At 47.1% G+C, this 273,545-nt stretch overlaps 19 protein-coding genes and 1 long non-coding RNA gene across 33 annotated transcripts; 13 read left to right on the forward strand and 7 right to left on the reverse strand.

Moving 5' to 3' along the window:
- Positions 1-12,771: 12,771 nt before the first annotated feature.
- On the reverse strand, positions 12,772-17,925 carry LOC135996229 (uncharacterized). The gene is made up of 5 exons (XR_010607243.1): positions 17,631-17,925; positions 16,539-16,784; positions 15,436-15,714; positions 13,287-13,386; positions 12,772-13,191 (listed from the first exon to the last, which is right to left on the reverse strand). It is a non-coding gene; the product is annotated as an uncharacterized LOC135996229 (long non-coding RNA).
- Positions 17,926-18,084: 159 nt separating this feature from the next.
- On the forward strand, positions 18,085-41,744 carry CSNK1D (casein kinase 1 delta). 3 transcript variants are annotated; one of them, XM_065647668.1, is made up of 10 exons: positions 18,085-18,395; positions 23,302-23,412; positions 25,205-25,353; positions 25,837-26,065; positions 26,497-26,667; positions 28,236-28,384; positions 28,978-29,149; positions 29,510-29,649; positions 37,300-37,366; positions 39,126-41,744. In XM_065647668.1, the coding sequence occupies exons 1-9, from the start codon at positions 18,320-18,322 to the stop codon at positions 37,330-37,332; spliced, it is 1,230 nt and encodes a 409-aa protein (XP_065503740.1). In that variant the 5' UTR covers positions 18,085-18,319; the 3' UTR covers positions 37,333-37,366; positions 39,126-41,744. The 3 variants fall into 3 exon arrangements, with proteins under 3 accessions (XP_065503740.1, XP_065503742.1, XP_065503741.1); XM_065647670.1 differs by lacking the exons at positions 37,300-37,366; positions 39,126-41,744 and adding an exon at positions 32,569-33,163; XM_065647669.1 differs by lacking the exons at positions 37,300-37,366; positions 39,126-41,744 and adding an exon at positions 29,756-30,902.
- Positions 41,745-45,742: 3,998 nt separating this feature from the next.
- On the reverse strand, positions 45,743-60,119 carry SLC16A3 (solute carrier family 16 member 3). Its single transcript, XM_065647737.1, has 5 exons — positions 59,999-60,119; positions 53,375-53,625; positions 52,731-52,874; positions 51,580-52,347; positions 45,743-50,277 (listed from the first exon to the last, which is right to left on the reverse strand). The coding sequence occupies exons 2-5, from the start codon at positions 53,595-53,597 to the stop codon at positions 49,991-49,993; spliced, it is 1,422 nt and encodes a 473-aa protein (XP_065503809.1). The 5' UTR covers positions 53,598-53,625; positions 59,999-60,119; the 3' UTR covers positions 45,743-49,990.
- A 3,438-nt stretch (positions 60,120-63,557) lies between these two features.
- On the forward strand, positions 63,558-88,270 carry CCDC57 (coiled-coil domain containing 57). The gene is made up of 11 exons (XM_065648086.1): positions 63,558-63,793; positions 68,277-68,477; positions 68,628-68,790; positions 69,690-69,824; positions 73,623-73,806; positions 74,239-74,309; positions 74,570-74,798; positions 75,371-75,507; positions 79,087-79,209; positions 79,575-79,797; positions 86,699-88,270. The coding sequence occupies exons 1-11, from the start codon at positions 63,558-63,560 to the stop codon at positions 86,920-86,922; spliced, it is 1,926 nt and encodes a 641-aa protein (XP_065504158.1). The 3' UTR covers positions 86,923-88,270.
- Positions 88,271-90,671: 2,401 nt separating this feature from the next.
- FASN (fatty acid synthase) lies at positions 90,672-127,670 on the forward strand. The gene is made up of 43 exons (XM_065647701.1): positions 90,672-90,797; positions 96,591-96,737; positions 97,614-97,766; positions 99,045-99,218; positions 100,077-100,277; positions 100,724-100,846; positions 101,535-101,650; positions 101,887-102,021; positions 103,502-103,961; positions 104,309-104,496; positions 105,237-105,426; positions 105,809-105,903; positions 106,310-106,444; positions 106,742-106,945; positions 107,574-107,689; positions 108,161-108,336; positions 108,721-108,912; positions 109,189-109,269; positions 109,361-109,546; positions 109,851-110,030; positions 110,279-110,482; positions 111,198-111,508; positions 111,659-112,048; positions 112,746-112,910; positions 113,109-113,227; positions 113,329-113,483; positions 113,831-114,034; positions 114,357-114,507; positions 115,023-115,201; positions 115,750-115,869; positions 116,019-116,141; positions 117,713-117,936; positions 118,240-118,438; positions 118,866-119,017; positions 119,511-119,602; positions 119,750-119,901; positions 120,184-120,426; positions 121,901-122,089; positions 122,605-122,832; positions 123,297-123,517; positions 124,094-124,192; positions 124,326-124,577; positions 125,664-127,670. Exons 2-43 carry the CDS (start codon positions 96,611-96,613, stop codon positions 125,799-125,801), a joined length of 7,542 nt encoding a protein of 2,513 aa, XP_065503773.1. The 5' UTR covers positions 90,672-90,797; positions 96,591-96,610; the 3' UTR covers positions 125,802-127,670.
- A 1,565-nt stretch (positions 127,671-129,235) lies between these two features.
- On the forward strand, positions 129,236-139,435 carry DUS1L (dihydrouridine synthase 1 like). Of its 2 annotated transcripts, XM_065648124.1 has the most exons (14): positions 129,236-129,623; positions 130,212-130,274; positions 130,627-130,735; positions 131,640-131,690; positions 133,314-133,426; positions 134,147-134,229; positions 134,400-134,503; positions 135,463-135,607; positions 136,225-136,321; positions 136,675-136,763; positions 137,542-137,708; positions 138,298-138,335; positions 138,895-138,970; positions 139,287-139,435. In XM_065648124.1, the coding sequence occupies exons 1-14, from the start codon at positions 129,387-129,389 to the stop codon at positions 139,433-139,435; spliced, it is 1,521 nt and encodes a 506-aa protein (XP_065504196.1). In that variant the 5' UTR covers positions 129,236-129,386. The 2 variants fall into 2 exon arrangements, with proteins under 2 accessions (XP_065504196.1, XP_065504197.1); XM_065648125.1 differs by lacking the exon at positions 130,212-130,274.
- Positions 137,282-155,043, reverse strand: GPS1 (G protein pathway suppressor 1). Of its 3 annotated transcripts, none has more exons than XM_065648129.1 (15): positions 154,926-155,043; positions 152,425-152,517; positions 151,328-151,509; positions 150,431-150,595; positions 150,129-150,264; positions 149,889-149,966; positions 149,422-149,482; positions 148,954-149,039; positions 148,373-148,467; positions 147,187-147,292; positions 146,756-146,836; positions 146,506-146,643; positions 146,181-146,315; positions 141,476-141,539; positions 137,282-137,641 (listed from the first exon to the last, which is right to left on the reverse strand). In XM_065648129.1, the coding sequence occupies exons 1-14, from the start codon at positions 154,956-154,958 to the stop codon at positions 141,537-141,539; spliced, it is 1,392 nt and encodes a 463-aa protein (XP_065504201.1). In that variant the 5' UTR covers positions 154,959-155,043; the 3' UTR covers positions 137,282-137,641; positions 141,476-141,536. The 3 variants fall into 3 exon arrangements, with proteins under 3 accessions (XP_065504201.1, XP_065504199.1, XP_065504200.1); XM_065648127.1 differs by having other exon boundaries at positions 141,476-145,414; XM_065648128.1 differs by having other exon boundaries at positions 137,282-141,539.
- An 11-nt stretch (positions 155,044-155,054) lies between these two features.
- RFNG (RFNG O-fucosylpeptide 3-beta-N-acetylglucosaminyltransferase) lies at positions 155,055-162,326 on the forward strand. 3 transcript variants are annotated; one of them, XM_065648131.1, is made up of 9 exons: positions 155,055-155,581; positions 156,418-156,466; positions 156,957-157,059; positions 157,435-157,588; positions 158,559-158,647; positions 158,738-158,903; positions 160,253-160,338; positions 160,569-160,676; positions 161,971-162,326. In XM_065648131.1, exons 1-8 carry the CDS (start codon positions 155,228-155,230, stop codon positions 160,633-160,635), a joined length of 1,068 nt encoding a protein of 355 aa, XP_065504203.1. In that variant the 5' UTR covers positions 155,055-155,227; the 3' UTR covers positions 160,636-160,676; positions 161,971-162,326. The 3 variants fall into 3 exon arrangements, with proteins under 3 accessions (XP_065504203.1, XP_065504204.1, XP_065504202.1); XM_065648132.1 differs by having other exon boundaries at positions 161,974-162,326; XM_065648130.1 differs by having other exon boundaries at positions 160,569-162,326.
- A 186-nt stretch (positions 162,327-162,512) lies between these two features.
- Positions 162,513-166,194, forward strand: DCXR (dicarbonyl and L-xylulose reductase). The gene is made up of 8 exons (XM_065648133.1): positions 162,513-162,614; positions 162,679-162,776; positions 162,858-163,012; positions 164,758-164,800; positions 165,103-165,202; positions 165,364-165,428; positions 165,517-165,634; positions 166,091-166,194. The coding sequence occupies exons 1-8, from the start codon at positions 162,557-162,559 to the stop codon at positions 166,192-166,194; spliced, it is 741 nt and encodes a 246-aa protein (XP_065504205.1). The 5' UTR covers positions 162,513-162,556.
- A 34-nt stretch (positions 166,195-166,228) lies between these two features.
- Positions 166,229-171,512, reverse strand: RAC3 (Rac family small GTPase 3). Of its 2 annotated transcripts, none has more exons than XM_065648136.1 (6): positions 171,377-171,512; positions 169,324-169,395; positions 168,940-169,057; positions 168,243-168,305; positions 167,603-167,762; positions 166,229-166,317 (listed from the first exon to the last, which is right to left on the reverse strand). In XM_065648136.1, the coding sequence occupies exons 1-6, from the start codon at positions 171,409-171,411 to the stop codon at positions 166,229-166,231; spliced, it is 537 nt and encodes a 178-aa protein (XP_065504208.1). In that variant the 5' UTR covers positions 171,412-171,512. The 2 variants fall into 2 exon arrangements, with proteins under 2 accessions (XP_065504208.1, XP_065504206.1); XM_065648134.1 differs by lacking the exon at positions 166,229-166,317 and adding an exon at positions 166,378-167,485.
- Positions 171,513-172,262: 750 nt separating this feature from the next.
- Positions 172,263-183,022, reverse strand: LRRC45 (leucine rich repeat containing 45). The gene is made up of 17 exons (XM_065648123.1): positions 182,793-183,022; positions 182,130-182,191; positions 181,833-181,903; positions 181,341-181,519; positions 180,474-180,602; positions 179,808-179,920; positions 179,193-179,251; positions 178,985-179,062; positions 177,880-178,015; positions 177,508-177,585; positions 177,228-177,339; positions 176,983-177,053; positions 176,032-176,124; positions 175,346-175,438; positions 174,236-174,409; positions 173,994-174,141; positions 172,263-173,588 (listed from the first exon to the last, which is right to left on the reverse strand). The coding sequence occupies exons 1-17, from the start codon at positions 183,004-183,006 to the stop codon at positions 173,392-173,394; spliced, it is 2,007 nt and encodes a 668-aa protein (XP_065504195.1). The 5' UTR covers positions 183,007-183,022; the 3' UTR covers positions 172,263-173,391.
- Positions 183,023-183,036: 14 nt separating this feature from the next.
- Positions 183,037-184,424, forward strand: CENPX (centromere protein X). Its single transcript, XM_065648137.1, has 5 exons — positions 183,037-183,122; positions 183,203-183,254; positions 183,336-183,389; positions 183,564-183,652; positions 183,729-184,424. The coding sequence occupies exons 1-5, from the start codon at positions 183,087-183,089 to the stop codon at positions 183,741-183,743; spliced, it is 246 nt and encodes an 81-aa protein (XP_065504209.1). The 5' UTR covers positions 183,037-183,086; the 3' UTR covers positions 183,744-184,424.
- A 2,271-nt stretch (positions 184,425-186,695) lies between these two features.
- ASPSCR1 (ASPSCR1 tether for SLC2A4, UBX domain containing) lies at positions 186,696-223,878 on the reverse strand. The gene is given in 18 exon segments (XM_065648087.1): positions 186,696-187,763; positions 187,765-187,806; positions 188,262-188,299; positions 188,830-189,017; positions 189,338-189,407; positions 190,121-190,172; positions 201,888-201,940; positions 202,248-202,310; positions 203,231-203,297; positions 204,174-204,255; positions 206,792-206,931; positions 210,063-210,501; positions 211,252-211,325; positions 212,131-212,188; positions 217,888-217,988; positions 222,523-222,634; positions 223,647-223,702; positions 223,772-223,878. Coding segments are annotated over 18 exon segments (1,773 nt in total). The 5' UTR covers positions 223,871-223,878; the 3' UTR covers positions 186,696-187,724.
- A 103-nt stretch (positions 223,879-223,981) lies between these two features.
- Positions 223,982-229,648, reverse strand: LOC135996268 (proline-rich protein 2-like). Its single transcript, XM_065648088.1, has 4 exons — positions 228,989-229,648; positions 228,659-228,876; positions 228,280-228,289; positions 223,982-224,224 (listed from the first exon to the last, which is right to left on the reverse strand). The coding sequence occupies exons 1-4, from the start codon at positions 229,646-229,648 to the stop codon at positions 223,982-223,984; spliced, it is 1,131 nt and encodes a 376-aa protein (XP_065504160.1).
- Positions 229,649-229,735: 87 nt separating this feature from the next.
- NOTUM (notum, palmitoleoyl-protein carboxylesterase) lies at positions 229,736-237,796 on the forward strand. The gene is made up of 11 exons (XM_065647869.1): positions 229,736-230,064; positions 230,363-230,415; positions 230,553-230,648; positions 231,925-231,985; positions 232,456-232,514; positions 233,873-233,975; positions 234,736-234,927; positions 235,274-235,374; positions 235,474-235,621; positions 236,241-236,288; positions 236,397-237,796. Exons 1-11 carry the CDS (start codon positions 229,751-229,753, stop codon positions 236,701-236,703), a joined length of 1,482 nt encoding a protein of 493 aa, XP_065503941.1. The 5' UTR covers positions 229,736-229,750; the 3' UTR covers positions 236,704-237,796.
- A 2,984-nt stretch (positions 237,797-240,780) lies between these two features.
- MYADML2 (myeloid associated differentiation marker like 2) lies at positions 240,781-244,138 on the forward strand. The gene has a single exon (XM_065647817.1). It carries the CDS (start codon positions 241,190-241,192, stop codon positions 242,096-242,098), a length of 909 nt encoding a protein of 302 aa, XP_065503889.1. The 5' UTR covers positions 240,781-241,189; the 3' UTR covers positions 242,099-244,138.
- Positions 244,139-245,789: 1,651 nt separating this feature from the next.
- PYCR1 (pyrroline-5-carboxylate reductase 1) lies at positions 245,790-249,409 on the forward strand. Its single transcript, XM_065647795.1, has 7 exons — positions 245,790-245,928; positions 246,004-246,074; positions 246,167-246,346; positions 246,946-247,167; positions 247,734-247,826; positions 248,215-248,378; positions 248,478-249,409. The coding sequence occupies exons 1-7, from the start codon at positions 245,862-245,864 to the stop codon at positions 248,635-248,637; spliced, it is 957 nt and encodes a 318-aa protein (XP_065503867.1). The 5' UTR covers positions 245,790-245,861; the 3' UTR covers positions 248,638-249,409.
- A 911-nt stretch (positions 249,410-250,320) lies between these two features.
- Positions 250,321-258,108, forward strand: MAFG (MAF bZIP transcription factor G). Of its 4 annotated transcripts, none has more exons than XM_065648077.1 (3): positions 250,321-250,407; positions 254,298-254,359; positions 254,449-258,108. In XM_065648077.1, exons 2-3 carry the CDS (start codon positions 254,324-254,326, stop codon positions 254,899-254,901), a joined length of 489 nt encoding a protein of 162 aa, XP_065504149.1. In that variant the 5' UTR covers positions 250,321-250,407; positions 254,298-254,323; the 3' UTR covers positions 254,902-258,108. The 4 variants fall into 4 exon arrangements, with proteins under 4 accessions (XP_065504149.1, XP_065504152.1, XP_065504151.1 ...); XM_065648080.1 differs by lacking the exon at positions 250,321-250,407 and adding an exon at positions 250,593-250,670; XM_065648079.1 differs by lacking the exon at positions 250,321-250,407 and adding an exon at positions 254,100-254,178.
- A 111-nt stretch (positions 258,109-258,219) lies between these two features.
- SIRT7 (sirtuin 7) lies at positions 258,220-262,781 on the forward strand. Its single transcript, XM_065647648.1, has 10 exons — positions 258,220-258,366; positions 258,432-258,569; positions 259,139-259,243; positions 260,205-260,275; positions 260,369-260,441; positions 260,837-260,935; positions 261,415-261,651; positions 261,895-261,975; positions 262,047-262,153; positions 262,564-262,781. Exons 1-10 carry the CDS (start codon positions 258,271-258,273, stop codon positions 262,748-262,750), a joined length of 1,194 nt encoding a protein of 397 aa, XP_065503720.1. The 5' UTR covers positions 258,220-258,270; the 3' UTR covers positions 262,751-262,781.
- Positions 262,782-262,825: 44 nt separating this feature from the next.
- Positions 262,826-273,004, forward strand: PCYT2 (phosphate cytidylyltransferase 2, ethanolamine). 3 transcript variants are annotated; one of them, XM_065647645.1, is made up of 13 exons: positions 262,826-262,916; positions 263,385-263,473; positions 264,249-264,410; positions 266,020-266,086; positions 266,519-266,603; positions 267,622-267,666; positions 268,829-268,967; positions 269,556-269,638; positions 269,798-269,875; positions 270,409-270,474; positions 270,723-270,788; positions 271,259-271,347; positions 271,944-273,004. In XM_065647645.1, exons 1-13 carry the CDS (start codon positions 262,831-262,833, stop codon positions 272,029-272,031), a joined length of 1,143 nt encoding a protein of 380 aa, XP_065503717.1. In that variant the 5' UTR covers positions 262,826-262,830; the 3' UTR covers positions 272,032-273,004. The 3 variants fall into 3 exon arrangements, with proteins under 3 accessions (XP_065503717.1, XP_065503719.1, XP_065503718.1); XM_065647647.1 differs by lacking the exon at positions 264,249-264,410 and having other exon boundaries at positions 262,846-262,916; XM_065647646.1 differs by lacking the exon at positions 267,622-267,666 and having other exon boundaries at positions 262,856-262,916.
- Positions 273,005-273,545: the final 541 nt, after the last annotated feature.

The following is a 273,545-nucleotide window of genomic DNA, read 5'->3' on the forward strand; positions in this document are numbered from 1 at the left end:
ACACGTACGAGGCTGGACACGGTCAAACAAACCCCGGCTGGTTCAGCAGCCGCTGCCAGTGCGTCCATTCACCGCCTGCCCAGCCCGACAGACCTGCTGGGCACACGTGTCCTGGTGAACTTGTACCAGCGCTGCATTCTGAGGAGAAATACATCCTGTAAGAATCCTGCTCTAAAACACTGCAGATCAACAATAGTTGTAAGTCACAGAGACTCCTCGTTTTCTCTCTGACTCTCACAACAGTAATAAATAAATCCCAAAGGACAGAAAACACCAGGATAGGCTGGAAACAACAACAAACCCCACATGGCAGAAACAGTACCAAGCACCGTAAGTAACACTTAAGCATCTCAAACGAAAATAAATGACAAAACACCTCGGGAGAGGTCTAAAGAAAGACAAACGAGTCCACAGAGAGCGATACTAAAGCCCTCCTCCCGAGAGGACCATGTGGGGGACAGAGGCACTTGGAAGGGACGTGGTTTGACGAGGCCACTTGCCACACACATTGATTCTGGTGCCTGGAAGGACAATGGAGGGGACATGAGGGGACAGGGGCACACGAAGGGTACGGAGGGATGTGGGGAGCTGATGGGGGTGCCTGCGATGGCTCCAGGGCACGCTGCCCAAGGGAGAGGTCCTGCAGCAACTGGAGGCCACGTGAAGGGCTCTGGCTCAGAAGAAAGGCAAACAGAGGCCTCTGGGCTGCAAAATACACAAACAGGTCCCCAGGCAACAAGAACACGGGGGACGGCTACAAGGAAGGTAAATGGGGGCTCTCAGGTGCCCCAAAAGACAAGCTCAGCTGTCCTGAGAGGAGCAGGTGGAAATCAGAGGAGTTCGAAAGGGAGCGGAGGGGCAAACAGAGCGGTCTTGAGAGGGTACAAGAGGGAAAAATGAGGCCTTTGGGATGTGCCAAAAGCAAATGGGGAAGTTTTGAGGGGAAGAGAGAAAAAGAGGGGAATTTAATGAAGCAAAAGGTCAAATGGGCACCTTGATGACACCTAAGAGCCTGCGGGCACGCAAAGGCAGGCGGGGCAATCACAGAGGAACTGGAAGGAAACGGGTTTCTGAGGGAACAAGGTGGCGAGTAAGCCTGTGAGAGGCCCAGAAGCAAATGGATGTGTCCTGAGGAGAGGAAATCGAAAGGTTCTTACCTCTGAGAAGTTCTCCTTGACTTTTGTTTCACCAGCAGCCATCCTGTGGTCTCGGCACAGCCTGGGGATCCCAGACCTGCACCACCACAACCTTTAACAGGGCATCCGGCAGTTCTAGAACCTGAATGACAAACAGCAAGTATTTCTCCAGGACAGCTTTGATGTAGGATTGTTTTATTTTGTTTTCCCTGCAGAGGACAGGGAGAAATTTCTCCTCCCCACAGTACCACTAAACACCCCACCCATGATCCTTCAGGCATTTTGGGGCTGTAACCCCCCCATCTCTCACTGGCCTGCTCCTCCAGTAACATCAGCACACCCCCCCGTAACGTCATCATCACCCCCTCAAATCCCCCCTTCTTTTCTCTCCAAAAAAAGGTAGAAAAGGGAAATAGCCCCCACAAGCAGCTCCTTGCTCTCATAATGCCATTTACATATGTACATACCACAACTCCTCAAAACAGGGGGCAGCGCCCCAAACAGTCGCAGCCCCCATCCCACAGGCCGGCAGCTGCCCCATGGCACGGTGGGGACGGAAGATGTTGCCACGTCTCCCGCTTGGCACAGAGACACAGAGAGCGGGACAGCGCCGGAGCGGAAAAAAACAAACCAAACCAACGGTGCTGGGCCGCTGGAGGGAGATACGCAGAAAGAAAAAAAACACCCAGGAAGAGAGAAAAGAAAGAGGGGATGGCTGGCTGGGGGAGGGAGGGGAAAGCAGTTAGAAAGGGCGTGAGAAGGACCGCGACAGAACAACAGAAAAGCCAGCGAGGCCAGGCAGGGCAGGGGGGCCGTGACACTGCTTGTCTAGCAGTATAATCTGCGATCTGCCAATTTATTTCCATTTTCCTGATCACTGCTCCCTTTCGATGCCCTTTGCAACGCACGATGGCAACTTTTCTAGCAACGGCACAGCTTCCAACAATTGGAGTATCATATTTAATCTGTCTTCCTTCTGCTGTTAATCAACTTTGTTCTTTTCAAATGGCACACACCATTCTAAAAACATACTTTGAAACAGTGCAAATATTAACCTTCTTCTCTTTGGATAATTCTAAAGCTCGTGTGAGCGCAGCTTTCTGGGCAGAAGTCTCTGCAGGTAAAGGTTTAGTTTCGATTACCTTGTGGGTAGTTGTCACCGCATACCCGGCTTGACGTACTCCTCGCTTTACGCAGAGCTGCTTCCGACGGTGAACCAGGAGCCTTCAGCATCCTCCAGCGGCCGGCTGCTCCTTTAGATCCGGTCCGCTGGAGTAGACAGCTTCTGTTGTTTCCGAGCAATCGTACAGCACAGGCTCCGAAACAGATCCACTGAGGAGAGAAGCTGGATTGACAACGTCAGTAGTAGCAATATTTCCATCATCTTGTTCCACCCACGCGGCCTGGTATTTCAGGGGACGCTAATACAGTCATTTGCTGTCCCACAGTGAGCTTACGAGCTTCTCGCACGTCGAGCGCGACAGCTGCCACGGCTCAAAGACAGCCAGGCCAGCCTTTGCTCGCTTCGTCTGGTTGCTTAGGGAAGCAGACCGCGGCTCGCTTAGGAGACCTTAACCGCTGTGCCGGAACACCCAAAGCAATACTTTGCCTTTCGTGTGAGTACAACCAAAATGGTTTGGTGACACCCGGGAGGCCCAGGGCCGGAGCCCTCGCCAGTTCCTTCTTCAGTTGCGAAAAAGCCCTCCCGGCTTCTCCCGTCCAATTCAACTTGGAGCTGTTTTCTTTTAACAGTTCGTACAAAGGCTTTACTGAGAGTCCATCATTAGAAATCCAAAGCCCGCACCAACCTGTCCTTTCGAGAAACGTCCGGAGCCCTTTTACCGTCGCCGGTTCCGGCGTCCGGCAAACAGGTTCTTTCCGCTCTGTCCCCAGCTCTCGCCGTCCTCCGGAGATCTCCAGTCCCAGATAAGTCACTCGGTGCCGCAGCAGCCGGGCCTTCTGTTGGGAAACCCGATGCTCACTTAATCGCAGAAAATCAGTCAGCTTACCGTCCATTGCACACAACCCTCTTCGGGTTCTGTGCCTATAAGGAGACAACAAAGTCCCGTTGCCCGGAAGAGCTTCGCAGGCGTCACGTTCTCATGCTAACTGGTTTCCAAAAATCACAGGGCTGCTCCTGAATCCCCGGGGTGACACGACCCAGGTTAATTGGGTCTTTCTCCCAGTAAAGGGATTTTCCCACTCAAAAGCAAAAAGCTTCTGACTCTCTTTGGCTAATGCAAGACAGAAAAAGGCATCTTTGAAATCCAACACAGTAGACCATTTGTGATTATCTCGCCATTTATCTAACAATGTGTAAGGGTTAGCTACTACCGGGTGTCAATCTGCGGTAATTTTGTTTATTGCTCTCCAATCTTGCACTAACCTATGGCTTTTACTGTCTGGTTTCTTTACAGGCCGGATTGAAGTGTTCGCTTCTGACCCACCTTCTATCAGCAGCCTAAACTGCAAAAAGTTACCGGTCATTTCTTTTACCCCTTCTCTATCCTCTAATTTCAGAGGATATTGTCTAGTTCTGACTGGTCCAGCTCCAGCTTTCAAATTAATTTTCGCTGGTTCTGCATTCTTTGATTTACCAGGAACTGCCGAAGCCCATACCCCTGCAAATACTTGATCCAATATTTCCCGAGCTATTTGGCTTTGCTTGTCAGTTTGAATCATTGCCAATTAAAATCCCGGCTCTTTTATCTTGAATCTCACTTTCCCCCGTTTGAATGTTACGATTGCTTTCAATTGTTTTCATAGGTCTCGTCTTAGTAACAGTTTTGGAGACCTAGGCATATATAAGAACTTATACATTCCGATTGGTTTTCCTAACTTATATTTGATTGGCCGTAAAAATAAAGCTTTCTTTTGTTGGCCAGTAGCTCCCGCTACAGTTACAAAATCTTTATCTAAGGGTATCGTTTCCTGGTTCAAAATAGAACAAGATACTCCAGTATCAATTAAAAACTCCATTCCTTTCCTGTGTTTCCCTGGCTTTACTAGGACCGGTGGATCTGCTCGGCTGGATTCCTCAGGTTCCCGTCAATCAACTTCTGCCACTGGCCATTACATGCCATCGAGGTTTCTCTATTCACGTTATCCCCAGGGGGCTCCCCAATCCTCCCGGTGAGCTAAAATACACCCTAGCGGGCTCTTTTTCGGCATTTTTTCTGATTGGCTGCTTTCCACGCCACCGCGCCGTCCCATTGGCTGCTCCTCCCCGTGTTCCGCCCCCACGAACCCTCCTCGGGGCGCAGCCGCGCGAGGACCGCGCCATTTGCGCCCGTTTTCCCCACAAGCACGGCTCCCAGAGCCGACTCTCCGGGGCGGCGGAGCCGCAGCGGAGCCGGCCGGGCCGGGCACTCACCGGGGCCGGGCACTCACCGGGGCCGCGCAGAAACGGCGACGAACGGCGGCGCGGCGGGACCGCTCCGGGCTCGAGCGGGGCGCGCACACGGCCGCCGAGAGCGCCGCCCGCGCTTGGCAGCGGCCATCTTTGCGCATGCGCACCGGGAAGCCCGCGGGACACGCCCCCTCCTGCCCGCCCCTTCGCTTCCCTTCCCGCAACCCGATTGGCTGCCTATGCACGTCAATTTCCATTCTCCCCGCCTATCACCACCCCTCCCCGTTTGCCCCGCGCAGCGCTCCGCTCCGCCCCTCCAGCTTTCTCGCGCGTCCTGATTGGCCCGCTCTGCACCGCCCTTCGCGTTCTCTCCACCCACTCGCTGGAACCTCCAGGCGATTTGCATAGCCGGCGCGGCTTTCCCTTCTATTTAATTTCTGCTTCCATTTCTAGTTCTTTCTCGGTCCGTTAGAGCCCTCGGATGCTCCATCTGCATACATATATATATACACACATATATAAAATATACATATAGGTATCTCTCTATATAGCATCTATAGAAACTTAAAAATAATTTCATATGTGTATATATACATATGCATAAATATATATGACTAGAAATAGAAATACAGCTTCCCAGGGAAAACAACTGCCATGGGGCTGGGCTGCAGAGCAGCGAGTGGGTGGGGAGGACAGAGCTACGGGGGGAGACAACGGGCGCTTTGGGGCAGCGCAGGTGCCCCGGGGGTCCGCGAGCAAAGGGGCGACGGGGGGGCAGTGTGGAACCGGGGGGCCGGAGAGGAGAGAGGAGGGAGCGGGGACACGTCTCACGGGGGAAAAAATGCCCGCGGGGCACGTTTGGAGAGAAATCGTTTGGGGAGGGGCAGAGACACGCGGGAGGCAGCGCAAGTAGAAAGGTGCGTGGGGCGGGGGGGGCACGGGACGTGTGTGGGGGTGACCTGCACCTGGGGGGTCCACCCGGGACCACCCACAGCAGACGACTCACCTGGGACAACCCGCAAAGGAGAATTCGCTCTGAAGAACCGACCCACGACAGAGACTCCACACCGGATCATCCCCAGCAATGCCCCTGCAACTGCTGGCGTTTCACTCCGTATTTGCCCCAAAAGGGGGGTAGTGTGCCTGTCCGTAAGACAAGTTGGTGGTTTTTTTTTTTTCTTAACCTCTTCAAAAATGCCTAATTTTGAGAGGTTTGGGCACTTTTTCACAACGTGCTTTTGGTTTAATGCACGAAAATATGGTTCATTTTGCTTTCCAGCTGCGCGCAGCCAGGGAGAGTTCGCTTTCCCCAGGGCCTAAAATTGTTCTTTTTCTTATTATTTTCCCCATTGCACATGCAGACTCAGGGTGTTCGGCGTGTTTCGCAGCTGCTGTGGCGGTTCATGCTCTCTGTGCGCAGCCCCAGAAGGGGGCATCAGGCGTTCACAGCTCCCCCTCTGAAAAACAAAAACTCCAAATTAGAGTTCAGCATCTGAAAAAAAATAGCGCAGAAGAAAGCAGAGGAATTCAGTCGGAATAAGGGAGAGGAGAGCAGCTGAGCTAACGGAGGATTTGAGGGAAATGGGCCACCTTGAAACACAAGGCATCTTTTAAAAGCCAGAGCGATTTGAGCAATTCAAGACAACATTAAGACAAACTGACACCATTTGGGACACACTCAGCGGACAAGGAAACGCTCTCGCTGACGCTAGAAAGCGTCTCGCCCCTTCCCTCCGGCACCGCCGCAGGAGACAACCCCAGCGAGGCCGCGGGACGGGCTCGCGCCGCCAGCGGGATCTGCGCTCACGGATCCGCCGCCACAGCTCCGGCCCTCGCGACGCTGCTGCTGCTGCTGCTGCTGCTGCTGCGCATCTGGCTCAGTCAGTAAAGCTGAAAGCGTGCAGCTCCAGAGAGTGACGCTAAAAAGTAAAGAACCAACCGCGGTCATTCACTTTATACTAAAAAGGCGTGCGGATGGTTACTTACACCAGAAAAAACCCTTCTCTTCCATTTTCCTTTGGCGTTTCCTTTGGCACGGGCGCCTGCGCCATCGCCCAGCGGCAGCGCTTGCTGGCCGTGCGCTGCAGTACCCGAGTTTCGCCACACGACGGCAGCACCGAGGCGCGCCGCGGCACCGCATTGGGGCGGCCGCCTGCAGTACCGCGCCTTGCCCACAGGGCGGCAGCACTGAGACCCGGCGCGGCAGCCCCGGGCGAGCAGGCGGGCCGCGTTCCGCGGCAATCCCGCAAAAAAACCCAAAACAAAACAAAACAAAAAAACCAGAGAGCCGCGGCAGGAAAGCGCCCCTGTCGCAGGGACGGCCGCAAGTCCCGAAAACGAACACCGCCGCCCGCCAGCCCGGTGCCGGAAGGCTAACGCGCCCGGCTTGCTCTGCTGGCCGACGGCACCCGGAGGCAGCGCCTCTGAGTCCCGACCCCAGCTGTCCCCGGCCCGCGGCAGCACGCAAGCACGCGATCGGCCCGCTCTGCACTTGAATTGCCATTCCCTCCACCCATCGCCTCCCCGCCCGAAGCGCAAAGCCACGTGCATATTGGGCGTGAGGTCTTGCGCTGTCTTTTTGTGTGTGCGTTTTCTTTTTCTTTCTCTTGTGCCACGTTGTCCAGAAAGGGGAAGCCGAGCGCGTGGGTGCCATGGCTCCATGGGGCTCCTCTCCACGGGGAGGGCGCTCGGGCCGGGAAGGACCCTGAGCCTGGCGTGGGTGGACACACCCAATCGCACGTACAGACGCAGAACCCGCCGGGCCTCGCCCTGAGCTTCCGCACTTCCGCCAAAGCGGCACCCCACTCGCCACGCCGCCGAGCCTGCAACTGCACCTTAGCTCTGTTTTTAAACATCCCCCTGACAAAAGGGGGCTGCGCCGCTTCCGGAGAGACTGCAATACCGGGAACGGGCGCTGCACCGGAGACACGGCTCCAGGCTGCAGACCTTTAGCCCACCTGCCCTAAGAGTCACACGCCTCTCACCAGCTTCGCGAGCTCGGCCATGAGGGCAGGAGGGGGAAACCTAACTAAACACCTCCCCACCGCACTGGCCCATCCCGTTCCTCCTGTTCCAACGTCACGGTCACCCTCGCCACGCCCGCACTCACCTGCCGCCTATTTCGCCACTCCGTTCCCCTCGCTCCCTCCCACCGTCCCGCTGCGCTCAGCGGGCACCGACACCCGGCGGGAGGTTCCCGCCTGTCACCTCATGCCCCTCTGCCGGCTCCGGGGACCTCACGAAGGACTGCCCTGCCCTGAACCGCCTGCCTCCAGATCCCCGGGAGCCGGCCGCAGCGAGAGCTCCGCAGCCTCCCGTCCCTCGCCCCGACGCCCGTCCCGTTCATTCCCGGTACCCCCCCGAAACACCACGGACACGCTTGCCAGGGAGCTAGCTATTCCAACTGGATTGAGTCGGCGCGCTCTCATTGGCTGCTTTCCACCCCACCGCGCTGTCCTCCTATTGGATGCTCCTTCCCGCGCTCCGCCCCCACAAGCCCGCGCCTGTGTCGGACCTGACTGAGGACTGCGCCCACTCGGGCATGCGCAGTGGGGACTCCACAAGCACCGCCCCTTCGCCAATCTCATTGGCTGCCTACGCACGTCAATCGCCATTCTCTCCGCCTATCAGCGCTCCGCCCCTCAACCTTGCTCGCGCCGTCTGATTGGCCCGCTCTGCATCCTCACTCGCCGAGCGCATTTGGCCGTGCAGCTTCAAAGGTGGAAACTAAAAAGTAAAGAACAAACCGCGGTCATTCGCTCATACTAAAAAGGTGTGCAGATGCCTACCCACACCACAAAAAACCCTTAGCTTTCATTTTCCTCCGGCACTACATTTGCACAGGTGTGAACTCGTAAAATTAAACCATCCATCTCCCAGACACACGCTTCGAACTTGACTACGGTGGGTTTCTGTTTGTCTTACACCAACAGACTTGCACATTTGTGAGCAAACACATTCATTTTGAAGCTCAGCCCCTCCTGGGGGAAAAACACGTCTTAGTCATTGAAAAAAATAAAATCCGACTTGGAGCTCCCAAACATTAGGGAGCGGTGGGGAAACAAACGAAAGCGAAGACCAACAGCAGCATCGTAAAGTAGTATTCAGCTTCAATTCCGATCACGTACTTAAAAGCCTCTCTCAGCCCTACGAACGATCAGTCCTTTTCTGGAAGGACACATTTTTTTACCTGAATGTCCTCAATTGAAGACTCCACTAAACGGAACGGGGATCGAGCCGCAGGACAACATGCCATCGACATATTAACAAGGAAAAAAACCCACAAGTAAACCCCAGGTTCGATTACTAGTTTCCATCCTGTTTCATTCCTTACATTTCAACTGGCACCCAGGTGCTCCAAAATTAACTATACCCATGCCACTTCTCACTAAAAATTCAGTTCTACGTTTAAACATTCAAGGCTATTTCCAGTGTGCCCATAAATTCACTGTGAACAAAGACAAGAGAAACGCTCGACCCTAAGGAGCGCCGGCCGGCAGGTTTCTCCCCCCTCTGCCCGGGACCGAGAAGACGCCGCCACCGCTGCCGCCTCCTGCCGCCTCCTCGCCCGTGCCCCCTCGCAGCGGGGCTGCCCCACAAGAGCCGGGGGCCTCTTTTTTTTTCCCGGCGGCCGGTCCGACCGCTGCCCCCCGCTTTCTGACGGCCACGGCCACGACCCCGCCCGCAGCGGCAGCGCCCCCCTCGGCCCCGCCCCGGCACGGGCACAGGGCGCCGCTTCCCAGCTGCAGTACCGGCCTGTGGCCACCAGACGGCAGCACCGAGCCCGGCCGCGCCGCGCCCCCCGCGCCGCCGCAGCGCGCCCGCTTCTTTTCAGACCCCCGGCCCTTCTTCTTGACCCGTGGGCAGCTTCAGCTGCCCTGGAACGCGCTTTCCCAGAGCCGCGCGGATGACAGACACGCATACCGACGTACACTTCCCCAAGCCTAAGCGTAGCCAGGATTCCCTTCCTCGCCCTCAACGTTTTTGTTCAAGAGTCCAGCAGCTCACCTGTCCTCGCGAGCTGCCTCGCTGCAAACAAACGAGCAGAAAAGAAAAAAAAAAGAAAACAAGAAAAGGAATGATCTCTTCCAGGCAGTTTCTCTAAACAGTCGAGAGATTATAAAATCGCACGTGTCTTTTCCAAGCAGAATGAGCCTGTGATTCCACGAAAAAGGAGAGCAAGGAGCAGGTCAGCTTGTCAGAGAAAGACAGGGACAGGGAGCAAGACAAGGCGACACAGAGAGAGAGGCAAAAGGGACAGGGAGGCAGGGCAAAGGGAAGGAGAGGCCAAGATCAGAGACAAGCAGCAGGACAGAGACGGTGGGGAAAACTCCTAGAATGGGCAGCGGGAGAGACAGACCAAGGAGAAACGGGCGCCGGGCCGCGGGACAGGGAGCGGGGCAGACCGTCACGGAAACAAAAACAAAGAGGCAACGGGACAGAGAAACGAGGGGAAAGACAAGGAGAAGGGCAGAGAAACAGGAACGGGGGCGGGCAGGGAGCAGGACCGAGAGACGGAGCGAGGAAGGGAAAAAAGGACGGGGGCAGAATGCAGGCAGAGAAACGACGACAGGGAGCAGGACAATAGCATGGGCTGCAGGACAGAGACGGAGGAATTGCAAAAACACAGACACAAGGAGCACCACAGGATGACAGCCAGGGGAAAGAGGCACAGAGAGCAGGACAGCGCCGGAGCGGAAAAAAACAAACCAAACCAACGGTGCTGGGCCGCTGGAGAGAGATACGCAGAAAGAAAAAAACACCCAGGAAGAGAGAAAAGAAAGAGGGGATGGCTGGCTGGGGGAGGGAGGGGAAAGCAGTTAGAAAGGGCGGGAGAAGGACCGCCACGGAACAACAGAAAAGCCAGCGAGGCCAGGCAGGGCAGGGGGGCCGTGACACTGCTTGTCTAGCAGTATAATCTGCGATCTGCCAATTTATTTCCAATTTCCTGATCACTGCTCCCTTTCGATGCCCTTTGCAACGCACGATGGCAACTTTTCTAGCAACGGCACAGCTTCCAACAATTGGAGTATCATATTTAATCTGTCTTCCTTCTGCTGTTAATAAACCTTGTTCTTTTCAAATGGCTCCATGGGCACGCACCATTCTAAAAACATACTTTGAAACAGTGCAAATATGGGGCAGAGTGGATGAGCTATGGGGTGCTGTGCGGCAGTGCTGTGGGCATGTGGGGCAGTGTGACCAAAATATGGGGTGCTGTGGGGCTGCGCTTTGGATCTACGGGGCGGAGTGGATGAGCTATGTGGTGCTGTGTGGCAGCACTGTGGGCCTGTGGGGCAGTGTGAATGAGATATGGGAGGCTGTGGGGTAACGCTGCGGGGTCTATAGGGCAGAGTGCAGGAGCCATGGGGTACTGTGGGGCAGTTCTGTGGTCTATGGGGCAGAGTGAAGGATCTCTGGGGTCCTGCGTGGAAGTGCTGTCCATCCGTGGGGCAGAGAGAGAGGAGCTACAGGGTGCTGTGGATCTATGGGGCAGGGTAGTGGGGCTATCAGATGCTGTGGGTCATTGTGGTTCATCACATGGGTCACTCACCTGCAGGGGGCCCAGCCTCTTCTGGGGTGTTTCACCCCACAACAGCCCCATTGACCCCACATCCCTCGTGACCCCCCCACACCCACCCCATAGACCCTTGTGACGCCCCCCCACAGTGGGCAGGGGAGGGGTTGTCAGGATGGAAGGGTGGTCATGTGGACAGAGGTGTGGGGTGCTGTGGGGCAGAAACATGGATCTGTGGGGGAAAATGTAGAAGCCATGGGGTGCTATGTATGTATAGGGCAGGGTGCAGCACCTAAAGGGTGCTGTGGGGCACCACTGTGGGCCTAAGGGGCAGAGTGCAGGAGCCATGGGGTGCTGTGGGGCAGCACTGTAGATCTATGGGGCAGAGTGGAGGAGCTATGGGGTGCTGTGAGGCAGTGCTTTGGATCTAGGGGGCAGACTGGAGGAAATATGGGGTGTTATGGGGCAGACTTGAGGAACTATGACATGCTGTGGGGCAGCACTGTGGGTCTATGGGGCAGAGTACAGGAGCCATGGGGTGCTATGGGGCAGTGCTGTGGATCTATGGGGCAGAGTAGAGGACCTATGGGGTGCTGTGGAGCTATGAGGCAGACTGGAGGAGCTATGGGGTGCTGTGAGGCAGTGCTTTGGATCTAGGGGGCAGAGTGGAAGAGCTATGGGATGCTGTGGGTCTATGAGGCAGAGTGAACAAAATATGGGGTGCTGTGGAGGAGCACTGTTGGTCTACGGGGCAGAGTGCAGGAGCCATGGGGTGCTGTGTGGCAGTGCTGTGGATCTATGGGGCAGAGTGGAGGAGCTAGGGGGTGCTGTGGGGCAGCGCTTTGGATCGATGGGGCAGAGTGGGGGAACTACAGGGTGCTGTGGGTCTATAGGGCAGAGTGCAGGAGCTCTAGGGTGCTGTGGGGCAGCACTGTGCTTCTATGGGGCAGAGTGGAGGATCTATGGGGTGCTGTGGGGCAGTGCTGTGGATCTATGGGGCAGAGTGGAGGATCTATGGGGTGCTGTGGGGCAGTGCTGTGGGTGTATGGGGCAGTGGAGCTATGGGGTGCTGTGGGACTATGGGGCAGAGTGCAGGAGCCATGGGGTGCTGTAGGGCAGTGCTGTGGATCTATGGGGCAGTGGAGGATCTATGGGGTGATGTGGGGCAGTGCTGTGGATCTATGGGGCAGAGTGGAGGATCTATGGCGTGCCATCAGGCAGTGCTGTGGATCCACGGGGCAGTGGAGCTATGGGGTTCTGTGGGGCAGCACTGTGGGACTATGGGGCAGAGTGCAGGAGCCATGGGGTGCTGTAGGGCAGTGCTGTGGATCTATGGTGTTCAAATGTAGCTACTAATGACTCCCAATTAGTTTTCTGCCTTTATCCTTTAAAAGGAATTCCAAACTATGTGTTTTTTAAACTATGATACAGATTGGGAATAATTACTGCCTAGTTCATTAAGTAATAGCTGACATTAAATTTAGTTATTGCTCACACCTAAATAATATTTCATTTATTTACACTTTAACATTTTTATCATTACATTACTACAAAGTAGACTAGCACACTTTTAAAATTTTTTTTTTTTTTTAAATACAGAGTTTTTTCTCTACTGTTATTACTTCCAATTAGTGCTCCAGTATTTATATTCCACTATTTTTATTTGTATTGTATAAATCGGGGGTAATTACTTTCTGCAGAGTTTGACGTAATAGCTGCAGTAGATTACAGGCATTATTGACTCCCAAAGACTCCTCTAGTTACTGGTATTTAAGTTTTTATTCTGAGTGTTTTACAGTAAATAAGTAGTTACAATTAAAATAATAGAACCCAAGGACCCAGAATGTCCAGGGCAAACCCCTGAGATTGTCAGTGCCGGATCCACAACAGCGACGACACAGAACGGATAAGCGTGGGGAGGAGACTCATCACAGTGGACACGAACTGGGACACGGCAGCTCAGGAACACACGTGTGGAACTGGAACACGGCAGCTCGGGAACACACGTGTGGAACTGGAACACGGGCAGCTCTGCTTTAGTTCAGAGCAGGAACACACACAGCAGGAAGAATTTTATTGTGCGCGAGACACACGCTGTCCTGAGCTGCCGCACAGCAACATCATCTCTCTGATTTCTGGTGGAAAATGAGGGAGCTCTGCACATTGCAGTGGAGCCTCAGCTTCCAAACCTGCACACAGAATAACCCTTCACCCCAAGGTGACACCAGAAACTGGGAAGCCGCTGAAAAGAATTTACAACCCCACACAAACCAGTTACACTCACCTGCTCCAGCGCCCGATCTGCTCTGCGCTGACCCTCGACTTCAGCTCCACACACCCTGCAACAGTCAGATCCTGATCATCTCCCCTGGGCGTTCACTGCACTGTATGCACCAGGGAAAGAGGGGAAAAAAAAAAAAAAAGCACTGAAGGAAATTAAAAAACATCCCTGGCTGGGTTTTTTGGGCGTTATTTTTGTTGGGGGCCAGGGGCTGCGTTGGGGTATTTCTAATTAAGGAAACTGCTATTTCAACTCTAAGTCCAACCTGCAAGTGAAAACAAACCACACATACAAGGCTGGACACAGTAAAAAATCCCAACTCGTTCAGCAATCGCTGACAGCGTGTCCATTCAGCTGTCAGCTGCTGCTGCGCGTCTGGCTCGGTCAGTAAAGCTGAAAGCGTGCAGCTTCAAAGCGTGAAATTAAAAAGTAAAGAACAAACCTCGGTAATTCACTTTATATTAGAAAAGTGTGCGTTTGTTTACCTATACAAAAAACCCCCTTATCTTTGATTTTCCTTGCTTGCCCGGCGCTGCAGTACCCGCGTTTCGCCACAGGACGGCAGCACTGAGGCGCGCTGCGGCCCCGCACTGGGGCGGCCGGTGCAGTACCGCGCCGTGCCCACAGGGCGGCAGCACTGAGACCCGGCGCGGCGGCCCGTTGCCGCCCAGCAGCACCGCAAAGGCCGCAGCCCTTGCTGGGGACTCAGAGCGCATAAACCTGGGTACCTGCATTCGACAACAAGGGCTGTTTGGATATGACGGTCTTACAAAAGGGGGCTAGAAATCACCGACCTCCCTGAACTTCTAGAAAGCCAAAGCCCAGCTCACCGCTCCCCAGCAGCTATAAAGTCGGACTCGGGGTCAGGTTTTGATTTCCACGTGGTTTAACGAGTTCACAGGCTGAGCCGTTACACAGCAACGGAATTGTTCTGCAACGCTGACAAAGGTGCAGGATCTTCATTCCTTTAGTCCAAATGAAGTCATTTGACTCTCAAGCCTTAAGCAGCTCCTCAGTTCCTACTTTTTTTCCTCTAAGCAATCAGGAGTTCAAATGATCCACCCAGAGAGAAGGCATCGAAGCACAAAAGAGCGCGCACGAAGAGGGGGGACCCTGGGATTGTTGGGCTACTGTGCCACTCCCCGTGAGCAGGGGGGAGTGGGAGACACGGCAAAAGACCCCAAAACACGCATAACCAGCCAGGCAACGTGCAAGCACGCGATCGGCCCGCTCTGCATCTGAATTAGCATTCTCTGGACCCATCGCCTCCCCACCCGAAGCCTGAGGCGATGTGCATATTGGGCGCGAGTTCTTGTGCTGTCTTTTTTGGGGTGTTTTCTTTTTCTTTCTCTTGTGCCGTGTTGTCCAGAAAAGGGAAGCTGAGCATGCGGGTGCAACAGCTCCACGTGGGCCAGGACAGAACCTGCACCTCACACGGGTGCGTGGGTGGACGCTCCCGATCGCAAAGGCACGCAGAGCACCGACGGGACTCGCCATATGGGAACTGCGGAAGATTGGGCGAGGAGGAGAAAGGTAAAGACGCTCAAGTGACCCACAGCTGGGGTATAAAGAAAGCACATACATCACACTAATCGTTTTACTGATCTTGTGTACTAGACAAGTAGAACCTCTGTGTTAGATAACATAGGCCTGAGAGAAACCCTACGGTACCTTATCATGTCTGAGATTCCTGCTTTGTTTTGAGAAAGAGCAGAGCACAGCAAGAGGCTGCGTCTTCTCTAAGCCTTGAAATATAGACGAGCGCAGCCGGCCTAGCGATCTTCCAGCAGGGCTGAACTTACCAGCGCCTGCCTCCCCGCTATCGTTAGCCTCTGCCTGGGAGCTTGCATGCGACTTCGGAAATCCCCCAGTAGAGAGGTAACTAAAATAAAATTTGCTCTTTGCAATTGCATTCGTGGCCTCTGGCTCTTCTTGCGACGTGCCTGTGCTTGTACACACACTCGCCCTGACCAGCCCCACCAACGGCCAAAGCAGCACCCCACTCGCCACACTACCGAGGCTACAACCGCACCTTAGCTCTATTTTTAAACATCCCCCTGACTAGAGGCGGCCGTGCCACTCCCGAAGACACTGCAATACCGGGAATGGGCGCTGCACCAGAGACATGGCACTTTTTCACACATTTGATTACCTGAGCAGCAAGTGGAATCAACCACGCAGGATTTTCTTCATGTGACACAGAATGCGACACCAGCAAAAGAGGAGGCAAATTCGGAGGTAATTTTGGCTCTGGCCGACGCACGCTCCAGGCAGCACACGTTCCATCTTGCTCCAGCTCCTGCTCACTGCAGTTGTGGCCAAATGAAGCTTCAGCTCTGCCTTGGAGCTCTAGCTGATTTCAGCTCCTTCTCCTGACAAGCTCCAGCTGTTTCCAACAACCTGGGCTTTTGACAAGGTTGTAAACCAATTGCTGTGAAAAACTGAGTATTAGGATTAAACATCATAGTTGTACATTCTATAAATGCTAATGAGTTTGTATGACGAATTCGTTAACAACTATTCTAAGCAGTGTACAAAGAAGGGCTGGACTCAGAGAGGACAATGTGGGATCTGAAAAGAGGCTTTTCCCTCACAGCCCGTCTCAGACGTTGAGCCTGGCCTGGTGCACGCCAGCGTCCTGAACCTTGGGGTCCGACACAACCAGACCCCCACCTGTGGGAGGCTCTCCCTAATACGTATCCCTAATATATACAGCAAGGCGACACTGATTTTCTCCTTTCTAGCACATGTACCACAGCATAGCTCTTCCTCTCAGCACAGGAGATTGCAGGGAACCACGATCATCTCAGCACTGCTGCAGGCTGAATTACAGAAATCACAAGCATGACCGGGAGAAAAACGGCCAAGGCCCCCCAATATTCAGTACCAACATCCTTTCCAGTTTAGAATCTGCAGTGCTCTACAAGCACTTCCCATGCAAAGCTGACACATACCCACACCCATTTTCCATAGGAAAACTCTGTGATACCACTTCCTGACACATAAAACCTTTTGCTGCTGTTTGATCCCTCGCTACGCAGCAGGAGTCAGATGATGATGCAGGGAGGACACTGCACACGCCACCCGTCTGAAGAGGGGTGAGACGATCCCATCGCTTCCTACCGCACACATTCTTTGACTCACACCTCCCTGTGCACTTATGCTGCAGGCCCTTAACAACCACCCTCCACAGAAAAACACAGGTACCCACATACCCGTGTAGCCCAGCCCTCCTGCTCAGATCCTCCTTCTTACCTCTGAGGAGCACGCTGCAGCTCCTGCTCGACAGGCCTTGGCACAGGAACCACTGCCCACACGGCTGTGTCTGCAACACCACCCAGGCAGAACGATCCAGAAAACCCTGCATCTCCGTAGTGTTACTCGCAGGAAATGTCTCCAAGATGCAGGCTTATACAGTCCATTCACTTTCAGAGAAATATTACCCCCGTCCTGGTTTCAGCTGAGACAGAGTTAATTTTCTTCCTGGTACCTGGTATAACGCTGTGTTTGGGATTTAAACTGAGAATAATGTTGATAATACACGATGTTTTAGCTGTTGCTAGGTAGTCAAGGACTTTTCAGCTTCTTGTGCCGTGTCAGGTGCACAAGAAACTGTGAGGGGGCACAGCCAGGACAGCTGACCCACACTGGCCAAAGGGATATTCCGTACCACATGACATGTATATATTTTGGAGGACGCTGGGCAGGGGAATCGCTGCTCAGGGATAGGTTGAACATCGATTAGTGGGTGGTGAGCAACTGCACTGTTTTCTATATTCAATTATTATTGTTGTTATTTTCTCTTCCTTTGCTGTCCTATTTAACTGTTTTTATCTCAAGCCAGGAGGTTTTTGGGGCTTTTGGGGTTGTTGGGTTTGGGGTTTTTTGGGGTTTTTTGTTTTGTTTTTTTTCTGATTCTCCTCTCCATCCCACCGTGGGGGTGGGAGAAGTGAGTGAGCAGCTGCGTGGTGCTTTGTTGCCAGCTGGGGTTGAACCATGACAGCCCCTTGCAGGATGGCACGTGAAAAAAATGGAAGGGTACTCAGAGACTCTTTGCCTAGAAACTTATAATGACTTAACTTTCCCTCCCTATGCCACACACACCTCTCAATACTCCCAGCCCTTCCACGTCACAGCCCATTGCCGCCTGCGGCCCAGTCCCCCGTGCCAGAGGCTGCCCTCATAATCCACCTCCTCACTTCCAAGTGCAGCCCCCTGCCTGCCATAAGAGAAGGAAGCTGCAAATTGTCCAATATAAGAAGCCCACTGGCCTGTCAAGGTGGCGCTTTCAAGGGGTGTTGCTGCGAGAAAAGGAGAAAACATGCAAAGCGAAACACATTTTCTCACCATTCCTCTTCCGCTGCAGCAGAGGCAGGTGGCTCCTCCACCCACCGCAGAGATCCCAGCGCTCCTCCCAGCAGGAATCGCACGGTTTTCCCCCTGAAATTTGCGGGGTAATGACTCGGACTTTGTCCCTGACGCCCTCCAGTCAAACGAGCCCGCCTCGGCGCCCAGCGCAGCCGGAGCAGCTCTGCGAGGGGAGCGACGCGGACACGCGCCCCGGAAGGCTGCGGGCCGCAGTCCCCGCCCGGCAGAGCCCTCGCGGCGCGGCGCGGGCGGCCGGGACGGCCCGGAGGGGCGTGCTCCGTGGGCCTCGTGCGGCGGCGCGGGGCGAGCGGACGCGGCCGGTGGCGCCGCCTGAACACGGCCCGGGGGGACACGCGCGCACGGGGGGGCGGCAGCGCCGCCGCGCGCCGCAGCGAGTCACGCGAGGCCCCGCCCCCGTTGCCAGGGAAGTGAGGTCACGCAGTATGGCGGCTCGGGGCTGGAGCGGCTGAGGGGCCGGGTGTGCGGGGAATCCGCGTCCATCCTCCCTGGGAGCCGCGGTGGCGGCACTGCCAGTCCCACTGGTATCGAGCGGCAGGGGCGAAGCCGCGATGGCATCAGGAGCCGCGGGGCTGTGAGGCAGCAGAGCGCGGGGCGGGCGGGGCGGGCGGAGCAACAGAACCGGGCCGCGGACGAACCGAGCTGCCGCCATGGAGCTACGGGTTGGGAACCGGTACCGGCTGGGCCGGAAGATCGGGAGCGGCTCCTTCGGGGACATCTACCTGGGTACGTGGGGTGGCTCGCTGGGGACGCACCTGGCGGGTCTGTGGAGAGCGCCGGGGGCCGGGCCGGGGGGCCGCTGCTCGCTGCCGGGCCCGCTCCCCGCGAGGCTGGGCCGGGGCAGCCCACGGGGCCTCGTGTCGCCCCGGCTGGAGCTCAGGCTGCGCTGCTGCCCACGAGATGCCCTTTGATATCAAGTACGTTGCCAGGGGCGCAGCAGTAGCAATTTAATATTTTGTTGACATCATGTCTTCATTTGGACAGTGTGGAAATTGGGAATTCTGTCTTATTTATCTGCCTCTTGCCATTGTTGTCTTGTGACCTTGGGCACCGTTTATTTTCTTATCTGTAAAATGGGGGATAAGGGTATAAATCCCCTCGTGTATCGGGGTTAAATATCACTGCGGTGGACTGGGAAAAACTGCTGTCAGAGGGTTGTGTGTTTCTCCCGTGAGGCCTAAAAAATATTAAGCAGCTATGGATGACTAGGTCGCAGATACAAAACCCCTCAAATCCTTCAAAAATCGTCATAGTTTAGCTACCCTCTTGCTGGACTGTTACCTTAATAATGCCTTATTGCATAAATCTTATTCTGTTACTGCGATTTCTATGCAATTGTAAAATTTGCAGGATTGGCATTGTCATTGCCTGTCCATTTATGTAGCTCTCTATCGTTCTGCCTTGTTGCTTTTGAGTAGGACAGGCAGTGGCAATTACAACAAGTTTTGAAATCAAGTGTTTTTAAAATAACATATTCTGCAAACTCTCAATCCATAAGAAGTGGGTTAAATAGAGATAAACATAAATTTTGTATCCTGCCACATAGAAACGAGTGCTCTGCATTTGAAAATTGTGGTAACTTACAAAAGCAAGTCAAAAATGGGGAAAGGTGAAACTTGCCAGTGATAAGGTAGATTAACCGTGTAGGTCTGGAAGGTAAAAACGACATCACTAGCTAACATGTGGTATGTTTGGTAGCGTATGCAGTATGGGAGGTGTTTTTTCTTTCTAGACAGCAGTGTTTCACGTTGCAGCACACAGCTGGCATTCCAAAATAACATTACCTAAAGCTGCTTGTTTACAGATAATGAAATACCAGTTATCCGTAATATCGATCACATGCCTGATGAAAAATCCATGTTTCTAGCTGAAGGCATGTGGTTGTCTAGAGGCAGAGAACATGATTCTTTCTCTCTCCAATGCTTGCATAAAAGATGGAAGACTATTGTGAGAAGATTGGTGATAACCCTTATGCAAAAATCCTCATTAGCTACCATTGGGATTTTGCGTGGAAATTAAGACGGCAGTTAAAATCTGAGAACTCTTAGGTGATTTGAGCAGCTCTTCTTTTAGCATTTGACTACTGCTCGGGTAAATCAGTTTATATTATGGTATAAATTTAAAGTGCAAGTAAAAGAAACTTTTTTTTTATTTGGCACTTTTCTTTTGATGCTTACAGCCCACAACAGTTAAGCTGCACAGGAAATAATAGTTCTCTGTATATTATTACTACTGTCGTGCTGCATTTTACACAGGAATTCCTCATCCTTAGTTTTTGACGTCTTCTTTTTTGTCTCTAAGTAGCCAGTGTGGATTTACTTTTAGGGCTTACTCATTCCTGAGCCTGTAACTAGCAGAGAATTATATGCGTGGAAGATCCAGCTGATGACCTGGGTTTCTTTTTCCAGAGAAAATTACAGTCTCTGAAGAATTGAAGCCTTTTGTAGAGGCCCATTTGGTTTGACTACAATTATCTGGTAAAACAGAGTTGTTCAAAATCTGTGCTTTTTGTGATAATGAAATGTGTGGTTTCTTAAAAAAAAAAAAAAAAAAAAGGAAGAAAAAAAATTCTGTGTGTTTGTTGAGACTGTACAGTAGGATATAGGTGCCTTAAAATAACTTTTACAATTCTTTCAGAAGTCATGAATTTTTTTAAGTACACGTGCCTTCTGAGAGCCCTTAGTGAATTTGTACATTACCTCAGTGTAGATTTCCAGTTCAGTTTTGTGCTCTGAAAAGGAAGATTTGATTATTTTTGCCCGTTTCCAGTCCCCCTGTATTTTTTTATTAATTCAGCAACGAGGGTGTTGAAGACTTTCCAGAGCAGAGGGGAGGGACTTTTCTTTTTCTCTCGTTCTCTCTCTCTCTTTCTTTCATCATTTTGTTGGAATATGGAGCCGATGACTCTGTTGTTGTTCTCAAAGTTCTTTCATATTCTTTCCTGTTCTCCTTCGTACCTCAGAATATGTTTTCTGGAATTTGGAATGGCCCCAGCTTTGCTCGCTTAGAATGGCAAGGTCTGTGGGACAGGATTTAGAAATGTAAGGCACTATTGTAAACAAATGAGTGTGAACAACTTAAAGAAAATAAAATTTAGGTAGTGTACCTACATTTTCTGAAGTTACCCTCCAGAGGAAGATATGAAAGAAATGGATTCCCAGGTATTCTAAATAGTATGCAAGATGGACAAGGGGCGTGGGAAGATCAGAATAGGCATTTGTTTCATTGTGCAGTCCACGAGGTCAGGTAGATACGAGTATGAAGGCATTGCAGTCACTGTGGTTTCATGATTTTTGCATTATGTGTCTATTTTTCTTAAGAATACATTTTGGGTTGTAAACTAATTAAAATAATTTCCGAGGCTTTTCTTATGGTAGAGGATTTTGCAATTCCAAGAGCAACTATCCTAAGAAATTACCTACTAGATCAAGGCTGTGGTCTGTCAAGTAATGGTTTAACACTGTGTTGGGCAGAACCCCATACTGATATTAGGTCTTACAGTTTTTGCCCTAATTAAGCATAGGAGTCTGCAGCTGTGTATAAAGAAATGTGTCTTTCAGTATACTTGGACAACAATTTGTGTCGTGGATTGGAAAAGTTTAATTTAAAAACAGAACAAACAAAAAAGTGTTTGTTGCTCATCACCCATCAGATAATATTGTCCACATTTTGCTTGATCTTGGCTACTGTGGTGCTGGGGAGAACATGTAGTCAATGTAGGGATAAGCAATAAAGGTCCAGATTTCTGCGGGTCAGAATCAAGATTTTTATTTGTTTGGGCTGGGGAAGTCAGTATTAGGTTAAAAGATAATGCTCTCCTCCTTGTACTGGTGATCTGTCCTTTCAGATTTCTGGATTGGTGTGCACCATAGCTCATTTAAAGTCTACCAGAATAATACATTCATAAAATGTGAAAACCTTAGATTACAGATGGAAAAGTTTCCAGTTGCTGCTACTGTGCTGTGACCAAAGTAGCAATTGGCGATCTGGTCATCTCTTATGCCACTTACAAAGGAGTCAGATGAGACAGATAGACATAAAGCCAGCCTTATTTTTCTTTGTGTCTTCCACTTGTTCACCTCGAGTTGTGCTTATTGTACCTACAGTGAGCTTCAGATGTTTTATTTTCTTAAGGTGCATTGTAAAATGCCTAATAAATAGAGACCCTGGTGTTCACTCAGAAAAATGCCCCGTACCAGTGCCACCGCTGTAATACCTATGTGTGTGCACACACAAAAAGTTGTTTTATTAACCTAAAAAAAAAAAAAGCATTGTGTTACGTGGACTCATAAATAATTCCGTACACCATCAGTTTCTTGTGAACTGAAGAGTCGTGCCCATTTTGGGGTGTGGGGTGTTAGGCTCTCTTTGCTAGCCTGAATCAGCCTCACTTTATAGATGCAGACTATAGAAGCACTGAAGCAGCTACTTAATCTCAGGAAAAAGATTTTGCAGTTATAGTAGTTAGGTGTATATGTTTGCTCAGTATTCTGTAATGGTCAAAGAAAAGTGTATGGAAAAAAAGAGGTAAGCAGAAAAAAGCTATAATTGTGCATCTCTGTCTAAATTGCTATATCTGACTCTCAAAAAGGGCATTATGGAGCTGGAAAAGGTACAGATACGTGAAATGGGGGATAATTAAAAATACTCGTATACAAATAATGACAAGAGTTTTTGAACTCTGAAAAGAGTTCTGAACATCCTGGAGAAAGTGAGTACAAAATGATCGTTTACTGTTTCTTTCCAAACAAAAGCCAGCAGACCTCAAGTTAAGCTTTTAAAAGTGGGGATCAGAACAAAAGCGAGTGATATACATTCACATGATCCTAAATCACGAGGTAACACAGAAAAGAGCCAAATTCTGAAAGTAGAGAGACTCAGTGATATGGCTAAAAAGTGTCACACATCTCCTTTTGCCAATTCCTGTTTCCCTGTACTTCCTAAGTTGCTTGGCTGTGAGAGTATACATGTTATTGACCTGGTGTTTCTTTTTAAGAATGTCAGTTTTTCCCTACGTACATTAAAACTTTGAAATTGAACAGGTAAGCCAATTTTTCAGTCACTTGATTCCTGCAACAAGAATTTAATGAGATTTTTAAAATTATTTTGAGAGAGCAGTTTCTTGGTTCTGAACATATACCTCCCAACCGGATAAAATCGTAAGGTGTCAGAATAAATCTGGAGTATGCTGAGATTTAGGGAAATTGTAGTCTCTGTTTCCAAGGCGTAAGAGGAGGTGATCTGAATTCCTAGCATTCCTTAGGTTGGCTAGGATACACGCCACACCCATAAACCTGCATTTTGAGCACTTCTACCACAAACTGGAAGTGGAAAGACACCCCTCAGAAGATGGACTGTATTTTATTTTGGTATGGTTTTCTTTAATGGAAGAGCAGCAGTTTTAGCTTCCTGTGTTACAGTGTCTAGTAGTTGTAACTTAAAATGCTAGTCTGTTGGAGAGAATCTTTAAGAATTCAGAACAATTTGTAGATAATCATGGCTGAAGGTACTTAATCTCTGAATGTTTGTCATTGAGAAGTAATTTGTCAATATTTGCTTTGTTTCAGTCTTGAAAAATGAAATACATCTTTAAAAGTATTTTGACCAATGTTTTAAATTCTTCTGGTTTTAGGAACTGATATTGCTGCTGGAGAGGAGGTTGCAATTAAGCTGGAATGTGTGAAAACCAAACATCCTCAACTCCACATTGAGAGTAAAATCTACAAAATGATGCAGGGTGGAGGCAAGCAAATTATTTTCCTTCTTCAGAGGTTTAACTGGTTTTTTGTCTTTGATGTATCTGCCACCTGGAAGTATTTAAGTGTTAAGATCTCTTTTGACGTATAAGGAGAAGGTGGGAAAGGTGGCAGGATAGGTGAAGAGCGATGTAGAGTGTCAGTTCCAAATTCATGGCTACCCAACTTCACGATAACCGCTAAGATGCTCCAATGTTGCCCACGGTCCCAAATTATTAAAATTTGAAAACCTCAAGAAATGTGGAACAGAGTTTGATCCAGTCTGTCAGTATACTGATTGACTTTTGTTTCTCATGGGTCAGTGAAAGATGGTAGCAATTGTTCTGGAACGTTAAACCTGACTTGCTTATTATAGTAGTACAATTCTCAACGTAGTAAATTCAGATTAATTTTTGTTAATATATGTTAGTATTCCTTCTTATGGGTTAAAAATATTTCCTTGCTGTGGGAATTGTAAGACAAAATGGCAGTAGTAACAGAGAATGGGAGTGAAGCAACTTCAGACCTACTGTGTGATACTCTGCTAGGATAACTCACGTAGTTTGGAACTCCGCAAATATAAGATTCCCTTGCAGTTCTGGGACATAAATTTCATTTAGTTAAGTTTTGCCTTTGTTTCATAGTTCCCTGAATTCTTCTGAAGTGAGGCTGTACGTCACATAAAGACTATATTCCATGCTGTATCTCAAATGCAAAATACAGTGATCGTACATCTAGAAATGGATGGTAATATGTATTTGTATTTAGTTACTTTTTAATTCCTGCCTCATTCAGTTGCCACCTGTAGGTAACCTGAATAGCCTTCACAGAGTAAAATGCTTCCTAAGGCCGTGATTGATGGTGGGTTCTTTCTGAGGATGGATGCTGTGGAGGTAGGAGGCAGAAGGTTAAGTTTCCATCCGAATGAGGGTTTCTCTGTGAAGGGAATTCAGGAAAAAATAATGCATATCAAGTAAAAGTAAGAGTTAAAAATGGGTGATTTATACCATTGCACTTCCAAAATGCATAAAATTAACTCAGAGTAAAGGCATTTGAAATTCTGAATAAGGCTACCTATATACAGGTTTAATTCAAAATATGCGAGCAAATCTATGTACCATTTGGTGTGAAACAAGTTTCCTGAGTTTCTTCATAAAGCAGGGCTAATTTTAGCTCTCTCAAGCTGAATGTATAATGGCTCTCATAAACAATGCTACTTTCTTTGAGATTCACCAACCAACAAATACAATGGAACTGGAGGAAATCCAAGAGCGTGAAGCAAGCGTGAAAATTAATTACAAATTTAAATGGAAGAGAGGTATTTTACAGTGACCTTGTAGGCTTTGAAACTAAACAGCTAGTTTCTAAGGCCTTCTTCAGTAATAATATTTTGTGGTTTGTCAGTGTTTGTATTTTCAGACTTCCAATTTGCTCCTTATTGCCATCTTGGAGATTATATGAGTATTAATACCTGTAAAATGCTTGCAGTTCAAATCCAGCAAAAACACTATAAATACATTCAAGTTACACGCTAAACGCCAAGGCTGTGAGGTTTCTGGGGAAGAGGAAGATGGCTATTTTTAGGCCTCTGTTGCTATAATTTTATACTGGTTGTGCTGTGAAATTATCGAACTTATCGTTTCAGAATGCCTGAGAGTAGCATAAAATATTAAGCTTTGCTGTAGATACAAACATTCACAGTAATGACCGTTAAATTCATCTTAAGAGCCTTGAAGATTTTTGTGTATTAACTGTATAAGCCAAGTTGTTATACTGAATAAACTGTTTCCCTTTTTCTAGTGGGTATTCCCACAATTAAGTGGTGTGGAGCTGAAGGGGACTACAATGTAATGGTGATGGAGCTGTTGGGACCGAGTCTTGAAGATCTCTTCAATTTTTGTTCACGGAAATTTAGCCTCAAGACAGTCCTATTGCTCGCTGACCAAATGGTAGGAGCCTGCTTTGTTGATCTGGAGAGGGCAGAATGATGGGATATTAAAATTTATGGAGAGATCGTAACAACTGCGTTTTATTTCTGTAATTTAGAGGTGAATAGGCTGTATCATTAGATAAAAGACTCAAAACTAGTTTTCCTTCTGTAAATATAAAGTGTCCCATCAAAAGTGTTTAGAAAGTCTTACTTTAATTTTCAAAAACTGGACCTGCTATGTTTGCAGACCACCTATTGCACTGCTCAAAGACGAAGAAATCCTCCCAAGGAAGTTTTTGGAAACAAATTTAAAACAGGTACAAGGAAAGAGCTGGAGAGAAGGTTTATCTGTTGTCTTTTAAATTATGTTCTCTTTGGTGCCCTTACATCTTACAATAAAAAGTTTATTCTTTTAGCATTAAGACAGTGTTGCCAGTGTTTTATAAGAAGAAAGGCGAATGTCCAGTCTCTCAATGATGATTTTTTTTTTCTTTGTATTTAGATTAGTCGTATTGAATATATTCACTCTAAAAACTTCATCCACCGAGACGTGAAGCCAGATAACTTCTTAATGGGCCTGGGCAAGAAAGGCAATCTTGTCTACATAATAGACTTTGGATTAGCAAAGAAGTATCGAGATGCTCGAACTCACCAACATATTCCGTATCGTGAAAATAAAAACTTAACAGGAACTGCCCGTTATGCATCCATTAACACTCATCTTGGAATTGGTGAGCTGGGGAAAGCAATAAATAGAAACTGTAAAAGTATTGATGCACATAATTCTAATGCAAGTAGATCGTAGAATCACAGAACGTCCTGAGTTGGAAGGGACCCACCAGGATCGAGTCCAACTCAGTGTTGCTTTATGGAGGCATAGAAGACAGCCGCTATTTCTGGCACTAACAGTGCAGCATGCTTGGCCTTGGATGTCTTGATTGGGTGGGATTTGGTCAGTTTGTAATTCTCAGGAATTAGCACATTTTTAATAACTGCAAGGGTAATAGGCTTTTTCTTGTATTGGATGGGTTTATCGTGGGCATAGTAACTCTCAGATCTCTCTTGTGTTTCTAGGGGTTTTTGTGACAGTCTTGTTGCACAGTCTTTTGTTTTTCCATTAGAAAATGAAACCTAATGAGTGCACTTTTTTATGCTGTTGTAGAGCAATCTCGCAGAGATGACTTGGAGTCCTTGGGCTATGTACTGATGTATTTTAACCTGGGCTCCCTCCCCTGGCAGGGACTGAAAGCAGCAACAAAGAGGCAGAAATATGAACGTATCAGTGAAAAGAAAATGTCTACACCCATTGAGGTTTTGTGTAAAGGATATCCTTGTAAGTTACTCTTTTGTGGCGCTAGGCCTACACGTTCGTATTTTAGTGGTATTTCTTTTTTCTTTACACTGAATTCTACCAGGCTTTTTTACTGCTCTCTCTCTCTTTTTTTTTTTTTTTCTCCCTCCCTCGTTCCCCTCCATGGCTGGGCACGTCCATGATAAAGATACTGTGCTTTCAAGAGTGGGATCTTTGTGTTCACAGACTGTTTCTAATTATCCCTTGTCTTAAGTATTAGTAAACAATCATCGCAGTGCCCTTGAGTTGAAGGGTAGCTTGGTGCATCTGATTTGAGGTTTATTGTGGTGCATGCATCTGTGCTGGCTGGATAACTCTAACAAAGAGTTTTTGAGAAACTACCCATTTCTTCGTATGTGTGGGTTCTGTTTCCTGGATGAATTGGATTGTATCGTCAGAGGCGCCTCTTGACGTTGTTTCAACTGAGCATTGTCGTTCCAGGTTCATCCAGTTTGGCCTGTTGATGGTCAGCATCTTTGAGAGGCATAAGAAACCCTCCTATATCCTAGCATTATGCCTCAAAGCTCTTCTGTTTCTCAGTTTGGTATTTACACCACAGTAATAACTAGGCATTTTTGAGCCCTGCAAAAAGATACTTAAATCTGTTTTAAAACTCGTTAACATTAGCTGTTACCAGAGAACACTGTTGGTATTCCACGAAGAGTTCTGTCTCTATTCCTTCCATGCTTTTGGGTTTGGCAGCTAGGTACAATAATGAGGACTATAGGTTTTGTTAGGGTTGTATGAAAACTTATTGTCTTCAATGTGTTTCAAATGTCATTTCATATATGTTCCTTTACATTCATTAACTATGTTTTTTCTCTGGGGTTAAGAGGAGGGAAGACTAATCAACTTTTCTTGTGCTGTTTCATGGAATTTCTTTCTTAATGTACTTTATTAATATATTATTTCAGCCAGAAGGGCTTGAATTCAAAAGCTGTTATTTTGATACTACAGTTATCTCTGGCGCATTGAATTCACAACAATATTAAGTTTTTTGCCGTGTAACTAATCTTTTGCGTGCCGTATAAGAACAGGCGTTCAGACAGTTGCAAATCTAAAATTGTAGCGTTACTTACGTGGGAAATTTATACGGGTCCCCTAGTTTCTGCGTGTCTTGAGGTAGCAGGCATAAGTCTTTATGTGACTTAACAACAAAGAGATGCTGTTCCATGTCCTGCAAGAAATTGCGTTTAAATATATTCAAAGCAAAGAAAGGCAAAAAATAATCCTTCCTTTGCTCAACTGTAGTTTGAAGCCTGTCCTCCCCACCCCCAACTGTTTGTTAAAGAACTCTAATATTGGGTCCTCTCTGCTGTTGACAAATGAGATCTGTGCCCACTGCGTGATAGACAAATAATTTACTTTTCAGGGTTGATTTGATAGATGTGCTATAGTGTTGCCTTCAGTATTAGGTCATTATTTTTTAATTATGTTTAGGAGATTCCCTATTTGTTGGGTTTGTGGCGGTTGTTTGGTTTTTTCGTGATTCAGAATTACAAAAAGCAAATGTGAAGCTGAAGGAAAAAACAGGCTTTCTTGTATTACAGCCGAGTTTGCTACATACTTGAATTTCTGCCGTTCTTTGCGTTTTGATGACAAACCGGACTATTCCTATCTAAGGCAATTGTTCAGAAACCTCTTCCACCGACAAGGGTTCTCCTACGACTATGTGTTTGACTGGAATATGCTGAAATTTGTGAGTAGCTGACATAGCTTCCTAAAACGATTTGGGTTTGCTTTGGGGTTTTTTGGGGGGTTTTTTGGGTTTTTTTGGTTTTTTACTATATTGTCAGTTTTGAGTACCTTAACCGATACTGTAAGATCGTCTTGCCTTTTTTCTCCTGGAAACTCTCTTGTCTAGAAAAAAAAGATCAGGAAATAAGGAAAGGCAGGAGGTACAGGAGCTATGAGATGGGGGTTGAATGACAACTTAGTTGGAGTTACAGGGTTTTAAATGTGTGAGGCTTCTGACATGCTTCAGGGCAGTCACCAGGCTAGGCTGCAGAATTATTTTCTCCCACCTTGTTCTTCAACACAGGTCATTTGCAACTGTTGGGGAGGTGTCCAGCTGCCATAACAGTATGTGTGTACATTAGCGTTTTGAAGACTATCCCAGCAGTTGTGTGAACAAAATTTACAGCAGTTCTCAAGAAAGTTTAACAAAATAATAAATGCCCTAGCTAACTTCATTTCACGGCTTATCCAGTTCTTCATTTTCAGTATCTTTATCGGAATATTTAGTCGTAGGCTCAATAATCCCCCAAGTTGTTCACTAGTCTTGGCCCACAGGGTGCAAGCAGAGCGGCTGAAGATGCTGAACGTGAAAGGCGAGAACGAGAGGAAAGATTGAGACATGCACGAAATCCAGCTGTACGTGGATTACCCTCCACTGCTTCTGGCAGGCTGAGAGGAACGCAAGACGCAGCTCCTCCTACTCCTCTTACCCCAACTTCACATGCTGGTAAGTAAGCAAATACCTGGATAGATGCACCTCGTAGACTACTCTAATTTGCAGTTTGTTCCTGGTCATTGGAAATTTGAAATTAGAATTAGGGTGCTTGAGTGGTATTTGTCTCTGGTCAGGGTTTGGGGTTTTTGTTTGGTTTTTATCCCCCTTGCTCTTCAGCAGGTTGAAGCTAATTGTATGTGCTCATTACCTGCCAATTGCTGCTTAGATTTCTGTGAATGTAAAACAAAGGCCTTGATTTCTCTTGTTTGACTCTGTGGAAGTTTTATATGCAAACAACAAGAGTAATTTTTCCAGTGACCGTGTTATAATCCCATTTCTCATTAAGAGAATCTAACGTGTTTTTTCTCACAGCCAACACCTCTCCTCGGCCAGTGTCTGGTATGGAACGAGAAAGGAAAGTGAGTATGAGATTGCATCGTGGTGCCCCAGTCAATATCTCATCATCTGACTTAACAGGCCGACAAGATACCTCTCGCATGTCAACTTCGCAGGTAAAAAAATCTTTCTGTGTAATGGAAAAAAGAGGGTGATTTGATGAAGTTAATTTGCCAAAAGAACATAACAGCTAATTGATGTGATTTCATACTGGTTCTGCAGATGATGCTGACTCGTATGAATACTTGATGTTTTCACTGAACGTTTGCGATGTGGCTGTAGACTACTGTGAAGAAAAATAATTTTTTTTTTTTTTTACCTCGGCAACAATAAGCACAGAATAAATATACTCAAAGTAATACAGTAATTGATGTATGAGATAATGCAAAATCCTAGAGATAGAGCATTTTTATCTGCAATTATGGTGTTTAGATCCTTTAATCATTATATTTCTTGTATCTGTTATCAATGAGGAAGCAGAGTAAGTTAGAGGCAGTTGTGACCCGTGTTTCCAGATCAACAGAGCAGAGAATATTAGTGCAGAATAGACAAGAAATAGTTGGTGAAGAACAGAAAGTGCAAAAGGTGCAAAGGCGAATAAAGGTGCAAAAGCGAAGAAAAGTCGCAGTTCAGTGCTGTAATTCAGAGCAGATGGGAAGCCACATATGTGAACGATGGCGAGGTCGCAGAAGGCTCATTTGAAGAGGGTGACAGGAGGATGAACGGTAATGATTCACAGCTGTAGTCGGCACTGAAATCATCCTCACTGGTCACGGTGACCTAGCAAAGAGATTTTAGTCATGCTTCTATTTAAGATTTGCAAACAATGTTTAAATATGTTTTTAACTCTTTATGCTATAGCTGAAACATTCATTTTTCAAGGTATTCATACATACTTGTCCTAAGTAGTGTGTGGCCTGGCTTCGTACAGCATATCTTCAGTCACCTACAGAATGGGGTATCGCCCATACTGTCGGCACGCTGCAGCGTTGCTGGGACAGCAGTCTGTTAGAGCACTGCCGCAGTCACCTGCGGGTTTTTCCATCGTGCCTCAATGCTGTCCTGGACTTCTTTCTGAGGAGCCCTGTATCCCGAGGCCCCAGAGGAAGTCAGGACAATGGAGGAGTCTGCCTTAGTTGATGAGGACTGGGTTAGGGAGCAAATAAGCAATCTGTACATCCATAAATCCATGGGTCCAGGTGGGATGCACCCACGGGTGCTGAGGAGGCTGGCTGAGGTCTTTGCTAGACCACTCCCCATCATCTTTGCCAAGTCTTGGGAAATGGGAGAGGTGCCTGAGGACTGGAGGAAAGCAAACGTCACTCCGGTCTTCAAAAAGGGCAAGAAAGAGGACCCGAGTAACTATAGACCGGTCAGCCCCACCTCCATCCCTGGGAAGGTGATGGAACAACTTATCCTTGGTGCCATCTCAAGGCATATCAAGGATAAGAGGGTCATTAGGGGCAGTCAACATGGCTTCACCAAGGAGGAGTCATGCTTGACCAACCTCATAGCCTTTTATGAGGACATAACGAGGTGGCTAGATGATGGCAGACCGGTGGATGTGGTCTACCTTGACTTCAGTAAAGCATTTGACACCGTCTCCCACAGCATCCTCACAGCTAAACTGAGGAAGTGTGGTCTGGACGGTCGGGTAGTGAGGTGGACTGCAAACTGGCTGAAGGAGAGAAGCCAGAGAGTCGTGGTCAATGGGGCAGAGTCTAGTTGGATGCCTGTGTCTAGTGGAGTACCTCAAGGGTCAGTACTGGGACCAGTATTATTCAATATATTCATCAATGACTTGGATGAGGGAATAGAGTGTACTATCAGCAAGTTTGCTGGTGACACCAAGCCGGGAGGAGTGGCTGACACGCCAGAAGGCTGTGCTGCCATCCAGCGAGACCTGGACAGGCTGGAGAATTGGGCAGGGAAAAATTTAATGAACTATAACAAGGGCAAGTGTAGAGTCGTGCATCTGGGTAGGAACAACCCCGGGTTCCAGTATAAGTTGGGGAATGACCTATTAGAGAGCAGTGCAGGGGAAAGGGACCTGGGGGTCCTGGTGGACAGCAGGGTGACCATGAGCCAGCACTGTGCCCTTGCGGCCAAGAAGGCCAATGGCATCCTGGGGTGTATTGGAAGGGGGGTGGTTAGTAGGTCGAGAGAGGTTCTCCTCCCCCTCTACTCTGCCCTGGTGAGACCACATCTGGAATATTGTGTCCAGTTCTGGGCCCCTCAGTTCCAGAAGGACAGGGAACTGCTGGGGAGGGTCCAGCGCAGAGCAACAAAGATGATTAAGGGAGTGGAACATCTCCCATGTGAGGAAAGGCTGAGGAGCTGGGGCTCTTTAGTTTGGAGAAGACTGAGGGGTGACCTCATTAATGTTTATAAATATATAAAGGGTGAGTGTCACAAGCATAGAGCCAGGCTCTTTTCTGTGACAACCAATGGTAAGACAAGGGGTAATGGGTTCAAACTGGAACGCAAGAGGTTCCACTTAAATTTGAGAAGAAACTGCTTCTCAGTGAGGGTAACAGAACACTGGAACAGGCTGCCCAGGGGCGTTGTGGAGTCTCCTTCTCTGGAGACATTCAAAACCTGCCTGGACACATTCCTGTGTAGCCTCATCTAGGTGTTCCTGCTCCGGCGGGGGGATTGGACTGGATGATCTTTTGAGGTCCCTTCCAATCCCTAACATTCTGTGATTCTAACTGCATAATTTTTGCCGTGGACTCATGTTATTCCTCATTGATGGAGCATATTAACAAAAATTACCGCAATTCCTTTTGGCTTCATAATTTAATTGGCAGAATTAATTATTTCAGGGAGTATGTGTTCTTATATATAAAATCTTGCAACCAGAGGGATTTCTCTTTTAGATGGAGGCCAAGTTGGTATCTCTAATGAAGACTGGGGGTGAACTGGATTGGAGAAACAATTCTACTGTAACAAAAGTGAAGTGGGATTTTTTTTTATTGGTTTTCAGCTGAGTGAATTGTTTCACCATATAGCTGCACAAATATTTGTGTTTGCAGAGGGGATGAACAGTTCAGGAGCGCAGAAGTGACTGGACAAGAATAGGAGACAGGTGAGGTCTTCTGTGTTGGCTTTGTGGCAGTTTTTGCCAGCTTAAATTTTTCACTGACCTACAATTTTTGCCACCAGAAATTCTCATGTTGAAATCTTGTATGGCTGAAGTTTGTAAACAGTACGAAAACAAAGAGGGTAGAACTGTGCGTAGTTATGGATCTTGTACATATGAATAAATACCTGATAGAAGGATGTAAAGAAGGTGCAGCCAGAGTCTTCTCAGTGATATCCAGTGAATGGACAACAGACAGTGGGCACAAATTGAAATATAAGAAATTCCATTTAGACACAAGAAAAAACTTATTTACTGTGAAGGTGGGCAAGGACTGGAATAGGTTGCCCTAAGAGACTGTGGAATCTCCCTCTTCCAAATTACTCAGAACCCAACTGGATGTTGTCCTGAGTGGCTCGCTCCAGCTGGCTGCGCTGTGGGTGGTGGTATTGGACTAGATGATCTCCAGGTGTCCCTTCTGGCCTCAGCTGTTCTGTGAGGCTGTGATGCCGAGTTCCCCCTGAATGTTTACTCAAATGTAAAGATGGTTTCCTGGTAAAGTGTGTATGCCCAGGGTTTGTCTCTGGTGTTCTGAGCAAATCTGTTACCAGCCAGATAAATACTTAATGGGAGTAACAGAAATAAGTGCAGTGATGTTGCTTGACTATGTTAGGAGAGAGTATATATTTCATTTTTTTGCTGTATTACTGATATGTAGCTCAGTGTGCACAGGACGCTTTTCTGAACGTTGTAAGGTACACGTAATCCGGGTGGGTTTGCGGGTACGTTTTGGTTCTGCCAAACTTGTAAAATGGGAATACTCTGAGATTGTGTAGGACCGTGGCTTTTTTTGGGTAGTCTTTGAATATCCAGATCTATAATTTGTGGTGTGGGCCCATAGTAAAGGCACATTTCCATACCTGCCTTTTTTAACACTCTGCTCTATGTATGGGATCACTCGGTTGACCTCTTTACAATCCCAGCAGCGGCCTAGTCAGGATCTTCTCTGAGTTTGTTAGAATTAATAACTCATCGTCTGTTGTCTGTGTTTAGTTCTTACCAAGGAAGTGAACCACCGGTAGTATCCACTCATGATGACTGAATAATAGCATGCAACTGTAGTGTAATTTAAACAGCTTCCTGTGGACCTCTTGGATTTGAAAGGCAAGAGAAATTTACTTAGACTTTATAACACTTCCCCTTGAGCTCATGAGAGAAAATTTCTCTTTTCATTTTCCCAGTTCTCACTCCATAGCAGGCAGTCAGGCTCAAGGTGCAAATTTTCATAGCTTGTACTCTTACTATCTTCATAATGTTAAAGTAGTTCTTCCATAATCACAATTTATCCTCAGATGTTAATCAGGTTACCAGTTAAAGCCATGGGATTCCCATTATCTTTATACCTTGTTCTTAGTGAGGAAAACCTGAAGTATTGAACTCACATGGCAGGGTTATTAAGGAGAATTTTGATTGGCTAAGTGTAAAGAATATAGGAAATCATCCATACCACTTCTTATCTGGAGAAAGTACAGAACAGCCACTGTTTGTCCATGCCCATTCCAAGTGTGTTAGTTTCCTTTGTCAGACTTAAGTAAATATACTACCACTGTTCTTTTTTCTGAAAGTGCTTAGACTGTATTCCTGGTAGAAAGCAGCTTTTAAAGTTTGCTATACAGATCTACCCATATCTTATGTTAAGAACCACATTCGTTAGAGTTGTTGTTTATAACTCGATAAATTAATTTTGTTATTTTATTTGGGTGCCTTGGTTTGGCAAGGCAGTGCTGCATCTGTAATCTCTACCTCTAATCATCTAAAGGAAGGGCTACTGCTTGTTAAATTCTGGGCAATGGAAATGTGCAGAGGTTACTCAAAGAAATAATGAAAGCTACTTACCTCTAAGTAGAGTTCTTAAAGATGACTCCACATTTTTATCTCTCTCTTTTCCCACATGAGTTCTGATCAGTTCAGACCAAAACTGAAAACTAAGGCTGGGAATGTAGATAATGTGAACCAAAATTCTCTTATGGAAAATGGGTCTTCTCAGAGAAATTTAACACTTCTAGAAAAATGGTAATCGGTAAGAATTGCAAAATAGGTGTCATGTATATTCCCCACCTCCAGGGTGTTGTCCACATAGTACCTAAGTCATTCTCATTAGAAAGACTAGCACTTTGTAACACTGAGTAATGAGTGTTTGTTGGAGTAACAACTCTACAAAACGATTCATGAAGATTAAGTGTTTCTAATGAAATTAAATATTAAATAACAAATATGTTTAATTATAATATAATTATTATTATTATAATAAATTCTATGGCACGTGTTATTCAATACTTTTCTCGACTATATGGAAGTGAATGCAACCACTAAAAACCTGCAAGTTGTGAGATGTTTGACAGCGATAAACATTAGTGAGAGTTGAACAGTCAGGTAAAGCCTATTAAAATAAAATACGTCGTACTGCAGTACTCCAAAATTTGATTAGGATGAAGGAGTGGAGCCAATCGTCTTTTTCGTGGTTTAACCCCGGCTAGCAATCGAAACCACGATAGCCACTTGCCCACTCCCCACCCCCCAATAAGGGAGAGAATCGAAAGGGAAGGTAGAAACTTGTGGATTGAGATAAACACAGTTTATTAAAATAACAAAATAATACTAGTATACTGCTATTACTACTGATATATATAAAATTGAAATATAATATAAAAGATACTCAATGCAATTCCTCACAAACTCCGTCCGCACCGAGCAGCCGGTCCCAGGAAGCAGCACCTGGTCCCAACAGCTGATCCCAGGGAGGGAGAGACAAAGGCAGAGAGGCCCAGAGGCCTCTGCAAAACAGCAGAACGGCAAAAGGCCGAACTAAAGGAACTCGCAAACAGAACTCGACCGCCGCGGAGCACAACCGGAACAGGTCTCCCTAGCCGGAAAACCCGACTCTAGTTAAATATGAAGCACGATGCTAGTGGCGTGGAATATTCTCATTGATCAGTCTGGATGTCAGTCAAGGTCTGTCCCGTCCATGCTCCCCTTCCTAGCTGCCTCCTCACACATGCAGACAGAGAGCCCAGACAGCAACTAAGATAACAATAAGTTCTTACGTTCTCTTTGTTCCGACTCAAAACCACTAAAAAGTTAATTGGAGAAAAACATTAATTCTATCCTGGGGTCTTAATCTTCTTCTCTCAAACTAAATCCAAACAACGACCATGCTAGCTACAAAAAACCAAAAGTTTCTAGCTGCATTAAGAAAATTAACTCACTTTCAGTCTAACCAGCACAGTCTTATCTGTGGTAAGTGACGACTGAGGAGGCTTTAAGTGTGATGTTGGAGAGGTTCGTGTGATGTCATAATGACAGGGCGTAATTTCATCCTTGATACAGTAGTGAACAGAAATTGAGAGATTATTTCATGTCATTAATGAGGCGGGTGTTAGAATATTGTGCTCAGTTCAGTTCTCAGTATCTTAAATTGTTGGAAAACTGTAAGTAACACAGAGGAGAGCTATAAAAATTAAGCTTGGGAAAACAGATTCTACAATGCAAGAGTTTCAAATCAACGTCTTTCAGTTCGTCTGAAAGGTAAGAGGTCACCTTGGGTTAGTTGGTGTAGTATTTTAGATTATAACATGAACTGACATTTAGGCAGAAAACATGTGAAGAACCTATTTCTTAAAATTATAACCACTCACATTTAAATAAAAGCAAAACAGAGGTCTAAGTGAGGGCGGTTAGCCACTGAAACAACTTCTAAAAGAAGCAGATTATCTGTCCCCTTTGCATCAAAACTGGATTAATTTCTAAGTAGTATATTCAGGTGTATGACAGATCTCTGCGTAATGAAGAGTTGTGATCCGTGCTGGACAGAAAATCATACAAGCTGTTAAAAGATCCTTCTGCTCTTAAGCTCTATGAGTGAATGGTTCACTAAGTCTCCTTTACGTGGTCAGTTTTTAAACGTTAAGAAGCGTAGTAAAGGTGGTCAAGAGTATTCCAGTAAACGCTACTTTGAAATCAGTTCTGTGGGTCCACATTGCACAAACTGCACCATGAAAGTAGTGATCGTCTCGGGGGTTTAGTTGTGGGTGAGTAGCCTTCATTTCCTTTCAGAGAAGGTTTGATCTGACTGCTCGTGGTATACAGTTAAGTTGTTTAATTTTTGTTCCTGAATGTAGCATGTTCAGCATCCAACAGTCAAAGCTGTGCATAATTCCTGCCGGTTGTAGAGATATTCTCTCCATAGTTGGAAGAAAAGACTAGAATGCTGCACAAAGAAATATTTTTTTAAGTCTCTTTGACAGGAGAAGTTTTTAGAAGACCGTAGCCAGCATTGGCATTGAACAACTTAAGTGTTGTGCCACGTCCCTGGGGATAAACCAACATACTTCAAATGCCTCTGCATTTTCCATCTCCTCATGAGCAAATCTTCCTCCATTTATCCATCTTAATAGGCATCGTACTCTACGTTGTTCTTCTGACCCGTTCAGCTTTCTTTCAGGAATAATGATTTGTTCCTTTTATGTATCTCTTAATATGATAGAAATGTCTTGTAGACGTCGGAAATCGGAGCTCCTCAAAAGATACATTTGCTGCTGCAAGTTTAGGCTGGATATTTGTTAGACATCTTTATATATCGGGGCAGTGGAACTGTTACAAATTGCTGTCTTTTCCCCTACCTCAGAATAGCATTCCTTTCGAACACCATGGCAAGTAGCTGCTCGTCTCCTTTCGTTGGAAGGCAGCACTGGGTGAGTGCTTCTCATTAGACACCAAAACTTTGGATGGGGTGGGGAAAAAAAAAATCTTTGGAAGCATCCGACTTTGCTTCTTCTCCTCATGTTATCTCATAGTTGTACCTGTGCCTTCTGCTCAGGCGCTTGATGGAGCATTGTTTTTTCTCTAACTTAAAAGTAAATGTCCTTCCAAAAGTTGAATTATTGCTGCTGTTCTGCTTGAACTCTTAGGCAGAATTGACAAAAAATAGTGACTCAAAGTCCCTAAAATTGTTCAAGCATCAACAATAAAATAAAATAACCAAGTCTAAATTTTAGCTGTTTAAGAATTACCTGTCTTTCCAAGGATGTTCACGCAGCAGTGTGTCACCCATTCAAAACCAGCAAAATACTTGTATGAAGACTCAATTAACTATATGACTCAAATGAGGCTGTGTCTTGTAGTGAATGGAATGTTCTACTACAGCCGTATCCATTTTTCACTGTTTTATATTCTTCTCTATTCTTTATGAGCTGCCACTTTAAAAATACTCAGAACTATTCAGATTATATTTTTTAAATGTTCACATACTAATGAGAATAGTTTGAACATGAGCATCTTGGAGGTAGACAGACTCGGATTTGGCTGTTTAGAACTCATTTCCACTGTTCAGTGCAGTAGAAGTTTCTCCCATTCTGTCCGCAGCTTTTGGCTTTTTAGTCTGTTCTGCTTTTGGCAATAACAGGTTTAGTCAGGGAAATAACAAGTTTCAGTTGGAATCTGAACGTTGATAGATGCTTTCTTAAGTATTTCAGGAGCTTCTTTGCTTCTTATTAAAAAAAGCTGTGAGAATTTTCTGTTCCTTAATGAATTCTGTTGTGTAACTCCATCTGCTGCCTCACTTTCTCTATGAAGCCCAAGCTTGCACTAATCCTGTCTCTCGTTGGTGAAGAATCCTGCTGTTCCTCTTCCGTCTATCCTCCTCCTGCTTGGTGTGCTTGGCTGACTGTGCACAAGCTGCTTTGGCAAACAGTTTGTAATGTTAAAAAGCTCCAGCTGTAAATGGCAGCTTAACATTTAAATCAGACTGTAGTCGAAAAGAAAAAAAAAAAAAGAAAACCTAAAGCTTTGCTTTGGAGAGCTTGTGTGCGGGAGACGTGCAGATTCGGGTCCGCTCAGGGTTGTGTCTGCATCGGTTGACCTTTATTGTATGCCTTACTATTTGTAGCTGTTTGCATCTGAAATTAATACTGTATACTGATTCAGCTACTTAGACGTTTCTCGCTTCTTAAATTGCAGTGATGTGTGGTTTTCACTTTCACAGTGAAAGTATTGAAATAATGTTACACTTGCCAAAATAGGTCAATCTGTGGAAATTAATGATGTCTCTTTTTATACAATGTCCCATGAAAATGACAAGCCATTGATTTCCGCCCCCCCAACCCTTATTATGATTTTTTTCTTCCCCCAAACTTAATTACTCATTGAGTGTATTTCTACACATTACTAGTGTTTATATCTGGTTCGTTCTTCTGTGCATGTTTATGCTCTGTTCCCTTTTCTTCAAAACATCCCCTCTGGCTGCAAAGGTGAATTTCCCATGTTAATTACTAATAAAGGAGGAAATACAGGGAACTTCTCGTAGCTGCAGGTGGGTGCAAAACTTTGTATAGCTCATAGGATTTTAGATTCACACACTTTTGGCAACAAATTATTTACAAGTATATTGAGAGCCACTTGTATGTTAACTGGAAGGATATGTGCTGATGTTGTCTTGTTTTTTGGCTTTGGTAGATTCCTGCTCGGGTAACTACCAGTGTTCTCCAGTCTGCAGTGCACCGGTGAAAATTATTTTGCCATGGAGGGCAGATAATGCATGGCTGATCTCCTACGTTACCAATGGCTTTACTAGCAAAAATACCCTAAACTAGAGCGGAAACATTACAATTGGAGTTCTCCATGTGACTTAAAAGGCACTTGGAGGAACATGGACAGACTCCAGCAGCTGCCATTGCAGGACGCTTTTGCAAGAAACCCAATGACCTTAAGAGAACCCTGTGGTAACAGGGCTGGAAAAGAAAGATGGTTTACAGAGTTGACCGCCTGTTATTGGATGGTCGTTTCAGTTTTCCCCCCACGGGCGGCCGACTGCACCCCTTTTTATTATTCTACTGTAACTATAAATCTTTTACTTGGTTTAAGAAAGTTTTTTGTATCATTTTGCTAAGATTATTGGCTTAATTCTCTGTAAAGAACTCTTGCTTTTGTCTGATTTAAAAATATAGACTATAAACAAACCTGAACTAAAGACAATGACTTGAAATTTATTGTTTAAAAAATTAGTCTGCAGGGAACATGTAAATGAATCAAAACCATCTGACTTTATTTAAACTGTTTACTTATTTGTGTAGTCTCATTCTGACTGAGACAGTTTTCTCATGAAATTTTTAAAACTGTTAGAATTTTACTTCGCTGTTTGCTGTCTTCGTTCACACTTAACAGTTAACTTTCTGTGTAACACAAAGGAATTTTTAATACTCGTTCTTTTTCATAAAAGAGAAGAATACCCTGCAGGAGAGTCTAAGCATAGTAGAGATTATGATAATGGATGTCTCTTTTTTGTGAAGAATATGAAGGACAAAAATGAAAGACACTGGTATCTGAGGGATGTAGAATTTGAAAGCTTGTCCTATCTCTCTGCTTCGTTTGGGTAAATGGATGGTTTCAAACATTGTTTTTATTGGTAAAAAATTTGTTTCCTGCAGTTTGAGGCTGGTTAGATTGGAGGATATTGCAAGTGGGAAATACACGTTGCTACTGAGTCTTCAGTGAATTTGCACATTGCGTTCAGTATCTACATATTTAAAGAAAAAAAAAAATCAGGCCTTCTGTTTCATGCCAGGTCTCAAAAATTAAATTCTTAAAAAAAAAAAAATTCTTGCTGTGAAGTCCTGAGAATTTTTACAATTCAGGTGCATACCATATTTAATTCTTAACCGTATTCAACCCGAGTATGCCCAGAATCATTAGCTGGGAATGAATGACTCAGCATGCTTGGGTTGTCCAAAAAACTGTTGCAGATGTTGTTAGCACCTGTTGCTTATGGAATATGGAGATTCTTTGTAAAGTTTGTTGCTGTAACCAGTCTCATAAAATAGATATTCTGTCTTCACAGTGCTTGGAACGGTATCAGAAGTACTGTTTATACTACTATGACTAAAGTAATGGGAAGTTCCACGTTGGAAATGAAAGTATATTCAGAGATTTTGTTTGAACAGGGATTATGAGAAATTCTTCCCTGCTTGGGAAAAAAAAAAAATTAAAGGCTTATTGGTCTTCAAAGTTTTATGAAGAGTATTTTTTATTGTTTCAATGTTTGCATATTCTTTTTTACCCCTCTCAAAAGTTCACGTATTAAGTATTAGTCACTCTTTGGATGTTTCCAGAACGTTGGCTACTTGCCTGTGTGTGCTCTGGGTCTGACTGGGGAAACCTGTGTTAGCAGAGAGTGTAGTGTAAAAGCATAAGAGTTTGATCCATGGATAGGTTTGCATAAGAGAATTATTTCCTCAGTTACTATAAACTTCAGTATTTTAGGAATGTGCACTACCATTTGAACAGTTTTACACTTCACTGTGCTTTCCTTGTAAATATCTGTGGTTAATAATGTGCTGTTAGAGGGAATTACAAAGGCAGCCTCTTTATTCTCTCTGTATCTGAAACATTAGATTGCTGTACTATACTTAAAAGTTGACTGCAGACTTCTAGAATTGTACTCACTTGTGGGTAATTTTTTTCCTTCATAATAGTTAAATTCCATCATACAGAAAGTAGTTAGACTGTCTATATAAACCTGTGTATTGGAAACCAGTCAGAGCACTTCATTTGTACTGCCACTGTATTTGTGTACTTTAACAACTGTGTAAATACATTCATAATAACTTCTGTTCTTCTTTGGTGTAACTTACTTACAATGAATCCTTACTCGGTGTAACTTCTTTTTTTTTTTTTAAGGAGTTTCTGTACCTACAAAGAGCATTGTCAGTTGCAAACATTTGAAGACCTTGTCGTGGTACTAAAATTTTCACTGAAGGATTTTGGTAGTCATGGTCAGAATGCAGCAGTTAGGGTATACAGGAAGAAAGAGAAGGCATTCGTTACTTTGCTCACAGAAAGCACGTCTTTCGTCTCTTTAAAGGTAAATGTTTTCATTTGGCTATCACTGGTTTTCCACAAGTCTTTTTTACACACACTTTCTCTTATTAAGTAATACGTTGTATTGACATGGGAAGAGAATTGCTACTGCGACTTGGTCTGTTATGAGAGCTAGGATAAAAGCAAGAAAAATACTGAGCTCTATGCACAATGCCCTGTATAATAAAAGTTCTGGCTTTTGCTATGTAATTCTCAAAAGTGTATTCATAATCTGAGGGCAGATGCACCTGCAAGAATCCTCTGTGTTTTTGATTAGCAGGCCTTTAGAAGTTGGAAGGATATTTAATTTATCCTCACAGTTTTCATTTAGAAGTGGCTATGTACTTTCATGTGGAAGATACCACCTGTGCGGCTGTTTTACACAATCTTGATGGTTACAGAGAGTTCTTTGTGGTACAAATACTTCAAAAACGATTGAAAATAAATCCTACGCTTTAAGAGAGATGCTAAGTAAAAGCATTTAAGGAGTCCATATATTCCATTTAAACTCCATGAAAGTACTCAGAATCTCCCTTGGAAGAAGGCACGTAAAACTCTGAGGTATCTCATCCTTCACTCTCCAGTGGGGAAAAATAAAAGCACAACTAGTTGTTGACTTAATTTCCCCGCATTCCAGAGCTCTGAGTGGCAGCTCCTCCATAAAATCTGTTAAAGGCAACACTTTCAGAAATGGATTTTCTAGACAAGAACCTTTACAGTGAATATACAGATTTGTAAGTAGATCATTGGCTATAGGGTACATATTCCTTTCAAGAATATTTATTTTCTCTTTGTAAAAGAATGAAATTTATTTGGTCCCTTAACATTTGGTTTAGAAAAGCAGCAATTCATGTGTAGAAAATACTTAGTGAAAACAAAGCTGCTGTTTTTTTAATAGTGCTAAACCATCTGGTCAGAAATCTAGATTTAATCCAGTTGTGAGGAAGCGTAATCCACTGTGAACTTAATCCTTCAGCAGAGTAGTTTCTAAAATGCACTGGATGAGAGAGGTTAATTATAAAAGGGTTTTGCTGTTAAAGAATGCGGTACTTCACTATTAAAAACAGTACGCTTCGCTCTGGTTCATTCAGGTGACAATTGACAGCATTGCATTTATATGTCTAGAACTGAGTGATTGTATGGACTACTTGCATCGTTCGGTAGTTTTGTACCAGGAGTGCTCAGAGGCCTGATCTTCAGCAAGTCTGTTTCGCAGCAACATCCTACTAACTTTATCAGCAAATATTTGCACGGGAGTAACACTTTATGACTTTTTCTCAGACATTGGTGTTTTTTCCTGCTTAATCTTATTAAGACTAATATGCTTTGGTTCTTTTGATGAAACCACTGCATGCTGCTGGCAGAGGGACAGCAGAAAGATGACGTCTGCATATACACGATCCATAGAAATATGGAGTCTCCAAAAAAAAATCTTTTTTTAAGATAGTGTTCTTCGTTAATCTCATTTTGGGAAAATTATTGACTCAAAATGCATAGATAAGATCTAGGTCTGAGAAACATAAACATAATGGACAAATAGGCATGTGGAAAAAGGGGAGATTGTGCGTCACCCTGAAGTCTTAAGCCCTAGTCTACTGTGTCTTTGCTGTGACCAATCCAGGATACTTGGGGTGGGATATGGAACAGAACAGGAATTCATTTGGTACGTTATGCACTAGGAAGAAAATGTCTAGTCCTGATCTCATAGCCAGACAAAATATTTAGTTTATTTGCAGTCCTCAGCTTGGTTCAGAGCTGCAAGCTTTACAGGCACAAAGGCAATGCAGAGCTTCTGGTATTTCCCATCATCTGCAAGGGAAGGATAAACCAGTGATTCACAGTATTTTGAGGTCATACACAGATTGTTTCCTTAAAAGACCCCGAACAGCAAATGTTTCTCTGCTCTCACCGATAAGAAATTGTATGTTAGGCTTGTCTGACATTGTTAACCACTGGGTCTTACACCTCATTTTTTAGCATGACTGGAAAGTGGTTTGCTATTTAAGAATTTCAAATACTAAAATCTAGATGCACTTCTTCATTGGATTCAGAGTTTTCCAGTGAAAGGCTTTAAACCACTGAAACAGTTGTAGCTGGAGAGACAGAAGAGCAAGAGCTATCCTCATTTTTTATGGCTGTGAAGCATTCATCTAGGGATAGCAAGGACAGTTGCCAGGTGGAACGTTGCTGAGATGATGAAGCAGCTATTGAGATCAGTCGAGGAACGAAGAGTGTACAGCTAGAGGTAAGTAGCTTTTTACTCTGCATGCCCCTAACTTTCCTCACTTCCTTAGACAAATGCAGGACCGTTTATCACACAGACTGTCCCTCTAGCAGGAGACTTTTAGGAGCCCCAACTTTTGCATTAGATGCACCTTTTTCCTGCTGATGCAAAGATGAGGTCTATTCCAGAAGTGTTGAGAAAGCTGCTAAAATAACATATTCAAAAGCCATTGCTTCTCAAATGCAGTGCCTCTGCTGTTGTCAGAGTTGTTTACTCTTCAGATACTGGTGGGTCACCTTCCTTCGACAGGTCAAGCAGCGAGAACAGTAGCTGTGCGACTCGGGCCATGCCTGTTCTCCTCCTCAGTGAAAGGCCTCGGAGAGCACCAGAGGCAAAGAGAAACGCTGGTCTTCTGTCACAAGGGTGTGCTGACTGCACACTAATAAATTCTGTCCTTTCAGTCTACCTGGTAACACTTGTTCCTGTACCAGCGTACAGCTTGATCTGGCCAGCAGGGCAGCGGAGCATTTGACTACACCTCAGGTCTTACCCATTTAACTAAACTAGCATAAAAAAGGTAATCATATGTTTTTTAAAACATGGGGTTTTATGTAAACTAGACCTGCTATCTTTTCAGTGTAAATATAGAGAAACTTTTGAAGCTGAGCTTAGAGAGGTTTCTCCAAAATTTCTCAGAAGAGATACTTGGAATTAGGCACAAATAGGTATGAGCCTTCTAGATAGCAAAATGTTACGTTGTTCCATTGAAGAGACTGTAATTTTGATTCACTTGGGTTTAGCCTTGATATTATACCTTGAGGATCCAGTCTTAGCCGGGGTACCAAAGGATTAAAAAAAAACCACCACACCATAAATGTATTCTTAAACTGTTTTCTTAGGAGCTTTCAAGTTCTAAAGAGCATCACTTGACGATAAAGACAGCTTGCTGGCAGGTGGGTCGGTACTCAAAGTATTTGGGGCTTTTTAAGTCATAGGAGTTAATAATACTTTACCTGCAAACAAAACCTGAAGCCCTCTTCAGAGGACAAGAACAATAATTTCTACATGGAGCACCATAAAATTAATAGCTATTATTTAAAATCAGTTGATGCTTTAAAATAGTCTTCAGGATCATTTACAGCAGGAGCCCATTTCCATTTTGGAGTTGGCCAAACTATGAGTCATGGCAAAAGCTGTCCCCATGCCCACATCAAATTCTGTCTGCCTGTCAGCTGGTGGTCACTTATTTTCTCCTCTGTAAGCATTCTGCTTCTGTATAGCTATTTGAGCATGTGCAAATGAAGCCAAATTTCTAAATCTGGGTGTTAAAGTTATATTTTCTAAGCTTATTTCCCCACACCCACAGTTTTTGACAACCAAAGAAATATTTATTCACTACATTTGCAACAGTTTACTAGAAAAGCATAAAAAATTCTAAGTATAAATGTACACATCACATTAAAGTGCATTAACAACAAACAAAAAGTAATTTGCACAAAACTGGTGTACTCCCATAATCCTAGAGACAAGCGTGGCAGAGAGACACAGGCACGCATGCACGGGTCAGTACTTACCGCTGTAACAGGCGAGTTTGCGTTCTTCCGAAAGCCCTCTGTTTATGATTGTCTGCTGACGCTTTTCTTTGGGGCATAATGAAGGTGCATATGTCGAGTGTATTTTGGATTTTCATTTTGAAGTTCGATGTCTTGGTTAGGGCAATGTTTTCATTTCTTTTTAGAGAAAAATGTTACATTGTCTAACACACGTTTGTTTGGGTGGGTTTTATTATTAACAAGCATGAGATCCGTCCAGTCCTTCACATCATACCTTCATACCATCCCAACTCTCAACTTTAGGGCCTTGCTGTTCTAGCGGCAGGCACTGCTGAAGGCTTGCTGTAATGTATTTAAAATCTATAGAGATTGTCATTTTAAACAGAAAGCTGCATCACTTTAAGATTTTTTTCTTCTGCTGAGATCTTCTAGGATCCAAATAATTACAAGATATTTTATTCAGAAAATTTTAAAAAGCAAACTTATCTTTGTATAGGAGGAGGAGGATGAAAATAGTTTTAACTCTGCATTGCTCATTGTCTAGTAGACAGGCAAATTGTCTCTACTGGGTATTTTGCGTGTTTGATAAACATAGACTGATACATACATGTATTTGTGCACACACATACACCTCTTTATATATTCTCTGTGTTACAGGCATTTATACACATACCCTCTCCTTGCATTAGGAAATTAAGGGCCTAAGATCCATGACATGATCAAACATACAATATTTGAACCATAAATCCTATAGTACACAATTTATAGAATGTACAAAGATCTAAAAAGCTTTAAAAATTACGCTAGCCTGGACACTAAAAGACCATTAGTTTCAGAGAAATAATCTGCAAAACCTATCTTTCTACTGTTTTATAGTATTATACCTGGATTTTTTGCACTTGTGTTTCTCAATTGTTTCCCTTACAGACTTCTTAAATAGATTTCTGAACTATGTGGCTAAAGAAGGTACATTTGTTCCAAGAGTGTATGATGCAAGAGCAAATTATAATATGGTCTTTGTGATACTTGCATAATTGTTGTAGAATTACCTACCTTCCCTTTCCCCTTTTCTTCCCTTTTCTTTTTTCAAAGTACAAAATTGTAACCAGGTGAAGGTTGAACAAAGGTTCATCCAGGTAGATGTCACATGGAACTGTTCTGCTTGTGTCTCTTTAGCAAGGCTTCATGACTCTGACCATGCACATCCTCAACATTTATGAAAGAGCACATCTCACAAAGTGCCCATCTCAGTGGTGTTGAGATTAAAGAAATACTGTGCCAAAATACCTGGAGGGTTTTTAAAGTAATTCCTTTTAAATTTACAATAAGCAGAGTTAAATTAATTAGTGAGAAGCCAGGCTAGTCTTGCCAAGAGAAGGAGCCCCACCACAGTCCTCTGCTGCTATTTGTGAGTTACCAGCCAGTGTTCTGAGACAGTGCTGGGCACCCAAGGATTCACCGCCTTTTTTTTTTTTTCTACATCTCGGGATAGGAAGGAGGGTAAAGGGTAAAGACTTTTGTGGCCATGTCCATAGGAACAGTTGGGCCCATGGCTCAGCACAGCCTGGCGTACTGGCCCGCAGTTATCCAGGCCGAGGATCAGGCATGCACGGAGGTTTCCTTCCCATCAGTGTCATCAACCTCTTGCCAAGGAGACAAAGGCAGCTGGACAGGAGGAGGACTGGAGGGCTGGCACACGCCTGGATGTCACCCCTGAATGGGGCAGAATGGAAGCAGGGAGCGTAACTGGCTCCAGAACTCAAAGTATTCTCAAGCTTGACAGTTTCGACGTTGCTAAGAGATCTGCGTTAGGAGTTTCTCATCTCCGCGTTGGTGCGTGTTGTAAATAATGAAAATGGTAAAAGATTCTATAGCCTGTGTGAAACTGCTTAGCAAAGTAAATTCTAACCTTTATTTCTCAGTCAGTAAGTGTCCCGTGATCTGACCTCTCTCATGCAGTAAGCATCTCCTGCTCTCATGAATACTGCAATCCATCGGTAGGTCTGTGCTGAAAATAGCACAAGAGCGCTGCCAGCCCTACACAGTGTAGTTCATCTTTCAGCTGAGGAAAAGAACCTTGTATAGGCCAACGAGGCACTTTTTTGAACACTAGATTTACTTTAGAAATTAGGTATGGTGTCCTGTTGAAATGTGTTTCCCTTGTCTTAAGAACTTCCACTTCTGCCCCAGTCACATAAAATTGTCACACTTCATGTTTCCAGCTTAACTATAAAGGTATTATGTGTGGAAAATGAAACATAATCTGGAAAGTCAGTACGATAAGGCCAAATTTTCAAGATGTTAGAGTCTAGACAATTTGCAGAGCATGCAGAAACTTAAAATTGTGCCAAAACCTGGGGTCAAAGGAATAACCATTTACTTCTTTGATAACAGTATTGCATTACCTGGCAAAGAAATCTAGCGATCAAAACCCACAGTAAGGCAAAAATGGCTATTTGACAATCTGAATTCTCCTTTGAGAAGGTTTCTAGTTTTTGCTTTTTGAAATAGAACAGGGAACTCTAATCTGAAAGTTGTATCAGGCCTTCATGTATCATCTGAAGCAGTCTCCAGGGATATCATAAACTGATCTGTGGATTCCATTTCCCTCTTGCCCTTTCATACATGGCCTTCTGGAACTAGCAGTGTTGCATTCCAAGTACCGATTTAGTCTTTAGCAAACTGGAGCTAAGTTCAGCAACTTAAGTTCTTATAACTAGGACATGCCAGTGCAACTCCTGCGACAAAATTAATAAAAGGTTTTAAAGTAACACGCTATATGCAATATAAAAATAAACAGTTTATTCAGTGCAGAATCTATTTCTTTTTAAAATCACTCAAAAAAAAGTCACGATCCTAACTTTTCCACTTTGTGCAAGGTCATCCTAACAATGCAAAACCATTTTGAAGAAACTACCAGAATGGAAGCTGGTATCCAAGATGCTTCCATTAGGGAATGGCTCATGGTTGTAGCACTGTGTTGGATTTACTGTATGTTTCTGTTAAAATGCTCAAGTGTGAAACAACTAATGATGTTATTTTTAAAAGGGATACAGGGTTTTAAGGGATTACGGTCCTCTAGTTTTCAGTTATTAAACAGAACGATTTTGGCACCTGAAAGACAATATTCCTTTGCTACCAACAAGAAGACTGAATCTGGTATAATTAGTCTGCTTTGAAGACTTTTACTGAAGTCACAAAGCCTGGAGAGCTTTTTATATACATATCTGAAAGGTGGGTTGTAGTAACGTGATTTTTTTTTTAATAAAAGGTTGCATTTCTTGAATGTGTTTGGGTGAAAAAAAAATATATATATATAGAATGCCTCCTTTTCTATTCCGTGTCCTCACAATGAATCTTTTCCCTTTCTATGCTGCTTCAAATGTGCTGTCTCTGCCTCATCTCATCTGCTTCTTCTCCTTTGCCCGTACCCATGTCAGAGAAGATTTGAAGACCAGCCAGAGACTCCCTGTGGTGTTTGTGCAATGATTAGCAGAGCCGACCCCGTTCTTGATTGGTCCTTATGCATTGCTGTCAGAAACATGGTCAACAATTCTGTCATGTTTCCTCAGCCAGCAAGAATGGCACCTTGAACTTCCATGGATTAAGCAAAAGGATAGGGAAGTGGGGTAAATGGGGAAAGAAAAGCAAAAAAAAATCAAGTTCAAAACAAACAAAGGCATGCATGCACACAAAAAGGAAAAAAAAAAAAAACACACAACCAAACATGTTAAGACCTTCCTATATTGCTAACATTGCATTTTAAAGATGGCTAACATTTCAACATAATCCAGTCCCTTCCCTAAGTCTACCCACACTGATCCATACGTCATCTGGCAACTTATACTGTTTCTTTTATACACAAAATGGATGCTCAGGAAACTCCATTAAAGTTAATATCTCCTCCGTGTTACAATATTTTTCAGTGCTGCAGGGAAACTGTACTGAAAACCATATACGTAAATGTAGGCTAACTTTGCTCACAGTTTGTCAGGATCGATTCTGCTCGTTTTCTTTTCTTTTACTAATCCCTCAGAATACCGCTTGTGTGATCCACTGAGGACAGTATCTGTAATGTGCCTTTCCACGTACAGCATTTCCAGATGATAATTACAAAGATTACATGTTTAGACAAAACTCAGAAATACATTTGCATGAATCAAAGTAACAGATATAAAAATTAAATTAGGGCTGAGCCAATTAATCTAAAAAAGTAAGAAATTTTTAAAAACTAATGGAGACCTTTAAGTTCCTGAGATTTTTCTCCATCTCAAACTCTTTCCCTTTCACAAAGAACACAGGGAAATTATGTTTAGCCACACGATACAGTGATTTCACCAATATTGTCTGAAAACGTACATAGAATTCCACTTTTCGTAAAATATACTCTTCCTATATCTCTTCCAAGTGAGCAGTTTCTGGTGATGCATAGCAAGACTCTATTTTGTGTTTATAAAAGCTTTTTTGTTTACATAAAAATTATAACCACAATGCTCAACCTTTTACTGATAAAGTTAATTTTCCGATAAAAGGTTATCTAGCTAATCAGCTTCCAGAGAGACCTGATGAGCTGACTGGCCTCCATTTAATAAAGCAGATAGCCCAGCCCTAAACTAGTTCTATTTCTAAAATAAATAGTGTTGAAAAAAACTTTCTTTTCTAAATGCTTTGTTGGTCTCCTGTCGTGCTCACACACACGTTTCTGGGTTAGTTACAACTTCACCATTTTTTTCAGGCTCATCTTTCAGGAACTGCTCCACTTCAATAGAGTCCACCTTAGCATCTTCAGGAGTTTTGTCTTCAGATTTGTTTAATTCCTCTCTTTCTGCTGCTGCTTCTTTAGTCTGTGGTTCATCTGATCTTTTCTTGATGCAGAAGAAATTTCCCAAAGCCAATACAAGTGCTGAGGTGGTAACTTCAATTCCAGCAATAATAAAAACAAACATGTACCTCCCTGTTGCATCCAAGAGTTTTCCTGGAAAATACAACATTCCAGGTAATTAACAAAAGTGATTATCTTGCATTGAATTTTTCCTGCTTTTTTTAAACATTTAAATGATTCCCGTCTAGAAGTACCATGACTATCTCAGCAAGTTTTTTTTAAATAGCTTTCTAGCAAGTTTATAACAAAATATTTCTCCATTATTTCATTTCAGTTTAACATTCACCAACATTACATCACATCCTGAAACACATACTCCTGTGTACACACAGAGTCAAGCAATTCAACCAGTCTAGCCTTCATATGCAAGAGATGAGACAAATGCCAAGTATTTCAGATCACGGTGCGCATCCATGGCCGGGATCGCTACCATCAGCTTCCTCTGGCTCCCAATCGCATTTCCTTTCCTACGTGGGCAGTGCGCTGTCTGCTTTGAATGCAAATCTTATTTAACTGTCAGTCTGGAGTAACTGACTGATTCTCATGCTTTAGTCAAGCTAAATTTTCACAGGACTTGGTGGAGGTGAAAGAACAGGAGGGAGAATGTGAAGGAAGTGGTGCAGAGCACTGTTTTTCCATTATGGGTTCTGTCATAATTAAGATACTTGATGCTTTTCAGTGTCTGGTATAAACAGTAAACATTTTATGGCAGTCAATTGGCAGGGTTTGGATGTTTGTTTGTTTTCAGTTCAGAGCCTGTAAAATTTCTGTTCTTTGACTAGTCATTTATTTGCAATTCTGAATTCAAATTAATGAATTCGAATATTTTTAACGTCCCCTTATCTTGGAGTTGTGAGATGTGCAGAAGCAGCCTACCTTCCTTAAAACAGTCCAGTTTTATAATCCTCCTTGTAAGATTTTTTTTTTTCCTCCTTCTTCTGACATTTTCTTTACTCCTCCAAATCTACCACGGGTATAGAGAATCTATCCTACTACTTTCCAAAGAAAATTGACAGGTTTCATAATCAGAATCCCAACTACAAAGAGTTCTGACCTTTATTAAAGTTATTCGCTCTGTGTGTGTAAAACTCATCTCATACAATATTAGCCATCTACTCATAAGAGGTGCAGTGTAGGTTTTCGGTGGAGAAGGAGCAGCATCTCCAGATGGCAATTCAACCCATCCTGAAATAGATCCAAGAAGGAAAAGATTCATCCCGCCCTGTCTTGGACTATTTCAGATTGTAACTGCAGAAAGTCATTGAAGCATGTGCGACACAAGCACAATATGCACTTCTTGAGTGTTGTCTTTTTTCTCTGACCCCTTATCATATAATTTGTGTAAATGGATGCAAAGCAAATGATTTTGAATTCTGAAATGAATGGAATACTTACCCGCCGATGGTGGACCGATTAGAACAGCCATAGCTTCGGCCAGGAGCACTAAACCGATGGCACTGGAAAACTTCTGAGTACCAACAATAGCCATGAGAACTTCAAACTGAAGAGCACCTACCATTCCATAAGAAATGCCAAAGAAAATGCAAAAGACCACCAGGCCACCATAGTCAACAGACATGGAACCCATGAGATCTGTAAAGCCATTGAAAATCATAGCAAAACTGAAGAGGTAGACACAGCGGGGTCTAACCCACTTAAGACCAGCTACCATTCCACAAACAGGCCGAGCAAAGATATCGATGAATCCCAGAATAGTCAGAAGAAAAGCTGCTTTGGTGTCTTGATTCCCTAAATCCTTGGCATAACTCACAACAAAAACTGGGGGAACGAAGAGGCCAAGCACCATTATAGATGCTGCTAGTGTGTAGATTATAAAACCACCATCTTTAAACACGCTGAAATCCAGAAGTTTTTTCTTCGCTTTCTTCTCAGCTGGTTCTTTCGTAGCTTCTGACTTTTTGGGTGACTCCAAAGGTCTCATTAATGCCCCACATACACAGCAGTTGAGCAGCATCCCACCCAGTATAAGGAATCCTCCTCTCCAGCCGTACTCGTGCTGCAGGATCTGCCCCAGCGGAGAGAGCGCGCAGAGGAACACGGGGCTGCCCGCGGCAGACAGCCCGTTGGCCAAGGGCCGGCGTTTGTCAAAGTAGCGGTTTAACATGATGAGTGAAGGCTGAAAGTTCAGTGCCAGACCCAAACCTGTAACAGAGGGTATGTAAAAATTAATACTGGCCTACAATATCTCTATCAAAAAAATTCTAATTACAGTTTTTCTGATTCAAGATAGATTTATTTTAAATGGGCAAAAGAATTCTAAGATAACATTTCAAAAAGCAGTCCACCTCCATAATATTCTTGTACACTATGGTTACACTTCACTGATAACAGCAGTGGCTATGAAACATACCAGAAAAATTAATATTCATAAAAAATAAATGAGAGTTCAATTCCACATTTATCTGCCATCTTTATAAAAGCCCATCTCGATGATCCTGATGAATTAGATATTTGTCACTTAGACAAAACTTCAACGTAAAGCTAAGACTTCAGCAAGCTCATTTGCAACCATGCACGCTGCTTACCAGTGATCACTCCTGCGGTGAGATAGATCTGAACGATGCTCGTGCAAAATGAGGCAATCACCATCCCCATAGAGGCGAACAGGCCGCCCACCAGCATGACAGGGCGACAGCCAAAGCGGTTGACACACACACTACAGAGTGGACCTGGACAAGAAGAGCAAGTTACAATTGCTAGGATAAAACAATTTTGGCAATTTATTTTATGTCCGTTTGCATTTCTTCTTTGAGGGCCTTGGCAGTGTTAGGTTTACAGTTGGAGTCAATGATCTTAAAGCTCTTTTCCAACCTAAACGATTCTATGATTCTTTCCATACTTATTCCATACTGTCAGGCCAATCCAGTGTTCTTTCCTCTGCAGTCTTAGTCCTCTGCACACTTACTCTTTTTTGTCTTCGCAGTGCCATGCAATTTTTCTTTGTCATCATCTTCAGTAGCTACTGAGTTACAGAAATTTAATTTTGTATGCAAGCTGGATGTGCTTAAATAACTTTTGGATTTATGTGATAAATAGTAATTCTTGTTTGGAATGCCTTACTTGCACACAAGTAATGATATGCAATCATGAGTCATGCTGTAAATAGCTGTACGATTTACAAACACCATTGCATGACGCAATGCTGTTTCAAAAACAGAGAACCACCTACCTGTTCCATAAAGCATGGCCAACAGAATGGAGGAAATCCATGCAGTGTCACTATATCCAATGCCAAATTCCCGGATAAGTTCTTTAAAGAAGACGCTAACTGCCTTCGGAAAGGCATAGGAAAATCCTGTGATGATAAAACAGCCAAAAAGGACAGCCCAGCCCCAGCCTCCGTCGGGGGCTTTGACACCAGATGGACCATCATCAGCTACCACAGCTCCCATGACGAAGCTCAAGCGACAAGAGTGTTCCCTAAGAAACAAAAAGCAATTACAGTGTATAGACATTGGGACAAATACCTCACCAACATCATCTAACCAAAACAGGCAGAAATTGCACTGCAGTTAAAGTTACCAATAAGATCTGGGACTGTTTTAAATACAAATCTCATGCAGTGCTATTTTAACTATTCCTCGTTTGGGTTTTGTCCTTAAAAAACTTGCAAAAAATACATTAAAATGAGATGCAGACAGTTGGTTTTAAATGAGCATGCCCTCACAGCTCTCCAAAAGTCAAACCAGGATTTCAGACAAATCACTGTGTCATAGAAAAACTGAATCCATTACAGCAGTTCAAGGGTGTATTTGACTTTCACAAATATGTAATAATTACTACATTGAAGTCCGCAGGATTTTTGTTACAAGACCTTGTTACACGAAGCTCCTGGACTATTCACTTGGGAGACCTGGAGGCAAAATCCTGGTGCATCACAAGTATTCTGTGCAACTGTGGACAAATCACCCAGGCTTTTTGTTCCCTACTGAGGACAGCAACACAGCCCTGACGCACCAATATCTTGAAAAGACAGATGGATCCCTTTGAGCTTCCGATGAGCTATCAGTTTTCATGCACTGAGTAAGTACCTAAGCTACACTGCAATGAAAATATACACGCGCGGTTATTGCGGATGATGTTAGTAACTGCAGCGATGCGCAGTATCGCTGCCTGCCTGAAGCAATACTTTCCATTGTTTTTATTACATTATCAGTAAAATTTTTAAATATTTGATGAATCATGTTTCACATCTTCCGTATGCAGCCACGAGCACCTCTGCATCTAAAAAATAAAATATTTTATTGTGAGAATGTTATGTACCAGACAGTAATGCTGCAAAGTTTTAAAAGAGATACTGAGGTAAAAAAAAAGTGTCCCTGTATGTGAAAAGTGCAGGGAAGTATTGCATGACAGCAATTAGTTTTTTGTAGGGTCTGCATATTATGTGCCTTGAAAATGTTAAAGTGAGCTTCAAACAAGTTATACATTGAATCTTAACATGTACAGAAACTGACCTTTTCTGTAAAATGCAATTGATTACTCCTATTGGGTCAATGTTTCTCTACGATAGTACCTAAAAGAAGAGTGCAAGCACACTAAAGAACGCTTCTGCTTTCAGAGGTATTGGTCTGCATAGTGATTGTTGTGCATTGTGAATTATGTCGTTCTTGCAGCTCCATTTCAGAACCAGGCTATGTATGGCACAACAATCTAGTCGATGCAGACGTGTCTAGACAACAGAGCACCGAATACATGATTGTTGATAAGCCTGTATGAACGTACTTACTATGGCATTTGGACCAGCAGTCCTAGTTCTTGGAAGAAGCAACTTTATATACATGATGCAGAAATAAACCTGGCCATGACTATGGCTGTTCTATTAGCCCAGGCTGTACAAGGACAGTGAGCCTCCTACTACTGGCTTCACTTCTTGTTTTCTGGAAATCAAATATGAACAGAAAACAATTTTTTCTTAAGTCCGTACAACTAGAAACTAAAATAGCTAAACAAGAAGTGAAACAGAATGCCTCAATAAATCTAGACATCTAGGTACCTGCTGCTATTGACAGCAGTTTTGCAATGCACAGCTGGTTAGACTGGGCAATTTCTGCACCAGGCTTTGGGGCACTAAATTAAAGTCCTGAGATGCATGTCTGCCAACCCGCCTGTCACTGGTTTCTGTCCACCCTTCAAAACTGTTTTTCCCAGTAACTTCTGTATGATACAAGGTATAAAGCATTTTTCAAAAAAGGATTATTTTTTAAAGCAATAGCCACATAGCACGGAGTAGGTACACAAAGTGTAATCCCTCGTGATACTGGTAGCTCTGTAATATTGATAACAGGCAAAATGCTGATTCGAGTATCTCAGCTCAAGCGTGTAAAGAACAGAAGATGTAAAACTGAAGGAGTCAAGGGGCAGGAGGAATTCTCACTCCCACTACTTCCAAGTTGTCAGAACATTTCATTTGGAGTGAATGTTTAAAATGCTGGGGGAAAGGTGGTGCAGTTTTTAATTCTTTTGTATTAACCACCTCTAGTTGCAACACCAAGTAGGTAATACTACGTGAGCACGTTTTGTTGAAAAATACCCCTCGGCAGTTTATCCGGAACGCTCACGCAGCGCTGGGCAGGAACGTTCGGCCCCAGGAAGAGCTGGCTCGTGCCGCGCCCCGGCGGCGGGGACGGTCTCCTCTGAGCCCAGGGGCAATCTCTGCTGACCGGCAGTGCTGGGCCCGGACGCTGACCCGCACCCAAGCCATCCCAGGCGGCTTTTCAGACGAAGCGCCGTTAAAAGCCACTCGGCAGCACGGGGGCTCCTGCCGGGACAGAACCGCTCGGGCTCCCCGCGCTCCTGCAGGGGGCAGGAAGCCCCCGCGGCGCACGCGGCCGGACGAGCTGCGCTGCGCTCGAGCCGTGGGCGGGGCCGCTCCGCCGCACGCGCCAGCACCGAGCCCCGGAGCCGCCGGCAGGGGCCCAGGGCGGGGCCCGCTCGCGGCGGCCCCGCGTGACCCCGCCACTGTGACGCGCGGCCGCGCCGGCCAACCCAGCGGGGCGCGCGCGCCGCCGGCCGCCGCACTGAGACGTGTGGGACGTGACTGGGCGGATGGGCGGAGCGCCTACCGTAATTGCCGCAGGGGCAGCGCACGCGCTTCCCGCAAGCCGCGCGCCCGTCCCGCGCAGCGGCCGCGGTGCGCGGCCAGAAGAGGCGGAAGCGCCCTCGTCCTGGCCCGGCCGAGCACGCCAGCCTTTCGGAGACGTGCTTCGTTCCACCGGGCCTACGAGACTCACCAGCTCTGCGCACCCAGAGAGGAACGGTCTCTGAAGTGGTGTCGTGTTCTGCTGTGACGAACGAGCTAGACAGCAGATGTGGGGGAATCTGGCCTTTTCGTCACATCTGTTACCACATTTGGCTGAAAATCACCATCAACCAACATACTAGCCCTTCAAACACCATCCTTTTTAAGATCAGTCTACATATGCACAACTATATCAATCTTGTTCATCTGGTTTAATCCATCAGTAGTTCACATTAACACACCAAAATTAAAAGACCATCAACCAGAACTAAATGAACCTTGTATCTGCAGAAGATGCACTTCATTCCGCTCCCGTCATGCCGCTGCAGCGCGCCTTACTAGGCTAGGCTGGATTCACCTCCCTAAGAATCAAGAGGTAGTAAGGAGGTTCCTGTATGGAACGTGCAAACCAGAGTTACTGTTAGGAGAGGTGGGCTCATGGCTGGTTTGCACACGCAAAATTTTTACTTATACTTTGACTTAAATACTGGTATACTGCCAAAGCCTGCAAAGACAGCAGGCGGCTGTTGCAACAGCTTGCTTTGCTTTCTGCTTTTACTAGCCCAGCCCTGTTTAGAGGCAAAGGATTACATTTAACTGGCTGCAGCTCAGTTTCAGTATCACCATAACAGACATGATAGTATTGTCACTATTTATTCCAGATTCCTCCTATGATAAATGGGTTCTTGCTTTGGCAATGTGTAAAGCAAAGAGAGCAAATGTAGTTAAATCTGTGGCGCGTCATGCTTCTGAGATTATCCTCTTGTTGCCATAGAAACTAATACAGGCTCAGTTAGGAGGAATTATTAGGCGTTGTAGGTAGCACTGCGGGTGGTGTGTTTGGTGCGATGGTGCAGTGTATATAAAAGGAGAGCATTTGTATTATAAAAAGGAGCAGCTAGAAATGGCAAGAATCTAATATCAGTGTTTAGCCAGTATCCTTATAGGCCACGTAGCCATACTTTATGATCAGCAGTACGGCTAGGAAGAACATTTGTGAGCTATATAGGCTGGCCTATACAGCTTGAGAACTTCCCCTGAATTAGTTTATTTTAACTATGGCAGAAACCTTTAATAAACTTCCACGCAGGGAACCCAGTTCAGACTGGAATTCAGTCTGGAACTCTATTAGGCTGAGAACTGTACAATTACAAAATGAGGAAGATGGTCTAAGATGAGCAATGTAGAGATCGTCCTTCAGTTTCTTAGCTGTGGAACAAAGAGAAAAATGATTCTCTCTTCATAAGGTGTTGGGAGTATGGATACACTGAAAAGCATAGACTGCTCACTACTGTGTTAATAGGAGTCATAAACCTCCCATATTTGCCCAAGGGTATTAAAATCTAAGCAGACTAGACAAAAGATGACTGGCAGCGCTTTTAATCTTGAAATAAACACTTGCATAAATATTTTCTTTAATTACAGATCAACAGTAACTAACAGTTCAATCTTCTCAGGTACCACCTTTGAAACAAATATAGTAGTTCTATAACAATAGCATTATCGGCCTCCCTAGTTATTGTCTCTACATCATATGCCCCGCTTCTGGAGAAGTGGCCTTTTTTTCCTAAAGCCTATGGGGTTTTTTACACCACACCCATCATCCTAAGTGCATTAACATCAGCATCACAGAGGCACCTTGACCGGACAGCATACGTCCTTTCGTCTGTACAGATAAAGTGACAAACATGCCTTCAGTTGCACTTGAATTATTTGGCTGCTTTCTGTATGTTTTCAAAAACAGAAGTTGCAGAATCCGACCTTCAGCTGAATACTTATAAATCATTCTTCATGCCTCATGAAAATTAATTTCAGCCCTGCAGCTATGGTGGCTTTGCCATGTGTCAGAGCTTTAAAAAAAACCTCAGAAATTCTTGCCAACTGTTTATAGTAGTGTCCTTATTTAGTCTAGTATAAAACCAAAAGGTGACAGAGCCAGATAAATACTAATTAAGGGTCCAGTCCCATCACCACCTGGACATTCATGCTTATTTTTGCAGACTACCACGGAACTACCCTGATACATAAAGTGCTTACATGTATGCGCACCGTATCTCAAGCTAGTTTAGCACATGTAGGTGAATATAGTGGGAAAAGATCATCTGGCTAAGAGGTGTCATTTTACAAAATCACTGTGGACAGTGCAGCAGCGTAACATGGTGTCATGCATTGAGATATATGAATTCTCACATCTGTCACCATTCAAAATGTCACCTTAATATTTTTATAATTTACCTTGAGTTATAATTCCAACTGAAGCACAACAGGTGTACTGTACTAATAGATTCTGGTTTACATTTTTAAACCGCCGATTGCCACTCCTTAACAAACTACTGCTCCCTCTGAAATAAACATTGCAAAACCATACAAGACTTCACTGTGACATCCTAAGCTAAACGGCTTTCCAACTCATTTACCCAAAAAGCACGCAAACCTGCTGACCAAGAGTGCGTTTCCACCAACGGCTGCTAAGCGCTAACGGTTTGCGCCGGTGAGGAAGTTGTGTTGCTACAGTTCACCCTCACTTTTGGGCGCTTTTTCCTGCACAGAAATCAGGCAGGCAAAGGAAGAGAAGACCTTTCCATGTGGATTACGAGCAGTAGCACTAAAGGCTCTTTCCCAACAGACTCGGAGGGGCTGCGGGGGGAGCGGGTGGGAGAGCAATGGTGGCGATCGCGGCCACGGCGCCCGGGTCGCGGCCGCAGATGCTCGCGCAGCCTGAAGAGGCGATTCCGCGCCCGAGCGCCCCACGGAGCCACGGCCGAGGCTGCGGGCCGCGCTCAAGAGGGGACGGTCCCTCAGACCGCGTGTCGCTCGCTTTGGCGAATCTGAGCCGCCGCCGCTGTCACAAAGGGAACTCCGGAATTTACCTCCCGGGACTGGACACTGAAATGAAAGGTGAGCAGCAGCGAAGGGATCGCGGGGGCGGGGCAGGACGCAGAGACCCTCGTCGCCCGGCACCGGTCTGAAGCCCGCGATGGCGGGCACCGTACGTGGGGCCGGCGGCACCGCGCGCCCAGGCGGGACCCGGTCGCCAAAGGGGGAAGCTGGGGGCAGCGTTCTCTTGCAGCAGCCCAAGCGCGGCTCGGTCGCCAGCAGCGCTCCCCGCCTAGACTGCGCTGTCAGGCCGGCGGCGGCGGGGACGCTGGGCGACCCGCACGGCAGCGCCGGTTTCCCGAGGAAGACGCGCGCCTGCCTGGCCCCACGCGCGGGGAGAAACGCGGCGGGCGGCGGCTGCCCCGCCGCCCCACGTGAGGTGGAGCCCGGGGGGAAGGACAGTCCGCGTCGTGCCCCCCACCCCACCAGCCTTGGGGCGCAGTCTCTGGGCGAGGGGTGAAGCCGCGACTCCCCCGCCGCGCCCGCCCAAAGCTTCGGCCGCGCTAGAGCGCGTCCGCCGACCGGGGCAGCTCCACGCAGAGATGCGCCCTCGGACTCCCCGGCGCTCCGGGGCCGGCTCACCCGCCTCCGGACCACCCCGCGCTCCCCACGGCGTTCGCCCCGTGCGCCAGGCAAGCACCCCCAGCATCACGCACGACGGCCCCGCCTCAGTACCTGAGTCACGTCCCGCGCCCCAGCGTGCGGATGCCGGTGCTCGCGCCGGACCGCTGCCCGGTTCCCCGTGCGCCTGGACAGACGTGCGGCCGGACAGACCCGCCCAGCGCGGCTGCCGCGCGCTCCGCCCACGCCCCAGCGGGGGCGCCCCGGTTCTGGCGCCGCCACGTGACTCCTTCCCGCCGCTACAGGTTCGCCCGCGCAGGGGCGCGCGGGCGCGTGCGGTTCCGCGCACAAGGCGCCAACGCGACCTTTTCGCCCCTTGCGGAGCGGCCGGCGGGGCGGGACCGGACCGGACCCGACCCGACCCGACCCGACCCGACCCGACCCTGCCCGCGGGGAATGCTGCCCAGCTGCCAAAAGTGCAGGACCCGAGCAATGCACTTGCACGTACAAACTGGGTTCTGTAGCTGAGGTGTGTTCTGTGCTGCTCTTTCTGTTTTCCAGGGAATGAGCGTAGTTTCTTCATTGTCTTCTCATGCAAGAAAAACTCTAGATTAATAGGATCAAGAAATTGTGTTCTTGTCTATCAATCTATTTGTTCCACTGCTTAGACAAATCATGGCATACGTCATTAAATAACTTCTACTTAAAAAGGTAGTATTTTGATAACAGTATGAAATAACGAATCATGATCTGAAAAGTGAACAGTACATCTTGCAGGCAGACAGACAAAAACATTCAGTAAAAACAGCTATTTACAATGAGAAAGTTAAAACAAGAGTGAAATGTTCCAGGTTTGGAGAGGCCTGTCAGCAGGAGAGTCAGTCAGTGGGCTGTAATACAGCATAGAGCAGGACAGCCCTGGAGATCTATTTGTGTAGGCTGCAGAGAAGGTGGAAAGAGAAGGAAACAGGAAATACATTTGCTACCTTCAGCTTCCTGGACTACCACTGCTATAGTGTACCTGCAGTTCAATATCTGTTAAAAGCCAATTTTTTCCACTAACAACTTGAAGAAAAACACTTCTCCTAAAACTTGGTTCTTCTTCTCATGTTGCAATCTGAAGCAACGGAAAGACAAAACAAACAAGAGACTTCTATCCCAGCAGAATCAGAAGACTGGACTTGAAAAGACCCTTTGCATCCTACCCAGTCTGTCCATTTACCCTGAATTAGGGTTGTTGTACAAGGCAGCGCAGGCTCGCCTCTGCTGTGCGCACTCACCCATGAGCTTCTCTTGCTATCGCCAGTTACCATGTTCATGCTATAAACAGGGATTACTTACGACCAAAAAACTCTGAGGTGTATGAAGTGACTTAAAAAAAAAAAACAAAAAACGAAAGAAAACTTTCCCTACCCTGCATTGCCTTTCACTCAAACACATACATTTGCTTTATCTGCTTTTTTTTTTCCAAATGTGACTGTGCCTGAAATGATTTTTCAGAATACAAATCCAAAATTTTCATCCAAAGCACAGCACGAAGTCTAGTTTTATAGAGTTGAGATGTAAAGAAACAGACACTCACTACATTAATCACAAGTCAGTTCTGGAAGCCTAAACTTTCAAACTTCTTAAAAGAAGTCTTCCCCAAAAGGGAGGAATTTCATTCCAAATCTTTCTGAACTACTTCCTGATTTTGGAGGGAGAAAGGTGGAAAATCAGCCTGAAGAGAGTTTTAGAGCGGGGGAGAAGGAAGGGAGAGGCTCAGGAGGATGCTCCAACACAGGAGGTGTCAGGAGCCTGTGTGCATGAGCGGTCTCACCTTCACCACCTGCATCCCCGGAGGGGTTCGGGAGTGGGACTCGGCTTGGCACGACTCGGCATGGCTCAGCAAGTCTCGACTCGGCAAGGCTCGGCTCCGCACGGCTCGGCGAGACTCGGCGAGGCAAGGCAAGGCTCGGCGAGGCTCGGATCGGCAAGGCTGGGATCGGCTAGGCTCGGCACGACTCGCCGAGATAGGATGAGAAGAAGCCTCAAGTTGCACCAGGGGAGGTTTAGATTGGATATGAGGAAAAACTTCTTCCCGGAAAGGGCTGTTGGGCGTTGGAACAGGCTGCCCAGGGCAGTGGTGGAGTCACCATCCCTGGAGGGGTTTGAAAGACGTGTAGATGTGGTGCTAATGGACATGGATTAGTGGTGGACTTGGCAGTGTTGGGTTAACAGTCGGACTCGATGATCTCAAAGGTCTTTTCCAACCTAAATGATGATATGATTCCTACTACCTGTGTGGAGATACCCAGGGGCAGGGCTGTAACTAGAAGAGGATAAGTAGGATACAGTAATGTCTTGGGAAAGCTATGGTGTTGCACAGATTAGTAGCTTCCAATATTTTAGAAGTTACTTGCTGAAATCAGGTAATACAGAGGGGGAATCTGAAACTCTTTTCATGCCATAAAAATTTTTATCTTTTCCCTGTACATTATGTTTGCTTTGGCTTTTGAATCAGTTTTGCTGAAGTACCCATTTGTACCTGCTTAGGGATTCATTGCAATAATGTGCAAAGATGAGCAAGGCTGGGTGATTTGTTTTGAGTGCTCAGATTTCAAAAGTCTTTTGAGGCCAGATTTCACTCTTGTATTTTAAACCAGAGGTGACTCATATAAACAAATGAACTAAATTGCTTTAGTAATTGTAGTATTCTGAAATTATATGTAGATACACTTCATGTAGCTAAATGAAACTTGATTTTTTTCAAAAGTCAAATTATTAGTTCTGATTCTAATTTTCAGTAGTAGTTACTGATGGAAATAAACCTCTCCTTTTTCTAGATGACATGGGGTTAGGAAATACAGGTCTCTTCTGATGACCTAAGGAAAGATATATAAAAACTGCTGGTTGTATTTTCTTTAGATTAGTGTACTTGAGATATAATTCATTCAACACTCAGGTTTCTGAAAGGTCTCTCATCTGACAAAGCTGTTCCCATAATCCAGAAACAAGAAAAAAGAACATTGCAGGAAGCTTGCTTCATGACTTCCAGACAAGTGAGTCATCTAGAGTGACTAAGGGAAAATCACGCTTTACGTCCAGTTCATGTGTTACGTCATCCTCAGTCCCATGTAGACAGCCTAGTCTGGTTTACTTGATAGATACCTTTTTTAAATCATTAAATGCCTTGGTAGAAGAACTTGTGTATCTGTGCTGCGTGACCTCGTGTTTCAGTTGGTCTGAGCTTGTTCTACAAGCTTTTAAAAGTTTTCACACAATGCAGTGTGAGTTAGGAGAGAATAAGAAGTTTGTTCCATTTGCTCCCAGTCCCAAGAGCTGCACTTGAAATGAGCCAAGACTCTCCGTCCTGATCTGCACTAGGGAGAAATTGTTTTATACTAAACAGTCCGATAAACAAAATGTATAGGAAGACAACTAAACAAGAAAATGAGATTTGAGAGTATGAAACCAGTGTTAGCTGTGTTTTGGGAGCAGAGAGTGTTATTAAAAGAGGCTGGGGCTATGAAGGAGCGTGCACACGCTCACACAATGTGGAGGAGGGGATGCTCTGGGTCAGTAGAGCGGATGAAATGGGAAAAATACGAGAAGAACTTGACACCTGGTGCACGGAAGCGAATGCAGTGAGAGGAACCGAGAAGCGCGGGTTCGCTGAGCAAGGGAGCCGGTGATGGGAACCGGCGATCCCCGGCAGCGCTGGGGCTGCGGCCGGAGGCGGCTGGGAGCCCGGAGGCGGCTGGGAGCCCGGAGGCGGCTGGGAGCCCGGAGCCGCGGGGCTGGCCGGGGCTGGTCGGCGGGGCCCGCCTGGCGCTGCGGGCGGGCCGGGCCGGGCCGCGGTTGCCACGGAGACGGGGCCGCCTCGGCCCGCGAGGCGCGGCCTGCGGCCCGGAGCGGAAGGACGCGCAGGTTGGTGCCGGGGGGCAGGGCCGCGGGGGGGCTGCTCCGCGGCCGCCATGGGAGGGCCTGGCGGCCGCGCGGCTCCCGCTGTGCCGCGGCTCGTCGTTCAGAGCTCCCGACGCGGCACTCGTGCGCCTTGTGCCCTTTTCTCTCTCTGGGGACGCGCTGTCTCTCTGCGCCCTTCTGCTGCTACGCGCTCTGTACGCTGCCCCCGAGGCCCAAGCCTTGTTTTGTGCTACCGTGTGCTCTCCTCCCCTGCCTTTCTGCGAGGGACCCGAACCTCGCCAGCCCGCCTGCCGTCCGCTCTTCTGCCTCTGGGCCCTCCCCGGGCCTTCCCCTCCTCCTGGAACCTGCCCCTCCCTGCAGCCTGTTCCCCTGGCAGTGTTTTCTTTTGCCCCCGTTCGATTATGTCTTTCTCTCCCTCTCCGCACTCAAGGTGTACAAACCTCTAGTCCTGTGGGGGACGCGATCCCTGGCTTGCCAGCGGCATTGCCCTCCTCCAGCCATATGGCTGTCCCTTCCTGCCTTTGCTCGAGGGATGCAGTGTCATTGCTCCTCATGGTGCGTTGCCCTCTATTTACGTTCCTGGACACTCCAGAATACGTACTCATTTCACAGTCTCTGGGGCAATTGTTTCCTTCCACCATACCTCGTCATTTACATATGCAGTCCCTTCTGCCCCCTGCTTGTCTGTCTGTCCTGCAGTGTGGCAGAGCTGGACATCAGGCTGTCCTGTACCCCCGGCACAGCCCACCCCAGACTTTGGTAGAGATGTGTCCCTGCTCAGCACCTGACATCCCAGGCTTTTCTTGTATGTTATTAGTCCTTAGCCTATCCCTCAGCTTCTGCTATATTTTATCTATTCTGACAAGATTGTATAATGCACAATGTATATTGGCTGGTTTATGTGTCTAACCTTACTTGTAAGGTAAATAGCAAACCAGCTACTGGCAGTAAAGAAGGAGAGAGTGCATAAGTGATGCTAACTCATATCACCAATTGTCATAACTTTTTTCTTGGAACTGTGTTAACATTATTTCCTTTTTTTAAATTTTTGTTGTTTGATTGGGGTTTTTTTGCAACAATGCTACAGCACAACTACTTAACGATGTAGCTGTAGCCTATGCCGATTGCTTGTCTCATTAGGACTTGCAGCATACAGTGAAACCGCTGTGCTAATACCCAGCTGGTCTCAGTTCTGTCTGTTACTGCTTCATCAAGGAAAACAGTTGTGGCTAGAGATATTTAACTAATCCTGGCTGCGTGGCATTTTCTTTCTCATTCTCTTTTCTGTAGTTTTGAAAGGAAGAGGAGCAATCCCGGTTTATTAACTCTGCTGGTGTGTTATGCACATCTTATTTTTGGTACAATAAGGATATGTTTTAAGGATGGCAAGGAAGGGAGAAGCAAGTATAGCTTCTTTATACTTTGAACAAATTTGTAAAGCTTTACACTTCTTTGATGAATAGGGGCTGTGTGGAAGTCTGGAGGTTCTCAAGTATTACTCTGAAATGTTCTTCAGCATCAACTTGTTCTTATTTGGTCGAAAAGTGACTAGGTCAAACCTGGCATCCAACCTCTTGTTGAAGTAGCATTTTAGTAGTAACAGTTGCAAAATCTCCACTGCATCAGATATGCCAACCACATTCAATTGTGTGTGATTTACGGCAAAGCCATCATTTCCCTTTCGCAAAGAGGTTGATATGAGTCCCATTAGGCCTGTATGTGGAGAAACAGGAGCACCGATCAATCGCCTCTTTCTGGATATGCTTGAAGTAAGTGGTTGGATTATAACGGGTGTCTTTGCTTTTTAGGTTGTACGGGTGAGCTGTGCTTGTTGTAAGATGTCTCTTACTTACACATACGCTGTTTCCTAAGTCACATTTTAATGTCATCCTATATACGTTTGTTATTCTTTTGACTGTAAGACATCCAGGTGATTGGTGCGATTTATGTTTAAAATTACAGTGTTATTTCCATTGTAGTCCTTATTGAAACTCACTTGCAATTATAAATACTGCTGCTATCAAAGGCAAAGTGCTCCCTTCTCCACTATTAAATTGCACTTCTAAGAAACGCAGCTGTCTGTGATGGAAAGCGAAATTTTAAAATTACAGAAAGGCTTATTCATTCATATTTTTATATGAAATGGATGATTCTTATGTTATGTGTAACCCAAACTCACCTCAGGATACCACTTCCAATTTACCAGTGCCATTAATTTAAGTGAGATATATGGAGATAGGGAAGGAGGTTGTTTTTCTAGGAAACTGTGAGGTGCATTTTAAGATAAATATAGAGAGAGATTGTAAAGGAAGTATCATTTTTCTTAACCACCTCTTTCCAAGAAAAATTCTGACTTCAGTTTGATGATTTTAAGGAGGTAATAGGCTTGGTTTGGATTCCTTACACAAAGATCTTGTCTAATATTGTATTGCTAATTTGAGCTAATGCAGCATACAGCAGGTTTTTAAAAGGCACTTACAAAAGTATTATGATACCTTATTGGGCATAGACTGAGCATAGTTTCTTTCAGTGCCTTGAGTGCAGAAAACTTCTCATAGGCATTTTTTATCTTTGATATATTTATGATTGGGATGGTGGGGGAAGGAAGTCAGATTTAGCTAATATTTTTAGCTGTGGTAGCTTTCAGACGTGTTTGGAGCAACAGTAGCTGAAAGAAAGATGTCAAAAGAACAATCTTTCTTAGCGTTGTATGTTCTAGGCAGAGAGGTAGTGCTGTTAATGAATATCCATGACAGTGACTTTTACAAAAAATATCTATTTCTGCTTACCTATATTAATAAGACCCTACACAGCAGCACGATTTGAACATTGCCAACAAGAAGTGGAATATGAAGAGGAAACATAAACTTATTTTAGCTGCCTTGGGGATAAATTTGAAACTGGAATGCAAACACCAGAATCACTGCAAACAGCAGAAATATTTGATTTGAGACTGGAGAAAGAAAACCAGATCAGTGATTTTGTTGCTGTGAAAGATGCTTGGTATTGTACAATTCTGATTATGATTGAAATAACCTGCTTTTCACAGACTCTACAACTCTACAACACTTTCAACTTACTCTTCTTCACATCCTCTTATTTTAGCAACAGCTTGGGATGGTGTAAGTGAATTAATTTATCTAGTAATATATGTTGTTACAACAGAAAGAGGTAACCCTTTGTATGAAATATTTGCTAAGTCGCATGGATTCAGGTTAATTCTGCTACATTTTTTTCCTGGAAGTAACCTGTCTCGCTTTAAAAATAAAATTTTACCTTAGAAGTCTTAATGGTTCAATGGTACCTTCAACCTTTACTGCAAAAAGGAGTACATCTTCCAAGTGGTACATATAATGAAAAAATTTAGTTCATCCCACTTCTAGAGTGTGTAGCTAGTTTTGGTGTCTCATATTTCACACTCTTGATTTGAATCCAGTAAGTCCAGTTGTGTTCAGTCACAACTTTATACTTTCTCAAGCAGGTACAGATGACTTGTGAATATAGTGACAGAAAAGAACTCATTTAGACCAGAATATTATTGGGTTTTTTATCTTTTATGTTTTACTCATCGCTAGTTCAAACTTAAGACATAAGACTTACTCAGAGTTCAATTTCTGTTCCTTCTGTTTTGCTTTAATCATTATATCCAAAATTTTGGATATATTTTGAAAATTTATAGGCAGGTCAATTTCCGAGGGTAAGGACACTATACAACTATTACTCGCATTTCTCCTTTTTATTTACTGTTAGATTTAAGTTTTCTGTAGTCACTATTCAGTCGTCTTTTCTTCTAACGGTTCAATTCTGTCTTATTTTAAACCTGTTTTCATTTTTGTGTGAGTGCCTGCTCTGGAAATTAATCTGTGAATGAAAACTGAATATTCAAGGCAGCATTTTTGCTCCGCAGATTCCTGCAGCCTCTTATCTGGGCCACCTGATCATAGATATCTTCCAGTTGTCCAGTTACTGTGAAGAATATTTTCAGTATGGTAAAAGAGTATGTTGAGTGGAGTAGTTCACCTGTTAAGATAGTTTCTCTGAGTCATCTTAAAAAAAAAAAAAAAAACCACAAACAAACAAACAAAACAAAACGACAACAAACAAACAAACAAAACCCCACATCACTTCAATCTGTAGGATCACCCTGATCCCATGATTACGTGAAATACTGTTGTTCTTTGTGGCAATCACGAACTTAAAGTTCTGTGATAAACTGAGGTGAAACTCACTGCAGTGGTATAAGAAGGATTCTGGTCCTAAATCCAACTATAAATAGTGGCGTTCTTAGTTTGAAAAAACAACTGCAAAAAAGATCTCACCGCAGCCTGTTCCACTGACAAGAGGATGATGATTTCTGTTTCCACTGATCTGACAATGATTCTTTGAATTTGCTCAAACCGAATTGATAAGAAAGTACTAAATCCACAGTACTAAAAAATAATGTGCTTCTGTTGTTTGAAACCTCAGTTTATTGCCTCTCTTCTAGGCATGAAGAGCTCACTCATGCTGTCAAGGAAGAGGATGCAATGCCAGCTTCAATGAAAGAAGCCCAAGTCAAACAGTTTAAAAAGCTGAAGCAGCAGATTAGAGAACTGCAGATGAGACATAAAAGTCTGGAAATTGAGCTGTACAGAAGAGAATGGAGTCATAGTGCTTGTTTAAGAGAGAAAGATGCTCTTATTAGAAAGTGAGTGGCTTGATTAACCTTGTTTCATAAGCAGTAATGAAAGAAATTCAGAACATTCAAGACGAGGACAGCAAGCAAGGCTGAGATTAAAATAAAAAATCCTCAGTATTTATCCTGCTGAAATCAACAGCTTTGCTCTGTGTATTGTAGGTATAAACAACAATTGTCTCTGGCAGCTGAGCGAGAATGGATTCTGGAAGAGAGTAAAATGCAAGCAGAACTGGACTGGCAGCAGCTCTGCGAGAATGCTGAAAGTAATTGGTATCAGAAATCGGAGAATATAACACAAGGCCCATCTTCAGCAAAAGAGCAGGTGAGAATTTCAAATTAACCCTGCTTAGGAACCATCTGTTGCACAGAGAGCTATGGAGTTTTTCCGTCATGATATTTCTCAGGGGAGGTGTGACTTCAGTCTTCTTTCAGAAGTCTGTAAAACAGTAATTCTGTATTGTGCACAGCAGTTCATCAAATATACTTGATCAAAGACCAGATAAATTTTCGTGGACAATCTCTAACAATGGCCTTTTCTCCCTTGTAATGAAGTCAAGTCAGCTTGAGAGATGCCACTGCTTTTTTCCTGGCATTGTAGCAGAAGAAGAAAGTATCCCTCTTAGAGCAGCCCCAGGCCAAAAGGAGTTTCAGATCACAGTATCGCTTGAATTCTACCAGGGGAACAATATTGGTCCTGGAAAACTCAGAGTATTTTTGTATGGGAAAAAAAAAAATCCCATTTTTGTGCATTGTAAAAGCTTCCGTTTCTGAAAAATTAAGTACACGTTTATTGTTAAAAAACTATTACATAATGGGCTAACAATAATTCTCAATGACCAGTTGCTTAGTAAACTCGTGGGTACAGAGGAGATACTTGTTTATGAAGTTTAGGATGCAGGCATTTACTCTGGTGTTTTATTTTACCATTGTCTTCCCAAAACGATTCATAGGCATCAATAGGTGTAGCATAGGAACACACCTGAGAGATGATTCAGCATTGTCCATTTCACATAGAGAAGATAAGACAATGAGGCCAAGTTATTTTTCTGCAAAAGCAAGGTTTGTCAGAACCAAAAGGACTATGCTTTAAGTCCCTGTCCTGTGATTTAAGATATCATTTTCTTTGATTTCCTTTTTTTTTTTCTTCTTTTTTTAAAAAATCTCTACACCCTTTGTCCTTGAGATACTGACATTCTCTGCTTTCCTTCCCCTCCCTCATAGGCTGAAGCTGATCTACAGAAAACAGACTACAGGCTGCATGAAGTGAAGACTCTTCTTTCTGCTTTGCCCGTTGAGAGAGAACAGACAATCCAAGCATCCTTTAATCACTGTGTTTTACCTGAAGGGGAGAAACAGGTTAGACAACACTTAATTTCTCGACTTGGATGGATTCATTCAGAGATGGCAACTTTATGGGGCTTGTTTCCACTGGACTTCTTTTAAGCAGTTCATTTCTTTCATACATTTAATTCAAAATATAAACATATTTAGCCTGGAATACACATAGATTAGGTGTCACAGGCTGCATTATGGCTTGGATCCATTACTCGTTGGCAAAAGGAGCGAGCTGGATGTAGGTGGTTGCTTCAAAACTGTGCAATGTACTGTACCATCACGGCACACCAGAATGGGAATAAATAATTTCTGGAATGTTCCTGAGCCTCTGAGTTAGTTGCAATTCAGGATAGATTTTAAAGTTAAAATTTAAAGGCAATGCTTCAAAATACTAATTTGCCAGCTGTTTAAAATAATGTCTTTTATTTTATTATCACAAACTAGTTTTTCTTTCATCGGTACTTATTAAAATACATATATTTTTTAAAAAGCCATTCAAAATTTCAAACATAATGCTGGTTTGAAGCCATGCTGAAGGATAATGCGCTGTGATTAGAAAACTGTCGTTTGTAAAAGAATGGAAGTAAAGAATGTGCTGCAGTGCGCCCTGCTGGGCAGCTACAGGTGCTCAACACCGAGCAGCTGAGAGTGTGTTACCAGAGCCTGCTGGTGAGAAAAAGCAGCGTTAAGCAAATCTCGTGGTTTCTGAATGCAGAAAGTGTTGTAATCAGAAAGATACTTCCCGAAAAAAATTTTTGTAATAAATTAGACAAAAGTAGACTGCTGGCAAAAACTTGCTGTGGAGCAAGTTGTTTTTCCAATTTCATTTCAAACTGGACTGGTTTGCAAATTGATCATTCAAACACCAAGAGAATCAGGCTTGTGGAGGGGTTCTTCTTTTACTGTTCACATGCACTGTCTTCCACTGTAACTGACTATTACTGTTGCTGGCAAGACTTTGTTTTCACTGTCACACTTTTATTTCTGTTGTTAATATACTCTGTCTCCGTTTTGCACTTCCGGCCTGTAGGGTAAGCAGTACCCATCCCAGAAAAAACATTTTTGTCTCTGGTTTATGTGAAGGGCCGTTGTTTAAAAAACAAAGAAACGACAACAACAAAACCCCCTATTATTCAGAACTAGAACTTTTAATTTTTCTGTACACAAGGAACAGTAAACAGGGAAAGTGATTAAAAGTTTAAACTTGATAACATTTTTTTCTGTTAGTCTTCTTCAAGAAGAAATGGTATGTTGGTTAGCCTCTGGCTCAGATGACTGAGGCAAGAAAGATTAAAGTTTAAATACACCCTAGTAGAGTATCTTCAGCATACGGGTCCTTTCTTCAGATTGGTTTGCGACAACAATGAGGGTGCTAGAAATATTGCAGTAGTCATTCTTGGCTTTTAATTAAACAGCAGAGACATGAAACACACTAGCCTGGAAAATCTTGGTTGTAACTGGTTTTGAGTAAGACTTGGGTCATGTCTACCTAGCTGGAGCATGCTAGTAATACAAGCGCACAGATAGGAAAAGATTGCTTGCAGTAAGTCTGGATGATTATATGGTGTTCCGTCTTTTCCACTAGCAAAAATCTGGAACAGTTGTGCTTCTGGTTCAAACTGTGATGGTCCGCGTGCGTGTTGCAGGTTGAGATGAAGTTCTAGGCCCTAAAATTCAGAACACACCTGGGTGAGGTATTGGTGCCTCCTGGTGCCTTTATCTACATCCCTTTCAGTCTCCCTTTTCCCTGTCCTCACCCTAACGTCCTTAGAGAGACTGTAAAAGCAGAATAGAGATTGTCCTCATCTTCTGCACGCCGTATACTGTTAGGGCAGAAAGAGCCACAGGAGAAAGAGGCCGTAGGGCAGCTCTTGTCTTTACAACAGGGAAATGTGATTTGAAGGCCATTAGTGTTCAAGGTCGCATTCACAGAACAGACTTACGACTGGGGGAACAAGGGGGCTGCAGGAAGTGGGCAATGATGGAAAAGACAGAAAAGAAATCGTGTTTGAGGCTGTGCAAGGCATAAATGTTGATATTGAAGGACTTTGCTGACACATGTCCTGTATGCAGGGCCTCATGAATTGCCTTCTCAGGAGGCAGAACTGCTGCTTTGCAACCATGTAAGGTTAGGGTTGAATACAAAGAAAAATTTTTTTGAGCTCGGAAACAAATTAGCAGCATTTGATACAAATATTGCAAACAGATTAGTGGGTCATTTCCTTTTCAAAAACATCTGGTCTGGACAGTCTGCAAATTAGGATTCATCTGGTGACTGTAAAAGTGTGTATTCCACAATTGCAGGGATTTTTAATACTCCTGTACCAAGCAGTATCTGCATTTCTTAAATGTCTGATGATAAATGTTTCCATCAGCTAGAGAGGATTTTACAGGGGTGGAATCTAAATTCTGCGTTCTCTGTTTGGATGAAACCACAGTTATAATACAGTGCCATCAGTCTAATGTAATTTCTTTTAAAATGTTTGCAGTCACGCTTTGAATGAAGAAACATCAGAAGTAAACAGTGTCAGGACCCTAATATCCTGGTCCTTATATCCCATTTGGTCCTGCTATAATTTTTTCCTGAAGATTGTTCTGGAATTTCAAGTGGCCAGAAAATGTGTTTTCCAATCAATGTCTGTGTGTTTGGGGTTTTTTTGGTCACATCTGTTTTTCCTTTTTCTTCCCTCCCTCAAAGTTGCAAATTTAGAAATTGAGGAGGCACATGAGAGGAAGCATTTCCATATTTGTCCTTTTTCCTACGTTTTTTTCATAAGTGTATGTTGCCGATATTGTCACGAATTGAATTCTGGAGCTAGCAACCTTTGGTGTAACAGAGTAAGGCAGTTCTCAAAGTTCGTGATCTACAACATTTCACATTCTTGTCCTGATTAGGCCATCACTTTTTTCGCACAGGACAAGCTTTCCAAACTAAATCTCTAAGATAATCTTTAAGGCTGTGTGCAGCCCATGAAGAAAACACTGAGCAATTCCCCTTCAAAAATTTAAGAAACAGAATGATTCTGGGATCTATTACTCCCTAAGCAGGCTGCTCATATTTTAGTAATATAAATTAGGTTTTTTACAGTAGTTGAAGCAGCTTGGGCGACCTGGGTTTTGTTAGCCTCTTCAGTTCCGAAATTCTGTAAGAATGACATTTTCTCATCACTTCATACTTCCACCAAGTATAATTCCAAAAGTCAGGCTCCCCAAGGCCTTTGTGAAGGCAGAGCTTCAGTTGTTATCTGACGAATGTTCCTTTTATGTTGTTCACTGTTAGCTTATCTGTAACTAAGGTGCAAAAATACTTACTTTAGAATTGAAGTGCTTAGAGGTTTTCTAGATGATGTCCATTTTCCAGGTTGTCTAGATGTAATTCATACACTCCTTCCCCATTTCCAGTTTAGCAAAGGATGTCCAGCCTCTTTATGTTGCGAACAGGTGATCTCCAATGACACTTTCAAGAATCTGGCAGGTCAGAAAGGAGACTTCTGTTGAGCCAGTAAGTTCTTTAGGGAGATTGGTTACCCATGCATGGAAGAGATAGAGAGGAACAACAGTGATCAGACAGAGCCATCTCTGCGGCCATCCTACTCCCCGTCTGTGCCTTCTTCTCCATGCCAGGTTCTCATCATAGCATTTTTCGCCCTGGCAGATCCCCAGAATAACCAGATCTCTTTCTTTTCTTCCTGTGGTTCTTTTCTCCCTAGGCTGTTCATGGATTGAAAGTATTAGGATTGGTGTGTGTAGTGTTGTGGAGAAGAATATGCGTTGGTCATTAATGAAGGGTTGTTGTTGTGTTGTACTTTTATTTTACAGATATTTCGGTATGATTATAAAAGTTTTCTGAACAAAGATATCCCTACTTTGGAAATAAAAAAGCTGCAGGAGCAGAATGCCAACCTTCGGGCTGCTATTGCACAAATGAGGAAAGAAATGGAGAGTCTAAATGAGCAGACGTCCTTTCTTCCTCTGACAGAAAACAGACAGCTTGCAGAGCAAGGTGACAACTCTCGACGCAGAACTCTAAATTCAGTTAAGGAAGCGCAGCGGTCACAGTCATGACCCATGAGGTCTGTCTGACCCACGGGTGTTTAAAGGTCATGACTGTGGGGTTCTCAGGATTCCACAATACACAAGCACACATAGGTCTGAGATTCTGATAATTTCTTTATTACAAATTACTTTAATTTTGCAAGGAGACTGGATCTGTGTGTTAGCAGTTTGCAGAATTAGTTTTAAACTGTCAGTTTGTACAGTAGCTTGAAATCATGAGCCAATTAAGTGTGCAGGCATTTTTAATATAAGCATATTTTAACTTTGTTAATAATGAGACACGGATAACCAATTAAAGCAAAACCTTTGTTAACTTTAAATAAATAAAGATAAAATAAATTTTTAAAAAATCCACATTCATATTATACTCCTCTTTTAGGTTCATTGTGCACAGATAAAATTTCAACTGGAGCCAATATCAAAGTCAGCTCAACTAACTTGGATTGTATAGTAAGTCCAGACATAGAAAAGTTGTGAAGAGGTTTAAACTACCTGAAGTGTCTGTATGCATGTGTGTAATTAAGTACATACCATATTATTTTTGTTTGAATAAATATTAAAAAACGAAACAATGTACTCTTTATGTGGGCTGTAGACTTCAACTTTACACTTTTTCTTCAACTGGGTTCTAATGCATGTTTGTGCAAATCTCTAAACCCACAAACAACATTTTCGAAATATTAATTGTAAGCACCATCTGTTTTTTTCAGGGGCCAAACCCCAAAGTTCTTGAAGAAAAGATGGCAAATCTTAAACAACAATTACCTGATGCAGGTCCTAGTGTTGGTCTTCAGCATGGTGTCAGCTGTACTCTACAAGGAATGCAAAATACACTGAAGGAAGCAGCAAGAAAAATCTCAATTCTGAGCCAAGAGAAGCAGCAGCTGATTGAAATGGGAAACAGACTCAGGGCAGAACTTGGAATGTTATTAAAGGAAGGTAAACTTTTTCTACAGAAGAGTGCTAGCTTACACATTTAGAATAAAATCTAGGAGAGAGACTGCTGTGGTAATTGTTGCAAGATTGTCCTGTGATAGAAGGTGCTAACATAGAGCAATGAGAAACTGTAGGCAGTAACTTTTTGTTGATGAATATCTTAGACGAAGGACTCCCTGGTGCTTATATGTCAGTGTGAGAACTGGAACTTGAACTAAGACTTCTTTTAAGTGCAGAAGAAGAGGTAGTTTGTCTCTTGGAATAAAAACTAATGATTTGTGAAAGTGGAAGAGAAAGCAGAATAAACTTACTATAGACCAAACTTGAATCGAGAGTATATATAACGTAAGAAGATTTCACTGTGGACATTTAAGTTCCTTGCAACAATTGCTCTGGCAGTGATGCAAAGGAAAAAACACAAGGCCTGTTTCTGCATAGCATGGAATCCATCTGCAATGAGAAGGCCTGTGTTCTGTAGTTCATTTATACCTACTATAAACACTTACTGGAAATGTAGTATTGTTGACAAAATAACAACAGAGAATACCTTCCTCAATATTTTTTCTCCTTTATAGGACTTTGGCATCCTGTTAGCTCCAAGCAGTGCACAGTTTGTATTGCCTCTAGCAGTCTTTTTCCAAGAGAGCTTGTCAAAAGAACACAGTGTCAGCTGTCAGCTTTAAAGCATCTACAGCACAGGCTTACAACACAGGTAATATAATGATATGCTGTCTGAAATCTAGTGATAATGAGCAGTTAAGACAGTTCTAATTCCATTAATGTAACTTTCCTTAAAATTCTACATTTAAATGTCTTTGACTGATGTTAGCTCAAATCTTTCTTTAGTATCTTGGAAGATTTAACAGAATAATGGAATATCCTGAGCTGGAAGGGACTCATGAGGATCTTCGAGTCCTGACTCCAACTAGAGCAACCTAGAAATTAAACCATGTATCTAAGAGCATTGTCCAAATGCTTTTTGGACACCGACAGGCTTGAGGCCATGACCGCTCCCTGGGGAGCTTGTTTCAGGGCTTGACCACCCTCTCAGGGGAGAACTTCTTCCTACTATCCAGTCTGAATTTCCTCTGATGCAGCTTTAAGCCATTCCCTCACATCCTGTTATTGGACACCAGAAAGCAGAGACTAGCACCTCCATCTCTGCTCCCCTCTAGAGGAAGCTGTAGACAACAACGAGGTCATTCCTCAGTCTCCTCTTTTGTAAGCTGAACAAGCCAAGTGTCCTCAGCTGCTCCTCGTGAGTCTCACCCTCTAGTCCTTTTGCCCATCTTTGTTGCCCTCCTTTGAACACATTCAAATATTTCTATATCCTTATATTGTGGAGCCCAAAACTGCATGCAGCACTCGAGGTGAGGCCACACGGACGCTGAGTACAGTGGGACAGTCACTGCTTTTGACTGGTTAGCTGTCCTGTGCCTAACGCATGCCAGGATACGGTTGGCCCTTTTGGGGGCCAGGGCACGTTGTTGACTCACCCTGAGCTCACTGTGAGCCAGAACCCCCGGATCCCTTTCTGCAGGGCTGCACTCCGGCCTCTCATCCCCCAGTCTATACGGACAACCAGGATTACACTGTCCCAGGTGCAGAATCCAGCATTTGCTCTTGTTAAATTGCAAACAGTTGGTGATTGCCAAGTGCTCCAATCTATAGAGATCTCTCTGTAAGGTCTGTCTACCCTCAAGGGAATCAACAAGTCCTCCTAATTTAGTATCACTGGCAAAGTTAGTGTGCCCTCAACTCCTGTGTCCAGGTCATTGATAAAAACATTGAAGAGAACTAGCCCTAAAATTAAACCTTGGGGAGCACCACGAGTGACTGCCTGCTAGCTGGACATTACCCCATTTACTTAAAATGTTAGATTTGGGACTTCGAAATTAACTTTTTTAGACAGGATTTTAATCCAAAGAATTTCAGAAACGATTGTGTTAATACAGCATAGATGCAATCCTGGATTGTAAGCATGAGTTTCATAAAGCTTAGTTTTGAAAAAGACAGGCTATTTGAAGGATTTGCTGTATGTTCTAAGATAAACTTGAAAATGATTAATCAGTGAGCGTATTTCCAAATATCCACAGTGGTGGGATTTTAAAGCACTCTTGTCCAAGTTATTGTAATGGCACGTTTTCCGTATATGAAAGCAGGATATACAATTAACCTGTCTCTTATCTTTTGTAATTGAGACACAGCTTTTGATAGTTAAATTGCAGCTTTCACCAGAGAGACAAATGGATAAATCCTGGTTCCCCTAGTAGTTAGTGGCAGACCTCCCAGTGACTTCAATAGTCGGGATATCACGATGGACTTTACTTAATTGATCAGCAGATTTGCTCCTGTGAGGATTGAGTCAGAGCAGCTGATTGTCGTTGTAGTTTTGAGGGCAGTAAACAATGTTCTTTCAGAAAGGGTGAGGTGGTTGCTCCGAGGTATGAAATTCCAGTAGAATTATTAATGAGTTTCAGTTGGGGAAATACTTCCTTGGAGAACCTCTCCGGGCAACTTGTTCCAGTGTTTGATCACTCTCCTAGTAAAGAAGGTTGGGGTTTTAGGCTTTTTTCCCCCCTTATGCTGAAGTGGAGTGTCCTGTACATCACTTGCTGCCCATTGCCACTTCTTCCTCCCCATGAGGTGGAGGCAGCCGTTGAAGTCTTCAGGAGGCCTGGAAAGTGGTCTGCCAACAGGTGAATTTACTGTGGAATGCCTCATTGTGTTTGTGGATATGTCATTTCTTCAGGATGCTTGTGAACATCTTATTAACTTAAAGTCACAAACTTGGCATCCTTTGTTCACTTGAACTTCCATTTCAATGAGCGGTTTCTTAAGCTCTGTAACACCAGGAATAATTTTTACAAAGAAGATTAGGGACCAGCAAAACATTTGAGGAGACCTTTTGTAGCCTGCTTATTTCATCTGTGCACTGCTTGGATCAAGTTCTGAAAAGGATTAGCTAAATGCTTATGCTATATGTAGAAACAATTTCCAGATCTGGGCAAAATTGCCACAATTCAAAAGCACGTTTCCTACTTTTTTTTTCCTCCACCTCTTTACTTTTTATTTCTTTCACAACTCATCCTAGAACTTAGCTAACTCTTAAACTGAGACCAATAAATACTCATTTGCCATCCGTCCCAGTCTTCCCTTGCATGATTTTTAATGAGCTAAGTACTGTGTTTTCTATTTTTCTGACAGGTTGTGTCTCCCATGTTCTTTTTAAAATCATTAAAGATTGTTCTTGCTTTTGTAAGAATAAATAGATTTTTAAAAGACAATGCGTCCATGGCTCTTGGAGAGGTACCATTTGACTGTGATTTTCCAGATGATGTGCTGAAGTCCAGTAGTCGTCCAGCCTCTTCAGCTCGTGGGTTGCTTGGAGGTCGCGAATGAACTGGCTATCACGGCAGGTCTTTGCAGCTCTGCGACCTTTGGGATCACCTCCATTACTGCTGGAGTTTATCCAGACTAGAAAGAAGGATGGCCCTTCTTATATCCAAGCTGTTCATTTTCAGTCATCTCCTCCCAGGCTGCTCTTTTCCAAGAACACTGCTGCTGAGGCTTCAGCTGCCGCTCCGGGTCGAGCTTCCAACACTGCTGTTCTGGCCTGGGGGATTTTCTTCTGGGTAATCACACTTACTAGCCGGGCTACATTTCCTCCTGTGTTCAAGATCATAATTCTTACCAAAAACTGAGAGAATTTATCGCTGTCATACCTACAGGAGTTTCAGTATCAGTTACTTTATATGATTGCCTCGTATTTTGCTTCTTTAGTCTTAAATATATAGCAAAATACTTTGATGTTTATTGTCATCTCCTTTGACAAGTCTGAAGTAGTTCGCTTTTCATCAAATCTCACTTTAATTGCTGCATGTTTAAAGTTGGTGGAAGTTTGTGGAGTAATTAGGTTTTTCAAGCTGCCGACGAATTTCTTTTCCACAGCTGCTTTATTTTATTTGGTTTTTAGGACTTCTCTGGGAGTTTTTCATCTGTAATTTAATCCTGGGAAAAGACAAAAGTGGAGAATGACCCTGACAATATAAACTTGAGTAACAAGTAGGGCGATAGTAACAGCAGCAAGAAATGCAGATTTTGAACAGATTTATTAAGAGGTTTGTTAGGAGGGTAGTTTGGCCCTGTTGATCTGAAGGAAAAATAATTTTGTTTAATGTTATTTATAACTGATTATTTCAAATCTAGCAGTGTAACAGCAAACTGAGCTATCAATGTATTGTTTCTAGAGGCCATTAGTTATTTGTGTTAATGTAATATTTCGTATTAGGAGCTTCAGCATGCAAAGCGACATTATTCCTCGAGGATCCCTTCTATAGTTGCCTGCCCTGGCTTAAAGGAAGAAGCAGCTCCAAACAGCTGCGGCAAAGAAAGAGAATTACCATCCACTGAGGTACAGTGCCGTTTTATCATCCATGTAGTTTGCTTTCAGTTGGATTTTTCAATTGCAGTTGCTCAAAAGTCATCTCCTGGAAAACCTAAAAAATACGTATTTTTTAAGTTATGCATTATTCTTGTACAAAATAGTATTTGTTAGCACTTAATACTAGGGTTTCACAATCGCTTTCATGGTGTTGTAATTAAAATTCTTGTATAACCGTTCAAAATTAAAAAAAAAAAATTTTCTTTTGTCTTGCCTCCTGCTGAAACCTTCTATCTTTCCAAGACCAAGATGCCACCATGGGATTTAACCCATTTTCAGTTGTCTTTGACGAGAAAAGCATGTACCTATGTAAGATTGTGTTTGAATTTGAACAGGTTCAGCTAGATTTCTCTATTGAAAATCACTGGCCAGAGCAACAAAAGGCAGATACATCCTCAAAGATCGTTCCAAGTCAACCACTCAGGCAAAGTCCTAGTCAAGCCCAGCAGGTCCAGCTTTCTTCACCTAGAGCACATAATTTCTGCCAAGGTATTTGGCAAACTTTAGAAATGGGATCAAGCCTTCCTATTTTCAGTCCTCAAAAGAACGCTGCCCAAGGTAAGCATTCTTTGTAAAGCAGTCGCAGTATTTGACTCCTCTAGAAAGACAGAAATACAGTGGTGGATTCTGTGCCCTTCCACTCAATTTTTTACAGGACTGTGACTGTCATTACAGTCCTGTAATCAGAATCTGAAGATCGAGTGAGTTCCTTGAAGGGAATTTCGCTGTTGCCGAGCAGAAGTAAGAATTAAGAGGAATGCCTTTATAGCTCTCTGTTTTTAATATCGTGGTTGCAAATACTTCTCTCCTTTTATTAAATACTCCTGGAAAATGCAAATACCTTTCTGTTTTGGTGTAGTCTAAATCTTATCTGGGGCAGATATTAAAGTGTCTTGTCTGAGAATCGTACACTTTGTGCTGCCAATTGGCTGTTAGATCAAACTGTAATTTGGCAAATCCTTGCTTAATCATTTTTGTGGCAGGTTAATAGCTACAATACTGTTTAGTGTGCTAAGATCTAAAGGCCAAAAGTGAGATCATAGGCATAATGTGGTATATGGTGCGGTCACACGGTGAACTAGGTATTGTTATTCACTAGAATTTTATAGTCCAGTACAACAAGTTGGAACATAAAAAAATAAAAGCAGATACAAATTCTGCTCTCTGACAGAGACAGCATCCTGACCTTACATATCAGACAGTGTCAGGTGTAGGATGAAAGGAGAAGGTAGAACCTAGGTCATAGACTGAACATTTATCAATCTTATACTTGTGCAAAAAGCACCATATGTTCTTGGAAATTTTAGCAGGAGCACAGTGAAGTGTAGCCTCTTCACAGGCAAATTGTAAAGGAACTTTTTAATGACAGCCATTATGTTGAACAGTGTATTGCAGATCAATATTATGTCTCCCAAACTGCTGGCCTGATCATGAAGTAATCCTTCATTGTCAGAACTTTGGAAAACTGTTCTAGCACCTGCTGTAGATGGGACAAAAAGTAATGGCCTTAAATTATAATACTGGAAAAATTTTGAGAGTGGCTAATAGTGGAGTGCATTCTCCAGAAGGATTGTAGATTCTTCTTTATTACAGGTCTTTATAAATAGACAAACGTTTCTCTGGAATGTTCCAAGTAAAGGTGATTTTTATTTTTTAATAATGGCCGTAGCATTCAGTAAATTATTTCTTACAATGCTGTGGGGCTTGTGTGGGTTGTTTGAGTTTTTTTACTTTTGATATTATTATTTTTATCGTCATCTTTATTCCTGGGATCCGATGACGGCTATGGGGCAGGAATGCAACCAGTGGGTTAATGGAAGTTATTTGTTCCCCTCTATTTGGTACTTGTGGGACCACATCTGGAGTGCTGTGTCCAGTTTTGGACCCTCTGGTGTGAAGGACTGACGAACTGGAGTCCAGTGGAGAGCCACTGGGATGGCCAGAGTGCTGGAAAGCTGTTAGGTGAGAAGAGGTTTAGAGAGCCTGGCTGTTCAGTGTGGAAAAGAAAGAGTCAGTGGGTGGTTTGATTGCTGCTTTTTAACTACCCAATGAGGGATTTTGGAGAAGACAGAGACAGACTCTTTGAGGTACACAGTGAAAAAGAGGCAATGGACACAAGTTCTCTCAAGACACATTCTGAGCAGGGAGTGACAAGCACTGTGATATTTCACCCAGACATCCTTTCCAACCTACATTACATCTATTTTTAAACCAGTTTATAGATGCAATGAACCATCAGCAGCAGCACACAAGAAAAAAAAAAAAAATTAAAGGACTTCCAAAATGAAGAATTGATTGTGTGTTTGTTCACAACAGCAGTGCATTGCAGGAACAAAGTAATGTGCGTTGACAGACCTGTAGGACTGGAGTGGACATAGTGCTGACATTCACGATTCATGTGCTTTTTCTGTGGGTCTGGGACTGAAATAGGAAGAGTATTTCAGGTCAGGCCTATATTGACAGGATAAGCAAACGGATGTATTTGAAACATTACTGATAGTGCCATGCAGTTTCATGCTGCTGTGTGCATGATGCAACACCACTGGCAGCCTTACAAGGACATCAGTTTCTTAATGTCTAGAAATTTCCAGCCACCGTTGCAAAACTTTCCGTATTTTTGGGAGGGATCTAGAGAATAGCAGAAGGGAACTATGGTACTGCTGACATGAAATAAGTGAAACATCAATAAGGGATGATATTTTCTTGAGAACAACCTTAATTTAATCTCTGCATCCAGATTTACGCTAAGAACGCTTGAGCCGAGGGACTTCTTACTCAAACATGCAGACCCTGAAATGTTGCAATGCAAGACCAGGACTTTTAAGAACTCAGAATTCTACGTTGCTTAGCTTTCTCCTCCAGGAAACCATCCAAATGGTATCCTTAATTCTAATAGACTGAATTCTGCATTTCAGAAAACAAGACTCTGAAAGCAAAATCTTTCGTTTTTGGAAGAACATCACCTCAGAGCAGAATATACAAAATTTTCAAGGAATTCTGCTTCTGATTTTTAGCAGAGGCTTGCGTTATTTTTCATGCCTGAGCTATGGAAAATTAGTTCAATCTTTCCAGTTTAAAACCACTTGCTTGAATTTAATACATTCATCAAACACATGGTTACAGGGGATAGAACGGTCATTAAGATGGAGTGACTTGGTACTGGGCTTTCAGATACAAGTGATGTACAAACAGACTTGAAAACTCAGTAACAAAAAACGATTTGCAACAGAGTGAGCAAGTTAGTTTGCTTATTCAAACATTTCTTTTAAAAGTTCAACTCTGAATGAATCTGTCACACCAGTAGCTGTGTTTTATGGGCATTTCTGGTGAAACAGAAACAATTGCAGTGTGAGAATGACTTTTCTGAACCTGTTGAACAACTTCATTTTTTTTTTTCATGTACAAAATAGCCTATTGGGACTTTAGATGGCTGGCACGTCAAGTAAGCCCTGCAGTTTGCTGTATTTCCAGCATATGACACAATTCAATGACTCGATGTATTTTAGAGTCTTTATGACTACGTGTTAACACTGAATTACTGAAGTGGACTGTTAATTACTTTATTAATTTCCCTGTTGAATTCAGAACGTGTGGAAGCTTCCAAGAAAATCAGAAGGCTACAAGATACTTTAATTTTCTTTCTCCTTACCCTACCTGCTGATTTTTAGTTTGTACTGTAGGAATGAGATGGATTTAATAATTTGTATGTTAATTCTACAGGTAAGTAGCGAGAAAAGGTTTAGAAGGAGCACAGGTTCCTTGTTCAGGTGCTTTTGTTGTTCTGTATTATTGAACAAAAAAGATGTGCTGCAGAGGTAGACTTGTACAAGCCATGGTGATATTAAAAGCATTGATGCTGCATACGTAAACTGTTCTAGTCAGAAATACACTTCTGTATTTCTTTATTTTTTTATATGCCCTATCCCAGCAGCTGAGAGCAGGTGGGAGACTTTGGTTTGTGATCCATATTAAATGCGTCTTGTCTTGGAGACACTTACTAGTTTTTCTGGAAAGAAAGGCAAACATCACCTATTAAAATCTGAGTGTAAGACTGCCTTTCGAGTGAAGCCAGTACTGCGAAGGGGGCTTTGTGGTCCCATGTGAAAAGCTCCTGATCAGCTGTGTCTCCTCGGGTCAACAGAGGCTGGGTCGGTGCAGAGGGCGTAGGAGCGTCAGGCAATCGGTATCTGCACGCAGAATGTCCCGACGAGGGTTATACACCTTGGGGCAGGTGAAACTTGGAATTTTCCATGCCAGGGGAGGGCCCCCGCTGTGCTGGATGGTCCCACCGCTCTCAGAACTGTGTCCTGGGTGGATTAATTTGAGTTTACATTGTAGCCTAAGAAAGAGCAAGATTGAGCTGCTTTGAAGCAAAGTAACTTTTCTGGTTTACTACTTGGACTTAGGGGAGTTTCTTTTACTATGATTCTCATTGTTACTGTTACTTGCAAAGCTCTGTGGTCTGAAATTCTAGACTTCATGGATCAAAAGTTATCTTAAGTGTTTCCACACTAGACAGAATTTCAACAGCTTAGACATCGCTGACAATTCTAAGAGCAATCCATGTGGGCAAAAAGCCGGCCAGAGGAAGAATCCGGTAAAATATTAACAAACGGAGGGAGTGCTCTGGCTCTGGCTTCGTTCTGGCTCCAATCAGAGAAAGGCTCATGATTTCTTTTCCATGTTACATAAAACTTCATCTTTGAAGTGTTTCACAAATATTAACTAACCCTGTAGTTACATTTTCTTCACTTAAATGTTCTTCTCTTGAATAAGAACTTGTTCGGGTTGGTGTTCCTTCAGAAACACTGTTAGCCATAAGCAAATATCTAGTGACAAGTTTCTTAAATGAAATTTTCCATCTGGTGAAATTTCAGTTTACTCATACAACATGTCTGCCTGTGTCTCTTTAGTTCTGAAAAACAATCCGTTAATATTAATTTCCGACTGTAGTTAACAGACATCGAATGGAAGATGTTAAGCATTTCAATACACTAAGCATTTACATCAATTTTCAAAAGCAGTTTAGGATCTTAACTATGATCTTACTAGCTCTCATTGCCGAGGTCACTGCTGAAAGTAAGTTACAGGCTTGTAATGTAGGTGTGCTTTTTCATTGCTTGTGAAAACCAAGCTACCGCATTTAAATTATACTGCTTGGTGCATATTCATGCTGATTTTCCTCAAGGTCCTTCAGACACTTGAACAGTCCCAAGCAGAACTACTAACATATGGAGGTCCTTAGTCAGTGTTCTTTTAGGATATTTCGCTTTAGCTAGCATTTCTAATTCTGGGCTATTGGTTCTTTGTCTTTTTCAATTTTGTAGAACTAAGCTTACAGGTTTGCAATTTCACGGTTTAAAATTTTTGTGTTAATACAGATTTTTGACAGTCCAAAATTTACAATAGCCACATTCTATGTTGTTGTTCCAGACACCTAACTAAGATGTTTTTAACTGGTTAGTGTGTGTACCAATGTCAAGAGACAAACATACAGAAGACTTCAGAGGAAGGGGGTGCATGCGATGCATTGGTTCCTTTGCCTTTACATCTGCAAGATTAGAGCCTCCCATGTTATTTCTGAAAGACATCCACTATGTTGAATGCAAAAGACCCTTCAAAACTGAGGGAGTATTTCAAAAATCAGACTGTCCGTAGGCAGTGTTGACTGCGTGCTGTTTAAGGATCTGCTCATTGCTGTAATTTAGACCGCAAATGAGAGGTGGTCTAATTCTGCTGCATCTCCTGTTCAAGCAAAATAATCTTTAAAGCTGTATCCAGTACCCTTCAGACGCTGCTGGCTGCACTGTTCTAGACTGTTGATGTTATGAAATTCTGCTTTATTATTTACCAAGTATGGTCGAGGTCTAGAGTAATGCACTATAATGATTAAAGTCCTTTTTCCAGGCAGGAAAATACATCCAAAGGTCTTGCATGGGCTCAAGCATCCTCTTTCATATCGTCTGCATCTGTCGGTAGCCACCAGGTGGCAAGCTGAACACCGTGATTTTCCATCAGTAGCACAAGTCCGCTGAGCTTTTGCCACCTGTAATAACAAATTCCCCCAAGCTGACTCAGTGTGGACACTGTGCACACGAGGGAACGGCTGCCTCAAGCTAAGCCTGAACATTAAAATGATTTTGAAAAGTGTCATGTTTTGACACTAGCCACAGTGTCATGCTTTGCATAGAGCTATAAACCCTCAATAGGTTAATTAATTCCATAATTGAATAATATTTTTTATTTCCTTCCACGAATTTTGTTTGGACTTTCTACCATGTTTTGTTGACGATGAAAGTTTCCTTTATCCTGCTAAATTATCTTTGTCAATTTGCGCACCTCTTATTCTTTCTCTGTGATTCAATAGTATCTGAGACTGAAGCTTGTCATGTTCAAAAAATTCAACTAGTGCAGAATGCTGTGGTATGTGTTATTGCAGGTATATTATGATGACTTCTGCTGTCTGCTTTGGCTCTCCATAGAAAATCTATAGATAAAATCTCAGTGGCTTGAAAAATAAGGATGAAGAGGCTAGAGCCAAGTACTTGTAAATATTGCCTGTAGCTTATAATGAATACTGTGATTGACTAATTTCACTTATCTCACCTAATTAAACCTGTGACAAGACTGAAGTTCAGTTAGTTGAAGATAGTGGTTTTCAGATAATTATCCGAGAGGCTACAGAATGGACTCGAATTGGTATTAAGACCAATCTCCCTACTTCCTAGCCAAAGATGTTACTTTTTGAGTTAGTCCTCTCTAGTGCACACAGATTTTTTAGACAACAAAAATGAAGATTTGCATAGTAAATGCCTTCCTCTGTGAGAGAAGATTTAAAAAAAAAAAAAAAAAAGATAATGGTAGCAGTGCAGCTTTGTCAAGCACACAGACCTGCCTTTGAGCCCTTTGGATCACGCATGTCCAAACACATTTTGCTGCAGCTTTCATGGCTGCTGGTGGTTTCTTGAAACAGATCAAACTATTGCAACCAGGTACTTATCACTGTTTCACAATCCGGGAGCAGGTAGATCTAACTTCGTATCGTGTGGGCCAGTGTGTTGGAATTGCCTTGATTGATATAGGTGTTCTCTCACAATGGAGAGAAGGGTAAACTAGTAAAATGTGACGTTTAAAAAAAATTGACCAACTAGGTAGTGCTTGACTTGGAACAGTTGCTCTGACCGTCCAGCTGTCTGCCTTTTTCCTTTCTTAAGCGGTACAGAAGAAGTGAGGACGGAGCAGGAGATGCTGATGTGTTGTACCATCAGCGTAGCAAGCCTTAATGGACGGTTCTGTGCCTCCTATGTGCAGAAATTGTTCTGTTGCTCAAAGTAAGACTTTGACAATGTGCCACTATGGCAGCAATATAGAGAAAAAAGTAAACCAATTGTCTTCAACTATCCAGTCTCATAATTAAATACGGACATAACTACAAAGTATTTTTCTTTTTCTTGACCAGTGGAGTTTGAAGTTATATGTTCAACTGAGCAATCTGAAGAATCTCAGCAAAATATCAAAGCCAAGGATAAACTTGAAGTACCAGGTTCAGATTTGACAGTCAGAGGAACCAGGCTGGAAGTTCAGCAGAAGTTAAAATCCAGGAATTTATCTTGTGCTCATCCCATAAAACCAAAAATCCCTTCTAACGTCACAAAAATCCGCAACTATAATATTAAAGACTGATTTCTTTGTTGGCAGCAAGTTCCAGGTCCACACTTGCTATTAACTTACTTTGAAATCTATAAATCAGATCTAAATATCAGCTTAATTTTTGTATGTCGAGTTGGGATGTTTGCAGCCAGAAAAGATAAAAAATACCCTGTTTCATACTGTGAACCCTAAAATAAAGGGTTACTCTATGTACATTATGAGATTACAGTCTCCACTGTTAATACTTATTTTAATTATATATGTTTCTTATTGCTTGCATTGTGGATTTAGAAATGCCTAGTCAATACGTATGTAAAGCCTTGTGCCTTTAAGGCAGCATTTGCAGGTCTTTAGCAAACATTTTGTCGAGAAACTGTAGATGTGATTTAAACTTGTAAGTGGGATGTCTCAATCTACTTGTTTTCTTATAATTAATAATGCCACTGTTAATCCTGTGCAGCTATTTTTCTACTTGAAGGGGCTTTGAAAAGGCTACACCTGAATCTGTATTGTTTCTCATCTTCTGTAGCTCTTTCTGCTTGTTCAGACAGCACGGAATAGTATATTAAACTTCTGTTGTCACACCAGTAATTATATTTTTCTTTAACAAAAGATTGCATAGAGTTCAAAGCAGTGGGGGATTGGATTAGATGATCTTTTGAGGTCCCTTCCGATCCTTAACATTCTGTGATTGTGCAGTTCTGTGATATTCGTGAGCAACACTTAGAATCATACAGAAGCATTGTAAGAAATAAGTCTTACAACAGATGAAACTAAAAGAAAACTTGAATAAGTTGTGATGTAATGAGGGATATCTATATAGTTATGAACATACCAAGACATTGAAACAAGTAGTCAGTGTATTTTTGTGACATTTCCAGTAATGCTGAACTGTCTTGGGATATTACAGTGATGAACTTTACTATAAATAAAGGAAAATACACATGAAAAACCTTTTCTACCGTGGGGATGGTCAAGCACTGGAACAGATTGCCCCGAGAGGTTCTGGAGTCTCCATCTGTGGAAATACCAAAACCCCACTAGACATGGTCCTGGGCAACCTGCTCCAGCTGACCCCCCTGGAGTGGAGGGGTTGGACAGGGTGACCTCAGGAGGTCCCTTCCGACCCAAGTGGTTCTGTGAGAGGTATCACTGAAGTGAATCATATTTCTCAGTTGCTGCTAAAAATGTGAAATCTGAACGGGATTAATGAAGGAAGAAATCTACTTACCCATGAGTGCTTTTTTTTTCTGTAGCGCTTGTCTTTTTAGAAATGCTTTCCTGGTACTCTTTGCAAGCAGCTGCTCTTTGGCATCTGACAATGTGGTAGTAATAATTTTGAAAATTTGAATAATTATTTTTCTACCTCCTGATGAAAATGTTTTGCTTTAATGCAAAGGTGCTATGCTGCTAAATCTGGAATTAATTTCATTGACATGTTATCAAGTCAATACGAGACCTGAGAGACCTCGTGAGCTTCTTTTTGAATGTTTTAATTACTTGAAAATCCTGTCATTGGATTCAACATGTAACATCGTTCATGAGCTGAAACAACACGATGCGTTCCCTTGAACCGGGCCTTGAATGAGCTCTTTCTGTAGCTCAAAGCATAGCGGTTTCTAACAAGTACAGGAATTTTGGCCCAGATCACACCAGCTCTCACTAGTTGTTTCTAGAACACAGTGTGTAAATTCCAAAGTTATTAATAGTTGTAGATTATGATGAAAAATAATTTTCTAAATTTGCGGTTCCATGTTTAATATTGAACGTGGAGATACACAGTGTTTCGGTGCTATGAGATTCTGTGCATTTACAGGTGTTAAACCGAGTGCTGTTAGAAAAAGAGCAGTTTGTTCCACAATCTTAATAACACTACATCTGAGCCTGGAAAACATTACTCTCTATTCTGTACATCACGGATATTAGCTCATGGGCTGTAGACTTCAGAAATGCCTTTGTGTAGGTTTCTTTGCAGGTTTTTTAGGCTTTTTTTGTTTGCTCGAGGTTTTGGGTTTTTTGTGGTTGTTTTGTTCCACCCTCACCCCCCAGTATGTCACCTGGCATGCCTGGTCACGCAGACCTCTTCCCAGAAATGCAACTTTAATTTATTCCGTCTCCCCGAGAAACAGGTTTCCTTAAGGCAGCTGTAGGTAAGGGGAGATGATAGCTCTTGATTGTTCGATTTTGGTTTAGTTGTAATAGGAAAAAAAATGTAGTTCAATCATCGTACATGTGTTTCAGTGTAATTGTAAGAAGATAGCGTAAGTATGCTGATAATTGAGGAACTATGCATAATAACAATAAATAACATATTGCTTGGATCCTGTGTGGGGAAGTTGTGCTGTGTACTAAATACCGGGGGGAAATTCTCATGTATTTCTCTTGTGACCAAAATGTTTTAAAAACTGGGCATTGATTCTTAAAAAAACAGATGAGAAAGAGTGGTGACAAGGTAGAACTGTGGATGGTGTTGAATTGTACAAAGAAAGGAGAGACCATAAAAAAGAGAATTCCAGCCAGTCACTGAGTACTGAAAAGGTAAAACAGAGTAAGTTGCTGATTGTCGTTGTTATCAAAAGGCTAAAAAACTCCTCCAGTACTGAGGGATACGTGGATAAAGGCGCGAGTTCCGCCAGAGGCAGCAGGGGAAGGCGCGGGTGGGAACGGGACCCCCGGACGGGGGAAGCTGCGGGTTTTTCGCATCCCGGGCCCACGTTCTGCCGACCGAAAGGCGAGATGGGTTTTTTTTGTATTGGAGTAGCAGTCATAGGAAATACAGACCGAAAATCAACTCTGTTTACTATTTGGCTTTAATTTAAGGAGTATAAGTTATCGAGAAAGTGGATAAGAAGTGCCTGCACGCAGAGCGATCTTCCGCTTCTCCGCCATTTGGGAGCGCGGGTGTACTCGGCCGCGCCGGGGAGCGACCCTCTGGCCCCCGCCTCCGGACCGCCTGCTGCCGCCGGTCCCGGCGGCGCGACAGGCCCGAGCACGGGGCAGCGCATCCCCGTCCGGCGTGCTCGCTGCCCTGTGGTAACCCCGGGACCGCGCTTCGCCGGGGTGAACGACCGGAGAGCGCCGGGTGCCGCTCGCTCCGCCGGCGGCCCCGCCGTCCCCTCAGCCGTCGCCACATCGCCCTATCGCCTAGCAACACCCACGGGCCCCGCGATTGGCAGGGCCGCGCCCCTGCCCACACGCTCCCGCCTCCGGATTGGCTGCGGCACGGGGTTGCGCGCCCAGCCCGGCGTCCCTTTGTGCGCCGCGGGCGCGCGCGGGCGCTCCGCAGCCCGGTCCCGCCCGGTCCCGCCTGGCGCGGCGCCCGCCGAGCGTCCGCGTGTCTCGCTGGGCCACGGTGCCGGCGCGGCAGTAGTCCCCCAGTGAAGCGAGCACACCTGCGGGGCGGCGGGAGGGGGACACGAGCAGGCCCTCGCCCGCGGTGGGTCGGCGCTGGCTCACCCGCGGCCAGGCCGGCCCGGAGCCGGGCGTCCCCCGCAGCGCCGGCCTCCAGTACGGGGCGGGGCTCGAGAGCTTGGCCCGGTGCCGCGGGCACGAGGGCGCGCCTGGGTCCTCCCCGGCCTGGCCCAGGTCCCCTCCTCCCGCGGAGCGGCTCCGGCGGGCAGGGGTTGGCATCACCCCGGGGCCGGCTCGGGGCGGTCCTGCCCCGGCTCTCATTGGACTGCGGCGAGGAGTAAACTGTCAGCCCATGTGGCGTGGCCGCCGGAGGTGGTGGCTGCTTAAATAGCGGTGGGAGCTAGAGGGAGACAGTGAGGCGAGCGCGGAGCATCAGCCGTGCGCAGTCCGGCACCGGCCTCCGCAGCAGCGGCCGAGTCCATCCGCAGAGCCCGCCCCGCAGCAGCCCGGTCCGACGCCAGAGACTTCGCGGCACGAAGCCTCGCACCTCTGTGCAGGTACCGGCACGGCAGCGGGTGCGGCGCGGCGGGGAGAGCGGCAGCCTCCGCTCCCGCCTCCGCGGGCCGCTGCGCCGGGTGGGCGCGCCGAGCAGGCTCCATCTTGCCCTCTGCTCCGTGCGCGTTGCGCCCGCGCCTCGCGGGGCGGGTGGCGAGGGCCCCGCGGGCTCGGCGGCGTCCTGGGACCGGCCCGGGCGACGAGAAGGTTCCGCCGCCCGGTGCCGCGGTCGCCGCGCTCTGTCGTTGCGGGCCGCTGTCCCGTGGCCCTGCGCGGCCGTGCCGAGGAGAATCCCCGGCAGCTCGGCGGCTGGTCACCGAGCCGCAGCCTCCCGCTCCGCCCGGCGAGGCGGCGCGGAGGGCGGCTGAGCGCCTGCATTGTGGAGCTGGCGCTCGGCCATCTTGGCGCCGGGCGGGGACCGCGCCGCCGCGACCCCTCGCCGCCGGGCCGGGCGCGCCCGGGGACGCGGCCGGGGGCACCGCAGCCGTGGCGCCGGCGGCAGGAGCCCTCCTGCCGTTCTCCCGGCCCCACGGCGGCTCCGCGGGTGGCGACGGGCCGCGCCCGGCGCGGGATGCGCGGCCCCGGCGGCCCCGCGCTGCCGCAGCCCGCGGTCCCGGGCGGCCCCTGCGCCGGGCAGGCTGCTCTGTCCGGGCAGCGGTGCCGGCGCGGCGGCCGGGCGCTGGCGCGGCCGGCTGAGGGAGCGCGTAGAGGAGGGGATTAAGCGCTGGCTGTTGCGAAAGGCGACTTGTCAGTAGGTAGGAGGAAACCACCTCAAAAAAGGTGCCGCATATGCTGCAAAACATTATTTTTTTTCACTTCGGTATAAACCAATAGCCCGCATCAAATAACCCGTCGATCATACACAAGTCTGGATTTGATGATGTGATTCTGTCTGGAATGTGATTATCATCTTCTCTCCTCTGCTGTTTTTGCGTCTATTTGGTTTTTACTCCACGTTCCTTCCCTGGCATAGGGCCTTTTGAGATAATGAATGCATATTTCCCTAGCTAAGGGCTTTTTTTGGGTGCTTAAATTGAAACGGGCGGTATTAAAGCTGGTTATGTTAACTTGCATACTCCTTCAGAGGGCAGTGTTGGGGGCTTTGGAGCGCGTCTTGTATTAAAAAAATGAAGAGAAAAGCCTGAAGCCACACAAAAAAAGGGTTCATCTTCTCCTGCAGCCTCTGTGCTTCTCGAAACAAACTGAAAATAATGGTACAATGTGAAAAGCTGCGTTTAGTGCATGAATTCGGAGGATGAGGGCCGTATGTGGAGGGCAGTTATGAACAGATACTTTATAAACGTGGTATAATGATACTGGGGACTTAAATACTTGTACAAATCAATTCTGACCATTTGGGAATCAACAGAGCTGTGTTGAGACCATAAGCAAAATCTAACCTACTTTTCTCAAATAACAGCTCTGAACCAGATTATGTTTCCTGCTAAGTAGTGCATTTTAAATATGAAAACATGACCATTTTTCATTTGTCTTGTGGTCAATGGGACAAATCCAGCCTTGAAACAGAAACAGTTAAGAGGTCTCTGTTAAATCAAAGCTATAGAACGCAAATTGATGGTATCCAAGTGCTTTCAAAAAATGAAAAGCAGCCTGTGTTTCTCTATTTTTGTAAAGGATTTTTGGCGGCAGGCTTTATGGCTCTTCACAAGTGAAGTTCCTACATAATGACAGTTTTAATTACAAATTTTAGAAGTGATAATCAGAGATTAGGAAACCTGGATTATGATGCAGTCATACTGAAAAACTATAAAGCAATCTTTTTGTCACTATCTGTGCTGAAGGAAGCTATGAAGTTATGGATGTTTCACTTTACAACCACGGGAGCGCCACAAAAAAAAAAATCAAGATTTGGACTGCCTAGAGGCAATAGCAGAGATGGATTTGAGGATTCTGCCCCACCGTGATGACAGCCATCAAAATAACAGTGAAATAAATATAAGCAATGTGCTCCCGTCTAGAAAAGAGAACTGTGCATCAGGCAAAAATGAGGTTAGAGTTTTATTTGTTGTTGTTTGCAAACAGAACCAGAAAAGTATTCTCAGCAGTTGGTAAGTCGGGTATGAGTGGGAGAAGAAATCGAATTTTACCTTCACTTTTTAATTTTTCTTGTCTTTCTCTGTCTTTCCCCTCTAAGAGCTTACAAGATTAATGGGCACAGAGATATTTTTGTAGGGAAGCAGTAGATGAAATGATATTTAAAAAACGGTTGCCAGGGATGTTGGAAAATGATGATTAATACTTTTCTTCTTGATTTGTTATTGGTGCTGGATTAGTGAGGTACTGAAAAGCAAATGTTTTAAATGCAGTGGAGAACAGTATTTCAGCCTAAGAGTAAGTTTGATAATAGGGTTAAGCTAATGTGACACCAATAGGTATCCAATGCATAGAGAACAGGGTTAAGAAGCTGTAACGCGGAGAAAGGAACTTGGCATCAATAAACAAACCAACCTTGTCAAGTGGCTCCTGTGGGAGGAAGATAACCAGAGCATGGTATAAAGTGATGAAAGTTGTTACTAGTCAATAATACCGGAAGGGATTGTTAGTTATTACCAGTCACAGACTGAATGAGTCAGCAACATAGTATCATTGCCAAAAAAATATTGTGTAAATCTAGTGAGGTGGTGGTTCATGCTGAACCGAGGCGTCTGTCAGGCAGAAATGTTAGGGGGATGGCGGTGTTCGCTTCTCCCCCCTTTCCCCACAGTTAAAAATGCAAACTGCCTGGGAAGAATTCACTGAATTCCATTAGAGCAAAACCAGGGGGTAAACACAGGAAACCAGATGTGAGATACCTGGTTGGATCTGTTGCTGTTTTGACCTGTTGCATTTGTTCACCTTGCTCATCAAATGTGGTAGGAACAATCTCTTCTGGATATTTGCTGTAGTCCAACCTCCTTTAAAACAGCTGTAGAAATAATTTGCTTTCTTGAACTGTGCCACATCCTATACTTCAAGAACTGACAATGTACTGTGTATAGTCTAAGAAAGATCTACAGAAAAGAAAAAGTCTCTGATATAGCAAAAATAATACAATACACCATTTGAGAGTAAAGTTAAACTCTAAAATAGTCTGCCTGCTTGTTATCTGTCAAGGAAGACCAAAGATGCTGGTAGCTGAAACAGCTGCTTTAATCACTGCTTCATCAGGGATGGCTTAATATTCATTATTTTTTCTCTTCCCACTCTTGTTTTGCACAGCAAGTCATCTCTACTGTCTGCTGCTAAATCCGTAATTCAAGTGTTAGATGCAGGCATTTGGAGCTCTCTGTGTTTGAGTCTAAATCTTTCCAGTTCTTAGTGTACAAAATTCCTTACGTTGTGGCTCTTGCTACCCATTCACCCAGCTAAAATTAACTTTTTGGCTCTTGTTCTTCTACATTTTGATTACTGCAGCATCTTTTTCTCTGCCTTTGACACAGTCTTGCTCAACTACATTTGTAACATGTTGGCAAAATTTGCTTTGTCAATAAATTCTATTACTTCAATGTGTTGGAATAACATTTTGTGAAGATTGGCCATACCTGAATGGAGATTTTGTTGTACTCCAGGGAAAGAGAAGTGGAATGGGAAGGAACAATCCCAGAAGTGACATTTCAGCCCCCTGAAATACAAACTATACTTCTCTCCTTAGAGGTTGTCACCTGAAAAGCCGAGGCATAAAACTGAATCATAATCATATTGCCACCTTGTACATCTAATCTTACGCTTAGGTTGTGAGCTTCAGGCCTGAGATCTGTTCTTTCTCTGCCCCAGTACAGAACTGCTGCATGTACAGCAGGGTTGTGGCCCTTGACTGCATTTCCCAGGTACAGTAGTGACGACAACAATAAAATTGACTTACTAGACTCATGTGAGTGGAAAGATGAACAGGCTTCGCTGCAGAGCAAAGTGGACCGGGCCTGTTACTACCAACTTCAGTTTTGGGGAATGGTTTCTCAGTCAGGGCCTTGTGCATTTGGCCCTTACTTTTTCCCTTTCTAAATTAACAACCGGTACTTCTGTTGTAGGGGTGTTTAGCAGAAAACCGAGAAATCCAAGGTGTCCTTTTGGGAGCACTTGTGTTTCTGCTCCCAGAAGGGATGGACTAGGTGAGGTAATAATCGTCTCTTCTGCTTCAGTGTTGCATGTTGCGTAATTCCAGAGTTACTCCTCAGATCTGCATCAAGATAACTGCTGAAGGAAAGACAAAGGGTGGAAGGAATTGGGCAGCCCCTGTGGTGGTGTGTTCTGGCTGGGCTCACCTCAGCTTGGCCTCCCCGTGCGCAGCCCAGCCTGCTTGGGCTGCAGGAAGCCGTCACCTTCAGCAACGTGGTGTGTGGGTGGAAGCGGGGCCTGTTTCTTGCTCAGGAGCATCAGAAACTCCTGAAAGAGGCTGTAGAACTATGCCTAAATGAAATGTCTTGTGTTGGAAAAACAGCCATGAAGTGCTTACCCAAGAGTACTGATTAGGGGCACTATGGAGAATAATCTATGATGGAAATAAAATTTTCGGTCTTTCCTTCAAAGTTATTAAGACAGACTTTTAGCTGTTTGAATACCCAATTTCCTTTGTGATTTTTTTTTTTTTTTTTTTTTTCCCCCACTTCTTAAAAATCGCACACATTAACTCTAAAGGATATTTTGCCCTTACCAGAAATATTAAAGATGCGCTGTGAATGCTTACTACCTCTTGTTCATGCAACCACGTTTTTATTTATTTTAAGATATAAATTTAAAAAATGACCCATGTATATGGTTTTCCCCCTGCCCCCTCCTTTGACTTGCCTACTTAGGATCTATGAACTACAATTTGAACTTAACTGAAATATCAGGTTAACTTGCCTTCTCTCTGCTTTGTTGTTAATATATTTTCAGTGTAATAGAAAATAAATAAGTGATTGATTCTATGACTGTAGTATGTGAGCTGTCATTCGGTGGTGCGATCTGTGTAGGTATCCTGCCATGCTGTGTTATGCAGTGTGAGGCTTTCTTGTGGTGTTTGAGATTGGGGGCTTAGAATGCAAATTTCTTGAATAGCAAAAGCTTTTCATCCCATCTGGAATCCAGATCTGTTCTGCCAACTCTTATTTTAAAGCACCACTCTCTATCACGTGTACTCAGTTGCCCGTTCCCAGTCCTCTAAACATGTGGCAGTGGAGGGTCTACTTGGGAAACGCTTTAAATGTAAATCTTACTTCTTGGTTTGGGTATTTAAAATGATGCCAAGTCGTAGAGTAATCTTTGTGCTTTTGCGTGGGTTTTCTCCTCTGTGTATGGCGGGTTTTTTTGTTGGGGTTTTTTTGATCTCCAACCAGCTTTCTGATTATTGATTCCTAAGTTAGCATTTAACTTTGGAATCATCGTAGAACTCGTTTTGCTACCTGTAGGTTTGCCTTGTAATTATGTATTTTACTATATGTATTTCATAATTTCTCCACCCACCTCTGCTCCAGCATGTTAATCTTTGTTCTCTGCTGACTTCCCAGGGGCTCTGCATTTGGTACAGCTAGACCTGTTAATTTTCTAGTTGTCGTGTAGAAACTGGTGGTTCTTGGAGCCTGATACTTCTTCAGGATCAGTTTTCTAATTTTCATTGTCCCCATGGGTCTTATGGTCCATTTGATTATTTGGAATTTTTTTTTTTTTTTTAAGTAGAGACTCTATGGGCTGTTCCTGTGTGGGTGTTTCTCCTGCAAATATGCTTGTTTGTCACAACATGTCAGGAGGACAAGAGACACAGATACTCTCCTTTTGTGTGTGAAATCTTACTAGTCTTGCTACTTTGTGGGTCTCAGCAACAGGGAGAAGTTAAGAGATGGAGGACGTGGTGATTGCAGGCATAGCAGGAAAGCTGCCAGAATCAGAGAACTTGGAAGAGTTCTGGGAAAACCTGCTTAATGGAGTTGATATGGTCACAGAGGATGATCGGAGGTGGAAACCAGGTGAGTGCTTATGGTCTCTCCTTTTGGAGCCCAAAGTTCTGAGCATTTTAGAGGAATTATTTTATGAAAGGAAAGAATTTATCCTACGCAAAACCCTATGAGAGCTTCTGAATTATCTTCTGATATATCATCTAGAAATTCAGGAACATAACACTTTTATGAAGGTTTCATGCAATCTACTTTATAATGTCATGTCCCATGCGGTAGTAACTTATAAATATAGCTTACTTCCAAGTAAAAGAACACTCTGACAGAGCAGCCAGGCAACATAAATCCTGTACTTGCTGTTGATAGCTGTGGCAGTGAGACAGCTCTGTAATTTTTCTGGGTTCAGAAGTAGCACAGGGACTCCAGTCTTGCGATTTATGTGTGTGTGGTGGTGCGTTTGTGTGGGGTTTTTTGTTTGGTTGGTTTTTGTTGTGGGTTTGGTTTTTTTTACAATGTCCTTTTCTGTCTGATTGTCTTTCTGAATTGTTTGGCACATGTCTATCCAATTCAAGCTAGTGATTTTCAGAAGTGAAAAGTAGCTTTTGTTTTTCTTAACTGGTGACCGACTGGAACCACCGATTTGAACTCTGTTTATGTGCTTGATAAAACTTGCCAAAGCAAAAATGCTTAAACTGGGTAGATGTCTTTTGCTGCTGTATCTGGGAGAGTCTTAAAAATAACGCTTGTTTTCGTTAATGCAGTATTCTCAAATAAGATTCAGAGAGATGGGTAGGTAGGTATTTATGCAGCGCTCTGGGTGCTGCATCAGGGAAGTGAGGTTTCATGTGTAATCAAGAATCAGCTGTGGTCATTCTGCACTTTGTCTCAGCTGGTAGCTGCTTCAAAACTGATGTATTCTGTGACTCAGTGTTGAATTTTTCTTCTCAGGAATTTATGGACTGCCCAAGAGAAATGGAAAGCTCAAGGACATAAGCAAATTTGATGCATCCTTTTTTGGTGTTCACCCCAAACAAGCTCATACGATGGATCCTCAACTTCGCTTGCTATTGGAAGTTTCTTATGAAGCTATTTTGGATGGAGGTAAGCAGCTGAATGACTGAAGAGGGAGAATTGTGCTGTATTGTCTCTGTGCGGCAGATGCAAACATGCACCTGTGTGATGAGATGAGACCAAAGAACAGGTACAGGGGTTAGAACAAAGCTGTTTTCTCTGGAACTTAAATTAGGAAGTCTATGCTGACAGCTAGCAAATCTCTACCTGCATCATATGGTACAACCAATACAACAGAAACTGTCAACAGTTCTAGAGCCTGTGTGTTGTGGTCTACCCTAATATTTCATAATAGATCCCTTTGTTAAATGTGCATTTTTAGTGCAAAAGGAAGATGACTTTGCTAGAGTTCTCATCCATGGTCTAAAGAATGGCAGATAGCCTGATATTTTCCAGGTTCATGGAATACTTGTGGCATTTGATCTGCTTCTATATAAAGTTTGCCCAGGAAGTGTGCTTTCAGGAATGGGAGACTCTTTCCTCCATCACTGCCAGTGTCTTGAGCTTTTGAGTTACTTACCCACAGAGCTAAAAAGTTTAGTCTTCATGTTAACCAGTTTCATGTCTGAACATAAGAAGCACATGGGGAAAAAGTTGGAACCACCTCACTACTACTGACTTATTAAAATTAACACTTGCTCCTCTGCTGCCGAGCCCCAGTCCAGAGGCTTGAATATTTTGCTTGTCTCCTGGACTCCTGAAGCACACAGAAGAAACAGCGAGAGATTGCTACAAGTTTGACTTGCTATGAGGTTTTTTTCTTTTTTAGGGTGGAATTTTTTCTTGTTGTGATTGTTGGCTTTTGTGCTTAAGAATTTCCCTTTCTGTCCTGTACTCCAGATCTGGGCTTTGTGTGTGGCTAGAGATAGACATGCACATGCTCACATGACATTCCAAGTGCTGTGATTTTTTTTTTTTTTTTTTCTTCCCTTCAATCTGCTGCTTTTCTCTGCGCTGGAAGTCAGCTGTTAGCTTATCTGATCAGTATTTGTGTCTTTCATAGTCTGTACGCTTTTTTTACGCAAGACTCTAGCAATGCCTGGATAAGCTGAAAAGCAGTCTCTGGGCACAGTATGTTCTGGCCAAAAGCCACTACCACAGTTCTGGTGCACTCTGCAGTCGGACTTGTAAGGTCTGAAATTGAAACAGATAAAAGGTAACTATAGGTAAGAGAGCAATGCTGCAGGCCTGCCAGAAAGGGACAGTAAGTAGTATTTCATGAACTGCTGTCAGCATACCTGATATCTCCCCAGTTTGCCCCCCATTATAAGTTTGTCTGCTGTAATCTGCCTTCCAATATCCTCATAGGTATCAATCCGGCCACTCTCTGTGGCACAGACACAGGTGTATGGGTTGGTGCCAGCGCATCAGAAGCTGGTGAAGCCCTTAGCCAAGATCCAGAAGAGCTTTTGGGATACAGTATGACTGGCTGCCAGCGTTCTATGTTTGCCAACAGGATTTCCTACTTTTATGACTTAACAGGTAAGCGTCTCCAAACTTGTTGATGCTGATCAGCAATTGCTATTTGAGCATGATTGTACCACGGTTTCTGTAGAGGAATGGGATGGATATGATGACGTAGACCCCTTTTTGGATGAGAAGGTAGCATGCAACTATTGTAAGGAGGCAATATGAGAAGCAGAAAACTTAGATGTGTGATAAGACTCATTGTAAGGCTTTGTTAACTCAGTTGCTGCTAATGGACATAGCTGGTATTCACCTGAAAGATTATGATGCCTGGAGGCCTTCATAAGAAGGCCTAGTTTCTTTCTGGCCTTTAGACTGCTCTTTGGTATCAAGCTATGTAGAAGTCAGCTAGCTCAGAGACAAACTGACTGGAACAATTGACTCTTTTTGAGTAAAGTGAGAGAGCCACCAAAATGATATGTTTGAAGATGTAGACACAACTTGAACCGAGCGTAGCATTGAAGAGAATGGAGGGATGAGAATTGCCCTGAAGAGCAGCAGAGAACAGAGATAATGGGTAGCACCAGGAAGGGGAAGGGATTTTTATTGATGGAAATGGGGAAATGGATGAGACCTGCCTGTGAAGCTACAGTATCTCTTTTCAATGGAGACAGAGATGGGGGGAAAAAAAAATCCAAACTCTTTGCAATTTTTTTCCACCTTTTTAATCCCTTTTTACTCAGTAAGCAGGCAGAGATGGTGATTCTTGTCTCCCATTGTATCAGGATTACTTGCTGTGTTCTGAGGCAACTCTCGTTTAACTTTTTTTTTTTATTAGCTTTCTCTTGTCATCCCATTCTGTAGTCTTTGGATAGCAACTGTAGGAAATAAACAGTAAAAACCAGCTTTTTTGTTTTCCCTTTGTTCCCTAAGGACCAAGCATAACTATTGATACGGCCTGCTCCTCTAGTCTTGTTGCTATGGAAAATGCTTATAAGGCAATTCGTCATGGACGGTGCAGTGCAGCCCTGGTAGGAGGGGTCAGCGTTTTGCTGAAACCCAACACTTCTGTGCAGTTCATGAAACTGGGTATGCTTAGCCCTGATGGTGCCTGCAAGGCTTTTGATGCTTCAGGTAAGGCATTAGTACAAAAGGTCATCATGGTGTATGGAAGGAACTTATTGTGGAGTCTGTGACCACATACTCTTCTATTACAGCAAAGAGCTCGCCTCGTAGTTGTTTGTGGTTGCACTGTTTGGGATATACCCTGGACCTGATCTGTGTTGTGTGCTCCATTGAACCTGGAAAACTGCATGCGGGGAGGAAACTCTATGGTTCTTTCCTCAGACACTGGGGACAGGGAAATAGCTGTCTCTCGATAGAAACTTATATCATCATTTGTGATAAGCAGTGAGCCTTTCTAGGACATTTTTTCCTTTTATAAAAAACGGATGTTGTACTTTCAAAGCAATCTATTGTGAGTGGTAGCTCAGGAATGAGGTGATCTTACTGCATGGTATTTTGCAACTTTTTTCAAACCAGAGCAGAATTAGTGACGCTTTCTTCTCTCTCTGTCTCAGGAAATGGATATTGTCGCTCTGAAGCTGTTGTTGTCATTCTTTTGACCAAGAGATCTATGGCTAAGCGGATCTATGCCACAATAGTCAATGCTGGAAGTAACACTGATGGCTTTAAGGAGCAAGGTAGGCCTTCAGCCTCCGAACAGTGATATACCTACAGAACTGTTCAGTGCAGAGTCTTTGTCATCAAAAACAGGCTGCTGTGAGGTTCTTCTTTTGATGTGTGAAGGCTTTTTATTGTTGTTTTGGTTTGTATTTTTTTCTTTTTCTGTGTTGGTAATACAAAGTTCAGGACCCTATTTTGTAAAGAAGTTGAAGGAGATAAGTGGTGCTTTCTACTCTCCAAATAACAGGAATGTCCTGTTGCTAGTTTAGCCTTCCTCAGGACATCTCTGCAGGAACTTCTACGCTTATGGTAGAAATGTAGGTGGTGTTACGACTGTAAAGCTCTTTCCCTACTGCCGTCCCATGTCTCCATAATTGGAGAGTGCGAGAAACCAAGTTCACATGTTCTGCCTGATCTAGACACCTCCTACTATTCTGTTAGGCAGTATCTTTCCACACTAATCTACCTCATTGTTTTAGGTCCATTTCTGGTTCCTCTGCCCTTCTTCAAAAGAGCTTGAGAGGCTTGTTGTGTTTGGTGCTAAGGACACTGGTGTAAATCCTGAAAAAGTCACACTCTGGTTTTGGGGTGTGTGGGGTTTGTTTGTTTGTTTGACCTGGTAGCCCCAAGCAGTTGAAAGGGTACTAAAATCAGAACAGGAAGCATCTGATAGGAGAGAGGAATTGATGGCAATTTTTGCCCTAGGTGTGACATTCCCATCTGGAGAGATGCAGCAGCAGTTGGTCAGCTCTTTGTACAGAGAAAGCGGTATCAAACCTGGAGAAGTGGAGTATGTTGAAGCTCATGGGACAGGCACCAAGGTCAGCATGGCCCCTTCGGGTTTTTCTTCTCCCTTATTTTCTTCCCTTGCACCACTTGCCAGATTTTTTTTTTTTTTTTCCCAAGTGGAATACATTTCGACCTTCTACTGGTTACTAGAATATGCACTGCTTCACCACTTTTAGATTTTGCCCATATACCTTATCTTTCAGATTTCTCTTTTGTGGTGTGTTTTGGAAATGCTAGCTAATAACCATTCTGGTTTTCTTTCTACTAGGTTGGAGATCCACAGGAAGTAAATGGCATTGTAAATGTCTTCTGTCAGTGTGAGAGAGAGCCACTGTTGATTGGATCAACCAAGTCAAACATGGGACATCCAGAGCCTGCTTCTGGGCTTGCTGCATTAGCCAAGGTAACAGATGGCTTGAGAAGGAAAATTGAGGGAGGGACGGGAACACAACAGTGAGTGTGTGGTGTAGTGGTGTTTTGTTGTTGAGTTGTTGGGATTTTTTTCTGTGTGTGTGGTTTCTTTCTTTTTTTTTAATATTTGTTTGTTTTAAGGAAAATTTGCACTGATCCAGGATAAGATGTTCACTGGTAATGAGAACAACTCAGGTGATTCTCATTAATTGTCTACTTCTTGCTTCACCCACAAACACTTTTGAAAGCTCAGGTGGCTATTCTGCAAGCTGGACACAAATGCCCAGGTGGTCCTTCACTGTGTGCACACAAATTACGTGCATGCATGCACACACACGCTTTAGTTTCCCTTTCCTACTGAATTCTACAGGAGCATGATCCAGTTCAGAATAAAGGCTTTGGGATCACTTTGTTGATTATACTTACACTGGACCTTCCAACAGAACCCTGCTGTAAGTCATTTGGGTTTGAGGGGCGTACAAGTAGAGGGATTTAAATGTTTGGAGTAGATGGCAATGACCAAGGAGAAGAGGCAGTGTGGGCTTTCAGTGCCAAAAGAGTAGCTGATCCTTCTGGCTGTTTGTCAGGGATGTATCATCTCTTCCTCTTTTGTGCTGGCAAGAAGCCAGGTGAGTTCTTTGGGATGAGGCTAGTGCATAGTATTGTAGGTGTAGGACAGTGTTCATGAAAATACTTAAGTCACCACAACTTTAAAAATGCTGACTGGAGTTGAAATCGTGCATTTATGCTTGTGGTTCTCCCAGGTAGGCTGCCATGTCTGACGGTCAACTTGGAAGAACAGTTGCCAAACCAGTATCTGTTCATCTGGCTGTTTTAGGAGGATGAAGAAACATACAGAGCACTGAGTGTTTGCAATCGATCTTGTAGTCTGTGATTTGCTGGACTCGTGCCACAGAGGAGCATGGGCTTGTTGTCACGGGCTGTAGAGATGCTGCTGAGAGAAGGGAGCTCTTGCTTTTTTGGCGCAGCTATTTTAACTCTCACGCCATTTCTGTACTTCTCTTTGGCTCTGCTGGTTCCGACCAGTCCGCTGTTCCTTCTTTTTGGATCAAGAAACCAATAAATGGGTGCGAAGCAAGAAGCAATCTCCTTTACCAGTGCTTCAGCTTGGCTGAAGTGGGGAAAGAAGATGTGATATTCTTGGTAGACAGGCTGGGTTTCCAGCAAGACTGTGTGGCTTTCCAGTTAGAAAGGATCTGGAAGCTAAACTTAAAAGTACCACCCTCAGCTTCACTGCTGACTTCCTGCATGGAGTGAAATGTGCCTAGGTGAAGTAGGTACTACCTCAGTGACATCAATAATGTTATTTTCTGAATTGCACCTTTACCCAAACATAGAGAGCTGCTTTAGTGTATGCTACATGGTCATTTACAGTAAAACAATAACAAGAAAATAATGTATGTTACAAGAACATGTGGAGGGCAGAACACTGTGGGTTTTTTTTCTTTCAGGTCATTCTGTCGCTGGAGCATGGGCTGTGGGCCCCAAATCTTCATTTCAATACTCCGAATCCAGATATTCCTGCCTTACAAGATGGCTCTTTGGAGGTCGTTTGTAAACCAACGCCAGTGAAAGGTGGCCTCGTCAGTATCAACTCTTTTGGCTTTGGAGGTGCTAATGCTCATGTCATTCTGAGGCCAAATGAGAACAAACGCCAGCCTCTGGAGACGTGCAAGATGCCAAGACTAGTTCAAATTTGTGGCAGAACCCAGGAAGCTGTGGAAATACTAATTCAAGAGGGCAGAAAACATGGAGGATGCAGTCCATTTGTAAGCCTGCTCAACGATATCTCCACAGTTCCTGTATCCTCCATGCCCTACAGGGGCTACACACTAGTTGGCACTGAGAGTGACATAAGAGAGGTTCAGCAAGTTCAAGCGTCTGGTCGTCCACTCTGGTACATCTGCTCAGGTAAGTATGCAGCAGTGGGTCCAGGCCTCTGCATTCCTCTCTAGATCTGGGGCTTGAGCAATTGGATTCTGTGCTCTAATATTGTTTTCCTCTCTAGCATGAAGAAATATCTTGTGGCCCTGTGGTATGTCTAGGAGACTTGTGTTTCCCGCGTTTTATCTAATTCTCCAACTTCGCTGTCTGATAGCAAAGTCCAGAAAAATAAAAAGCAGTGCCTAATTTAGAGGATGTTAGAAATGCATGTTTTGCTCTTAGACAAAACTCTTTCACTGCCGGAGCAAGTGTGTGATGCCCGCTCCTTTTATGGAGCATTACTAAAGCTCGCTTTCTCCTTGTCTGTCCTGCAGGCATGGGGACACAGTGGAAAGGTATGGGCCTGAGCCTCATGAAGTTGGATTTGTTTCACCAGTCTATATTGCGCTCAGACGAGGCTTTGAAGACCACAGGCCTAAAGGTCTCAGACCTGCTTCTGCAAGCAGATGAGAACACTTTTGATGACACTGTCCACGCATTTGTTGGACTAGCTGCTATTCAGGTAAGACGCACATGACTGGTGGAGGAGTTCATGGACTCAGTCCCCATAAGCGTGCTCTGCTAGTGTGTCAGGCTGGTAACACTGTATACCAATTAATGGAAGCTTGTTTTGTTTAATCAGCAAATGGCAGCTGTTAGAAACATCCCTCTGATGGGAGAGAGTGTGTTGTACCCTTGACAGTTTTGGGCTCTGCTGCTTGCAAGATGCTTGCACAAATACTGATCTAAACTGATTTGTGTGTGTATATCTGTGTATGTGGGGCAGTTTGTCCTTTTAAGAGACTAAGGAATGTCTTAAGTTTTATGTAAATGCTTGTGCCAAGGAACAAGGTTCCATGGAATGCCATCTAAAACTTGTTTTGGAAACTAACTAAACGATGCTAAATGAAGTCTCTTTTAATTCCGAGTGTCAATGTGGGATTCATTGTTCTTAACGAACTGGAGGTGGAGCTCTTAAAGTGATCTGGAAAGCTGATCTTGCATATAACTTTGTACAGACATGCTTTTGGCAAACTCCTGTTGTTGGAAATGGCTTCTTAGTGGAACGCTACCTAGTGGTGAGGCCCAAACAATACTGGAGTCAAATAACAGTTCTTGGGACTGTTTTGAAATGAGGCTGGAGCTACAGTTGGGAGGGGGCAAAAGGCATTTTTGTAAGGTACTCAGTTACTGCTGTGTGGCTTTGAGGCCTGACACCTGCTTACTCTGGCATGGAATCACTAATCCTACTTTTCCTTCCAGATTGCCCAGATTGATATGCTGAAGGCTGCAGGTCTGCAGCCTGATGGGATTTTGGGCCACTCAGTGGGAGAACTAGCTTGTGGCTATGCAGATAACTCCTTAACTCATGAAGAAGCCATTCTTGCCGCTTACTGGCGGGGACGATGCGTTAAAGAGGCCAAATTGCCCCCAGGAGGAATGGCCGCTGTTGGTAGGTATACTCTTACCAAAAGAATGATACAAGTACACCTGATCTCTGCTGTATGGCATTGGGATAAAATTGGGCTCTGAAATGTGTTGGTGGAGACAATCATGTCTAGAATTTTGGCTACTGTTGCCTGTTTTTCTTCTGATGTAGAACAGATTGTTAAATATCAAAGTTGTTATAATGGTAGTGAGCCCTGAGATAAATATCCTTAGCTTTTGCAGAATCACTTCTGGGGAAAGGGAGGATGTCCATCTTTCTTTTAGGAATCCTTCCTGGTTTTGCAAAATGCTGTATTAAGTGCAGTGATTGTGCAGTGAAGATTGCCTCCTCTTATGAGGCTCAGTGCTAGAAACACTTGTGTTCTCCTGAGGTCTTCCTTCTGCAGGTCTGACATGGGAAGAATGTAAGCAGCGCTGTCCTCCAAACGTGGTACCAGCCTGTCACAACTCTGAAGATACTGTCACTGTTTCGGGGCCTCTGGTGAGCAAGGAACTGATGTGATGCATCCCAGTCTTGTTATTTGGACCCGTGAAGTTCTGGTTTGAAGAAAGCATGAAGCTGAGTTAAAGCTCAGCTGCTTGCAAAGGAGAGCTGGATTAAAGTGGTGGAAGGGAACATGGTGCTTTGTATAAACTTAGATGTTCTGTGAGAGGAAGTGGTATTAGTGCCTCAGTAAGCTACTAGTAAAAGATCTCTTATGCTGAATACTCTTATAGCTGTGGGCGTGAGTGACAAAATAAGACTGAGAAGGGCACTAACCTCATTCCAGATATGGCTCTTCTTAAGTGGCAGGTGATGAAGGGCACGGGGCGGGTACAGTGACTCGTACAGATCCCAAATACATTGTGAGCTGTTCTTTTTAGTTCACTTATGTTCTTCTTCTTAGGACTCCGTGAATGAGTTTGTAACCAAACTGAAAAAGGATGGTGTGTTTGCAAAGGAGGTGCGCAGTGCTGGAGTTGCATTTCATTCCTACTACATGGCATCTATTGCACCAACGCTGCTCAGTGCCTTGAAAAAGGTAACGTTGGCGAAGTATGGCTCGCATGGCTTACACTTGGACACCTGGATTTGGGTATAGGTGATGCTGAGCTTAAGGGAGTTCCTTTCTTTAGGAGGAGAAGGAAGTCTCTTGAAGAGCATGCGGGCCTCTGTGAGACCTAAGTTTTGAAGTCCTATGGTCTCATTCAGAAGGACGCCCTGAGCAATTGAGCTGAGAATAATGGCCTGCAAAAAGGAGGGACTGTTCGCTTTTGCCTGTCTTACGGTTATTTGTGGCATGTAACTCTTCCTCCTGTCCTTCCTTGTCTGTCTGTAGGTCATTCCACACCCTAAACCTCGTTCAGCACGATGGATCAGCACATCTATCCCTGAATCTCAGTGGCAGAGTGATCTGGCTAGGAATTCCTCTGCAGAGTATCATGTGAACAACCTAGTGAATCCAGTGCTGTTCCACGAAGGTCTGAAGCATATTCCAGAGAATGCTGTTGTAGTAGAGATTGCTCCACATGCTCTTTTACAGGTATTGTTTGATTGTGTCAGTATGCTACTATATTGCTGCTGCAGGAGGGGATTGAGGGTCTGAGGACTAGGGGAGCGCTGCTTCCCCCCTTCAGTTCCAAGAACCCTCCAGTACGTATTAGTCTCTCCCAGTTTTAACATTTTCTTGATTTTTTTTTTTTTTAATTTTTATTTTTTATTTTTATATATTTTTTTTCTTTTGCTTGGTTTGGACTCTTTGGGGGCATGGGGGGCAGGTGTATGTTAATATTAAAAAAAAAAAATCCTAACACTCTTCCGCTTCCCGTGCAGACATTAACATTGTTGTAGCTGGGGGAGTCGATGTGTGTGCATGCGTGGGAGGCCTGAGAGGGTGATCTTGTGGGTTTCGAAGTGCAGCTTCTGATTTTACCTGACAATCTGCTTGGGAAAGGGAGATTTGTGTTTTGGCAGAATTTCATGAATAAGATCTAGGTTCTGCTTTACTGGATTTGCAACTTCTTGGGCTACTCTTCCTCTTATCTGTTAAAATGGTATACATTCTAGTACCTACCACAGAAACAGAAGTTATGAGATCTGTAGAGAAAAATTTGGAGACAAAGTAGTAAGTAATGCCTTCTACCAGTAATTTATGGACTCTACTTGACCAGGCTATCTTGAGGAGAACTTTGAAACCAACTTGCACCATTCTACCTTTGATGAAGAAAGAGCATAAAAATAATTTGGAATTCTTCCTAACACAGATTGGAAAGATTCATTTAACTGGGTAAGGTGACTTAAGGGAGGAGGGTGAGTGGGGTATCAGTTAGGAGAGAATTCAAGTCTCTTCTCTAGCATGCGTATCTTCACAAGGATTGAAATACTCCTTCAACAAACCTAAAAAAAAGATAGGGTTCACATCTGTGCTTTATGTATTTAACATGCTCACTTACAACATGTTGCCTTGAGTTAGGGACTGCTTGGGCTGGGAAGGTGCCTTTTAAAGAGAAGTCCCATTCTAGAGGTCTAGGAACCTGGAATTAGCTATTGGAAATAAACTTTACATCTTGTAGATTGTTAGAATTACAAATTTGGCTGCAGTAAGTGTTCATGATACTCCTGAAGAAATCTTAGATATGGAGCTCAAGACCAGTTACTGTCTGACCTCTAAGTGTTATGGTAAATTTTTTCCTTTTTTTTTTTTTTCCCCCTCCCACTTCCTCACCCCACGTTGTCTTGATCCTTTTTATCTTCCTAGGATAAATGTTCTTGGAAATAACTTGTTCCCTCTTGTGGAATACCCTGTCCCAGTGGGAACGCCCCTTATTTCTCCATACATCAAATGGGACCACAGCCAGGACTGGGATGTTCCAAAAGCTGAAGACTTTCCATCAGGTTCCAAAGGCTCTGCATCTGCTTCAGTCTACAATATTGGTGTGTTTGCACATTGGAGTTTTCTGTTTGTTTGTCTCTTTCCTGCTTTATCTCTGTATTTCTTTTGTAAAACCGGGTAAAAGCATACTCAAAGCATCATCCTTCAAGTTACCTTCTGAAGCTTAACGTTTGATTTAGATTGGAAAAGACTGGATGAAAAATATGAACAGAGCAGGAAACTGTCCTAATTCAGACTCATGGTAGTTTTAAGAGCTGTATGTTGCCAGGAAGGATAGTTAGGGAAACCACTACAACCTCTTTCAGATATCGAGGAGAAGAGACCTTTTTATTAGGCTGTTTGTGGTGTGGTGTTTTTTGTGGTGGTGGTTTGTGTTTTGTGGTGTGGTGTTTTTTTTATTTATTCTGTTCTTTATTCTTTGACAGATGTGAGTCCTGACTCTCCTGACCACTACTTGGTTGGTCACTGCATTGATGGCAGAGTCCTGTACCCAGCAACTGGGTACCTAGTACTGGCTTGGCGAACACTGGCACGGTCTCTTGGCATGGCTATGGAGCAAATGGCTGTTATGTTTGAAGAAGTCACAATTCATCAAGCAACTATCCTTCCCAAAAAGGGTGAGTGAGGACTGCTGATACAACTGCAAACCTGTGAAATGAAGATGAAGAGAGTGGGAGGAAAGAAATGCAAGGGGAAAGTGAGAAAGAATATAAAGAAAAGCGCAACATGACTGAACAAAGAAGTGAATTCATACAGTCAAGTAGCACATGTTATGGTCATCTTTATTCCATGTTGTGTGCAGTGAGTCTGGAGATGGTGAAAGAGAAAATTCTGCTTGAGGATGGTAGCAATGAATGACCTCACAGTCCTGTCTTCCTCAATGTTTCTTACAGGATCAGTACAGCTGGAAGTAAGACTCATGCCTGCTTCCCACTGCTTTGAGGTATCAGGGAATGGGAATCTGGCTGTGAGTGGTAAGTGAAGGAAGTGTAAGTGTATGCACTGTCCTACTAAAATCCATTATTTATGGACACTGATTCTTATTCTTGCTATTGTGCCCATCAGGGAAGATCTCTCTCCTAGAAAACACTGCTCTGAAGAACTTCCATAACCAGCCAGTTGACTTTCAGACTCGAGTAGACGTGAACTCAAAGTCCAGCCTCTTGAAAGAAGACATTTACCAGGAGCTGCATCTGCGTGGATATAATTATGGACCAACTTTCCAGGGCGTTCTAGAATGCAACAGTGAAGGTAAACTTACTTTCTATAGAAGAATGATGAGCATGGTTATTGTAATGATGGATATTTGATCTTTTAATTCCATTTATATTAATAGTCCACGTGGCTATGTTTTTTGTGGTAATAAATAAATTTGTGTGATAATGGAGAACAACCAAGTGTTCTGACAGAGCACTGGGAAAGCTGTTATCTCAGTGCAGATCTGACTGTTGGAGTTTACAGGGGAAGCTGGGTTCATACAGCATTTGCATTTGATAAGCAGCGTCTTCTGTTATCTGCTGCATGACAAAATCACAGTGGTCTTTTTCTCCTGCAGCAAGCACAGGGAAGGTTCTGTGGAATGGGAACTGGGTGACCTTCCTTGACACCCTGCTACACATGATAATCTTAGCAGAGACTGGGCGCAGTCTGCGCTTACCCACCAGGATTCGCTCAGTGTGTATTGACCCAGTGCTGCATAAAGAGCAGGCGTGCCAATACCAGGACAATGTGGAAGGTAATGTGTCTCACGCTTGGGCTTTTGCTAGTTGCTTTCGCTGCTCTGTGGGTGAATGTATGACTTCCTAAGAAGACGGATGGATTTGGGGGGCCCTCTTAGCCTTCAAGCTATTCTGCAGCCCTGTAACAGAAGCTGCTATTCTGCAGCTTTGGTAACAGTCTGACATAGCACCATTTATCTGATCACCTTGAATAAAATACTTGTAGTATTTGATGCAAGCTTACGTTTACTTTCCTGTCTTTCAGCTTTCGATGTTGTTGTGGACCACTGTCTTGATAGCCTTAAAGCAGGAGGTGTTCAGATCAATGGTCTTCATGCTTCTGTGGCACCACGACGACAACAGGAACGGATCCCTCCCACCCTGGAAAGATTCTGCTTTGTGCCCTATACTGAGAGTAACTGTTTGTCTTCCAGTGCCCACCTTCATGCCTATCTGGAGCATTGCAAAGGTAGAGTGGGGTTGGTTTTGTCACTCTAGGGGAATCTTCCAGCCTGGCAAAAATGTCCAAGAGAAGCCATTCATACTGCCTCAGAACATCCAAGAAATAAAGTGTTGGTCTTTGCCGGAAGCCTCAGGTCATTCTTTGATTTGGTGTTTGTTTGGTGGGGTTTTTTTGGTTTTGGTGGGTTTTTTGTGTTTGGGGGTGGGGGGGGGGTGTTGTTTGGTTTTTTGTTTTGTTGGTGTGGTTTTTTTTTTTTTCCAGCATCTAAACACTGTCCCCAAAGTTTTTTACATATGCTGTGGTGGGACTTTTTATTTTTTGTAATGTTGTTTCTGATCTTGGTGGCGATAAGCTATTTTCCATCTGGTTATAAAGCAAAAAGTCTTTCAGTATCTGCAGAAAGTTACAATTTCTCACCACAACTCCCTAAATTACTCAGATGTTTTCCGTTAGTTGCCCTCTTTCAGTCAGTCTTGCCACAGATAATTTTGGTGGTTTAGACTGTTTTGCCACAAAACCTACTTGTTTGAGGGCTGCAACTACTGCACAATGCACAGTCCTGTGGATGTACAGGAGCACGCACTGTATCTCTGTGGCTGGGCTGGCGATATCAGATGCTGTAATTTGTGGTGCTGATCAGCTGGTATAGCAAATGGGGGCAAAGAAGAAAAATCTTTGGAAGAATCTAACTCTTTCTTTCATTTCCCCTTCTATTCTGTAGGTCTGATCCAGAATTTACAGGCTAAGGTGGCAGTGCATGGGGTCAAATTAATCATCCCTGGACTAGAAGCCGCAGCGGCTGCTGCAGAGTCCTCGCCCATACAGAAGGGCCTTCAGCATATCCTTGCTGAAATCTGCCGTCTGGAACTGAATGGAAACCTTCATTCTGAGCTGGAACAGATAGTGACTCAAGAGAAAATGCACCTCCAGGATGACCCTCTTCTCAATGGATTACTAGATTCTTCAGAGTTGAAGACTTGCCTGGATGTGGCATTGGAGAACATGACCAGTCACAGGATGAAGATAGTAGAGGTTAGTTGGAAGCCCGGGATGGGACCATAGCTGGTGCTACCAGGCCTTCTAGTAACCTGATCTCATATTTCTGTTGTTCCAGTTATAATTCTGGATATCATTCATGTTTCAGCCTTGTTTCCCCTTTTCCTTCCCCTTCTTTTCTCACAGGCTCTGGCAGGAAGTGGACATCTGTTCTCTCGTGTCAAAAGTATTCTGAATACTCAGCCCCTGTTGCAGGTGGACTACATTGCCACTGACCGCATTCTGGATACTCTTTCGGCTAATGAAACAAAGCTACAAGATGCTGGAGTTGTTGCTAGCCAGTGGGATCCATCTAGCCTTCCCTCTGGAAATCTGACTAATGCTGACCTGGTGGTATACAACTGCTCAACAAGTGTTGTTGGAAACGCCACTGAAATTCTCTCTAATTTGGCAGCTGCAGCAAAAGAAGGAGGTTTTGTTTTGCTACACACCCTTCTTCAAGGAGAAACTCTTGGAGAAATTGTCAGTTTCCTTACAAGTCCAGATCTACAGCAGAAACACAGCTTCCTGAACGAGGTACGCCTCCTGGAAGGACAAATACTTTCTCAGTGGGTAGTCTGGAGTCTGCTGCCTGCAGATGCTCTTGTGATGAATGTTGAGTAAGGCATCACTTACATCACTCTGAGGCCTTCTGCAGGAATATGCAATAAACACTTCTTTAGAAGAGTTGTGAATTTCCACATTTTAGGTTGGGAGAGTAAACTCTGAGTTGAGTCAGGAAAGCCTTAATGCATTGAAAATTATTCACTGTCATTTTGTATATCTATATAATCTGTATGAAAACACTGGCCAGGACAATTACTTATTCTGGAGGTGTGCCTTACTGCTGGAATTAAATTCTGGACATGTTCAAATACCCTGTGGGATTTGACAGCATGGTCACCCCTCTGTTTTTTGCACACGTGGTAGTGTGATAAGTCTAGTTCAGTAGTGAGGGCTTCGAGATCTTGTACTACTGCTAAGGATCTTTTAGGGAGGAAGGAATAGTCTAGACATACATAAAATACTTTTATGTTAATCAAATATGTATTAGTACTGAGACAATACAGAACAGATGCCAGGATTTCTAGCTAAAGCAGGAAAGAGGTAGACAGTGCCTGCTGTTCCTAATAAAGCTGTCTTTGAGGAGACTCAACATGAAGTACAGATGTGATGTGTATTTTTAATTGACTTCTGACTTTCCCATTAACTGTTGTTTTAACTGATTTGACAGGCGCAGTGGGAGGGCTTATTCAGCAAAGCCTCACTGAATCTCGTTGCCATGAAGAAATCATTCTTTGGCTCTGTTATTTTCCTGTGTCGCCGGCAAGCCCCTGCCAAAACACCTGTTTTTCTGCCAGTAGATGAGACCCATTATAAGTGGGTTGAATCTTTAAAGGTGAGAATTGCTGTGTCCTAGATACCTGAATTTCCAAATACCTACACTTTCAAAGTGAGATTTAGCAGTGTTAAAAGTGTGTGTGTGTTCAGTAACTTTTCTTAAAATAGGGGTTATTAATCAATCTCTGGCTTAAGGATACGAGGGCTGTTTCCTTTCTGTGGTTCCTAGTAAAACACTTTGGGGTTTGTCCTGTAGGAGATCTTGGCTGACCCATCAGAGCAGCCTGTGTGGTTGACTGCCACCAGTTGTGGGAACTCGGGAATTGTGGGAATGGTCAACTGCCTCCGCCTTGAAGCAGAAGGCCACAGAATCAGGTACATAAGCATGCCCTTGAGTCACAGTGGGAGATGTTTTTGTGTTAGCTTCTTCTCAGGCTTATAGCAAAACAAACGAAATGACAACTCTTGGCTTCTAGGTGTGTGTTCATTTCCAACTTGAACCCTTCATCAGATGTCCCACCCATGAGTCTTTCTTCCCTGGAAATGCAGAAGATTGTTCAGAAGGACCTGGTGATGAATGTGTATCGTGATGGGAAGTGGGGGTCCTTCAGGCATCTCCCATTGCAGCAAGGTAATTCCTTTGAGGTCTGAGAATTGCTTGCAAGGCCTTGAGTCTGAACGGACTTTGCAGAGAAAATGAGTAGCTATTGTTCCTAGAATGATTTATTATTACTCTTGTTGTTGGTTTTAATGGATAACTTGGAATTCTTCTGCTCAGCTCAGAGTAAACAGTAGCATGCTCTGGTGCCAGGAAGGGGCATGAGCTATTTTGGGTATGGGTAGAATTGCAGGGTAAAAAAGGGCTTTCTGGAGAGCAAATAGAGGAGGAGGAAGCAATTACACAAGGAATTTACTCACTCTGGAAAGTGCCTGCCCGTGTTAGTGTGTGTGAAGTTCTTATTGTTCCTTCTTCTGCAGCACAACCCCAGGAGTTGACAGAATATGCCTATGTAAACGTGTTGACTCGTGGAGACCTCTCGTCTCTTCATTGGATTGCCTCCCCGCTTCGACACTTCCATGCAACTAATCCCAGTGTTAAACTCTGCAAAGTCTATTATGCATCTCTCAACTTCCGGGACATTATGCTGGCCACAGGAAAGCTTTCTCCAGATGCTATCCCTGGTGAGTTAAAATTACGCTAGAAGAAAATGTATTTATATATTACCGTACTAGAATTTATTTACATAATCTCTTGAATGTTAGTTATGCAGTACTTAAAGTGTATATCAGTTTTTATTTAGCAAGAAAGCCTACTTTTGAAAAGAGTTCTTAAGAGCAAGAAAGTAACTGTGGTGACTTATGAACTGTGTACACAGTAGATAAATGCCAGCACTTTTTCTGTCTCTGGGGTTTCAACTGTCAGGGACTACTGCTGTAGTAAATTCTTGACCAAGGGATTTCAGAAGAGAAATTTCCTTTCTAAAAGATGTTTGCATTCCTCCAGGTAATTGGGCTTTGCAGCAGTGCATGCTGGGCATGGAGTTCTCGGGCAGGGACCTGGCTGGACGAAGGGTGATGGGGCTGCTGCCAGCGAAGGGGCTGGCCACCGTGGTAGACTGTGACAAGAGGTTTCTGTGGGAGGTGCCTAAAGACTGGTAGGTCAACTTCTGTTTTCTGATTGAGTGTGGTTATTTGCCTTCCTGCCTGCAGCTGATGACAGCCCAGTTCACACCAGGGGACAATGGGTAGATTCCCTTCCGGGAAACTATAAGAGAGCTATAGTCTCCTGAGCAACTGTAGGATTTGACTCAGTGCTCAACTGCTGCAGTGAATCTGTTGTTGTGTGGTTTTTTTGGTTGGGTGTTGTTTTGTTTTGGGTTTTTTGGTACAGTGGATTCAAAAGGTTCTTGTCTCTCTTGGGCTCTTAGCTCCCCGTGTTTCAGTACACGCTGGTTATGTTACTGGTTAGTAACTAAAATATTTTTTTTTAGAAGGATGAAATGCTTGACTGTGCTTGGCAGCTGTGCTAGTCTGCTGTACGACTGAGAACCATTTATACTTTCTGGTCTATCTTGGCAGTTTAACCATTCCATTGCAGAAAAGCAGATTTCATTGGGAGAATCTAGTAATCTTTTCCAAGGCTAAGGATCTCTTTCACTTTGCTCCATAGGACTCTGGAAGAAGCAGCTTCAGTACCTGTGGTTTATGCCACTGCTTATTATGCTTTAGTGGTTCGAGGTGGTATGAAGAAGGGTGAGAGTATCCTTATTCACTCTGGCTCGGGAGGTGTGGGCCAAGCAGCCATTGCCATTGCCCTGAGCATGGGCTGCCGTGTCTTTGCTACTGTAGGTGAGTACTGAGGGTCCGATGTTATATGGAGAAAAAAGAAATATGTAAAACAAATAGAGAGGAAATTGTGTGTGTGCGCCTGTGTTACATATAAAAATACGTATCTGTGTACTCCCCCCCGATATGATCTCTTGTGACATTGTTTCTAGTTTCTAGACTGAGAACAGAATACATGGTAAATACCACTACTGTCTATACACTTGAAACTTCCACAGAACAGGTGAATTTATCTACCTCTGTACACCATATAATCAAAAGTACAGAAGATGATCAAGGCTTCTTCACTTTAAATTCAGAAATGTGATCAAAGAATATCTATCCATTGTAAGGCTTGGTCTATTTCTGGTCCTTGCTCTATGTCATAAATGAGCAGTAACAATTAGACAGCCTCCTAAAGTTTGACGCCTTGAGAGCCTTGAAGCAAGTGCTTGATGGCTGCTCACACTTACAGTCCTTGGGAAAAGATGTGCAAATGAAAATGGGCTGTTTCATTTTAAAAAATTTAACCTAAGAGTACTGGCATCATTCAACTTGTCTTCTACTTCCAGGCTCGGCTGAGAAACGCGAGTATCTCCAAGCAAGGTTCCCACAGCTAGATGCTAATAGCTTTGCCAGCTCCCGGAATACTACCTTTGAACAACATATACTGCGAGCTACCGGTGGAAAAGGTAAGTTCAATGAATTTTTTTTGCTTCTTTTTCAGCAATGCCACATTACGCAGTTGCACTTTCTAAAGGCAAAATGAGTCACTAGAAAACAGAGTTAGGATCTCAGCAGAGTTGAGGTTATTAAACAGTTGCTTCTCCTTTCATTGCAGGTGTCAACCTCGTGTTAAATTCCTTGGCAGAAGAGAAGCTCCAAGCCAGTTTGCGTTGTCTTGCTCGACACGGGCGCTTCTTGGAAATAGGCAAATTTGATCTGTCTAACAACAGTCAGCTTGGTAAGATGGGGCATTGGGAAATCCATCTCATTAGGTTTAAGCAAACATGATAGTACAACCTATATGCTGTCTTAACACAGACTTCAAATTTAGAAAAGCTCTTAGCTGGAATACTTGTTTTGTTTCTATCACTAACAATTTATGTGGTCTTTTCAACAATACCTTCTTGGAGAAGCATGGCACTCAGCATTTTTCTGGAAGCCTGCATAAAACATGCAAATTAATTAAAATATCTTCCTCAAAATCTATCTTTAAAATCAGCATAGGACCTGTTGCCCACAAAGTGATTGGATAAGAAGGTAGTAAGAAGCAGCATTTATTTCACATTGCACTGTTTACCATTCTGCCTGTAGATTTAATAGATCTGTTGGGCTTGACTTGCAAACTTTTTGGGGTGTAACATATCCATTTGTAATAGATGAATGTACTATGAAACGTAGCAAACGAAGTTCATAGCAAATGAAGTTCAAGCTGCAGTTTTGCCCTCTGTTCTGGGTAAACTTGATCATTTGTAGAGTGAAAGTGATTGGAATCTTTCAGATAACGAGAGAGAACATGATCTTGAAAGAACTTTAATTTGTCGTTTCACTAAATATCTGCGCCATTTTGAATAGAATATGATAGTTCCAGTTGGAAGGGACCTGCAATGATCACCTAGTCCAACTGCCTGACCACTTCAGGGCTGACCAAAAATTAAGGCATATTATTTAAGGGCATTTTCCAAATGCCTCTTAAACTCTGACAGGCATCGTGCATCAACCGCTGTTCTAGGAAGTCCGTTCCAGTGTTGACCACCCTTCTGGTAAAGAAGTGTTTCTTAATATCTAGTCTGAACCTCCCCTGATGCAACTTTGAGTCATTTCCACATGTCCTGTTACTGGATACTAGGGAGGAGAGCTCAGCACCTCCTTCTCCACAATGCCTGTTCACAAAACTGCAGAGAGCAGTGAGGTTGTTTCTGAGCCTCCTTCTCTCTGAACTAGACATACCCAGAGTCCTCAGCTGCTCCTCATAGATTAACCTGATTTCTCTTGGATGGGAAAACAAATTTGAATGTCGTAATCTGATGTGTTAGTGAAAAATGACAAGAATCTTCTCCCGTTGTAGAATGATTGCATATAGCAAGTGTTGACAGCCTCCTTTCTTATTCCAATTAAATTTCAAAAGATCCTCACATAATGGAAAACTTCCAAAGAGAGTTTCCTGTGGAGATGGACAGGTTTTACCTGGGATTTTACCTCCTCTGTGACTCTAACTCAGCTGTCACTAGACACAAAATGTCCTTTTTAATATGGGACTATCCATGTTATCACTTGTCCTCTTGACACACAATTTTTCTGAGTGGACTTTCTGTTAAACTGGTCTGCTTGTAAGAGAACAAGCTAATTAATACAGTATTTAGTGAGTATATGCAAGAATGAGTTTGAAAAATGTAGAGTTCTAGCATCTAGTGACTGCTTTACTCCTCAGTCTTACACTACTGACCTACACAGAAATGTTTCTGAAGCAGATGATAGGCTCTGTTTTGGAAAATCGGCAACATCAGGTGATAACCAAGTTGATTTTTCTAGGAATGGCGCTCTTCCTCAAGAATGTGGCATTTCATGGAATCCTACTAGATGCAATCTTTGAGGAGGGAAACCAAGAGTGGGAAGTAGTATCAGAGCTGTTGAAGAAAGGCATAAAAGATGGTGTGGTAAAGCCTCTGAGAAGTACAGTCTTCAACAAAGAAGAGGTAGAAGCTGCTTTCAGGTTCATGGCACAAGGAAAACATATTGGCAAAGTTATGATCAAGGTAATGACATAACGACTTGTATTATCTGATGCATCTGTCATCCTCTGTAGGTGACTTTATTGGATATCTTAACCCAGTTCAAGTTGAAGTTTTATAACTAGGACAGAATGGGGTTATTGTTTTTGCTGCTGACATTGTAATGTATGTAGCTGTCAAGTCTGTCACTCTGATTCTACAAGGTTCATTCCCCTTGACTGGAGGAGCATATCATGGAAAGATTAAAAGATGCATTGTGTATCCGATCCTAACTACTTTTTTTTTTTTTTTCTTCTTCTTCTTCTTCTTCTTCTTTCCTGGGGAAAGGTCCAAGAAGAAGAAAAGGAATATCCTTTAAGGTCTGAGGCAGTTAAAATCTCTGCCATCTCTCGAACCTCCTGTCCACCTACCAAGTCTTACATCATCACAGGAGGCCTAGGAGGATTTGGGCTTGAGTTGGCACAGTGGCTAGTTGAGAGAGGAGCACAGAAGCTTATACTGACATCTCGTTCTGGCATACGAACTGGTAAGTAAAACCCAAAAAGGAACATGGAACGTGACTGCCTTTCAACATACCTCAGTTTGTATTTTCTCTCCATTTTTAAGTGTCTTATCGGCAAACAATAATGTCTTAATCTCTTTTCTTCCCTCTCATGTATATGTTCTCTCACTTCAAATAGCTGTTGTCCCCTTTATTCTAAAGGAGGAAGTATCTTTAAACTTGACCTCTTTTCCAACTACTACTTCTTTCTTCTTTTTTATGCTTCCTAATTCTGTCAGCCTATTTTCTGCCTTACCCAGGATTTTTTCTGCAGCCTTACTTTGACCTTTATCCCCTCTACAAAGTCTGTATCCAGCTACCTCCCTGACTTGGGCCGTGGCTATAATATGGTGGCTCACATGCCACAAGGAAAGGCCTGTAAACTCCTTGCTCCACCTTTATTTTTTTGTAGGCTACCAGGCTAAACGTGTTAGAGAGTGGAAGGCATTGGGAATCCAGGTGTTGGTATCTACCAGTGATATTGGAACACTAGAAGGAACACAGCTATTGATAGAAGAAGCTTTGCAGCTTGGCCCAGTTGGAGGCATCTTTAATTTGGCTGTGGTAAGTGACCAAAATGCTTAGGATTTGTAAGAGACAACAGCCACTCAGGTAGCTTTTTTACAGAGGGCAGTCAGGCTTCATACAGTTTTAGATTGTCTCTCTGTGCTTCAAAGGACACTTTGCTTTGGCTTTAGCTGGTGACTAAAGGCTTGTGGATCTGACTCCTGCACCTGGAAAGCGAGCTCAGTTCTGGGATAAGACAAATGTTGCCCAAGACCCGCCCCCAGAGACAAGGAAAATCCTATTCAGAACTCGCCAGCTGAAGGCTGCAGTGGCAGTACTAAAAAAAGCAGATGTACCAAAAGCCACGTTGTCCTTGTCATATTTCAGGACATTGAGGATATGTCTGTACTGTTAAGTTACAAAAATGCGTTGTATAGTAATATCCTCTCATATCTCAAACCATGTGGCAAATGTAAACGGAGAAACTGAAGATCCTGAAACGGCACCTTTTTTTTCCTCTTCTCTCTCTCCTCACCCCTGCCCCCTAAAGGTCCTTAGAGACGGCATGATTGAAAATCAGACCCCAGAATTCTTCTGGGAGGTCAACAAGCCCAAGTATTCAGGCACCCTTCATTTGGATTGGTAAGTGCAGAAGGGGCACATATTAACGGCTTTTATGGTCAGAGAGCTGATCACACTTAGTTGTTTTAGTCTTGAACTAGCCTTCCATGGTAACACATAATTAGCAGGTTTTTCTGATGGGATTTCTCTCTCCTGCTCTGCTCCAAGGGTGACTCGCAAGAAGTGTCCAGACCTGGACTATTTTGTTGTGTTCTCCTCTGTAAGCTGTGGAAGAGGGAATGCTGGGCAAAGTAATTATGGCTTTGCCAATTCTACCATGGAGCGTATCTGTGAGCAGCGACATCATGATGGACTGCCAGGTAAGATGACTTTACTCATTGCACAGAATAATCTATCTTGCCAAACATCCAGAGGAGAACCAACTCACCAGAAACTTGTGCATTTGTCTGGAACGATAATGAATGTTGAAGGCTGTTTCCTCTTCTGTTACTCTGAGTCATTCATGTGTGAATGAATGCTGACCATTTAACAGCGCAAAGGAAATGCAGGCCTCTGCTTGGCTGTTTTCTAACTCCCTTTTGTTGCTGCCATGTGCTTTAATCAGTTACCTAGTGTTTTTGTTCTTCTGATCTCTCCTCCAGGCCTGGCAATCCAATGGGGAGCCATTGGTGATGTGGGTATCCTTCTGAAGACAATGGGAAACAGAGAGGTTGTGGTTGGGGGAACCATTCCCCAGCAAATCAGCTCATGCCTGGAGGTGCTTGATATCTTCCTGAATCAACCTCACCCTGTCATGTCCAGCTTTGTCCTAGCAGAAAAGGTCTCTGTGAAAAGCGACGGAGGCAGTCAACCAGATCTTGTAGAAGCTGTTGCTCACATCCTGGGTAAGTGCTCTCAGACAAGCATTGCTGGGCAGTGTCTACCGTCTCAACACTCTTGAAAAGCAGTGATGCTGCTGTAGGTGCTCTCTTCAGCATCTCCTCCTGATTTCCTCTGTGGTATGGGTGTGGTGTTGTGGGATTGGTTTTTTTTTTTTTTTCTTTTTTCCCCTTTATGCTGTTCCTTCTCTCTAATAATTTGCTTCTTCAGTGTGGGCTTTTCTTCCTTAGTGTGTTTACATACATGCGCACGCATACTTCAGTGTCTTGGGTTTTGTTTAGAGTGGACTGGTGCCTTTTCTCCAAATAGACAATCAACAGGAACAGCCTCCAAGACCAAAATTCTGGGACAGCATATAATAGGGCAAATATATGACTTTGAGTACTATTCCAGCTTCCAAATGTTCACTTCAGGATGTCCCTGTGCCACAAAGAGTGGCTTTTATGTACTTAGCGACTAACTGGTCACGTATCCTCTTACCGGCACTGTCTGTCATCTGTGAACGTCTAGTAACTGTAGCTTAGCTGTGCATTACAAGAAGCGCCATGTCCTCCTGTCTGTTTTGAACCTGCTTCGTTTTACCGTTGTGCCCCCGTTCTTGTGTTGAAAGTGAATTATCTGTGTTAACTCAACTATGTCCCATGTCAGCTGTCTCTCTCGCAGACAGAAGTGCGTACCGATCCTTTCTATTCTACCAAAAGAGGTACTGATAAATTCAAGACAATCTCCTGAGTATCACTTAAGGAATTATGTGCAGTAACTGATAGCAAATATGACTTCCAAGAACAAATGTGGCTTTTTCTAGTCAGAGGAAAGTGCCTGGGAAATTGCACCAGCTGTAGGGTTAGTTTGGAAGAAGAGAATATGTGAAGACAACCAAGGGAGAAGCTAGTCAGAATCGTAACGGTGGGAAAGGGGGCAACATGGGGCAGCGCAAAATGGAGGAGAGGAAGAAGAGCTGTAGATGCAAGATGAGAAGTCTTTTATGGGTAAGGCAAGGGTGAGAGACTTGAACAGTGTGAAAATTGAAGGGGAAGAGAGGATGAAGACTAGAAGAATCACCTCCTCCAATACGATGGATGTCAAGTGTTGCAATCAACCATCATCGACAGTAACTCTTCCATCTCATTCTCATATTGTAGCTGAGGATTCATTGTCTTAGGTCTAAGACTGCAGTTTCAGTTAGAGCCTCAAGTATGTGAAATTCCCCCAGCTGACTGTTCTGAACGTTGTCTAGAGCTGAAGTGACAGTGTTCATAAAGCCATGCACACTTAATGTCTACTCTAAAGACTAGATCCCATATGACCAGCTGTGGCTTGTAGAAGAGGTGACTTCTGAAAGCATTAGATCATCCTGAAAGGTGAGTCTCTAGCTGTAGTTTATTCAGGTTTTAGAAAGAAGGAAGCTGAGAAGACTGCTAGAGAGACCTAGAGCTGAAAAGAAAGCGGCCTTTATTTAGTGTGCTGGTTTTTTCTCAGGTGTCCGTGATGTGAGTAGTCTGAATGCTGAGAGTTCCTTGGCAGACTTGGGCTTGGATTCCTTGATGGGTGTGGAGGTGCGCCAGACCCTGGAGAGAGACTATGACATCGTTATGACCATGAGAGAAATTCGACTCCTTACAATCAACAAACTGCGTGAACTTTCTTCCGCACCTGGGACAGCAGAGGGTATAGTGTTTGGATCAGGGTCGAGTCCAAACAATTAAGCCCCCAGTCTGTTGCTTTCATCTACAGTGACATAAGCCTCTTAACAAATCATGAAATAAGGTTATAGCTGAAAGGCTTTCAAATGACAGACACGTCACTGAAGTGCATGGACCATTGGGTCGGGCCCATCGGTTCTGGGGACATGGTATAAGAATGAGCATAAAAGCTGCTTTATTGCCTGGCTGGTATCCGCCTGCATGAGTACTACTATGCAGCTGTGGGCAGGATATAATTTGAGACCTTTTACCTGTCTGAGGAATAAACAACCTAATGTCATGCTCGCTGTAAACTAGCGGCATATGCGGTTGCTGCAGAACAGCTGACAACAGGAAGATCCCTGTGTCTGCGCCGTGATGATTTATTGAGCCAGTGGGCTAATCCAGAGCTACCTTGAGATTCTCCCTTAGGACTATAGCCATATAACCAAGAGTGATCCTGAATCTAATTGTGTTTGTCTGGTGTGCTTCCCTTCAAAGAGCTGAAGCCATCCCAACTGATGAAGACAGGCCCAGGCGAACCTCCAAAACTAGATTTGAACAACTTGTTGGTGAACCCAGAAGGGCCAACAATCACCCGTCTCAATGATGTTCAGAGCACAGAGCGCCCTCTTTTCCTTGTTCACCCCATTGAAGGATCCATTGCAGTTTTCTACACTCTTGCCTCCAAACTTCATATGCCCTGCTATGGGCTACAGTGCACAAAAGGTATCTCAGTTCTTCAGCATCTTCAATTTGTAAATGTAATGTTCTGAATTTCAGTTGCCTTATAGAGAGAGCTTTGTTTCTAGACTCCTAAACTCGGAGGATCAAGCATCAGTACCTATAATCTGCATAGGGTCATGTCAGACATCCCCAAATAACAAGAAGGGTACTAGGTTAGATTGAAGAGCTTATGTATGGGGAAATGGAACAATTGTGGATGTTGAATTCAGTCCCTGCCAGCAGATAAGCATGCAGGAGAAAAACAAGGAATGCTGTTCTGCCTGTCTTAGAAAGCAGGAATATTACTGTTCTTTGTCCAAACTGTAAGTTGCTAACCATAACTTAGAAACCTAACCTTCAAAATAATGTAGATGTTTCCAACAGGGTTTCTGAGCTCATGAAGATGTAATTGTCTCTGCCAGTGTGTTTTCCCTGGAGCCTGTTTCTAACTTGCTTCCATGTTCTAGCTGCTCCCTTGGACAGCATACAGAGCCTGGCCGCCTATTACATTGACTGTATGAAGCAGATACAGCCTGAAGGACCTTACCGCGTTGCTGGATATTCTTTCGGTGCCTGTGTAGCCTTTGAAATGTGCTCCCAACTGCAAGCGCAACAAAACGCTTCCCATGCACTCAACAGTCTGTTCCTCTTTGATGGGTCTCATTCCTTTGTAGCAGCATACACTCAGGTAAGAGATACAAAGAAAATCTTTTGTCTGGGGCCCAGGCTGTGTCATCAGGCTCATGTTCTTGGAGCTTACTGTTCGAGATCTGAGCCGTCTGAGAAGCTGACAGACTCTTTGACAGAGGAGCTGGGAGACAGCTGTAGATAGTGGATGCTTAGGGATGGCTGAAGGGTGGAACCACATGGGCAGTGGTCTTCATTACCTGCTGAGGCCTGGGACACACACGTTGCTCTTGCTGTGGTAAATCGTAGTATTGGTATGTCTTCTGGAAGATCTTCTAGCCTGGAAGAGAAGATCCTCGTACAGGGGTGCTAGGCAACCTTGCTTAAGCTTTCCTTTCCATTTTCATTGTACTTTCTAGAGGATACTAAGCTCTTGGCAGTTGCCACCTGTGGATTTGCTTTCTCAGCTGTCTTCAAGGGATCTGCCTCCCCCACCCCAAGCTCCAGTCTGTGTTTTTTCTTTCTTTCTCCCCTCTTCCTTTTTGCCAGTTCAAAGCCCTTTGTTCTGTAATTGTTTTTATCTAACATTCAAGATCAGGCAAATCCCTCTCATGGTTGCATTTTATTCTTTTTCCAGAGCTACAGAGCCAAGCTGACCCAAGGAAATGAGGCTGCATTGGAGACTGAAGCATTGTGTGCCTTTGTTCAGCAATTTACAGGCATTGAATACAATAAGGTAATGTTTCTTTTTTTTTTTTTTTTTAATCTCTTTATGTCGTGTGCAGGGGGGCGTGGTGGTGGTTTTTTTTCAACAGACATGGATTCTCAGATGTTGAGACTAATGGGGAAAACAATGTTAATATTTCCAGCTGCTGGAGGTTCTTCTGCCTCTGAAAGATCTGGAGGCTCGTGTGAATGCTGCTGCAGACCTGATAACTCAGATTCATACCAACATCAATCGTGAAGCGCTCAGCTTTGCTGCCGCTTCCTTTTACCATAAACTGAAGGCTGCTGACAAGTATATACCGGAGTCCAAGTATCATGGGAATGTGACACTGATGCGGGCAAAGTCTCACAATGAGTATGAAGAAGGTCTGGGTGGAGACTACAGACTCTCGGAGGTCAGTCTGAGGCCCACTGGTGACTGTTGAGGTTCTCTTGATATTTGGGGGAGCAAAAGAAAAGCATAGAAAATCATCCTTACTGAGGGAGAAGGGATGAAACCAACCTGAAAGAAATTATGATATTGTGGTCTAGCAAGAATTAAAAATCCTCAAAAACAAATGAGTTGATTTGTTCTGGGCATTTTCTCAGGGTAGTGAGAGCCAGAAGGTCTAGCCTCTGTATTAGATAAGTGTTTCATATAGCTAATTCTTGCAGCTCTCTAGATAGACTTTAGATAATAAAGATGCTAAAAGAGAATAACTTGACAGAAGTAACTTTTAGTCTCCTTCTTTCACTGTAGACCCCTAAGGTTTGTCCACTACCTGAGGGCAGGGTTTTGAAGAGGAAATGTCAGCTTTCTGACAGTAAAGGCGGCTTTTTCTTAGTTAGCTTTTGTGGACCACTTAGAAGTTAGTACGTGGGCCTAAAAAACTTAAGGTTTTGGCCTGTAGTCTAGATAAGGTCACTGTTCTTTAGCCCCTGTTCATGTAAAAGGGTTAAGTGTCTTACATTATGGTACAGATACCAGAGGAAAAGAAGTGATTTTCAGGATTACCTTCCTGCTTCTTGCATCTCCTATCCCTTCAGACTTCTAATTTACATTCATTGTTGATTCCAAGCTAACGTTTGTGATTGAAGTTACTTATTGACCTTAAAGGAAGATTTATGATGGTGGGAGAAATATTAGGGGGAGGGGTTTTCTTAAGGGTGTGGAAGTAGCTACTTTATCTTTCATTCTTTGATATTGTAGGTAAATTATTCTATTAGTATGAGGTTGGTTGGCTTCCTGCCTAGCTTTATTCGAGTGGATCACCTGCCAGGCTGTCAAACTATCGTGCTTTAAAACACTGGTTCCAAACAATGCCTTGCCGTTGATCTATGAAAATGTGTCGGAGTAAAACTGGTGCTGTTTTCAACTGAGTTTGATAGAGACAGTGGCGTAAACTATGAGTAACTTAGAAAACTGACAAACCCCAAACAGCTAGATGACCAGCTGGTTGTAAATTGTGAATGTAAAACTTTTCTTTTTCGTGTCTGTGCAGGTATGCGATGGGAAGGTATCTGTCCATATTATTGAAGGGGACCACCGCACCTTATTGGAGGGAGATGGCGTTGAATCAATTATTGGGATCATCCACAGCTCACTGGCAGAGCCTCGTGTCAGTGTCAGAGAGGGTTAACTTCTGCTTACTTACTGTGAATGGTGAAGAAAATGCCAACAACATTCCTTGTTACGACAGACCCAAAGGAACTTTTCCTGTTGTTTGACATCTCATCTGCTCTGCTGCCAGAACTGAGAAGTCCAGCTGAACTTGATTGGTCTTTTTCTCTCTCTCTCTTGCTCATATTTTCCTTTCCCAACTTTTATGGGTTCTCTCTCCTTCCCTTCCTGTGCGTTGTTTTCCCCTAGTATCCCTGTCCGTGTTACTCTAGTGCTGTGACTCTGTCACTGTGCACTGCTGTGAGGGTTCCCCACCGATGGTCGCTTCCTACACCCTTGGCAGTATGAAAAACACAATTAGGAGTAGGTTTCTTGTGCTCTATATTATTTTGTCTTAACAGTATTCCAAAGGATATGTGATAGCACTTGTTGACCAAGCCCAGTGAGCAGGGAGGGGAGCTACAGCTGATTTCGGAGATACCTTTTGTCTGTGAAGAATCTGTCTGTAGTTAGGTCAGAGAGAGAATTCCATTGAGGCTTTTGTAACTATATTTTTTTAATTTGATATATTCTACATATTTATTATGTCAAACCAGAGACTTCTTACTTGGTTTTAATTTATCGTGGGTTATAGGAGAAAAGAAACATTCCTTTTTGGATGGGGAAGTTTATTCTACAAGGGGAAGTTGCCTATTTGTTAGACCAAAGTGCATCTTTGGAACAGTCTGGTTTATTTGGGGGGTTTGTTTGTTTGTTTTTTCTTCCACTGTCTTGCCCTGTTCGGAAAGGAAAAGGTAGAAGGGAGGGTTCTTGCCATCATCCGCGCTTTTGAGGAGAGATTGCGGAAGGATGAATGGTTTGACAGCTGCCACTGTGTGTTGAACAGCCTTAACTTGGCTGTGATGAACAGTCAAAGGTGTCCCTAGGCAGGTACTTTGGTTATATTTGTGCAAGGTTCTGTGTTCTGCTGTATCAGAACCTTAGCAAAGTATTAAGGCTATTGCTTTACCTTATTCCCTCCCACCTATAGTCTCGCCACCCAACCAGACATTTGGAATTGGCAGAAATAGAATTCTTCAACAATAACTGATCAAATCCTCCTACCCCTGCTCTCCCATAACCAAATCTCAGGCAAACATACAAGCATCTACCCAAAGCCCTTGTATATTTTCTTTAGTGCGAGGCTTGTATATGCGTTATCCTCTCAGTAATGAGACTGGAGATCCCACATAAGTTAGCTAAGTAATCAGTTCAATGGTATGATTTTAAGATACAGTACCTTTTTAAAGGAAATTTGCATAAAATCCAATTCAAAATTTTCTTGCATTTGCTATGCTCGATCTGTCCTTTCTGAAATCAGTAAATCCTTGCTACACTTATGATACAGAGGAGACCTGGGTAGCAAAAAGCACCAACTAGGAGGGAGCTATTGTGCCTCTTGAACTGTTGTAAAACCTCAGTTCTCTCCCTCTTCATCCCCCGGTGAAGTATCCTGTTAGAACAGGAGTGTTCCAGTGACAGGAATGGGTGGCTCTTCAGTGCAGGTTCTGACCTAGTGTTTTTTGCTTATACCACCCTCTGTTGATAGTGGCTGGGTTAACTGGTTTTAGTTTTATAACTTATTTCTTTTGTGAAATCTGAAATAAAACCAACATAATGTCATCTTAAAGCATTTCCAAAATAAGTCTTGTTATTTTTCTTTTTTTTTTTTTTAAGTACTTTTGGTCTGAGGAGCGTCTTTTTCTCTTTGGCTTTCCTAGTATTAAACGGAATTGATCACTGGTTGGCTTTTTGTCTTATTCTCTACCACCATTTCTTAATTCTGTGTTTCATCTGGAATATCTCATTTCTTGGTATAAAGCAAAAACTGCTGCTGGCATATCTGATTTGGAGTCTGTAGAAATAATAACAATAATAAAGAAGACTTATTATTCTGGAGCATGGCTGCTTGTTGCCATGATTTTGATACCTTGGATACAACCAAGCCCCGCACCTACAAGATTGGAACAGAAACTCTCAAATTCTAATTCTGGCGCTATTGCTGTGGTTTTGGACAAGCCATTAATGCTACTGCCTCAGTTTCCCCATCTATAAAATGGGACTAATAGCATCTACCTCAAGGTTGTTGGGAGTGTTAGATAGGCAGTGGGTGTAAATGCTATTAAATTGTTAGGTATGATGACTAGGTTTTAGTAATGTGTGAGGGTAAGGTGCCTTACAGCTGCAAAGAGTCTAATACTGGACAGTGGCTGTGCGAACGGGGCCTATGTGCATACTACGGGGCTTCATTCTATCTGCTGCATACTATCCATGCACATCCTAGAATAAGATACTACATAAAACATAAAAATGTGGATGGGTGGGTTGGTTTGTTTTAACTACTGGCAGTTGTAGTGAGCTTGAAAAAAAGAACTGAAAAAATCCTACTTGCCTTGTTTGTATTGAAAAACTAGAAGGAGGGGGGGAAAAAAGAGAGTAATTTAAATTTTAAGGAAACAGGTACAATAGTTTTGTGATAAAGTGCTTAACAAGTCTGAATGGGCCATGTGAAGGGAGCAAGGACTAATGCTGTTCCAGCTGTCCAAGCAGGAGTTGGACCAGTTTGCTGTATGAGCATAAATGTGCATGGTCTCATCTAAGCAAAACTTGAGGATACTGGTTTAGTAACAGGAGCTCCTCAAGAATTACTTATAGCCTATATCCTCTCAATGTTCTTGTGGCTGTTACTTGAAAAGCAGAAGGTTGTTTTGTTTTCGTGGGCTTTTGGGGTTTTTCTGCCCTGTAACCCATTACGTAGCTGGCTGCTGAATACAGTGTGCCAAAAATAAAAACCTTATTAGTGCTGGTACTACTTGTTTCTCAGTAGCCTGTCAGATGGACACAGGTAGAACAACAGTATCATAGTACAAAATCAAATCCTGCGGTTCCTTGTTCTGAGAAGACAAGGACAGAGGCAAAATCCTTCACACCTAAGTGAAACTGAAGTGGGGATCTCTCGCTATCGGAGACTCGTGCTCCATCCTCCCTTTCGGCTAGCTGCTCACAGGCTTCTCTGCACCATGCTGGTGTTAATCTCGAGGCTGAAAAGCAGAGTCCTTTGGTCCTATAAAGTTATTTAGGCTCACAAACTTACATTATACCTTAAATCTGCACTATAGCCTTAATAGTAAGAATAAGAATGTATGGCACATGGCCCACGTAGCACTAAAGCTATTATTTTCCTTTTCTATTCTACGACCTTCCTGAGGGGAAAGAAATATGTGTCTCTTGCCAAAGCTGAAAAAGCGCACGAACTGGTGTCTTTAAACAGCGCTGCCGGACAGCGGCGCCCGCCGGGGCAGCGCGGCCGCCGCGGGGCGCTCCGCGGCCGCCCGGACTCTTCCACGCGCGGCCCCTGCTGGCAGCGCCGCGGTTTCCGGAGGGGGCGGCGCGCAGCTGCACTGCGGGGCCGGCCGGAGGGAGATGGCGGTGGCACCGTCCGGCCGGCGCGCTGCCCTGCCTCGCCGTCGCGCCCGCCTCCGGGCCTCAGGCGGCGGCTGCGAGCCCGGGAGCGGCGGCGCGGGGCGGCAGCTGCCGCAGCGCTGCCCGGGCGGGCGGGCGGGCGATGCCGAAGCTGCGCGGAGAGGCCTTCTGGAGGGAGACGCTGCGGAGCGCCCACTACGTGGTGGCGCCCATGGTGGACCAGAGCGAGCTGGCCTGGAGGCTGCTGAGCCGCCGCCACGGTGCCCAGCTCTGCTACACGCCGATGCTGCACGCCCAGGTCTTCCTCAGGGACGCCAACTACCGCCGCGAGAACCTGTACGGCGAGGCCTGTCCCGAGGACCGCCCGCTCATCGTGCAGGTGAGCGCCGGGAAGCGCCGCCGGCCCGGCCCGCGCTCCCGGTCCGCCGGGCGGCGGGAGGAGCTGCCCGGGTCCGCCGGGCCCGGGGCGCCCGGGGCGAGTCAGCGCGGCCAGACGCGCCCTGGTCCTCCAGCCCGTGTGTGCTGACAAATCCACATGAGTTCAGGATAGTCAATCTCACCCAGATTTCATATGGCATGACAACATCTCATTTTTTTCACCTGAATACCACTAGCACTACTTAGCTCGCGAGGATACGTGTGCTTTTCTGTTTATGCCCCATCTAGCAAAGAGGGCTTGGTGCCTTAGCCAAGGGGGCCTGGAGCACTAGACTTCCCCCGGGGTTTCAGTCCTCTGCACCTCACAGATGGCAGCTGCTCTTCTAGAGTCAAGGATTGTTCCAGGTCTGATACCACTCGGGGAGTATCATGGGGTTTTGAGTAGTTCTGTGAAACCGTGAGCTCAGCGCTTAGCTCTGGAGAAAGGATGCAAGGAAGACAGAACACACTGCTATATTTAAGACAGACCATTTGACCAACAGTCCAATGTGTCTCTTTCACACTCTGCACTGATGTGAATTCATTTTAGAGGCAGTGCTGCTTATTGATATCTACAAAATTTGAATTATCTCAAGACCCAGAGACACCACAGGTAACTTTTCTTCTGCACCATCTTTATATATTAAAATGCTACAGCTGTTTGTTCTATAGGGAATTTTAAGAGTTGTTCCCTCTCATTCTTGAGTGCTACATGTAAAATATTCTACAAATATTTATTTGTCTCTTGATTGCTCATCTTTCTCATTTTGTCATTTGAAGGCTAGGTATCTTTAGCTGGTGTCACCGTTTTTGTTGGGTTTTTTTTGAGAAATGGTTTGCTGTTATTAACTGTGCATATTATGCCTGTTTTCTGTAGCAAGCAGTTGCTTCATAACTATGTCATAACATGTCATCAGTACTTGAGGAAAACTATTGCCTGATAATTCCAGTTTTGTCTTTCTCAGTTCTGTGCCAATGACCCTGAAGTGTTTGTCCAAGCAGCGCTGTTGGCTCAGGATTATTGTGACGCCATAGACCTAAATTTGGGTTGCCCCCAGATGATTGCAAAGAGAGGTACGTGCAAATCTGAACCCTGGATAAACAGAGAAATGGCATGTTTCAAATGTGAATGCTGGCAGTAAAACATCCAGAGGACCAGATTAAGCCTTGGTGTGGGGGGTGGCTGCAGTACTGCCCAAGTCAGACTTGGTTACACCCACTTTAACAGTTAATGCTTTGTAGTATCTAAAGGAAAAATTCGATATACTAACAATTGATTCCAACATCTCTTGAGTGACAGTCTTGCGTCTAGAATATCCTTCAGGAAAAGTATGTTTAGCAAGAGCTTGATTTTCTTTCTGATTTCCGTTGCTCAAACACCCTAATTTTGCAAAACTGCATTTAAAATTATATCATGCAGCCACTTAGCATCTTCTGTTTCTTCGATACTTGCACAGAGTTTATTCACATTAGCATAGAAGAGGATAACACCCGCTGAATCCCTTAAAGATATTGGAAAGATAACTGTTTGAAAAACAGAACCAGTGTTTGGAAATTTTGGATCAGTTAGGATGTTGAGGAAAGGTTTGTTCAGTAACTACCCATTCCTTTTCTAAAATGTCTTTCAAAGACTAATAAGATCAGTGGTGTACAGGGGTAAGGTTTTATCCTGAAGGGAATTTTTAAACACCTGATATAAACCCCTGAAAGTTGGACTTCGAGCTGCCAGTGTCAACATACCAGCCTTAGGGAACAGCAGTGAAAGCTGGGTGTTGGGATTCACTGTTTATTCTGTAAATCTAGAGCAGCACGGGGAACAGAATGATCCAACTCTTCCAGTCTGGGCAGGACAGAGCAAATCTGTTTCTGCCAGTGAGGCATGTGAGTGTCTGAGCTTTGTATGTAAGTGCTTACAAAAGCCGAATACTTTGGAAACTTGCTCTTCTATACAAGTCTGTCATATAATATTTTATTATAGGTCACTATGGAGCATTTCTGCAGGAGGAGTGGGATCTTCTTCAGAGAATGAGTAAGTCTTTAGAGAGGCTTCACTTCGAGAGGGAATGGGACGAACCCATCATTGAGCTGAGGTTTAGGGATTTTGGGGGAAAGAAGGTGCAGCATGTTTCTTTGGGGAGGGTTGTGTTTGGGTGGGTTGCTGGTGGTGCTTTTTACTTTTTACTGTATTCCAGTGGCACCCTCAAGATACTTGGTGGTGTCACACTACAGACTTGTGCTCGATCTGCTAAAAGACTTCAGTATCTGAAACAAATTTTAGGTGAAAGTGAATCAATCAGGTCCCAATCTAATGATGGCTTAGTGGCTCTCCAACTCTAGAAAGAGCAGAACTTCCAGTGCCTTAGTTTTTCACTCTGAAGTTCTCAGGTGACAGGAGTTGTGTTTCTGCCACAGTTGCCGTTTTCTGGTCAGCTCAGCGTAGTCTGTCCACACCACAGCAAGTGATGCCTCTCTTCTCCAAATTTGTGTAGGGTGTTTGCAGACTATCGGTAGCATTTCTGAACAGTATCATACTTTTTTAAGAAATCCCTTCTGAACTGGTATAAAAAGCTAGGTTTTGGTCATTGTGTAGAGTTGGGAAGGTGCCCTCACCCCATTTCTAATTAAGTGTCTGCACCGTGAAGTTAGAGAACGTTACTTCTGTTTGCATTCCCTGTGGTCCAGAGAGTCTTGGATGGAGTTTGGCACAAAGACACTGCTGAGAACCTGGAAACATAGACAGTGCTTCCCTGCCCAGCATGTAATGTGGCAGTTAGGGCACTTTTATTGGGAGTGAAAGATGCAAATCAGAACAGCTGCAAGGTGAGAAGAGAACCCAGGTCATCTAGTTGGGCGAGAACCTGGGCTAATAAGAGAATTGTCTTATTGGGCTGTTGTATAAAAGTGAGCAAAGCTTCCGTTTCCTCCTTCTCCCCCCAGCCTTCTTTAAAATGATGGAGTACTATTTTCTGCTTGCACCTGTATACACCTTGAGTGCTCCTGTGAAAGGGTGATAGGAAGTACCTAACATTAGAGCTTCGAGGATTTGGATTAGAAGAAAAAAGGTGACTTCCTACATTATACGTCCAAGCTCTGGAAGAGAATTTCAGATGTGCCGTTGCTCAGTGTTTTCCTGTTGACTGTCTCTATTAGCTCTCTTGTTAGTAGTTTTCCAATTCCATGCACTGTGTAAAGACTATGGGAGTTCAACATGGTGTTCTAGAGTTCATCCTGACTCTGTAACCTACATTTACTACTTTATTTGGTCTACGGCTCGCCTCTGTTGATAAGCCTCTGCTTATCAGAGTACAATAGCCTGTGGTGGTAGTTAACCTGTATCAATGATTAAGATCTGAGGAGGGTGGTGCTTGAAAGTGAAGGTTTGATGCAGTGGACATGTTAGGGCTATTAAATGCTGACTATTTTATGCCTTCTTGTTAGAATGCAGATTTTGTGCTTCGTGTTTTGCTATTACTTGATTAACCTGTGCAACAAGGACTGCAGAGGACATTGCTGATTGTTTATGCTGTGAGAACTGCATAGCGTTAACTTTTCAGGCTTTTTCCATACCACACTCAGTATCAGATCTTGAGGGGAGTAGGCACTTTTCATAGCATTGTGCAGCCCACTTACCTGTCTTTTCAATCTTTCCCAGTTTTACTGGCTAACGAGAAGCTCTCTGTTCCCATCACATGCAAAATCCGCGTTTTCCCAGAAATTGACAGGACAGTGAAGTATGCACAGATGCTGGAGAAAGCTGGCTGCCAGGTAAGGAGGCAGCTGCTCCCTGTACCGCTGCACTGGACACGTTACTCTGTGTAAAGCATCTGATGACCAGATTTTGGTGTACTGTGGAGATAAATAGGCTACATTGTTTTACAGACAGAGAAAATGGGATGCAGAGAGAGTGTATATATTTGCAGTCATAGGCTGCAGGTCAATAGTATGTTTTGGAAGACATCATGACTTCAGAGTCTCTCTTGTAATCACAGCATGGCATCCCTCACTGTGGTTGAGCGTCTCGGTCTAACAGTGCTGCAGGAGGCTGTGTGAACGCATGAGATCACGGGGCTGTAGAAAAAAACGGTATCAAAGAAGAAATAGGCAGCCTTCTAGGATTTAACCCATTAAATTGGAAGAGACGGTCCGTAGTTAGAGCCAGTACTGACAATATTCAGACCTCCTGCTGAGGAGCAAGCCACATCAATGTATCACAAATTCCAAAGCGAATCACAGATCGGAGCCAATGCAATAGGAAATCTCTAGGTTCTCCCAAGATACAATCTTGTCATGCTGTGGAATAGCATGCCGTGCCGTGGTAGGTGAGCTGCCGATATCTTTCTGTGATACCCAAGTCCCCGTACTGTTGAAATAGCAGTGGGAATTCAGTGGCATCTGTGAAGTTTATGAGGTGAAAGGAAATTTTCGTCAGTGGATTTGTTCTGGTGGTTCTTATACATGAAAAGTAAACATAACTTTGTGTTCTAGCTGCTGACTGTGCATGGCCGCACTAAAGAACAGAAGGGACCGCTCGCTGGCGTGGCATCTTGGGAGCACATTCAAGCTGTGAGGTCAGTAAGCAGTACCAGTGTTAGCGGATTTCTGCTAATACGCTCTGAAGGTAGATTTTAAGTGGAGCGTGCAGTAGCATTGAAGAGCAAACAAATTTGTGGATGGGAGAAGAATTTCTGGGTTGACTCTAATTCTCAGTTTTATGCATCTATTTTATCCACTGGTGTAGAAAAGCTGTAAGCATTCCTGTATTTGCAAATGGAAACATCCAGTGTCTCAGTGATGTGGAAGAATGTATCCGTAAGACAGGAGTACATGGTGTCATGAGCGCAGGTAAAGAAAACGAACTTTTACTCACAATAGATGAGAATATGAACTGTTTCTTACTCTCTTAGCAGCCCCGTATACATTTATTAAAGGCTTATGTGAGACTCGGTGAGCAGCTTTGACTGAAAGCTGAGTGGTCGCGCTTGCTCCCTTTATACTGGCGATCTCTTACCAGGACTATGAATCACTTAAAATTTGTAAGAATTGTAGTACCATCAAGTGGACAGCTCAGGTCTAATTGCTTGACAAAGGCGTATGGGACTCTTGTTGTCCTTGAATATTTTCTTGACAGCTGTTTATCAATGGAATGGTTTTTGAATGGATCCTGATGTAGTAAGTGCATCTGCTGATTAATATTCCTGCAGATGGTGCATGTTGGGTTGGGACAAGAAAGAACTGGCATAACTTCCTACAGGAGGAGCTAGGATAGACATCAGAAAAAGCTTCCAATCATTCACACAGTTAAAGCAATGAAATACATTTTCTGAGAGGTTGTAGAATCTTATTTTTAGAAAACGCTGTTCGACAAAAGGCTTGTGAAGCTAATAGAGAAAAGTACAGTGAGAAGCAGTATCTGTAAACTTAGGCCAGACGAATGTGAATACAGACAGTGGAATACACACATTATCTAAGTGTTTAACCACTGGACAACAAAAGCAGTGATTTCTCTATTTATTACCTTTTTTTTCCTGTCTTTTTGTCAAGATTGGATGCCTTTTGCAAGAATATGCTTCAATTAGGTATGAGCTACTTGGCTCAATTAAGAATTGTACAGTGAAATTTAGTATCCTGAGGTCAGGGTAGAGTTTTATGGACTCTGTTATTCCTCTTTGTGAGTACATGGCTGATGTGTCTGTGACTGACCGGGTAGAACCACAGCAGAGCTGATCAAGCTCCGGAGCCTAGATTTTGTTTTCTGTTTCAATCCTGAAATGAAAACTTGAGTATTTCTTTTAATTCCCTAGAAGGTAATCTTCATAACCCAGCTTTGTTTGAGGGCCGAAACCCATTGGTGTGGGAGATGGCTGAGGAGTATCTGGAGATAGTGCAGAAGCACCCTTGTCCCTTGTCCTATGTTAGGGCTCATCTCTTCAAGCTCTGGCATCACACGTGAGTATCTCCACAGATCTCTTAATGTTTTCAGGGCTCATCCTGCTTAGCAAGTGTCTGGCTTTTCTGGACGAGGTTTTTTTGGCCAGAATTAGCCTGCTGCAGGGTTTTCTTTCCTGGACCTGGCTGTAGAGAATGTGGACTGAGGCCTTTACCCTTCACTGCATATCTGGGAAACAGGGCACAGGGAATGAAGAAGTTACAAGATAGGCCAGGGTGTGAGCTCACAGCTCGTCAGCTGCCGTGTGCTAATTGCCCTTATGCACACGCGCTTTATGGCAACCATGAGTTAACTACTTGTTCGTTGTGAGGCAAGCTGTCTTGCATTTATTGTGGAGTAAGAGCACAGCAACAGCAGTTACTGAGGAGCAGCTGATGCCCTGTATGTTCATGTTAGCTTATCCCAAAGAACCTTGGTTGTGTGCTCAGTATTTATTTGTAGGAGAGGAACAGGTATGCGTGCTTTTCTCTGGATTACAAGAAAGAAGATAAGCTTCTCCCAAAGGCATGTGCAGCAAGAAAAATCGATAAAAACCTTTTTCTAAAGACATTTTAGTTGATCTCCTCAGTCTAGCAATAATGCATAAATATGACTTGGTGTTTGGGATTTTCCTCAGGCTTCAAGTTTACCAGCAACTGCGTGAAGAATTAGCAAAAGTGAAGACTCTAGAGGGCATTGTAGATGTCAACAGGGAGCTGAAACTACGATGCCAGGTACCAAGATGGGCCCTAATTTCCCAGAAAAACATTCTCCGCACTTGGTGGGAAGTTACTGTGTATGTCATAGAGTTGATGGCTGTTGCCATTTCACTGAACTTCGTGTCTTACCAACCTTGATATCGGTAGTTCACTACAGTAGCAGCCCCTTAAACCTGAAAACTATTACATGGGATAAAGTTGATTTAGGAGTTACAAATCTGCTTCAATTCCTCTTAGAAGTTGTTCTTTGCCTATATTTAACTGTCAGTAGCTATTAGTTTAAATTCCAATTTGTGGTTTCATGGGGTTTGAAGCATGATTTATTTAATGAGATCTCCAGGAAAACTGACTGTAACTCTGTGCTGCAGGAGGAAATAGCTAATCAGAAAGAAGGAGAAAAGCCAAAAGAAGGGTTGCCCTTTTTCCACTGGATCTGTCAGCCATACATCAGGCCAGGGTGAGTTATCTGTTCTAACTCGGAGAGGAACCCATGCGCCTTTCCCGCCCATACTGTCAGTGCAGAGCTCTCCACTTCTGTTCTAGGAGCTTACATTCATTTGAAAATACGTGAAGACTTTGGATTATTATTATTCTGGTTTGTTTTTCTCCAGGTTATTGCTTTGTTCAAGGAGATGTTGCTCATTGTGTGCATCCTCTCCTTTAGATCATCTTCAGATTTCTCTCTCTGGAAAGTAAAAACCAAGAATTCCACTGCAGTTCAGAAAGAGAACCTTATGTGCAGCAGATGTGCTACCTGACAGCACCTTATTATTATATGTAACAAATGTTGCTGGTAACTGCCACAGTAGCAAAGATGGGAATTAATTGTATTCTATAAAGGATGCTTGTGTTGTGTGGACAAGCTTTCCAGATAGCTTATTTCCCTTTTGTTGTGAAAACTGGGCTGAAGAAGAGACCGAGCATGTCAGGATTAATACTTAAGTAAATACTTAAATAAAACCTGAGAATAACAGATTAACAGGTGCCTAACTCATTTAATTTGCCAACTTTCGTTGACTTCCCAACCAATGTATCTGACAGTGTGTCTGTTATTAACAGCCAACGTTAAAAAAAACAAATCAGGTTTTTCTATTCCATTTCTAAGGGCAAGGACACTTCCTTGTAATTTAGCCATGATAGAAAGGTTTACAGTTTACCCAGATTTCTGTAAACCAGAATAGCGAGGAGGGAACGCCTTCCCTTCAGCCAGCTCATGATGATATTCACTGTTTCAGGCCAAAGGAGAGATGCAGGAAGAATGGAGCCAGTGGGACTGAAAAAGGTGTACGAGGGAAACGTGCTCTGGAAGAGGAGGAAGATGGAAATTCTGAACTTCTGTCAAAGAATAAGCAAAAAAAGAAGTTAAGAAATCCAAATAAAAGCTTTGATCCATCTTTAAAACGTGAGTTCTATTTATTGACATAAATGCATGGAAAGTTGATGATGATACATTTGATCTAAATTGTGACTATTTATTTTTCTTGTTTATGTAGTTGTAGAAACTTCTTTAAAAAGAAAGGGGGGGTGTTTGGAAATTTCAATAATAGGCAATGTGATTCAAATTATGTTCATTAGTAAACAAGGATCAAAGAAGTAGGTCACTGATCCACTATAAGCATCTTTTTTATGATCAAACTGCTGTACAAACCAAATTGGAGCCATCACTAGTATTTGAAATTAGAATTTCACATGCATTTCAAGCAGATGTCCTCCTCTTTTACACTTGAGTAGTAACATTTTCTGTGTTGGGTTTTTTGGGTTTTTTTTTTTAACCTTAGAGGCACTTAAAAAGTCAAAGTATATTGACCTTTGCACTGTTCTTTGAGGTACTGTATTTTTAGTTCAAAAGGAGTCTCTCTCTCTCTCTCGCTGGCTAGAAAAAGCACCAAGCTTTGTCTGAGCCTGAGTGTGATGATTTTTTTTTTTTCATTTGCTTCTTTTACATAAAAATACCATTGCTGAAATCAGGTCTCTTCCTCCCTCTTTTCCAGCCAAATATGCAAAATGTGATCAGTGTGGAAACCCTAAGGTAAGTCAGTGCCACTGTCCATTAAAGCAGTTCCATTAACTGGAAATTAAGCGACCATGTAGTGGTCAACAGCTCAATGTGCAGATGGAGAGCTGTGACGAGGGGCGTCCCTCAGGGATCCGTACTGGGACCAGTGCTGTTTAATATTTCCATCAGTGACAGGGACTGGGATCGAGTGCATATCAGGCACTGTGTTTCACACGATGCTTTTGCAGAGAACTATAGAAAGCTCGCCTGCAACAAATGTCATAACGCTTTTTCCAAGGAGCTTATGGCATTTGCCTGCTTGTGTTGTATAACTCAGGCTGCCCAGCAGATACTGATGTTGCAGAGGTTGAGCGCAGAATTATTTTGTTTTTTGTTCTCGCTGGGGCTCCACCCCCCACAAACATAAACTCTGTAATCTTTGTTACACTGAGGTCTGATTGCCCAATAGAGCATTCAGGCTTTTTTCCAAAGGTCGGAATGTGCAGAGCTGTATTGTTGTTGCTTATTATAACAAACAATAATCATTTTATTTTCACTGATACAAGCTTCTTTACACCCCATCCCAACCCAGGGCAATAAATGTGTGTTTAACATGTGCCGAGGATGCTGTAAGAAACGAGCGTTCAAAGAGACAGCAGACTGTCCAGGTAAGTGCTGTCCTTGCAAGTCATTGAGCAAATGTCTCATCTGCCATGTATATTAATTACTTTAACCTTTGCTTTATGCAGTGTGGGGGGAAGTGTGTCAAAATCTATGTACATAGCTATCTAAAGTTTTATAGTACAATTTTAAAAGCCTGCTCTACCTTCTATGTATGGTATTTCTTATGCTTCCAAAGCCTTGGGATGCCTCATTTCCATGCTATGAGGACCCATTCTTTATAAGAAAGGAGCTGTTTTGTTTATCATCTCATTTCAGGTTTTTTTTGTTTGTTCACCCCCCAACCCGTCCTTGCTTCTTCAGGTCATGGATTACTCTTTAAGACCAAATATGAAAAATCCCTTTCATGGCAAAATAGTCAAAGAATAATTCAAACCCCAGAGATCAGTCGGAGGGGAGATGACATCGGGGGGAGCGCTGTACTGCAGGAGGCTGGTGACAGTGCGGTGTGACGCTTTGAAAATGAATTGTTACAGAGCTCCTGCCAGGCCTCTGCTTCCCTGGGCCAAAGAATCAGCTGTCTCCAGCTCAGCGTCAGCTGTGTGAACTTGTTCCACACGTTTATTTTTTCTGGAAAAGTTTTATTTAAGTAAAAAGCTGCTTACTCAGGGAATTATCCTGCATTTGAAATAAAAAGGATGCAATTATATTTCTTGTGCTCTCTTTTAAAGACTGAAAACGCTGCCATCACACTCTGCCTCTTGTGTGTTCATTAACCCTTCATGTCTTGTTTTTAGCAATGTCAGTGACCTTCACCAATAGAAAATGTGTCACATTTATCTGAGTTTCAGTGGGCCATATTTTCAATGCAAAAAGGAATCTAGCAGTACGTTACACAAATTTTAAATAAAATAGATCATTTAGCCTCTGTGCGGGACATAGTATAGCTGTTCTGAACACAAGGGGAAGGACAGGAGCCAGGAGGGAGACTTTTACTGTTTCCTTGATGCTTCATCTGCCTGACATTTATTTTTCTAGAATCACAACACTAGAGATTCTTCCTCTGCCTGTCAGAGTCTGTCAAATACTCAATTTTGGAAGTTTTGCTGGGTCCGAAAGGAAATGATCAGGAAACCCAGCACCCAGAATACCAGATCTGCATAAAGCTCTAGCAAAGTGTCTTCTCGGCACATAAAAGTCCTTGCCTTGGAAAAGAAAATATTACTGAACAGTAATAAACCAAAAAACAAGGTCAGAAAACAAATGCAGCACCATGCATTTCAGAAAACAGAGACGACCCTTCCCTGCCTCACCCTCAGTCAAAAGAGGGGTTCAAGACTTTTTTGTTTTTAATGACAGAAACACAGCACTTTCAGGAATCTGGAGGTAACAGCATGCCTGATTATTTTATAAACCATTTTTAACTACTTTTTTTTTTTTTTTTAATTTCTCAACAACTCTGTCCTGCTTGTGTGTGTGTGTTCATGCATGCACACACACACACACACACATATATATATATATATGCGCCACCTTGAGCCCTGGCAAGATCAGTTTCTATTTCCTAACCTGCATTACAAATTATGTTGTAGTTTACAGTCATGTGTTCATACATGGGCTGGAACACTATGCAGAAAAAAATACACTCAACTACTAGTAGCTGTTGACTTAAGCCATGGAGAAACATTCTCATTCAAAGCATTAATAACGAGAGCCCACAAGCAAACTGAACAGATCACTCACGAGAGCACCCTACGTGAAGCACAGGCCTTGTCTTACCCTTATTTCAATCACCTTTGCACTCAATTTTGTCTATTCTGTGTTCAAATTTCCCATGCTGTTTCTTCAGGCACCTTCCCTTATCACACAATCACATGCATCTTAATCTCTTCAGACATTTGTCTATATCTCAGCCAGCTTTTATCTTGCTGTTCCCCTTCATTCACACCAAGTTCTCTGGAGGGACCACAAGAGATAAGAACCTCCTGTCCGTTTGGGAGGCTGACATTAAATGCTGCCTAACATTTAGTTGTGGCTTTCTGCAGACTATGACAATAGAAGTAGTTCAAACCCTCCTACCCTTCCCATTTCATTTGCTTGTTACTCGAATAAAATATTTTCCATTTTATTCTGGGAATAGCATCTTCCAAACTTAGTCAGCCTGTCAACCAAGACTCTCAGCAGCTTTCGTAATTTCTGGCTAACCTTCTATTCAAATCACATTGACACTAAGCTGGGCAGGTGTTATTCTAGCTTGCCTCATGAATTGGAACTAGCACAGAAACTGAGGGGGAGGGAAAGGGTGCGGCATTTACCAAATAGTCCAGTGATCACTGTGGGAGAACCAAGGTTAAAAAAGCTTCTCTGCCTTAGTTAAAGATAGGAACTTGAAATTACATGGCCCACCTCCTGTGGAAATAGTCCACTTCTTCCCTCGCACAGGCACACACTTTGAAGCTGTCAAGTATTCTGAGTTCCCGGTCTGTTCGAAAAGCGCCCCCCTTCTAATAAAAAGCTAAATGTTAATTATGATGGAATTTCAAACTGCTTACCTGACCTCCTCCTGTTTACACAGTTTCCCCAAAACATCAGAAAGCTCAGCCATTCTCCTGCTCACTGTGCCAGAGAAAATTTACAGTCAGAAAAGGTGTTTGCATGAGAAATATCCATTGTTACAACACTGTAGTGAACTGGGGTTATGTGAGCGATCCAGCTTGTCTCCTCAGCCACGCAGTGGGATTTTAGAACACATCTCTCACAGGTACAATCTCACCACAGAATCGCCAGGGTGAAGAAAGGATCAAGCTGGCTTTAGGGAAGGGCCTAATACCTGAGAATCCCAAATGGACACATTTCTACACAGAATTAGGATTTAAGGCATATTCATCCCCACCCCCAAGGCATTTCACAATAGGTAATGCAGACAGATGGACGCGTGTCCTGTTGACTCTGTCCCGTGACACGCAGGATGCTGCGGTGTTCCTAATGCGCGGCTGCAAGGCTGTTTGGTTTGGCACCGCAACACAGAACTCCCCTTGTGCATCTAACCGCACATCACCACGCTAATGGAAAAAAGAAGTTGCAACCTGAACTTTGAACAGACATTCTAGAAGATTATAACCTTGCAGTTAATAAGGTGAAGATGACCTGTGTATCAACGTCATAATAAACAATGCTTGTGAATTAGGAGGCACTATTACAACACGAGTAAAGCTGAGCCATTTACTATCCATGCTGAACACATCTGCACCTACACACTAACTGGGGATTGATTTCAGGCGAGGCAATATACTAATTATCCTATTTATCTCTAATCAAATAATTGCAGCCTGCCAGCTCAGCAAGGTAATGTCCTATTTTGTTTCTGTTTCACAGGCCCTCAAGATGATACATACTATTCACTTTTGATGGGAGTTGAAGGAGAAAAAGGCAGCGCTCTGCATGTAGAATGATGATAAAAATGATCCTCAGCCTTAAGGTTTGAGGGAGATTGGATTCTTGTATCTGAATCCACTTTCAGAGGCACACAAGAGAAAGTAGTAGTAGTTCACCTGACAAAAAGAAAGCAAACTGCCTTTATTTGGCAAACGGCTTATGAGATATCAGAGAATTTAAAAGAAAAAAGGACAAAAAGTAGTACATCAAAACAAAGATTGAAAACCCTGGCTCTCGGCATGTATTTACAGGGTACAAACTTTATGTACACATAGACTTCACAGTTACATAAGCTACAGACACATGGATTGTAATAGTCAAAGCTATAGCTGCAGAGCATTAGAGAACTGAACAGTGGTGCCTGTGGGATCAAGGACAACAGGATTACCTAGCTGATCTACCATGCAAGACAGATTTTCAGCTCTTGCCACTTTAATTCTTGTTTGAATTAGACCATCTGCTGCTACCCTTCAGTCTGTAGCTTGTAGTAAGCCTACTGAAGCAGAAGCTTGAATTATTTATTTGCTGTCAAGAAACTCTCTTACTTGCATTATGAATTTGCCAAACTTCTAGCTACTGAATCTCATACATTTCTCTTAGAGGCTGACGTACCCTCTTAGCTAGTTTTATGTTCCCTGTCTAATTAATTCAGCCTGATCAGGCTATCCTGTGAGATAATCTGAAGCTGCATTGCTCTATCAGACTGTATGAAATATTGAATGGAATTCACAGATCCACAGGAATGCAGAAGCCAAAATAAAATCAGTTGAAGTACACAGCTCATTTGCAAAGCAGAGGGTAATTCGCCCTGTTCCCTAACAGCATCGGAGATAAGCCACAGTCAGTTCCATACCAGTTTGGTGTTTCTCAGCCTGCTGCAAATTCACAGCTGATGGACTACTGAAAAAACAAAATGCTCACTTGTATTAGTCACAAGGAGGTGGCACAAGAGCGCTGTCCTGTGGAGCACACTGCTCCACCATTATCATCTGCTTCATATAAAAAGGAAGATGATGGCATAAGAACCTCAAATAGCCAAATTAAGATGGCTGAGACTTTACTCTTAAAGAAAAAAAGTAAATAAATAAATAGTCAGTGCTTGACCAGCACTTTCTACCTATGCATGACGGGTCTTTATCAGAAGCATGGTTGCTATTTCCTCATTTGTTTTTTTGAAAGTTTATATTAAACTGCTTGTATCAGGAATGATACATTATTCAGCGGCAGTTTTGGGAGAGGGCAGACCAATGCCGAAATTCCAGCTGAGTCAGTTCACACTGACGCCCTTCGGGCAGAGCCCCAGAAACGCGCACGGATCGGCCGGGGGCACGGGGCTCACCAACTGCCGCTCCTCCTCATCCACAGCAGCCCCTCGGCTGACACGCTGCACTGGCCACCGCACGAGGGCTGAGACGTCCCCTTTACAGACCATCCTCAACGAACTGCTGCAACACAGACCACCACTCTAGACAAGTTAACTACCAATCGCCCTCATCACTCCAACACAAATCTCATAACAGCAGTTTCAACATTACCACTAAAATTAGTTGTGCTAATTAAAACTGCCTTCACCAAGAGAACCAGGCTGTTTCCTACTGCTTTTCCTTTATCCCTCGCTATCCGTGTGCAAATGCAGACCAGGAATTTTGCTGTTACAATGTTCCTTCGAATTGCACTTTCTTCAGAGTCTGTCCAAGCTACATCTCCAACCAGATCAGAAAGCAAAATACAATGGCTTATAAAACATCAAGCTTAGCAAAAAAATCAATGGCTTGATATCAAAATACCTAAAATCCAACTTTAACACAAACCACCAAGTACTCAGAAGCTTTTTAATCCTGCTGTTTAATGCACTAGATATAACAATTTATTTATTTAAAAAAAAAAAAAAAGCATTAACACATTAACATCTGTACTCAGTTGCCAGACCAGTCAGGGCTGGATCAAAATTCTTAGCTTGCCTTATGGATTAGATGAAGGCAAGGCTGCAGTGACTTCAGAAAATTCAGTGCAGATCATCTCTGATTAACAGAGAACACGCACATACGTAGGCTGCCACCTTTAATCCCTTTATAAAAGGAAAAGCAGAATAAATGCACCTCGAGAGTGGGCACCTAGATTGGCTGCTTTCAGCTCTTCCACAGGATGTGGGTGGTATTTTATGGCATTTATCCACACTACCAGAGGCAACTGTTGCACTTGTTGGGAAACCATCACACTGGACAAGCAGCAATATTTGCATGAAATAGAGATTTACTGCTATGGTAACACTGGACCCCAAAGCCAGGTCATGCACAAGTGTGAAACACATCAGGAAACAAGTCTTTGAAAACAGAAATCAGACAGAAAGAACCTGGATCCAGACAAACATAACATCCTAAAATAAAGCGCTGTGACTGAATGCATGGAAGTGGTGCCATGTTTTCTGGTGTAGGTGAAAAACCATTAAGAGTTTCTCAATATAAATCTCCTCTCCCATCAGAACTCTAGATCTGTAACTGAGAGCAATGCACCTGTAAGTTTATCTGGAAAAAACCCCAGAAAGTTCAGCATAGCTCAGAATCAAGGCAATACTTTTAGGCCAGTGAAATACATCTTAGATCATGCCTGTCCATTCAACTTAACACTAATTTTGCAGCTTTGAAACAAGAAAACTAATAGCAGCTGGAAAACTCACAATTCAGCATCTGTATGAATAACCTGACAACTCTTTATGGAGTGGTGAAAGAAGGAGAATGGAGGAAGATGTTCTACCAAAACTGAAATGATGCCCATTGCAGGGATGCTGTTTTTAGAAATAATTTCTTTTCAAGCAGTATTGAAGTTATTTGAATATTCATATTATCCACCATCAGCCCTGACCCTCTCAATCCAAGCAAGAAGTGAGGGAGACAAGGACAGTTCGTGAAGCTCAGCAGTTAGTGGGTGAGACACGGCACAGTCCTGGAGGGACCGTTTCTTTTGGTACTGCGTGAAGTTTTTCACATGTTGGTGCTCATCCTGGACTGGCTGTTAGCTGGAGTGAGCTCCCCTTGACTACCTTCTCTCGGAGGAGACTGCAACAAGACCAAAACACATCCTAGTTAGTGATGTGTAAATATCCTGCAGAGTGCCTCTTGAGAGACCAAATGAAGCACAGGCGAAACACAGCAGGATAACAGCGGTGGGGAGAGCATACCCCCAACTCATAAATAACGATGGCTTTGCAAAAGCTTTGTGTTTGCAACTTCTATCCTCACAGTTCACAAGAACTGTTCCTGAAAAAGTCAAACCAGAACTTTTAAGCCACTCTTCTTTACTACGTACAAGGTACTGCTGGCCCCAGAAGTTGAATCCTGTCTGGTATGTAGTTATCACAGAGATTAACATACTATAGAATTCAATATGTTCTGTGGCAGATGGCCTGTCCTCCCTAAGGGCGTTCTTTTGGAACTGTGTCCTGGTAGGAATACTACAAGCAATTCCTCCATTTTTTTACTTTCTCTACTAAAAAAAATTACCTCAAACAATCTTTCTTCTGTGAAGATGAAATATAGGTGTATTAAGAACCAGTCGGAACAACTTACTTAGAATTAACCCAAGCATATAAACTTCAAAAGATATTCTGCATTGTACAAGCAGGTCAACGTATGGGCTAGAAATGCTTGTTCCTTATATATTTGGTGTTTACTATTGTAAGAATCTGTCCAACCATAAGCACAACAAATCCATTTCCCTCCAGAATTGTCAATTCACCAACTTGTATAGTTTCAGTTAAAAAAAAAAAAAACAAAACTAAAAATCTTAACACTGTCTGAAAGTCCACAGTTAACATGTCCATACCTTGACATGTATCTGGTTGCGCAGCACTGCAGCTCGCAGGATCATAGCTTTGGCACGTCGCTGAAACTCTTTGCCCATTAGTAAAGACTTCTCAAAAGTTGTGCTGCGCTGATCTACATCTCGAGCATACAGAATCTGTAACCAATACAGAGAACTGTACACAAGCGCTGTGACAGGGTTCCACAGCAGAACAAAGCTAAGGTATCATGGAGTGTTGGGTGATCAGCCCTACTGAAAACACCAGTCACAACAAAAGAATGCAACTTCCAAGTGTCCCAGGAATGGAGAGTTTCTAATCTTACTACAGTGGCTCAGACACACTCACCTTACTGTGCGAATCTATTCTGGCATTGATCAGTCCCTCCAGGATCAGCTGAGTAAGTTCATCTTCCAGAGCAGCCACTGTGGTATTAAAAGCAGTAGCCATCTTGCGCATATCTGCCGACACATAGGGGCTGAAGTACTAGGAAGAATAAAATATTCAGTTGCCAAATGAAAAAACATGGGAAAAGCAATCACAAACAGATGGCCTATCTCGCTGTTCATCCACCTCTCAGGATTAGAGGAACAATTACCTGGATAAGGGCTCGATTTCGAATCTGGGTATAAAGTGTCCTGACATGAGGTGCGAGGTACATATCCAGCAGCAGGTTGTCCTGTGCGAAAAAACACATCAGAAGCTGAGAAGCAGCCTGGAAAAATATACTATTCCTATGTTCTGAAACATATCTGTATATATATTTAAACCTTCAGGATATTACGCTACAGCAAGACAATACCGTAAAACAAGAATGAATAAAAGAACTAGCAATAAATTTTTAAAAAATATCATTTCTCCTCACCCTATACAGCTAAACTACTCCGAATTTCCATTCACATCAAGAGACAGAAAACACAGAAAAGCTGAACACTCTTAGTAGCTACTTTTAACAGTCACTGCTTCTCACAAAAGGCTGGGCAAAGGGAACTTTTAGGGTCCATTCTGCACTGCTCCCCTGCAACTCACCTTCATCTCATCCAGCATCTTCAGGCATGAGGCATATTTAGATTCATAAAACTTGAAGATGATGTCACGAACTTGTGGCTCCAGCTCCAAAAACAATTTGAAGGAGCTACAGATAAAGATGGCAGTGATCACACACTGGAACGTACCACTAAATACCCCACAACCCCATCACTCCAAGTCGCAAGGTCACAAACTGTTGCTGTCATTCGAAGATTCCAAGAATTTACTCTCTAACAGACCAAAGAGCCCATTTTCAGCAGGGCTGGGAGCCTGGAACACAGCGAGATGCAGCACAGCATCGGAGCTATGGTGGAGGAAGCCAAGAGACGTTTGACAAACCAAGCAGTAGAAGTGTTTTTCCACACAAAACAAAAAAATGAGTGGGAATAGGTCAAAATCAGGATACACCACCAGAAAACACAGGCCATAGTGCTGTTCTTGCCAGATTTGTGTTCCCTGTCGAAGCACAACCTTCACCAGGCAGAGCACATCTCATGAAAATAACCTAAGTGTGGGAGATCTTTGGGATGTGCGCTCTGTCTCAGCACTCCCCCAATTCTCCATCACAGATTTCCCAACCTTGGGATCTCACCCTATGAATGAGCCAATTAAAGTCAGAGTAACAACCCTTTTTCCACATCAGTTTAAAATTAGTGCTTCCATACGCTTAGCTGACAGAAATTCATTATCATTGTAATTCAATCTATGACATGCAAATATCAATTTTCTTCCAAAGACTGTCATTCTCTTAACCTTGTAAATGTCACAGTTAAATCGCACTGCAAGTTCCATTAACAATTATTAAATTGTATTAATATGATTAAAATACACCAGAACAAGTGGCAAGATGAAGGCAAATTATCTCACAGCTGCCTTCTGTGGGCCTCTATCCCTGTGATTTAATATCTGACACGGACCACTGATGGAGACAGAAAATCGGGCTAAGTAGATGCTGGATTTGACCTGGGTTGGAAACTTCCATCATACCATGAAAATTTCAGCTGTGATTAACCACTGTGTTTTAGACAGTGAAACGTCACTTAATGCTAAAGCCAAACTAAGGCTCAGTGATTCCCTCTCTCCTGTAAGAGGAAGCTATTACTGCAGCCAGAATCCACTCTCAGCCGAAGTCCCATGTCCCAGGAGATGTCCAGTACATACAAACTGCTCTCGAGGCATCACTTACCTGCTGGAGATAACATTTCGTTGCAGTTCTTGGCGGTCAAAGGTAGCAAGGGCACAGAGACCACCGTACACAGCCACACTGCTAGGAGATAACAGCTGGAGAGAGAGAGAGCTGTCACTGACTACTGCCATGGCACGAGGGCAGAATTCAGTAATCTGCCCCAGGTCTTTCCTTCACAGTGACAAGATTAATCCTTGTCAGATGCAGCGGAACCACTCAGCGTGCTCTGAGGAATTCACCCAGAGCCTGAGGAGCGACTGCCCACTGCTAAAAGAGCAGAGACCCATTCCAACAACCAGACTTTTGATTGAGCTACACGGATACACCAATCTCACAGTAATTGCTGTTTGATATAGAGTAGATCATGTAGAGAAACCAAAACCAGAGATTTAAACAAACAAAAACAACAAACAAAAAAACCCCAAACAAATCCAAAAAAACCCCCACCACATGGTTCACAGCACCACCAAACTATACAGGAGTGCTGTGGGAATAACTATAATATCTGAATTTTAAAACCTAATACTTAGAAGAATTGCATCCCCTCCAAGACCTGCACACAGCTCCCTCTTGGTCCTCACCTCGGGGAAATCACAGTGATCAAATGATGCCAACAAGAAACACTTTGCTGCCTGTTTGTACTTCCGAGCAGCTAGTTCAGCCAAGCCTAGGAACCAGAAAAAGTTAGTCCTTCGTTTATGGTAGCATACAAATGAGGAGAAACTGCAAAACCTGAGGAGTAGGACAGGCCCTCACATGGTTGCTAGTGCCCTCACTACTGAAGTGAAACAAGACTCTCAGTCTCTAGCATCCCTTGCACTACGTTGACTCACTGGCATCCTCTCTGAAGAAACTCAGGGAGAAGAAAGAAATGGCAAAAACAAGTCAGCAGTCTCATCAGTTTCATTAAATTTTGTGTTTCTGGTGAGATAATACAAAGTCTGTCAAATCTGAGAGAAAAAATAAACCAGGCACACACTGCTGTCAAAAAGCCCTACGGACAGCTAACAGATGTGCAGACAATACAGGAAGCTGAAGGATTTGCTCACCTGCTGCACATTTCAGTTTGGTGAGAATTGCTTGTGTCTGGCTGTCTCTTTCTCCTCTTTGCTGAAGGATAAGAAAAAGCAGTAGTGAGCAAACACTATGAAAACCATTTTGATTACAACTGTCCTTGAGATATGTCATCCTAATAACTAACTTGCAAATCTCAATAGGAAGATAACTTCACCTTATTTATCTTGGGATATATGGCAAGAACTGAGGATGGGAAGTCTCTCTGTTTTTACCATGAGACAGATTTCCTACACACATATCACTGGAGAAAAGCAAAAGTGAATCTCAAAATAAACAGTATAGCGGCCAAGGAAGCTGGATTAGAGGAAGAACAGATTGTAATATGAAGGGAGTCTTACAGGGAGCAAGTTGTAAAGGGTGAATGGAAGGGATCATTTTACAAATTGTGGAGACAGCAAACAACAAGAAAACTCATGCAAGTTAAAAAGCAGGACCTTACTTCTGCAATTTCTGGTGTAGACTCAGCCTTGCTTACATAGCTCAGAACATGAGACCAATTCTGGAGGTAGACACTGACCTGTGGAGAGTCAGAAATGGTGTAGAACAGGTACGGATAAATGGTGTTACCCAGATAAGCAGTATCATTGCAGACATGAAAGGTAACCAGAGCAAAGTACAGGTGGACTTTACAGCAAACATTAGAGGGACACCAAGTACCGTTTCCTAAAAACCTTCCTACCTTGATGACATTAAGACACATGTTGATAACATGTTTAGCACTGGTGCAGTAATCACGGGCTCGTGAGTAACACTTGAGAGCGTTGCTGAGGTCCCCACAGTCAAGGTAATGATCGCCTAAGTCATCATGGCCTCTCCTGCAGCACAGGAATTAAAATAGCAATGAACTGTGTGCTGAGAAAGGGACACAGTCAGTTTGTTCTCAACACGCTGACCTAAGGCACCGAATGCAGTTGACATCCTGTGTTAGGTGCCTGGAGGAGCAAAATGCTCTTCCCTGCTCCAGCAGGGCCTGTATCTCACCTGATACTCTCCTTGATGGAGTTCCCTTTGTAATTTTTCAGATCTGTGTCGAGTTTCTCCAGTTTAAGAAGAGCTTTTTTGCGTGTAGCTTCAACCCAAGCTGTGTCAAGAGGAGGGGGCTCAATTCCACTGTCAGGGACAGCATCAGGTGTATTCTGCAGTTCTCTGAAAGAGTTTGAATGGAGCTGTTATGCTGCAAACTTTTCAAAACAGAGAGGTCTGCTAAATATCTGTCACCGTCACCCTAAGGAACAGTACTGCATACACAAAACAGACCAAAGAGAAAACAAGGGAAAAAGAAAAAGACTGCTAAGATTTCCAGTGAAAGCAATGAATACACTGTCACACATACATGGTAAAGACTCCCAGGGCAAAATAGACTAGAAAGCAACAAATACGCATAGCAACAAAAATAATGCAAAGACAGGAAGCGTGGATGGATAAGAGAATTATCAAAGGCAACCCTTAACAGCAAGCCTGATGTTAGGAAAAAACAAACAAACACGCCAAGCCCCAAACCAAGGCAAACAGATAAGGTTTTAATTTATGAACACAAGAGCATCTAGAAGAGGCTTCATCTTCATAATCTACCTAAGGAAAGACAAGTGTGTTCACCGAGATTTGAAGCAATCGCAAGGACTAAACTCTCCTCAATATCTACCTATAGCCTTTCAAAGCACTAAGACTTTAGAATGAGATAATATCTTCCGTGTTTAATCTTGTAAAAAAGCCTGACACCTTAGGCCTGAACATGCACTTTTCGCTGCTGTCAGATTCTACAGGCAAAGACAAGTTGCACAAGGAACATGCTGGTATTGCGTGCAAAGTGCCCCACTTTGGCACATCAGTCTTAACTTGGCCAAAAAAGCTCCCCACGGTCCCATGACCTCTCAGTACCTGGTGGCCTCAGACAACTTTCTGTGGATCTCTTCATACACATCAACATTGAAAGTTCTCTGGACAAACGACAGTGCCATCTTGAGAGCTTCCACACGCAGCTGTGGACAGTGATCAGCAATAAACTGCAGCCGCTCAATTCGCATCAGACCGCTGTAGCTGGACGCATACTGCTCCAAATCCTGCAAACAAAAAGGGGAATTATGGTCCTTCACATCAGTTATGGTGAAAAGAAAATCACTCATTTTTGTTGAACACTTAGATACTGTAGTAATAACAAAGACATAAAGGTCACAACATAATTGCTTCACCACTCTAGCTTTGGAACAGAATTGAAATGCAATGAAATCAAACAAGGTATCAGGTCATAAGCTAAAAACTAAACCAAAACAAAAGAGATGGCTGTGCAGTAAACAGTGAATAACCATGTGACAACGGTTATAAGGCACAGGGACGAGAGGAACAAATTAAAGCTTCAGAGGCTATGGAAGATCCAAAGCTTTCTAACTGTATGCTTTATTTTGCAGTATTGATGTTGCTTTAACTTTTTCCAATTAACATTTTTGTTCTCTCCTGCAACACCTATCTCTCACTGTTATAGAGCTGATACATAAAAATTGGCTAAAATCTAAAACCATTAACTAGAAATCGAAGAAACTTATAAGCAAATAAAGCCTTTTATAACTCTACAGCTCTGTCGATTTTAGCCAGTCTCCAGATGATCAATGAAATAATTCTATCCTAATTATATACTTAAAGCACCTGAGCCTTGCTCCTCAAAGAACAAGACTCAAAATAAGAGACTGAAGTCTCTGTAAGAAATCAGAGAGGTACTAGTGTATTTCAGAATGGAAAAGGTGTCAAGCAGGCAGCAAGTCACAAACCAGCAATTCTTCCTCCATCCCAGAAGGTGCAGCAGGTCAGTGTGTGACAAGGAGCTACACAAGAGGTCACCACTGTTCTTACTCCACCTTGCCTTGAAGAGAATCTATTAATCTTTAAATAACAATTTGACAATGACTAAAATGAGGAAGTTTTTTTAAAAACCTTAAAGAGTGAGGCCATGCCCAAGAAATGTCAACTCAACCACCACATACCAGAGTGGGGTTCTCCACCACATAGTTGATATCAGGTGCATTTTGCTGATCTTCTTGTGGATCTACGTCAATCTGCATGGGCTCTACTGCACCCTAGAATAGGAAAACGAGGTCAAAAGTAACTTGTTACATTTAAGCAGGAAACAACCACGTGATTCAATCTATTAAGAACTTGCTTAAATACATACTAAATTTTAAAAATTGAAAAACACCCCTCGGTCTTTAGACACATTTAAGATTTTTCTCTAGCAACACCATTACTCAGCACGATGCTTTGGCTAAAGTGAGCAGTACTAGGGCTCAGCACTCGCACAGAGCTCTTTATTTTGTTTGGTAGATTACCAAGAAAGAAAGTGAAGGGGTGAATAAATCTGATTCTCCAAAGTATCTTGGGTATGCACATTAAATTCCAAATGACATTCCATTAATCTTCCTGGAGCAAGAGTAGGCACTAACACTCGGCTCAAGAAGCTCCAGAAGTTAAAAAGTACCCAAAAAGCTCACCAGAACCTTTCAAAGCTGCTTTAATGCCCAAAAGTAATTTTTCTTTTTTCTTTTTTTTTTTTTTTTTTGGGGGGGGGGGTGGGAAGATGACAACTGTTACACTTTTTAAAAGTATTAAAAAATGTAAAGAACTGAATGCAGAATGGCAATTCCACCTTTTCTAACACATACTGGGGAAAGAATTATTTGCACTGCAAAAATTTACCATCTGTTGAACTATCCTACTGTAGTTATGAGTCCAACTGTTTAGGTAGATTCTCTTTTGCAGGAAAAAACAGAATTTTATTCTCCCAGTATATTTTGCACTGCTTTGAACCACATGTGGAATCGTACCAGGATACAGTGACCTCGGTACAGCTGCATTGAGACAATACCTGCGCATGTTCCCATTTAAGCCCAATTTATTATGCAGCCCCACAAACAAAACTGGTATGCTATCAAAAAATTATTTTCTTCCTCCTAGTCAAAAGCGTGCTGAATATTCCCCCTTGCTATTACTGATTTAAGCTCAGGAAAACCAAGCTGAATGCCTTCTTATAAAATCCTGAATATGTCCAGTTATTACCATAAATAACACCTGACTGGGGGTAAATTGCATGAGTGGACTTAAGACCAAATGCCAACCACCTCACCCTCCACCAACACTACATTACTTCCATGCTTTTCTTGATTTTGCTGTCTGTTAAGAAATCAAAAATAGAGGGATTTCTGTGTTGGTTTGGTGGTGGGTTTTTTTTGTGAGAAATAGTCAGATCCAGATTTCCTAACTCTAAAAACTGGATGCATCTTGTATCCGCCCACAGTCTGTTTATTCTTTGTCACAGACTGGCATGAACCAAATATGCACATATCTCAATGCTGATGTGATATCTCCCAAAATCTGAGATAAAAGCAAGTAAACCATACAAAAGTTTGTTTTGTAGTTTGCAATTCTCTGCGTGAAGGGGAGGGCAGGTGCGAAGGAGAGTTTGATTGTCCAGACCACCGCTCAGGAAAACTCTGCATAAAACCATTTAAGTCGCCATATATCGAGACCACTACTTTTTCCATTTTTATCTACCTTATCTCTTTTCTTATATCATAAACGCTAAGTGCCAGTGTTGCTTTTTTTAGGGTGTTTGCCCACCATAGCAAAAATCTGATATGGACTCCTTAGAAATCAGCATTACAGAAACCAACAGTAACTTCAGCGGGTGGAACAGAATTATTTGCGCCCTGCTGCGCTGCTTGGTACTCTGCATTTCCCTGTTAACTCCCAGACAAGGAAAAACACAAGTGGGGTGGAAGGCTCACTAGGACATGCAAACTCAGACATTTTCAAGCTACATTTTTATTTTGGAAGGAAGATGCAAGGTTTACTTAAGAACTACTCCTAAAGCAAACAAAATAATGCTCGCTCCCTGTTGCAAGGTACCTCACAAAGCCTCACACAAGCTGCACTGCAGCCGGGGTCCGCCGCTGCGCTCGGGAGGCAGAGGATGAGCTGCGGCGGGCGGGGGTGCGGGACAGACCTGCCACTGCGGAGCTCCCCGCACCCTGCCCTGACCTCCCAGCCCCGCCCCGACACAGCGCTGGCTGCCGTTAACGGGCACAGGGACCGGCCGGCGCGGTGACCGAGGCCCAGCCCCGCACCGCCCCCCGCGCTGCGGCCGCTCCGCACCCGTCCCCGCTGCCCGGGCCCCGCCAACAGCGCGACAACCCCGCGAGGGGCCGGAGGGCGCCGGGCCGGGCTGTGTCCGCTCCCCGCGACACGGCCGGAGCCGGCGGGGGACGAGCGGGCCCGGGCCCGTTGGAGAGCGGCTCCTCCTCCCGCCAGGCAGCGGCGGGCGCGCAGCCCACGGGAAGGCCGCGCCGCACCGCGCCGCCCGGCGGCCGCAGCGGGGCCGGGCTGGGCCCCGGCAGGGCTGAGCCGCGTGCCGGACACCGCGCAGGAGGCCGCCGAGCGCGGCGGGGCGGCCCGGGCGGGACGGGACGGCGGGAGCGCGGCTGCCCCGTACCTGCAGGTTAAAGACCTGGACGGGCAGCGGCATCTTCCCCTGGCGGCGCCACTTCCGGCTGACCCCGCGCCTCTCCCTCCGGCTCGGCTGCCACTTCCGGGTCGCGCGGCGCCGCCGGACCGCATCCGACAGGTGAAGCGCTTAAAGGGGCCGCGGCCGCGCTCGCCCCTCCGGCCGCGGCCTCCGGGGGGTGCTGCCGCTGCCGTGGGGGGCGCGGCCGCTGCCGGGCCCCCGGAGCCGCCGCCCGCCCGCGGGGCCATGAGGCGGCCGCGCAGCGCGGCGGGGGCCCGCGGGGCTGCAGCATGAGCGGCTCCTGCCTGGGGCTGCGCAGGGGCTGCGTCCTGCTGTCCGTCAGCGCCGCCGCGCTCCTGCTGCTGCTGCTGCCGCCGCGGGGGCAGCCCCCCGCCGCGCCGCGCCGCCCGCCCGCCGGGCCCAGCGCAGCCCCGCCGCAGCGAGCGGAGCCCGGGACGCGGGCGGGCGGGCGGGGCGGGGGCCCGGGAGGCAGCGCGCAGCCCGCGCCGGGGGGCCGGCCCGGGGCGGGCAGGGACAGCCTGGCGCTGGAGGACATCTTCATCGCCGTCAAGACCACGCGCAAGTACCACCGGAGCCGGCTGGACCTGCTGCTCCAGACCTGGATCTCCCGGGCCCGGGGGCAGGTGAGGCCGGGACGGGCGGCGGGAGCCTCGTCCCTCGTGTCCCGGGCAGCGGCTGCACCGTCTCACCCAGTTTTTCCTTCCGTGTGTTGAAAACATCTTTCCTTGTCAGACTGGGGAAGGTTGTCTCGTCTAGTTTCTCTGAACCGACCTCCAAGAGTTGGTCGCTGATTAAGCTCGTTACTTGCAATCTGGGATCAGTGGTCCGGGCACAAACGGTTCGCTGACTTTTGCATGACCCTGGAAAATGCCACAACAGTGAAAGATCCCTAGTGCTGATGCACCTAAGCCAATGTTTTGGACTAAGTAGTTCGGCGACTTAGGTTTTTCTGTAGACCAATGTAGAATTTGTTCCCTTGTTTGAGAATTTCTGTACATTTAAGCATATTAACACAATTTTGTCCAGCAGTTGGGACAAGACAGTGTTACCACCTGGCAATTTCCACCCTGACTCTCATTCTTTCCATTTACCTTTCTTAATAGCTGTGGATGATTCCTAGCCAGAGAGAGGAGGTGAAGTTGCAGAGGGAGGTACTACCAAAAAAGACAGTCATTCCTATCTGGAAATTGGTTGTCTGTACCCTGAAATGAGGAGAGTAAAATCTTGGGTGCTTTACTGAAATTAGACTGTTCTGGTGTGCAATGCAAAAACTTATCAAATAAGGCAAGGGCTGAAGTTTCTGGGGTTATCTGCACCACCACTTCCCACCCCGCCCCCAATGGCTACTGTGAAATAAACGAACCAGACAAAACATTCGCCATTCTGACTGCACCTGAGCAAAGCTGAAATTAGTCTCTGACCGTCTCAAATGTGGACACACCATTTTTGTCTCCCACAGACGTTTATATTCACAGACTGGGAGGATCGGGAGCTACGCCTGAAAGCAGGTAAGCTGTGCAGCGCAGGTACGCGCTGTCTGTCATACCTGAGTTTTGTTTCTTGCTGTACAAGCACTTAGGGAAGTTAAGAAGGAGCAAATGGAGAAAACAACTCCTTTCACAGGAGAATATGCTGTTCCTACTTACCACCTGGACAAGATGCCTGGAACTTCCTGAATACTGGGTTCACCTTTGCACCCACTTCCTTCCCGTTAGTAAACTTAAGTCTGCCTGGTCCAAAGTCACATTAGGTATTTCCTTCGCACACAGGCTTACGGCATTATGTATATACTCTGCACTCACACATTTTTATGTACTCCACAGCTTGCATGCCGTATGCATCACCCATGAGCCCTGCCTGCCCTGCAGTTTACTCTCCATGTGTGCGCCATACGCACTTCAGATGCAGAGCATTAGTGCCAAATGTGCACCTCTTTTGTAGTCTTTTTGGACTACACGTGCTTCTCAAACCTGAAAGGGCTGATCTTTGTTTTTCTAGGGGATCATATGATCAACACCAACTGTTCTGCTGTCCATACTCGGCAAGCTCTCTGCTGCAAGATGTCTGTGGAATATGATAAATTCCTGGAATCTGGGCAAAAGTAGGTGAAACATGTTGTTCTGATTTACTTTGTTTCTTCAGTTCTGCATTCACAGGAAACTTGAGTAACCTTTTCTGCTCCCACGAGAAACACAGTATTAGCTAAAACGTGGTGATGAGCACAGCATGGAGCAGTGTTTATAAACAAGCATCCTCTGAAAGGTGGAAAGGTTGATAAATCTAAAGGGGGGTTTTAATTTCAGCCTCTTTGCAGAATTAGGATCTCTGGGTGCTTTCAGCTTCCAAGTTGTGTGGTTCAGGACAGTGGGAAACGCGTTCTGCTCCAAGCCTCAAAGACTAAGACTCGGCTCTAAACCCGTAACTCACTTATTTGTCACTGATCTGCAGTAACTTTCTTATTTTGTTTTGTTTTAAGATGGTTTTGCCATGTGGACGATGACAACTATGTGAACCCTCAGACTCTCCTGCGTCTCTTATCTGCCTTCTCACACAGCCAGGATGTCTATGTGGGGCGACCAAGCCTGGACCATCCCATTGAAGCAGCTGACCATGTCCAGAGTGATGGATCAGTAAGCAAGCTTTGCAGTTAGTCTGAGGGTCATCCTGACCAAAGCTTTTAAAACCTCCAGAGTTCATAGGGTTCCCCCATAAAAACAAGTGACTTAATCTGCAAGCAGTGAACCTGGCACTGGTCATTTCCAGAGACAGGGTGCTGGTTTAAATTAACCTTTGATCTGGCCCCATATGCATATGTACAGTAGAGTTTATCTCCTGGCCAGGTGTCTGTTTCTCTTCCTTTACTCATGTATGTTGGTGATCTCCCTCACACTGAGGTCAGTATGGCCTCCCCACCTTGACTCTTCCTTTAGTGGTTTTAGGGGCAGTGTTCCTTGTTTTGGGGTTTGGTTTTGTTTGTTTTGAGAGCAGTTATCACGTTGTCATCATCTTGAACCAATCTCAGATGGGTGACAAAGGCTCTGTGGGTATATAAGGCATTTTCAATACTGAGTAGTTACTAGGAAGTGGAAGCAAACATATCTTAGTCAGAAGATACAAGAGCTAAAGGACAAGTCCTCACCAGGTCACCTATACTGACAGGCCTAAAGATAAATCAATCAACTGGCCAGAAAGTCTGTTACAAAACAGCTTGTTAGGGAAGACTGCACAACAAAATAGTCCCCTTGGACATGGAGCCACGTGACTAAGAGACCACCTTTGATCTCCTCAGGAATACTGAGCTGGCTGTGACCATCAGCTGGAATGACCAGGGGACCGATGGAACTGGCTAGGAGTTGGACTATAGTTTCCTATTTCATGTGTGCTTACCACAGTTGTGCTAACTGTGCTGTCAGTTCCAGGATAAGCGTTTCCTTTGAGAGAACAGCTGGCCTTAAAGAAATAGGAGTTAATCTGTAGACTTGTTCTGACTCAAGTGCACTGTGTGATATCCAAAAGAACCTCAAGTTCCCTTCCCTGCCCAGCCAAATGGAAAAAGCTGATTATCAGTAACCACTGTGTGTTTTTCTTGTTGCTCCTCAGAAGACAACCGTGAAATTCTGGTTTGCCACAGGTGGAGCAGGGTTCTGTATCAGCAGAGGTCTTGCCCTGAAGATGAGTCCCTGGGCCAGGTAAACACTGTTCCTAGCTGAGCCCCATCACTATGTGTTTGGTTGGCTTTAAAGCATGTTCCATCTTGTCTCCTGTGCTTTGTCTCACAGCCTGGGTAATTTCATCAGTACTGCAGAAAGAGTGCGTCTTCCTGACGACTGCACTATTGGCTACATCATTGAAGGGCTGCTGGAGGTGAAGCTGCTGCACAGCCCCTTGTTCCATTCCCATCTGGAAAATCTGCAGAGGCTACAAGGCGAATCTGTGCTGCAGCAGGTAGGGCTGAGCCTCATGTCCTGTTCTTGTAATTACACCTCGATAGGATCAGAAAGTCTCCGTACACTTAGCACTCACTCTTTGGCAAAGAAGGATGTCTGCAGACTCGCTCAGAGTTGTGTCCTGTCCAATTCCTTCACTTGGGTAAAAAGCATACTTTCACCCTAGCCAATGAGGTCACACAGTTGTCCCCTCCTTTGAGGACACATTCTGCTACATTAAGCCTACGTACGGTGTTCTCCATCTCCTTCTAAACTCTGACTTTTCATGAGTCACAGAAGCAGCAAGTGTAGAAGGAGGCAACATTTAGTTTGCCATGTAAGAAAGTATTTCTGTCTTTGCCTAACAAAGTCTTAAGAATTAATTCTTGCTGTTCAAAAAGACTAGTGTAGCAGCTATAGCAAGTACCTCTTCAATAACGAAGACATAGTTAACTGTTTCATCATTTTTAGGAATAACTTGTCTGAATTTCAAGAAATTTAATGTTTCTTAGGAAAAATCCAGTATTTTTTTAATTGCTGGGATACCTTTTTACTCGTGGGCAGTAGATGGAGCTATAAGGCTTTCCATATGCTTTGCCTCACTGTTGAGCACCATGAAAAGATGCGAGTGTGGTTTTGCCCCTGCAAACTACTTGGTTATATTTTCCTGGCAATTGTATTAGGCAGCAGAAATGTGCACTTGGGGCCAAATTCCAGCACGATGTAATCTCCTTCACGTTAGTGAATTTCACTGTAGGCCGAATACAGCCTTTCGTTGGGGATCATTTCCCTAAGACAGTAACAGCTAACCCAAAATCCAGGAAATCCACAACTAGAAAGAAAACGTAAGTCTTGTACCTGGCACCTGAAAATTTCTTCATACAGTGCTTGTGTGGAAGAATAGCACTGATTTTGAATTCCAGAGATAGGTTTTGTTGCCAGGTTTGACACATGGCAGTTCTCTTCATGCCATTTAACATCCAAATCTTTCTATTTCCCTCTGTGCTAAGACACTTCAGACAATGTCTGGTGAGGATGAACATATTTAGTGAAGGTACAGACATTAGCAGGATTAAATGCCCTTGCAAAGCTCACAGTTGAAACTCATCTTGTCCTTCAGGGCAGTGCAGCTTTCAGCTCCTTTGTTTATTCTCCTGCATTGCCTTGAGATGAGCAGCGGTTCCTTTGAGAGCTACCATTCAGTGCCAATATTGCTCATGTCAAAGCCAAACACTCTTCTTCAAATGTAATCTGCTATTCAGACAGGATCCTTGCAGTCTTTCTTCATACTTTGCTAATAATCCTGCTGTTCCCACTCTGTTTTTCTGCATTAGTGTTAGAACTTCTGAATATTATTTGCTTTTACAGGTAACCTTAAGTTATGGGGACCCTGAGAACAAACACAATGTTGTGAGTGTGGGAGGAGTGTTTGGCCTTCAGCAAGATCCAACCCGGTGAGTGTCCACTTCCAAAACAAGATCTCCCTGCCTTGTTCATGTTTATCGACTGTAAGATGATCAAACCTACTAATGGGATTATTTTCTCATGTCTGCTCTTGTTGCTGTGCCCAAGGCAGGTAGACCCACCATCCCTGCTCTATTAGACTGCCACACATTCAATGCTAGTATGTTCCTTGGATGGAAAATTCCAATCTAGTATTTCCTTTTTTTTCTTTTCTCTGTAGATTTAAATCTGTCCATTGTCTGCTGTATCCTGACACTATGTGGTGCCCTGCTAAGAAGAAGTCATAATTCTTTACCACTCATTGACACCTGCATCCTACCTAGTTTGTGTAAGACACGAGTTGTGGTGAACTTTTTTTTTTTTGTTTTGTTTTGTTTTGTTCTTCTGGGAGACAACCAATGGTATTTACAAAGGAGGTGGATAGACTCTATTTACAAAAGCAAGAAGGTGTGGTTTGTTCTGCTGCAGCCTGGGACATTCCAAGAAGAATCCTTGTTCTTTTGTCCAGTGGCTCTCTGTATAATGACTACAGTCATATGCGCATGAGTTCACTTTCCACTTTTATTGGATGTCCTGTGAGTCTGTGCTTGGACACATCCTGGGCAAACGCAGTATGGGAACAACAGCATTCTTACTGCTGTTTGGGGCTTTAGAAGCCATTGTCTTGAAGCTGGAGTGCTGTAGCAGACTGTAGTCCCCATGGTGACAAGAGAGGGGAAGTTTTCACTCATCTTTCTTGGGAATAGAATGATTTAAGAGCTTCTGTGGCCTGCCATATTAAAACTCCACCTGTGGGCCGGAACAGGGTCTGTTCATAAATACCAGAAAAGCTGGAATCACTAGGGTAAACAAGGCTGAAAGCCTTTGTCAGGGGAAAACACCCCGTGCAAGGGGTAAGCTCACTCAGGATGGGATCAGAGTTGCCTACAGTGCATGTTGTCCCCTGTAGTCCATGTGTACCTCCCATGGAGGTGATTGTCAGGCTTGGCTCTCACCAGCTGAATTGCAGTGGGTTTTGATTATGATGGTGGTCTGCCAGGTCCAAGACTATTCCCTTGATGTCTGATACTGAAGAAATACTTGCCAGGCTTGGTGGTAATCATTTCTCTGGCTTTGCCCAGAGCAGGCTGTGTGAGCTAGAGCATCCTCGCTGGCTGATGGAACACCCTGTTCCTGAAGCTGTGCTGCATCTCTCACTGTGGGTGAGGGAGGAGGAATGCATTGTAGCTGTAATGCCTTGAGGAAGTTTTTGATGGTATCATTTGAAGACCTTTAATACATGACTGTGGTTACTCCAGCTTCTTCAGATAATCTTTTGATTACCATGAGGTCTAGATCAGTGTTTATTTTTACTCTGCTTCTTAATGTTTCAATAACTAGTTCATGCAATCACTAAAAGGGGACTGCACACTTGCACAAAGGCAGAAGTTCAGTGCTGTAGCAGTATCACTTGCTGCTGCTTTTTAAATAAAGTAAGCTTAGTTTTTGGAAGTGTTGTTAGGTTATTTTCACCCTCCTGTAGCAGAAACTATATCTGTGAAACTTCATGCGTTCTTGATGAGATTTTTGTCTTCAAACACTGATTCTGAACTCTTCTATTGGATCTTTTCTTCCACTGGTAGCAGCCTCTTGCAAGATATCACACACAGCATGGACCGGGTAGTGATCAAGTGGTGAACTGCAGTTCAAAAATTACAACAATTCACATGGATGGCAGCAAAACTGAGCAGTGTAAGTTTTGTGCCGTAGTCACTGGTCACCTAACCTGGGTGTGCTAAGGAGGTGCTGTACTCCAAGCTGGTAGGGTGTTTATTAAACTGAAATAGGACCATGTTCTGCTGCATGGCAGTACAGAACCTTTGAAATGCGTTCAAGCTGCTTTTAAGGCTGTGTGGATATATCAGGATGCAGCTTTTTAAGCAAACTACTGTCTCATACATAAAGTGATTCTACACAATAAATATTTAAATATGTCAAAGGCTGTGTTTATCATGTTTCTTGCCACGTTCTTTGCGTCAAAAATGGACCATAAACCCCGCAATCCAGAAGACCGCAGCCTCCTGTCGGGCTGCTGGGATGCCGGAGGCCAAAAAGCATCCGCGTGTGATGACCCGCCCCGGCCGCTCGGGCCGCCCCGCTGCGCGCCCCGCCCGGCTCGGCCGCGGCCCCGCGCCGCCGGGCCCGCCCAGGCCGCAGAGCGCCCGCAGCATGGAGCCGCAGCCCAGCTTCCGCGGCCGGCGGGCCCTGGTGACCGGGGCCGGCAAAGGTGTGCGGGCGGCGGGGGGCGCGGGCGGCGGGGCGGGGCCGGGGCTGACGCCGTGTCCCCGCAGGGATCGGGCGCGCCGTGGCCGTGGCGCTGAGCCGGGCCGGGGCCCGCGTCACCGCGCTGAGCCGCACCGCGGGGGACCTGGAGAGCCTGGCCAGAGAGGTACCGGCCCCGGGATCCCGGGCCCGCCCTCCCCTCCCTCGGGTCAGCGCCCCCCGGTGACCCCGCCGGCCCCCCCCGCAGAGCCCCGGCATCGAGACCCTGTGCCTGGACCTGGCCGACTGGGAGGCCACGGAGGCGGCGCTGAGCGCGGCGGGGCCGTTCGAGCTGCTGGTGAACAACGCGGCCGTGGCGCTGCTGCAGCCCTTCCTGGACGTGACGCGGGCGGCCCTGCAGCGGTGAGTGCCCGGCAGCGGTGAGCGCCCGGCTGCGGTGAGCGCCCGGCAGCGGTGCGTGCCCTGCAGCGGTGCGTGCCCGGCTGCGGTGCGTGCCCTGCAGTGGTGAGCGCCCGGCAGCGGTGCGTGCCCTGCAGCGGTGCGTGCCCGGCTGCGGTGCGTGCCCTGCAGTGGTGAGCGCCCGGCAGCGGTGCGTGCCCTGCAGCGGTGCGTGCCCGGCTGCGGTGCGTGCCCGGCTGCGGTGCGTGCCCTGCAGTGGTGAGCGCCCGGCAGCGGTGCGTGCCCGGCTGCGGTGCGTGCCCTGCAGCGGTGAGCGCCCGGCAGCGGTGTGTGCCCGGCTGCGGTGCGTGCCCGGCTGCGGTGAGCGCCCGGCTGCGGTGCGTGCCCTGCAGCGGTGCGTGCCCTGCAGCGGTGAGCGCCCGGCAGCGGTGCGTGCCCGGCTGCGGTGCGTGCCCGGCTGCGGTGCGTGCCCGGCTGCGGTGAGCGCCCGGCAGCGGTGCGTGCCCGGCAGCGGTGCGTGCCCGGCTGCGGTGAGCGCCCTGCAGCGGTGCGTGCCCTGCAGCGGTGCGTGCCCGGCTGCGGTGCGTGCCCGGCTGCGGTGAGCGCCCGGCAGCCCCGGCCCCGCTCCCCACCCGCCGGCTGAGCCTCAGGACGCGAATGGCTGCAGCTGTGGCCGAGCTTTACAGACACCGGTGTCTCTGAGGAAAGGCAGCAGCTGGTGCGCAGCACCACGCAGCCCGACATGCTGTTAGAGATGCCTCCAGGGTTTGTTGGTTGTTACTGCTCGTGTCTGCTCTCTTTTTCTCCTGTCTTTTCGTACTTTACATAATCACCTTTCACCCTGTAACCATCAAAAGGAAACCAGTTAAAACGCTGACGCTATTCCACACAGTTAATGAGTAGCCAGAACCTGCACTTTCGTGTCTGAGATGGTGGTGTGCACACACCATCCAGCCCACGCAGTACAGAGGAGCCTCTTGCTGTTAACCAAGCTCAGAGCTTCTAGTCTAGCTCCAGCTCAAGGCTCTGCTAAACTGAAAGGCGGTTGTCTAAGACAATTCAGATAAAGCCAGGTAAGGGAGTATAAAACCGTCACACCGGAAAATTAAATTTGCTTACTGCGATAACATGACATCTTTTTCTCTCAAAAGATCTGTAGCTCCAGGTGGGGGTAAGCTTTAGGATACAGCTTATGGTGAGTCTGTTTCCCTCTGAGAAGATGAGTCATGCTTTGTCCCAACATTAAAAATGGCTATTGTGAGCCTGTAATAAAGGATTAATTTGTGACTAGAATATAAAATGCAAAACTAGTAGGTAAAAACTTCAGCAAGGAAGGGCTTTGTGGCAAATAGAAAAAAAAACCAACCCTGCTTCTACCTGTCTTATAGCAGATTTGCTATTTTAAGGCCCTGTGGAGGGTTTGCTTGACCTAAGAGTTGTCACTGGCTGAGGCCCAGGGCTCACTGTTTAACCTTTAACAGAGGAACAACGTTAGTCTGCTGAAGAAGAGAGTCCTGCTGGAACCAGCACGGTACACGAGGCACTACCAGGCACCAGGCTGACTGCATGACGCCCTTCGCTGCTGACAGCGGGATGACAGTCCCACTAGCCCGCCTGGCATTTCTGGGTTCTAGAGAACCACCAGTACTCCCGAGATGCCAGCAGCACATCCTCTGCTGCCTCCCAAAACAAATCTTCTCTGGCCTGGGCTGCAACCGCTGTAACTTTTAAATTTTGTTTATTTGTAGGTCTCTTGATGTGAATCTTGGGGCTGTGCTTCATGTTTCCCAGGTGAGGAAGAACTGTCACTGCAGCTGTCTCCAAGAACATCGGAGACTAAGTTGTTTTGTGCAGCGGAGATAAGTGTCCCCTGTGGGGCTAAAGGGACTGAAGCCCAAGTCAACCTTGCACGTGCAGCCCCTCCACTCTTGCTTTGACTCTCGTAAGCGGGAGGCAGCGAGGATTTACTTCCTCTGGCTGTTTTTGCTCTTTTGGCCACCACAATAGCCCAGCAAGATTCCTACTGAATGAAACAATGATTTCTCCTGTTACAATTCTGGCATCCCTTTTTCTTTTTTCCTCCCCTCCCCCAGATTGTTGCTCGGCAGATGATTGCACAGGGGGTGCCGGGTGCTATTGTAAATGTCTCTAGCCAGGCATCTCAGCGTGCTCTGCGGGATCATGCCGTTTACTGTAAGTATGTCTAGCTGTAGCAGTGCCCCTCTCATTTTTGATGATCTGGAGACCCACAGCCACCAAGCTGCTGGCTGCCAGTTCTGGGCAGTGAAATCCTTGTGTGTGTTCCAGATCAGTGCTAGGCACTTAAATGTCTCTGTTCTTCCCTTATCTTGAAGGTTCCACAAAAAGTGCTTTGGATATGCTGAGCAAGGTAATGGCACTGGAACTGGGACCCCACAAGGTAGGATTCCTTCTGAAAGTGTGAAAGCTGAGCCTGACCATTTCCTCTCAGGGCAGCCTGGTTAGATTGTTCGTTGCTTTTGTCCCAGATTAGGGTGAACACTGTGAATCCGACGGTGGTTATGACTGACATGGGGAGAATTAACTGGAGTGACCCTCAGAAATCTGCTGCCATGATTAATCGGATTCCTCTGGGAAAGTTTGCAGGTCAGTGGTGTAGCTTTGTTGCCAGGCTGGGCTCTTTTGTATTAACATCACAGCGATAGGGACCTTGCTTCTTTTGTGGGCAAGGTCACAACTCTGCTGAATGGCTGTGGTTGAATTCCTGAACATTTGATGAGGAGAGGGTGAGAATCAACTTTCTCTCTCCTCTTCCACAGCCTTCTCAGGACAAGTGAAATGCACTTGGTTTACTGTTCATAAATATGACTGGGAGGGGGGCATAAGAGCTTGCTGTGAACTAAATATCATTTGATCACAACAAGGACTTTTTGATGTCCAGCTCTCAGCCACACTATCCTGTACACTGCATCAAGCACAGTCTGGGGGCAGAAATATTTCCCTGCTCCAATGACATGTAGAGGTCAAAGACATACCTTTTGGGATGCTTGCTTTTCTACCACAATTTGAGGGGGGCATCGGATGTTCTCTGTTTGATTCCAGAGGTGGATGATGTGGTGAACAGCATACTCTTCCTGCTGAGTGACAAGAGTGCTATGACAACGGGCAGCTCACTGATGGTTGATGGGGGATTTCTTGTCTCCTAAGATGATACCCGCATTTCACACCTGGCCTGAATTCTCATACTAGTACTGCATAGATGTAAACTGGATAGAAAACAATGACACAGACCCAGTCTTGCTGGAGAAGAGGGACAGCAGGGCTGGAACCTGTATGAGAAGTGAGGCAGAAAATTACCTTTAGAAGGCTGCTATATAGTAAAGCTCACATACGCTGTCATGAAGAATGTTTATTGCACCAAATAAGGTTTTATCTTGTCACTCTACATGATGATTAGAAATCAGACCTGTCTTTCTTCCAACCCTATTCCCCCCACAACCCTTCAGAAGCTCTCCCTGTTCCGTCCAAATCCATAGAGCCCACCTGCACTTCCAGTGGGAAGGGAAAGAAGTTAGCAGACTCCTCATTGCTTCCTTTGCTGTTTTTAGTAAAAAACAAAACAAAACAAAACAAAACAGAGGCAACAACCACAGTCCTGCTCTGCAGAGACTGGATTTGGGGGGGAGGCCCTGCTAAAGACTGATGAGGGGAGCAGCACCATGGTGTCCTAGGGTGTGCACACCCAGAGGCAAATACATAAACTGCACAGAGCTGTTTCACTCGCTGAGTTTGGCTAGTACCCAATAAAGCACCTAATGATTAGTTCTTCAGCTCGTATCTCATTTACTTCGACCCCTTCTGGGCTGGTTATGATTTAACAGTCTCAGGCACGTATCTGCTAGAGCACCAGTTTGTTAACTATTAGCCGCAGCAGGCGAGGCAAGGAGACCCTACTGCTCTCCCAGCTGCTCTTGTCTTTCGGCACCATTCCTGTCCTCCCCGCTCCCACAAGGATCTTCACCACCTGTTTCACCTGCAAGTTGAAACCAGGTGTTTCTGGGACAGGATGAATGTCTCAGCCCTGTCATCTTGGAGTTCAGGAGAGCCAAAACAGCCTGTTGCCCCAAGGAGCTACCTTGCCTTCCCCATTGTACCTCCCCAGGGACTGTACAGTCCCCAGCTAGTCTCCTGCCCCCGCTGCCCCTTCACATCAACACTGACGTTAAATCAAAGAGACATTTAAAAAACACTGACTTCATACATGATGAAGGGCCCTACACATCCCAGCCCCCTCCAGAAACACCCAGCTAATACGCAATCTGTCAGAGGACAACAACATGCTGAGCCAGCGCCTAGGCCACAGCCCTCAAAACATGGTACACTTTTTGCCGGGCTTCTTCACGGGCGGTGGGCAGAGCACAGCCCGGATGGCTTCATCAAACACCGTCTTCAAGCCCCGCTGCGTCAGGGCAGAGCATTCGAGGTACTTTACCGACCCTAAGGGAAAGAGAGCTCCAGCTCAACCACTCCAGTCCTAGCAGGACACACTGTCCCTCACCCACTCCAAACCAAAAAGCTCAATGCCATGGAGATCTGCCAGCACATGAGACTCACCGATCTCCCGAGCCATGGCCAGACCTTGGGGGTAGGTGATGGGGGCCAGTTTCTTATCACGTAACCTTTCGATGGTGTCCTTATCATCCCTCAAGTCCAGCTTGGTGCCCACCAGGATGATGGGTGTATTTGGGCAATGGTGTCGGACCTCAGGGTACCACTGAAATGGAGAGGCACGATAAGAACAGTAGCTATAGCAGTAGATGCAACCGTAAGGATGCATTTACTATTAGGAACAAGGTTTTTACTACTATCTGATATAGTTGCAACACCTGAACAGGATACTTCTGCCTACAGTTCTGAGAATGCTCTGCAGAAAGAGATTGGTGCAGGTGTAATAACGAAGGCACCGAAACACGGAATCATGACAGACAGCGCCGGCCAACTCTGCGCACGGTACTCCCCTTAACTGCATTTTAGCTTCTAGGACATCCTTTCTTTAAGACGCAGATTCAAAAAGGCAAAAACTTAGCCAAAGAAGTAATGAATAAAAAGTAGGCCCCTCTTCCTCGAACCTGCAGACTGTGACTTTCCCTTATCAAAACGTGACTGCTAGAAATGTTGGGCTTGTAGGTGTTGCTGGGTGGGACAGGGGACTTCACTGGTTCCTCCCACTGTTTCACCCAGGAGAATACTTTACCTTGGCTCTGACATTCTCAAAGGAGGCCGGACTCACAAGGGAGAAGCAGATCAAAAAAACATCCTGTGTGGAAACAAGAGGGTCAGCTATGTAGAAAGAAACAGGTAGAGATAATGGAGGGAGGGTGGAGAGGGAGCCTTACAGAGGACAACCTCCTCCCACAAGCGAGGACCATGGCTCTAAGAAGTCTTTCCCCACTAAGGTTGCTAAACTAATTCAGAGAGGGAAGGAATGGACTTGAGCGTATGACTTCATCTTCTTGTGTAACACTGGGCCCTGCATGTTAAGAGCCTGTGGCCACAAATACCTTAACAGTGCTGAGCGCGTCACCCCGTGTACGGGCCCTTGGGAACTGCTGCAGCCAGGGAAATGCTCCTCGTGCAGCCCGACACTGAGCTGTGCCACCGAGAGGGAACGGGAACACAGAACATGGCTCGGCACAGCAGCCCCACACCATCCCTTTCACCTGAGCCTCCCTGTGGCACACAGAACTGTTCAAACGCCATTAAGAAGTAGGGATGAGAACAGGACAATCTTTTAGGAGAAATTCAGCTGTGATACTTCTTGAACAACCAGAATTATAGTTACAGCTGCAGGAACCTAGATTTTCCTCAAAGGAAAGAAGTCTGGCTGTCCTTGGGAGCCTCCCTGTCCCCAAAGGGGGGCAGTTAAAAGCCACTCCAAGCTCAGCACTCACCGTCTGTGGATAGGAAAGAGGCCGCAGTCGGTCATAATCCTCCTGCCCTGCTGTGTCCCAGAGGCCTAGGTTCACTGGTTTTCCATCTACCATGACATTGGCAGAATAGTTATCAAACCTGCCGAGGAAGAGTCCCCATCAGTGACAATCTTGTTGTGACCCACACTTCTCTTCACATGGAATCCAAGGCAGTGAATCAGGAGAGGACATTGCAACACAGTTCCAGAGGGGACGGTCTGCCCTCCTCACATCCCACTGGCACTGTCCTCCCGTGCGAAGTTCATAGGCTGATGTGGAACAGCCTTCTCCTCACCTACAGAACCAGTTTTTACAGATACGTGCATACAGAGCAAGAAACAACTGAAACCCAAGGCCATTACTCACACGGTGGGGATATATTCTCCAGGAAAGGCATTCGTGGTGTAACTGATCAGCAAGCAGGTCTTCCCAACAGCTCTGCAGAAGATCAGAGTGACAAGCATAAAGAAAGGTACAGCAGAAAGCACTGTAAACTCACCCTTTCCCCACCCAAAAAAATAAGTCAGGTAAAAAGTTATTGTATGAAAAAACAAACCTGTAGAAGGCTGGAATGCCCTAGATGTCAGGGACCAGGCCTGAACTCACAATGTGCACCTTGCCTGGGCACTCACCTGGCCCTGCTCTCTCCCACTCCTTTTCCCCACCCATTCAGCCTCAGCAAATAACCAGGTAAAAACACATCTGTTCCAGGAACCAAAAGAGAGGAAATAAAGTAGGGTTCTGTGCTGGGCTGGCTCAACACATCCATAATTATCTAGCAAAAAAGGTAAACAGTGAGTTGAAAAAACATGCAACAACACAGAATTATTCAAGCTCCTGAGATACAGGAACTCAGCGTCGGTAAACTTAGGAGTCCTAGAAGCGTAAACAACCTGTGAAAGTTGTGAAGTGCGGGGAACCTTCCAGAGAAATGGACTGTGAGTGCCAGGGAAAGCTGTTTGTTAGGAGCCTGAGTGAAGCTGAACAGCCAGCAGCGATGGGAATCCTCTACCCAATTCTGTAACTGGAGTGGCACAAGGCTTCAGGAATAAGCAACAGACCCTAGAGGACCCCGTGGTCCTGCATCAGGACGAGCCAAAGCACGGCAAGGACCACGGCGAGGACCACTGCGGTGACCATCCAGCTCTTCCCACAGACCAGGTCCCCTCTTGGAGAACAGGGAATTGTGTAAGGAACCGCAACACTGACCGGCCCAGCCTTCCTCCTGAGCCGCAACCTCCCTACCAAACAGGGAAGTCACATAATTCACAAAAAGCACACATATCTATGACTGAAGTGTTTTGGTATCCAAGTTCACTTAGTCTCTGCACTGTCAATTTGGTCTTAAAGCACAAGACCGGCCTGCAAACCTTCAGCTGAAGTCCTTTTCCAACAGGTCAAGCTCCCTTGTTGCTTTCCCCACCACAATAAGGCTGTGCTGTTTTGGGGGGTGGCTCCTTCTCCTGCACCCCTCCTTAGACCCCACGGGCTACAACGTGGAAGGCCTTCAAATTGAGGGTGTATTTGAGGGGGTGGCATGGATGGGAGAGTGGACAGACCGGTCCCTGCCTAAGGCCAGTTCACATTTAGTTCTCCGTATCTCAGCTCTGTGTTTGCTGCGGTGATCAGAAAAACAAACAGGAATTATGAGGAAAAATATGCAAGACAAGCTACGAAAAGTTATGAAGCACCATAAATCTACTGCATGCCTGCATCTTGCATACAGATGCGCTCTCAGAAAAAAAGACATATAGGAAAAGCCTAAAGAACAAGAATGATGACAAGAGGCACAAGGTAAAATTGGAAACAGCAACGTGTTTCACCTTGGAACACAAACAAAAGGAGATACGAGAGAAACCTGCAAACCTCAAGATTTTTAGTGAGGACTTTGTGATGAATCACGCTTTTATGTCAAAAACCAGCAAAACACAGGCACCTAATAAAGTAACGAGGAGAAGACTTAAAGCCCCGGAAAAGCAGGTATTTGTTTTCCAGGCAGTACAGCCCCAGATGTGAAACTGCTGAGAGACGCAGACCCAAGTTTCCGAGCTACGGAGGGAGCGGGAGGCGCCGGGCGGGGCCGCGGCCGCACCAGGCCCGACCTGCGCCGGCGGACCCGCCCGGCCCGGCCTCGCCCGCCGGCCCCGCCTGGCGCGACCCTCCGCGGCCAGGACACCGCGGCCAGGCGGGGCGGCCCCGCCGGGCTCCCGCCCGGGCCCCCGCGGCGCCCCAGGCCGGGCCGGGCCGGGCCCCAGCGCCGCGCCTCCCGCTGGCGGAGCCGGCTCCCCCGGGCCGCGGGGCGGGGCCGCGCCGGGCCCTCCCTCCCGTCCCTCGGCGGCGCGGGGCCCGGCCCGCTTTGTGCGGGGCCGCGGAGGGTCGAGGCGCGGCCGGGGCGGCCCCGCGGCCGCCGCGCACTCACCCGTCGCCCACCACCACACACTTGATCGCCTGCATCTGCCCGCGATGGCGGCGCCGCGCTCCGCCGCAGTGACAGCCCGCGCGGGCGGGGCCGAGCCGAGCCGAGCCCAGCCGAGCGCGGCCGAGCCCTGCGGAGGGGCGGGGCCAGGCCCGCGCCGGCCCCGCCCCGCCGGCGCGCGGCTCCCCCGCCGGCCCCGCCCCGCGCGCCCGTCCCGCCGCGGCCCGGGGCCCGGGGGGGGGCGGCCGGAGCCGGCGGCGGCCGCGGTGGAAGAGAAAGGCACGTGTGGCGCCGTCCTGCCCGCCGCTCTGCAGGACGCGGCCCCCCCTGCTCCTTCTCCCGCCGGCCGCGGCTGCTGCCGGTACCGTCCCGAAGGGCAAGCGGTTTGCGCGCTGCCCCGGGAAGCAGCAGCAGCGGCGCTGCTCAGAGCCCTGCACGGGACCGTTCCCACACCGCAGGGCCACCTGCTGAAGGATGAGGCTTTAAAACCTGGTTGCACTCTAGCTGCAGATTTCACCGTCACCTGCCGGGAGCCGCTGAGGAACAGGGGTGCAGCCGCAGCAGCGCTGCGCGATGGCTGCCAGATCCCTCCACCTGTCCCCGCCCTCTGCCAGGAACACAGCGGCACTGCCTCAAAACAACAGGCTTCACTTTCCCCTCATCTGCTGCTCCACAGAGTGGCCCAGCGCCCACCAACACAGGCTCCTCTCCTCTCCTTGTGCCTTTGCTTTTGCTTTAGTTCAGAACCATAATCTGTAGACATACTTGGCTTACCCACCTTTAACAGCCTTTTAGCTCCAGGACAGAGTGGCAGGACCTACATAACAGCAACACAGCAGTGGGCCCTTCCCATCCAGCTTGGCATGGTCCAGTGTCACAGCAAAATACAAAAGCTTTTTATTAAAAAAGCAGAGCAAAACCCAATATGAAAAATCACAAACGCAAACCAACGAGTCTGCACAGAAAGTTTCATTTTCCAGTTGCCTCTCAAAACATGTACCACGAGTTCATTTCTCCCAGCAAACAGACTCCTGGAGAAACTGCCGCCCTGACAAAGGTCTCAGCTCTCTCCGATTCAGACCCTCACATCCATTCCCTTTCTCCACAGCACACAGGGACGTGTGCTGCCAGGAAAAGGAAGCACCTTCTCCCCTTTGTGCTCTGAGAAGCAGCTCCCCAGCAGCACCGCTGCTCTCCCAGCCACGAAAACTGGCACTGAGCTCCCGGCTCCTGAGAAACCAGGACAGTTTTGCCATTTGTCACAGCTGAATGAAACCCTGTTGCATTCTGGCCACAAGAACTCCAGCCAGGGGCCGCAGTTCACAGTGAGGAAGCACAGACACTGATCCCCGACCCCCCACCCGCTCTGCACCAGTCAGTGCTGCAGGGGCTCAAACCACAGCCAAAGCCCGGCTGTCCAGCCAGGACACAGCAGCTGCTGCACAGCTGATTCTATAGATAATGGATGTTTATCTGCTGCCTATCACCACAGCCAGCACCGCAGAGCCCACGTGAGCCCTGTCAGACTCTGCTGCAGTCTGTGAGCACCGGTGGTAAGATCTGGTGTTTCCAGCAGCTTTGGGATCTCACGAGCAAAGTGCATGTCTCCCACCTACAGGGACCTGTAAACACTGCTGCCCATCACTTATCAGGTTTCACTGTGAAGATCCAAACAAATACTGCAGAATGTCCGCAGTCCAGGGAACGCACAGCTCCCTGGTAACAACTGGTGCTGTATAAAAGGACACAGAAACACTTCACATGATGTAGCAGTGCAGGGCAAGGGCTCCACGTCATGAACTCAGACCCACGGGCCTCTATCCCAGCCCTGGATGGTTGTTTCCTCCTCTCCTTTATGTGGTCGGGAAAAAGATTTCCGAAGAGCAAGAGCAATTCTGTTTGCAAGCCTCTGTGTCACCCCACTATGACAAAACTATCCCACTCAGAAAGACGGGGCTGTACCTGAGTTGCTCACCCTCTTCCTGACAGCAGGCATCTGGGTTCTTTAAGCCATGCTCTCATCTCCTAGAACTGTGGGTTCCTAAGGGAGAGCCCTGCACATATGCCATGATGGCATTCTGCAAGAAACTTGCTCGCTGGGCCTCTTCTTCCCTCATCCTGGAGATGTCAGCCTCTTTCATTCTCAGCTTCTCCAGCAGCATAGAGATTTCACCTTCCTTGTCCAGCAGTGCCTCACGGTGAGTACTTGATTGGGCTGTGAAAGAAGAGCAGCAGTAAAGAAAATCAGGGTGCCCCTAGAATAAACAGGAACGTGTTATAGGCACAACCAAAGACAATGGAAGCAGGACAACCAACAGGCACCCAAGAGAAGCTGCATGAGGCAACGTGAGAGGTTTTGCACAGACAAGATGTTACACTTCACTGTGCAGGCAATCCAAACATTTTGCTTGCTGTGCAGCTTTGAGTAGTTATCGGAGTCTTGGTTTCTATAAAATGAGGACAAGAAGCCCTGCAAATGCACCGGGATGGAGGGTGCAGTTCACAGTTGCAGGCACAGGCAGGAAGCACCGTTCTCACTGCCTGTAAGCATAGCCCAGTTCCAGGCCCGCTGTAGGGTACAGCGGCATTACCATCTGAGAAGCATGAAAGGATCCATCACCTTTCAGCTGCCTCTCCAGGGCTGCAATCTTCTCTCTCAGCCCTTCCTGTGCTGTGCGTTCAGCCTGCAGGTGCCCAATCTGCTCCTGTAATTCCACTTTCACTTTATTCACCTCTGTCACTTTCTCCTCTTCTTTACTGTTCAGGTCCTGACACACAAAGACAAATCCATGAATAACCAAACAACTTCAGCAACTTGTCCCGCCCCTGTGGTGACCATGTCTCTACTCCAGTCCAAATTACCTGCTGAAGTTCCTCAAGCCGCCTTCTGAGTCCGTCAGCATGCAGGCTCAACTGATTGGCTTTGGCTTGGGCCTCAGCAACCATTTGTTTCTGCTTAAGGCAGCAGTGGTGAGCTTCATCCCGTGACTCAGTCATCAGCCGCAGCTTCTCTTCTAGGTGTTCTAGTCGTTGCTGCTGTAAGACACAAAGGAAAATAAAAATACATCAGTCCCATTCCATTCCTGCAGAGGGATTCTCCCCTTTTTGTTCCCAACACAGCGATGAACTCTTGGTTGAGTCAACTGGCACTGAAGAACACGCACAAGACTGAGCCATGATAGACACAGCACTTCTCCCACGCATTCAGAACTGAATCTGAGCTGCTTTCTGCTGCCAGGGATCACATTCTGACGGAGAGACGCTGCAAAGCACCGCTCAAGTGCTGAGAAACAGAGGCATATCCCTGGTAGAAGCACCAACACCACTGCCGGCGTTCACAACCACTGCTGTGTTCCATTCCTCCGCACCCCCACGGCTCTGAAACGCCGCTGTACACAGCCACGCAACTGCTGTGTCCCAACACAGACACATGTGGCAGCTTTTATATGTTTGTAACTCAGTAAAGTATCTCCTTTTGTGATTTTACATATAAGTAAACATTCTAATAGTTTTGGTGTATTTTCCTCATCCCCTGTTCTCTTTCACAGGCTGTTTACTTCATTACCATTTTCACGAAGTTCAATTCTAAAGTGACTTTTTTATCCAGCAGCAGTAGCCACCTGCAGAAATTCCTCTGAGCCCAGAGAAACAGGAGAAGCCCATGAAAGCTGCTGTCAAACGGAAGGACTGACATCTGACTGGCAGCTTCGAAAGCTGGCAACCGAAATGAAATCTGCTACGACAATATCCATATCAATTCTGTTACTGCTGGAAAGTACAGAGCAAGTGGGGATAGCTGGTTATATTTTGGATACAATTCAAAGCAGATTTTTCAGGACTCCTTCCATAGAAATCACATTATTTACAGGCCAATGAAACCCAGAGCGGGGAGTTACTCATCAGCTCCCCAAGACAAAAACATAGGCTGGGCAGCCATTTCCACTGCTTCCCACAGACAGGTCTGGTCTTTACCTCCTCCAACCGTGCCTGAGTCCGGACTTTTATTAACTCCTCCTCTGCCTGGCCACGCTCCGTGAGTGCAGCTGCTTTGACTTGGCTCAGCTCCTGTCACAGAAACATGAATGATCACTCCACACAGAGAAGCTGCAACACTGACCAGAAAACACGAGCAGCTTCCAATCGCAGGCTACGAAGTGATGCAGCTGCCTCTCACTCAGGGGCAGGAAAACAAACTCCGATCAAGCACTTTCTCTCACCCCGAGACTGCCATCTAAATTCAATGAGAATTTCAGTTACATGAGGGCAAGTAATGGGTGAAGTTTTCCAAAGACAGGAGAACAGGGGAGGTGAGCGCTGGATCTAGCTGGGGGTACAGACGTGGAGAAATATGCTACACTACTTGAGACCACATGGGAAACCGGTGAAGTCAAATCCTGGTAAGAATCTAACCGTGATCAATGGCAACTTGATTTTTGTCCAATCAGAACCTACAAGTTTTGCTGTGGAACCTTCTCCTTCCTTAGTCCAAAACAGTAAAAAAAATCTCAGCTGGTAAACTGCTGATTTCTGTTCCTCCCTATAGCACATGACAATCTTTACGTAGGTAAGCAATGGAAGACTCCACAAAGCTCCCCTGGCAGCTTTCTCCTGCCACCACTACCTGAGCATCCCAACGCGACTGGAGCGTCCATTCTCACCTCCTCCAGAGCTATCCTGATGGCCTCCAGCCTCTGGATCCTGTCCTGCATGGAACGTTCACTGGTCTCCATGTGCTGCGTCATATGATCCACCTGCAAAGCAGCAGAAACCATTTCAGCAAGTGCCAGAAAACCACTCCCGTCTCCAGGCACAGCAGCACGGCCATTCAGCACCAGAAAGAGCATCCTCTCCTTGACCCACCTACCTACCACCAAAGAACAACTCTTACCTCCCTAAAAGCTCCACTAGAAAGCGGGAACTTTAGACAGAGATCCCTTGCAGGCCAAGATGAAAGATAGAGAGTCCCAGCTCTCATCTTCAAGTGGTACAAAACACCAGAAATTAGTTTTCTACTTGTAATGTTGCTAAAATCTTCCTGGCCTACATCTTTGCTAACAAGTTTTCAAAATCTTCAGAGAAATCTATTGGTATAGTTTTATTTTTGAGAGATTTCACACCTCATTAAACACTCCAAAGAGAGTTGGTCACAGCCTCTTGTCCTGTCCACACTCAGACAGAATTCCCCTAAAACATAACAGAGAAGGAACTAGCAAGCTGAGCCCTGTTGAAGGATTGGTTGTACATACTATGTACATTTCAGTTTCCTCCATTAATGCACCTTTATTTCAGTAAGCATGCCAAGACTGTGTATTCATAATTACCACTCTGCAAGGCATGGCTGGCACAAGCGCCAGACTCCAAGCCTCTTCTGCAGAATCACACACCACTGTGGCCCACACTCTCGCAAGCCACCAAATCTTACTAGTTGGTAGAATGTCTTGTGATCTCTTCAGCTTGTAGAAATGCCCTACTACTCCCACAGCAAGTCTGAGTCCACTAATTTCTAAATTCATTTAAAGCAGCTGACAGCCAACAATGGCTTCCAGTGGCGCCTCTATGTCAGGACCAAAGAGACTAACATCAGGATGCTGCAGAAACTCCTTTCTTACCTCTTTTAACCGAAGGGATTCCATGTCTTCAAGGCTTTGTTTAAATCTTCTCTTCTCTGCTTCCAGGCGTTCTGCAGATTAAAAGCAGGCCTATCACAACTATGACATCCCTGCTATGCGGGCTGTATTTTATACTATATCACAAACTCTTCCACCCTTGCTCCTTGTCTCCCTTGCAACACCAGCTCCTGGACAGTAACCCCAACCCACAGGTGTCCACGAGCTGTGTCTGCCCCTCCGCTCACCCTCAGCCTGCACGGCCCGCAGCTTCAGCTCTGCTGTTGTGTTGGTCAAGTCTTGTTTTACCTGGAACAGCTGATCCTGCTGGACTTTGCACTTCTTCTCCAACTCATCTACCTGCAAGGAAATTACCACCACAAAGGATTCTCGTTTCCTATTAGCAGAGAAAATTTGCTGTACAGAACAATCAGCAGAAACAGGAAGATCGAAGTAGAGGACATATATACAGAACAGAAGTGAACAATGTCCAAGTCCTGCTCCTCAGTCTTGGACTTGCTTTCCTACCTGGTTTCTTAGGAGCAGATTTTTCTCACTGGCAGCAGACAAGTCACGCAAAAGCTTGTTTTCCCGATCAATGCCCTCCTGCAAACAGAATAAAAATTAAGAACCTGTACTCACCTTCGTTCTTGCACTGCCAACCCACTCCAACTCACACTACACCCACCTAAGACCAACCTACCCCGTAAACGCCACTGCTCTTTTCCACATATAGCACTCACCTAATTTACACAATAATTTTTGTCATGGCAGCTGTCATTAACCCACTAGTAGTAAAAAATCGTGCTTGCCTATCCCATCCAGCATCCCCAAATCTACTCAAAGCAGGTGTTGTCTGGAACCCTGTTCTCAAACCTCACGGGGACTTCTACAGCTCACCTGCTTCTGCTGCTGGAGCTCCATGAAGTGGCGCTCGGACGTGCTGCTTTGCTCCTGTTTCGTAGCATTCAGTAACTCTCCCAGGTTGTGCACCTTCTGCTCAGAAAGAGCCAGGGCGGCTTCAGTCATCTGCAGCCTGTACAGAGAAATGCTTTCCAGAGTCCCTTCCAAGCGAGATGCTCCGGTGAGCTCTCTACGCCCCGCAATACAAGATGTTACCACACATTCGGCAGTGAATGAAATCAAGCTAGCTAAATGAAGCATTTTTGCCCCTGGGAAAAGGAGATCACTGTTCTCTGGCCCCAGCAGCCTCTGCAGACTGTGAGTGCCCTGGGACTTTTCAGAGCCTGGTGTCCTGCTCCCCAGTGTGTTCTCCCTGTGTTGTCTTCCATGAGCTGTTTTCTCTGCCTGGACCCCTCCAGGATTTGCCTACTCTCACAGGAGAACAAAGCTGGCTATTTTGTAATATACCACTGCTAGGTTGTTTAAAATTAGGTATGGAATTTTAAACACAGGTAGCAGAAGTGATTTGCTTGCACTGTACACAAGGGACATGCCCACACTGAGGCTGGGCATAAGGAAACTGCCTTTACCTGACAGAACTGAACAGGCGAGGCTCAGCATTCGAATTCTAACCACTGTGATGTGCATATGGCTCTACACAATCTGACACTGGCTTTGGGCAGCTTCACCTCATTGTTCCTAAGCACAGAGTCTTGCTGGCTGGGTTCCTCCATATCTGCAACAGTTCTCAGAAGACACTTCAGCTGCCAGGGGAAGCAGGTACAGAGTCTTGCCAGGCTGTAACTGTGCAAGGAACGTGCCTTCATCCCATCCCTACCATGTTGGGTTTTTTTTATTTTCATCCTCTGTAATTCACTTGCTCTTACACCAATGCACTGTAATTGTACTTAAAAACAGGCTACACATCTAGCATGGCAAACCCAAAGGCCTGATCTGACCGTAATTTCTGGATATTACTGCAGAACTAAGTAAAATAGTAAGGGAGCTGCTCCACAAGATTATCCCCCTTCTTAACGGCTCTGCTCAGCCCTGCTTATACAGCACAGACCAGTGAGAAGGATAAGGTTTTTCTCCACCGTACTTGGCTTTCAGTGAATTCATAATAGAGTGCTGTTCGTCCAATGCTTCTTGCAGCTGGCTGACTTGGGTTGCAGACATCCTGCATTTGAGGGGAAAAAAGAGAAAGGGGGGAAAAAAAAAAAAGGGGGGAGTCGGTAATTTTCACCAGGAAATTGAGAGGGCTCAGTTCTGCTATCAAAGAACAGAAAGCACTCAGAAATTCAACTCACCTGCCACTCCTGGCTATTTCTTCTCTCTGCTTGTCTATAGTGTCCATCAAATCCAAAAACTGTGAACAAGGCAAACACCAGTGAGAAAATTAACTGCCTCAGCTCGAAGCATTTACATTTCTCATCTTTCTTTTCCTAGTGACAGCTGAACACAGGTCAAGCCACTCTACGGAAAGCAGCAAACAGGAGGTTCAATGGGTTCATTAGCACACCTGACACCATCAGCTATAGGGACTCTGCACCATTAGGTGTCAGAAGGAAAACAAACTCTCGTTTCTTGGTTTTCACGACTTGGAAAATACCAAACCAGTTGCAGAAGAAGAACCAAAAGCATGAATATGGGTGAAAAATCACCAAAATTACCCCAGAATCCCGAGTGAACATGTTCAGCAGGGTATGTGTCCATACCTGTACTGTCATGGATTTGATTCCAGGGCAACCTGGCTCAGAGGAAGGGCCCAGCTTACTCAGGCACATTGTGTGCCCGCCCATAAAGATGGACATGCAACTCCAGGTGCACAATAACCCTGTCACCGAGTGTTTCATGAGGACACCAAGGGAAAGCACAGGATTCCAGCTGCCCCATTTGAACTGCCAACATGTAAGATTGCTGACCTGCCTGGTCTTCTCATCCTTCTGACTCAAAACCTCCTTGCTGAGTATGTACGTCCGGTTCTGGGTCTCACTCAGGATAGTCTGACGTTCTTGGTTGTGATCCATGGCTTGTTCTGACACAGAGAGAGCGGGAGAACATGCACGTGTTTTGAAAGCAACAGAACAGCAAGCGCTGCTGGAAGAGACAGCACTCAGGATGACCCCTGGCTGTCAGAAGCACCAGGACAGTGGCCCTTCTCAGATTGGCCCACGTAGAGAGACTGGGTGGAATGGAAGAGAGCAGCATATGTGGAGTAGTCAACACCCCGCCACAGGAGAGCATTCAGCTCTGCTGTGCGTGGGACAGAGACAAAGGACACGCTGCATTAGCCATTTCCAAACTTGGCTACTCAGATGCAAACTAGAACCCCAAGTTCTCTCACGTTAACGTGGCATAGTCATCTTCAATTCAAATTATTTTTCTCCTCTTGCTGCTAGAAGTGATGCCTCCAATCTGATCAGCCCTCATTCAAAGACGAGAGAAAGCAACACAGGGCACTGTGTAAATGCTGTTGAGAAGGGGAGAAGGGACAGCTCTCTTCTGGAGCAGCGAGTGCCCTGTACCTCTGAAGTGCTGAAATGGGGAGGGAGCTGCTAACTCTTTCCCATGCAACAAGTAATACTTACCCACTGCTTTCAGGATGTCACTAGGAACGTTGTTCCCAGCCAGCTCCAGCCTCTTCAGGGTCTTGTTGCTGTGAAGGCAGTTCAGCAAAGCTCGGCCACCCAGAAGCCCAATATTATTCCAACGCAAATCTATACAGAAAGCAAACTTTCACCCCGGCAGTCACACATCTGCTGAAAAACATGGCTCAAGAGGAACCATACTCCTTATCCATCTACGAGCACGGCTAACTAATCCCCAATGGCCTCAGCACAAGCACAGGTGGGCACTGCCTCCCTTTTCAAGATGAATAAGAGAGAGGGAAAACTACAGACACAGCAGGAAGGACAAAGATGAATTTTAAGGGCAGTAAAGCGCAGGAAGCCATTACAGTTCAAAAGGTACACAAGTCTGCCCCTCACACTTTCATCTCATGAGCCTTCCTTCCTCAACCATGATCTGTGGATGAGAAAGAACTGGCAGCAAGAGCTACATTGTCCTGAAGGAAATTCTGGCAAAATTCCTTCCTAAGGACAAAGCAAGGGTGAAATAAGTCTTCGAGTCTGGCATGAGGCATGCAACAGCATCCACAAATGGGAAATAACCCACTCCCTCCTCCACTAAGGACTGTTCTGCTCCAAGCACAATCTTCATCTGCAGGTTTGGTTCCAGAGATTCCAATTGCAGTTCCCACTCTCCAAAGGCCACGGGACTGTCACCTCTACTCCCTGCACAAAGCCTGCAAAGCGCTCCAGGCTGACAGGAACTGGGAATGAACGGGGAACAACAGTGACCAGCTGGCAGAGATCAGGGCGGGCTGCAATGAACCTGACGATACACAGGTGTGTGCATGCAGATGTATAGGTGGGCAAAGAACTCGTCACTCTTACCCAGCTCCTGAAGGCTAGAGTTTTGTTTCAGTGCCATGGCCAGCTCTCCGGCCCCTTGATGGTTGATCTGGTTATTGCGCAGATCGAGCCGCTGCAGAGAGTTGTTTGCTCCCAGGCCTTGGCAGAAAAAGGAGAAGCCCTCCTCCCACACACCAAGGCTGTTCCATTCCAAGATTAGGCTGGGGAAAATCAGACAGAATTGGAGCTCATGGAGTAAACGGACAGTTGCAAGAGCTTGAATGATACCTGGACCACAGGACCCACTCAAACACCCCTGACAGAGATGCAGTTTCAGAGAGCAGGGTGCTGCAAGGGCCCTGCATCCTCCGGAGGGCACCTCCAGTTCTCACTCCTTCACCTGCCCTGTTCCTCACAAGAAACTGCACCACTTGACATTCCTCCTACCCCAACAGAAAACACCCTCAACCCTTTTCTAATGTTGTGCTCCATCTGGCAGGAGTAGCAGAAAGAGAGACAGATACAATTTTTTACCTCCTGATGGATTTGTTCTGCCTAAGAAGTTTTCCCAAAGCCTCAGCTCCCATGGTTCGCAAGTTATTTCCCTGAAACAAAAGTCCCAGGTGATCAGTAGGGAACTGCCCCAATCCAGCTATCCCATCAAACACCACCAGCCGCACCCCAAGGAGCCAAGGACTGAGAACAAGAACTTTACAGAAGTACACATCTTGTAGAACAATCTTGCACCAGGTCTCTCTATTTCTAACTCTGATTAAGCTTGGGTTCCTATCTCCTTCCCCATCTACCTTAATTTTGTTTGAACAGACTCACCTTCAAATCCAAAGATTTGACTGTGGTGTTGGAGCAAAGGCCATGCAGCAGAAGTTTTGCACCTGAGTAGACGAAACAAAAGACAGTTGTTGATTTCACGGGTGTAACCCTCTGCCTGTGCATCCTTTTAAACAGCCAGCTCAGGAGAGGGGGCTGTGATCAAACACATGGCTGGTAAACAGCCGCTGCTGCTGGAAAGCACGAGTCCGAACTTCTACGGCAGGACATTTTGTGTTCTCAGAGAAAGAAGTGCCTGGGTAGAGAACTGCATGTCCGCCTATGGACCTTCGAAGACAGCTAGGAAACCAGCCCACGTCCACCCAGGCCGGCCGCTGGCGGCGGGACCGTCCTGTGTCCTGCAGAATCCCCATCGAACGCTGGCTGGGTGAGACGATTTAGCGACTGGATCCGGCAGGTCATCGACTGGATCCTTCTGCACCAGCAGCCGCCAGGCTCGTCCGTTTCGGGCCAGCGGCGGCCGCCGGACGCACAGAAACGGCCCCGGCAGCGCGGGGGGGCCCACAGCGCCCGGCCGCGGCCCGGGAGCTCGCCCGCCCGAACCGCGAATGCTCCTTCTCCGGCCGCCGCCAGCGGCCGGGCCCCGCCCCGCCGGCCCAGCCCGTTCTGCCCGCCCGCCCACGGCCGCTGGCCGGGCCGGCTCACCCTCCTCGCTCAGGCCGCAGTCGCCCAGCGCCAGCTCGGTGACGGGCGCGGCGCCGGGCAGCAGCCGGGCCAGCGCCCCGCACGTCTCCAGCGACAGGCCCTGCGCCGCCAGGTCCAGGCGGCCCCGCGCCCCGCCGAGCTCCCGCAGCCTCCGCAGCACCGGCTCCTGCGGCACCGCGCACAGCCGCGCGTAGCCCCGCCGGAACTCCTCCATGGCCGCTCCGGCCGGCACCGGAAGGGCGGCGCCGCCGCCCCTGCGCGCGCTTCCGGGAGGCGGCGCCGGCCGCGCGCGCCATGGAGGAGCGGCGCCCGCGCGGCGGCTTCGGGAAGGTGCGGCGGGGCCGGGGGGGCGGGCAGCGCCGCGAGCCCCCGGGCAAACCGCCGCTCACCCGCTCTTCTTCCCCGCGCAGGACACGGTGGACCGGCTGCTCCGCCGGCACTTCCGCGACCGGAGAACTCGAGGTACCGGGGCGGCGGGCGGTACCGGGGCGGCGGGCGGGGCGGGCTGGCCCGCCTCCCTCCCTGAGCGTTTCGTCGTTGCAGTTAACGGCGACGCGCTGCTGCTGATGGCGGAGATGCTGAAGGTCTTTGTCCGAGGTGAGCGCCCGGGCCCAGGGTCACCCTGAGCCGGGATGGGGCCCGGTGCCGGCCCGGGGGTCCCTCCGCCCCGCCGGGCACCGCGTCCCCCCCCCCGAGCACCCAGCCGGGTCCCGGCCCCTCCCGCCGCAGCCGTGACCGCGCTCCCGGCCCTTCCTCACGGTTGTCCCGCAGAGGCGGCGGCGCGGGCGGCTCGGCAGGCGCAGGCGGAGGAGCTGCGGACCGTGGACACGGAGCACGTGGAGAAGGTGCTGCCGCAGCTGGTGCGTCCGGGACCCGCTGCGCTGGGGAGAGGCCCTGGCCCGCAGGTGTGCTCAGGGGCTGCTGCTCTCCTCACAGCTGCTGGATTTCTAGAGGGCTGATGAAGCAGAAGATCCCGGTGCGACACTGAACATCTGGCTCGTGCCTGCAGCCCAGCTCCAGGAAGAACAGTCTCGGCTTTTTCTTTCTCTGCCATTTTGCTCCTGTTTCCTCCCTCCTTCACGAGGATGACAAAGCCCTAGGCAACTGTGCTCTCAGATGCTATTTTTGACAAGCAGCTGGCACATGCTTGTTTTGGTCAGCCAAGTGTGTAACTGTTTTCCATTTTGCTGCTTTAATTCCTTTACCAGTAGCTCATACTTCACAGCACAGTGAGATACCGTTGCTTTCTCAGTTAATGTGAGAAACAGGTACTGCTGCTGCTTCAGAGAGATGCATGGAAAGACTTAATGGCTGGAAATGTCATCCAAACGTCAGGCGCTCATCACCTCAGCAGGCAGCTGCAGCAGGAACTTTAGGTCCAGCTCCAAGCCTGTCTAATGAATAGGTTATTAACAAGAGCTCAGTCACAGGCTCTTGCCAAAAGCAGGTAACTGATCTTTATTTTATAAATAAACAGTGTCTGTCCCTCACTACCTTCCAGTATTTCTCCAGGGCTGTGACATCAAAGAATGCCTGGAAGCTTTTAACCATTTGATATTCTCCTCAGAAGCTGCTTCCCCTCTGCTATAAATTTGTTCTCACAAACATCAATAAATTAAAACCGAGTCTCCCTCCCTTGCGTAGGCTCTTTGCTGCAATTAATCATTGAAAGTCAAGTTGCTTCAAAGACTTGCAAAGTTTCCCCCTCACCCGCCCTCTTCTCTAAATCTTTGTAGGCCAAAAGGAAAAAGGACAGAATAACAAACAGCATGTGTGAGAATCCCACATCACGGGACAGCCTGGCCCCGCAGCCAGCGGGAAGGCTGGGGGGGCAGCTGTGAAATCAGAAACCTTACACATGCAGGCACGACCCACACCACTGAACGGCTTTGTTAGGAAATCCATCGCGGGCTGCACAAAAAGCAGCTGGCAGCAGCGTCTGAAGATCGGCACACTCTGCTGTGGGCTGTCTGTGGTCTCTGTGATCAGTAATAGAGAATTTTTCCCCGTGGACAGCTGCAGAGGCGAAGGCTCAGTAGGTCACTGTGCTCCTTCAGCCAAGAGCTATCAGGGTCATCACTCGGGACACCAGCCACTCAGAAACTTCCACTAAACCCACAATTTAGTACACATTCTTTCTGATGACAGTACCAGCCTAAGGAGTGCACAGTCCCCTGCACTGCAGCCTCTTTGCCAAGACAGCTGTTTGTGCAGCTGTACAACAAAACCCATCAAGGAACTGACCTAGTTCAGCCTCCAGCCCCACAACCATATGGTAAAAAAGGCAACAGCAAAAAAATGCAAGTAATACTACCTTTGAATGCTCAAACCCCCAGCTAGTGCAGCAGAAGTGATACGGAAACAAATCCAGCTCAGCAGGTATCTGCACATATTGTTCTGTGGCAGGTTAGGAATCCTTAGAGGAACTACCTCAGTGACGAGCCTGCAGTTTTCAATAGTGGGACATCCTGTCCCTCCTACAGAATTCACTCCTTTCTTGTCTTTTCCAGGTTTCAAATCCTCATCTCCCCCTCATTCTAACTCCTATTGACACACACATCTCTCAAAGCTGCTGCCCTAAAAACGCTCGAGTTCCCTGACATACCGGGTCCATACACAAGCATTCTTGACTGAAGAGGGTGCTGATGTGGATGTTTGTAGTAAAGCAGTATTTTAATAGCAACAGCAGTTCAAACTAACTTTTCTTTGCATAGGCAAAGGGGAATAAGACCTCTGCTCTAGCTGTTGAAAGTACCAATTTTTCATCCTGAAAGAGAAGTAGATTAAATTGGGTTTGATGTGTGGCTGAGTTACACAAGGGACAAGCATGGGCAGAACTGACAGGAACTGCACACAGCAATTTGAAGTCTCCCAGTCCTCACCCCTGCACTTAACCCATAAAACTGCTGCAGTAATAATGATATTGCAGCTTGTGTCCCTAAACTCTTCCTTCTGTTTTCCCATATCAGGTACTGGCAGGTGATAGTTATGGTGCCAGCTTTTTGTCAAAACTGGTGGAATCAAAATAGCTCACCAAATCAGTAGCATTTGATGTTGCCTGCACTCTTCAAAAAATAAGACTAGTGCATCTGAAAGCACACCCCAGCGTCCTCCCAACCAGACTGCTTCTGTTCATGGTAACCCTGTGAATCAAAGCACCAGCACGAGTACATCATCACCCATCATGAGCTAAGTCTATCCTGCATAAATTCAGCAAAGCAGCCCTGGCTGCAGTCTTACCTCTGACTTCTGGGGAACGAACAAGCCTGACACAGCACCTGAACCAAGATACAGATAGTCCTACGGAGTGCAGGCTCAGCCCACACTTAATCCACTAAAGTAATAACTTTAAATATTATGTTAGTGGTTTTTGTTTTGCCGTAGTGGGTCTTTATAGCCTGTCAGTGCCGGAAGGGCTCGCTCTCCGCAGGAGGGGCTCAGAGCAGCAGCTGCTCACAGTGCTGCTCTGTTCTTCAGTGGCCACACGCACTCCTTGTTTATGTTTGGGTGTTCTATAAGAAATCAATCAACATTTTTGCTAAAGCATTTTGCTCCCTCCACTTTGAGTCTCCTTTTACCTCTTCCACCTTTCTTTCACGCCTCCCCCTCCCTCTGAGTTTCTTCAAAGCATCTGAGAGCATTTGGAAGTAATTAGACCTGAAGGGAAATGTTGGCCAGGCTGGGAGACAATGACAAGTGCCAGGAACCCTGGGTGCCCTTTCTAGCCACTTTGAAGTTCATTCAGATGGTACAAAGCTCTGTTTTGCTTTGTTGGAAAAACAAAACAAAACAAAACACAAACGGGAGGAAGGGAATGAGGCATGACAAGCCCACTGAAAAGGGAGCAGGTTCCTGTGAACTGACAGAGAAACCGGGTACCAGGGAAAGAAACGTTATCAAAGAGACCGACAAAAAGGCCTCCTATGGCCACTCTGCTTTATTACATCTACAAATTGAGCAGATGCACACGTAGTTCAGGGAACAATCGTCTATACAGGGAAAATGGAAAACATGTTTTTACAGTAGCATGGAACCCCAGCTGTCCAATAGGAATCACTGATCCACGGAGAAGACTTCAAATAAAATACAGTACCATGGCTACTGTGGCACTAGAGAGTTCGTCTCCAGTATAAGTGCAATTCTCACCAACAATATTCATCCCATACATTTGCAGGAGGCCAAGACCCGGGCGAGTGCTCCCCTCCTGCACTAACTGCACTGTGGAGAACAGCGACTGGGCTGTGGGAACATTCGGACCATAGAAGGCCATGTGAAGAAACGCTTTTACTGCATGTTTCTTCCTCACTGTAACTACTGATGTTAATTATATGTAGTGAAAATAAAACAGAGCTTGGGGCAGAAACAAACTTCATATGCATCCATTAATAAATACCCATGTTCTTTGTTAACAAGATTCTGGCAACTGAAAACAATACAAGTGCAGCAAACCAAAAGGTTCACAGGAAAAGCCTATCTGAACTGTTTAAGTGATCTTAGTGGTACTTCTTCACTTACTTTCCAGCCATCTACGCCCAGCAGCACTAACCCCAGTCAGCAAAAAGCAGAGAGAAGTCTTGTTCTATGCAGCACTTAACTATTGGTAAAACTGAATCGGATTGTATCTTGCTGCTAGAATTCAGGCAGCTAGACTTAAGTTATCTCCAAAGGGAAGATTTGAATTTAAAAATAGGTATAGAAACGAAAGTCCTTCACAGAAAGCACATATGAATTATTTCCCCCTTAATTCTCTATTCATATTATTTCCATGCAAGAAACTTTGAATTTTACCTCTAACCTTGCTTCTGCAGTCACGAAGACCACAAACAGGCCTTACACTCCTCCAAAAGGTGAAACTGGCATGTGAAATAGCAATTTTCTATTTATACCTAATGCTCCTACAGATTAGATCTCTTCAGGGCCACCAACAATTTCCTACACATTCTGAATAAGTTCATCAGGAAAGAGGCTGACTGTTCACTGACCCAGCGGCCCAGAATGGTTCATCTCTTCCCACCTGGAAAATAAACACAAGAGGATTAAAACACTTCACCTTGTAAATTGCACGGTGTTGTTTCTCGTTCACAGATCTGGTTGCAGAGGGATCTCTACACTGCTGTGCTCAGTTGCGTACCATGTAAGAGCACTCCTGAGAGTGAGTGGTGTAAACATCGTAGCTTCTGGAGCAGGGAACTTCATCCTACATGTTATTGTAACAACACGCATGTTAGAGCATGTTATTAAGCTTTCTTACCAGCTGTTAGTTGGTAACCTGCACAGTTAGGCAAGATGTTATTTCCTACTTTATCCAGATCATCTTTTCTTAGGAAAGAAAGTTCTACACTTAAGTGGAATGCTTCCAGCCTACTGGAAACAAGCTGCATCAGTATCCCAGGACCAGCCTAAACCAGACCAGCCGCCGCAGGGAACACACCACTCACTGTTCCCAGCTTTCCAGCAATCAGCTCACACCTCTGCTATGCTTGCTGGGGCTGACAGCCACACAGTATCTTCCAGAATCAAATAATAAAATTATCATTCAGGAAGTTAACATTTGGCATTATTAGCTAGGGAATTTCATATCGTTCTTCCTAGTTTTATGGTTGTTAAGCAGGTTGATTGAACTTTTTTTTTTTTCTCCTCCCCTCTTGTTTTCTTTACCACTACATCAAAAAGTGAATATTGCCAATTGTTTAATTCAGGAATCATTCTTCTAGTTACTTATTTTGTACAAATTCTCATACCAAACTACACATGAGTTATTGGTTCAGAGACTAAAAACAAGGTTGCAGTTTTCCAATCAGGATAAACCAAGAAAAAAATTAATAATGGAAACTTGGTTGCAATCTTAACTATGGAAAACCACTACTGTTTTGCAGTGAAGATTAAAAATAGAAAGACCAACTCAAAAAAATCAATAGAAAGGAAAGTACTAAACCAGGCTATACTAGCAAAGGAAAAATAATGACGGGGCTTAACAGATGACATGGGCCCTTGCCTCTCCTCTCCTTTGCCTCTCCTCTCCTCTGCCTCTCCTCACCTGGCAGCTTCAGCCATTTGGGCATTTTCCCAGGGACCCTTCTCAGCACCTGGGGAGCTTCACACACGCTTGCTGGTTCTGGCTGCTCATCCGTCTTTTTGTCATTTCCCAGTTCTGGTCCAGACAGGGATGGAACTGTTGATTCTAAAGATGACGAAGCAGAAGGAACTAATGATTTGGACAAACATCTGAGGAAGAAAATAAGCAAGTAGAATTAAGTTTCACTTTTGCATAACAGCCCCTTTTACCACCACCATCTTTAAACTTTTTAAGTCAGATTGAAAAGGCTCTTCTTTTTCATGATAAAAGCTCTAGGATTTATTTGATTAGTCACTGAAATCCTACTCTGCAAAGAAGGACTCGCAAAGCTGCGAAGTCAAGTATGACTGTTTCAGCAGCAAATGAAGTCTAGTATCTTCAGAGCACATTTCTCTGTAGTAAGATGGGCTCATTTTGTGCTGCCCATCTCTGAAATACCCATTTGCAACTCTATTCAGTCCCAACGTACCTGGCTGCTAATAAATCAGCTGCAGAAGGGGAAACTGCAGAGCTCAGCAGGTCCGATTTCAGGTAACAATCTGTTTAAAAATGAAACCCAAACGTTTGTCTGGTAACACAGAGACATGAGCCACCACAGAATCACCCAGCTCTGGGCTCAGCAAACACCTGCTGTACACTGCAGTAAATCTCCATCACCTCCCCCCACTGACAAAGGACACTTCTAAACTATCGCTGTTTCTTTCACAACTCAAGGTGCTCTATTTCATCATTTAGACCTCAAGATTTTGACATTATCTTTCAGTCTTCACCACATCTCAGAAACCTTTCTGTGAAGCCAGAGCATGCTTTAATCTTTGGGAGAAACAGAGATTCTAAGCATAAACTGGAGGTGTTGGAGAATCAAAGACTGAGATCTGTTCTCCCATCTCCAGCCAGTCCACTACAACAGGTCTGTAGAAGTGTTTCATAGTAATTTGTCCAGTTAATGTTTTGAACAATGAAGTTTACTTCTACAGAGTCATTTTTCTATCATTCTTGCCCCCATAGTAGACAATGCCTACTTCAGAGCCCAACAAACGTCCTAAGAAGGGTCTTATGTCTCCACCTGTGCCCAGACTGACTGACCAAGCTGCCTCTGAAGAGCTTCGGCCACTCGGAATGTGAACATTTACCAGCATTCTCAAGGACGGCTTATCTTTTGTCAGAGGAACTCTGAACACAAGGATGTAGTTCTTCTAGGTCTACTATAGGAGCTATACAGTCTGCTGAAGAAGAGAGGAAATTCACTCACCCCTGCACTGCTCAGATCCAAAATGAATGACAGCAGTTGGAAAGAGTTTAGCCTGCAGCAAAAGCAAAAAAGAGATCGCTGATTGTATTATAGATGCTTTCACAGTTCACTGTGAACATTAGAGACAGGTTAGACAGCTACAGATAAACTCACAGAATTTAAGCTGAGGTCACTGAACCATCCGTAATTCAGAAAAGGCTCCATGTGTGTAGAGCACCGGGCACTCAGAGCAAGACACGAAGCAAAATCCTAAAATCTGTTCTGCTCCACACGGATGACAAGTGCTGACGACCTGCCATTTGCGTTCCTCTGTCCCTGTAGCTCGGGCAAGCCTATTTCACTCACGTTCCCGCTGAAAGAACAGTGGAAGTGTCCACATTCTAGTCAGCGGGCCTGGTTCCTAATTCAACCTGTTAGTAAATTCATCACACTGCTTTATGCTTCAGTTTCCCTATTTTGAGGTGTGTGCCCCATCACGCAGGAAGAGTGAGGCAGCAACTGGCATCTCTCCAGCTACCCAAATGTGATGTACCAGAGAGTATCTGCATTGGTGCAGTTCACTTGTTCTCTAATTTTAAATAGCAATAAATCAAAATGATGAAGCTTCTGACAGCTTATGCTGACAACAGCCATTCTCACCATCTTCTCCTTTCATTGCTTTACACTCAGTTTCTTATGTCATGGCTAAATAGCTTTATTCATCTACCTCTGCATAAATAAATACTCAGTAAAATTCAATACAAAATATGTTCAACATACTAATGCATTAAATCACATTATACTGTTGAGAAGTAATTTGCCAGTAGCTCAAGTGGCTACCTACTGAATGAATTGTAAATCTAAAGGAAAGAAATTATTTTCAACTAGCCCTAAGTAATATATAGGATCAGATTCGAGCCAATAAGAAGTAGTGATTATAATGTAACAAAATTCAACACTCTAAGAAATGAAAACGTATGAACAATTAACACAAACACTATATTTTAGAGAGTTAACAAAATTAAGCATGCTGATTAAATACCTAGAAGCGAGAGGAAATGGAAGTAAAATCTTCAGCTATTGAGTAAACATACTTGGAAAAAATGGAGTCTTAGAAACGCTGTGCAGCCCTAACCGAAAAGAAGAAGCAGGGAAGCAAGCATCAAAGCAAACTAGCAAATGTTATCATCTACCCATAAATAAAAAAATGACAAAGATCTTTCAGCCCCAAATCGCTCTGCCTCCCCGCACACAAGGGATGCATCGGTCCCTTAGTTATGTCTTGGCCCTTCACTGGGCACCGGAGACTTAACACGGGACTCAGGATCCCACTGTTTCACCCAAGGAAGGGCAGAGCGGCTGCCATCAGGAGGTGCCTCTGATTACAGTACATCACGGCCTCCAAGAAACTGAAGCAGCAATAAAAATGGTGCTGGAACCAAGCGATACATTAAAAGCCTCTACATCGCCATGTCCAGATGGTATATCCGAGTGTGCTCAAGGGACTGCAGAGGAAGAGATTTAAAATTAAGCTTTGTGCTAAGAACAGACACTGCTGCAAGCACAGGTTTGTATTTTTAAAAGGGTTTGAAGGTGGTATGCAGAAGATTAATACAATAGGGTGTAACCAGCTGTACCAGTAAGGATGCTGAAAGAAAAATATCATACTTATTACTGGAATTAACATGACAGTATAATACTACATAAAGAAAAACTAGTTGAAACAATTATCTTAAGCTAAGAGATAGGTAAAAAACCAAATCACCATAGTGTAAAAGAGATTAAGTGCAGAAACTGTATGGAAAATGTTGATTAATGGTCTACATTTACCCTGGCAAAACAATAGCATTAAATTGCACACCTTGATCCAATAAATAAATAGATAACAGCAAGCGTCTGTCTTTGTATTGTTAACGCATACCATGGGATTCTGCAGGGCAGGCTGCCTGCTCGAGTTTTCCTGAACTCTGTTGCCACCATCAGCACAGTGGGGACGATGGTCCCTGGGCCTGATCCAGCACAGCAGTTACAGAACCCACGGGAGCCCCAAACTTCACAGAGGATTCTGTGGATTGCTGCCTAATACAGAGTCTAATAAAATGGAACAGCTTCACCTATCTTCCTGACTACAAACTTCAAATTAGTATGTGGTATTAACGAATTTTTTGACATTAATCCAAAGGCTGTAGGAAACCATGGGCTACATCACATCAGACTGAAGCAGGACATATTAATCAGCATGCTCCAAGTCTCAGCTCCTGCTCAAGTAGTCCTTGAACTGACATTTTAGCAGAATTCACGATTTATTATGTCTTTTAACATTCCATTCCTCAATCAACAGGGCCTAAGGTTGCCTGCTCCAGTCACAAAGACAGCTCTCCATAAACTTTTTTAATTAAAAAGTACCAGACACAGTTTCGAAACCCCAGAGAAAACTCTTGCAAGAGCTTTGATGTTTCCGCTGCATTCGTCTGAAGGGATTCCTCTATTTACGAAATGGGTGCCTTAAAAAGCCACCCCCCAACACACATACATTCGAACCCTTTTACACACAACATCCTTTTCATGCCAGCTGCAAGTTGGAAAACGAGGTTTTTGTAGTGTGTTAGTGTTGGAATTTTTTAATAACCTCCCCTCTCTTTTTTTCCTCTCCCGACCAATTATCTTGGTAAATAATTAACATTCTGCAGGAGATAAGTAAGCACAGCATCTCAAGCTCAAAGCCCTTTAGTTCAAAGCCCTGCCCTTTTCGTTTCCCTGCTGCCGCCACCAAAACTTCCTTGTCAATCACGCTCTGGGCACACACATCAAAGCCTTGGGTGGGAATGGCCCCAAGGGGTCAGAGAAAATTCATGGCAGGGCCTGCGTGAGGCACAAAGGGAAAAGAGAGCGAGAGACACAGACCAAGAGCTAGACAGACACACTGAGCCACACAGACACACAGACTGTGCCCCAGTACGAACCTCTACCCCATGGACTCACAGGCTGACAAATAACCATAGTTCTAAGCTTCAGGATCCACCTCCACAACCATTTCCCACTGCTGGCAAAACATCAGTCCAAATTTCAGTTCAAAATCTTTTAACTGAAAGAAACTTACAGGAACTAGACAGCAGCTCACTGGACACAGAATGCAACTCCCTTCACGCAGCTCCTTCCCTGTCCCTCAGGCTCAGCCAACACACAGTCCCCTCTGGCCAAATTCACACCCAGTGAGCTCTGTTTCTTCAGTTCAGATAAACTATTGGCTCATTCGTACAGCCTCTGTCTGGCTTCCTTTGTGCAGAACCCTGGGGTACCAGCCCAGCTCCAGCACTCGCTGAGTGCTGGGCACAGGAGGCAGTGGCTGCGTCTCACCCATCGCCCCAGGGGTTCTCCCCCAGTCACTGGCAGCACGTCATGCTGTCTGAGATTTTTTTGTAACACAAAAGTATTTAAATCAGCACCAATGTCACATGAAAAAAGAGCCATTGGAATGATCCCACTGGCCAAGGAATGTCTTGGCATAAAGATGAGAAAGCTTTAATAGCTGCAGTCCAGCAAAACATACAAACCCAAAGCTGGAGCCTTTATTATCGTCTATCACTGCTAAGAATGCAAAGATCGAACACTGGGCAGACCATCACCTGAAACCTACATTCTCAAGTCAGCTGGTATTTTGTCATTTGCAGTTGTTCTAATGCATGTATCACTTTCTCTAAAAGAAGAACTCAGCAGTTCTTATAAGAATTCCTATAAGAATATCTTGTGAATTAAAACAGACTTAGAAACCTCTCAGGGTCATGCTGAGCCTGTCAGATTGACCAGAAGAATCACAGGCTGTTTGAAACAAATATTAAAAAAACTCCATTCAGCTTTATGCAAAGAATTACTACAATATGAATGAGTCAATAGTGAGTTGCTATACTCAAATATCCAGCATTTATCTTCCTTGCTGCTTGGATTTCCATCCAAAAATACAAATGCCATTCTGACTGGGAAAATAGATGCTATTAATCTATCAAATTACAATGTTAAAATCACACTGTGCAAGGCATATTTACAAGATACAGTTAGATTACTTTTATTGCAACAGCACCTAGAAATCCAATTGAAAATGGTGTCCCATTGTGCAATATTTTATATACAACGAGTAGCAATGTGCAATATAAATAAAAATGTAAGAAAGTATGACACTTTGGGGTTTTTTTGTGTGTGGTTGGTTGTTTTTTGTACAGATGAAAAACAGAGAGCTAAAGTGATTAAATAACTTATTCAAGGTCACAGAGAATGCCAGCAGCAGCAATGAGAACTATGTATGTAAGTCTCCAGAGTCCCATCCAAGGCCTTCATCACAGGACAACTTTCTTCTGAAGGGATCAGAAAGTCACTGATGAGACAAGAAATGGAGGAAGCCAACGTACTGCTTACTGTCCTCCCCATGTAAGGAGTATCATTCCAAACAAACACTCCTCAGATTTTAAAAAGATCTAAATAACACAGCTTCGTCAATTTACTTAGTTACAGTTACAGAAGTTTAAATGAACGCTTTCCATTTCTGACATGTGAAGACCAGCCTGTTACTCATGAAGCCACATTTAGTCTGCAGCCGTGCAGCTGAGGAGCTCCAGGTTTTGTGTCAGACGGCAGAGCGGGGCCGCGCAGACAGCGCGGTGGCGAGCGCGGTTTGTGACAGCGGGGCACCCTGGCTGCACAGCGCTGGACTGGGGCTGCTGCATCTTGCATTCCACAGCAAAAATATCTACCCTAGAACAACATTCCCCTGTGAGTCCAGCTGTGATACACAAGAGAAACATTTCTGCTTTGTTTTACTGCATGTTTTAGTAACTTGTTCTCTAGAGCACAGAAAAGATTTCAGGCAGAATGCTCCCCAAATAACATCTCAATACTTCCTTCTTCACCGGGTATCTCCAGACATACACATTCAAAAAAATCCTAGAACGGAGTACTGCAAAATACGTACATTATTAGCATGCGGTTGTTCTGCCCTCTGACAGGGTGATGCTTTCAGAGCAGGCAGACACTGCTGTCTAAGGGGAACTTGCAGCTGCCAGAATGAGAAGCATTCTTTCCGTTACATGATCTGAAAAGATTAGAGTGCCACAGGTCTGCTGTTAGTTTGATGTTAAAAGACGAATAAGAAAAAAAGTACTTCAAAGGAACACGAGGGTGGAAGGAGAAACCCAAGCCACCAATATGAAATACTGCACAGTACACACACCCCAAACATATAAACTAGCTCTTGGAAAATTCAACCGGAAAGCCGGTGGATCAAAAGCTTCCCCAGCAAGACTGCAAAGCATTGCTGAAACAGAAATAAACACTACAGTCATGGTGAAAGGGGCAAACTGACTAAGTGGTTCATGTTTATAACCTGAGAACAAAGCGGCTCAATGTGGACGGCAACTGCCCCAGCAGACGAATATTCCGCAGCCCGTAGGTCTAGTCCAGCCAGAGCAGGGGACCTTTAAAATTTATAAGGCAAAGATAAGATGTGAAAGCACTGTTTTGAGAAGGCTACTTGAGAAGGAAGCCAGGTATGAAGAGCGTTCATTGAGCCCCTGGGCTGAGATCAGAAGGATCTGGCCTCTGAAGCTGAGAGCAGAAGAGGGCACGTTTTTGGCAGATTTCCCCCCCACAGCTCAGCCACACAGGCTGGTCCCACCGGGCCCACCTCACCCAGCGCGGGCACCCAGCGCAGGCGGCCTGTGTGAGCACCCAGCGCGGGCGGCCTGTGTGAGCACCCAGCGCGGACACCCAGCGTGGGCACCCAGCGCGGGCGGCCTGTGTGAGCACCCAGCGCGGGCACCCAGCGCGGGCACCCAGCGCGGGCGGCCTGTGTGAGCACCCAGCGCGGACACCCAGCGTGGGCACCCAGCGCGGGCGGCCTGTGTGAGCACCCAGCGCGGGCACCCAGCGCGGGCACCCAGCGCGGGCGGCCTGTGTGAGCACCCAGCGCGGGCACCCAGCACGGACACCCAGCGCGGGCGGCCTGTGTGAGCACCCAGCGCGGGCGGCCTGTGTGAGCACCCAGCGTGAGCACCCAGCGCGGACACCCAGCGCGGGCGGCCTGTGTGAGCACCCAGCGCGGACACCCAGCGCGGACACCCAGCGCGGACACCCAGCGCGGGCGGCCTGTGTGAGCACCCAGCGCGGGCACCCAGCGCGGGCGGCCTGTGTGAGCACCCAGCGCGGGCACCCAGCGCGGACACCCAGCGCGGGCGGCCTGTGTGAGCACCCAGCGCGGGCACCCAGCGCGGGCACCCAGCGCGGGCGGCCTGTGTGAGCACCCAGCGCGGACACCCAGCGCGGGCGGCCTGTGTGAGCACCCAGCGCGGGCACCCAGCACGGACACCCAGCGCGGGCGGCCTGTGTGAGCACCCAGCGCGGGCACCCAGCGCGGGCGGCCTGTGTGGGCACCGTCAACAACAAACAGGAGTGAGAGCGTGACCAACTCCAGTCAGAAGAGAGAATCCCAAACGGGTATGTAAAGGGCTAAGGCTTCATACAGAACGGGGAGTGCCATCCTCTGGGCTGAATGATTTCACTATTAATTGCAATTTTCTTTGCTAGTGAGTGGAATAACCGCAAGGCCTGCCACTGGAAATACCTCCGACAGACTGACTCTGATGAAGTAATTTTTTCTGAAATGGCATTAATTCTCTTGCCAAAAGCAGAGAAGGCTTTACACTGCTCAATTCGTAGTCGGCTTCACTGAACAAGTGTGCCAGAGGTACTGCCCAAACTGGCATTAACAAGCAGGACATGGAAACAGAACCAAAGGCAAAGAAGGAATAAACAGCTTCTCTGGACTCCTGCCCCACGGTACAGGCCAGAGGAAACACTGGCGCACTCTAAGATCTGATCAGAAGATATAAATATTTATGTGGAAGCCTGTGTACCCCTTTAGCTCCTCTGCAGACAGATGAGGGCCACCCGCCCTCCCTGCTGCCTTGACTTTTCCAGTGGCTGGAACTCTTACCTTCTGCTAACTCTTTCCTAGTATCAACCGGCAATCGATGATTTTTTCCGCTAACACACCCCAGATATGCACTACACAAGTGCCTGTTTCGGGGAGGAGAAATAAGCTAAGGAGCAACTCTGAAAAGCTCAGCTAGCCTGGAAAAACACAAACAAGTGACCAGAGCTATAAGGAATCCAAAGCCAAGTCCTACAATAGGGAAGCTTGCAGCTGATCGGCTCTGGAGAGCAGAACATTATAAAACACTTCAAGGGACATGAGGATAAGGCAGCCAGCAAAAACAGCAATAACAAAAAAAACCCCAAAGCAATGCCTTGAAGTCTTTATGGGTTCCAAAAACTCCATGTTGCTGCCAGTCTGTGTGCTCACTTTACTGTAAACACACACATATTTTGGGAGAATTCACTTCAGACAGTTTTCAGCCCAAGTACCTTGGCAAACAAGTTGACAATATTTGTCTTTTTTTCTCCCAGTTTTGCTTGCAGCATAAAGGTTCTCCCTTCATTGTAAGCCATCAGATTTAAGGAATGTGGTTCCAAGCTTATCAGCTTGAATAGAGAAGGGGGAGAAGGAGAAGAAGTGTTGATAAGATGGTACTCCACCATCTGTAGTAACTCCTGTTACTGGCTTCAGCACAGATTTCAGTCATTGATAAATATTTCTATGCTCAGATGTGCTCGTGTTACTGCCTCACACACCACCCACTTTCCTTACAGCCAGTACCAGGGCAGCCTGCGGAGCGGAGAGCCTGCTGCTCACCTGAGACCCGGGAGCCCGGTGCAGTTTCAGGAGTCGTGTCTGGCCGTGGACAAGCGATCCCAGACCGCCAGCTCCCAGTCATGCCACAGAAGCAGCAGCTCCACCGTCCACCCTCACAGAGGGTTGTGACGCCACCAGGAATCACACAGTGAGTTCCTAAAAGAGCCGGACCGGCAGTGCCCAGTGTCCAGAACACTGTGCTTGGGCTCTGCCTCTGACTGTCTCAGCAAAGACCACAAGTTTCTAGAAAATCCTTTTGAAGTTCATCACAAGAATTCCTATATTCTTGGAGGATGCTGCTAGAATTCCCTATGTACCAAGGCACTTCTCAAAAGAGAAAACTGAAAGCAATTAAGTAGCCTATGACTAAACTGAAGGGAATAAATAATTGGATGCTTCTCTGCCATGGTCCTATTTAAAAGTAGCAACAGCCCACTTCGTTTAGACATGACAGTGTCATGTATTTTGAGAAGACACGAGGCAACCTAGAAAACCAAGAATGGACTGTGCAGAAGCCAACCCTCTATTCATTTACTTTTTGGTTTTCTTAGCTCTCATTTTCTGTTTCTCAGGAGTTTAAGCACAGTATTTGGGGAACAAGAATCTAAGAAGTCCTTGAGAGCAAAAAGGGAATAAACCACATTAAAAAAAATTGAAAAGCATTTACAGAACAAGGTAATTCAACAAAATCTCATGTTCAAAAGGTAGGAATCTAAGACTCACAGAATTTCAATTATAGCTCACAGTTACCACTGAGATAATTAGATTTCAGTGCAATCTTCCTTGTGATTGCCTTTGCTTCCTCTGAGAGTCACTTTATTCCTGAATAAGGAACACTCCAGAGGTGTTCTATGAAGCACCTGCAGCCTACCTCTATTTTGGTACGTCATCTCCTGCTCGGATGTGTATGAGAAAGTGAACGGACTGATAAAGTGAAAAATCCAGACTGGCTGACACACATGGTAGTTCCTGTTCTGAACAGCCAGAGCAACTCCTGCACCTGTTTCTTCCCAGAGAAAAAAGCCCCTTCAGCCCCAGCCAAGCATTTGGACCTGCAGCAGAGGGAACACCTGCCCAAGCAGAAGACATTACAGCATGGGAAGCATGGGACGTTCCTGGCTCCAGGCACAAGTGAAAGATGAAGAGGGATTCACCCCCGTCATGGGGAACAAAGCCTTACCCAAATCACTGCCCTGGCCAGGGATAAGCACCATCGCAGCGAGTCAAAGCACGGGTAACCAGAACGGCATGACGAGCTCTCAGCAGGAATTGTTTTCTTCCTGTTTGATGCTTTATCCAAATAAAATGTTTATAAACACACAGAATCATTCCTGGCATAACAGACCATGACCTGAAAGGGCTGAAGTGCCGCAGGCAAGGGACACGGGCTGCATGGCAACTGGCATATCTCCCTTGAACTCGTCCAAATTTCTCTTGAACCAGAATATGCTTTCAGTATACAGCACCCTGTGGCAAGGAATTCCACACTTCCATTTCTGTTGCATGAACAAGTACTGGCTTCCATCTGCTTCAGCTAACAATGGAAACTGGAGACAGCACCAGAGGCTGCACAAGCAGGAGGCAGATAGGCCACAAAGAGGGGGCTGCCTGCAAGGGCACTGAAAAGGCAGAAACCTCATTTTGCTTGTGGAATGTGTGTAATATGCACAGGATTTAGAAGCTAATTGAAAAAGAGGAAGAGGATGGTCACAGGAGATTTCAAGGTGGTAAGGAGAGGCACATGAGCAGACAGGCTATTTCCCGACAGTGACTGAAAACAATGGAAGAAAACAGTGTCAGAATGGTAAGCACCTTGAATTCACAGGAGCAACAAAGCATCCAATAGAAAATGAACTGACAACAGGAAAAAGATTCAGTACAGAGGCAGATTTTTAGTCTTCATAATCTAGGATGTACTTAACAAAACAAAAAAAAGCCCGTCTTAAAAAATAAACAGTGCCAAAACCTGAAGCCCGTGAGATTCTAGAGGAAAATGTGGCATATGGGGTGGGGAAGAATATCACTTCCTGCAGAGACACTGAAAAGAAAGCAGTACATTTTGTAGGGACACAAAGGCTGAGACAGTACATCTGGGAACACATCCCAGCCAAATCTTAGAAGACAGAAAAACACTAATTTTATGCAGGAGACCTCTGTTGGTGAGAGCTGCAGAGGGACCATGCTTTGGAGTGATGAAAAAAGCTTCCCAAAAAGCATGTTAGACAATGTGTGTAAAAGAACTCTAGGTGAGGGATGTGCTCAGACATGACAGCTTAGGACCAAAGAAAAACACAAAAAGAGACAGAGAAAGGCAGAGAGGAGCATGTGTGCCATGTCAGACCAGCCTGTGCTGGTCACAGCTCTGTGGTTGCTTCCCTTGCCTCACAAATGCTAACAAGTGCAGAACATTTTTTATTATCTGCTGTTCCTCTGAATGTTTTCCAAATACATCATTAGCAACACAACTATAGCCAGCTTCCCCTTTGTGGGATTTCTCAGAAATCTGAAGACAAGATTTCTCCTTTGCGTTTCCCATCATGGTCACCATGTGTGCCTTGAGACAGTGTTTTGGGTGGCAGATGTGGGCGACAATGGCACAAGTCACAGGAAGCTGGGAGAACTGCCTTCACGCCCGAATGGCAAAAGCTCCTGGCACAAAGACACAAAGCGCTTTCCACCGGTATTTTCATTATTAATTAAAATATACAAAATGGCTTTGGAAAGAGAAGTCGTTTTCTCCTCGCTCAGGGTGACATGATGTCTCACCACCAGACGGTCCCACTCCCATGGCCAGGGCACGCTGGGGCACGCCACAGCCAGGCAGAGCAGCGAGGCCGATAGAAACAGAGCTGGGTGGAGGCCAAGAGCTACTGCACAGGAATTCCTGAACCACAGCAACAAACAGGGCCGTGACCCCAAGAGCCCCAGGACTCCCAAGGAAGTGAAACCTGTCACATGCACGGCAACAATACGAGGAACTCCAGCACCAACAAAACCACCTCCAAAACTTCAAATTTCAGCAAGCAATTCTTAATAGGGTATTAGGAAGGGGAGAGACTTCCCGCTGTGAACACAAAGATCCACACTTTGCTTCCCTCAACAGTCTAAAAGCAGCTGCACATGTATCTCTTCCACATGGCCTGGTCAGGAAGTTGTGGAATTTGGAAAGCTCCATTATGAACACCTTCAGAGACGTGCTAATCCTCATCTAATTCACCTGAAATTCCCTTTCTCCATCCCTCTCTCTCCCACCCCTCTACTCCCTTGAGGGCATCAAAGGAAAACTCTCACTGCAGTCTGCTCAGCCCTTTACCCTGCGAGTCATCTTCAGTGCATCACTCTGCCAACATCCATCCAGTTCTGAAGGACAGCACCTGTTAAGCACGGTGAGTACGGAGCAAAGCCACAGGCAAAATCACTCGGTCAGTCTCTTAATATGCACGTGGTTTACACAGCCAAGAGTCTCTGGCCAGAGACTTCAAGACCACTTTGACATTTGCAAAACACCTCCAGGAATCTGGATTTGAAACTAAATTTCAGCCTTTGAGAAAAGTTACACAGAGTACGTATTCCCCGATGTACAAGCTGGCTTAAAGTAGATTCTCACGTAGTGATTGTCAGAGTCAGATTTTTGTCTCATATGGCCTCTAGCTCCTGCTGTAGAAATGGAAAACAGTTACCTGTCCAAATCCAGCGTCACATCTCCTGCTATACTAGTCCAACTAAAGATATAGCAAACTCACACTAGCTCAGCTCTTGTAATAATGTTTTAAGGTTAAATACAGCTCAGAGTCTGTAAAGCATGTATGTATGAAACAATGCAAACCCTCCAACCCTGCCACAATGTGCCAGCACATATTGTTGCACAAGGTGGACCTCTTCTGGTGAAGAGCTTGTGCTCCAAAACACCTGGTTCCATGAGTCTTGGCTAAGAAGAAGCCTACAGGGATCACAACATCATGCAGTTTATTTTAAAAGTAGCTAAAGCATATGGCAGGGTGAAGGGGAGCAGCAAGGCACAGAATCACAGAGTACACCAGTCCTTACCTCAAAGAGTGTCAAACTTTCATTGTTCAGGATGACTCTGGGAGGTGCAATAACTGAAGTTAAAAAACAAGTTATAAAACAGGACCACCCAGCAACAAAAACAACAAATACAGCAGGTATGGGAGGGATCACCGCTCTTTGAAGCAGCAAGATGTTCACACTGCCCACACAGGCTTCTGATGAGGCAGAAGCATAATGTGGGTAAGTGAGGAGGCTACACCCCCTGTGCACTCTGGGGCTGTATTTAGGGAAGGAATTTCTCGCCAGGTCATCCCTCATGGCATCACAAGATCCCATATGCACCACAGCTAGGAACAGACTTCGTAAAATAAGGCCAAATATTACCAACAGCACACTCACACAAGTAAAATGGCAAGTTGGCATCTGCAAGGTGGCTTCTTACAAAGTCTCTCAAGATGCCAACTGTGAAAAAAGGAGAGAAAGGTTTGCTGAATTACATTTGTTTATTTAGATGCTGGGCAAAAAAGGCTAACCTGTAACAGCAGAACTGCCCTATACAATGTCTGCAGATTGCCTTTTCCTCAAAAGAACACTTACTATTACAAATCTCTTGGAGGAAAAAAAAAAAAACCACAACCAGCAACACTCAAACATGCTGGTCCCTTAGCAAAATCTAAGGATGCCAATGAAGTTCTCTCTAGGAAATCCAATAGCAGCTGCAAGATTTGCAGAGACCAGCCAGGTGAGACTTCAGTAACTAGTTACTAGGTTCTTGTTCCATATAGAAGTACAAAAAAAAAAAGTGTGGGTAACCACCGCTGCCAGTGGAGAGTAAGAGGATCTCTATTAAGAACTACTTGGTGTATGGTCTGACCGCCGTTTGTGAACCAACGGAGGCAGAAAGGTTCATCCCGCTATTCTTATTATAGTAGGTAAAGCTTCTTTTTCTTCTTCCTGTGTTTTTGGTTTGTTTTGGTATCAGGGAAGTGGTGGTGGTGGTTCTTTCCCAAAACCTTTTAATCTCTAACATAGAGAAGTGTCCAAACTCATCTCAGTAACATGCCATTTGGACACAAACAATGGGATATCGAGGAAGGCAGTTTCCTGAGCACAAATATTTTGCCATCGAATAGCGTGAGGGTCTCCATCAAGTAGTGCTGGAAATAAACTCCCCTTACCCAAGTGAATTACCCCAGACTTTCCTCATCCAGCTCAGGGGCCCTACAAGGATGATGTAACCAGCTACTGCTGCTTTTTCCGAGCAACATTACTTCCCTGGACAGCAGAAAGATCTGTCCAGAGCCACCCTCTCTTGTCATGCACCTCACCAGTGATGAGAGGTTAGCTGCAGCTGCGCAGACTAAAGTGGAAATCGCTCTTACCAGTCTCACTAGGACGGAAGAACCCTTGTAGAACATGACGGTCTGGAAAATGGACTCTCAACACCACCTAAGGCAGAGGCAAAACACATGAGGTCAGTTGGTTTTGGCTGTTCTGTAACACCCATCCCTGGCTTAGAATTTGCAAGCAAGTGGGTTTTTTTAAATGGGACGATTTGAGATGTTTACTCTACAGGGGTAGAATAGCACGCTGGCTAAGAACTCCTGTGCAGCTCCTCAGAGAACATGGGCTGTCTGGCTTTCAAAGGCTGTAAGAGCTGATCTACAGAAACTGTGACGTACAGCACAGCAGCGCTTCCTCAGAGAGCAGGAGCTCCCTGTGCTACATGATGCGCAAAAGACGTAGAAAGTCACGCATGGACAGGTACAGACAGGGTATAAGTATCCTGAAGTGACCATAGCAACAGGAATCCTCCTGCCACACGTCTGAAATAACTCATACCATTCTATTTCAGCATTACTCAGAAAGCACTTAACTTGGGAACTTAATATCTTTTTTTTTTTCCCCAATAAATCACCTAAGACAAATCTGAATTAGGATTGTATTTACAGAGTAAGATATCTCCAATCTGTAACATCTTATCATTTAACTTGTAATGAGATACTATCAAAATATAAGAGTCTACAGAGGAGAGGCAGATAGGAAAGCTCAGTCATACAAACTGGTATGTGCATAACTTAAGGGTTTTGAAACATCTAGGACAAAATAAAAGCAGCTATATTGCCTGCCACTCAATCACATCATCACAGGACAGCTGATTTTACATGGTACAACTGCTATGCTATTTCCACAAATTAACAAGGAGAGGAATTTGGAAAGTCTTCCTGTAAGTAGCTCAAGATCCTGTTGATCACAATTGATTCCCAAAGTTATTCAACCCCCAAGGCTGGACCAAAAGAGGGACTGGAAAGGAACAAAGGCTACCTTTGGGTAACGCTCTAACTTTTCCTTCAGCTGAGCCTCCCTCAAAGACTTTGTCATCAGTGGAGCTTCTTCCAGGCGCTTCCTAGATACATGAGAAGAAGAGAAGCTGTCACTTCTGTAATTTTAAGATGTATTTTTATTTTATTTAGAAAGTGAAAGGTCCAAGCAGGACTGATGAGAACTGCTCAACTGTTCCAATGTGTCCTTCACAGCATTTTCCCCACCTCCTGGGGTTCCTACCCCAAAGTCTCATACATGGAGCTACTGAGCATCAGCAACAATACTGTATAAAATTACTTTTCTCGTACAAGTTTAAAACCAAGTTCACTATGGCAGATGCCAGAAAAGATACTGAGAGGAGCAGGTGAATGCTCGCTTAAACTACTCAAGAAAAGATGGATTTATTAATCCAATAAAACAGGGAGTAAAGTTGGATGCAATTACTCCAGGGAGGGAGAAGAGCTACTGAAGCTGAAAAACAATATGGGCACAATAAATTAATGGGTATTAATTAGCAACAAGGAAGGAAAACAAAAATGAGAAGTTTCAGATCATTCAAGAACTGGCTTTGTAGACTAGTGTTTTAGAAGGCGTAGTGGGTGCAAAAAAAACAAACCCCAAAACTATCTGTATTTAAGATGAAACAAACTCAAGAAAACAACTACATATTTTCCAGTAAGTAAATAAATAAGCTTAGATCCAGCAGATCACATGTTCAGCTTTAGCCCTTTTTCCTTGTTTGCACTTAATTCTGAATAACCAACTTACTAGGCTAGATTTTGGTGAAACATTTGATTGTTTAATTCTGCACAACTACTTGCAATTTCATCTCTTATACCTATACAGTTCAAAGGACTTCTTTTTATTTTTAAGAACCATCAAGGCCTCTCAGGAACAGCTGCTGGAGAAAACAACTAGAGGCCTGTACACCACATTCCAAGATGCTCTGAAAGTGCCACCTCACAATCTGAAGAGCAAACACCAAACCAACCCGCTCCATTCCTCCTTTTGTACCAACAGTCAGCTCTTCATGGAGCTGGAACTAAATTCTAATAGCATTTAAAATATTGCATTGTATGTAGTTAGTTTCTGTTAAGATTCACCAGCTGAGATCAGAAGCCAATTGGTATCACTTCCATGTGTAACTTGCCTTTATTTTTATCCCTGGCTGTGAGGGCAAAAGGGATTACAAGCATCAGCAAATTTGGATATTAGGTCTTTTTTTGAGGGGGCTGTATTCCAGTAACCCCCAACGAAATGATCCTACATTTGTACCACTAAATACTGCAGACCCACAAGCGGCAGAGTAATTTTCAGGCCAATCTGTGTACTCATGTGGATTTCAGTGGCCTGTGGGGAAAAAAAAAAATATCAGCTCTAAGTAAAAAGTTCAGCTCAGACTTGGTTAGTGTAAAGTAGGCTGTCCGCAGTCTTGGAGAATGTTTGTAATGTTTAAAGGAATGCTGTGATCCACTTGAAACTAAATACATTCATGAAATTATTTTATTTAAGGAACATATAGACAGCAAAATGCTATTATAATAGGGAGGTTAAGAGTACAGTAAAATCATGACTATTTGACAGCAAGCTACTTGAACAGCAAGATGCATAGTTAGTCCAGTTTCCTACACTTCTTCACACTCTGTGTGTGTGTTCCAAACATCATCATGTCTTGCTTTCCAGCTAAGTTTGATTTTGTTTTATTTCTCTTTCAGTAACATCTCAAAGTTTGTCTTTTCTGATGAGGTCTAATAAGACCTGTCTGTTATTTAAAATACAGGGTGTTTCTTACTGGCTGAAAACGGTACCAGCTCGCACTGAAGGCAGCGGGAGCTCCTGGCGCAAGGCTGGACCATCGTGTCTGTGTCCACCATGTTCCTGCCGCGCGGACGGCGAGGCCTTGGCTGCCCCGGCAGCTGCGGGGGCCCCGTCCCTGGGAGGGTCCAAGGTCGGGCTGGACGGGCCCGGAGCGACCTGGGCTGGTGGGAGATGTCCCTGCCCATGGCAGGGGGTGCAACTACATGATCTTTAAGGTCCCTTCCAACCCAAACCATTCTATGATTCTATTCATTTGTCCATCACAAGTTTCAAATTCCATCCGCTTAATTCCTAATAGTCAATGTGAAGTCAGATAGCAGGAGGGGACAGAGGGACAGAGGGACAGAAAATAGAATAAGAAAGCAAGCGAGGTGGGGTGTTAAGTGGCTTCAAATAACTCCCTGAAATGCACAACACTGGAAGAAATCTTTCCCTGAATCCTTTCTCAATGAGGGCCCATCCCTGATTAGCTTGAGGTTCTCAATAAACTTGTCACCATGCAGGCACTGCAGATGCTTCATGATGAAAGTTTCAACATCCACATGAAACAGTTATCCATGCACAAATGCTCAGTTGGTTCACACAAAAACACAGATTCTGTCACAGAAACAGGACATCACCCTTGAACTCAAATGGCATAAAGGGCAGAGATTTCTAGTGCTGATCATTAATTTATTAATTGCACACCCAGTAACTTATCTACAACCCTTCACCCAGAGATCACAGCCAGCTCTAGGTGCACAGTGTCACTCTGCTCAACAAAAGGATATGGAACGACCTCAGTCACCAGCAGAACTTGCCTCTCGCTCTGCAGCTGTGCCAAACGTTTCCGTACATCGTCCACTGTGACTTCAAAAAACTCATCAGGAAGCTCTTCTGGGCCAGCAGGAAGTGGTTCCAGTAGATCAAGGTGACATACCAGTGGCTCTCGTTCTACAAGCTACAGAATAAAAATGAGCTTTGATTAGTCTTAAACGCAGTGCCTTGCTATGAGGTTCCTGAAAAACTAAAAGGTCAGTATTTGCAAACTCATTGACTGGAGTCAAATACACAAGAGGAAGTTACACCTATTGGCTCTTGAGCAATTCAAACTTATTAAATCAGAGAAATGTTTAAATGCACAAAGCTTGAAAACAAACACAATAGTATACTGCAGGCTGCAGCCAGCTGCCAGCCTAACACAGCTCTGGGCTCTATGAACAAAACTGATGCCCATTTCTTCTCCCCTTATTCCCCCATATACTCTTCCAATCCTAATTAATGCCCCAATGTTCTCCATCCATTCTCCTGCTCCTCAGGCACGGGCCCCTTGGGAACAGGAGTCTCCCTCAATTGTCAACAGCGACAACACAAATTACAAGGCAACGTTCACTCTGCTTGTGGGCACTAAAGGGTAATTTGAGAAATTAAAAGAGCGAGGTTGTGTGGGTGGGACCCTTGGCTACTTTTAGAAAGTTGAGCGGGGTCAGCTCTAACTAGCGGGTGAAGGAGCCTGATTGCAGCTTTTGTGGGGCTCAGAATGCTCAGTGCTGCAGGAGCCACCCCAGGAAAGGGGCCACTGCACTGCAGCCCTGACCCCACTGCACTGTGAAGGGTGCCAGGATATGATGGAGAGAATCCCACTGCCTGCATGAGCAAATCTTACACTCACCATTTAGTATCGGCTCTAGCGAGCACTTTAGCTAATCCCAGGAAAGCGTCAGTCACTGCCCAAACCATGGTCACCACCCCAGACTGAGGTAAGCAGGTAAGCTGAGGCAAACTTCCATTTCATTTTAAGTGAAGCAGTGGCTATCGTGCTTTCCACAGCAGCAAACTCTCCCTGGAGACCCAGCTCCTCCCCAGCACCTCAGGGACCTCTAATCTCATGGGGAATCTGGTGTAAAGTTACCTTCTAATAATTAATGTTCTGACATCAAAGTCAGCATGCAGCTGTCTGTAAACCATCTTTAGCCCAAGAAAGGAAGGGACGCCGGCACAGATTTTATCCAGCCTCTCTCTTCAGCTTCAAAAACCACACACAGGCAAAGCATTAATGGGAAGATTCTTTTACAAAAATGGACCTTTGATGTTTAAAAATAATTTGTTTTGTTTGGGGTTTTTTTTTTCCTTGGTTCTGAAAAGGGACAAAAAGCAGATGCCATGTGGCTGCTCTGCTATTGCTGCTGGGAACTAGGAGAGCAGAGGATGGCAGGAATGGAGGGGGGAACAAAATGTAATCAATCAGCAGCAAAAGCACCAGAGATCAAAGGGCTCGAAAGCAGCAGTCAAAAATCACATGCTGTTTAACGCAAGGGCAGAACCCCCCCAACAGAATCTGCAGCTGCTCCCAGAGCTGAGCGCTGGCTCCAGAAGAGCCGCTGCGCGGTTTGAGCTGGACTGTGGCTCTGAGGACAACACGCAACCCTCGGAGTCCTCGGGCCACCGCTCCTCAGCCATGCCCAGCAGCACAGCTCCACACTGAGCTGTAGCCTGTAAAGTGGTAAAATGAGTCCTGTCTCCTCAGCCAGCACATGGAGAAGCAGTGAAGAAAACCACCACGAACCCTCGCGCTTCTTCCTTCCTTTTCAGACACAACTGAAACTCCTCCTTTCCGAATTCCGCATAGGTGAGAGCGTGATTGAAATAACACATTAGACTGCACAGATCACCCAGCCTGCTCTTCAGTTCTCCACACACAGGGTCTGTTCCAAAAGGTTAAATAATAATGATTAGATGGACCCAAACGTGTTTCTAATATACTAAAATATTCACCACTGGCTTGGCAAGGCCTTTCTGCTGCATTTGTAACTGCTCCAGAGTGCTTCCAGGTCTGAATTCTGCTACTAAACAATTCAGAAACTCATCAAGAATGAACTGCAACCACAGAGAAGTCAACCAAGGTAGAATCTCTACATCAACGTGAGAGCATACACACAGTCTTGCTGAATTCCTTCTGGATCAAGCTCCTGCTGAACCTCTCCAGGCACCCCTGTCACTACTTACGGCTTTCCATCGCTCAGTGCCGGAGCTGAAGCCGAGATAATACAACAGTCCCGCCACAGGAGGTACTCAGGAGTGGGAAACGACAAAGGGAGCTCTGAACACCAAACCAGCCCTAGTGACGATGTGAGCAGGGAAGGGCAAGGCAAAGAGCCGGTCACAGAGAACCCCTGATGTGAAACTCCCAATGCACAATAATATGGAGTAAGTTACAAATTTAATGCCCCCGTACTTCATTTTACACTACTTGCCAGACATACCAGCCTTGCTGAAGGTGTTCGATTCCATACAGCTACCCTACAGAAAGTGTACGGCATTCAAAGGCCGTCCCGTGACGGCACTGCAGCACTCCTGAACCATCAGTTCTGTAAGGCATTTTTCATTTTAACCAATACAGTTTTACTTCAGAGACACCAATGATGACAGATATGCAATTTGTCTTTCTGGGAAAAGGGTTAGAGAGACGTAGACTTCATTTTAAAAGCAGGATATTTTAGACTAAGACAGAAAACATTTTTTATGCAAGCAGAAATAAAGGAGGAAAAGGACAGGTTTCTGCTTCACCTGCAATACTACGAACATTAAGACTCCCAGGTCCAGATCGTTTTGTTTTGTTGGTTTTTTGGTTTTTTTCAAATATCAAACCAATCTCTGCTCATCTTTAGCAAAACTACACAGCAGACAGCAATATTTAAGAGAAGGATAAGCACCCAGGGCTGAGGTGACAAAGTGGGCATTTTTTTAAATAAATCTGCATGGAATTTGAGGTGCTCCTGGACTGTGGTTTTAACGCGGTTGTGTTGCCTCCACCAAAACCACTCATCAAGGACACCCCAGGGTTCAAAGCTTTGCTTGCCTCTGGACAGCAAATTCTTAAATTCCCATCCTTCATATTTCCTGGAGTAAACTGTCCAAAATGCAATACTTCCTTATGGAACTCTTGGCAGAGCAGTATGTCACCAAGGCACCTAACCCTACATTATGGGGGAAAAAGTCTTAAATATGGAAACATCTTTTTCTTCACAGGAGCTCAGCCTCAGGCAAGGCAGGATAAAAAAAAGCCCTCATTGCGAACAGATTTTCCCTTACCTGTTCTTGCTCCTTTTGCAGTTCTTGGCTGTTCTTAGACTTCTTTGGCTTAGAAGGGCCTCCAGGGCTGGAAAAAGTTGTTGGCAGCTTTGAAGATGGCATATCTAACCCAAGAGACGATGCAGCTATAGAAGAGCTCCCCAGACGCTGTCCATCTCCAGAAAAGGGGATGAATGGGGTAGACTCAGGCTGTGAGGAAGGCCACAGCTCCTCCAAGCTGCCATGGGATTTTTTAGCCAAGTCTTGCTTCTCTGTGCGGCTGTTTAAAGACACAGCCACATCCCTGTGGTCCGAGTCCTGGGGGAATGTGTTTGCTGGAGGTAGAGGCACATCCACAGCTCCTTCGGCAGAGCCTGGCCTCGCTGTCAGCTCGTCACGCTGCTCCATGGCACCCGCGGCCTCCTCCCCACCAGGAGAACTGCATTTCTTCATGACAACTCTTAAAGAAGACAACGGAAGAAATAAACCCAAAATGATGCAGCTGTTTATCCTAACAGCACTGCCCTCCCCATTTTCAATGTGACCATGACACAAAGACGACAGTGACATTCAAATATACCCCTAATTTGATGATTTGCTTCTTCCAGACACTCCAGTTGCTCTGAAGTTAAGGGCGGGAGGTCAGGTGTTTGTGCAAAAACACAGAACAGGAACTACCCACTTCCTAGGAAGAAAACTGCCTTCCAGGAAAAACCAGCAGTCAGTTGTAAAGCACAGCTCCTAATCCCTCCTGCGCCCTGTACGCCCTGCACAGAGCCGGCCGCCCTGCACAGAGCCGGCCGGGGGTCAGAGAGCGGGTGTCACTGTCCCCACCTCGCCCTCCGAGCAGTCAGCAGGAGTTTAATGCCTGAAATGCAAAGCAGGGAAGAACAAAGTGGTAGGTGATTGTCCAAACAGACTCTTAATTTTGAATTGTCTGTTTTGCTCACAGGAGAACTTAAAAAAAAAGAAAGAAAGAAGCAAACAAGCTTTAATCTGCACATGACTGGCCAGTGCCAGCATTTGCAGCTGTGGGAAGCACATCTGGGCAGCAGTTTCAGATAAACAGGCAAATGCAATAATTACTGTGTGCTGCAATGTTTGTCTTTTCGAACATTTTTCGTGCCTTATTTTTTGGTATTTGAAACAAAACAAATTCACTACCAGAGTGGAAAGGAAAAATAAGACTCCAAACTTTGCTGCGCCCAACCTGATGATGGCACTGCCTCCAGTCAGGCCAAGTGACCTCAGGGTTGTCTTCTCTAGGGCATCTTTTCCCAATATCTGCAACAAAAACAGAGCAAAGTAATTATGGCAACTGCCTCCCCGGGAGAGCATTTGAAGCGCTCTTTCTGCAAAGAAGCCTATATCAAAACAAACACCACACAGCACCAGAAACACCTCAAAACACAAGCTCTCTGCAGTTGGAAACGAGATCTGAACCCATCTGTATTCGCCTGTACTGCTTTACAAATTCACTTATTAAATGATCTCAAGGGAGGATAACCTACAGATATTGCCCCCAGATCGGATTTAACCTCAGCAAAGCATTATTTTTATGTCACAAGTTAAATCACAGGCAACATCGCAGAGCTGAAAGACAGTCAACTTCACTACGTACACATCTCATCTGCTTGTAATGACCTGTTCCAGAATAAAGATGAGCTGTCCACAGAGGTCAGTGGGAAGTGAAGGGGACAGCTAGGGAGAGCAAATTCCATAATACGCACATACAAAATATTAAACAAAACATTAATAGCAAAAGATCAAAACACAGAGAAAAGCAAATATTTATTAAAATGAAACCACTGTTTTGACTCTGGCTTTAAAAGAAGTTGGAAAGAAAAACACAAACAGATCATTGAGCTCATTTTATGGACTCAGAGGTCTAAACGGCCCAGGGTTACGTTCCAAGAGAGCTTTTTTCCATACAGACACGTCATGCTTTGAAAAGACCAACATTTTTCTACTTCCCCTCTCAAGAAAGTTCAAAAGAAACACTTTCCAGGTTGGAAAGCAGAGCTGAGTTTTTCTTATTTTTTAGGGACAGAAGGAAAAAAAGACAGTTAAGACGACTTTGCTGGCTTACCTCGTCTCACATGTAAATACAGACTGGAGAGAATTCACCATGCTGTTCCATAAACTCCCTGCAATAAAGAGCAAAATACTGCAGCATCTGTAGAACAGTCCACCCCCTCCAAAACCAATGCAGAGCAACAGTAGGAAGAGAAATTATCCAGCAGATCTCCCCTCCACCTTCCTCCAGCAACAGCCACTGCACAGTTATAGAATCGGTATTAGACACGAGGTAAAGAATTTGCTTCGACGCATTCACTGTTCCTTAAACACAGCCCTGAAAGTTTAAAAACAAAGGAGAATTAATTGAAGCTACTTCTGAAATTAGTTGAGCTTACTAAATAAATTTGAGCACATCATTCTCCACGTGCCTCAGCACCTGATCTGGAACACGACTTAATAATACTTGCTCTTTTTAATCCCTTATCTAAATTAAATAGTTTATTACAGTTTGGACTGTACTTCCCTTGCGGACAGGTCAGTTTCCTTCCATGTATGCGTAGCAACAAACAGAATTAAATACTGCTCTAAAGCAAATAATCTGAGGACAAAGAATTTGCCTTAGTACCAGACAAATTAAAAAAAAAGAAAAAAAAAAGGAAAGGAAGAAACAGCAGAAACTTTCAGATTCTGGAGACCAGGGCCAAAACGAAGCCAAACGTAGCAGGGGAAACTACAAAACAAAAGGTGAGAAAGTTGAACCAAGATATTCCCCACGAACACAACAAAAACTGATGAGATTTATCCTTCTCCATAACGCTCCAGTAGCTCTCGTTAGCACATTCTGCCCTGAGCTCGTTGTCGCTGCACCGGGACATCCCGTGGTAAGGAGCCGTACGAACCATCTGCACAGCAACAGCTGTTTTGTCATCAAAAGCAAAGCAGCTGAAATTCTTCCTCATGGGAAACTCCCTTGATCTGAGTGCTGTCTGGAGTCCAGACTCTGGGGGAAAATGGCTTTCCCCCATCTCACCCCACCAGGAAACAATCGCCCGTCACCTCGGGTGACTTGACGAGGAACCACCTCTGCAAACCAGCTCATGAAACGCCCCTGACAGCACCGAGGGGCGACACATCCCGAGGCCTCCGACAAGGGGCTGAGGCCGGTCCCTGAAGCCACGTTGTCCTTTCACACCCTGTCACACCAGCGTTCGCTACTGAGCTCACGGGAGCTCTGCCAACGGCTCCAGGGTTCTGTGAACACTCGCACTGAACTGCCTCTCCAGCTGCGGGACGCTGGTCTCTACAATGAGCTTCACAGGATAAACCGAAATCTGAGGGACCCTGGCAGCCTGAAAAAAGTCCAGTATTTTTGGCTGGAAATTAGAAGTTTCGGAAAGATACTTCTACTTCAATCATTTCTCTGCATTGTCTGAAATTCTGCAGTGGCAGTCACAGCCACACATTCTCCTAAATATATTCACAAAGCAGTCATCAACCTGGTGTCCAAGTGTCACAAAATTTAAGCAGGAACTCAGAGTAGAAAACGAAAGGAAATAGTACTTAAGTTCCAGGAAAATTCATCAAGGACGTTTATATTTAGACTCAAAAGTCAGCTTCAATGAAATAGCTGGAACCAGAAGTCACTCAGGATTGAGCGCGCCACCTGGAAAATCATGATCCTCCATCCTTGAGTCATCCTCAAGAGCAGGAGCACATCAAAGAGTTCCAGCTGGAGGGTGTGGGGGAGTGCGTCCTTTAAGCCCAGACCAGAATTGAGACTTCTGTGTGGTTTAATTGCAGCAGTCTATCTCCCATCTTGATCTAAAGGTTGAAACTTAAGCCTTTTTAAACAAAGCTGGCAACAGCATGGTGGTATGGGACAAGGTGAGTCACAATGAAACTGGGAAGCTCCACTAGAGTTAGCAAATCCAGAGTAACCTGTAAAACCAGTCCTGAGGGTCAGCTCTGGTTTAGGGAAGTCAGGCGCTGAGATCTACTTCCAGACCAGCTGCAACAGATCACCAGGGGGTTGTAATCCTGAGGTACCGTTCCTTCAGAACACTTCTTCCAGACACTCCCTAAATCCTGTTTTGCAGAAAGCGACAGACACCCTCAGAGCATCCAAACTACTACATTCAAGCTTCAGATTATGAAACACAGTTAACTTCCATACTCAAGACAAACAACCAAAACAACACTAGAACAGGTCTGTCACCATTTGCGGTTCTGTAATCAGTTGTCCCCTGTCAAGGACAGAAAGTCGTACGCGATGCTCTGCAGGAACAGAGAGATTAAGTTCGTAATACAGAATGAGCATAATCTTGTGATTCCAGACCCAGGCTCCAATGTCCCTCGCTCCTTTCACAGCAATAACCCAGTAAGTTCCTAAGGCCCACACTTGACGCTGAAAGGCAGAACAGAATCTTGTCCTTGATGGGAAGACTGGAACAAAGCAGCACCTCAGAGACCACTGTTAGCCCACCAGAGCAGGCTGCGTGCACTCGGACTTCGCCAGACAGCCCAGGACAGCGAGTCACCTCTGCCTCATTTACAATGGCTTTGCTGCCGAGAAGGATCAGATGTATCCTACAGTAATCCTGGACGAAAGTGCACAAAAGATAAAGCACTGCTAAAACATGAAGAAAACAGCACAGAATCACAGAAAAGGCAAACAAAACAGCCCAGAGGAACAAAAGCTTGAACCTGAAGTTGTCTGTCAGGAAAGGTGGATAACCACCATTCAGGAGAAGCCGAGGCACAGTGTAACACACAGACCCACAAGAGAGGAAACCAGTTTGACTTACACAACCTGGTTTCATTCATCTTTACAAAACTGTTTTGTCAATTCAAGCAACTCTCCAGATTGAAGAACCTTCTAAAAATGTATGGAAAATATCTGAACTTAATGAATGACAGCACAAAAGTAGCAAAGAATCATAGTCACTGTCAAAACTGCCTTCATGTGTCCAGACTGCAATCACTTCTGTGCAGAACAGTCCACAAAGCTGCTGAGGCTGCCGACGGGCGAGGGCAGAGACGGAAAAGCAGCAGCTCTCCCAGGCCTGATGCTGAACGCGCCTGTGCCCTCAACCGGCCTCTGCAGAACAGGCTCCAAGCAAAGATCGCCCAGAGACTTATTTTTGTATAACTCTTGAAAGCCAGCAGGCTCCTCCTCCAGCTGTTAATCCATGACATGCATTCACTGAGGCAAGCACACACATCAAACACACTGTCATTTCTTTGATGTGCTGTTCCTCAGAAGGGGAACGGCAAGCAGATTAGATTCCTTCATGTAGTGATCTGACAGGGCCTGTAAACATCTTGTGCAAGGGCTGCCGCACGCTGAGAGGAGGAGCAGCCTTACAATAGCTTCCAGACCTTCTTCAGACCCAATTAGCCAAGATGGATGCTGGAAACCCAGGGGAAATTCCAGTGGATTTAGAATACTTCCCCTCACGCACTCAGAGTAGCTGAGCATTCCAGGAAAACGTCTCCCGTTGGAAAGTCAAAGGAAGGATTCAGCAAATGTCAACAACTACCTGACTAGTTAGTCAACTGAGTCAATACACGCTGAAAAGCAGCACAGCCCATGAAGTCTATATGGACGGCTATAGATCCAGCTGCTTCTGTGATTAAGTCACACACTGCGTGTTTGCTGCTTGTTGAACTCAATCAGGAGTTTGCAAAAGTCCATCCAAACGTTTGAGTTCAGCTTCCAGAGGGCAGAAAAGAACAGCTGTGTCTTATGAACCGACATTAATAATGCTTAGCACACTGTAGCAGTTAGGATATTAAAAAGAGCAGCATGGACGCTTTTATTACAATAACCTGTAACAAATAAAACCACTCCAAAGGAGCAAAATTATATAAAAAGCTAAAAATTTAAACCAAAGAAATAACTATCCAATGCGCAAGAAAGCCACATAAAGGCTATTTATCATTGTCCATAATTACCACTCCCACCAGTCCAGCAGTTCCCAAACTGCGATGGGCACTCTTCTCCTCCCAGAGGGGATCCGGTACACAGTAAGGTACCATGTACGGCTTGATGATCCAAAACGCTGAGTGGAAAAACTGACATACACCCTTCCTACCCACCTGCTGCTTCCTCCTTTTGGACCCTTGTTTCCAGACATGCTACACTTGCATGCACAACTGCTTATGAAAGACAACTCTTCACTGGGTTAGGAAACTTCCCTACCTGCAAGGTATTGTTGGCAAATTAGTATTTTTCAGCTGAATCGGCTACATAAGCCAAGTCCTCACAAAGCTGCACAAGCAATATGAGGGGAGCTGGACACGAGGGCACTAACAGTTCAGTCCCTGCTGCTACACAGAAGATGCCCCCAATCCAAACTCCCTTTCTTGGGCCAGCACTAGTCACTCCTCTGCTTCGTTATGGGTCAGCAGGGAGCTGAGCTGAGCTGGCAGAAAACTAACAGCACGTCACTGGGAGGCTGAAAGAATTAGCTCCTTCACCCTGGAAACAGCTCTGGAGCAGTTCCAGACACAGTTCACCGTGCAGCCTCAACCAGGTAACGCCAGTCAGCCCAGCACAGCACCAGGCCAGGACACGACTTCAGCCGCTGTGTAGAACAAGCAGCTTTAAACTTCAGCTACAGTAATTTATGCTAGTACATGCCAGTCTAGTACTAACACATACCTGCAACCAGCCACTACAGCTCAGCTAACAGGTGACAATCCATCATTTTGTATCCTGTGACTGCAGCCTAAAAGGCTGAGCTTACCTGATGCTACTGCAGCATCACCCCTGCTGCTGACCACTCATTTCCAGCACCAGAGCCTTGGAGACTTCACAAGCTTTGACACAGAGAGCCACTGTCCCTTTAGACCACTACTTAATTAGTTGAGAAATTAACAAAAAATGGTTCCAATTTGCACAATACTATAGCACAGCATCTGTATAGATGAGCAAGAGATTCAAATGCAACAGAACAACTAGCAGAAGGCGAGGAATGTAAGAGAAAGAACAAGCTAGAAATACAGGACCTGAAAAAAAGCGTTTTAGCAAGAGAAAAGTAAAGCCAACTACAACAGAAAAAAAAAAAAATTTGAAAATTCTGTTCAGAATAGAATGGTTGTTACAGCTTCAAGGCTTCATCTTCCAAGCCATGACAAAAATAAAAGAACTGCCCTTGAAGAAAAGTTTATTAGCTTGACATTTCAAAACAATATGGTACTTTTAAGTCACAGCTAAAGACAAAAGAAAGCAGTCAATGTAGACTGGACTGTAATAAGATTTCTGACCCATGTATATATTCAATAAAGGTAGGACCATAAATTCTGCCATTTAAACAGGATCTAATCAGCCTTTTGAAGATTCCACATTAGCCTGCCGAGAGCTCCAGTCCTCCTTGAAGAACTTGCACACCCACAAGCCTCAAAAGCAACTGCAACTCACTTAAGAACCCCCTCAACCATGTGGAACCGCAGCACAGAAATACTGTGATTGAGATAATCTGGGCTGCCATCTCAGCTCTGGCAGTAACCTGACTTCAAACAAGTCTGTGTAAAAGACAGGTGCAGCAACATATCCAGTTACAGTTTCTTCCCAGCCTTAACGGGTCGTTACCAGTTTATGCCCTGAACCAGGAGTGCTACTCCAGGATTAAAAAATAATAAGACTATGGAGCATCAAATCTGAAAAAGCAAGGAAAAGGCAAACGTCTGTGTTGTAAAGGAAAAACCAACATCAAATAAATGCAAATGCCACAAATCTGCAGGATCTAGTTGGATTACTGTTAACAACTAATTACTAGCATGCAGAGATCCATCCAAACAAGCATTTCCTCACTACATTGCTCACCTGATCGTTGCAAAATGGTTGAGAAGTTCCCACAAAGTCTGTTGGCAGAGAAAGGTGTCCTGTAAACGGGAGCCGTCATCTAATTGTAATGCGATCCGAACCTACAGGGAAAATACACTGAATTAATATTTTTCTTTTTTTTTTTTTAATCTTTTTTCTCTGCAACGACTTTTTTCAATACTTCAGTGATCTCTCTATCCAAAAAAACATGACTTCCTTCTAAACACTTGCTGCAAAGGATTACATTAGTTAAAAATGCAGAGTATCCAAATTATTATTTTAGAAGTTAATATTTAGAATAGTTCTATTCTGCTATACATACAAGTATTATATATTAAAACCTTACGAGAGACAGTGTCAAAGTTCTTACTGAAGTCCCAGTAGACAGTACCCACTGCTCTCCCCTCACCCACCAGGCCTGCCATTTTATCACAGAAGCTTATCAAGCATGACGTCCCCTTGCTGAATCCATGCTGACTACTCCTGACGATCTTCCTGCCATTCCTGTGCCTGGAAATGGTTTCCAGGATGAGCCGCTCCATTAGCTTCCCAGGGATGAAGGTGAGACTGATCCACCTGTAGCTCCCTGCATCCTCCTGGCCCTTCCTGAAGACAGAGGTGACGTCTGCTTTCCTCCAGTCCTCAGGTACTTCTCCCAGTTGCCACGATCGATCAAAGACCACCAGAGCAGCCCTGCAGTGAGGTCTGACAGCTCCCTCACAGCTCACGGGTGCATCCCCTCAGGGCCCGTGGACTCGCACGTGTTCAGTCCGCTCAGGAGCTCCCCGACCTGCTCACCTTCCACCAAGGGTACATGGTCCTTGCTCCAGACTCTTCCCCTGCCCTCTGGGCCCTGTGATTCCCGAAGGCTGATTTTGCTACTAAAGACCAAGGCAAACAAGGCGTTCGGCCTTTTCCATGTCTTGTGTAACCGAGGCCCCCATCTTGCCTAAGCAATGGGCCCACATTTTTCCCAGCGTTCCTTTTGTCACCTACATACTTAGAGACCTTCTTGTTGTCTTTGACATGCTTGGCCAGATTCAATTCCAGCTGGGATCAATTCCTAACCCCACCCCTGGATGCTCAGACGAGGTCTCTGTACCCCTCCCAGGTTACCCACCGCTCTCTGTGCTTCCCTTCTGTCCCTGTTCACCCATGCAGCCGCCCTGGCATTTCTGCCTGACTCCCTGTTCGTTGGAATGGACCGCTCCTGAGCGTGGAGGAGGTGATCCTCGAACACTGACCAGCTTTCCCGGGCTCCTCTTCCCTGCCATATCCTGAACTGAAGCATATTCAGATAAAGGCCCATGCAAGCATCCCAAATAGTGTGTCACCATGAGCAACTGAGATGTTCCGTCTTACACTAGCTGAAACTTTACAGCAAGGGTCTTCACAGCTATATAAAATGAATTCCAATAACCCAGACGGGATTGATGCAGCTGCATAAACCATAACCCAGAGCTCTGTTGACTTAAGTATCGATTTACAGAAAAACTTCCCTGAGGCAGCACAAACGGTGTATTTGCACATCCACACAGAGAAACAACAAACACCGTGCAAACCTATCGGTGAGTTACTGAAGACCTAACAAACTACTGTCAATCCAAAGAGATTACATGTGTAACTTGCAACTCACTAATGCCTCCTAACCACAAAATTCCGCCATACAATTTAAGAGCGAATTAACAAAAAAATATCAAAAATAATTCTGGACATTAAGTTATCAAGTTCTTAAACACCTGCAGAAAAAGGCGAAGGACGGCTAGCTGCCTATTGTAGCAGGCCTTTTCCAACATGGAATGTGGACACACCTTCATCAGCAGGTGCTCATGCAGATCCTACATATTCTTCAGAGATTGCTACAAAAGTAACAACAAAAAAAAAATCCAAGGCATTTCTAAAAGGGACACACTGAGGACAGCCCTGAAGAACTTCAAACTCCTTATGGTTCCAAGGGGAAAATCTAGCAGCTGACCAAGAGATGAAGAATAGCAGAGCACTTCGGGTGCTATCTGCACCTTTTAGAGACTATTCACCTTTCTTTCTCAAAATGTGTAACTCTTAAGTTTTCCCAGTTAGCTCTACGAGAGTGTGTGTCTCAGAGGGAGCATGAGGAGAGAGGTGAGAAGAACCAGACCCAAGCACTTTGGCAATCGACTGTGATTTTCTGGGGGAATTTGTTTGTCATCTGCCTCAGCTCCTACCAGTGCCTTCAGGGCTGCACACGGTGATCTGCTGGAGACAGGAATTTTTCTACAGAAAGGAAACAGTGGCATCATCAAGAACCAGCCAACAGAATGGAGCCGTTTCATCCCACCACTAACACAACCTCCCGGTTTCTCCGGTGCTGGAGACAAGCCTCAGATTATTCCCAGCTACAGCAGGGTGATGACAGCTGACATCACCATTCTATACGAATCCAGCCCAGAAATCCAAACTACCAGTTGCATCAGTTTTTGGGCAACAGTTCAAAGCTGAGCATGTCACGAAAGTCCTATTCAGTCAATTTAAAAAGTCTTTTTAAAAATCCCAGGCTCTATATAAAATAACAGACCAATGCCAACTGTCTTCTAAGTTTACAAACATACAAACAAAAGGCTAACAATGTTAACGCTAGAACTGTGTTGATGGTACCCTTAGATCACTTGCCATCACAAGAGGCATTTGTTCCATTTTTCACTAAAGAACTGACTTACAGGAATCAATGATTTTTACATGTGAAACATTCTATTTTAAAAACATCAGATTTGCTGAACAAACTCATGATTTATCAAAACCCGTATTCCGTTCCCAGGGGTGCCAGCGCAGCACAGGAAAGCACACCTACTGCCACGCACGTTATCTCACTGAAAGAGACAACAAGGGAAGGACAGAACCAGCCTCCCCGCAGCGCGGCTGCCGTCAGCCTGCACGACCAGTCCGTGTCTCAGCTGCCGCTGCATCAGGGCAGCAATAATACCAGTGTCAGCCCTGGACACAGACTTACCTGGCTGTACTAAATCCCCACAACACTTAACACTAATTCCCTGGGGCAGGGAATTATTTCGGTCAATTGTATTTTGTATAAAGTATTTTCTTACACTGTCTATAAAATTCTTCCAAGTGAGATCTCTGTTTCTCATGATGGGACAGCACCTCTGTTTAGACCGCACCCTTCACAAGCATATCTGCTACATCTTCTCAACTCCATAAAATAGCAACGAGCAAGGGAAGCTTCACTTCTGTAGGTTCTTCTGTTCAAATACAACTGAACAGGAACAACTTAAACTTCCATCAGCTCTTCTCATTTGTGATCTAAAGTAGCGATTCCACGTTATAACCCCTCTCCTATGGTCCTTCTCACCCTTTCTGATATGCTGCATATATCTTCTTGGGAAAAAAAAAAAATAAATAAAATCACTGTTTACCTTCAGTACAATACCTCCCAAACCGGAGGCAAATGTCAGATAAAGTCAGCACTTTACCATTTTAATAGAAACACTTTCCTCTGGAAGACAAACTCCATGCCATCACAACTTCTTTAAACTGAAAATTTTAAGCAGATGCTACTCATTTGTGGTATTTTTTTAACTAAATACGTCATTTGGAGCACAAACTTCTTTCTACCGCAAAGTCAGAAAGAAAATATTAGTGCCAAAACAAAGCACGTGGAGGTTTTACAGAAAAAAAACATGGACATCAGTGACCCCCATAACCAGGTTGCACACCCACAGTGAACTACAGCAGAGATCCCAAAACCTCCTCACACTACAAAGTTCACTTTTCAATGTATATGTCAGTTTATCTTTGTGACAGCTCAGGCAACAACATACCGTTAACATAACTTGGCAGACAGATAGTAAGAGATTAGCACTAACAGACCCAAAACTTTCACAAAAGTTGAGAAAGGGCATATGGGGAAGTCAGTAAGAAGAGAGATTACTGTTAGTGATATACAAATTGTCATTTCCAGGCTACCTAAATAAGATTATACATCATTTTTGCCACATAAAATGTATATGCTCATTAACACCTATGCATTGTTTTTAAAACTATGCCTCCAGCTGTTACAATATGCATAAAAGATTTTAAAATCTCCTAAATGTGACAATAATTCCTATGGAGCAGGGCATCTGTAAGCTCTATGCAAAGTATACTAAACAGGGACATTCGGTAACTGCTAACACAGCACACGTGACAAAAAATTCTAAAGCTGTGTAAACAGACCGTGAACAGCAACGCTGGGAAAGAAGCAAAAGAGAATCCTGTAAGAATTCGAAATTATAGTCAAAATCCATACGCAGACAACAGCAACTGAAATAGAAATTAGGAAAGGGAACTGAGCTGGTAGCCCAATTGCTGATCAAAGTCATCAGTGATGTTTAACTTCTTACACATCCATGACTACCAGCCTTCCAGCTCCCCAGATCTGCCTGTCCTGCAGCACACAGCTTGAACTCCAGCATCACGCAGATGGCAAGCAAGGACTTCAGGCTACTAAATTAGCATTTTCCACCACACCTCAGCCAGTGTTTGGGTGGTCTTCCACTCCAGCATGGGCCATGCCTAACCCACTCCAGCTCCTTAGACCTGACCAGGTCATACCCAGCAAGGCTGAGACAGGAACAAATCGGTCACGCTGCGAAACGAACATACCGTGTTTCCAGTCCCCGCTCTACCAGAGACTGGCACCATCTCCAGCTTGGCATTGTTGGGCAGTCTGGCAAACCTCCACTGCAACGAGAGATCCAACACGCTCCTCTGGAACCTGAGGAAGAACACATCCCATGAAGACACCGGGAACCACCCTGTGCCACCTGCAGATCACTCCAGGGACCGGCAACAACGCAAAGTCCAGGTATTGAGCAAGAGAAGGCTGACCAGAAGCCACAGAGCATGATTCAACAATGCACAACTGGTAATTCAAAAAAGAATCATTAAAAAAGAAATCATTCTGCATACCAAAAAAGCTGCAGTTTGCAGAGGTCACAGATAAAATACTCAAATATACATTCCTTCTCAGGCTTTACGAGATAAACAGAAACTGAGCACATATACAGGTCTGGTGTTCACTTTTAAATAAAAATGTACTTTTTCTTTCTTTCCTTTTTTTTTTTTTTTATTGCCACTCAGACAAATAACCTCTTGGCTGTGTTACTGTAAAAGTGGCGGAGGAGAAGAGCCCTGCCTGTCTGTGAGCTGGCAGAAGTGCAGGTGTGGGGAGGGACATCTTCACGGAAGTTACACAGAAACTCAGTACCGACCCCAAAAGCGAAGGGAACTCGGCGTGGGGAAATCAGGAGAGATTGGTTGAACCAAAAACCCCTGCAGAACAACGTGCGCCACAGCCCGCGGGTCCCTCTCTCCCCAGGGGTGACCACGAGTCATCTCGCGCGCTCCCAGGCAGGGCTCAGGTCGCTGCCACAAAGGCTGAAGCAGCGACCGACCTGGCTGGGCGGCCCCGGGACCCGGTCCCCTCCGGACACCCACCCGCCGCGCACACGCTGATCGCGCCCGGCCCGGCCGCGCTCGCTGCGGAACGGGCCACGGGGCCCGCGGGCGGGCAGCGCGACGGCTCCCGCCGCGCCTGGGCCTCGGGGCGGCCCTGGGGCCGCGGGCACCGGCAGCGCCGGGCCCCGCCCGGCCGGGAGCAGCCGCGGGCGGGCCAGGCGGGGCCTCTCCCGGCGCCGCGGCGCAGTCCCCAGCCGGGCCCACACACGGGCCCCGGCCGGGCCGCCCGCCGGCCCCGCAGGGCGGAGGCGTCCGGCGGTGAGACTCACTTGAGGCCGTACTCGCCGGGGCTGCCGCCCTGCTTCCTGCAGACCTCCTCGAGGATCTGCGGAGAGAACACAGGCGTTAGGGCCGGCCCCGCCGCGCCGCCGCGCCGCCGCCGTCCCGGACCCACCTGCAGCAGCACCGTGCCGGGCCCCACCCGCACCGTGACCCGCCGCCCGCTGGGGGCCAGCACCGACACGGCGGCGCCCCCCCCGCCCGCCGCCGCCATCTTCCCTCCCGCGCGGCCGGGGCGGAGCCGGGCCCGGGGCCGGCCCTGGCGCAGCGGCGCCCCGCCCCGCCGCGGGGGCGCTCGGGCCGGCGGCCGCGGGGAGCGGCGGCCTCAGGCCGCGTTGGCGCTTCCCGGCGGCGCGCGGCGCTTGCGGCGGCGCCGGAGCGAGGGCGGGGACCCGAGTGGCGGACGCCGCGCACACAAAGCGGCGCGCAGCGGGCGCGGCCCCGGGCGCGACGGCGGCGGCCCGCGGCGCGGGGGCGGCGGCGGGGGCGCCCCGGCCCGCCCGGGGAGGCGCCCGAGGCGGTTGCGGCACCGAGCCCCGTGGAGCGGCCGCCGGGTCTTTCCGTTGGGCTTCGCGTGTGGCGCTCAGTCACCTGGCTGCCGAGGACATAAAGCGGGTTCGTGGGCTGCACCCGCGCGGCAGGGCCGCGGCACCCCGGCAGCACGGAGCCGCCGCCGGGGCGCGATCCACGGCCAGAAATCGCTTCTCAGACGGGAGCTTTGCCGCCTTACCGAGCGGTGGTGGCAGCGAGTGACCAAAAAACACCTACGTGTACAGGAAAGGTGCTCCTTGGAAAAATATAAAAGCTATTGCAACACCCACATTTCAGAGCGAAGCACCTCAACAGGCTCGTGTCAGGTGTCCAGTGTCACAACCAGGACACCAGTGGTAAAGCAAATCAAAGCATCCTGCTGCCTCTGAGAGACATTTCTTCCGGCCACAAAAAAGAAACGTTCATTGGGCATCTCATGATCAGCGTTGCAAACAGCCATTCCGACGAGCCGGCTGCGCCGAACGACGGTCGACTTACACTTCGTGACAACATTTCTCAAGGACTTTATTTCATTTATGAGCTTTCTCTTCAGTCTCAGGACCGCTTTTTCAGTGACAAAGGCTTTCTCAGAGATTCAACTGCACTCTGTTTTGTTTGCTATCATGAAAAAACTTTTACTTTGGGTAACCGCTGGAATTTATTTAGCCCAAGTTGTTACCACATGCCAAATATTTTCTCTACTTCTATATTTATCATATATGTTGAGCTTAAGTCCCCGCCACCACCCCCAGTGCCCACAAAAATGTCCGCTTTGCTTGGCTTATAAAGGAAAAAGATCCTTTTAAGGAAAGACACTTTCGTAAAAGATAACACGTGCTCGTTTTTTACCATATCAGCTGTGTGAGAGAAGGGAGAAAAAGAAGAGGATGGGAATTCTAATGATGGAGAGACATCCCCTTGCTTACGCGTGTGGATTCCTGAGTCCACACAACAGCACAACTGCTCAATAAGATGTAGCAATAGTAATAAAGGATGCCCTGGTGTATACTGCATTGTTTAAAAATAACACTTAAAATGTCTTTACATTTGTTCATTCCATTGGGAAGTATTGTCATATCACTCATACAGCTGCAGTGTTCAGGACACTGGCATCCCGGTCCATGTCTGTAATTCCTAAACACATTTAAATTGTTTCAGTCGATGGATGTTACTTTCAGAGCTGGGATGGACAAGGGATTTGTATGTACAGCCAGTTACCACAGAAAGGCTGATGAACAACATGTCTGTCCACATCAGATGAATGACTTTCAATCGTATGTCAATACCCTGTAAGTTGTCTGTGTGCAGTTTTTTTCTTACTGTTTTAGCTAAGCAGCTACAGAACTTTCTGAATATAATAATGAGAACTCTCTATTGAGTTGTTACCACCTTCCTCCTCCTACTTGTCAGTTCTCAGCTTATATAGCAAAGAACCTTGTTCATACTCTGAAATCCAGCATCGCATAGGAGGTTATGAATTCCCATCCTCTTGAGGATGCTCTTTTCTAGCAGAGGCCAACGTCTCCAAAGAGCTTCGTAACAAGAACGGCGACACCGGCTCCCACTGAGGCAATCGGAACACGACTTCTGACGGCAACGGGGAACAGCAGCAGAGCAGGGTGCTCTGCGATTATATTTTCCCCAGCATCAACTTCCAGTTTTCACCAATCTGCATCTTCTAGACTTCCTGAGTCAGAGGTTGTGTCTTTACGTCTAATCTTATCTGATGCATTTATCTTCCATGAACTTGCCCAGCCGTGTTTTGAGCCCATCCGAGCTTTTGGCATCCACACGATCATGGGGCAATGGATGCCACGGTTAAATTGTGTTGTATGACAGAAGTACTTAATCTTGTTTGGTTTAGAGCTGCTTCCTTGGTGTTCCCAGGCCTTATTAAGAAACATTCATTAATCATTCTCTGTTACCATCTCTGTAACATTCACAAGTCTAGAGACATATTTCTTGTAATTCCCTCCCTTTTAAATTGCCTTTTGCTATAAAACATGTCAAGAGGCATGAGAACTTAAGAGCAAGATTGTTCTGAAAGTTTTCACACTTCTGCCTACAAAGGGTGCAACAAGTATCTAAGGTCTTCGAGTCATTCTTGGTGTTTAAAATAGGGTAGACATCCAAAACTCTGCAAGTGTCTAACGCAGAGTTAAGATAACCTGTCCTTCCACTAATTAATACCTTCATAGACAGCACGAAGAAGAAGAGACAATCAAAACGATTATGTTAACTGCAGTGATTATTCAGCTGCTGAGGTGGAGCAGCCATTCAATTTTAAAAGATACATTTTGGGTTCATGGAGCCCAAAAACTGGTCTTGTTTCTGGATGGGGGTAGCTCCTATTCAATGTCTGAAGCAGGCAGCTGTTTCCTATTTTGCATTTGAAAGTGACACATCCCATAAAGTAATGTTGCTCCTGTTAAAAAGACACCGATGTAATTTGAGCTGAATATTTCCAAGTTGTGGGATTAGAGAGATGAATCTAGTTTTTAATGGCATGTCATAATCAGAAAGTTGCATGGGGGTTAAGGGTCACATTTCATACCCAGAGACACTTCTCATCTCAAATATTTATCTGAAATTAGAAGCATCAGGAGAGAAAGAAGGGGGAGGTTACCACAACCTGGAGTTCATTAAAGTGCTACAAAGAAAGAGGAACTCATTAGGGAATAGCTGAAAATACCCTTAACAATTCAGATTTCTTCCACTGTCAAGATCAAGAGCATGCCTGAAAATCTGCCAGGTGAGCCTCAGCAAAACAACGTCCACCATGCTAAAAACTTCTCAGAAATTGCATTTCGTTAGTGGTTACAGTGAACAAACTGTAGAACGACCCTTCTCTAAAATCACCTTTTAGGCAGCTAGTGCTTCGCATTAGGTACATATCCCTGGCATTAGGTACTTCTGCATTCTGTCACATGCCCACACAGAGAATAATGGTAAATTTGCTTCTTGATAAAGCATGGAAACCCGCCTTTTTTCTCTTTCAAACGGATAGAAAATTAACTGTGAACATCCAAAATATGACAAAGAACCATAGTTACTTATCACAGTAACCATGATTCTGAAAAGTGGTTCCCCCTGTCTGCACTGAGGGTACCTGTTACTGACCCTGAGTGCTGGGGACATTGAAGGGGGTGGTTCCTCCAGAGCAGGAAGGTGCAGAAGGGTGAACGGGAGCCCTGGTGCCCTGTCAGCTCCTCTGCCCCCCACTGCTGATGCCAGAAAAGACAGCGCTGGTGCGACTGTGCCCAAGCGGTGTCTATCCCACGGTGAGGGCTCTTCTGTGGGGTAACTTACACCACAAACACACTTTTGATTGACACAAGACCCAAGAAACAAGCCGGGGAGGTGCAGCGGAGCCAGGGCTGCAGAGCTGGCACCAAGGGGACCTTCCTGGGGCACCAGTCCTGGCACAGCACTCCGGGGGGATCCTCTCTTTTCTGATAGGGAAACATGAAGGGGGCAAGTCCTGGAGCTGCCCTGGTCCCGGCAGAGTACGAGGGAACTTCAAACCGTCTCATTTGCTATTGGATAGCACAGTCCATTATACTTCAAGATACAGAACTACATTGGGACATACTGGAACATATTATGCAGGATATTTCATTTTGAGAAACATTAAATGAAAACAGCATCTCCCTTAACATAATTCCTAGTCATTAAAAATTTCTCACCGGCCTCCTACGTGTCTTACTCCTAGCAATAAAAATGCCCAATCTTCAGTGCCTGCAGCAGGAGTTCGAGTCTTTCACAGCCTTCCCTGAGCTTCCTTGCACACCGAGCCCAACCTGTTCAATGCAGGGTGGCTCTTACCAAGAGATGAAAGCCTAGTGAACCTCTTGTGATGAATGACAGCATTACAAAATTGTTTAAACTCTGTGTGCACTTTGATGTTCTCTCAAATTCAGTATGTTGAAGAGTTAAACTCTTGCAGATTTAAATGTCTAGAAGTAAAAAAGCTTACTATTTTAAGATAATACTATTTTCACCTTTTCTCATCCCAGATAGATTACATTTCCTGGCAAAAACAGACTGTTCTCCTGCTCCTCTGTGGAGGGCTGTTGAGGGGCATGAACTTACGTTTTGGTGTCTAAACAAAGACGGAATTATTCGAAGCATAGCATTTTCTGTTTTTCCTGTTTCTCTGTTTTTAAGACGGAGGTCTGCAATAAGGACACAACTTCCCTGACATTCCTCGCTGCCACAGATGACAAGCACTCTGGTAACTGGGAGTTAACATGGCCTTTTCTTCAGGATTCTTTTTGCAATCACTGGAAATGTCCAAACCCCTGGGAATAACCAGGTAGAGCTGCTGGAGTGGGGGGACCTCACGAGCTGCCAAGAGCAGCAAGGCAAAGACCCCCCCCGGCGCGAAGGCTGCGGCCAGCCCGCCGCGCAGAGCCGCGCAGAGCCGCGCAGAGCCGCGCAGAGCCGCGCAGGGCCGCGCAGAGCAGCGCACGGGGGCTGCGGGCGGGGCGAGGGGCCGCCTTGCCCGTCTGTGACCGAGAGGGGGGCGGCGCGGCCGGCGCCCCCGACCTGTCGCCGCCCCCACCCGCCCTGGCTTTCGCCGCTGCCGGAGGGCCCCGTGCAGCGGCCCTCCGTTTCACAGCGCCAGCATCGCCATCCCGGGAACATCCCGGGAATATCCCGCTGCTCGCCCCGGTCACCCGCGGGCGCCTACGGGGACCGGACGCCGTTATCTTGGGCCAAACGACCGTCTCCCGGTTTTCAGCTACCCCTCGCGGGGCGGGGCGATGGTTGGAGCCCGGCACCGCCGCGCAGCCCCCACGGGCCGCGCCGTGAAGACTCCGCAGCTACCCCCGAGGCGGGTCTCCGCGCCGACGGCGGCCGGGGGGGCGCGGGGGTGGCGCGTCCCGCGGGGTGGGGCGGGCGGCACCGCCCACGTGGAGCCTGGAAGGAGCCGCCGTCGGGGCCGCGGGAAGCGGGGGGGGGGGGGGCGGGGGGGGGGGGGGCGGCGCGGGCCGGGGGCGCCGCCGCGGGGGCTGTCACGTGCGGGTCCCCGCTCGGCCCGACCCCCCGCGGCCGGTCCCGGCGAGAGGCCGCTCCGTGTCCCCGCCGCCCTCCGGGCGGGGCTGGCGGGCGCCACCGGCCGCGGCCCCGGCGCCGGCAGGGGCGGCGATGGCGGCGCCGAGCGCGGGGCGCGCCCCGACGGAGCGGCCCGCCGTGCCGGTGCGGCGCAGCGCGGCGCAGACCCCCCGCTCCCTCCGCCTCGCTCCGAGGGGGCGGAGGGCAGGGCAGGGCGGGGGCTGGCCGGCTGCTGCCCCACGCGGCGCCCGGGCTGGCGGCGCCCCCGGCGCGCTCCCCGCGCACTCCGTGCCCCTCTGTCATGCTCGCCGCCTGGGAGCGGGCGGCGGGCTCCTGCGCCGGCAGCCGCGCCGCCGAGCCCTCGTCGCCGGCGCTGTCCTCGCCGCCCGCCGCCGACCCCCATCCCCGCGGGCGGCGCGGCGGGGCGCGGCGGAGCGCGGGCGGCGCTGCCCGCCGCCGGGGGCTGGCTGCCGCCGCGGCGAGCGGCGGCTGGCGGCGGGCGGCGATGGGCACGGCGGCCGTGCACCTCCTGCTGCTGCTGGGGCTGCTGCACGCCGGGCCCGGCGGCGAGGGCAGGAAGGGCTGGCGGCGGCGGGGCCCGGCAGCCCGCGAGCGCGGCGAGGCGGCGGCGGCGGCGGCGGCCGAGAGCTTCCCGCTGGACTTCACGGCCGTGGAGGGCAACATGGACAGCTTCATGGCGCAGGTCAAGAGCCTGGCGCAGTCGCTGTACCCCTGCTCGGCCCAGGCGCTGCCGCACGACCTGCGCCTGCACCTCCTGCACAACGCCTCGGTCACCTGCAACGACGGCAGCCCGGCCGGGTGAGTCCCCGCTCCGCGCGGCCCCCGCCGGCCCCGCGCCCCGGCCGCGCGCGCCCCCCGCGCCCCGGCCCCGGGGGCGGTGGCGCCACCGCGCGGCGGCGCGCGGCGCGGCGGCGACAGGTGCAGCGGGCGGCTCGCGGGCGGCGGCGGCCCCGGCGCTGGGCCCGGCCCGGCCCGGCCCGGCCCGCCGCCCCGCGCTCCGCCCCAGCGCCCGGCGCCGCCGCCCGGCGGGCATCGGAGCGCTGCGGTCGGGCCCGGCTCCCGCCAACGCCGCCGCCTCCTGGTTGCTCGTCCCCAGGTACTACCTCAAGGAGTCCAAGGGCAGCCGGCGATGGCTGCTGTTCCTGGAAGGTGAGCGCCGGCGCCTCGGTCCCGCCGCGCCGGGCGCGGGCCGGGCGCGGGCAGGCGACCCGCGGCCGCCGTCGGTGCCCCGGCTGCGCTCCGGCGCCCGCTGCCGGGCGGGCGGCTGAGCCTTCTCTCCCTCACAGGAGGCTGGTACTGCTTCAACAGGGAGAACTGCGACAGCCGCTACGAGACCATGCGGAGGCTCATGAGCTCCAGGGAGTGGCCCGCGACCCGCGTGGGTGAGTTGTCCCTGCTGCGCCGTGGGGACGAGGCCCCCGGCCCCGCGGCTCGGGGTGCGCCCGGTGCCGCGCAGTCCGACGGGCACAGACGGTCTCTCGCTCCCGCATGAGGCTGCCCGAATGAGCTGCTTCTCTCCTCTCTGAGAAAGTTACAGCAGCGCAGGTGTGCACACGCGCTGGGATGGGCGGTTTGCAGCGGCAGACACTGCTGGTTTCTGAACTCTGGCCAAAGTGCCGTCTTTATTTTAAATGCATGCACATACTCAAAAACCTGCTGGCATCTTCAGAGTTGTGGTTTAGGGTTTTGTTTTTTTAAAGAGGCTTTGTGTTTCTCTGAATCATAGAATCATAAAATGGTTTAAGTTAGAAAAGACCTTAAGGCTCACCTAGTCCAACCCACTGCCATGGCCAGGGACACATTCCACTAAATCAGGTCGCTCCAAGCCCCGTCCAGCCCAACCTTGAACAATTCCAGGGATGGGGCATCCACAGCTCCTCTGGGCAGCCTATGCCAGGGCTCACCACCCTCATGGGGAAGAAATCCTGTCAGAAGAACTATTCTGGGGCCTCTTAATCTGTTTGTCAAGACAGATGCACTTTCTTGCACGCTGCACTGTGCGTGTGTTTGCCTGTAGCAGGACTGGCCCTGTGTGCGTGGAGAGAAATCAGATTAACCATCTGGATTTGTACTCACAGCTGTGTGGTTCCACCTTTTCGCCATTTGCAATTGCACAACATCGCTTAACCAGCTATGGTGGTGCTCTGTGTGAAAGTATGCATTTGGTGCACGCCTAAAGTATTTGTAGCATTTTTCAGCATCGTGCAGAAGGTGGAATTAGCACCCCGGATACCCACGCTCCGGACAACCAGGCTCCTGAGTCACCACAGAAATGTTGAGGTTCTCCCTTTCTTTTCTCTGCTTCTGCTCTGGATTTCTGAATACCTCAACCTCTGTTATTCACAGACGCTATACTTGCATATATTGGAATTCACCTGCTAGGATCTGGTTTCTGGGGAAGTGCTTAGTTTTAAGTATGTGTCACAGGTTCTTTTCTGTACTACAAGAGGCTTCTAGACAGGCTTAATCTCTAGCACAAATCAAATTCTGAAAGTCACATGTGCCTGAGGGCAAATCTAGAAATGTTCCTTACCAATGTTTTTTATCGTGGATGTTTGTTTTCTGCATGGTCAGAGATCCCGTGTGAGGCTCATGCAATTTCTCTGAAGTCATAGACTGTCACCTGTACATTTCTTGTTTCTTTGTGCCCATCTGCAGGAACTGGGATCCTGTCATCACAACCAGAAGAAAATCCCCACTGGTGGAATGCAAACATGGTGTAAGGAGGGACAATGATGGGAAATATGATTATGCTTAAACAGCAACTCCTGCCTTTTAGGCTAGCAGTGCAGTCGGCATTTCCACTGCATGGACAAAGTCTTCTCATTTTCCGTGTGAAAAGCTGAGGCACAGAGGGTTTACCTGTGGCACCCACCACACACCAGTGGGACAGCTGAGAGCAAAACCTTGGCCCATTGTTCTGTCCACTGAGCTCAGTGCTTCAACTAGATTGACATAAGACGGGTTATTTATTGATTTAACTCAGTAACTAACTACCAGTGTTCAGGAGAAAATTCAAGACAGTTATAATTGTCACTTGGTGCGCAGGAAGGTGTGTTGTTTAGCTGGACAAGAAACTCTTCCCTTTTCACCTCCCCAGTGTTTAATTTTCCTCCATTTACTTGACCCTCTCCTCACCCCTCCTTGCATGTCAAAGAACGTCAGTACTCACACAACTCTCTTTTACAGATTCATCCCGTATTGCTCAAGTGATGTTTGGAGTGGTGCCTCTTCCAAGTCTGAGAAAAGTGAGTGTTGCTGATGGGCTGTTGCTGTCCCAGACATCACACATTAAGGAAATGGCCAGACTTCTGTGAAATTACGTGAATGAAGAACAGGCTTTTTCTTGCTGAAGGGCAGGAAAGAATATCAAGCCACTTCCAGATAAAACATCCTGATCTCTTTAGCTCGGGCTGTTTTGACATAGTTCAAAGCCACTGCTTGCAGAGTTGTTACACTGATGCAGTATGCAAGGATTAGAGGAACGAAATTCCTCTTAGATGAATCTCCAGGTTCCAGCACATAGCAAATTAAATGGTGTAGCTGAGGAACCATGGTTTGTTTCATGCAACTTTGGCTTTGCTGGTCTGAGAGGCAAGCGCAGTGAATTTAGTTTCAGACTTCTCTCAGGAGGATATTTGACCTTTGAAAGGACCTGTCCTGTCAGGCTAAAGGTGTCTTGCAGGTTTCTTTGGGAAACAAAGAATAGTTCATCAGCTGTCGTTTTAGTGATGACGGAGCTCTCGGAGTGCCTAAAGGAGTCCTCTTCCAGATTAAGCTGGATTTCATGCAGATGAGTTGTTCTGCTCATGTACTTCTCTGGGTTTCCCAACTTCAGTGGGACTGATGTTTGGGTGCAGTCATGTCAATAGAAGCAGCAGGGGCCCAGTTCTCTTGTTTGTTCATAGAGGGTTTTCTTTGACTAGAATGGAATTACTGTTGATACACGCTGCTGTGAACAAAAGAATTGGACCTAAGATGCTCCGTGATGCGGCACTGAAAAGGCAGAAGTATAGTGCTTTTCTTTGGGTGGTTCTGTGAGTTCTGGCCTTAAACCTGACATTGCGTCACTCAATGTCGCTCTTCGCTAACTCTTACACTGAGAAACCAACCACTTGCAGATAGGGCAAATACACGTTTTGCCACAGTAAGGGACCTTTTCACTTCACTTTCACAGCGAAGCGGTTACACCGCAGCAAACACGGCTGAGGTAGCAGTTTCTGCAGGTGTCACATTCTGCGGAACACTGCTTGTCTGAACTGGGGGAAAATGGGATGCAGTGAGTTGGAACTGAGATTCCAGGAGGCGGGAAGGTGTGCGTGCTCCCAGCGCCTGCTGCCTCGTTTCCCTCCTCTGAGCTTCCCAGTTCTAAGCGCTGCTGTAGGAAGGTGTGTGTTCTGGTCACCCCATTCACTTGCTTTCATGGAAGCCTGTTTTGTACAGGGGGGAGTATCTCTTGTTAGATGTACTTGATACCGGCGGAGAAAATGGGCCTGGTTTCAGGTTCATAATCCCTTCGTAAGGTTCTTAAGCATTTGTGGAAAGGAAGCAAAAGTCTTAGCCTGGGCAGGAAACAGTTTTGTTGACACTGAGCTATCTCTTCCAGATGAATACGCCTTCATGGGAGCCCTGATCATTCAGGAGGTTATAAAGGAGCTGCTGGGAAAAGGTCTGAGCACTGCGAAAGTGCTGCTGCTGGCTGGGAGCAGGTACGTGTCCACAAGACATCCCACAGCACAGCAGGAGATTGCCGCGGGGGAAAGTGTTAGCGAGGAGGTCCCAGCAGCACCTGAAAAAATCCTTCTAAGAGTACAGGAACACTGACACAGCAAACCCTGTATCTCTTCCCGGTTTTCTCCTTTGAGTGGTACAACAGGGCACGATATAATATTATTTCCGTGGAGAAAATGAATAAAAAACCAACAGGGTGAAAAGCTTTGCCAGAGGGAGGGAATGTGTTCATCCTTCCCTGCATCGAGAACGCTGGCTCCTGTTGGCCAATGCCAGGAGACACACGTGTCTTGTGAATAGATTTGGGGCATCTGAATTAAAAAATCTGACTTGCCTGACCCAGGTGCTGTGAATCATGCTGTGTTGCAGAAAGCTGCGGTACGCTCGGTGTATGTTGCACAGGGGTGTGATATAGAAGCTGTAAGGGGTGAATTTGTCTCGCTTCAGATTCTTCCGTTTTTTGAGCAGCCAAACCCCTTGCAAATGATATTATGCATATGTATATCTCCCAGAAGAAAGAGCAAGAGCAGGATTTGATTTCTGAGGTATCAGGTTGTTAGCACTGGCATTATTTCTGAGCATTTTGCAAAGTAAGGAAATACCTTGGTGACTACCAAGTGAGTAGTCGGTTGTCCTGTGGGTGGGTGAAGCTGCTTGCAGTGTCACTGCTGAGGACACGTGTCCCAGCCGTTCACCAGCTGTTTGCCTCGTGACGCGGCGCTAACATTGCCGTTACAGTGCCGGGGGCACCGGGGTGCTCCTGAACGTGGATCGCGTGGCCGAGCAGCTGGAGGAGATGGGTCATCACGACATTCAGGTGCGAGGCTTGGCAGACTCCGGATGGTTCCTGGATAACAAACAGTATCGCAGAACTGACTGCATTGATACCATAACGTGTGCGCCCACAGAAGCCATCAGAAGAGGAATAAGGTAGAATCAGATGCTCTGAAGTACACTTTGATAAGGAGTTAGAGTGTGGAGATGATGTCCTTCTTCTCTGTCTCCCTTCATTTTGATCCTTAAAGGGTATTTATCATCTACATCAGTGGTTTTTCAATTATTTTATTGGAAAAGACAGTAATTTAAAATCTAGATGTGCAAAAGAATGCACGCAATTGTAGATGCTGTAAAATGTGTTTATGGGACAACGTAGCCAAGAAAGAACTTTGCCGTCAGTAAGTTCAGCTCTAACCAGAACAGAAATCGACCGGGATACGGAAAGGCCATTGTTAAGATCGTGCTATGACTTTCATTCTGTTATTGCTTTGTCTTCCAGATATTGGAATGGTATTGTTCCTGAACGCTGTAAGCTGCAGTTTAAAGAGGGAGAGGAATGGAACTGCTTTTTTGGATATAAGATTTACCCCACACTTCGATGTAAGTATCAGAGGAGAGATATAAAATGTATTCCAGGGTTTCCTCTGTATCCATAGCTAACTTAGAGCAATTCCTTTTCCATTTCTTTTGTCTTGCTAGGTCCAGTCTTTGTTGTCCAGTGGCTCTTTGACGAGGCCCAGCTGACTGTGGACAACGTTCACCTCACTGGCCAGCCTGTGCAGGAGGGGCAGTGGCTCTACATCCAGAACCTGGGGAGGGAGCTGAGAAACACCTTGAAGGATGTGACGTAAGTGTTTTATTGAGGAAAATCTGGCACATTTATTTCTAAGAGACATTCTTACCCAGTATCCTAGCAGCATTTCTCGGATCCCTGCAGAAATTGATGTTGTAAATTTGGTAACTATTAGTTAGTGTACATCAATAATCTTGTCTTTTTCATGTCTGGATAAGTGTAAAGTAATTTCCAGCTTCGCAATTAACCAGCTACCCTTTGTTACCGATAGGGACATGTTTCTTCTTTCCTGCCTCCAAGGTGAGGTCTGAGACTCCTTGCCATTGCACAGCCATTAGCCTCACAAGGATGTTTTGAAAAGTGCTGATCATAAAACATCCAGAGAGTTGATGAGACAACAGAGGAAGAACCGTTAATGCACCTCACTTGCTTCATGCAAGAGCAGGTATTCAGGAGTCTGTTGTTGCAAATGTGCGTTGTTAGGCAGGACGGAACCCCTTTGCTTCTGGATACTTTCCAGTCCAGTCGGGTTTCATATCATGACAGTCATCGCTGTTTCTAAAAATCTGGTCAGGGCAGCAAAAATTCCACCCTCTGCCTAGTGTGGAAGGTTCTATTTAGCAGGAGTTACTTTGTCCTTCCAAGACCTGATCCATGTTTCTTTTTCCTTTAGCGCTAGCTTTGCTCCTGCCTGTTTGTCTCATGAGATCATTACACGCAAGTGAGTGCTTTTACAAATTCTATGAAAGGTCAGCGGGGAGATGGCGAGGGAATTAACCAGTCCTGACAGCCTGGCCCCCGATGCGATCTGCACGGTTTGTCTTTTCAGTCACTGGACAGACATCCAGGTGAAGGGGACGTCGCTGCCCCGCGCCCTGCACTGCTGGGACCGGAGCCTCCACGAGAGCAACAAGAACGGGAAGGTCCCTCTGAAAGGCTGCCCCATCCATCTGATCGACAGCTGTCCCTGGCCGCACTGCAACCCCTCGTGCCCCACCATCAGGGACCAGTTCACAGGGCAGGAGATGAACGTGATCCAGTTCCTCATGCACATGGGCTTCGATGTGCAGAAGATGGCGCAGCAGCAGGGCCTGGAGCCCAGCAAACTCCTGGGGATGCTCAGCAGCGGTAACTAGGACGGGGCAGAGGGATGAGATCAGGAGGAGACTCCAGGCCCTTGCCCGCACTGTCTGATCTTCCCCACGCTCACACAGGCAGACGCACGCTCACGCCCACACACACACTCCAACCCATGCACACCCACGTGCTCACACACTTTTGCACACTTAGGATGTGTCAAGAAAAAAAAAAAGCAGTTTCTTGCTTACACTATTTGGCTGGAACACGTTACCGCCAAACCCCATTCACATGGTCTTCTGTGTTACACAAGGCAATCTGACACAGGGAGCAGCAAAGCCGTAAACAGCAGCAATGAGAACCTTCCCCAGATCTAGGACTTCTTCCCTTGCCATGAATTTTACATCATAGACTGGATACAAGTGGTGAAAAAGCAAGCACTGGATTTCTTTTGTCCAACTAGAAGTGAAGGAATGATGACATGACTTCCTGGAGTTCAGCATCTCACATGAGTCATAACGTACAAACCCAGAACACGTGCTAGGGATGGACACTCTTGTACTCAATTTACTTTCGTATTATTTTATAAAGTGACTTTTTTATTACTTTTTTAAACTAAGCAAGAAATATAAATGATATTGTTTTGTAACATATTTTTTTTAAATAATGAAGAAACTTCTTGCTACTTTGGCAATGTGGACATATTTATTTTAATATGTAAAACGCTATTTATAAGGGCTCACCAGAGAACCATACGTATGCCTTTGTAAAGTTGTATATGCTGCTCATTTGGATGGATTATCCTTATGATCACCTTGTGCCTGGGAGAGGACTGTGGGTGGTGTTGACATTTTGTAATAATTAGACTTCTGTGTTCCCCTTGCCGTATGCTTTGTCATTGTTTCTCTGATGAAGAGGTTGTAATATGAGGTCTAAGTACAGAGATTTTCAGCTAGCATCTGATGTTTGCATACTTGCACGGCATTTTCGGCTTGCCTGTGACTTGCCAGGTGTTCAGAGCATTGCATGTTAAGATGCAGGGAGATCTGGTTTTGCAGCAAAGGCCTCTCTCTGTTCTAGAGAGAGAAATATTTGATCAGGCCATCTGGCCTGTCTTGAAACGAGGGAAATCTGGAACATAAAAGGCAGAGAACACAAGACAAGTGCCAACATATTTCTGCTCTTCTAGTCATTTGTGAACACACCCACCTCAGAACACAGAGAATCCCCTTTGATGGTGATGGGAGGAGAGCAAGGGAGGGACCAGGAATGTGGCTGGGAGGGAGCGAGAGGCTGTTCCTTGGGGGGCAGCACAAGCAGCTGCAGAAAAGCTGCACGGGCAGCTGGTGCAGACAAACCTGCACAGGGAGCTGGATTTGCATCCCTCTGCACCAGTTCCTGGTACCGACTTTGCATTTGCTTGTGCTTGTGTGGTTACACAATGTGTAGGCCACAGAAAATTAGGGCCTGATTCTAGAAAAATTTCGAAATAGGGCAAGGCTGGAAAATACAGTACGATGTGTTTGTACTCTCAGATCTTGTGACTAGAGGAGAGGCTTCCTCTCTGAGAGGGAAAAATTGTCTCCAAAAGCATCACATGATTGAACCGGAATTAAAATGCAACCAAGAAGTCAAAAGCCGACAGCAGAACGTATAGATTTGTATGAGTACAGGTCCAGGTGTGGGCATCGGGCACGTCAGCAGTTCCAGGTGTGAGCAGGAGGGCAGAGCCGGTGCCTCCGTTCGCTGCAGGAATCGCTGCTCAAGAAGAAACGTGACACCTGCGATTTCAGCTGGTTTTAGGTGCCACAGAGCACGGCTGAGGGGGCGCCGAGACTGCACAGGGACAGCAGAGTCCCCGGACGGGACAGTGAGAGCCCAACAGCAGCAACAGACACATCCCCGTTCCACAGGACGTGCTGCAGGACGGACGGTGACACCCTGACCAGACAGCCGGAGAAGTTCTGCTGGAGGTGAAGGATTAGCATCCCGGAGTCAGGAAGGGCAAGACCTTGGTGAGAGCATGTTTACCTGCAGCTCCTTCGCTCTTGCTGCATTTCCTGGTTGTTGTGATGTTAATTGTTCAACTTCCACCCCAAATGAATGCATGTTTTGTTCATTTAGCACCAAAGGTCTTTTTAAGGAAAGTGGGAGGGATTCTTGTGAAAGAGACAGTGAGGTTACAAGGTGGTGACAAAGCTGAAGGTAGGCATATTTTTGTCGTAGCATCCACAAAATTTGTACTGTTGTCACGTGAATCATCCCATAAAGTTATCCCTGGCCTACCAAATGCTGACTGTGAGCTGCTGGAGTGCTGTAGCCGCTGCTTTTTCCCGTCAGCAATCCTGCGGTAACTTGCGTGTGTCTCCATTTGTCTCTCATCTTAAGCCACAGCTGGATCGCAAGTGACGTTCAGCAGCAATACTGGTTTAAATGGGTCCTGCCCAGTCCCCTGGTCCTGGCTGCTCTGCTTGTCAATGCCACTGCTGTATGGACACAATTGTGCACATCTGCAGTGTAAATCAGAGCGGCGGTGACTCCAGGTCAAAAATAATCCCCACCAGGTGCAAGTTTTCTGTTGTTCTTTTTAAAATCTAAGATTAGTATCCTGATCCAGCTGGCAGAGCAGTTGTGTAGGATAAGGCACTCCTCTGTCAGCTCTTCTTCATAGTATCTGGTGTCACATGTGCCAATTCATTGGTGGGTGTCACATAATTACATTAATATAGGAATAAGAAACAATGATATTAAGCAATTATTGTTGTTACCAAGCATGAGGCTTGATGACAGCTCCCAGTTAGGAAGTTACAGACCCTGTCAGCACAGCTGATGATGATCTTGAACCATTTGAAGGGTTTTAAGGCTCTGGGCTGGCCCTGGTCAGGCTGGGTCCCTGCACTGGTACTGGGCTCTGGGGCAGCCCTGCGTCCGCGCTGGGGCAGCCCTGCGTCCGCGCTGGGGCAGCCCTGCGTCCGCGCTGGGGCAGCCCTGCGTCTGTACTGGGGCAGCCCTGCGTCCGCGCTGGGGCAGCCCTGCGTCCGCGCTGGGGCAGCCCTGCGTCCGTACTGGGGCAGCCCTGCGTATGTACTGGGGCAGCCCTGCGTCCGTGCTGGGGCAGCCCTGCGTCCGTGCTGGGGCAGCCCTGCGTCCGTGCTGGGGCAGCCCTGCGTCTGTACTGGGGCAGCCCTGCGTCCGTACTGGGGCAGCCCTGCGTCCGTACTGGGGCAGCCCTGCGTCCGTACTGGGGCAGCCCTGCGTCCGCGCTGGGGCAGCCCTGCGTCCGCGCTGGGGCAGCCCTGCGTCCGCGCTGGGACCAGCACAGGGACTGCTGGCCTGTGGGTGAGGAGTCAGCAATGCTGAGCTAAGCAAGGAACTTTTCTACTATGTTGTGTTTTTTCTTTTTCCCGATCTAAAACTACATCAGAATTTTTTTCGGAGGCTTTCGGAGTTAGAATGAAGAGACTTTTGGGTTGAGGCCAAGTCTGGGGAAATGTATGCCAGAAATGGCTACCTCGGCAAGCCTTGACGGAGCAGGAGGGAGGGTTTGACACTATGTAGTGAAATCTCTGTTCCAAAACAGAGCTAAGAATATCAAAGCAGGTTTTTTGTTTGGTTGTTGTTTTTTTGTTTTCTTTTGTTTTTTACAATTTTATTTGGTTTGGGCATTCAGAGATACAAGAATAACTGGTTCCTGTATAAGTAAAATACAGACAGGGAAGAGCTCATGGAGACAGTGAGGTCTGTTGCTCAAAGTCTTCACAGCCTCGTGCTCTGACTAATGCTCAAAGCCCAGCAGGGCCTTTCCCAGCAGGTAAATATATTACTGCTCCAGATCAAATGCAGCAAAGTGAGTCAGCTTTTGTCGCAGCCTCTGGCCTGAATCCTTTCACGGGGCTTGCGATGCCTTTGGGCTCGTGCCCCTGTGCAGGGGCTGGGGATCCGGGACGCAGCTCCTGTCACAGCCCACGGTCCGTGGGACAGCGGCGGGTCTGGTGACCCGAACACGTCCGGGGAACAGCAGGACCATAATCGGGAGCCTCTGATGGAGCTCACAGTTTCAGTGTTAAATAACAGCAGCTCATGGCAGTTGAGGGGGGCAGGACTCATTCCAGAACTATTAATATAGCCCCTATTTATACTCTGAGGTGCCTGCGAACGGCGCAGCAGAGAGCTACAGCTGCAGAGCTAAAATGGAATGAATGTCACCCTCCGTGCAGAAAGTGATCCTATCGGCCATCGTGAGGGAACGGAGACGGCAAAAGGAGCAAACACGGGGCAGGTTTGAGACCCGCGGCAGTGGAGCTGATTGCGGCACCGCGGGCAGAGCAGCCGCCACCTCCCTGCAGCAGCCGGTCTGTGCCCAGAGCCTGCCAGGAACACACACTCAGCATCTCGTGCAGCAGCTCCCGACACCGGCAGAGACCGGCAGAGATTCGAGCTGCTGCTCTGCCAATCTGGTACCGGGAGTGACTCAGGACAAAGGAGCAGAACCCTGAAAGGACGTCTAGGGGGGTCTTTAAGGGTATTGTCTGTGGGGCTGGAAAGATGATGGAGAGCACGGGAGGGCCGTATCTGAACACGGCTGCCGTGACGTCTCCTGTGGGAATTGCTCGTTTGCTGCAGATGACGTTTGGATGCACCACGTTCAGCCTGGTTGCTCACCAGGGGGGATTCAGCGCAGCGTACGGCACTTTCTGCATGTTTGTCTGGACCTTCTGCTTCGCCATCACTGTCTTTATCATCACCTGCGAATTCACGCACCTGCACAGCTGCCTGAGCATTTCCTGGGGAAACTTCACGGCTGCTTTTGCCATGCTCGCCACGCTCATGTCTGTCACGGCCGCGGTGATCTACCCGCTCTACTTTGTCCAGATCGGCTGTTACCCCATCGGCTGTGAGGTGAGAGACTTTCGCATTGCAGCCAGCGTCTTCGCAGGCCTCCTGTTCATCGTGTACGCCGCCGAGGTTTTCTTCACCAGGGCGAAACCGGGACAAGTCACCAGCTACATGGCCACCGTCTCCGGGCTCCTGAAAATTGTGCAGGCATTTGTGGCCTGCATCATCTTCGGGGCACTGGTAAATGACAGCCAGTACAGCAAGTATGTGGCGACGCAGTGGTGCGTGGCCGTCTACAGCTTCTGCTTCGTGGTGACGGTGGTGGTGGTGGCCTTCAGCGTCACAGGTAAGACGGCCTTGCTGTGGTTCCCCTTCGAGCGCTCGGTGGTGGTCTACACCCTCGGGGCCGTGCTGCTGTACGCCAGTGCCGCCGTCATCTGGCCGGTCTTCTGCTTCGACAGCAAGTACGGCTCCCCGCAGCGTCCCGGCGCCTGCGCCAAGGGCAAGTGCCCCTGGGACAGCCAGCTGGTGGTTGCCATCTTCACCTACGTCAACCTGCTGCTCTACGTGGTGGACCTGGCATACTCCCAGCGCATCCGCTTCGTCTCGCACCTCTGAGACGCGGTTCTGCCGCTGCAGAGCTGCAGCCGCCGCCGGGGAGGATGCGGGAAGGGCGGCGCTGATGGGGCACGCGCGCGAAAATCATCAACCAAACTCCAGGGTCAAGACTGACCGGACCAGCAAATGAAGGACCTGCAGCGGGTGGGCCACCTCCCCCATCCTGCACCGTCTGCCTCGGCCGCCTCGGAGCCCAGACACGGTGCAGCAAAACGTGCAGAGCGGCGCATCCCCCGGCAGAGGAGCGCTTGCTGCCACAGCGGCCTGCAGGCTGCCGGGTTACCCAGCCAAATATTAGGAAAGACACCAAGGGTTTTGAAACTGTTACCAACACTGAACTGTAATCAAGTGACTACCCAGGAAGTGGGAAAGTTAAAAGCTGCAGCAAAGAGCACCAGTTCTGGAGCTGAAAAACAATCCCTTGGAGTCTGGGTTAGTCTGGGCTGTGTGGTCAGACGTGAAATGCTTGCAAGGATGGGAAATTCCAGTCGGGATGTTTCTGAGAAGAACATCATAGTTGCAATAGTATTTTGAAGATTACCAGTCCTTCGCCTTCCTCTTCTTTGCTGTTTACCACACAAAAATAATATCCTCAAGCATGCACCTTGGGGAGAAGCATGGGATATTCCTATTTAGCCAACACTGAGTCATTACAGAAATGAAAATTTGCGAAATTTGGGCTCTACTCCCATGAAACGGTGCAGAACAGAGCTGACCTGCAAAATAACTACGTGTAACTTGGCGTCCTTGCACAAGCAGGACCAGAGGGTACCTTGGCAGGTGCTTTGTCTCTCTTCATATGCCACTGTTTCTTTGTACTGATGTCAAGAATATTTTTCTGAAAGCTTAAAGATAAATTTGGGGGGGAGGGACGGAGAAAGGAATGTGGAGATGAATTGTTCTTGCAGTGCTGTATAAAAGACCAAACTGGGGGGACGCAGATGAGATGGGACATGACAGCACTTGTGTACAATGGTAACAAATGGGGAGCGCAGGCTCAGGGCAGATCAGGCACCGGGATTCCCCAGCTTCTCACACCACTAACGAGCTGCATTTCCCTGACCCATCCCTGACAAAACACGCGCTCTGAAGCCCCACGTTGCACAGCTCAGATTTCAAGCTTAATAGGATGAAATGTTAATTTCTGATCCAGCGAGAAAGCAAAGCAGTCTGAGTACTTGTGCAGAAAGCATGCAGACTAGATTGGTTTGATTAATTGGTTTGACTGTCAGAAGCAAGATTTATTTTTTAACCAAATTAAAGCTGAATGGCAGACTTACGACATCTCCAGATATTTGTATGCTTTAATCTTTCTTTCCATGCAGCATTTATTTCCCCAGACATAGCCCTTTTCCTTTCTGTTGGAAATCACAGCTCAATTTATTTTGATGTTTAAAGCCTGAACATAGCCCCAAAAAAGTACATAGACAAGACAGCCAAGACCTCAGACTGACATTCTTTGTAGCAGAGTCACTCAGGAAAAAGGAAGGAAATTTACTTTTCATCAGTGCTTTGTACAGGGTTTGAAAAGCAAAGGAAAAAGTTGTTGGGACAGATTGTGTTGGCTGATTCTGCTACCAAGCAAGAAGCAGCTTTCAGCAGTTGAATGAGGAGCCCATGAAACAGGTCAAGAATCAGCACAGGGGTACGCGCTGAACAGCCGTCCGAGGGGTTTTCCCTTCTCCAAGTTCACACTGAGGGCAGGAAGGCTGGAAGATAATGGGCCAGCAAGGGGCCGGACAGCTTGCCTGAGGGCAGGACTCAAGATCAAGACTACCTGCTATCTGTGTAAAATAGGACCCAAACAAACTAAGGGGTTGTATAAATGAGAAACGCTAATTTGGGAAAAGAAATCCATTTGTGTGTGAGAGGGCGGTGCATAGAGAGGGCAGTTACACACAGAGGGAACCTTGAGCACTTATGATTTATTCTTTTTAAACCAGTCAACCTGCTCAAATGAAGCTGTGTCACACTAGAAATTTTTTTTTATTACAGAGCACTATAAGTCAAATAGGTGACTGTGAACCATCATGGCTTCTACTATAAAATTCAAACCTGCAAACCCGGGAATATTTCTTTCCGAAAGCATCTGGCGGTAGCGCAGGGAGGGCAGGGGGGAAGCGAACGGCAGGTGCCCCCGGGCAGGGGCTGCTGGTCCCCAGAGGTGACACCGTGAGTCTCTTGGGTGGTGAGGGCCGTCACAAAGATCCTCAGATGGCTCACGCTTTTTTCCAGCTATGTGTTTTCTTGCTTTTTGCTGTGGAGATTTTGCACAAAGTAGGAAGAGTTAGCAGGAATATGATAAATCTGCTTATGACACAAGTGGATGCGACTTGTCCAGTGCCAGGGACATAATGAAAGGCCCAAGAGAAACAGGTAACTGAGGGACAACAGGGGTAAAACTTAGTGTCTTCACAATAAGGAGGAAACAGGATTTAACACGGAAATCATGATATCACTGGACTGGAGGAGTGGAAAGACAAGTCATTGCCAAGAACAGTGTGTTCAGATTTAGCTTTCTCATCTGCCAGCCAAAGACTGAGCAAAAAATGTTAGCATGGTCAAAATGGCAAAAAAAATATTGTGCGGACAACAATCCATTCTTTTAGGAGGAAAAAAACAAAACCAAACCTCATGCTTCAGTGGTTAAAACACTAACCATTGGAAACTATGAGATTACCCAATCTAGGGCAGAGAACATCCGATATCTGCTTAATGTGAGTTTACCAACCAACCCTGTCATGATTCACTTAATTAAAACCCACTCTATTTCCAGAGCTCATCTTTCCCCTTAATTAATAAATTGTGATCAAGTAACTTGCCATAAAACAGGCTTCCTAAGACCTCGCTAATTCTCTTTCGGTAAGCTCATGTCAGAACATCTGTGCATCCACTTCGAGTTACAGGTCTGTGTTCGCAGCCCATCTACGCAGCTCCGAGAGGATCCCAGCCTGAAATACACGTACAGAAGTATCTGAATCTCTGATGGGCTGGGTGTTGGTTTGGCGCTGCGGACCGGGGTTCATTGTCCCCACAACATCCACCCCTGGACACGCTGAGATTTATTTGTCAATGGAAGAAAAAAGGCGACGAGAAAAAGCCGCAGCCCGCGCGGCCCGTGGCGGTTTGCAGCGGTGCCGCCGCAGCCGGTACCGCGGGCCCGGGGTCCCCCGCCACATCACCTGCCCGGTTACCGGGTCACAACACCCCGGTTCGATCGCGGGAAAATCCCTTTATTCAGCCAATCCACCGGCAGTGCCGGGCACACGGGCCTGCCGCGACCCCGGGTCCCGGCGGCACAACCCGGCCCCGCGGCGGGCGAGCACCGGGCGGGGAACACCGGGCAGCGGCGACCGAGTCCTCCCGGCCGCGCCGGTGACCGGGATGGCCGCGGCCCCGGAGCCGCCGCCCGAAGCTTCCAGAAGGGCGCGCGCTGCCGCCCGCAGCTGCGGCGGGACGACAGCGCCGCCTGGCGGCGCGGCGCGGCACACGGCGCCCGTAGGCGGTGAATGATGCAACACCCGACGCCGGTTGCGCCAATCGCTGCCGAGGGCCGCGCCGGTGGCACCGCCCCTCGAACCTGAGTGGCGGGAGGCCGCCGAGGCCCCGCCCTGCCACCCGCCGATTTGCTGCGCGCCGACGCCCCGCCCCGCTGCCACGCGGCACCGCCTCCCTGCGCGGCGCGCGGCCACGTGGAGGCGGCGGCGGCTCCGGGAGCGGGGTCGGGGCTGCGGCTGCTGCTGCTGCGGCTGCGGCGCCCGCCATGAGCGTGGGGTTCATCGGCGCCGGGCAGCTCGCCTTCGCCCTGGCCAGGGGCTTCACGGCGGCAGGTGGGCGCGGGGGCGGGCGGCGCTGAGCCGCTGAGCCGCCGAGCCGCCGGCGCTGACGCGCGGTGCCGTTCGCAGGGGTCCTGGCCGCGCACAAGATCACGGCGAGCTCCCCGGACACCGACCTGCCCACCGTGAGCGGGCTGCGGGTGAGTGCGGGCGGGCGGGCGGCGGGCGGCGGCGCTCCCCACGGCGGGCCGCCCCGGGCGACAGTGGTCCCGTTTGTCCCCAACCGCTGCAGAAAATGGGCGTGAACTTCACGGTGAGCAACAAGGACACGGTGAAGAGCAGCGACGTCCTGTTCCTGGCCGTGAAGCCGCCCATCATCCCCTTCATCCTGGAGGAAGTGGGCCCCGACATCGAGCCCCGCCACATCGTGGTCTCCTGCGCGGCCGGTGTCACCATTAGCTCCATCGAGAAGGTGAGGGGTGGCGGGGCTGGAGACCGGACTAGGGACCGTGGGACACCGGCCTGGGCCGGTCCTGCTGCTCCGGCCCCCCAGGAGCTGCTGCGAGGGACACGTGTCACTTGTGCTCCCCTGGATCAAATTCGTGCTGCAGCCAACTGGTTGGTTGCTTGGATCACCTTTGCCTATGCTCATCAGAGAAAGTCTTTGTGCCAGGTCTTTTATTACATGAGTTGCTGTCAGATCTTCTTTCTCTCAGCAGAGGTGGGTCATCTCCCCCGAGTTTCTGCAGACTTTGTGCTCAGTGTCTGGAGGAGCTGTTTTTGAGACTCATGAGTTGAAGTGGGAATGAGGCATTCAGGGTGTTGTTCCCAACAGCAGCTCTGCCCAGCTTCCTATTTGCTGGTACTATGGAAGACTTCACATTTGAGATTTTGCCGCTCTGGCTCAAAGCAGGGAGTTTGCAATACAGGAGTCCCTTCCCTCTGCTTGTGTTGTTCTTGCCCCTGGGGAGTCCCTTCCTAGACAGCCTGCCTGGTATGCCAAACATACACTAAAGCTCATTTTTCTCCTTCCTTTCTTTGTCTCTTTCTCAAATAATTTTCTGCCCTAAGAAACTCTCTACCTTCTGCCCCACACCAAAAGTGATCAGGTGTATGACCAACACCCCTGTGATTGTCCGGGAAGGTGCTACAGTCTATGCCACTGGGACTCATGCGGATGTGGAGGATGGGAAGCTCTTGGAACAACTGATGGCCAGTGTCGGCTTCTGCACCGAGGTGGAAGAGGACCTGATAGACGCTGTAACAGGGCTCAGTGGCAGTGGCCCAGCGTATGTATGTGCTGCTTCCTCAACTTGTGACACTCTTGGGGAGAGCAGTAGGCTTTGCATGCGGTGAAAGCCCGTGCAACTTCAGTTTGTCATTTCTTGTTTTTCTCATTACATTCGTGATGGGACACGTAATACAGGTGTCCAGTTTTTAACCAGCTTATAACCAGTCTGGGTCAACAACAAAAGTCCGTTATCAATCAGATGAGTCTGGAGTCCACAGCCGGTGTGCAGTGTCCACGTGTCACAGACTCACAGCAGCACAGAATGGTTGGGGTTGGAAGGGACCTCTGGAGATCATCCAGTCCAACCCACCCGTGTCCATCCTGCAAAATGTGGGCCTGTAGTCAGTATGACACAGAAGCTGAATTTCTCCCACCCCTGCACTCCTGAGCTGGAACCAGTGGGCGGGAAGCCTGGCACGGCCCCTGTGCAGTACCGGGGTGGCTTTTGTCAAGTCTGTAAGCAACAGGTGGCATGGTGTGATCCTGGCGCTCTGGATTCTCTCCTCCCTGAGAATATCAGTCTTGGAGTAGAGACACTGAATCACCTTTTTCCTGTGTCCGGTCTCAGGCGTTCACTGCTCTGGATGCTCTGGCGGATGGGGGAGTGAAGATGGGGCTTCCCCGCAGGCTGGCGGTTCGACTTGGAGCACAGGCTTTGCTGGTCAGTATTTCCACCTCCAGGACACATCTGGGTCTGTGCCTGCTCTGTGCAGTGTATTCTGCACAGCACAGTTCAAAATGATCTCGGTTCTCTTACTGAATCTGCTTTACAAACCGTGTTGGGTTTGGCTGCAGGCAGGTTTCGGGTGAAAGGATGTAGGAGATGTCTGCAGCAATTTGCGGGTAGTAATGGAGCTGGGCCTGGGGAACCGTCACTCCTCTGCAGGCTTCTTCAGCTCTGGAAAGAGTTTTGGCAGCCTGCTAGTGGCTCTCAGGCAGAAGCCCAGTTTTGCACACTGTGTTAGGTGCTGCTCTGTGTAGTGGAGAACAGGAGTATTTGACAGTCGGTTCCTCAGCCAGAGCACTGGCAGCTGTTTTCCTCGCTACAGGGTGCTGCCAAAATGCTGCTGGAATCTGAGCAGCATCCTGGTCAGCTGAAGGACAACGTCTGCTCGCCCGGGGGAGCCACCATCCATGCCCTGCACTTCCTGGAGAGCGGTGGCTTTCGCTCGCTCCTGATCAACGCTGTTGAGGCTTCGTGCATCCGCACAAGGTGGGCACCTGGGAGGTGCTAAAGTGCCTGCAGAACCTGCCCCCACACTCCCCATCTCCTCCTTTTGGTATGTCTTTCTCTCCTACCGCCTCATTGCAGGGAGCTGCAGCATGTGGCAGACCAGGAGACGATCTCCCCAGCAGCCATAAAGAAGACTTTGCTGGATAAGGTGAAGCTGGAGTCTCCTTCACTGTCTGTGGCATCTGCCAGCAAAGTCAGTCTGTTCACCAGTAAGAGCCCCAGCAGCAAGAAGAACTGACCAGGCTGCGTAGTCTGGCTGTGCTGGCCATCAGTCTCCTTCGTGCCCTTTATTTTTTGTTGAAGGAAAAGTGCTCACTCTGAATGCTGGTGTCCCCATCCCTGGCTCTGGGCTTGCGGCAGCTGTGGGGCAGCGCAACGCTGTAGAAGAGGGTCTTACCCTGTAGTGGGGTTGGTGCAAACTGCCCCTGGCTTTGCTGTTCTCTGTTGAGCAGGGGTGATACCAACATCGGAGCTTCATCGAGGGCATCGTTTGTCCAGAAGCCTTTGATACTTGTAGGACTGAGGCAGTGTTTGTGGTGTCACATGCAAAAATGGTTTCTAATAGGGATTTTTAAGACCTTTCAGAATGCCTTTTTGTCTCAAAAGCTTTGAACCAGGCCTGGATCGCCCTCGCCCCATGCTGCTTGTGCTGTAGGAGCTTGTGTCTTGTCGCTGTCTGCATTAGCTAGGGCAGATGCTGCAGAGATGCTGCGCACCCCATTAGAGGCTGGGCCCTAAAGCACCTCCCAGAAGGGACCAAAGTGCCTCTGTCCCATCTGCCGTCTGCCTCATCTTTGGGAGACAGATGGTGTAAATGTCTGGACCACACTCTGTTTCACTCTTTTCTAGCCAGCCCTTCTCTCTTCTCTCTCTGGTTTGGGGAACCGTGAGCTGCTCTCCCTGTCCCTCCTTCGCTGCTCGCCAGGCTTGCCTGGTTGGGCAGGCGGAGGAGTAGTGGGTGCTCCCCTTTCCATGTCTATAGGCATGACTTCTCTTCCTCTTTACATAATAAACTGCTTCTCTGACAGAGACCTGCAGCTGATCCAGCTGTTTGGACTGGGTCTATCTCTTGCCTCTGGCAGTGGCCGCTGGGTCCTTGTGCTGCCACAGCGAGCGCGCTCAGGGTGTGCAGCAAACGTGGCTTTGAGGACGGTTTGTCTGGGCGTGGGACTGGGAACCTGTGAGCCTGTTTTCCTTGTCACCCATAGTTCCCGAGAAACAACACCGAAGTTATTCTGGGGTTCTGTGCTGCCAGTCTTCAGAGATTTAAAGAGAACAGAAGGAGGAAAGCCTGAGTATCCCCGCCCTTGAGGCTTTCCAGTGTTTCTGCCACTGCGGATGAGATTAACAGCAGAAGAGCCAGCCCTGGTGTTAACGCTTTTCAGCGGGGCTCGTTTCAGCCCTGTCCCCAGCACCCGGGAGAGCTGCTACGAAGCTCTTCTTCAAGTCAGCGTTTTCGGAGGAGACCTCGCTGCTCCCCCGCGCCGTTCAGCGGCTCCGAGGAGCCGTGGGTGCAGCAGAGAGCTGAGCGGGGCGCGGGGCGGCGCGGAGAGCAGGGCTGGAGCGCGGCCGGGCTCCATCGACCCGGCACCGGGGCGAAGGCGCAGAAAGTGAACCGGGGAGAAGCCCCTGGGGAGCAGCACCCCCCGCCGCGGCTGCTCCTCGCTGTGCGCCACTGACACGCGTGGCAGCCCGAGCGAGGCGGCCACCCCCCCACCGCCTCGGCAGCCGCGGGGGCCGCCGGCCCCGCCGCGGCGGCCACCTGGCAGCGCACCGGAGCCGCAGAAGCCCGGACCCCCCCGCTCCCGCCCCGCCGGGCCCGCAGGCGCCGCCCCCCGCGCGTCCCCCTTAAGGCCGGGGCGGTTGCGCCGGGCGCTTCATGAATGGAGCCACGTGACCCAAACATCACGTGACGCGTCCGTGAGCGGCGGCGGCGGCGGCTCGCGGCGTCCCGGTCCCTCCCAGCGCGGCCTCCCCGCCCGGCCCGGCCCGGCGGCCCCGTGAGGAGGTGAGCGCCACCGGCCCGGGCTGCGGCGGCGCGCGCGGCCCTGGCACCGGGCGGGGCGGCGCGGCGGGCCGGTCCCCGGGGGCGGGCCGGGGCGGGGCGGGCGCGGCGGGCCCGGGATGGCGGCCGGGGCCGCCGCGGCGGGGCGGCGGGCGCCGCGCGGGGCTGCTGCCGCTGACTCACGGCGGGGATCCGGGGCCGCGGCCGCCTCGGCGCCGCCCGTCGCGCCGCCCGCCCCTGCTCCCCGCCCCACGGCCGAGCAACAGGTGCGCGGGGCCGCCGGTCTGGGGCCTGTCCCCGCCCGCCGCCTCCCGGGGCTGCCCACGGCCGCCCGGGCGCGTCCCGCCCCCCACCCGCGGCTGCCCCCGGCCCCGCCGCCCTGCGGACCCGCCGCCCCGTCCCGCTCCTCCGCGCCCCCGGAGCTCGGCGCGGCCGCGGCCTGGCCCGCAGTGGGTCCCCGGGTCCCGCGGGGGCGGAGGCGCTGCCACGGGCGGGTGCGAGGCCGCGGCGGCCCCGGGGGCTCCTCAGCGACCGGCATCTTCCCCCCGCGCCCTTCGTGCGGGGCGGGTCTCCTCCCGCGGTAGCAGGCGAAGGTCCGGGCAGGGCGACGAGCCCCCGGGGTGCCTCTGGGTTCCCCGGGCAGGGGCTCGGCCGCGGTGGGACAGCCCCGCGTCCCCGCTGCCCTCGCCGCCGTCGTCTCGCCGTTCAGCGCGGCCGGTGCCAACCGGGAACGAGCTGTCGGCCGCGGGGACCGGCTGCGCGGTTCTGGCTCCCGTTCGGAGGGGTCTGGCGGACTCTCCGCCCCGCCGAGCCCCCGGTGCTCGCGGGTGTGAGGAGCCGGCGGGGCCGCCCGGTGCTGCGGCGGCTCCGGAGCTGAGCCGGTTCCCTTGGGACGGGAAGCCGGGCTCTGCCGTGGGGCTGCCGGCTGGGACGGCACGTTCCTTGAGGGAAAAATCGCCGTGGAAGTGCCCTGGGCTGGACGTGAGCTCAGCTGGGACTCCCGAGGGGAGGAGGCACAGGAGAGGCACCCTCCTGCCCTCATTTGTAACCGGGGGAGTCGGCCAACTTGTTTGGATTCCTGGGAGGCTTGTGTGAACTAATTCACAAGAAAGCAAACCGAGTACAAAATCCACAGAGAGTGTTCTCATGCGGCGTGCGCGAAGCTGCCAGCGAACCACGCTCCTCTGCCCGCCGGGGCCGCGCAGCCTGTTGTGGAGCGCAGCCCCTTCCTCTGCCTCCCTGCCCCTAAGGACGGTGTCCCCCGTCCCTCTGTCCCTCTCTCCCGCGCTGTCTCCGGGCCAGGCTGCGCTGGAATGGGTGACGTCACTGTGTTTACACGGGGCTCGTGGCACGGTTCTGCGATCAGGAATGTGGAGAATGGGGCCTGCGTTGAATCATGCGCGGTGCTGTCAGTTCCCTTGTGCTGCCTGTGAGCTGAGCAGAGAATTGGCTGCGCTTGTGCTGAGTTCAGGCCTTTTGAGCTCTGGGGAAATGTGTTGAGGCTGCATTTTCTTCATTGCAGTCATCGTGTTTGGCACTTCTCAGTGTGATCTTTCTTCAGGAAGCTATGAAAAGCTGAGCAATCAGCAGTCTGGAGAGTTAGGCCAAGTTTGGTCTCTATCTTAGTGCCAGTTCTTTGGGTGTCTTCTCTGTGAGCTGTCTCTGATCCTTCACATGGGACCCAAAAAATAGTCAACAACTTGTCCCCAGGTTGTTTTTCCCATTCTGCTGACCGAGCTGTGCGTTGCTGCATCTCATTGTGATCCCCTTGGGAAGGTGGCAAGGAGAGGTGGGATCACCAGGTGCTTTTGGGCACGGTCCTGCTACAGCTCTGGCTATTGTGGGAAGCTTCTGCCCCACGAGGTTGGACTGCTCTGGATAAAGATGCCGTGACTCTGAAGAGTTCAAGCAAAGTTAAACTGGTGTTGTCAGGGACTGGGACCAGCCTCTTCTCCTGCCTGCTGACAGCTCCTCACCCCATTGCAGCGTTGGCCGGAGTCACAGCCGCTGCCTTCGCAGAGCCAGACCCGCCGACTCCCCAGGCTGCCCGAGGAGCTCTCTGCCCAGTATCTTGCCCGATGCAGCACGTTTGCTGCCTTGCTTGGTTTATTTCAGCTCTGATGTAATGAAGAAAGCTTGAGTGCTTGCCAGGCAGCTGGATATTCTTTAGAGCCACAAGGCAAACACATTTCTGTGGTCCAGCTGGCCATACCTGCCTTCGGCTCCTTAGCTCACCAGAGGACGGTGCAGAGAGGTGCTGCAGGAGAGACATTTCTGATCTCCCGAGTTATTCCTCCCTTGTCCCCTCTTTGCAGCAGCCATGTCGTTTGCCAAGTAGGAGCAGAGGAAGAAAACACAGCAGTGTGGGAACAAGTGAAGAATTGATTTTTATGAAGCAGTTGCTTGTGTGCTGTCTGTTCTGCGACAGCCTGCTTCACTGCAGCTGCCTTTCTCGGATGGCAAAGTGACTCTGTCTGCACCAGCTCTGCTGGGTTGCAGCGCACATCTCCCTGGAGGAGCATTGTCCTCTGGGTATAAATAGCTTCCTCCTGGCAGGCTGGAGACTGGGAAGGTCTCTGCTGATGTCCTGGGGAACGCCGACCCCGTTCACCTCTGAGAGGTGGTAGATGCATTGCGCCACAGCTGCTCGGAAGAGCATAAATTCGTATTTGCTGACTTGTGGCTCTGGTTCTTGACTACAGCTGTACATCAGTGCTTCTTACATTTAGCAAAGCAGTAACAAACAAAGTTGTTGTTGAACGTTTGGCACCGAAGGGACGAAAGGTACAGAGGTGTTTGTAGACTGCGCTCGCCTTGCAGCTTGCAGCTACGTCTGTCAAGCACTATCTGAGGAGATCAGTTCACTGGGCAGTGCAGTCGCACTCAGAACAAGAGCCTGAGGGGAGGAGGTTTGTAGGGACAGAAACAGGAGCTTGGGTGTGAGTCGCTGTGAAAACAGAGCTGGGAATTGCTCTTACCAGTTCTGAAGTCCTGTCCCCTGTGGCAGTGAAGGAGTCTGCTCTCTGATTCTGCCCACCCTCAGTCCTTGTTTTCTGATGAGCACACCTTGGGTCTGAAGATAAGGGAGGGAGAAGGTGGTTCTGGGCCCTGGCATTGCCAGGGACCGACAGGGACTTTGTGACCTGCAGGTGGGGTCAGCTTTGTGTGGCGGGGAGAGGCAAAGGCACCGGCCAGCACAGCGGCAGGTTGTCCTTCTGTTCCTTGGGTTGGGTGCAGAACTTCGACTTGAACCTGTACGTGCTGGCTCTCCTGGGAAGCAGAAAAGGTTTGTAGTGGTGCGGGTGCAGCAGCGGCGTTCTCCTGTCTGCAGGATGCCCAGCCAGGCATGTTGCGGAGCAAAGACTTCCCTGTGCTCCTTCCCCGTGGTCGCGTGTTCCCGAACTGTGCTGGTTGTGTCCTTGGGGGCACCTAGGATCTGGTAGGGCTCTTGTCCTGGGTGGTTTCTGGGCTGGGCACCTGTTGGAGCGAGCGGCTGCTGTGTTGCGCTCGGAGTGACAAGGATGAGGAGCGGGAGACGCAGAGTGCCAGTGTGCTGAGTCAGCATGACTGGCCCGGAGCAGCCGTGCTCTGGACCCAGCCTGCTGCCTGCCAGGCTATTTTTAAAAACGTGGCTTCCGTGTGTTCTGACTCCTCCTGTTTTTTTTAATTTCCCCCACCCCAAGCAAAAAAAGCCCCAGCGTTGCCACGAAGTCTCCGTGGGAGTAGGGGTGTGGAAGGGCAGCAGTTTCTGCTCAGGGACAGGATCTGCTGCTCGTGAGTCCAGCTCAGTCGGGTGCTTGTCGAGTGTTGCCTGGGGAGGGCAGCGAGATGTGTGGCTGGACCCTGCCCCAGGAATGTCCTGGGGGTCTAACCTGACCTTCTTTCCCTTCCAGAAGCTGTGTGACAAGGCTGTCGTGTTATGACGACCCCCAACAAAGGAAACAAGGCCTTGAAGGTAAAGCAGCAGGTGAAGGGAAGGGTTGCGGGTGGCGGATGCAGGTGCTCGCTCTGGGTTTCACCAGCATGTGCTGCCTTCTCTGCCAGGTGAAGCGGGAGCCAGGCGAGAATGGGACCAGCTTGACAGACGAGGAGCTGGTGACCATGTCGGTGCGGGAGCTGAACCAGCATCTGCGAGGCCTGTCGAAGGAGGAGATCATCCAGCTGAAGCAGCGCCGGCGCACGCTCAAGAACCGTGGCTACGCAGCCAGCTGCAGAGTCAAGCGTGTCACCCAGAAGGAGGAACTGGAGAAGCAGAAGGCAGAGCTGCAGCAAGAAGTGGAGAAGCTGGCCTCCGAGAACGCCAGCATGAAAATGGAACTCGATGCTCTCCGCTCCAAATACGAGGCTCTCCAGAACTTCGCCAGAACCGTGGCCCGGAGCCCTGTGACCCCTGTGCGGGGGCCTCTCTCCTCCAGCATGGGCCCCCTCGTCCCTGGCAAGGTTGCAACTACTAGTGTCATCACAATAGTGAAATCCAAAACGGACGCCCGGTCTTAGTGAAGCGAGTGTTGCCTGAGCTTGTCTGTGCAGGGCAATTAGGTACAAAACCAGCCTGGAATCCCCAAAGCACAAACCCTCCCCGGAAGGGTCTGGTTTCCTTCTCCTTGGCCCAGGACTGGCCTGCTGATCACTCCGGTTTTATTTTGTTGTGTGCAGATTGGTATGAGCAGTGATGACGCGTCCCTCGTGCTGTGCAGAGCCTCCCACCCGGTGCTCTGTGGCCCTTGGGACGGGCTGCCAGATCTCAGTTTTCCAGCCAGAGTCTGCGACGGGGGCGACAGCAGCGTGGGGAAGGTCCGGAGGGCTTTCGTCCCGGGGGCCAGGACCCCTCGTGTTCGGTCATTTCCAAAGGCTTTATCTCCTGACTCTTCCAGGTGGTGCTTCTCGGTGCCCGACTGCTGCCCCTGGAGCTGCTGCTCTTGTCTCCTTTGGTGCCCGTACTTGCAGTTGGGGTGTTCTGTGTCGTAGGTTTTTGTTCCTTTCTAGGTGTGCCTCTGTCCCACGGTGGGTTCCCCCAGATGTGTCGCGTTAGCCGTGTAGAGTAGCCATGTGGGAGGGGAGATGCTGTCGTGGCCCAGCGAGGGGGATGGCGCCGGGAGGGAGGGAAGGAACTGTGTTGGCTGCAGGCCGGTTTTGTGCCTAATGTGTTGCACCGAACAAGACCAAAATCACTAGTTGTTCCCGTGTTTTGAGGGTATCCAGTGTCTCTAGTGTGATGGTTTACACAACCAGTTTATGTGGTTAAATAGCCCTTTATTTAAAGAGAGAAACATCATTTTAAGAGTTATTAAATTATCTAAGTTTAAAATTAAAATCGGACAGAAGAGAAAGCGTATTTATAGTCAGCTTTTTTATCTGAGAGGGCGAGAATGTTTGACCATATAAATGGGGAAATATTCTCGGAGTCTTTGGTAGTTAAAAGTTAATAAATAAATAATTTTAAAATTTCTCATGAACCTTCTGCAAACTGTGGCTCTGAGGTTAGTTTTTATAAAGAGTTATCAGACTTTATTTATAAAACTTAGAAAAAAAACAAAAAAAGAGGCAAGTCTTGTTTGATATCTTTTTGCAATTGTACCAAAAGTGACTTATTCTTGACCTTGCTGGCTTCCGTTGTGTCCCCTCGTGTTATGCTCTCTGGGCTCATTTGTGGTGCTGCTGCCAGCGGCTGCCTCTGCCGCTGGCAGCCGTTCTGTGCTGCCGTCACGGGCCCTGAGCTCGACTGAGAGATTGAGTTGGAATCTCTTGGAGGTCTGCAGAAGGATTCTGGCACACGGCAAAGCTGCTGCTGTTCTTGGAGGCAAAACTGAATGGCCGGTGCGAGGGAGCAGTGACACTCGCCTGGGAGATGCTTCTCTGCGGGGGCAGGAGTGCAGGCAGCTCGTGCAGCACAGCTGACACCACAAGCTGTTACCTGAGCGGGGGAAATGCTGTGCTGGTAGAGCAGTGACACAAGGGAGAATTGCGCAAGTTTAGGGGAGACTGATGGGATTTAACTCTGGAATTGGATCCTGCAGGCCACACTTGTGTTGCTTTTGCGGCTCGTCTAACAAGGGGCAAGTCTGCGCTTGGGGCAGTGCGGGACCAGCGCCCACCCTGAGCTGTGGCCCCTTGTGCTGAGTGTCTACGTGTTGCTGAAGTGACGCTGCGGCACAGTCACTGTCCTGCCCGCTGCAGCTCTGCCTGTGGGTGCTGGGGATGCTCAGACATGCAGCTCAGAAGCTCTTTGTGGCCAGGCTCCATTTCCACAAACACTTTGACCTCCTCTCCCCTATCCAAAGATTAAGGCTGATAACTGAGTTGTTTTAGAGATGCAGGATATGGGGGTGACGTCCATGTGGTCTCCTGGCTGCTGGAAGTCTGAGCAGAGGGGATAGACCAGGATGGCACAAGTGCAACCACAGTCTTGCGGAGAGGTACAGTTTGCTGCGCTGGGTGGTTTTTGGTGCCGTGTTTCTCCTGTAGCTGAGCTGGTACTGCTGCCCTCTGGGCTGAGAGGCAGGTGAACCTGATGGACGCTGCACTGTGGCAGGAGAGGAGCAGAGCACTGGTGGGGATTTCCTGCTGGAGAGGAGCTTGGCTTTGTGCTGGTTGATGGGGAGTTTAGGGAGAAGCTGTTTGGGATGCTTAACCCAGTGAACTTCCTGAACGAGGAGCGGGTTAGAACGTCCCCCAGGCTTCCGTGTCCCAGCCCTGGCCTTTCTCTGAGGTGCAGTGTCTGATGTGCCACTTCCCAGCTGTTCACTGCATGGGCTGAGCACTGAGTGGCGCTCGGCACAGAGTTCTGGCTCTAACCTGGGTCTTCCATCTGGTGATGTGATGCCTGAAGAGATGAGATGTTCCAAACTGAGACTTGCAGTTGGCCTGGGGTGTCAGTCCCAGCCCTGCCCCCCTGGAGCCAGCCTGAGCTGGAACCTGGCTGGAGCCCCAGCCTGGGCAGGGCGAGCGGCGGGGTTTGTGTGTGGAACGGGGTGCAGGGGCTGCCGGCTGTGCTGTGAGAGGGCCCGTGCACACAGGAGGCGACGGCCGGCGGTCCCGCAGCCGCGGTGAGCTCTGCCGCGGGGCCGGCCGCGTCCTGCGCTGCCCAGGGGACCCGGCTGGGCACAGAGCAGGTGGCAGCGCCGGCTCCACCGCGTCAGCGCTCCAGTTCCCCTCCCTGTGCTCGTGGCCTGGGCCGGCTCTGCAGGCCGAGGTGCTGGACGTGCCGTGCGGGGCAGCAGGTGCGAGGCCGGAGGCGTCTGTGGGGAAACTGCTCAGCGGGTGCTGGCCGGGGTGTGACAGGGACGCGGTCCCCGCGCTGTGCCTGGACCTTGGCTCCATCCCCGCGAGGTGCTGTGTCTGTGGCGCCCAGAGCTCCGTCCTGCCCCGGGCCGTCCTGCGGCCTCTCGTGTGTGTTCCGCGGTGCTCGTCCGTGCGTTCCGGTGTCAGGGTGTTTGTGTTTCTTTCTCCTGTGCTGGTGCCGTCACCGCGGCGGGGGCCCTCCCCAGGGTGTCCCCGCGGTGTCCCCGCCGTGTCCCCAGCTCGGCCGTTGTGTGTCGTGTGGTGAATCGTGTGAAGCCGCGTTGCTCTCCGGGCGGAGGGACAGGCCTGCCCCTGTCCCGGCGGGGCGGCCTCGGCTGCCGGGCGGTATTTATTGCTAAGTTATGGCGGGCGGTATTTATTGTGTACATAGTGTCCGCCGCGCCGCGGGTGTTCGTGACAATAAAGCGCTTTCAAACAGCCGCCTGGCGCTTCCTTGGGCCGCGGGGGGGCGCTGCTGCACGCGGGGCGGTGGCGCCGGAAATGGCGCTGGGCCGCTCTCGCCGGCCGGCGGAAGCGGCGCTGCCGCGCGTCGCCCGGCAGCGGAAGCGCGGCGCTTCCGGGGCGATGGCGGCGGGCGGCAGCCTGAGCCGCTCGGAGCGGAAGGCGGCGGCGCGCGCCGAGATCCTGCAGCAGGAGGAGCAGCGGGACCGGCGGAGACAGGTACGGCCCGGCCCGCCCGGCCCGCCCGCCGCCGCGGGCCGCCGTGACCCCCCTGTGCCGGGCAGGTGTCCCGCATCTGGAGGAAGCCGCCGGCGGAGCGGAGCCCCGAGGAGTGCCAGGTGCTGGGCGAGAGCGACGACATCGTGCGGGAGCTGGAGCGGCGCCGCAACCGGCGGGAGCGGCTGCGCCGGCGGCAGGAGGAGGTGGGCAGCGGGGCCGGGCGGGGCTGCGGGCGGAGGCGCCTCCGGGGCCGCCGCTCGGTGTGCGGGGAGCGGCGCGGGAGGACCCGCCCCGCGCTCCGGGCTGGCGGCTGCGGGGGCAGCTCGGGAGCCGCGGCAGAAACTGCGGTACCGGGAGCGGCGCACCCCGGGGCTGAGGCTCCCGTGTCCGCCCGCCCGCTGTTGGTCTCTGGTCCGGCGCAGCCCGTGCTGGTGACCCCGTTTAGCCGGGGCTGGGCTGGGTGATCTCCAGAGGTCCCGCCAGCCCCGGCCATTCTGTAATTCCTGTGTTTCCCAAACGCACACATTTTCCAGCCGGTGTGCTGTGCGGGCACGTCTCAGGGGGTGGATCTGCGTGTGCTGCTGTCCTGGAGGCTTTTCCCCTGATCTTCCAACACCCACATTATTCTATTTAGAAACCACTCCTGATAATATTCGTGTGACTTTTTCTGTTTGGGCCCATGTTAAACCTTCCAGGGAGCTCCCTGTTCCTGCTAACTCGGTGATGTGCTGTATGTCAGAAACACGTGAACGTGCTCAGTTGTACTTTGCAGGTGTGTGACGAGCCAGAGGAGTTACAGAGAAAGGTGTCTGAGCTGGCTGCTGCCGTGCGGAACGCCAAGCACCTTGTCATCTACACGGGCGCTGGGATCAGTACGGTAGGGTTGTCTGGGGTGAGCGGCTGCAGCTTTGGGAGCGCCCCCAGGAGTGTGCAGTGCTGTCTGGACTTGTTTTGTCATTTCCAAATGATTGTGTGAGTGTGTTAGGGGTCTGGGATGCTGCGCTAACGCACCTGCACTGCAAACCCTGACTGAGACGTGCTGGTTTTGTCTGGGGGTCATTCTGGGGCTGCATCACCTCTGTGAGTGTCTGAAGAATGTGCTGTTTAAATGAGAAGATCACTAATCCTACTTCATTCAGGTCTCTTCAATTACTTTTGGTGTAAAACCTAAAAACGAGTTTGCCAATCAATGTTGTCTATGTTAATGGACAAGTAGGAATAGCTGGTGCTTATCAGAACATATGACAGTTTAAGAAATGGATGGTTTCAGTGGTCTCTGAGAAAGTGAAAATCTCGTTCTGCCTCTTCTGATGTGATGTATGTCACCTTTGGCTGAACTCGGAGATGGGAACCGTATTTTTCTTTATCTTTTCTACAGTCTCCACTGATACGGAGCATGAGCCTGGGCAGGGCGTAGCAGTGCTAACGGCACAAGTGTTTTTGCTAAAGAATGCCAAGTGCAAGGTACCAGAAATCAGAGTCTAGTGAAAATAAGGAAAGGTTCAAGAATTGAGTTTTGTGTAGGGAAATAGGAAGTACCAAGGGTCAAAAAGAGTTCTGGGGAGATTCCATAATGGTAACACTGGAGAAAATAAATAGTGGAGGTGAAAATGAGAGCTGCAAGGTGGGGGCAGAGATGCTAGAGAGAGAAAGAGAGAAGACATATGAAAAGGAAGTTTTCCTGTGATTAGGAGCCACTATGCTAGAAAACTTGGCATGAAGGGAAAAGTGCCCATGAATGAGTGTCTGTCTGGCCCAGGTGAGAGCGGGTCGATGTGTTTGTGGACAAGAGGTACAAACCTGCCCGTCAGGCCTCGTTTTCTCTCCTGATAACACAGGCAGCTTCAATCCCAGACTACAGAGGTCCTAATGGCATCTGGACCTTGCTGCAGAAGGGCAGGAGCGTCAGGTGAGGAGTAATTTTGAGCTGCATAGCAGAAAGCTGATACTGAAAGGGAGATTAATGGCAATTCCATTTTTTAATTTTCTTGCTTCTCGTCAGGGCTACAGACCTGAGTGAGGCGGAGCCCACACTCACCCACATGAGCATCACCTGCCTACACAAGCACAACCTGGTAAGACGTTTTTCACACCTCACTTGTGCTGCTCTGTTGAAGTATGGTAAATAAAACCCAGCAGAGGGAAAAATCTTTTAATGAGGTTGCCAAACTACTGTTCACATCCATGTAGGGAACAGCTGAGCCTTCCCTAGGCAGCTCTGGCAGCTTCTCCCTGGTGCCTTTTTGTTGGTCCCTTGTATTTGCCCCGGCAGGCTGGTCTGAGCCCTGGCCGCAGGCCCAGCAGAGCGCTCTTAGAAATGAGTAGTTTTCCATTTAGCTTTCATAAAGGTCTGTTCTGCTCTCATGTATGGGGCTATTTGGTGTGTATTGAGACATAGGGCTCACCTGCATTTGAATACTACTTGGGGTCTCCTGCATGTGTGTTAGGTCAGTGTTTTATTCTCTCCAAGGTGCAGCATGTGGTGTCTCAAAACTGTGATGGGCTGCACCTGCGGAGCGGTTTACCCCGAGCAGCAATATCTGAGCTCCATGGAAACATGTACATAGAGGTGAGTGGCCAAAACAGGAGAACGTTACTGTCCAGGGGCCTCACAAGAAGATAATGGAAACCATTTACCTCTCACTGGCTCATGAAGAATTAGTACCAGGGCTGGTCTCTGCTTAGCTCAGATCTTCAGGCTGTCGGGTTTAGGGTGAGCTAGTTAGCAAGCACCAAAACAAAGTGTTCTGCACAACTCTGGTAGCTTTTTCTCTGTACTTGCCAGAGCCTTCTGCTTCTCACAACTCTTCTCAGACCTTCTCTGCAGTCATTCCTATCGCATATCCAACAGGCTCCCTGTAATTCCACTTGCTAGTTGAAGTTTTCCAAATTTTTCAAGTCAGCATCTGATCCCTGATAATCTCTTCTACTGCTTCCAATTTATTGTCCCCAAAAAGTGCTTTTCTTCTGGGAGAGGTGGCTGGCTCCTGGCCGTTCACGGGTGAGGTGCTTGTGCTGTAACTGCTTTTTGCCTTTGCCCTGCCCCAGGTCTGCACTTCGTGTACACCCAACAGAGAGTATGTGCGAGTGTTTGACGTGACGGAGCGCACAGCCCTGCACAGGCATCACACGGGCAGGATGTGCCACAAGTGTGGGGCACAGTTGAGAGACACAATCGTCCACTTTGGGGAGAAGGGGACGTTGAGGCAGCCCCTGAACTGGGAAGCAGCAACAGAAGCTGCAAGCAAAGCAGATGTGATTCTTTGTCTGGGTTCCAGCTTAAAGGTAACTTTAGAGACTCGATGAAGATTGTTAGCAGCATTCCCTCTGGGTGATACACCTTGGTGCTGAGCAGTCTCCTCCCAAACAGACAACTGTAAACTCTGGTGTCGGGATTCGCCCACCATCTGTGATAGTCTCTCTTCCTCCCTCTTTCCCCTCCTGGTAATACATTCCTTTTCCTCTCGCTGATACAGTTCACAGTTACATGTGCCTTTGGCTGTCCTGATAATCCCTGTTTTGTGGCAGGTTTTGAAAAAGTACCCACGTCTTTGGTGCATGAGCAAGCCACCCCCGCGTCGTCCCAGGCTCTACATCGTGAACCTGCAGGTGAGAGCCGCGGCGCCGGGCGGGGTCTCTGTCTGGCAGGGACGGTGACCCCGGCTGCGCTGTCCCCGCAGTGGACGCCCAAGGACGACCTGGCTGCGCTGAAGCTGCACGGCCGCTGCGACGACGTGATGCGGCTGCTGATGGCAGAGCTGGGGCTGGAGATCCCGCGCTACGAGCGGTGAGCGGCTGGGGCCGGCCCGGCGGCTGCCCGCGATGCCTGTGCCCGGTGCTGTGCCCGGTGCCGTGCCGGGGCTGTGCCGGTGCTGTGCCCGCGGTGCCCGTGCCCGGTGCCCGTGCCGGTGCCCGTGCCGGTGCCGTGCCGGGGCTGTGCCCGGTGCTGTGCCCGGTGCTGTGCCCGGTGCTGTGCCCGGTGCTGTGCCGGTGCTGTGCCCGGTGCCCGTGCCGGGGCTGTGCCGGTGCTGTGCCCGCGGTGCCCGTGCCCGGTGCTGTGCCGGTGCTGTGCCGGTGCTGTGCCCGGTGCCCGTGCCGGGGCTGTGCCGGTGCTGTGCCCGCGGTGCCCGTGCCCGGTGCTGTGCCGGTGCTGTGCCCGGTGCCCGGGCCGCCGTCCCACGCTCCCTCTCCCCGCAGGGCGCGGGACCCCATCTTCGCGCTGGCCGAGCCGCTGCGGCCTGGGGAGGAGGACACGCACTCGCGGAAGCCGGTGGCGCCGCAGCCGCCGCGGGAGGAGCCGCCGCAGCAGCCGCCGCCCGCCCGGCCCGGCGGGTGGTTGGGCCGCGGCTGCGCCAAGGGCGCCCGGCGGCGGAAGAGCCGCTGAGCGGGCGGGGCCGGCGCAAGATGGCGGCGGGGGCGGGCGGGGCGGCGGGGGCGGGCGGCGCCGCCGGTGGCAGCGCGGCCATGCTGCGCAACGGGGCGGCGGGCGGCGGCCCCGCGGCGGGCGGCGCGGCGGCGCAGCGGCCCGTGCGCGTCTGGTGCGACGGATGGTGAGTGGGGCGGGCGGCGGGGCCGGGCGGGCGCGCTGTCGCGGCGCCGGAGCAATAAACCGTGTTGGCAGCGCTGGTGCCTCCGGCTCCTCTGTGACCGTGGCGGCGGGGCGGGCCCGGGCGGCTCCCCGCGGAGCTGCCGCGCAGCCCCGGTGCCTGCGGCAGCCGGACGTGACCTCGCCGGGGCCGGGAGCGCCCTCGGGCCGCGCCGGTGCGCGGGCCCTGGCGGAGCCGCCGGGCCGGGCCCGCGGTCCTCGGGTGCCCCCGGGGCTGGGGCGGCGCTGCCGCCCGTGCCTCGGCGCCCCCGGGGCGGGCTGACTGCGGCGGTGCGTCCCCGGAGCCGGCTGCAGCGCGGCTGTCCCGCACAGAACCGCCCGTGACCCCCGCAGCCCCTGGGGAGGGCCACCCCCGGCTCCCACGAAGTGCCGCCCGTGTCCCCAGACTGAAGCGGGGCCGTTGTCTTTCTAGCTATGACATGGTGCACTATGGCCATTCCAACCAACTTCGCCAGGCTCGGGCCATGGGAGATTATCTGATTGTTGGAGTCCACACCGATGGTAAGAGGTTTTCTCAGCTTTTCACCTCATGCTGCCTCTAGAACTGCCCAGCAACGTTAGCCCCAAGAGCACGGAGATGTCCTGATAGGAAGCAGGCTTCCTCCTGCATCTCAAGGAGCAACAGTTTCCAAAAGAAAAGTATCTTCCCTGGGTAAGGGAGTGGAGTTTCCCCTTTGTGGAGCAGGGTTGAGCAGTTCAGAGCTTGCAGGCTTTGAGGTGTGGGCTGTACTCTGTGCTGTAAAAACAATTGAACCAGTCGAAAGTCAGTCTGGTTTTGCTGGTGCAAACAGCAGAACTGATAGTCCAAACCAAATTGCTGTGTGGAGAAAACTCGTTTCAAGCCTATCTGACAGTTAAGTGCTAAGAACTAGTTCTTGTGCACGAACAAGGATTTTAAATTGTTTTACGGATGCATATTTTCTAGCATGAACCGAGCACAGCATGAAGCTGTTGCTTAGAAGGGGGATTTCCCTGTGGAGGCTGCTGGGGGGCCCAGGCAGTGTCCCCAGCAGGGAGCACCTGGGTACAGGGAGGCACTGAGACCTCTTGTCATCCCAGTGAATTCCAGGGCCCTGGTTTTGCACTTAAGAAATGCAACTGAATTAAAACCTTCTGATCTAGCTGGGGCTTCCTTCTCTACCACAAACCAATTCCAGGCTGAGTTCAGGCCCACAGTGAAGTTCACCTGCCTGTGGAATGAGTGCAGCTCCTGTAGCTGAGCATCTTTGTCACTGCGGTTCGTGCTTTTAACTGGGTTTTTCTGTTTCTTGCCCAGAGGAGATTGCCAAGCACAAGGGCCCCCCTGTCTTTACACAGGAGGAGAGGTACAAAATGGTGCAAGCCATCAAGTGGGTGGATGAGATTGCTCCAGGCGCTCCCTATGTCACCACACTGGAAACCCTGGACAAATATAACTGTGACTTCTGTGTGCACGGGGGTGAGTGGCACTCGGGCGAGAGCTGTGTTGCAGAGGCTCCCTGGAGCTTGCGTGCTCTTGGTTTCCCTGCTGCAGACGAGGAACGTTCTGGCTGGCGCTGGGTGCCTTGTGTACGGCCTGTCCTCTGGTGCCCATGGTGGTCGGGGCAGCTGCTGCTGTTCTGTGTTCTGGAGAAACACGTCTGTGTGCTCAGCACCTGGGGTGGCCAGATCCCTCGGGTTTAAGCATTTCTTCACTTACCAAGGTGAAATGTGTTGTCTGACAATTATCCTGAGGTTGCTGTTAGCACAAGCAGAAATCTGTGCATAGGAGAAAGTAATTTGCCAAACTTAAACACGAAAAATGCTGTTTAAAAAGTGCGCAAAAATGCACATGTTTATGTCTACTTATCCTGGGATGAGATCAGATCTTGACAAGCTTCTCTCTCTTTATCTAGCTGATAAGCTGTTCAAGGGCTTAGCTGACCGTGTGGTCAGAGACACAGCTCTTGCTGTGGACACTTTTCAGTTTACAGTCACTGGAGAGAACCACTATTCTGGGGAAACATTCCTGACCTGTACTCTGTCCCTTGCTGGGACTGCATCTTGTGTTTGTTCAGCCTCAGCCCCGCCTCCCTGCCCCTCCTAAGGTATTTTGTTCATTTAATCAGGAGTAGTCTTTGCACTCAGTTCATGTATCCTCCCTCACCTGATCCACCTGCTATTAGTAAGCCAAGTACTCCATTAAATGTAAATAAATCATTAATCTTCTATAAGATAGGTACGCCTTTTCATGTGGACAAGGTGATTATTGAATACCTTGTTAACTTAATTCCCTGCCCTGAACGTGTGTTCAGGGTATGTGACCCCTTGCTCGGCTTGGTGAGGGATTATGGCGGCAGAGGAGCGCTCACGGCCTTTGCTCCGGGTTCCCCACGTTTATCCCTCATGCCACATCGTGCAGTATTCCTACGCGAATAATGCTGCGGTGTTGCCAGCTGTGTTTGTGCAAAAGGTAAGTTTTGAAATAGCTGAGCCCGGATGGGAAGGTGCCGGGCAGCAAACCCGTGTTCCGCCTCTCCCCGGGCGCTGCACCTGCAGCCTGTTTTCCCGAGCCCGGGCTGAGGTGCGGGGCTGAGCGCAGCTCAGCGAGGGTGCTGGGAACGGCTGCTTCGCCGAACGAAAGCCAGCTCAGGCTTTCATGTGTGAAGGTTTCGTACTGTCACTAGCAGCAGGTCAGAGGTGTTTCTGTAGTCGGGAACCACCCAAAGATGAACCGGGATTAACTCTGGAGAAGAGCAGCTCGATGTCGCTGTGGACGTGCCATCACTGAGGGAAAGAACTGGCTGTTGGAGGGCTAATTGACTGAAAAAGTTGAAATGTGAATCAACAGCTAAAACCAGTCCTAGAGAGTTTAAGCTTAAGGTGCTTTTTAATACTGAATCTGGTGGGAGCTGGTTATTGTCATTCAGACCATAATTCAGTCGCGCCTGCTGGTGGATTCACTGCAAGGGCACCCAGCTCAGATCTTCTGGACTGTCTGAAGAGCAGCGGACCAGATGGCCAGTTGTACAACAGCTTTCGTGCAGGAAGGCTGGAGCTGCAGTTCTGAGGCTTTTCTCTCTCTGCAGATGATATCACCTTAACGGTAGATGGTAAGGACACCTACGAAGAGGTGAAGACAGCGGGGCGATACAGGTAACCCGTTGCTACTTACCTTCTTAGCCTGTTTTGGGCAGAGTTTCTGGGAGTTCGTGCCCAGAAGGAAAGTCAGATGAAACACAGCCATCTTCAGGTCACACTTCGATTTTGGTGCAACGTGTCAGAGTTTCAGTTGCTCCCACTGTTTTGGCTCCTGGGGAGTGCTGCAGACCAGCAGCTGACTGGACTCAGCTCTCTTGGGAAGCCTGGGCAGGGTAGGCGTGAGCAGCTGCTGTGGTGTGGAGAAGATCCAGAGCTCAGCAAAAAACCACTAAACTTTACATGAAGAGCAGGTAGAAGGAAGACTTTCTCAGGACAGTCCCTGGTTTGGATTTATCAGGTGTCACAGCTGTTCCTGTGGTTGTGGTGGGAAGAGAGAGGCGTGTGCTCCTGTGGCTTCTGCTTTATCCTTTGCTTGTCTCCCTGCAGGGAATGCAAACGCACCCAAGGTGTGTCCACTACTGACCTGGTTGGCCGCATGCTGCTCATGACTAAGGCTCACCACAGCAACATAGTGAGTCACAGGGCTTTGGGTGGGAGTTGGGAGTCCAGGGCACACGCCAGCTCCTGCCTTTTGCTGTCCCAAGTGGCAGTGGAGCTCCTGGGTGCCTGGAGAACTGGCGACCTGATCATGGCCAGCGGCAGCAAAACACTCTGCTTATGTTTGCTTGAGCCTGGCCGAGACCACAGCGTGATCTCGGCCCGTGCTGCTTTGGAAAGACCTGAGGGGATAAAAGCTTTGATTCCTCGTGTTTGGTGTGGGCTTCAGGGACATTATGGGAACTACAGGCTGCAGCTTCTCCAGGCTGAATGCACATGGTGCAGTCGCATAGATCTGTCAGCCCCATGCTGCCAGGACTGGAAAGCCTCTTCTTCCCGCTGAGCTGCACGCTTCTGCCTTCTGCTGTCTCTAGTCTTGTCAAACCTGTCCTGAGTCTCCTCAGCTCGCTACCTGGTAGATAGCTAACCTAACCAAAGGAAAATACAGGAAGTAGTTTTACGTTGGTTAACGAGTTGAATTGACTTGGTAAACAAGCAGTCCAGTGAATGGAGTCACCTAGACAACGGCAGGGCTGAGACCAGGGATCCACAAGAAGACTCGGGGTGGAGGGAGATCTTTCAGTGTGCTGAAAACCGTAGCGTGTAAGTTCACGCCAAGATCTGGCGCAGTCTGCAGATCTGAGCCCATCTCCAGCAGAGCGTCTCTGGGAGAAGGACGGACACTGTCCTGCGAGGGGCTTACGTAGCTGAGGGAGGACGTAGGTTGTGCAATGCCCTCAGGTCTGCAGGTTGGGCAGGAGCCACTGTCACTGTGGTGCCAGGCTGCAATCAGATAAGGACATGTGTCCTCTGACTCACGCTGGGACACGACTCTGGTTTAGGCATTAACTGGTTTGTCAGCATTTGGTGCCAGGGACCGATGGCATGCGGCCTGGCCCACACCTCGCAGCACTTGTGCCACACACGAGCGTGTTCTTGGTTGGATGAGCTGTGTGAGTGCTTAAACGTTTTGACTCTTTATCTCCCTTCAGGATGAGGACCTAGACTATCGGAAGCACACTGACAACTTTGGGAAGGTAATGTGAGTTCTGGTCACGGATGTCTGGTTGTTGTCCTGTCTGAGAAGGATTCCAAATGTGCTTTCTGGCCTGTGTTGCAGGCTTGTTTTCCCCCACATCTAGCAGTAACCTCAGTCAATGTCTGCAGCCCCGTAAAGCAGCTGCCGTAGTCAGTGGCACAGGCAGGTGTGGCCGCCCAGGGCCAGTGAGTGAGATGAACTCCAGCGACGCTGTGGAGCTGCTGCACCCATTGAGCCTTTGCTCTTTTTCTGGCTTGCTTCTAAATCCTTTATTGCTGCTTCCTTTGGGACCCAAGTGCCTGCAGTTCCAGCCTAGGGACAGCCCCTGTGGATGCTCTTTCTAGTGCTCACCTTTTTAAAGGTGTTGCATTAGGTCTGCGAAGTGTTTATGTATCAGGCACGTGGCTGCGCCGCAGAATCCATGTGCCTGGTCGTGGAGCGCAGAGCAGTGCTGGGGTTCTCTGCTGCCTCTAAAGAGCGATCAGCCCCCTTTTTATTCCTGGGTGTTGGATTGTCCCCGATTAACGGGCACCTGGACCTACAGCTTGAGTAAGTCTTTTTTTCACTCATGGGGGTTTGCTGGCCAGGCTGAACCATCCTCTCTGCTCTCCAGTGTGCTGGGTTTTTGAGCAGGCTCTATGGGGCCGGTTGCTCCAGCATGGATGTCTCCTGGTGCTGGGTCTGTGGAGAATATCTGGGCACTAGAGACCCTCATGACCCTGCTAGCTTGTCCTGGTCCGGCTGCGCTGTTCTGGTTTCTATGTGGCCGCCAGGCAGCGAAGCTGCCTGGGTGACTTTGTGGCTGTTTCCAGAGCTGCCGCACGGCGGGGACAAAGCTCTGTGCTCGGTTACCGGCCCTTGGGCAATCCCTCCTGCTGGCGGTTCCATCGCTGCCCCAGGGCTGGACAGGAGCGTCCCGGGCTGTTTGTGTCCCTTGGCGAGCCTCGCCTATGCTGGAAAACGAGGTTTCCTCTTGCTTTCCTCCTTCCTGAGCTTTCTTCTCGGCGTCTCCTCAGCTGGCTGTTGAGGGGACGATTTGCATGACCCTTTGGTGCCAGGAATGTAGAAAGCGCAAACTGCTGGGAGCTGTGACGGTGCCGCACTGAGGCGGCTGCCGCTGTGCTGGCAGGGGAGGAAAGGTTCAGTGTGTGTTTTCCCAGGGGCCGAAGGGTCACAGTCCCTGGACTGGTGTCTCACAGTTCCTGCAGACATCTCAGAAGATCATCCAGTTTGCATCGGGGAAGGAGCCACAGCCAGGAGACACCATCATCTACGTGGCTGGAGCCTTTGACCTGTTCCGTATCCTTGACTCGGTTCTGTCAAGAGAGTAGCATTGGTCTTTCTGTTTCTTGTTCTCATGTTTTGAGGCACCAGATCAGGATATTTGCCTTTTTTTTTTGTTTGTTTTCTGCAGGTGCCCATGTGTGGGGAGGGGCAGGAGGTCTTACTGGCAGTATCTCAGTCCCAGGATACTGAGAAAGTAGCTGCAGCTCCTCTCTAGAGAGACGTGTGGCTGTTGGAGGGTGTCAGGAGGACACTGGGTGCTCTCCACACTCCAGTGATCGTGTTCTGGTCCCTCGTGAGCACTGGCCGTCACAGACCAAGCGGCTGGACAGGGCGTCTGGAGCAGATGCTCTGTCCCTGAGGCAGCCTTTGGAGCTTTGTGCCAGAACACCAGGAATTCTGGTCAGAGGCAAAGTTGAGTCCATGTAAGGTGGAGCTGAACAGATGCCTGGCTCTTGCCCTGTTCTGAGCACATGGGCAGCAAGTAATGCAAAAATAAACCCTTTGGACTCCTGTCTCCCACTGTAGTTTTTCAGTGCATCTGCTTCTGCCTTCCTTTCCCTATTTTCCGTGTTAGCTTAGATTCCTTAAAGAGGGGAACAGATATCGGGCATGTGGATTTCCTGGAGAAGGTTCACCAGCTGGCAGAGAAGCCCTACGTCATTGCCGGGCTGCACTTTGATCAGGTCCGTGTGTAACGTTGTCCAAAGTCAGAGCAGCTTGGTGGCACCTGCTCCTCTGAAACACACCAGTCATGTTGGCCGGGGCAGGATTGTCCTGCTGGGGAAAGTGAGAGGGAAGGGGGTTGTTTGTCTCTCTCCTAACTGCCTGGTGCTTCGCTTTAGGAAGTGAATCGCTACAAAGGGAAGAACTATCCCATCATGAACATCCATGAGCGAACGCTCAGTGTCCTGGCCTGTCGGGTGAGTGCTGTGGGCAGTCGCCTTTGCGCTGTTGGGCAGCTGGGGGTGTCACCTGCACGAGCCCCGTGGTGTGCGCGGGGAGGCGGCACCAGCGCGGTGGCTTTGGGCACCGCTGCGCTGCGGGAGGAATTGCCAGGCCCTGCCAGACCCGGGCACCGAGCCGCCTCTGTCCCACGGCAGCAAAGGGGATTCATGCAAGGCGCTGCTCTGCTCGACAGCTCTGTTCTTGTAGAAAACTCTCCCTGCAGCAGGGGAAACAAATTGGGGAAAGAAATGTAGAGAGGCCCAGAAATGTGTGCCCTCAGCAAGGAGCTCAGGATTTGCTACATACACACTACCAGAAAGTGTATTCTTTAGTGAAACAAACAGATTTGGTGTGACAAGCAGTGGCTGCCCAGCCCACTTTCCTGTTTCTTTATTTGCATTTCTGATTCTAGAACCAGACGACCTGTCCATCTGTTTAGGAAGGAGGCTGACCTCTGTATTTTTTTTTTTCTCTCACATCTGGACTCTTTACCTGTTTTTCTTTCTAGTATGTCTCGGAAGTGGTGATTGGAGCCCCCTACGCTGTCACTGCTGACCTGCTGGATCACTTCAGGGTGAGTCTTTGTGCTCAGACATGCATGAAGGTGTTGGGGTGTGCTGTGCTTTGGGAGCTCACGCAGTGCAGGAGAACACGGGTGTAGAAGCAAGATGGTCCTGCCCAGTGGGTGAAGGGACCTGCAGATGCGCTGCCGGGGCGGTACGGGGGCTTTGCTGGTCTCCAGGCTGTGCTGCAGTGAGTGCAGGGACAGGGAGAGTCCCTGTCACCTTTGGATCTTGTCAGCGACTTTGTGTCCTTTTGCAGGTGACACTCGTGTGTCATGGGATGACCGAGGTGGTGCCGGACAAGGATGGTTCTGATCCATACGAGGTGAGTTACCAGCTGCTGCTGTCAGTGTTTGGTAGATGCGGCACAGCTTCGTTGTGTTCCTGAGCCGGGAATTTGTGCTGCGGAGGATGCTGCCCAAGCAGGTCCTTGGCAGGTGATGCTGTTTGTCATCCACCCCTGTGGGCAGCTGCTTGGAGCAGAGCCTGTAAATCATCCCCAACAGCTCTGTTCTTTTAGTCACTGTTTTGTTTTGCCTGTTTGTGATGCCTTCACGGCAGAATGAGAAATCCTGTCATCTTTGCTCTATGCCAGTCCTGAGCAGCCTTGCTCAGCTCCCATATATGTGATTATTTATCAGCAATTATTTATTCTGCCTCCTAGGGGATCACGTTATGTCGTGCCTGGCTGGGCACCCACAGGACCTGCCGTGACTTCTCGGCTTCCACTGCTGAGCTGTAAACCCAGAGGTCCCACATGTTTTTCACGGCTGAATCTGTTGTGTTTGTTCACAGGAACCGAAGAGACGCGGCATTTTCCAGCTGGTGGACAGCGGCAGCAACCTCACCACTGATTTAATTGTACAAAGAATCATCAAGAACAGGTTGGTTTTCTTCATCTCCCAGTCTGTCATATGCTGTTCCATCCAGCTTGTCTGAGGACTAACTAATGGGATCAAACAGCAAGAGAAAGGGTTATTTAAAGGCACAGAATCAGTGAACTGCTCCTTCATCTTCCATAGCTTGAGCTGGTTACTGAACAGGAAAAGGAACAGCTAAAACTCCACTATGTCAGAATGTGATTCACAGCGTGTTTTATTTTTTTCCTCCTCCTCTATTAATAACATTTCCCTGCTGTATTCTTGGAGATTTAGCGTGTTGCTTCTTTCAGAGTATGCTTTTTTAGGCCTTTACCTTCAGTGACCTTGGCTCAGGTCAGTGGTAGGTTTGGTTTCAGTATTACAGCACTAAGCTTGGAATTAAGCATGGAATAGCAGCATCTTCTGCAGAGGGAGAAATAAATAATGTTTGGCCCGTGTGGGAGCCTGGGGCTCTGCAGTGATGGTCGTGGGCAATGGAGTTGCTGGAGAGGGTTCTAAGGATGCAACAGCGTAGGTGGCCGCGCTCCCTGCTCTGGGTGATTTCAGCCTGTCAGGGATGCGGGTCGAGGGGAACCTTGTGGCGTTTTGTGTTGATGCAGGCTGGAGTTTGAAGCCAGGAACCAGAAGAAGGAAGCAAAGGAGCTGGCTGTGCTGGAGGCCATGAAGAGGCTGGACGAGAAGCGCTAGGCCAGCCCTGGGCTGTTGCGGGGGCTGCGGCCTCACCCTCCCAAGGGGCAGGAGGCTCTTCTGGAGGGACCCTGGATGGGGACACTGGGGCCGGCACCCCCTTCTGTCCAACTCCTCCTGCACTAATTATGCAGAAATAATGAGTCGGGATCCTGCTGCCTAGTTGTTCCTCTGTTAATCAGCCTCCATCCCCTTTCCCAGGAGGAGACTTGTCAAGAGAAAAAAAAAATTGTTTTAATTATAACTAATGTTTTAACATGTTGATGTGCTTTTACCTCCTGCCATTTCTGGCTTTCAGTAGGAGGGAAATGCAGCAGCCACCCAGGCCCCCCTGCCCCCCAGGTCCAGCTGTCCTGACCAGCATCTGGGTTCCAGAGTCCCTTGGGCGGTGGCAGCTGGACAGACGGACGAGAACGGCCTCCCTGGGGAGGGACGTGGCACCGCGGTGCCACCAGCTGGCCCCGCGCCCGGGGTTCAACCACCTGCCTTTTCCTGGCTGCTGCCTCTGCACAAACGGGGGACCCAAAGCTGCGCCAGGTTTAGCGGGTGAAGCCTCCGCGGCAGCCACTGATGGGACTGTTGGCCGCCTGGTGTTGATGGTGGCTGCAGGGGCGGGTGGCACAGGGACCCCCAGTCTGCAGGGTCTTGGGGGAGCCCTGGGGACTTTTGCCAGAGGCCGTTCCTGCACAAGGCAGCAGGACCCGGTGCTGGCGCAGACCATGCTCGGAGCCCCGGTGCTGCCGGGGTCCCCCTGTGCCGAACGCCGGCTGCAGCACCCCGGCTGTTCTGGAGGGCGACACCCAGCACACATGTCCCTGCAGCAGCGCAGCGCCTGGGGACGGCGCTGGGCTCAGCCCCCTCTGCCCCCGACACCCCCGGGTGTCCTGGGCCGCTGCGCGGGACCGTCCTTCCCCTTCCCTTGTCCTCTGTTGTACACTTTTGTTGCTGATCATTAATAAAATGCTGAAGAGTCGGGTGTTGGTCTCTTTGGGGCTTGGCAGCACAAGGGGCAGGAAGACTCTTCAAGTGGCTTTTCCTGGCGCTCTGGAGCTGGGAAAAGCTGCTGTGGCCCCAGAACCGTCTCGCTGCCCCTGGGCAGCCCGGCCCCAGCTCTGGGCTCGACGGTTTGTTCTGGTGCGGGGTTGGAGATCACTCTGGCTGGAAGCTGTTTGTTCTTGCCATGGGAGGATGTTTTTGCTGAATTCACTAGAAAACTGAAGTGGACCGTGTGAGGGTGTTTTTTCTGTGTTCTGGGTTTTAATGCTTTTCGGACTCGGAAATTGCAGCAGAATTTGTGCTGGAAAGGTGAGTGTGGTGGGCAGGCACGTAACTGATGGGTATGGAGGGAGGAGGTGACATGAGTTACTCTGCTGATCGTTTCATGCGTTGCGGTACCAGAGCAGCAGCTGTGGGCAGCCACCATCCATCTGTCCTGCCTGGAGGGGTTGCAGTGTGGACAGATCAGCCATGGAGCTCAGGGTCTCGTGGCTGCACAGGTGCTGATCCCAGCGTCC

The sequence above is a fragment of the Caloenas nicobarica genome, chromosome 18, assembly GCF_036013445.1.
Source record: "Caloenas nicobarica isolate bCalNic1 chromosome 18, bCalNic1.hap1, whole genome shotgun sequence".
NCBI classification, from domain to species: Eukaryota; Metazoa; Chordata; class Aves; order Columbiformes; family Columbidae; genus Caloenas; species Caloenas nicobarica.

Coding starts and splice junctions, on each gene's coding strand:
- CSNK1D (XM_065647668.1), top strand. CDS start 18,320: ATGGAGCTACGGGTTGGGAACCGGTACCGGCTGGGCCGGAAGATCGGG. Junction 23,413..25,204: donor CAAAATGATGCAGGGTGGAG/GCAAGCAAATTA, acceptor CCCTTTTTCTAG/TGGGTATTCCCACAATTAAG. Junction 29,650..37,299: donor CTCGCATGTCAACTTCGCAG/GTAAAAAAATCT, acceptor CCCCTACCTCAG/AATAGCATTCCTTTCGAACA.
- SLC16A3 (XM_065647737.1), bottom strand. CDS start 53,597: ATGGGAGCTGTGGTAGCTGATGATGGTCCATCTGGTGTCAAAGCCCCC. Junction 52,875..53,374: donor GGCCATGCTTTATGGAACAG/GTAGGTGGTTCT, acceptor CTTCTTGTCCAG/GTCCACTCTGTAGTGTGTGT. Junction 50,278..51,579: donor AATCGGTCCACCATCGGCGG/GTAAGTATTCCA, acceptor TGTATTTTCCAG/GAAAACTCTTGGATGCAACA.
- CCDC57 (XM_065648086.1), top strand. CDS start 63,558: ATGGGAACCGGCGATCCCCGGCAGCGCTGGGGCTGCGGCCGGAGGCGG. Junction 73,807..74,238: donor CAGACAGCTTGCAGAGCAAG/GTGACAACTCTC, acceptor CTCCTCTTTTAG/GTTCATTGTGCACAGATAAA. Junction 79,798..86,698: donor TCAAAAGAACGCTGCCCAAG/GTAAGCATTCTT, acceptor TTTCTTGACCAG/TGGAGTTTGAAGTTATATGT.
- FASN (XM_065647701.1), top strand. CDS start 96,611: ATGGAGGACGTGGTGATTGCAGGCATAGCAGGAAAGCTGCCAGAATCA. Junction 118,439..118,865: donor TCGTTCTGGCATACGAACTG/GTAAGTAAAACC, acceptor ATTTTTTTGTAG/GCTACCAGGCTAAACGTGTT. Junction 124,193..124,325: donor CAGGCATTGAATACAATAAG/GTAATGTTTCTT, acceptor TAATATTTCCAG/CTGCTGGAGGTTCTTCTGCC.
- DUS1L (XM_065648124.1), top strand. CDS start 129,387: ATGCCGAAGCTGCGCGGAGAGGCCTTCTGGAGGGAGACGCTGCGGAGC. Junction 134,504..135,462: donor ACATGGTGTCATGAGCGCAG/GTAAAGAAAACG, acceptor TTAATTCCCTAG/AAGGTAATCTTCATAACCCA. Junction 135,608..136,224: donor TTCAAGCTCTGGCATCACAC/GTGAGTATCTCC, acceptor GATTTTCCTCAG/GCTTCAAGTTTACCAGCAAC.
- GPS1 (XM_065648127.1), bottom strand. CDS start 154,958: ATGCCGCTGCCCGTCCAGGTCTTTAACCTGCAG. Junction 149,967..150,128: donor TGTGTCTTAATGTCATCAAG/GTAGGAAGGTTT, acceptor GACTCTCCACAG/GTCAGTGTCTACCTCCAGAA. Junction 148,468..148,953: donor ATCACTGTGATTTCCCCGAG/GTGAGGACCAAG, acceptor CTCTCTCTCCAG/CTGTTATCTCCTAGCAGTGT.
- RFNG (XM_065648130.1), top strand. CDS start 155,228: ATGAGCGGCTCCTGCCTGGGGCTGCGCAGGGGCTGCGTCCTGCTGTCC. Junction 158,904..160,252: donor GCGAATCTGTGCTGCAGCAG/GTAGGGCTGAGC, acceptor TTGCTTTTACAG/GTAACCTTAAGTTATGGGGA. Junction 160,339..160,568: donor CTTCAGCAAGATCCAACCCG/GTGAGTGTCCAC, acceptor TTTTCTCTGTAG/ATTTAAATCTGTCCATTGTC.
- DCXR (XM_065648133.1), top strand. CDS start 162,557: ATGGAGCCGCAGCCCAGCTTCCGCGGCCGGCGGGCCCTGGTGACCGGG. Junction 162,615..162,678: donor GGTGACCGGGGCCGGCAAAG/GTGTGCGGGCGG, acceptor GTGTCCCCGCAG/GGATCGGGCGCGCCGTGGCC. Junction 163,013..164,757: donor ACGCGGGCGGCCCTGCAGCG/GTGAGTGCCCGG, acceptor GTTTATTTGTAG/GTCTCTTGATGTGAATCTTG.
- RAC3 (XM_065648134.1), bottom strand. CDS start 171,411: ATGCAGGCGATCAAGTGTGTGGTGGTGGGCGACGG. Junction 169,396..171,376: donor TGTGTGGTGGTGGGCGACGG/GTGAGTGCGCGG, acceptor GATCTTCTGCAG/AGCTGTTGGGAAGACCTGCT. Junction 167,486..167,602: donor GGCCATGGCTCGGGAGATCG/GTGAGTCTCATG, acceptor TCTTTCCCTTAG/GGTCGGTAAAGTACCTCGAA.
- LRRC45 (XM_065648123.1), bottom strand. CDS start 183,006: ATGGAGGAGTTCCGGCGGGGCTACGCGCGGCTGTGCGCGGTGCCGCAG. Junction 177,340..177,507: donor ATCTGCTCCTAAGAAACCAG/GTAGGAAAGCAA, acceptor ATTTCCTTGCAG/GTAGATGAGTTGGAGAAGAA. Junction 177,054..177,227: donor GCGGGCCGTGCAGGCTGAGG/GTGAGCGGAGGG, acceptor TTTAATCTGCAG/AACGCCTGGAAGCAGAGAAG.
- CENPX (XM_065648137.1), top strand. CDS start 183,087: ATGGAGGAGCGGCGCCCGCGCGGCGGCTTCGGGAAG. Junction 183,255..183,335: donor CCGCGACCGGAGAACTCGAG/GTACCGGGGCGG, acceptor TCGTCGTTGCAG/TTAACGGCGACGCGCTGCTG. Junction 183,390..183,563: donor GCTGAAGGTCTTTGTCCGAG/GTGAGCGCCCGG, acceptor GTTGTCCCGCAG/AGGCGGCGGCGCGGGCGGCT.
- LOC135996268 (XM_065648088.1), bottom strand. CDS start 229,648: ATGGGGGTCGGCGGCGGGCGGCGAGGACAGCGCCGGCGACGAGGGCTC. Junction 228,877..228,988: donor GAGTCTTCACGGCGCGGCCC/GTGGGGGCTGCG, acceptor CGGTCCCCGTAG/GCGCCCGCGGGTGACCGGGG.
- NOTUM (XM_065647869.1), top strand. CDS start 229,751: ATGGGCACGGCGGCCGTGCACCTCCTGCTGCTGCTGGGGCTGCTGCAC. Junction 234,928..235,273: donor GCCATCAGAAGAGGAATAAG/GTAGAATCAGAT, acceptor TTTGTCTTCCAG/ATATTGGAATGGTATTGTTC. Junction 236,289..236,396: donor CATGAGATCATTACACGCAA/GTGAGTGCTTTT, acceptor TTGTCTTTTCAG/TCACTGGACAGACATCCAGG.
- MYADML2 (XM_065647817.1), top strand. CDS start 241,190: ATGATGGAGAGCACGGGAGGGCCGTATCTGAACACGGCTGCCGTGACG.
- PYCR1 (XM_065647795.1), top strand. CDS start 245,862: ATGAGCGTGGGGTTCATCGGCGCCGGGCAGCTCGCCTTCGCCCTGGCC. Junction 246,075..246,166: donor CCACCGTGAGCGGGCTGCGG/GTGAGTGCGGGC, acceptor CAACCGCTGCAG/AAAATGGGCGTGAACTTCAC. Junction 248,379..248,477: donor GCTTCGTGCATCCGCACAAG/GTGGGCACCTGG, acceptor GCCTCATTGCAG/GGAGCTGCAGCATGTGGCAG.
- MAFG (XM_065648077.1), top strand. CDS start 254,324: ATGACGACCCCCAACAAAGGAAACAAGGCCTTGAAG. Junction 254,360..254,448: donor AAGGAAACAAGGCCTTGAAG/GTAAAGCAGCAG, acceptor CTTCTCTGCCAG/GTGAAGCGGGAGCCAGGCGA.
- SIRT7 (XM_065647648.1), top strand. CDS start 258,271: ATGGCGGCGGGCGGCAGCCTGAGCCGCTCGGAGCGGAAGGCGGCGGCG. Junction 259,244..260,204: donor CGGGCGCTGGGATCAGTACG/GTAGGGTTGTCT, acceptor CTGATAACACAG/GCAGCTTCAATCCCAGACTA. Junction 260,276..260,368: donor CAGAAGGGCAGGAGCGTCAG/GTGAGGAGTAAT, acceptor GCTTCTCGTCAG/GGCTACAGACCTGAGTGAGG.
- PCYT2 (XM_065647645.1), top strand. CDS start 262,831: ATGCTGCGCAACGGGGCGGCGGGCGGCGGCCCCGCGGCGGGCGGCGCG. Junction 267,667..268,828: donor ACACTGACAACTTTGGGAAG/GTAATGTGAGTT, acceptor GTGTTTTCCCAG/GGGCCGAAGGGTCACAGTCC. Junction 269,876..270,408: donor TCAGTGTCCTGGCCTGTCGG/GTGAGTGCTGTG, acceptor TTTTCTTTCTAG/TATGTCTCGGAAGTGGTGAT.